This window comes from Sturnira hondurensis, unplaced genomic scaffold (genome assembly GCF_014824575.4).
Source record: "Sturnira hondurensis isolate 20B ecotype Veracruz unplaced genomic scaffold, ASM1482457v3 Scaffold0005279, whole genome shotgun sequence".
Classification (NCBI taxonomy): Eukaryota; Metazoa; Chordata; class Mammalia; order Chiroptera; family Phyllostomidae; genus Sturnira; species Sturnira hondurensis.
The window spans coordinates 14,005,188-14,278,290 of record NW_028077910.1 but is presented as its reverse complement, the minus strand read 5'-3'; the positions used below and the strand labels follow the sequence as shown (position 1 = coordinate 14,278,290).

The window sequence follows — 273,103 nt, the reverse complement described above, 5'->3', positions numbered from 1 at the left end:
TTGCTGAGGACCACAAACACCCGCTCCATAGGGGTTCCCAGATTCTCTTCTTAGAATCTGCAAACCCCTTGAAATTCTATGCCAGATTTTGTATCTAAAAGCAAATGCGTAGAATGAGGGACAACAGCCCTCACGGGGTTCAAGAGTTGTGTGATCCCCCCTCCCCAAAATGTAAAGATGGATGAATCAAACCAGTGGTTCCCAAAATTTGCTGCAAATTAAGTAACCCAGAGAGTTCTTTTTCTTTTTTAATTGGGATGCCTGGAATGTTATCCCGGACCAGTGTTGTCCCAGACCAATGTAATCAGTGGAGTGGGACGCAGGCATGGGTAATTTTATAAATCCCAGGTGCCCTGGCTGATGTAGCTCAGTGGATTGAGAGTCTGGCTTTAAATCGGAAGGCCTCGGGTTAGATTCCCAGTTCCAGCACGTGCCTGGGCTGCGAGCCAGGTCCCCAGTTGGGGGCGTGGGAGAGACAACTACACATTGATGTTTCTCCCCTGTCTCCCTACCTTCCCTCCTCTCTAAAAAATAAAATAAAATAAAAATCCCAGGTGACATCAATGTGCAGAAAAGTGCCAGAACCTCTACTTAGACTGTTGGTGACCCTCATGGTACAGTTTTTCAACCGATTTTTCAGCACGATTGTTTACTTGTCTGTGTAGGGCCACCCTGCTCTCAGTGGAGAGCCATGTCCACATGGGTTTGTGGGGAGCCAGGCTAGCCTGCCCCTTACTCAAGGCAACTTTACCTGTCCAGATGAGCCCCAATTCCGACCCCAGCTCTGCCCTATCCTGGCTCTAGGAATTTGAGCAAGTAATTTAACTTTCCTCAACTTCAGTCTCCTTGAAAAAAAATGTGGGGTGTCCTAGCAACTGATATTTTAAAATTTGAGATATAGTTGACATATAACAGTTTGGGGGGGTACAGTGTAATGACAATATATCTATAGATTGTGAAATGGTCACCACAATGAGTCTGGTTAATATTCAACACCACAGTTGCAATATTTTCTTTTCTTGTAATGAGAACTTTTAAGATCTACCCTGTCAGCAACTTTCAAATATACAATACAGTGTTATTAACTCTAAGGAACTGAATATTTTTTATAAGCTCCCCAGGTGGGTCACCCCAGCACCTGTTGCAGACCCTGGTTTGGGATCTACTGGCCCTGTCTTCCTTCTCCTCCCTCCCATTCGCTTCTCAATCAATTTTGCGACATGCTTCCCCACCCACTCCCCACTCTCCAGTGAGCTTGCAGCTGCTAGACTGAGGTGCCCTTTTCCATATGCCACTGACTCACTTGACCATTCTCTCCTTCCTTAAATTCTCCTTTGACTTCCAGAAGGCCTGAGACCTACAAAGAACTGAGGCTGTTGATCCAACAGGCTATAAGAACTAAAACCTGAAAACAACTGTAAAGTGGACTTGAAATGGGTCTCTCACCCCAGTAGAGTCTGGATGACTTCAGCCTTGATGGACAGCTTGGCCGCCACCTCACAAAAGACCTTGGGCAGCAAACACCCAGCTAAGCCACGTCCAGATTCCTGGCACACATCAACTGTGAAATAACAACTGTTTGCTGTTTTAAGCTGCTAAATTTGAGGATAATTTGTTATGCAACAATAAATAAATATACAAACTGGAAACAAGGTACTACAGTTAGTGCAGTGGATCACATCATTTATACTTTTAACTTGTATAAATTCAACCCTACTGTGCAAAATAGGAAGAAAGAACAATTTACCCAGTGTTGCCAATTCTCCTTGCTGTTCCAAGGAAATGAGACGATGAGCTGACAGGGGTGGATGTGGTTCCATCCGTCATTCTCTGTCCCAGTCCTGGGCATTTCCCATAGAAGAGAAAACCTTGACACTCACTGCCCTGCTCACATTTTTAAATATTTAATACAAATACAAAGTGGGAAGAATGAGGCTAATTCACTGACTTGGGGACTACATATAGTGTAGTCAAAATGACCCTTGAAATGTCTTAACTCATCAGGACCTGAGCACAGAACTCACCCGAACCCAGAATAGCTTAGACCAGTGGAGGAGGCAGCCCAGCCCTGGGGCCCTGGCTTCAGAGAGCTCTACCATGGCCCTTCACCAGCCACACCTCCCATAGGGTAAGGAGTCACTGAGGCCCAAAGTATGTGCCTTTCCAGAGCCTCTGTCCACCAGCACCCCACTTTTAGACCAAACTCAGGAACGAGACCCCAAATTCTCTGTCCAAGTGGTTCCGAGCCCATTTCCAGGGCCAGCATTGGCCTTTCTCCAAGTTCAACTTTCCAAGGTCAGAACACACCACTGGAGCATACCAGACCAAGATGAGACCAAGGGGCAGCTGTTTCAAGGGATGTGGCTGGAGCTAGTAGGTGGGAGCTGAGTGGTCCACACGTGTGCACACGGCCCCTTCCGTGAGGACACAGCCAGCAGCAATAAATACCATTACATTAAAGAACAGCAGGAGGGTGCCCTGCAGACCCAGGGCCAGCTCTCCTGATGCAGCTTCACACTGTCGTTGGACTCTCAGAACTCAAGCTTAACCTGTCTCTTCCCATCACTTTATAGGAATATTTGTCAAAGCAGATGGACAACATATATCTCAATTAACACTATGTTAGCTTGATGTACAGTTTTTAAAAATTTAGACATACTACATATATATATATGGACATCTGTATGTACTCTAGCCCAGGGTCCCACAAATGATCAGGAAGACCTGGCCAAGAACTAACTTCTATATCTGTCCTTTGTTTTCCTTTTTAGATTTGGCCTCTCTGCCTGAGAGTGGAGGCCAAGAAATCACTGGAATGGGGAAGAAGGGCATTGGAATAAAGTGAATGTTTTTCCATCTCCACCTCTTTTTATTTAAATATATTTGTTTACTCTTTTGCCCAACACACTTGGTTCAGTCTATGAAGATGGCAGTCTCCCCTCTCTGAGGCCCACGTGGGGCTCGTTCTTGGGGACACCTGCTGGGGGGGGGGGCCCATGCTTGTATTTGTGTGCTGTGCTGGTTGTGTAATCCTTTCCCGGGGTAACTTGACTCAGTTGGGCAAGCCCCTTCCAGGCCACTTTCTGTGTGCTTTTCTATACATTGTAGAAGACTTTGTTTCTGTGTGTTTGCCTCAAAATGATAGGACATGGCCCTGGCCAGGTGTCTCCATTGGGTGGAACATCGTCTGCACACCAGAAAACTTCGTGGTGTTTGATCCCCCATCAGGGCACATACCTCGGTTTCGGGTTCACTCCCTGGTAGAGGCGCATGCAGGAGGCTACCGATCAGTGTTTCTCTCTCTCTCTCAAATCAATCAACATATCCTCCTCAGGTGAGGATTTTTTAAAACTCTATTTTTAGAGTTTTAAAACTTGAAATTCTAAATTTCAAGAAGTCAACACTTAAGCAGTTGTTTGGAAGCTGATATTAGCCCGTGGACATCTTTAATTATGCGCTCAAGCAACTCTTGGTTTCCTTCCTAAGGGCTATTTCATATACACTCTGGTTCTGAACTACCTTGGACCGTGCATTTGGCTCATTTTCTAGAACAGGGGCATTCAGTTTTTAGTGTCCTGTATTTTCAAGCCACGCTAGGGCTTGTTGTGTATCTGCTTCTGTAAATGACAAAACGAGTGGTCTTCCAGCTCCGACCCAGAAAGAGGAGGGTTGCCCCCATCTGCTGCCAGTAGAACTCATGGTGGCCTACGTACATAACAGTGAAACACACTGCCGCTGACAACAGTGACCCGTGCTCACGACTGACAGGCTCCCGGCAGTGAAGCGAAGTCACTTACCTAGAAAAATCTTTTTGTCATTGTGAGTATCTGAAGGTTTATGTCTCTCCAAAATTCTTATGTTAAAGCCCTGACCCCTGCTGTGACGGTATTAGGAGATGGGGCCTTTGGGAGGTGACTAGGTTTCACCGGAGGTCAGATGAGGCCCCCCAAATGTGGTTAATGTCCTTATAAGAAAAGAACCAGGCCCCAGAACTCCCTCCCGCCACGGGAGGAGTGAGACAGCGGTGGCCCTCTGCTACCGAGGAGGAGGGCCCTCACCCAGAACGGACTCTGCCAGCAGCAACTAGAGTTCCCACCCTCCAGAACTGTGAGGAATAAATGCTTGTTGAGTAAACTGTCACAAGTGGGCACAGGTAACCAGGTTCTTGGTGATCGCGGGCAAAGAACTGAACGGAACACACCAAGTTTATAGCAGAGAGAGCAGAATTATTAAGCGACAGTACACTCCACAGAACATGGGAGCAGGACAACTCTGAGCTGAGAGATTGACTGCAGGAGCTGGAGGGATTCTATTCTTATAGGGCAGATCCTTCCTGACTAGTTTTGGCAGGCTTTTATTGAGCATGTACAAGTAGTTGTATTACTTTAAAGCTACTGCGCACGTGGTCTCCCATGGTCTTCCCGGACTGGCCACTGGAGAAGGGGGTGGCACAATGTTATTATAATGCGACTATAACGAAGCAGGCGTCACCTAGCATCTTCTGCACAGGTGCATTCATGAGTCACCATGATTCAGTGTTTTGCCAGAATTGGGAACAACAGGTCTTAGGACAGGATCTCTGTCCTGTATCGATGTCCTTTATCTCAGCCCTGGGGCACCTCTGGAGCTTCCGCCTTCCTGACTATCAGGCTACGGTATTTTGTTATCGCAGCCCAAGGTGACTGAGATGCTAGTCTTTAGGCTTTTATGGGAGACAAATGTTACTATGTCTTTGGAGGACTGCTCTACTTCTGTCTTTCTCTAGCTTGACTTTACCTCTTCATTTACTTCAAGAGACAAGGAGTGTGATGAGGAAGGGATTCCCGAAAGTTAAATTTAGCCGGGAAGTTAGCATTCCTGTCCCCTATACCCTCACACCTCCATTGTAATCGTGGGTGGACAGCACTAGGGACGGCCTGGGAGCCTGTTAGAAATGCAGGCTCACAGGCCCACCTAGGCCTACTCGGTCCCAATCTACATTTTAACACAACCTCCTGGTCATTCATCTGCACCTTACAATTGAGAGGCACTGGTTTAAAAGAGAGCGGGGGGGGGGGGGGGGGGGGGNCGAGGGGGGGGGGGGTCACAGACTCTCCAGGAGGGCCAGGAAGCCAGATTTGGGACAGAAGGCCAGAGGGGCCGTTAGGACCTGCAACACCAGGCGGCTCACTTTGCCACTGGAGTGGGGGTGTGGGAGGGAGCGGTGCCCAGACCCTCCATTTCTCTTTTTTTAAAATATATATATTTTATTGATTATACCATTACAGTTGTTCTATTCCCCCCCTTCAATCCCCTCCACCCGCACACTCCCTCCCCCACCATTCTCCCCCCCCTTAGTTTATAACCACGTGTCTCAAGTTCTTAAGATTCTATATTTCCCCTACTATTCTTGCCCTCCCCCTATCTATTTTCTACCTACCATCTATGCTATTTTCTGTGCCTTCTCCCCCCTTCTCCTCCTCCCACTCCCCTGTTGCTATCATTTCTCTTGCTTCAAAGGCAAGAGGTGGATACAGGAGGTTGTAGATACAGGTCACAGCCCATGCCCCCCAGCTTAGGGGAAGCCAGGAAAGGGAGTAGAATTTCCAGTTTAAATAATGGGTGTAAGCAATGAGAGGAGGGATGCGTCTCCGAAGGGGAAAGGAGGAAGGGGAAGCCTTGAAAACAGGCAAGAGCAGGGCTCAGCTGTCGGTGGTCAGAGAGAATGACGGACCTCTCCCACCTCTGTCTTCCCCCCTCCCCTGCAGATTTCCTTACTGCACCCCCACTCCGACCCGGTTGTTCTCCCCCCTGACGGCCCAGAGCCTGCTGTGTACGGGGTGAGCCTGCTGTGCTCCTCACTCCACACTGCCGGGACTGATCTGCTTGATCAGTCTCCCCGTCCGGTGAGCTCCTCCAGGACAGGCGTGCCAACACAGAGCAGGCACTCAGCAAACCTGCATCCCTCCCCACCCCTCGTCTCTGTCTCCAGCTTAAAAAAAAATGTGTATTAAAGAAAATGACAGACCTCCACTCCCTACCAACTCCTTTCTGGGAGAATGCTGGAGCCCAACTCTGCCACTTGCTGCCCATTCTTACCTCTAACAAGTCCATGAGCGTCTCACGGTCTCTGTTTCCTCGTCTTCAATGTTATTTTAAATGCTGGTTTCTATTTACACAAAGCTTTACAGTTTGCAGAGCATTCCCTTGCATATCTATGTTTTCACTTGAGCCACAGGACAACTCTGTGTGATAGAGAAAATTTCTTACAGTTGGGGAAAGACAGGCACAGCGTGACTTGCGTGAGAGTGCTGAGACCACACATTTTCAAACTTCTCATTCAGTAACCCGGTCACCACGGCCAAGTGAGCTCCCTAATGTACAAGTAACTCGAAAGCTGCAATGTGTTCTTCCAATAAAAGGTATCACTCTAATAACGCTCCTGAAATCTGCTCCTAACTGAATTGAATGACCCACCGTGAACCTGTGGGTCCCAGACCTGCAACCCCCTTTCCCTCTCTGGGGTGTGGTGAAAAGCTGCCAGGCCAAGTTAATGGTTGACCTCGTCCGTGGTGAGACACACTCCAATGAGCATGGGAGCAATGCCCAGAAATCCATATAGGAGGAACTGATCAAACTAAAATTATTTCCTGGTTCAGAGTCGTGTGCAGAAAGTAACTGAGAAAATCTTAAATGTTTCTTTTGAACCAGTTTGAAGAACTCCAAGGACAACCATTTCAGTTATTTGTCATTTATCTTAATACTTTATAAGTTCTTTTACAATGTCCTACCCCAGTTCCAGGAGGTACAAAGGCAGGTAAGGACCAGGACAGTGATAAGACCCAGAATTCAGGTTTACTGTTCTCCAAAGTCAATGTTTATTTTGGGTTTCTCAGATAATGAGTCCCTTTCATTTCTCTAGAAAGACACAATAGTTTCCTCTATCTCTTGTAACAGTAGATCGTGCCCTGTGGTTCTTTTATCATCTGTTATTAACTGGTTCTCTTTTTGTATTGGATGTTACATCAAGACTGATCAACAGGGTTTTTAATTGGGTGAGGTCTCAAGGTCAAATGTCTTTGGCAAAGCCAGCCCAAGGAAACTAATACTCAGCTAAAGCCATGGAGAAAGGATTACTACATCTTTTTACTTTATAAAGTTTCTACTCTGCAAATATGATGATAAATATTATCACCATCCCATCTAAATTGAAAGATCTTTATTCGTCTTCATTTATTTGCCTTTTCGTGGGTAAAGGATCCTTTTTCCTTTTTCATATTATCGGTCATAATAGCCATTGTGCTTACTATGGAGAGAAGGACTAGTCTAAGCATTTTAAAGATATTATCTCAAATCCCTTCGGCACTATCAACACATCAACAACGCTATCAACATTATACAGTTGACTATAACTATAATTAGAAACATCTCTAATTTTTTCTGCTTCTGGCAATGCAATTGACAATAGTGCTAAGCTCCTCCACTATTGCTTGGTCCTTACATTGGCCTTATAATTACTATTATCCTTCTCAATGTACAGATAAGGAAACAGTGGTGATGGGGAGGGGTGTCAATGGAAAATAACTTCGTAGGGTGATCTGATCAGCAATTCCTAACGGGGCAGGTCAGGGTGGGACATCATGCCCCAGGCATAGACTTCTTTTCTAAAAGTCTTGTCTTTGCCTCAGGCAAGCAAAATGCACATTGCTTTTGTGCATCTAGGTTAACACACCCTTGAAATGCCTCTTTCAGACCCCTCCTTCTGCAAGGGACTGCCCTCAAGAGGCACAAAATCCTAACTATTTTGGGCTCTAACACCTGCTTTATGTTCTTCTACCTTCACGCAATCTTCCTAGGTTTCCTCCTCAATTTCAAATGCCTGAAAGAAACTGGACAGTTGTTACTGTCGGGAGCATTTGAAATCTTGCTCCCCCGTATATGTTGTCTGTTTGTCTCAAATAAATTCTTCTAAAAATTCTCTGCAGATTTGGACGTTTCTTACATTGACATGAGGGACAGAGATATTAAGAAATTTGTGCGTAATCATTTAATTAATAAATATGGAGTCAACATCTATGTCCATGTAGGTTCGTGGCCAAAGCCTTTTTGCTTCCCAAGAGCAGATTATCTCTGAGTTCCACTAAATTCTTCTAAATGAAATTGCCTTGGAGAGCCTAGCGTAGCCTCTAGAATCACTGGGCTTGAAACCCAGTGAATTCGTTTGGCAATAATGATTCAGGAAGTTCTTCCATTTCTACCACCAAATCCCCTTTCAGTGGGGAGGGCAGAAAGAACAAAAGTGCATGTCTCTTTCTTATAAAATTACTGAGCTTTCTCTTATCTGTATTTTAGGACTTGTGGGAGCCAACACAAGTACTAAAATGAGATCTTTTCAGATTCTTGGACAACTGAGGTTTCATTTCCCAGGTAGAAAAGGCAACCCCTCTAGACTATAAATGTGAACCCACAGTATCTAGATGTATCTAGATATTAACCTAGAACAGGAACAGTCAGCCTTTGTTTTGCAAAATTTCAGGTTATCTCCAATTATTTCTAAGGAATTCAACAAATTCTTCAAAATAAATTTAACTAAAATAAATTGCATGCACAATATTCTGACATTATTTTATGCAACATTTGTGAACCTCTGACCATGTACCAGGCGCACTGGTGGGCACTGAGGGTACAATGCGAAGGTAGACACAGGCCCTGACTCCATGGAGTGGACAGTCTTGTAGAGGAGATGGACTCTAATCCCGTAATTGCACAAGTCAATGTTAAAACCGTAACCTCTGTGTCATGAATACCTCCAGGTATACATAGTCCTCTATAAATGTACGATGTGGGAAAAGGGCCTCACAGGGAGACTGGGAAGATCTTCCCCAGGAAAGTTAGGTCCTTTTGTCGTCTGAAGCACGAGGAGGAACTGATGAAGAGCACTGGGGACATGTTCCGATGCAATCTGGACTCGATCCAGCTTTTCTTGGGCCTGAAGAGTATATAATTTGGGAAGCCCTCTTTCAAAAAAATATACAAACATATATGAACATGCAAACATGTTAAGGGGTCCCATGAGTGAGGGGGTCTGAGGCTTAAGCTTCAATGGCTCTAGGTAGTCCCCTCAGATGGGATGGACTCATTTCGTGGTCTGGGATGGGCAGAGCAAAGCATTTCAGTTTGGGATTAAGAGGAAGTCTTAGACTGGACCCTTGTCCTGCTACTTCCTACTCTGTGAACTTGGGCAAGTAACCTCTCCTGTCTGGTTTTCCTCGTTTGCTATATTGGGATTTTTTAAACCTTTAAATAAAATAGCTGTGTAAGCACCTGGAACTGTTGACGGCAGCGGGAAGGGCACCAGGAGTGGGACTGGATCTTAGTTCAGCAACCTTGGTACTTGAGTTCTGTCTAGAAAAGAATTCAGAGCCAAGACAAAAACTCTAGGAAAAGTTTATTTAGAAGGTCACAGAGGTAGAAGTGAGTGGTAGAAGAAATGGGCTCGGGGAAAAAGTCACAAAAAGCAAAAGAAGCCCCTGGAGTTTAGGAGAGAGGAAGGTAAAGGTAACGTTGGGGAGGGGAAAGAAAGGGAAAGGGGAGGGAAATCGCACCGGGTCCTCCATCCTAAGGGTTTTTAAGGGCAGTGATTTTAGGGGAGGTCCCAGGGAAGTTTTTCAATAGAACATTCATCAGTTTTCCATGAGTATCTTCTCAGGGTCATGGTCTCCACTGATTGGTCAGCACCAGAGCAGGAGGTCATTAGTATGCACCTGGTTTTGAGGTCAGCCATGGCATCACTTGCTTGGTTTTGCTGCTTTCCTGGGCCTGGAGCTGAAATACAATGGAGGCCTAGATGTTATATCTAGGGAGGAAAGGTCAGGGGTCAAACTGAATGACGTGTGATACCCTAGGGGAGGAAAGGTTACCCAGGGGAAGAGATCCTTGTCTTCCCAGTTTTGCCCATTGCTAGGCACCCAGGATTTCTGCCCTGGTGACCTTGGTACCTGGCCCATTGTCTTTGCTCTGTCTAACTGCCCGCCACAGAACATGGTGTGATAACTGTTTGGACTGTTACTAAGAATTTGGAAAGACATCTTTGTCCTTTTTGTGCAGATTTAGTCCAAAGTAGGTGACTATCCCTTTGGGAGGTGGTTTGAGAATTCTGTCCAATCACAGTGTAGCCTCTCGCATCGTGAGGCAGCTTCCCCGGAGTGAGACAGGCTCTCACCAACCATAAAGCCTCACGCAAGTGGTGGTGGCTAAGGCTGCAACGACTTTTGTTTTGGCGGGGAGAAGGGAAGGGAGGGAAAAAGAGATGGAGAGAAATATTGATCGTTTGCTTCTTTCCTGCCCCCAACTTAGTATCTGGCCCAAACCCCAGACATGTGTCCTAATCAAGAATCGAACCTGTGACCTTTCACTTGGCAGGACAATGCCCAACCCACTGAGTCATGCTGGTCAACTTGTGCTTTTTAAACACTTCATCTTTATCACCCAGGCTCCCAGCCACCCCATCTGGCAACCCTCAATTCGTTCCATGTATCCATGAGTTTGTTTCTCTTTTATTTGTTCATTTATTTTGTTCTTTAGATTGCACATATAGATGAAATCATATGGCATTTGTCCATTCCTGTCTGACCTATTTTACTTAGCATAATCTGCTCTAGGTCCATCTATGCTGTTGCAAAGGGTAAGATTTCAGTCTTTTTTATGGCCAATAACTTTCTGCTGTATATATGTACCACCACTTTTGTATTCACTCATCTATCAATGAGTAACTTGGGTGCTTTCATAGCTTGGCTGCACTGTAACTAACACTGCAGTGAACATAGGGGTGCATCTGTCTTTCCAAATCTGGATTTCTTAGGATGTATTTCCAGAAGTGGAATTGCTGGGTCATAAGGTAATCCTATTTTTAATTTTTGAGGATTATCCATACTACTTTCCACAGTGGCTGCACCAGTCTGCACTCCCACCGACAGTGCACTAGGGTTTCCTTTTCTCCACATCCTTGCCAGCACTTCTTTGTTGATTTATTGACAAAAGCCATTTTGACAGGTCTAAGGTGATTTCTCCTTGTGGATTAATTTGCATTTCTCTGTTGATTAGTGACACTGAGCATCTTCTCATATGTCTATTAGCTATCTGTATGTTTTCTTTGGAGAAATGTGATTCAAGTCTTCTGCCTATTTTTAATTGGGTTGTTTGTTTTATGTGTATGAGTTTTTTTATAAAAAATGGATATTACTCCTTATCAAAATAGCTTCTTCCATTCAGTAGTTTGTTTTGTTTGCTTGCTTGTTTTGTTGACAGTCTCCTTCTCCATGTAAAAACTTCAGTTTCAACACTGGAGATCCAAGGTGGCAGTGGGGTAGGTGGCAGCTACACTCACCTCCTCCTGGGGCCAAACTGGAATTACAACTACATTATAGAACAACCATTCTGAATAACCAGCCGAAGACTAGCTGAAAAGAAGTCTTGTAATCAAGGATTTACAGAAGACACGTCGAGACTGGTGGGAAGGGAGGGAACACAAAAAGGGCTGGCCCTGCCCCCACAGGTGGCATTAACTGAAACTGCCTTGGTGACCAAAAGACATAAAATAATCTGAAAACTGACATATGCACAATATCTGGGGTGATGCTGGAAAAACTCTCCAATAAGGAAGTCAGTGCCCAGGAGAACTCTGTGATGAAATGGAAATGGTTTTTTCAAGAACATGCTGCTGGAGGAATGCAAGGAGGTTTTGATCACATTCATCAGCAGGCAGCCTCGTTTCCTCTCACCTCCACCTCAGGACCTGCCAGATCCTACTGACACACGGGTGGTGTCTTATGAACTGCTCTCGACCGACCCACAAAGAGCTGCTTGGTTCACAGATAGCTGTTCTAATGTGAACGGGCAGCATCCTGCCTTTGCAAGGCTGCTCACTATGACCGACTGATTGGAAAGATCTAATGGAAGGTGACACCAAATGGGCTCAGTGGGCTGGATTGCGTCTGTTTTCCTCCCAGTGATGGAGGAATTGAGCAACAATCAGAGCCCCGAAGTCAGGTGTACTCTGATTCTTGGACAGTGTTCAGGAGCTTTGCCATATGGTCAGGTAGAAGGTCAATGGAAAATGGATTATTAAGGGGCATTTTAATATTATTAATGGCCCTATGGAAATCACTAAGGGACTACTTTAAGAGGTACATTAAATAGGGTATGTCAATGCCCATCAGAAGAACATCTGGTCTAGACTAAGGTGTTGGAACCAGTAAGGCCCATCTGGGAGCACTCACGTAAGGTGTTCAACTGGGTGCACGAAATGAGTGGATCTGGGGCAGCCGTGGCCATGCATAAGTGGGCTGATCGTGGACATATTCCTCATGTACTCTCAGAGGCTCAAAATGCGGCAAAAAAAGTCAGAGACAGCAGATGGCTGTGGGGCAGATTGCCAGGGAGAAGACCCCCACGCAGAGCTGGCACGTAGACAATATGAGACTGCAGCCAGTAGCCCTGGGAGGCTGTAAATGGGTCCTGACAGAAATGGATGCTCACTTTGGACAAAGTTTCGCATACCCAATGGTAATGCAAATGCTTAGAACACTATGAAAGGACTTCAGAAAAAGATTCTGTAACCAATTTGGAGCACTGAGTTATATTTATTCAGAATAAGGAATACATTTTACAGCCCATAGTGTCTAAAAGTGGGTAAAGAGACATCACATCAAATGAACATACCATGTCATTTATCAACCTCAGAGTAGTGCTTTGATAGAGGATTGGCAGGGGCGAGTGAAACATTTACCATCTAAAATCAGGGGAGATAAAGGCATGAAGGGTTGCACGCATTCATGAGTATGTGTTCACACTTAACATACAGAGGCCCAAGGAGGGCTTCCCACTCAATAGACTCCTATGCTTTTCCACAGAGGGTGGGGAGATGTATGAGAAGGAGGGGGGGAGTGCTAGTTTACTATACAATTATTCCCTAATTATCTCAGCTTTCTTTTTCCAAACTGCCCAGCAGCTGAGGCAGCCCACCAATTCTGTAGCTGTGTGGCCCTGCTGTGTAGGAACAGGAGGGGACTGAGAGGGAGGCACTTGTAGACTGGTGTTGCTACCAGCAATCTGGCCCATCACAGTGGCTGAACCTAACATTCCTTCAAAAGGTGGAAAAGTTTGGGTAAAAATCAGTAACAAATGAAGAGAAGGAGAAATTGTCCCTGAGGGTAGAGGTACGAATAAATTAATTATGTAAAAGAAGAAATCCAATTATGCATTGGCACTTCTAGAGAGGCCCAGAGCAACAGAAAAATATTGTCTCTTAGCATGACTATAACAAAAGCCTGAAGGGGTAAACTTACGTTTGCCAAGACCTCTTCTGCTTCAGGAATCTGACAAGGTCAAGTGGAAACCTACGAGCTTTAGTGGCATTGCTCTGGGAGACGTTTTAGTCATATGATATGATAATGAACTAAACCGATTTTAGTGACTGAGTGGAATGTTCCAGTATCTTTTGTCTCTTATTCTTGGGGTTACATCTACTATAGTAGATCATCTACTTAATGATCTACTATAAAGTTAGATCATTAAGTTAGGAATTTCTGGAAAATACTTTCCACTGGGCTATCAGACCATGTAGTGTGTAGCTTCTGGCCAGCTGATCACTGTGTAGCACTAAACCTTGGTTATCAAATGCTTATAAAAGTCTCCAGTTATAATGGTCAAAATACAGCAGAGGCATGCCTGGTACGTCACAGTGTACTGCACACAAGTACATATTCCTCTTGTTTTTCTGGATGAGGAGCTATCACACAGAATAGGGAAGACAATGAGTTTGTGACGGGACTAAAGTGGTGGGCGTTATGCGGTGGATCGAAGTTTCCCTGGAGAATGGCCCCGCCCTGAGATGAAGAAGGCTGTGGAAGGCCTGACGGCACCCTCAGGCAAACTCGGACTGAGCTGCGTTTAGGTGTGACTACCACTCATCTGGCCCCAGCTGGGGGACACAACACAGCACAAATCCTGATTGCCCCTAGGCCACTTGTGCACAATCACAACAACATGCATGGTGGATTCAACGACACTGACCCACAGCCAGAAAAGGGCCTTAGGGGAGATGGGTACCAGTCCAGGCATCATAGGATAAGCAGCATTTGTTTTTAATGAGGAGCAGTGTTCAGAGGATGACAACAGTTTCCTTATTACTAGCATGAAAGGTGACTCAAGTCATCCAAGTCAGTGACAAGTCACCCAAGTCACTGATGAAGATATGTTAATGAATGTCCAAGGCAACTTCAGGATAAAAATCCCACTTTTTATTGGGCAAGTAGCCAAACAAATGTACCCTATAAAGTTATAAAACCAGTATTCAATTAAACTCATCTATGGTTTTTAGCTCTTGTGTCAAGAACATTCTTATAAATTCTAAAACCTATTTGATTTTCTAAGGGTCAGAAACATGGAAGCTCCACAAGAATCACACAAGATTCCCTTCATAAAATCTCAATCCAGCTCCCCAGATGCTCTTTCCTGGACCTAGGGGTCCAAAAGATTCATCCTAAACTATGTTTACATGCCTGTTCCTGTGCTTCTATTTCCAAAGACCCCAGTCAACCTTGCCCCCCTCCTCCCTGAGCTGCTCTGTAAACTACAGAGCTTTATCGGGTTGGGAGGAGGACAGGAAGCGTTCCAAACCATGAAGCGAATGGCAAACAATGAAATATAGATGGTGCCGAAAAGAACCCGAGGGCATCACGGAGTCTCCCATTACTCAGAAGCATTGTAGGTTTTAGAAAGTTGCTTAGCCGTGTGTCTAAGGATAATAAAACACAACTGCACTGTACAAACTCCAATTAGGAGGGATACCGAAGTCTTTCGAACAATAAAGAAAAAATTAACTTCTGGGTTCTACATTATGTATTGTCGCTTCCATCTTTTAGGGCCTATAGGCAGATACACTGAAGAAATATCTAGATTTGAAAGTAAGTGCCTAAACATCCAACCTCAGATGTGCACGAAGCCTCCAATATGTTGTCATTGTTTAGAGGCTCGTCAGCTTCTGATAAAAGAAAGAAAAAAAGATAGATTTGAAACTTTCGGAAAGCATACTTTGAAAGAACGTTAAAATACATTCCTTGGGAACTTTCAGTATCTGGGTTGAGAATAAAACACTGTCACATTGAGCTTCTGGTAGAGAAGGGTTGAAAAGTGTTTTTATTTCTCTAGGAAGTTCAAAGCCAAATAATTTGGGGCAATTGCTGAAACATCTGGAAAGCCCAGCTCCTTCCTTATTTGGGGGTAATCCCAGAGAAGCGCCAGCGTGCGTTGGAGGGCTGCCTCAGCTTCCCCAGTGTTTGTGTGCCCGTGCTCCCGCTGACAGAAAAAGTCACGGGCGAAAACGAAAGTGGTCTGATTTATTGGGGTGGGCGGAGGGTTTATGAATATTTTTTCTTTTCTCCTAATTTATGTGAACGTTGCTAGTATTACCGTAATTTCACAACCACATGTCAGAAATGTTTCCTGCACGATGCTTCCTCCACAGCCAAGAAGATCTGACTTTGGACAAACACAGTTGTGGAGAAAGTGGGCTCTTTGCCCGGATCGTGTGGATTTCCCCTAGAGACCAGAATGAGAGCCCAGCAGTTTGAGGGAGCTCGGGATGAAAACAAAGACTCTCAGCAAACCCCAAGCATCTGATAACTTCATAAACAAGTAACAAATAAAAGGAGACGAACAGTTGCATCTCAAATCCAGCTGCACACGGAATTCCCTATAGAGCCTGTAAAATGCAGCTGCTCAGATTCCTAGGCAGTGCGGTTCCGTAGCCCTGGGGAAGGAACCAAACCTCGGTATTTGTCAGGGCTCTGAGATTTGTTATCGGGAGTGAGAACCTCTGCCCTGCACAGAACAGACAAGTTCCTAAGGCAGGGGGCAGCAGTTAACTTTTCATTTCATATCCGAAGGCATATTTTGACCTTTTTTTTTTAGCATGTGGATATATAATTATAAAGCAGTTTAATTTACAACCATATACACATATGACCGGCAATCTTTTACACACTCAAATTTGTTCTTGCTACACGGCCCATAAACCTCTCCCTTCTCCACTCCTCCCAGAACAGCTGGGATATGCTTTCTCAGCTCTGTCCCTTTGACATCTGAATGCAATATCTCTTGGGACACTGGTCCTCAAACCAAGCCATGCATCAGAATCACCTGAGAATACCGGGACTCCCTGGCCCCACCCCAGAGAGATTTAATTTAGAACATGCAGGACAGCATCAGCAATCTTCACTTTTCCAAGTGTCCACAGGAGGGTTCTCCCAGGACAAATTAAGCAGGTCTCTATCAGTCGCTGACACCAGAGTCTGGGGAGGCAGGACGGATTAGGCCACAGCTGGGATGGGGGGAGGAGAGGGCGTGCTGGAGGCCACTCCACGTGTGTGGGGGGTGCAGAGAGGAAGGGACACTGCAGACCAATCCCCGCCTCGCACACACGGTTTACCCTTTCCCAGACTCCCAAGTCATAAAACACAGTACACTCAGTTGTCCTTCAATCATTTTGGTCTTTGGGACTATTTTCAAGTAAATAATATGTACAAGAGGACATTCAAATGTATAGGACATTAAAATGACAAGCAGGGCTGGCGCTCCGGTGTCCCAGTCCCAGTTGTGCCCAGGGAAGGCCGGAGGGGTGCCCTGCAGAGGCCGCCGGCTCACGAGAAGTCCGGCTGTGTTCCTGGTCTTCATTTCTCACTCCTCTGCGGAGTGCAGCCAGGACAGATCATTCATTCAGGGCCTCCAGCCTTTTCTGGCAAATCAACAAGAATGTGTTTGGGAAAACTGTGATGATAGGCCCCTGAACGAATGTTTCTAGAAAGTGGAAAACTTTGTTTAAAATAACGGAATCAGTTCTAGACAGGGTAGAGAGTAAGATATGATGAGTCTAGAATAAAAATAAATTAGGAAAAGTCCATGGTAGATTTTCAAAATCTCAGAGAAACTGTGCAAATTGGGTATGTGTGGTTCTTAACTATTGGAAGAGCCAGTGAAGTTGTCTACAATCCTAATACACTACGAACACGCCACACGACAGCATCGATAGCACTGATGCCACAAAGAAATTCTTAGGAGAACTTTTTTATGCTAATATTTTAGAGATTTTTTTACTCACTCAGACATATTTATATCTATATTGATATGCTCAAACAGGGTTCAGGAAATAGCAGGTGTGAAGGTAAATAACTTAAGTAACATTTACTTTTGATTTTGAAATGAAGATCTCTCTCTCTTCCTCAAGCTATATATCTCGGTTCCCAGTAACACCGTTGCCTTCAAATACACTCACTTGGCTNGGGAAGGCCGGAGGGGTGCCCTGCAGAGGCCGCCGGCTCACGAGAAGTCCGGCTGTGTTCCTGGTCTTCATTTCTCACTCCTCTGCGGAGTGCAGCCAGGACAGATCATTCATTCAGGGCCTCCAGCCTTTTCTGGCAAATCAACAAGAATGTGTTTGGGAAAACTGTGATGATAGGCCCCTGAACGAATGTTTCTAGAAAGTGGAAAACTTTGTTTAAAATAACGGAATCAGTTCTAGACAGGGTAGAGAGTAAGATATGATGAGTCTAGAATAAAAATAAATTAGGAAAAGTCCATGGTAGATTTTCAAAATCTCAGAGAAACTGTGCAAATTGGGTATGTGTGGTTCTTAACTATTGGAAGAGCCAGTGAAGTTGTCTACAATCCTAATACACTACGAACACGCCACACGACAGCATCGATAGCACTGATGCCACAAAGAAATTCTTAGGAGAACTTTTTTATGCTAATATTTTAGAGATTTTTTTACTCACTCAGACATATTTATATCTATATTGATATGCTCAAACAGGGTTCAGGAAATAGCAGGTGTGAAGGTAAATAACTTAAGTAACATTTACTTTTGATTTTGAAATGAAGATCTCTCTCTCTTCCTCAAGCTATATATCTCGGTTCCCAGTAACACCGTTGCCTTCAAATACACTCACTTGGCTTAGTTTTTTTAAGTGTCTTTCTCCACCAGCCTTCAAATAAATTATTTAACCCTCTGAAAATGTTTTAAACACCAACCCAGCCAAAACTGATGTCAGCGAACCCAGAGGAACTGACAACACATAAAATCAAAGTTTTTCCCTAAAACGGGGCCACAGGAAAATGAGGAGAAATGGATTGAGGAATGACCTTGATCTCCACTTCCAAGGAGGGACAATGAGTGCAAGATAAACCGAAGCAGAACGATATTTTCCTTTTCCACCCAGAGGCAACAAATGGCACATCCAGGGCCTAGTACAAATGGCAAGATGCTAACTTGCAAAAGTTACTTGTCACATGAAAGAGGGTTACAGTACTTTGTCCAAAAAAGAAATACTGCAATAGGCTAAAGTGAATATTTACTGTGATTGAGCTAATATATGGGGTTTAATTAAAGAAACTTTGAAAAATAAAAGGTACCAGTAGGGAAACATTTCAGTTTTATTTTGTGGCAAATGACCAAAGACACACACACACACACACACACACACACACACAGATAAACCGTGATTTTTCTCAGGTTCCCAAAGCAAGAGTGAAAATGTTCAGATTCTGACTTTGACCCTAAAATAGACGCAGAAAGGGGGACAGCTTTGGCCCTAAAGGGCCAAATGTGCTGGGTACATTCCCAACCTGGACTCAGAAAGATGCTCCTGGAAGATGAACAATGGACTGTTTAAGTCTGTCTCATCACGGCAGATGCCAAAGAAGCAAGACAGACGGAAAACACAGAAGAAGCAGGGCAGAGTCTTCCCGGGAGCAAGCGTGAGCGAAGTGACAAGCTGGGATCTGTTTCCACAAGAAATGTTTATATCTTTGTTAAATCAGAGGCTCCAGCCAAACAAATGCCTTCAGAGACCAGCAATCAGGAATCTTTTCAATGCTTTAGCTTGCAGTGAACCACTAAAAAAATTACGTTGATACAGGCGGAAAAAACCTGCCTTATTTTCCTACCCACNAAGAAGCAGGGCAGAGTCTTCCCGGGAGCAAGCGTGGGCGAAGTGACGAGCTGGGATCTGTTTCCACAAGAAATGTTTATATCTTTGTTAAATCAGAGGCTCCAGCCAAACAAATGCCTTCAGAGACCAGCAATCAGGAATCTTTTCAATGCTTTAGCTTGCAGTGAACCACTAAAAAAATTACGTTGATACAGGCGGAAAAAACCTGCCTTATTTTCCTACCCACAGACCCCAGATCCCTGGCTGTGGAGCGAGAAGGGACCTGGCAAGTCAAGGAATCCAATTCCCTCCTCTGATTATGTTATCCGCGAGAAAACAGAGGCTCAGGGAGGTTTTCTGAACTTCCGGTCTCCCCTCCAGGCCCCAGCCTGCTCACTCGCTAAGGACCCTCTGTTGCTGTCGGTCTGCAGCTCTCTCAGACGCGATGTTTCTGGTCAGCAGAATCCGTAGGTACAATGAACAAACCACCAAAAGCTGCTTGCTCCCTTTTATACACAGGTGTACATCTGCACACAAGCACACAAACTCACTCACAAAAGCCAAAAGCAAGAACAGATCCCTCACTAAATGGCAGAATGACAAGCAGGTATTACATAGCACTTCAAAACAAGGTAGTTATTGCAAAGACACTGGCTTAGAGAGCCCTGCTGCATAGAAATGTGAGAAGGAAATAAGAGGCAGGAGAAGGCGGCAGGGAGAAAAATTCTGTTTATTTGCAGTGGAGAAACCTGGCAAGTGTGAGCAGTGATAGGTCATGTTGATAGCATGTACTTTTGATATGATGTAATGAAGTGGTCGCTTGGCCTCTGTGAGAAGTTTTTCCCCCCTCAAAACACATAACTCAGTCTAATCGTGACAAAAAAATCAGACAAATCCCAAATGAGAGACACTCTACAAAATTACTGACCTGTTCTTAAAATGCTCAAGGCCATTGAGACAAGGAAAGTCTGAGAAACTGTCACAGCCAAGAGGAGCCAAAAGGAGACAAGAGAAGTCAATGTAACATGGCATCCTGGATGGGATCCTGGAATAGAGTGAAGACATTAGATAAAAACTAAGGAAATTGAATAAAATACAGATTTTAATAATGATGTATCTGTATTAATTCATTGTTTGGAACAAATGTGCCATGTTACTGTAAGACATTCATAATAATGAATGTTATTGAATGAATAATGAATGCCATATTAATGTAAGACATTCATTTGGGTGCAGAGTACCTAACACTCTCTATTCGTGGTTTTTCTGTAAACCTTAAACTGTTCTGAAATTGAAAGTTTATTTTAACAGATTCTGTTTATGTGGTACGTACACCACTGGTTTGGAAGTCACAGAGATCAGCTCCTAATCTAGTTTCTGCTTCATAACCTTGTAACCCTGGACATTTTCTTCCTCTGTAAGTGCCACAGAAACTGAAGGGCATCCCATGATGTCGCTCCCTATATGCCTCTTCCTCATAAGGGTTACTTTGATTATTTTAGGCTAAAGGCAATTGAGAAGGAGCAGACACAGAAAGAACTCTGTCTTCTCTCTTTTTGCCTAAAAGCAGGGCATAAATTTCTCTTCATAGAAGTGACCCAAATTTCCACATGTAAAGGTGTTCTCCTCTCCCACCCACACCAGGAAGAGAGCTGGTTCAACCACGGCAGAGGGCCCCTGGAGTTGGAGTCAGCCTAACAAATCACAGGAAACAACCCTCGTCCACCCCACATCTCCTAGTCGACTTCCTCCAGTGTCCCAGCCCCAGGAGCCCCGACCCCCCGTCCTCTGTCTATCACCCCCCTCAATGCATTACCCTTTATTAAAATGATATATAAGCCGCCAAATCTAACTGCTTCTTCAGGTTTTCGCTTCTTTTCCGTGAAGCCCTCATGCACATAAATATATCAAGAAAATCTGTCTGCCTTTTCCCCTGATAATCGCTTGTTAGTTTAAATCATAGGCTGTAGTTAAAGAACCTCAGAGGGTAGAAGAAGAATTATTGGCCTCTAACAAAGTCAAATGAGATCACATAAACTGTACTTGGGATTGTCGCTAAGAGCATAGGAAGCTTCAAATTATTTCTTATTTGTATGACTGTGGTCTAAGTAACTTTTTTATTTTTTTAAGTTTTTTTTTATTTTTAGAGAGAGGGGAGAGGAGGGAGAAAGAGAAGGAGAGAAACATGATGAGTGAGTGAAACAGCAACTGGTTTCCTCTCTCACGACCCCAGCTGGGGAACTGGCCTGCAACCCAGGCATGTGCGCTGACTGGGAATCGAACAAGCAACCTTCAGGTTCACAGGCTGGTGCTCAATCCACTGAGCCACGCCAGCCAGGGCCAAGTGCCTTCTTTAGAATTCAGTTTCCTCACCTGTGATCTAGACATAAAACCAGCACCTTTATCTCAAAGAGATATTATAAACAACACACTAGATGATGCTAATGTAAAGTGCCAAACGCTCTGCAGGACATGAGAGCTGCTACTGTACCCCTTCCCTGCAACGCCGCGGACCCTCAACCAGACGTCATTTCTTTCCCTTGGCTCCCCTGGTAGAGGCACCACAGGGGAATACCTGGACCCCAGCTTCGTGAGTATGAAACCCACACTTTATCCATCCAGGTAGGCATGAGCAGGACCAGGGAAACTGAATCATTTTAGCCAGACTTTCAAGAAACTAGCTCATAAACCATTCTTGGGAAATGAAATGGCCAGAGGAACTGTGTCTGGCTATACGGCTGGGGTCCTCCCAGTTGGAAAATCCTCTGGGGCAACCATCTCAGGCTCAGAAGCCGGATCGAGAAGGGCTGGGACAGCATGCAAAGACTAGTATGGTCTCCATGGAAGGTGGAGCCAGCTCTGGGTACTTCATGTTTTTAGTCCGCTGTTGTGAGCAGAACTGCATCCCCTGAAAATTCACGCGTTGGCGTCCTCGCCCTCGATGCCTCACAGTGTGACTGTATTGCAAGGGGAGGTCCCTGAAGAGGTCACTAAGGTGAAATGAAGTCATCAGAATGGGCTGTGTTCAGACATGACTGGTGACTTTACAAGCAACTAGAACACAAACAAATACAGAGGGAAAGGCCCTGTGAAACCCAGACAGGAGGCCATCTGCCATTCAGGGAGCGAGGCCTCAGAAGGAACCAACCCTGCCGATCCCTCGATCGTGCCCTAACTCACGGAACTATGAGAAAACGAGTGTCTGCTGTTTCAGCCACGGCGTCTCTGGGGCTGTGTTCCATAGGGCAGCCCTAGCACAGCAGCCCCAGTCGGGAAAAGTGCCTAGAGAGCCTGGGGCAAATCCTCCCTGCCACCCCGTTCTTTTTCAACTCTCCTGAACTGGGGTTACAGCACATACTGAGACACGTCTCAATTAGTTGGTGTAAATAAATTTTGTATAAATGAACTTGTGTAAATAAAAGTTTATTTGTATAAACGCATTTATTTATGGAAATATATACAAGCAGATACTCTAGTACAAGAGTATACTTTAATATGGAGTCCACCAAAGTTTACCAAGGTTTCTCTTAAAAAATGGTTTTGTGGTAAAAAAAAAAAAAAACCATTTGGGACATACTGCATGCTATCTCTTCTCTTAGAAATTCACAGTACACATTAACATATTAAAGTTCTGAGAAGTCAATTAATGAAGAATGTGTTTCAACATTATTTTAATCCAGTATTTGCAGAAATTATCTGGCCATGAAACTCTTCCTTTCTGGTAGGGTTCTATTTACAATGCACTTGGAGAAATGTTGTTCTGGTCTGAGGCTTCCCACTTACCCATCACCACTTACATGTGCAATTTCCCCAGAAGTCAGTTCCTGTCATCCTTTTTACTTCCATGTTTTTTGTTTTTCAGAGGTTGACATTTCTTGGCTATCTTCCCAGATTCTCAAACTTCCAATGTTTTACTCACACACTATGGGAAAATAAAATTCCCCTAGTAAAGCAAGGCAAAAGGGAAAATGGAAACCATTTGAGTTCGAATCATTATCTTGCCATATCAGATAACTATAAAAGTTTTAATGGGGACGTAGAGAAGACAAGAATACAAGAGAACACAATAAGCTCCTACTTGATTAAATAAATGCACTTTTTAGCCCTGGCTGGTGTGGCTCAGTAGACTGAGCACCAGCCTGCAAACCAGAAGATTGCTAGTCCGATTCCCAGTCAGGACACATGTCTGGGTTGCTGGTCAGGTCCCCAGTGAGGGGCACGTGAGAGGCAATCAATTGATGTATCTCTTGCACATCATTGTTTCTCTCCCTCTTTCCCTCCCTTCCCATCTCTCTAAAATAAATAAAATCTTTTTTCAAAACAAAAAAAGAAATATACTTTTTAGTAGGCCATCTTTTTTGAGGCTTTCTAAAGATCTCTAATTGTAGCTGATATTTTTAAGAGCCAAATAAACGAGATAAACCAGCTAGGAAGCTATTGTTACTTGTGTGATAGCTGAAGGGGTCTTTCTGGAAATTCAATTTATCCTATTGGTAGCCATCTTTAATAGACTTTTATCTTGATTACAAAGGTTAACTCAATGAGTTAAAAGCCGTAATTATTTATAATTGATTTTTGTCTTGCTTCTTGACCAAGGGGCCAGCAGAACAATTATTCGTTTTTGGTCTATTCTTCACCTTCATCTTCCTTAAGATCCTGATTGTCATTTCAGACTCTGCACCTTGGGACACAGCAGCTTCTGAAAAAAACAGGCCACCAGCTTGAGAGCGAATGTAAAAATTCATTTTCTAAAAATGAATGAACAAGTGAGCTAGGGTGTAATTTACAAACCTGCCAAATTCCTCTGTGGAATTAATTGTGAATAGGATTAGAGAAGCCCCCCAGAATCTTAGAGTTGAAAGAGAAGATGATGGCTGCTCTGTCTAACAGTCACCCGTCCTGTTTTTGTATTCACAGAAGAGACTTGGGACCGGACTACAAGGGACACTGGGTGGTGCCCAGCACGAGCAGTCACGGTCACGCAGGGCTGGCTTCCACCTCCCAGCCAGCAACTCCCCGGCATCCACACCTTCCCTCTGCAGTGCTGTTTCTCCCCCATAAAATGCAGTGGTTGCTGTGTGCCCTCCTGTGGTTTCAGAGTCAAGTAAGATCAAGTGAAACTGCAACTGGGAGACATCTACACAGGAGGCGACAAACTCCTGTCATTTTTTGATGTATTTTTCTAGAATTTATTTTTGTTTTGATTTCTAATGTAGATTTCACTTAAAAATCTGACTTTCCATCAGATTTTTGGAGACTTTGTATAAGTAAATTTATCTGTAGACATATACACAAGCAAACAATCAGGACCCCCTTTTTGAAAGGAAGAAAACAAGGCCCTTGGACACTGGGCCCACATTCCCACATAGGGAGCCAAGGAGACCCCCCCCCCCGCCTCCTTGCAATGGGCACCTGCTCTCCAGGTTACTCTGGCGCCCACTAATAGGACAAAAGCCCCTCTCTCAGAACTGGCTGGACCCCATAAATCATGACTGAACTTAATTGCTTTATGAGCCTTTATCCTCAGGAGTAGAAAATTACTGCAAGTGCCCTGAAGGCGCAGAGGTTCTGGGGAACGTAGGAAACAGGACAAACCAGACCACAATGACCACCAGACCCTGCACCAAAAGACCACAGCGAAACAAGCCGCCACCCAACAGAAACGCCCCATCACCTGATAAAAGCCCAAAGCCCTAACCCCTCAGGGCTGGTGCTTTCCTCTGCACCTAGCCCTTTCCTCCCTTGGGAAAGCAAAAATGAAACCTTTACTCTCCCCACTTTCCTCTCTTTGTGAATTCTTTCACAGTCCTTCTCACCGACCCCCCTAACACCCACCACTACCCATGCATTAATGAGACCCGCCTGGCACAGACAGGCTTTTGATTTCTTAACCTGTGTAAGGCAGTGAGTGAGTTACAACACTGGCTATCAGGATGTCTTCACTCCAACTTCTTACTGGACATGCTGTATCCTTCCTTCATACTGGGGTTGGAGCTCTATTTATCTATAAACTCATAATCACTGACAATATTGAACTTGACCGGACACCTGTACTTCTGGAAAACAGGGAGGATTAAACTCCCCAACCTTCTGTATTCTGAAATCCTCCACCCTGCAGTGTCACCAGAAAGGGCTTCTATAAAGAGCCACCCTTCCCCACAGGACTCAGATAAGACTTGCAGACACCCCTTGCTTACCTATGAAAAGGCCCGACACAGACCTTCCCAATTCTTGTTTTTTTAAACTTTGTTTTCAGTTACAGTTGACGTACAATGCTGTGCTAGTTTCAGCTGAACAGCCCAGTGATTGGATATTTCTGTAACTTATGAAGTGCTCACCCCAGTAAAACTAGTAACCATCTGACACCATACATAGTTATTACAATATTTTTTACTATATTCCCTATACTATAGTTTATATCCCCATGACTATTCTGTAACTATCAATTTGTACTTCTTAATCCTATTCTTTGTCTCAACAATGATTAGCTGAATTGACTCCTCCCCCACAGAAAACCCAAATAATTTGATACAGAGGTAAACATTTCTTGTTCAGCTGACTTACTGGGACTTCCCTTGATGACAGAAGCAGTCCCAGCTGTAACACTGCCCCACCTGGCATTTGCCTACTTCTCCCTATAAAAGTCTAGGGTGAAACCACCCTGCAGAGACACTGGTCTTGACACCTGGGAGCTTCTGCCTACTGCAGTAGCCTGAATAAAATCGATTTCCTCACTTATTCAGGTTTTGTTTGTTAGTTTGTTTGTTAGTCTGTTACCTTTCTTTTTTTTTTTTCTTTCCTTCTCTGTTTTTGCCTTTGACTCCCCAGTTCCTGCAAACTGTATATGGTCCTTGGACAGAGCACGAACCTGTGTAAGCACTTCAGACATGCCAGAGGCACTGACATTGGTGAACGACTGTTCTCCTAGTGAGGGGCTTTGGAGAAAGGGAAGCCCCCGAGAAGGCTGGAAGGGCGAGCAGGACAAATCTGGAGCTTTTCTGAAGAGAAGAATGAAAGCTGTATCTTTGTGCTGGGCAGAAAAGTCATCTCTCGAGATAATTTCCCAAGCCAAGACTTAGAGTCTCTCCATTTTACCTCACTGCACTCACCTCCTGAAACATCTTCAGTTTCTATATTGGGGTGTGTCTTTCATGCCACCTGCATTACCTAATCAAGATCCAGTCCCCATCACCTCACTGACCTATTCAAAAGATTACAGCTGTTCTCTCTTGCCTTGGAGCCAAGACTAAAATCCTTAACATGGTGCAGAAGACACTTTACAACTTGATCTTACCCTGTTTTTCCTGCAGCTTCCCCCGCCAATCCTCAAGCTTCATTCAACCCACCCCCACCCCTACAGCAATACAAATAAAACATCAGCCATTACAGCAAGGGGCCCAGAGGAGGCCTGACCTCTTTGACCCAGGTTGGAACTCAGGCAGGCCCTGGCCGACCTCCCAGAGCTCTGTTTACATGAGGACTAAATGGCCCTGAAAGAAACAAGGGGGAGAAATGTTAGAGCTCATGTTAATCCCAGACACTTCAACATACAGACTGCCCCAGTGCGAACGGTGCCCAGGGTGTGCTCAGCTTGAAAGGGGAGAGGCGCTATGGGGGGGACCCACAGGGGAACCCTGTTTCCACCGACAAGGAGGCATTGTCCAGAGGTCAGCCCTCAGGTTAGCGAATTCTAACCTTTCTTTGCCTTTGAGCTCTTCTCCAACCTTGCCAGTTGTAATTGATAGTAATGCAAAATGTTCTCATGGACATGCAAATTTCATTCGGTCTGGTAAAGGTCCAGTTGAATTCTCTAAACCCTGTGGAAAAAATCAGTTTGCTTCTATTTACATATTCATTTCAACATTTCTTGTCTATAAGTATGTCTTCTGGAAGAACCTAACACACCAGGTTTTGTACCAAAGCAAGTATCTTATAGTATAAAAATACCCTTTCGGGCTGCCCATTTATATCATCCCTCATTCGGACATCCCTCCCCAAATGCACCAGTGTCCGTATCAGCTATCAATCAGACTTGTGGTCAGCCTCTCATCGGCTGCCAGAAGCTGTAAATGTATCTGCCATTTTCACATGACATTCAGGACTATGAAGATTACAATGGAATCAATTACAAAATGAAATGGCAAGTCGGCTAAAAGATGGAGGTCCGAGAAGCAAGGACACAGGGAACTGTCTGAATCAGGCACAAAGCCACAGCTGGCAGGAGGAGACCGATAATAACAGGGAAAGAGAGAACTGCGCAGCTTTGGCAGACACTGCAGGTGACTCAGCCTTCATCCCCCAACCCCTTGCTTTCTTGCCTGCCTCCACTTTAGATGCTGGAAAAGCTGGAATAACCTCTTCCTGTCTTCCTTTAGCCAGCAAAAACCAGGCTGCCCAAGTTCGAATCTGCTTTGTTTCTTCCTAGCTATGTGAGCCCAGGCAAGTCATTTAACTCCCTTTCCCTCAGTTTACTCATCTGAGAAATGTCCTGACCCATGGAGCTGTTCTGAGGACTAAATGAGTGAATAATGTGAAGCCCTGGCAGATAGCGAGTGCTCGGCAAGAGTGACCAGAGATCTGACTGACCCAGAAGCAGGGTCACACGCATGCCAGCTGCTGGGGGTGGCGGTGAAGAGACGTGAGTAACAGTCCCACAGACCATCTGTTTTGAAGGAGATGTGTTTCACTGAAGGGAATTCTGGGTGCTGGGCTGGCCAACACAATAGAGGTCCTCTAGCTCACTGTCACCAGGGACGGTCCAGGGCAATGATCATAGTCATCACTCACCAGTGGCGAGAGGAAAAGACACGTCACTCCTGGACTGTTGAATTCCTGAGCCACCCCCACCACACCCTTGGAAGGCTAGTCCACTGTCGGACAGGTTTGGAAAGTTCTTTTCTCCCTCCCTAATATTTCTCTTACATTTTCTTATGCTTCCTTTTCTCAGCTCTGTATTTATGCACACAACATTGTAATATATACTTCTTTCCCCTCTGTAATGTTCATCTTTAGCTATTTAGAATGCATAATCTTGCCAACATTTGTCTGGCTATACATCATCAGTAGCAGAACAATGTCACCTCACTTCAGCCACACCTCCCCCTCGTCAAGTTCCCACTAGTTGCATAGTTCATACTTTTCTTTTCGATAAGTCTTTTCGGTAATCCCCTCAGTGTCTTTCATCTTGCTGGTTTTCCTAATAGTCCCTCAATTTTCCTGTCCTCTGCTCTAGACTCATCAGGAACCCGGCCTGGCTTTTGCTCACTGTTGGGCAGTCTGGCTGAAGCTGGGCGTCCCATTTCTCCGCTGCCCTCAACCCCTGGGCTGCTTAGTTTTCTCCAGGGTATAGTGATGAGTAATCGCACCGAAGCTTCTAACAAACGCAGTGCCAAGATCTAACAGGAGGTCCTCTGAGCATAAAATTATAATTTCAAGTGGAGGAAACGTTTCTCTAATCATTTCCTGCCTTTCTCAACATCAGATCGTCTACATAAGCTCCCTGAAGATAAAAATAAAATAAAATCTGGTTAGGGAATCTCATAACTGTAAGCATATTCATTGAAAGATGGTGGTAAAGCGCCCATTTATGCAAAGTTTCGGTCCGAAGAAGATAAGTATGCAACCCATCTGTGGAATTAGAATAGAATATTATTTCATTAAGAGGCAGGCCAATTCATTGTAGACATATAGACAGGACCATCAGGAGTAACCAGTGAAATATACAAAACTTGCAATGGTGAGGGGATGTGGGCAACACTGGAAAGTTGAGTCTATAAAAGCAGCATGGATAGGAAAGTCACGCTGGTGATTTGGAGAAGGGATCTCTTGGTTGTTGTTTTACGTGGTCATTGATATTTAGACAACACTGTTCAAAGCATAATTTTCAACTTTAAATGTTGTGGGCAAGCCAACACTTCAAAAGAGAAGATACGCCGCAGACCAAGAAGCACAGGAAACAAATGTTCAACATCATTAGTCATCCGGACCCAGAACGAAAAATTTTAATGAGATGCAATTAGCCACCTACGTAAATGGCTAAAATTAAAAAGACTGACAGTGGCAAGTGTTAACAAAAACGTAGAGCAACTGGAACTCTTACACATTGCTGGTGGGGATGAAAAATGCTGCAGCTACTTTGGAAAACAGCTCGGCGATTTCTTACGAAACATACTCTTCTCAGAGGACCCAGTCATTCAACTTCTAGGTATTTATCAAGAGAAATAAAAGCAAAAGCCATACAAAAACTTACACAAATGTTCTTAGCAGCTTTATTCCTAATAGTCACAAATTGTAACCAATCCAAAAGTCCATCAACAGGTGACTGGAGAAACAGATATGATATATCCATACAAGCGGTCAGTGAAAAAGGAGTGAGCTACCAATACCTATGACAAAGATGAATCTCGCCATCGCTGTGCCGAAAAAAGGAAGCCAGACAAAAAAGAGTACATAGTGTATAATTCTATTTATATAAAATTTTAACCCTGGCTGGTGTGGCTCAGTGGACTGAGCACAGGCTGCGAACCAAAGGGTCTCTGGTTTGATTCCCAGTCAGGGCACATGCCTGGGTGCTGAGCCAGGTCCCCAGTAGGGGGTGCATGAGAGGCAACCACACTGATGTTTCTTTCCCTCTTTTTCTCCCTCCCTTCCCCTCTCTCTAAAAATAAATAAACAATATCTTAAAAAAGAAAATAAAATAAAAGTTTAATCGATGCTTTTATTGCAGCTTGCAGCTGGACCTGGGTTTGGTTACGTTAGAGCTCAGCACTTCACATGCATTATCTCATTTAATTCACCATCACACCCACATATGGGAGATATGCCTATTACACAGATGAGACAACTGAGGCTCAGAGAATTTATGTAATAAACCCAAGACACTGCTGTCAAGTGGCAGTCACTACGAGACTGACATTTGTCATCACCCCACTCCCTATGTGGAAATCATGGAGTCGATGCTCATTCAGTTAAAGCAACCCTCACCTTTGCTTACCAGAGCGAAGGCATCACTTTAAGTTCTGTGCTCTCCCTGGAACCCAGACCTGGTGGTGTGAAGTCTGGAGCACCGGATGGCTGGCATTTTGGCCCCTTGAAGGGAGGGGAGCTGATGAAAGGAAGACAGACACATGCGTCCATCGATGCTTTCTGGCTGCCAGAGCCCCCACACGGGGACAGCTCACGCCTTCCTCCTAATGCCAGGTCCAAGAGGGGACTGCTGATCACAGCAACACCTGGGAGAAAGCATTTCAGGTTTAAAAATTTCACTCTTTGGGAGTGTGTCTCTCTCTCTGTAAAAGACACAGCCTTTTGCCATGGATGTCTGTTTAAGAGACATTGTCTTGTGTTGTCTCCACACTCGCACGGAGTCCAGCCCCATGTCCCATGTGTAACTTTCAGGCCCAGTCATAGGCAATTCTAAAGGCTTCACCTGCCAGGCCTCCTGAGGGCTGATGCCCTCCCTGGCCATCTGTGCTCTTATGCCCATCTGCACTCCTGGTTTAGGTCCCTCCACTTGGAGGTCTGTCTACCAGAGAAGCTTAAAGATACTTTTCTCCACTCTAATTCAATACTTGGCACTTTTCCACTCCTAGCTCTTCCCCACCTTGCCCCCAGCTCCATGAAACTGCCACAGCCTTTGGGGAGGCACCCTCAGCAGTGAGATGACCCCTCCAACCCTCCATGTTGGCACTGATCCCCCTCATCCCAGACTGATGGCCCTGGGGTTCTACAGGGTTCCATAGGGTTCCACAGGGTTCCAGTGCTGCTTGGGCAGGGGACGGAACACAGGAGTCAGTGATTCCTCTGGTTCATACTATTGCTTACACCACAGGTAAAGACTTGACTGAATCTGTGCCAGACACCTGGCAGCCCAGCTCCCCCCAGCTCAGCGAGTCTCTGAAGACCATGCCTGTCACACACACCTTTCCTCTGCTCAGTCTTCTTACTTGCACCTAGATCTTTCTTTCCTTTCCTCTTTGTTAAGTAATAAGGCTCTGCATTTACCTTTTTCTTGTTAATTTCTACCTCCCTCCAGGCAGTAAGTGTGGCTCCCTCGATGTCTAGACGCTGCTGCTTCTCAGCTTTCAGAGCCGGCATACTCCATATACTACCGTAGACTCCAGTGACTGGCATCCTTGCACTTCACCTTGGGGGAGTCAAGTCGGCTGTGTCTCCCCACTGATAGAGCATCACACACGTGCAGTGAGGGCCGCCACCCACAGCAGTTCACAGCATTAGGAGATTATGAGTAGGGCGTGTCCCTCGATGGGGCCTTCCTAAATTAGGGTGCTACAGACTAGAACCTCAGTGAGAGTGAGGCTCAGGGTCTTTCCTGTCTGATTTGTCATCATGAACGTTACACCTAACTTTAGTAAATATAGTTGTAAGTCACTCAAGTCCTCATATTGCACTGGAGAGATGATGTCCACTCTGCTGACAAGAGTGGGTTCCTCAGGGCCAGCAACCGCAGTTGGTTCACTTTTGTTTCCCTGCGTGAGGTGTAACTCACTGAACGTCTGCGGACTGTATGAAGCAACCCCTGACGTGCATTATGGCACATTGAAGAAATGGGACTTCCACAATGTTGTCAAACAGCCAGTTAATCTTGCTTACCTGTGTCTATATAAAGTTACCTGGAGACCTTAGTTATACTGTGCCTTTACATGGGTTGGCCAAAATAATTCATTTGGGTTTTTTGCCATAAGATGGTTCTAGTAGTACTTCGTTGACTTTAACTTCACTTGAAACAATTTTCTTACATTGTATTGTGATATCAGTGTGTATTTTTTAAAAACTTATCAAAATTGGTGAATTTTTGTGTAGCCATTTTAATATTGAAGGTGGAAGAAAACATGCGACGTTCTCTGAATATTATGCTTTTTTACTTCAAGAAAAGTAAAAATATAACTGGTCACACACAAAAAAGATCTGTGCAGTGTATGGAGAAGGCGCTGTGACTGATCAAACATGTCAAAAGTGGTTTGCGAAGTTTCGTGCTGGAGATTTCTCGCTGGACGAGGCTGCACATCTGGGTAGACCATTTGAAGTTGACAGAAATCAAATGGAGACATTCATTGAGAGCAATCAACATTATACTACACAGGAGATAGCTGACATACTCAAAATATCCAAATCACAGTTATTGGTGAAAATGGAAAATGCGTCTTTTATTTTTTTGAAAAAACCAAACATACTTTTTGGTCAACCCAATATAAAAGGTCAGGCAGGTCCTACGACTTCTCTGTCCATCTTAACGCAAACCCAGTCTCAGATTCAGTATTTAATACGCCTGGGCCAAGATGAAATGCAAAACCCAACTACGACTTAAAGTTGGACTGTCCCTCTCGAGTATGTGGCTGCCCAGGGCCAGCTGCAGACAGGAAGCCTCGGGCTGGGGAAGAGCCTGGGCTCTATCTTTCCTCCTGTTTCTGCCGTGCCGGTTTCTGCCTCCCGTTTTGCCTGCCATGGTGTCTGACCTCGCCAGGGTCCAAAGGTCACAGGCATGTTCTGAATTGACTGGTTCTGACATCTGCTGGTTCCAGGCTTTCTGAGTCTGGCAAGCGTTTGAAGTCGTTGCTTCCTCCCGTGGGTCTTTTGAGGAACTCAGTCCCCCTCCCCTCAGATGAAAACATGGATTATCCAGCTCGTAACCATACTGCGTGGGTGAGTTCAACTCAATTCCTCTGGCACCTACCTGCCTTAGGATACTAGCCCCTAGGAATCCAGCCAGCTCCCTTTGCCCCTGGGTGTAGGGGGAGGGCCAAAGAGGAGCCCCCGTTGCAATCTACATTTGGCACACAGGAAACACCTGCTCACAGCTTGACAAAACCTGTGAGTGACATCTGGTCCCAGCATAAACCTCCTTCCTTTGCTCTCCACCCAAGCTGTTTGTTGGCCAGCCCAGCCCTCCATGCTGAGGTTCACTTGTCAGGCCAGGGGACCCCAGGCCATTGTGACCCCACCGTGGGACTCCCCCTAGCTCTCCCAAGGCCCCTTGCACTGGGTTTGGGGTGGGAACAACCCTTGCCCCTTGGCTGGGATCAGACTCTCAGTGAGCCACCGGTGCCTTTCCCAAAATTCACTCCCCCCCCCTCCCTGTTGTCTCTGTTCACTTCAACCTTTCATACATCCTTGAGGTGGGCAAAGCGTTCAAGTCTGTAAGCACTCTTCTGACAAATCCTTTGGCAACTCGCAAGGTGAAATGTGGCATCTATTCTATCTCTGGTGCCGCAGTCCTTACACGCGCATCTACAGGAACCGAGGCCTACAGGCTATGCGGCTTATGTAAAGCTGATTTGCCTGCTTGGTGAAGTGAAAAGTGGTGAAGGAGCTGTCATGACTGAATGCCCCCAGATGACTTGCTGGTGTACCCTGAGAGTTTCAGTGTGCAGAAGTAGCCCCCCACACATGAGGGAAAGTGTTTTGTAGATGGAAGACCAGAAGGTTTTACTCCTAGGGGAGTCTGTGACCATGACTCAGTGGCCATAGCTCAGTGGCCATGGGAACAGCCAAATGAAGTGATGGGCTCCGCCCTATGGCCTTCCATGACCTCGTCCACAGAGAACCTGGGGTCTGCTGACAGTGTCTCCCAACAGCCCCCATGGGAATGGAAGTGAACACCCATGTTGAATGGAAGCGAAAAGTGCAACATAAACTCCCCTCAGGAGGTCAGGGGTTGCGTGAACTTGCAGATCGCTGGGTCTGGCATTAGGAACATCATCCTGGAGATCAACTTTCCCCTGGCCTCTGGCAAAAGAGATAGGAATGGCTCATTGGAGTTCTAGACTCACAGTCTAGGTGGCATGGGTCGAGGATAGATGACCAACAGACAATTGCCATGTGCAGGCAAGGCACAGGCCTCTGAATGGTGGCACTGGCTTGGGACAGTCAGTGGCCATGAAGGCCTGTGGAGCCCCACTTGGAGGATCACTGCATTGACAGGAAAAGCCAAGGGGACCTAGGGACAGAACCTGTCATTCTGCAGGCCATCGGGCAGTGGAAATCAGAACACTGATGGAATTCAGAACACGCCACCCCTTGACATATTGAATATTTAAAGCTGAAAGGGTTTGAGAAAATGGTGGAAGCAAGAAGAAATATCACTCTGATACTAACCCCTCACACGCATCACTCTTTTCCCCTAAAAGAGGCCATAAAACCCTCGCATGAGAGGTACCCCCCCACACACCCGGAGAAAAGGAGCATCCTAACCTCCAAAGACACGTGGACAAAGAGAAGAGTCTTAACAAATAGATCTTGATAAATGCCCGTCAGTTTACTCCACTTACCTCACACCCTTTAGCTCTCATATTTCTCCATGGCTGTGCCCTCTTCATCAAACCGAGTATAAAACACTCAAGTCTAACTGTTTCATTGGGCCTTCATTTCCTTATGAAGCTCCTATGTCTCATAAGACTTCTATCAAATAAGTATATATGCTTTTCTTCTGTTAATCTGTCCTTGTCAGATTTTCAAATCCAGCCACCACCCGAAGAGGGTCAAGGAAAACTTTCCTTCCCCTACACTGCTTAGGACTTCTTTCTCTCCAGTACCAAGTGTAACGGCTCAGCATCCTGAAAACTCAAACCCACAGGAAGATCGAGGGCCAGGTTTTTCCCAAGATCCTTGCCCCTCCTCTGGGTTCGGGGGGCGGTGAGACCACTAAAGAAGGAAATTAGAAGGATCTCTTCATGTCTGGAGCCCAGGACTTGCGAAGCTGATGCTGGCTCATTCCCATCTGAGCCACCAATGAGAGACTCCACCCCACACTCCCCATGGAATTACAATCTCCATGGTCCTTTGCCAAGAAGTCTCCATAGAGTCTACCAAAAAAGCCTCAGTAGCTTTCATAATCTCTTCACTTTTCCAAGTAAGATTCCTACCCACCTACCAAACCTTCCCTTTCTCCTCTTCTAGAGAGGAGGAAGATGGAAGGATACATCTGCCGGTACCTCTGACCCCAAAAGGGGCTATTCCCTCTTCTCTCCATCTTAACGTGTGACATGGTTCACAAGATCTTATTTGGGGAGGTTGAGATAAAAGAGGAGCAAAGACTTCTGAGAAACTAGACTAAGAAGGCCAGGAACGAATGGAAGTGAAGGTTCAGGCTAGGAAATACCTGAAGACCCAGGAGTTTACCGTACACCAGCGATGGGACAAATGGCATGGGTGTCAGCGGTTGCAGAGGAGAGCTTTGGGTTTGGGCCACAAGCTGCCATTCGACCTTCAGGTGGAAGGCCTGCTTCCCCACGGATCAGGGCTAGGACAATGGTGAAACAGTCGCCAAACAGACTGATGTGCCGTCCTACCTGATGGAATTCCGCGACTCTACCAAGTTGTCGTACATGATGCCCAGAGACTCTTTGCCCCGGAACACTGATTTGGATGACTAGCCCAGAGGCAAAATAAAGAACAGGACTGAAACTGTACGGGGTCCCAGCAAGCAATGTCAAGGAGAAACTCTTTCATTTGTTTGATGGGGCGGTGAGGGGGGCAGCAGGGGCATCCAGGGGGGCTTTACATGGGAAAGAGCCTTAGATAATTATGTGTCCAATTCAGATATTTTGTCACAGATGTTTTTTAAAGAAAAGACATAAGTTTAACTTCCAAGGAGAATGGGGAAGCCGTATCTATGTTTACTTTTGCTATGACATAAATCTTACATGAAAATAAAATATTAAATTAAATCACATAGGGTGACAAGTGACAGTATAATCTGTAAGGGTTTGATTTCAGATGAAAATTCAAATTTACCAATATTTTTTAAAGATTTTATTTATTTATCTTTAGAGGGGAAGGGAAGGAGAGAAGTATCAATGTATGGTTGCCTCTTGTGAGTCCCCTGCTGGGAACCGGCCTGCAACCCAGGCATGTGCCCTGACTGGGAATCATGTGGTTTGCAGGCCTGCACTCAATTCACTGAGCTACACCTGCCAGGGCCAAATTTACCAATATTTATACTAAGATTTTACCTGTCTAAATATACCCCTAATTAAAACCCTAACTTTTCAGCTTTTATGTTACAATATTTTTTAGATTTTCTTTCTTTTTTTGCCAAAAATCTGCAGATACTTGAAATCTAATAATCATTGCTTAGACTATTTATTTCCTTAGCACATCCTAAGCCACTTGCTAGGAGGGAAAAAGGTTCAGAGGGTTTGTAATGCACAAAAGATCATTGCAAGAGCCTAACAAGTACTTTATTTCATAATAAAAATATTTTAAGTTTTAACTCACTGTGTGTGTGTGTGTGTGTGTGTGCATGCGCTCATCTGTCACATGAGATTTGACATCCCTGGGTTTTCCATTGCAAATTTTGAGCACGTCGAATGGTGTGTTATGTATTCTCAGCAGGCCAGGTCTGGTAGGAAATTGAGCTCCTTTTGTTCAAGTGAAAAATGAATCCAATGCCCTTTAATGGGGTTTATATTCAATTACTCCACAAATGGAAGGAAGAGTCTACCAGTGAACACAGTCTAGCTAACAGAATTAAGCTAATTTACCTCAACCTGATACTATTTTTTCCTTTCTAGAACACAGCATACAGTGTAAAAAATTCTAAAGGTTCCTTTAATCTCCACTGTTCTTTCCAGTTTTGTCAGTGCCTGCACACCCAGACCCCGGTGTGATTGTGTTACCAAATGTGATTCTTCTTTCTCAACTGAGAAGAGACCTTAATGTAAGGAACTCAGTATTTACCACCAGGCCCCAGCCGCAGGCAGGCACCTCGCTGCGCCTGCACAGAGCCTTGCCAGCAAAGGGCTGATTTCTTGTTCAGGGCGAGCTATGGCAGAACCCATGGACGAAAATAGGCATTTCTTCTTCAAATAAATGAGGTTTTATTGGTTCAAAAGAACTTTTCTAAAACATGCAAGATCAAAAAAGTAACTAAATTTAGAAAAATCACCATTAAAAAACCATTTGGAAACAAAACAGCCTTACCTTACCCCTGGGCCGATGAGCCATGCGCCAGCAGAACAGGAACTCCTGGGGACAGTGCCCATCTGCAGATGGCCTCTCGTCGAAGTTCTAGAAGTCGGAGCTTTAAAATGAATTCAGGAAGGTCAGCTTTTGAAAATAACATCAAATACCGAGTAAAGGCATTTCCACCAACTATGATTGTATCTCAAAATATTTGAAAATGCATGTTTGTTCAAAGGAGCGTCCTTCCCCGGCGTCTGTGGTTAGCTGCAATAGCCTTGCTCAGAGGGCTTTGCCGAAACAATAGCAACATCAGTAATAAGCAGATTCACAGAGGTGCTGAGTCCTCTGGCCAGCAAGGGTGAAACCTGGTTTTTCTCTAAATCTTCCTTCCATGGCACCTCTTCCATCTCATGGCACACATAACTAATTACTAAAATGCTGCAGCGCACCAAAAAATAGATGTTTTGTCAATCTGACCAAAAAATAGGTTTGATTTTGATTCATTCACACCGGATAGCTATTGTGTTGGTGCTGGCGTTTTTTAAATTAGACAATCTACGGGAAAAGAGGTCAGTGCGGCGGGCCTCTTCATAGCCAGGCATTGCCTGCTTTAAAAATTCTTGTGGCACACCGGCTGACAATGGCTGTGCTGGGGAAATGCACCAACCAACCAGCATTCGTTGTTAGATTTAGGGGTGTGGAGGACGTGGGTTTGTCTCTTACTCAGCCATTCGGGTGCCATTTTTCTTGGCAATATACAGTGGCCCAGGGTCCTGCCCTGGCCTTCACGGGTCACACGCTTAGACTTCGCACAGCCCCAGATTTGACTGAAGGCTGATTCATAGTCACAAGAGGCTGGTGTACAAAGCCACAAGCTCATTTATTAATTTCCAGAGAGAAAGTGGGCCAGTTGCACGTGCCAGCCTGAGAAGCCCATTCTTCCCCAGAGACAGGGGCCGCCAATTCAGCTGGGGGGTACCTGGCAGCGCGGCACCGGAACAAGGGGCAGAGTAACAGGAGTCAGAGGCTGGATCCCAGTAGATTTGCATGGCCCACTGAGCCATCGATACAACACTTATTCCCTCCCGCGTGCTGGCTGGGCAGTTCTTTTCCTGAATGATGTTTTGAGTCAGCACCAGTCATGTTCACTGCAGGGACTCTCCTTCTTCTAATTCCCATGGCCGACCAACCCCCTCTAAATGATGCTTTTTTCTTTAGATAATTAACATATTTGGTCAAGTTATCAGCAGTTGGGCTACCCTGGAGTCACCCTATGTCTTTAATGTGACTTTGCATATCTCTACTCCGAGCCCTTTTGGGCTCAGAGGATAGTTTATTTTTCCTTTTTCTGAGTGTGGCTGGGGAATGGCAGAAACTCAGCTCACAGGTGAGTTTTGAAGGAAAGCAGAGTAAAATCCCTAGAGACTGTGCACTGTCAGGAACGCGTGTCATCCTAGGGAGGGAGCCTCCAAGGTTAGACAGTCACTAATCTGGTAGAGAGAGACAGAAGTTGCGCAAGTCATGCCAGGCATGACAGTAGTGGGGGGTGGTAGGCAGAACCCCGGGTGCCGGTGGAGACATCTCTGAGCAATGGTAAGGAGGCAGGCATGTCTACCTGCTCTGATGGGGCCCTGTCTTTTCCTCAAATGTATATCTAGTACCTAGCAGTGTCTGGCACATAGTAGTAGTTCAACAAATACATTGGAAGAACAGAGATCAAAGAGCAGAGACCAATTTTTTCAGAGTAAAGGATGCATCCTAAAGTTAGGGAGTCTTGAATCTATGAAAAGAATAGTGGAGCTGGAATCAGAAGGCCTGGGTTATGGGGTCCGAAGTGTGACTTGGAGCAAGTCAGCTAGCGTGTTTGAGCTTGGTGTCCTCATCTGTAAAGCAAGAATGACTACACTCACTGTACCCACTTCCCAGGATTGCTGTGAAAAGCAAATACAGTGATAAGTGGGAAAGTTGCTTTGGAAAGCACAATCAGCTGCTTTCTGCCCTTATAGATTTGCCTATTTTAGACATTTAAGATAAACAGAAACATATAATATGTGATCGTTTGTGAATGGCTTCTTTCACTTAACATGCTTTCAAAGTTCAACCAATACCGTAGCAGATATCAGTACTTCATTTCTTTTCATTGACAAATAATATTCTATTTTATGGAAATAATCACATTTTGGTTATCCACTCATCAGCTGATGGACAGAATTCTATACCCAGCTGAATTATCATGAAGACTGAGGACACAATAAAGACTATTTCCAGAATTTGCAACATGCTGGTATTTTTCACACTGTTAAAATATGCCTAAGGCTTAGGCTGAGGAAAAAGACCGAAATTCTAAATGATGGTTAGCCACGTTTCACTCATTTCACACCCAGGTGTGAAAAAAGCAGTCCACGCTGTTCATTTTGGAATGTCAGTGCCTCCACTTTCTCTGAGAAGCCACCTTCCATCAAGCAAAGGCCCCTGTGGGAGGTGCACCTCCATGTGTGATGCTGTTTTCACTGAGAGCTGTGAGAGAATGAAATGTCCCATTCACTCTACTCAAAGGCAACTGCGAGCTACTGAAAGTCCGTGCAATACAAGACTCTTCCTTTCACTCACACACCGTGGACAGAGCAAGGGATTTGAGCTGTTTTTCCAGTTGTGAGAGTTGCTTTGAGCCCCTATCTCGAAACCAAAGTACCTCATGGCCAGTCACGAAGCCAGGTCTTCCCCGGGATGGGAGGTCTGGAGCCTTCACTGTGTAAAAGTCACAGACTCGCCCAGGCATCAGACCTCCAATATTTCCTTATTAGCCACATAAGCTCACAGCCCCAGACTCCTGGCCATCACTGTGGTTATGCAAGAGGGTTCTAGAATTAAGCATTACAAGACTGGAAACCCTCTGAGAGTCCCAACCAATGAGATGTGTGGACCGAGTCAAAGTCTGCTCAGGAGAAGGACCACAGGCAGCAAAACTGGCTCTATCTTGCCCAGATGTGACGGAAAGCTGGAAGCAAACAGGTGGACACAGGAAGACCTTTCTCTTGGAGCCAAGTGTCGCCTTTGGTTGAGAACTGTAGACATACTTGGTCATTTCCGGCCTTCAGCCTGGTGTTCCCACTAGCTCCATATGATTTTCTCTTCCAAAAGAAGAAAAAAATAGGGCCTCTAAACAGAGTTTTGTATCTGAATTGTGTGCTTTTTGCAGGTTGCAGTTTTCTAAGTTTATAAGCAGCACATCCCACGGAAATTAGCAGGAAAACAAAGCAAAGCAAAGCAAAGAGTGTCGGGAGGAAAGAACAGGAACATTCCACTCCGACTGAGTCACTGCACCTGCTGTTTTCTCACTGCGGAATCTCCACTTCGTACGTTCAAATAACTGGGTCTGCGCACTGTGGCTTTCTCTGTCTCAAGGTGGCCTCATCTGTCTTCTTGCTGAAATTCAGTACCAGCCGTGTCCACGAGCCTCCACGGCATTTCCAAATGTGGCAACTGTGCCCTGTCTTTGTAAATCACCCCCCTGCCCACTCCCTTCCCTGTTCTCTCACCCGCCTGCTCCTGCGTCTCGGGGGCCATGTGCCTTTGACTCTGAGAATATAAACTTGAGACGGCTTGAGACTTCCTAATAGGCCTGAAGGAATACTTTGCAAGGGAACATTTTCACTCTTGCTTCTCTGGCTAAGTCCTTCTTTTCTCTTAAAAAAAAATCTTTCAGCACATCCAGTGACTTTATTTCATGCGGAAGGCTGTCCCTCTGGGTCCAGTATCCGGAGGTGAGGAGATGGATCTGTGCAGTAGCCATATGGATCCCTGGTCAGATCCCTCAGGCCAGGCAAGGAAAACGATTTTCGATTTTCTGTGTTCTGCTTTTCCAGATTAGAGGTCTGGTTTCAGGTGGGACGCAGGTGGGGCCTGACAGCTGGAGGCAGATTTTGAGCAGTCCAGTCCCACGCAGAAGTTCCTTTTCTGAGTTTGTTGTGCAGCCCTGGGCTTTTCTTCTCCCTCCTCGGCCACCACTGCCTCCATTGGGAACCGGCTTCATAGTTGGTTCCAACATCTGCTCCTGCCGGGAACGGGATGTGAGTGCCACCGAGGGGCTCTGGCTGGCGTGGAATTGCGATTTCACCCCTTTCAACCAGCTCGGAAGCTCATCCCTCCAGCTCTTCCTCCTCCACAATAAGGGGTTTTACAGGGACCTGCTTGAGCTCCCTTCCACTCACTCCCTGTGGCAAACATGACATTATTCGGGAAATAAAGGCAGGGGCCCAGTGTCTGTGTCCTGTCCTCCTTGAGTTTGTCCCCCAGAGACATTATGCACAACCCAAGGTGGCCCTTAATTCACCTAAGCTACTGGTTCTCCAGAAAGGTGTTAACCACACCAGAGGGTGCTTTGGAAACTTGGGGGGGAGGCAGGTGGGGCGGCAGGAAGTGTCACAATGATTGAGGGTATCAGAGCAACCAACGTGGGGGAGAATTCTGTGGCACAAAGACCAGCCCTGCACAGCCTCCCTATGCCCACGGGAAACTCGTATAGATGAAAAAGTGGTTTGCATCATCAGCACCTGACAGTCTGACTCCACTTTACATGCAAACACTACGTATTTGTTTCACAGTTTGATCAAACGCTAAACTTTTTCTGGAAGCGCTGCTATGGCATAAATTTAGGGAAGGTGGTGTGATGCTGTGCTGTGTTTGTGCCATGTTTTGAAACTTAACCAAGCGCTGATTGCTATTACAGGAGGTTACATCACTCCTGGACGCCACTCTTGTGTTTGCGTTGACAGGGCCCCACCCCAGCACCGTGGCAGTCACGCACCGTTACGTAACTGAGGGGATCCGGGTCTCTGTTAACAGACTGAGAATCGAGTGTGATTAAATAAGGGGAGATGCATGAAGCCCAGGAATGAGTTAAATTCATTATTAAAGGTTGTTTTCAAAGTAATTTTGTTTTTTCCATGTCATCCCAGATCTTAAAAACTTTATTTATCATAACGATAAGAAATCTATGTTGTGAGAATAGTGATATTTATTTATTTGGGGGTTGCCTATGTTTTCCAACCTGATTTTGATGGTGATTTTTTTCTCTTAGAATATCTATTCCATTGCTCATTAAAGTACAAAGAATCCAAGGGGTTTTTGTTTTGTTTTGTTTTGTTTTTTTTAGGTCCCTAAAGCTAAGTGTCTACCTTGACTTGTGTTAAGTGTTCAAGAGAGAAGATGGGCTGTGTGCGGTACCTCCCCGGTTCTCTGCCGTAACAGAAAGAATTCTTTTTGACCCTGCACTCAGCAGTGAGGCTCAGCTCACTGGAAAGACATCATCGTCATCATTGCCTCCACTTCAAAGGCTGCGATTTGGCTGGACAGGTAAGGCGTTCTCCCACTTTCTTTTATCAGATGCAAACATGTCTGGTTTGTCACTAGTCACACAGTGGCTTTGGTCTAGCGTGCACTTGAACCTCTGCTCTTTCAGATTTCTGTACTTGTTGTGTAAATTCTCTTCTGACCTTTCTTTTTTCTTCTCAACTATTCCTTGTAAATAGGTGCAACCTCTGACAATAGCATTATGCCTGTCAGTGAAGTCATAGTGAGCAATTAGGCATGGACATGCTTAACACTTTTTAACAAATTACTTTCCTCTGAGTTTTTAATTTTTATGTTACAGTTAAGGCATTCTTTTGACATGATGGAAATATTGTAGACTGGTTTTATGGCCTATTCATTGCCTTTCAGGATAAAGGAGTATTACAAAATATTTGTTTTCTAAAAGGAGGAGCAGAGGAGGGATTTGTTGGGATAGGATTGAGTCTAGGGCAAATAGGAGAGACCTGTTCCCCACTGTCCGGGCCTCCTTGGAGCTGAGGGAGGCGGAGGAGCAGGACTCAGTTCCAGTCACTGAGATCCGAGCAGACATCTGCTGGGTGGCGGGCTGTGGGGAAGCCTGTGTTCTGTTCATAAAGGGGGGCACAGTGACTTACCCGCCTCCTCTCTCTTTTTGTCACCTGAATGCTTGATGCTCGGCTGGATCTGTAGCCATGACTACGGGGTGATGCGTTCAAGGAGGAAACCAACACACAAGGGAGGCAGACTGGAAAGTATCTTGGTACCCAGATGACATCTCTGATCTGCTGGACCGATGCAAACAACCCCTTACTTTGGGATGTTTCATTTTGTGGGGCAAATTTTTAAGCCACTCTCAATCGGGTTTGCTGTTACCTGCTTAACTAATTAATAACTAAGTGTTCCTTTGCCTACACTAAATCCTGGGTTGGCTGGTCAGACCTGTAACTGTCAACTCAGCGTCCTAAATCTGTAGTAATATGGGAACTGCTGTTCTAGAAAAATCTGTGAATGAGATCCCTTCCAGCGTGCACCACTCTGCTTAGGGAAAGTACCCATATTCTCCAAAATGCTCTGTTTTGAGTGCTTATTCAATCGTGGGAACAAACCATTGAGGAAGTCTCGATCCGACGATTAATGGTCTGGGATGCATTCTTTGGACAGCAGTGGGGCCCAGCTAGCCCGGCCTGGAACCCTAAATTGCTGACCCCCCGGTTCTGTGAAAGTGCATGTCACCAGCACTCTGTTGTTAGCTAACCCCCATAGCGCAAATGAAATAAAAGCAAATCTATTAACTCCACTGCTGTACCCACTTCAAGCTAATTATTTAAGTAAAGTGGTTTTGCCTTAATTATGGGACATTAGCCAATTAAATTACATTTGACTACCCATAACTTTTGCTCAAGGAGCACTTCATATACAGACACCTCTAATCAGAGTACAAATCACTTAAACAAATAATCATGTTAGATGGAAGCAAAAACCATAATGCATGACATTCTTCCTGCTCAGGGAAACCTTCAGCCATTATGTTCCTGCAGGATCAGCCTTCAGAAATAATGAGCAACGACTAACATTCACTTAGAATATTTGGGGGACTATGGGGGAAACACCCAGACTAGATTTGTTCTCCCAAATCCGAAAAGGTTCTTTAAATCATCTTTCACCAAACCATAAAAGTGATAGAAATCATATTACAATCAATGTATTCCCTAATCAACCAGCAGAAAATAGAATTAGGGACTTTAAAAGACAATCTGTCACAGGACATGAAAGTTATTTTGTCCAGAAAAGAGGTCACTTGCCATAGCTTTACGGAAAAAGTTTAGTTGGTGCTTGGCAGCTGCTCTTCCATTCAGCGTCTGGTTCTCCCCAGGCCACGTGCTGGGCACTGTCCCGCAGCAGTAGCAGGAGAGACATCTCTGCTGCCCCTAAACTCTAGGCAGGCCAGGACCCAGGGCAGGCGATCTGAAAAGAAGGTGCAAGGTTGGCACTGACCAGGTCAAAGTGAGCCCTGCAGACACACACAGCAGGGGTTTGGATTTTGTTCCAAAGGCAGAGAAAAATCATTGAGAGTCAGGCCCAGCAGTCTCTGTAACACTTTTGCATTGTAAAGCCATCTCTCTGGCTGTGGAATGGAGACTGAGTGGACAACAAGCAAGACTGGAGGCTGGGAGTCCTGCGACAGGTACAGAGGTGGGGACGGGAGGAGGAGACAACGAGAGGGCTTGGAGAGAGAGGTAGGAAGCAGACTCGAAAGGACTGGGTGAACTACTGGGCATTGGGTGGGGATGCTGCAATTCAACAGTCTGAGCTGGTGCCCAGGAAGCTCCATGTCTTTAGGAAACACAAGCCAAGAGTTTCGTAAGAACCCAGCATTTCCCATATCTTCACTTCATGATTGAGAAACTAAAGACCTAAAGCTGATGCTCCCTAAGGCACTTAGCCTGAAAGTGGGACTTCTGCCTTGGTTAGTTGGCACTTCATACTTATTTCTGTTTTGGTCTTCTGCCTTCCCATGCCATCCAGCAACCCCTGGACAAAGCAGAGGTGGCAGATCTGTCACCCAGGTCACTGCGCTGAGCGGCCTTTGTGCTAGTAGAAGAGATTAACACAATTTGTTGAGTATCTGTCCTCATGTCAGATTTTGGCTACATGCTATACTCGCATTTCATCTCATTTAACACAGTAGTATTACCTCCATTCTGATGAGATACACTGAGATTCAGAGAGATTAAGGGATCTGTTCAAAGTCACATAGTTAAGAGTTTATGGATCTTTCTGGTTCCCATTCAGGTCTATCTGGTTCCAAAGGACCTGAACAGCCTTATGCAGATGTCTGGTGCCACAGTGGGGTGGGCCAACGGGGGCCACTCCCATTTTTACCATCATGAAACTACAAGATGGCATGTGGCTGAGCCACAGTTCTACCCAAGTCCCATCTTAAACCTAAAAGTTGTAATTACTCCCTGTTGATAGGATTAACACGTCTGCTGAAATTTAATACCTCAGTCAATCTCTAGCTAGCACTGCAGATCTGACCTTCCACCCACTTACAGAACCTGCGGAGGCCTTTTTCACTCTCAGACGCAAATGAGATCCAGCTGCCTATGACTTCAACCCTACGCCAGATGTTTTAAATGTTAAGTTTCCTGCCCAGTGTATCTTTTCATTAACCATTTTTTCAACTTCAAGCTGCAACCCTGTAGCTTGCAGGACCCTGTAGTGTAGTGGTCCTGAAATCATTTCAGTGGATCGCAACAGCTTTTTAAAATATTGGACTAAAATAGCCTAGAATAGAACAGAACAGAAAACATTAGAATGTATCCCACTGAGCAAAGGGTGTTATTTTATGAAACTTACATAATGGTTATATTTGTATGTGGTGATAAAAAGTATGCTTCTTACTCTAAGTTGTGGATTAAAAAAAAAAGAGAGAGAAGGAAAGGAAAGGAAACCACTGCTTTGGAGGGCTCTGCCGTCCCTCCTTTATGGTCCTTGAACGAGCAGTTCTCTCTGCCCACGAGAGAAAAAACAAACAAATGGAAAAACGGAAGGCGGAGTCTTCAGCCAGCAGGAAAGTAACCACTCACAATAAAGGGAGATGCTCTTGTCAACGAGTCATCCCAGGCCAGTGTCCTCAGAGACTCCACCACGCACAGTCGATTACTTTGTTGTATCCACGTTGCTGGTTTCCCACGTGTCAAGTGAGCTTTGGAAAACGAGTTTGCTGGTCAACAGTTTGGCTTTCTGGATGCCACAGCATTCAAAAAGAAATGTGTGTATTCCTTTTTTAGCTTTTTATGATGGAAAAAATCTAAACATATACAAAAATCGTCAGATAGTTTAATGAAACCCACGTACAGCTCCAACAATCATGCGGTTGTAGCCAATGTGGTTCCCTTCCCAGATATGCTATCATTTTGTCCGTAAGCAATTTCAGTGTGTATTCAAAGAGGTGATTTTTAAACGTGTATGAAGAGAACTGCATTTCCTGAGGCATGAGGCTGCGGCCAAAATACAAAAACAGGCAGTCAGGCCCCATAAAAAGTAGGTCAGAAGGCTTATGTTCCCTCCTAACCATAGACCCCAAAAAGGAAGCCTGATCACATGTCCCAAGACATCCTGCAAGAAAAAAAGGAACAGAACGGCTTCATGAAAAGTAGGACAGGGTAGACATAAATTAAGAGCTCATGGTCGCCATGGCTGACTACCAGAGACTGTCTGGTCCGACACTGCTATTTTGCAGATAAAGTAAATGAGGCCAGAGAGACGAGGTGACCCGGGATAAAGGGTCAGAGAACAGCTGTTTGCAGAGCCTAAACAGTTTCTCATTCAAAGTCAGGAGAGGGAACCAGGAGAGGGAACGTCACTGAAGGGATGGCCTGCTAGTCAGGAGGCAGAACTAACTGCAACCACAGGAGGTCTGCTGAATCAACCTTCTAGATACTCGTCTTTCCTGAGTCAAATCGCCTTTCAACGCCCTGCAGAACAACTCCATTTTGAAAGAAAACTCAATGCGTCCATTACTGGCCTTGAACAACCCACTATTCCTTGTCATTCCCATACCTCTGCCCTGCCTCCGTAGCAAACCCGGACTCCCCAGCCAGGCCTCCAGTGGCCTCCGCCCCGCTCTGCACACAGCTCTTGCTGAGTGGTTTCTCCCTGTGCCCTGAATGCCGCAGGCTGGCTCCCCCACCAGGCCCTGCAAGGATCTCTCCCTTGGGTAGAACGCGTTTCTCCCTCCTCTTGCCCCATCCCTTACCCATTTTTCTTGGCCTCCTTCAACTCTAAGCTTTGGGAAGCCTTGTGCTCTCAGCTGCTCTGTCTCGGTGTCTCCCCCTGCCTGGGTGCCAACAGTAGTTTAAATCTGTTGCATTAAAAACACACTGGTGGAATTGCCAGGTCAAAAGGCAGTTTCATTTTTAGTTTTTCGAGGAAATTCCATACTGTTTTCCACAGTGGTTGCACCAGTCTGCATTCCCACCACCAGTGCACTAGGGTCCCCTTTTCTCCACAACCTCTCCAACAGTTGTTGTTTGTTGCTTTGTTTATGATGGCTAGGATTATATCCTAAGAATCATGAAACATCAATCCAAAAGAACCTACGCACCCCAATGTTCATAGCAGCACAATTTACAATAGCCAAGAGTTGGACGCAACCTAGGTGCCCATCAGTAAATGAATGGAAACCCAAAACTATGGTACATTTACACAATGGAATTCTATGCAGCAGAAAGAAAGAAGGAGCTCCTACCCTTTGCAACAGCATGGATGGAACTGGAAAGCATTATGCTGAGTGAAATAATCCAGGCAGTGAAAGACAGATACCACATGATTTCTCCTTTAACAGGAACCTAATCAACAAAACAAACAAGCAAACAAAATATAACCAAAGACACTGAAATTGAGAACAGGCTGACAGTGACCAGAAGGGAGAGGGGAGGGAATTTCAGGGGAAAAAGGGTGAAGGGTTTGCAGGAACAAGCATAAAGGACACATGGACAATAACGGGGGTCGGGGGTGGAAATGGGAGGGAGGTGGGGAGGGCTGGGGTGTTGGGATGGGGTGGGGGGAAAAGTGTACTTGAACAACAATTAAAATAATACTGGTGCTTTGAAACTTTTTTAAACTATTTACCTTGGCTTACCTGGTGCTCTCAGCTGGCCCCTACTCTCCTCGAGGTTACTAACCAAGCATTCTCATTCTGTGGAGCATCACTCACAGTGAATGAAACAGGAGCAGCTTGTCATTCAGAGCTCAGGACACTTTGGCATGAGCTTTGGAATCAGAGTTCCCTGGGTTAGAATCCCAGCTCCACTGCTCAGTAACCATGAGGCAAGTTAACTGGCCTTCTTGTCTCATTCTCCTCTTGTAACATGGGGAGAAAAATATCCACATAGCACAGTAAATACAAAACTGTCTCCATACCCAGATGGTACTCAGAATCTATAGGTTATGTGTCAGGAAGATATCGAATACTTTGAGTCACATTGCTGAGGGGACAGAAGAGCAGACTTCATTATCATCATCACTTTCTCCAAAACAGTTTCAAGATAAAACTGTGCCACAGACAAGCTTGTGTAAGTTTAGTCCAACACTGTTCATGCTGAAAAGGTGCGACAGGTATTATTAACAGCAGCAATTATTATAGTCAACAAGAAGTGCTTTAGGGAGACCTTGTAACTATGAACTTGGGAAGCATGGCGCTGAGACCACAAGCAGAGTTAAGACCAAAAGTGGCACACCTCTTCTGCTAGCTGCAAGCTGCATGGAAGGCTGGGAAAGGGGGCCCGAGCACATTGGGGTGAAGTAGCTACTGCTTCCCGGGGCACAGCTCTGCAGGCTGGCCTCACTGCAGTGAGGTCACCCCCAATTTCCCTTTGACTGTGGCAATATCACTTCTGTCAGCCATCACCTGAAATGAAAATTCAAATTGTGCTGCTGGGCCAGTGAAATCCTCTGATGGAAAACTCAGCCTTCTGCCACCCCAAGGGCCAAGCTTTCTCAGGATGGAAGCCACTTGAGGGAATGACAAGGGAGATGGCCCCGTGCACAGCAGCAAGCTGTCCACGGACCCAAGCTCTCTTGTGTTTCCTCAGCTTCTGTAAATGTCCTCAGAGCTGCCTGTTTGCCCAGCTCTCTCCTGCCCTCCCTGCTCTGTCTCCTTTTCTTTGTTTCTGTTCATCGGGACTTTGGACCTAACCGTCTGTTGGAGCAAAAACGGTGGAGGGAGAGGAGGCTGGCTGGCTACACCAGAGACAACCTGGACCCCAAGTCCTCAGCCCCTCCCCCTACAAAATCTACAGTTCTCTGGCGGTGGAGATCATTTTATTTCTGCGCAAAAAAGAGGTGCTCAGTATGTATTCACTACTAGGGCAATGGGTACTCCTGTAGTGGGATTAGAAGAATTGCACAGTTAGCCACGCCTTCATTCAAATCTTGCCTCTCCCATTTCCTGGTTCTCAGACCTTGGCAACGTTGTATAATATCTCTGAGTGCCACTTCCTAGTGTCAGGTCAGTGTCTACAATACCTGCTGCTAAAAATGTCCACATTAACATTGCCCCTCGCTGCCAAAGATGAAATAACGCAGTATGCATTAGGTACTCAGCACGCAATAAGCCTTCTAACACTGGTAGCAATTGTTATTAGAAAGTTTCTCAAGGGCAAAATTCATATCTGACTCATTTTTGGTGCCCAGTATTATCTTACACATATTACAGACTTTACAGACCTTTATTGGTTGAATTCACCCTCCCAGCCTTTATTTGTGGGGTGCTTCCTCTATGCCCCTGGAGCTGAGGATTCAAAGTGAGAGGCAAAGTCCCTGCATTATGGAGTCACTATCTGATGGGGAGAGAATGGCAGTAAATAAATGACCCAGTAAAAGTGCATGTAGTGGTAAGTGTGCTGAGGGAAAATGTACATCAGAGCCAGAGAGAAGGGAGAGCATTATTTTAGATGGTGTGATCCTGAAGGGCCTCACTGAGGAGGCAACACAGAGCAGAAGCCTGAGAGGACAAAGCAGCTATTGAGACACTGTGTCACTGGTAAAATCGATACGGTCACACCCACTGCTTGAGATCAACACTAGTAGGTTTTGATGCAGCCTCAGTCACTGAGATCCGAGCAGACATCTGCTGGGGGGAGGGCTGTGGGAAAGCCTGTGTTCTCTTCATAAAGGGGGGCAGAATGACACAAATGTTTTTAGTTTTGAAGTAGCCCTTAATTCGAAGGGCACCTATCCCTTATCTCGTCGTTTCTTGCCTTGTAGATCTAACTACGGAACACAGCCATCGCCCTTCTCCTGATTCTCCTTTCCAGGCACTTCATTCAAATTTTATAGTACCTCCTTCTCCTTTCTGTTCCAAAACCACTTTGATCTTTTTGTCCTTTTCCTCTCTAAGTGTTCTGTGGCCCTTTTCTGCAGAATGTGCACATTTTCAGCAAAGCTCTCATCTCCATGCCCTTTGAGACTATCACAGAACAGCTAAAAGTGCTGAGCGCATTAGGCTGCAAGTGCTGCAGACAGGGGAAGGTCAGAGAGAGCTGAGCCAACAGAATTCCCCGGGGTGGGAGTCCTGAGGCAGGTGCGGGGGCTCGTGGGCCAGTGTGGCTCTGAAAAAGTCTCAGAGGCCATCGCCTGAATGCCAGGAACTGTGCTAGAGTGTTAAGCATGAAGTTGTCCCCCTCTCCCGCTGTCCCGGCCTGGCCCTGTGGCATGCATGGGCCAGGGCAGTGGCAGGGGAAGAGTACCACTCATTGGGTTATCAGCTTCTCTGGATGGTGACGACTCAAAGGAGGGCCCACAGACAAAGCCTGAGGGACCTTCAATGAAGCAGCATTGGCATCAGCTGTCTGCACGCCTCCATTGCAATTGTTGCCACATCTTACACTGGTACAAAGTGAAGTTCAAAAATAGGAAACTAGCAATGGGCAAGAAAAAAAACAATAAAAACTAAACAATGATATCAAGCAGCATTAGGCTAGGTACTGTTGCCTGCCAAACACTCTAAACCTAAGGTTATGTGTTTCGTTAAACTCTCTCTGCTGAAGTAATAAAAAAAAAAAAAGAGGAGGGAAAGGTAGGTATATTAATAAAGATGACGTGTTATTAGGTGTTAAAACTATAGTGGTACTTACACTTCACTTTTATCAGAAGGAATGAGAGAGAACTGAAAAGGGGAAAATGTTCTTAATACTAATTTAACGTCAGGAAATACTGTGTTCACGTAACAAGTTAACATGCAAGAGACACTGACAGTAAGCTGGGCACCTGTTCTGCTCCACTGCCACCTGCACTGTGACTTCACCTGGGCTCTGGCGGTGACAGGGCACTGGCCCCCAAAGTGGTCTTCTCAACCCAGGCAGCCTGCTGTGAGCCCCGCAGTGGAAGGGCCCTGACACACCACTGACGATGCATTGAGCTTATCGTGTGCCTAGGTACAAACACAGAGTGTCTGACTTTACGCCTCCCACTAACCCTCTACGGCGTGCACTTCAGAAAGGAGGAGGCCAAGAATCGACATCACGCTGTGAGCTGAGCCCAGGACTGTCTCACTCCGAAGTCATTGTCCTGTCCGCTCCAGGCCACTGACTCCCTAGTCGTCAGGTGTAAGTTCTCCGAGTCGTCTATAGAACCACTGATTTTGTTCAGAGGAGTGCTTTTCAACTCTTCGTTTAAACATTTGCTTCAGTTTTCTATTGCTGTGTGCCAAACTGCTAGAAAATGAGATGCAATGAGACATTTCATGTTGAACACAATTCTGAGGTCCGTGGCAAGGCCAGCAGGACCCGTTTGTCTCTGCTCCGTGTGATGTGTGCTGGAGATAGAACATCCAAGACAGCATTTTTTTCTTCTTTTTTTAAAGATTTCATTTATTTTTTCTTTTTTAAAATTTTTTATTGTTGTTCGATTACAGTTGTCCCCATTTCCCCCCCATTTCTCTTCCCTGCCCCACCCACTCCCCATCCCTCCCCTTCAACCCTCCCCTGCTGTCTTTGTTCATGGTTCCTCTATACATGTTCCTTTACTTGACCCTTTCCTTATTTCCCTGCAGAAGGCGTTTTCACATCCACTGGGATGGCTCGGAGGCCTGCGAGCTGGCTGGAGCAGCCCAACTGGGGACATCTGCTGGTGCCTCGGGTCTCCTTGTTGCTGGCTCCTTGGCTCTCCACAAATGCTCCCTCCAGTAGAGTACGAGGGCTTCTTAGACCACAGCTGAGGCTCCAAGAGGCCTACTGTCAAGGGGGAAGCGGAAGCTGCCAGTCCACTTACAGGCTTCCGTATAGCATCACTTCTGCTAATTCTCTGGCTAAAGCAATCACAGGACCAGCCCAGATGCAAGAGCATGGTAAATAAATCACTCCTCCTCTAAATGGAGAAGTGAAAAAATGTCTGGCCATCTTTCATCCATCACAAGTTTGAAGCCTCTGAGAAGCTAAATCTTACACAGAATGTGAATATGCAAAACTGATAAAGAGAGGGAGGCATATTGGTTTGAAGTGAGAATGCGAGCTAAGGATGCACAGCCTTGCTCACCCTGCTGTTTTCTTGGATTTTGCATGAAACTGAGGCCTCTAGGGAAGACAATTCTTAAAGACTGGCCGGATGGCATCAGAAGAATAAAACTCGAACTCCTTGCCATGACCTGCAAAGCCCTCCAAGACCCAGCCCCCACCTGCCTCTCTCATCTCATCTAGATTCATTGTCCCAGCCCACCCCACGCCTGCTCTCTGAGTTCTGCCATACCAGCCTGCTCTCTGTTCTTCAAACACGGTTCCACCACAGGGGCTCTGCATGACAGGGTCCATTGCCCGGAGTCCTCTCGCCACAGGTCTTCACATGATGGGCTTATCCCGCCATTCGGATTGGGGGGACCTTCCCCTGCTAAGGCAGCCCTCCCCAAACCCCAAGCCCTTTCTAATGCACTAACTTGTCTCATTTCCCTTATAAGTTAATACCTAGAATGTACCTTATTCCAAAGTTCCCCGAGGGGGACCTCCATCTTGACTGGAAGTCCATAATTTTATTTTCTTGTATAAATTGGGCCAGTGCAATGTTATTGTCACCCAGGCAGAGCAGCTGTTCCCAGTGGTGGCCGGCTGGGCAAAATACCCACTCTGCTGGGGCTAGAACCCAGTCTGTGATCTTCCTCCTCAGCTGGTGTAGTCCAGGGAAGCAACAGTTAATCATGAGTAAATTAAAAGCAAGGGCTATTTTTTTATGTTTTGGGGAAATCTTTCTATTAAAGTGGCAGTCCCAAGAGAAATGTTCAGAACCCCTGAAGAATGAACTGGCTGAATGCTCCTTGCACAGAAGCTGTTTGTCATGAGAAGCATATTCTGAACAAAGGCCAACTTCAGAGCCATAGGACTTGGGTAACTCATGCATTCTTCTGGCCAGCAGCTGAAGATGCCCTTTCTCAGCGTAGCTCCGTCCACAGAGATAGCACTGTCTAGGAATGAAAGCTTTTTTATTTCTCCTCTAATAAGGTCCCTGGGGCAAAGGTCTCATTTCACAACTCCGAGCTTCAAGTTTACAGGGTCCCTTGAAAGCTTGACTTCACCCAGCTGGGTTCTCTAAAAGAGCAACAATACGGGACAGTTGAACATAACATATCACCACTGGGCACAGCGAACTTGAAATAACCAGGGCACAGATGGGATACTCAACTGGACACATATGTCATAGTGGAAAAGGACAAAGAAAGTCCTGTTCTTGTCCATCACTGAGCACTGTAGACCCAGGGGCATACAGCCACACAGAGGCCAGGCTCTGGAACATTCGTTGGGGGTGGTTCTCACAGGGCTGCAGGGAAATGTTTTACTTAGGACTTGTGTGAACTCTATCAGTCAATCCGTCTACAGACCTGGCCTCACGTCAGGACTGCTTGATTTGGGAAAGCACTTGTGGAGGCCTCAGAGACCTGGGCTGGAGGGAGGGTAGTGGCTGAGCTTCTGTCCCGGCTGCCTTTATTAGTCAAATTAGTATTATCGTTTCCTGTGTAAGAACCATTAGTTACACAATCCCAAAAGATCCATCATCTTCTGGGATGTCTTGGGAACATATCAAGAAGAGAAGATAAGGCAAAATGCCCTTCACTGAATCTTAGTCACTCCTACATTTAATTAATCATGCTGTTTCATGAATAGTTATCAAGTACTGTGGTGGGTGCCAGGAATGATAGCAGTGAATAAGACAGTTGAGGTCCCAATTTATACAAGAAATTTATACAAGAAATTTATACAAGAAAATAAAATTATGGACTTCCAGTCAAGATGGAGGTGTAGGTAAATAGGCCTAGCCTCTACCCACAACTGTAGCCAAAAAATACAACTAGACAAGTATCACCCAGAATTGCCCCAAAAGCAAGCTATGTAGAAGTCAAACAAGCAAGGATTTAAAGAAGCCACTTCATGCAGACAATTAGGAGGGGTGCAGATGTGGAGAGGTGCAGAGAGGGGGGCAGGCAGTCCCACATCCACGCATCCATGTGTAGTGGATAAAAACAGGGGGGATACCTAGCGAGTAAGGAATTTCAGCCCCAGTCCAGACCGCCCAGCCCAGGGTTCTAGCATGAAGCAGAAAAGTCCCCATAACTTCTGGCTATGAAAATAAGTGGGGGTTGGAACAGCAGAAGGAACTGCAGAGTTCTCAGGAGACTCCTATTATAAGGCCCACAACAGACTTAGGACTCCTGCAGAACCACCCATTCTTGGATTCAGCACCAGGGCAATAGCTAGAAGGACACCAGCGGCACACTAGAAGAAAGTGAAGTGTGAGTGTCTGGAGACAGCTTCCTCCCAGGCAGAACTCCAGAGACCACACAGCAGCACTGTCCCCTCTGTGAGCCCTCCCCCACTCAGAGCAACAGAACGGTTACACAATCGGTTACACAGACTGTCCCACCCTGGCAATTACCTAAGTCTCCATTCCATACAATTTAAGAGGTGCGCTTTTCTACAACGCACCACATTACTAAGACAGGAAGTCAAAGCAGCTCTACCTAATGCACAGAAATAAACATGAGAAGCTGCCAAAATAAGGAGACAACAAAATATGGCCCAAATGAAAGAACAGAACAAAACTCCAGAAAAAGAGCTAAATGAAATGGAGATAAGCAACCTATCAGATGCATAGTTCAAAACAATGGTTATCAGGATTCTTCAGGAATTCAGTACGTACTTCAATGACATAAAAAAAAAAAAGACCCAGGCAGAAATGAAGGTTGCATTAAGTGAAACAAAGAAAAATCTACAGGGAACCAACAGTGGAGGGGATGAATCTGAGAATCAATCAACTATTTGGAACGGAAGGAAGGAAAAAGCATTCGACCAGAACAGCGGGAAGAAAAAAGAATTTTTAAAAATGAGGGTAGGCTTAGAAATCTCTGGCACATCTTTAAACGTACCAACACCCAAATGATAGGGGTACCAGAAGGAGAAGAGGAACAGCAAAAAATTGAAAACTTATTTGAAAAAATAATGAAAGAAAACTTTCCTAATTTGGTGAAGGAAATAGACATCCAAGTCCAGGAAGCACAGAGAATCCCAAACAAGATGGACCCAAAGAGGACCACACCAAGACATATCATAATTAAAACATTAAAGGTTAAAGATAAAGAGATCATCTTAAAACCAGCAAGAGAAAAGGAGACAGTTACCTAAAAAGGAGTTCCCATCAGACTGTCAGCTGATTTTTCAAAAAAAAAAATTTTGCAGGCTAGAAGGGGCTGGTAAGAAGTGTTCAAAGTCATGAAAATTCTACAGCCTAGATTACTGTATCCAGCAAAGCTATCATTTAGAATGGAAGGGCAGATAAAGTGCTCCCCAGATAGGGATTTCATCATCACCAAGCCATTATGACATGAAATGCTAAAGGAAATTACATAAGAAAAAGAAGATCAAAATGATGAGCATTAAAATGGCAATAAATTCACAACTATCAATAACTGAATCCAAATAACAAACTAAGCAAACAATTAGAATAGGCACAGAATCACAGAAGTGGAGATCACATGGAGAGTCATCAGTGGGGAGGGAGACATGGGAGAGCAGGGGGAAAGGGACAGGGAATAAGAAGCATAAACGGCAGGTACAAAATAGACAGGGGCGGGTTAAGAACACTATAGGAAATGAAGTAGCCAGAGGACTTACATGAACGACCCATGGCTATGAACTAGGGGCGGATCCCTGGAGGGGATGGGAATACTGGGGGTAGGGCAGCAAAGAGGAAAAATTGGGACAACTGTAATAGCATAATCAATAAAATATATTTAAAAGAAAAAAAATCCCAGCAGAGACTGATTTCCAGCCCCTGCCCCGTTGCCCATGGGTTCTCAGGGACATACCATCAGCAGCAGCGGCCAGTAACACCCCCACAGGGGAAAAAGCCAGGGGCACGACCGGTCCCCCAAGTGTTACACGTCTCGTTTATCCTCCTTTGCAAGGCCCCAGTCGGGGGGACAGGGTGGTTCAGCTGGGAGACTGCTTCTCTAACACTGAAACAAGGTCTAGGAACAGCACAGCTCTGACGGTCTCTTGTTTCAACAGCATTCTCACTTTCCTTAGCCTGATGACCCAGGGGCCCGAGGCAGCCATCATTTCTTTTTTTTTTTAATTTATTGATTTTAGTGAAGGAGAGAGAAAACCATTATTTCTTGTTCTTCATCTCAATCCTGACTGTAAATCCCAAAGCCTGTTTATCCCCAGAAGCCCTCATGCAGCTAAGAACCCTGGTGGCCTGCTTTGCAAGTCCACTAAAAGCACGCAGATTGGTACAGCCATAGACTAACCAATGCAAATCTGGTCCCACTGAAAACTACTCGCTGCAAATGTGGCAAAAGAGAGATTTCCTTTTCTTAGACACACTCTCTATAGATTAGAAGATTTTTCTAAATAATAAACACTCTATATTTCATGGGCTAGTGGAACCTAATAAGCACTTTGGGAAGGACCCACAGTTTTAGCATTTTTTTCGTTCACTCAACCTCCAACCCCTCGCCAACTTGAACGCTTTAGAAAAGATGCACTAGGTCATCGATTTCATGACACAGCACAGGATGGGTTAGAAAGTGTTTCCCCCAAAGAGAGTAGGTCTTGGTGTATTACACGCTACCTTGATCTTAAGACAATGGTTCTAAAAATGTGAGCCAAGGACTTTTTGGCTTGGAGCATTAATCTCCACAGTATGTACTTTAGGGGCATGAATTAATAATTAAGTTATGATCAATTTACTTGTGATAGCCCTTCTTGGTGTCTCCTCAGGAACACCACTACCCATCAGGACAGCCTATTTGTATCCAGAAGTAGGAGATTTGGGAGGCAGGGGGAGAAAAAGGAAAAGAGCCGTCCATAGACTGAAGCAGTTTAGAGAGAGCTGGGACCCAGAGTGCTGCGTGGGGTGCTCAGGCCTCATTGGGGACGCATTAGAGTCATTCCCAGAAGGGCAAACCATTTCCCCAGCCCCACTGAAACCCTTAGAAATAGGAAAACCACCATTTGGGAAACACCGCCATAATAACCGCAGCAGTCCAGAACCATCCAAGGGTACCAAAATCAGCAGGCAGAAGGATGATAAGAACCAATATATTTGCATATACAAGATACTTATTAATGACAAAGGAAAAACAACAACGTGTGGGTGGAGAAACCTGCCAGAGATCGGCGTTGCCACCATGGGTGACGGCTCACGTGGACACCATGTGCCCGCTGACAGGATGTACTGAGAAGGGCACTCTTGGCCAAAAAAAAAAAAAAGTGAAACCTAAACATACGCACGAGGGAATGTTATACAACCCTAATTTGGAGAACATTCTACAAAATAGAGAATAGCTGGCCTGTGCCCTTTAAAATGTTAAGGTCAGGAAAGCAAACAAGCAAAAAAGGTTGAGAAGCTGTCCCGAATAAAGGAGGCTAAGGAGATATGGCAACACAACACCATGTGTGACCCTGGATTTGGATCCTGGTTCGGAAAAGGGGCATTGAGGGCACGATTGACAGAATCTGACTACGGTCTGTCTGCACACTAATTACATCAATGTTCCTCTCCCGGTTTTGATCATTGTATTGTGGTTGTGTAAGGTGTTAACATTTGCAGACTCTGAATAATGTATGGAAATTTTTGATACTACTTTTACAGTTTTTTTGAAAGTCTGAAAGTACTTCCAAGTGAAAAGTTAAAAAAATTTTTAGATACAGGTGAAACCAGGGGAAAATAAACATCAGAGAAAATCTGATCAACAAATGAAGATTTGAAATCACAAATATTCACTCACTCAACAGCCTGAGTGCCCCCTATATGCCAGGGGCCGTGCCTGGACCTGAGGATGTAGTGAGGGGGGGCAGTCCCTGCCATCTGCACCAGCAGGACCCAGACACAGAATGGGCAGGATGTGTGGTGACAGCTCTGTTAAAAGTGTTATGGGACATAGAACATAGAACAAATGTTAGAGCATAGAAGCAAAGGAAGTAATAAAAAATTAAGGTGTGTCCAATGGGGGGAAAGCAGCCTAAAGACATTAAAAAAGCATGAGAAAGAGAGAGCCTGTGGGGGGAAAGCATGAGCGAATACGAAAACAGTCGGGGCCGGGTGGGTGGAGGGAGGAGGGAGGCAATGCAGCAGGTGGGCCAGGGAACAGCAGAGGGACTTGGGAGCAGGCGGAGGCAGAGGGTGAGAGGGTTTGTGGGAAGCATGCGGGCCCTGTAATTAGAGGCGGAGAGTGAAAGTCAACGAGTAAGGGCTTATCCCTCGGAATGCGGATGTGAGCGAGTATCCCAGAAAGGCGTCCCTTGGGAGAAGGCATACAGTGAAGCCACAGGGATGTGAGGGTGCGGGGTAGCATTTTCTTGGAAGGCAGAGGACAGTAATGCCCTTCCAGCCAACTCAGAACTGGCCCGCTGTTGACCTGGTAACATGAAGGCCGTGATGGGCAGGGAAGCTGACAGGGATTATGTGGAAGTGCCGAAGGCAGGATCACTGGTCTTTGCTCCTGCCCTTTGCTCCTCCTGCTGTGCTGACCCAAGTCACCTCACTGACCCAGCCCCCTGCAACCCACAGCAACGGGAGCTCCCCAAAGAGCAGAGTCTGGATGGCTACTTTCCTGAACCCCAAAGAAAGCTCTGATTGAATACACTGATCTCAGGAGGTTCAAGACTCAAAGGCCAAGACCTAACTTAGTTCCAGGCAGGAGTTAACTAGAACACTCCCCAGCCACTCAATTATCAGCTACTCTTACATCTTGGACTAATTAAAAAACAGAATGGCCAGTGAAGAGATATTTTCTTTCCTATTTAACATCAATGGACTACAATAAAGGTGAGTTCTGTACCATGCCTACTGGCAATGTGGGTGAGTTCAGTGAGTCTTAAAAAGGAAAAAAGAAAAACATTAGAAGCAGTCCCTTTCTTGGGACAAAGACACAAGACTGGGAAGGCCAAGTCTATGAAATAGCCAAGCCTGAAAGAGGAAAACTTGTGTAGCCTGCATCAAAGACAAATCTAAATTCCAAACTGAAAGGGAATGTTTGCCTAAGTAAGTGTGTGAACAGTTAGCCAGCACGGTCTGATGAGATGCCAGTCTGTCTGAGAGTGTCTGAGAGTGTGCGTGAGTGTGGAAGAGAGGGAAAAGCAGGGTACTCCCAGCTACAAATCCCAGGAGCTACAAAATGAACTGTTTCTTCAACCACCGCATTTGGACAGCCTTTTATTTTTAATTCCCGAGAGCCGCCAGCAGATGGGGATAGCTCTTTATTGGTAGGTAATAACAGCTCTCACGAACCACCTATTTTGTACCTTTCTAGGATGAACCAAAGAGAGAAATCAATATAGTATTATTAGGCCTGTATATTCCTTAGCTAACATCAAAAGGATACAAGATAAGTATTGTCACTCCCCACTGAAGTAATAACCACAGCTCTTGTCCTCTGAGTAGGTAACATGCCAGCTTAGTTGCTTAAGGTCACAGAACTGACATGAGGTAGATAGAGCTGGGATTTCATCCCAGTCTCCGTGGCTCCAGTCTGCTCTCCCCCAGTCTATTGAATCCTGCTTCAGTGTAACTGGGATTTGATGTCAGACAAATAGGTATGACTTGAGCCTGGTGGGGGTTAGTGGAAGAAATATAATAACAAAATACACATTGAGGGTTCACATAAGAAGAAGAATCACTTCAGAAACAAACACAATGTCAGACAAACACTTACCCATGCTCTTATATAAATCAGAAAAGATAAGAACTCTGGGAAATAGTTCTGACCGGTATAGCTCAATGGGTTGAGAGTTTGTCCTGCAAACCCAAAGGTCACCAGTTCAATCCCTGCTCAAGGCACAAGCCTGCATGGCGGGCCTGGTCCCAGGTCGGGGGCTTATGCAAGAGGCAACTGATCAATGTTTCTTTCATGCATCGATGTTTCTCTCCCTTTCTTTCTCCCTCCCTTTCCCTCTCTCTAAAACTAAATAAATAAAATCTGTTTTTAAAAACTCTAGAAAATAGCCCTGGCTGGTGTAGCTCAGTGGATTGAGCACGGGCCTGTGAACCAGACAATTGCGGTTCAATTCCCAGTCAGGGCACATGCCTGGGTTGCAGGCCAGTTTCCAGCAGGAGCCAGTTCCCTGCAGGGGATGCATGAGAAGCAACCATACATTGATGTTTCCTTTCTCTCTCCTTCCTTTCCCCTCCAAAGATAAATAAATAAAATATTTTTAAAAATAATAATAAATAAATAAAAATAAAATAAAAACTCTAGAAAATATAAAACTCAAATAAGATCTCATACAACAAAATTCATTGGAAAGTGGGATGGTAGAGCTTAGGAATATAAAAGAAAAGATATGAACATTACAAAGATGAAAGATATATTAAAGGAACAAGAAGTAGAATAAACACTGCTGAAAACAGAAAAAAATATTTAAAGAGAACCTTAATAATTTGAAGGAAGAGGCGAGAGATGTATCCAAGAAATTATCTGAATTAAAGAAAAACATAAGAATTCTACAGATATGTAGGCAGAAACACCAAGTCACGCAAAACCAGGATGAATCAAGCTGGCCTCTGACTTCCCCACACTGCCCTGAAATGCGCAGTCTCGAAAGACAAGAAAGGAGGTTTACAGAATGGTGAGTGAAAACGTGATCTAAGAACTTTAAACAGAATGCATATGTTATTCCTACAGAAGAGGTAAAAAGCAGACATTCTCAAACATGAAAGACCCGAGACAAATTCACTCGGGAGGTCTTCTAGAAAGAACTGTTGGATGATGAAATCCAGCAAATCAAGGGAAGATTTAAGTTAAATATTCAGAAATAAATAAGCCAAGTTGTGGAGAGTCTGGTCGGTCAGATTGAGAGCGTATAAACATATTGTAATGCTAAGGTACTTTGTACACCAGCCCAGGAATGGACAGAACAGAGCATATAAAAAAGATCCCAAAATATGAGAAATTAATATGATTTAGTTAGCATTGCAAAATCAGTGAGAAAAGGTGAATTACCTAAGTCACATGGGTACAATTAGTTACATGCTGGAAAAACATGCTAATTTACCTCCTAAATCCTTACACTAAGATAAATTATAAATAGATCAAATCGTTGAGTGTTAAAATATATAAACATAGCTATAAAAATAGTATATGTATATTTCTTTGATAGAGAAGAAATTTCTAAGCATGACCCTCAAAACCCAAAGCCATGAAAGACAGATAAACTTGACTGCACACAAGATTTAAACTTTCCCATGGGCTAAAAAATAAACAAAGAAAATAATCCAGAAAAAAATATATATGACAAGTATAACAGAAAGAAGTAATATTCTCTCTTTCTTAAGATTTTATTTATTTATCTTCAGAGAGGAAGGGAAGGAGAGAAGGAGAGAGATATCAACGTATGGTTGCCTCTTGTGAGTCCCGCACAGGGAACTGGCCTGCAACCCAGGCATGTGCCCTGACTGGGAATCGAACCACGATTGTGTGGTTTGCAGGCCTGCGCTCAATCCACTAAGCTACACCTGCCAGGACGAAAGAAGCAATATTCTTAATAAGAGCTCTTATAAATCAAGAGAAAAAAGGGAGGAAAACAATGGGAGAATGTCTAAAGGACATGAACTGACAGTTCATTAAAAGAATTATACAAATATAAATAAATAAAATGTTCCACCATATTTTAATCCAAAAATGCAAAATTGAAGAAAAATGAGTATTTCTACTTCCAGTATGACCAAGGAAGCAACACAGCTTTTTCTGGACAATTATAAACTTGGGAGAAAATAACACACACACACACACACACACACATACACATGCACTGAACAGTGAACACAGTTGATATATTCTGAAGGAAAGTTAAAACTTGGAAGAAGAAAGTAACAAAAAGTCTCTGTGTTTGTGGCTTATAGCCTGGGGTCATGCTGACGTGAGTGCTTCATGACGTCTAAAACTCTGATAGAATAAAGACACAGTCTTTGTGGGTTGATGAACCAAGGGACAAAATTTAGAGCAAGTACAGACACTGGACAAGGAATGGGAGACCTAGAAAGGAGAGAGTCTTAGAGGGGAGCCCAAATTCTGAGTACACATTCTACCCACTTATCTGCGCACATGGGGAGGACTCTCACAGCCCACACAGAGCAGAGGACTGAACTGACATCTCTGAGCTGCCGACCAAAAGACAGAGTTTGCAGCTGGAGTCCAACCAAAGTAATTACCTCCAAAAACAAAAGCATCAAGCTTCGTTGGAAGGATATACCAAAATTTGGAATCTGAACAACACAGTACAACGTACAAGACATGATCCAAGATTACTTGACATCTGAAGAGTGAGAAAAACGTGATGCTGGGTCAAGAGAAAAGACAATCAACACAGACCAACCCCAGTGTCACCCACAGGCTGACTCACAGACAGGAACTTTAAAGCAGCTCTGTTCATGTTGCTCGGCAAAATAAAGGGATGCATGTTCCCAATACAGGGGAAGATAACAGACCCCAACAGAGCAATAGAAACTTAAAAAAGAACCAGTGGAAATTCTAGAACCCTAAACAACAGTATCTAATATTAAAAATTGACTTGCATCGCCCTGGGTGGTGTAGCTCAGTGGATTGAGCATGGGCTGCAAACCAAAGTGTTGCTGGTTTGATTCCCAGTCAGGGCACAAGCCTGGGTTGCAGGCCAGGTCCCCAGTAGGGGGCATGCAAGAGGCAACCACACATTGATGTTTCTCTCCTTCCCTTCCTCTCTCTCTAAATATAAACAAAATAAAATCTTTAAAAAATTGACTTCCAGAAATAAAATTTTATATTAAAATAAAAAATTCAGCCCTGGCTGGTGTAGCTCAGTGGATTGAGCACGGGCCTGTGAACCACACGATCGCAGTTCGATTCCCAGTCACGGCACATGCCTGGGTTGCAGGCCAGTTCCCTGCAGGTCAACTCCCAGCAGGGAACGCACGAAAGGCAACCATACATTGATGTTTCTCTCCCTCTCTCCCCTCTAAATATAAATAAATAAATTCTTTAAAAAAAAATTCATAGCAGGAGAATGATATCAATGAAAAGTCAGACACTTGAATATAAATCAGCAGAAATTATCCAAAGTGAAGAACAAGGAAAAAATTGCAAAATGTTAACAGAATCATAGGGACCTGTGGGACATATTAAAAAGTCAAACAAACATACCTTGGGAGTCCAAGAAAAAAGGGAGAGAGTGAGGCAGAAAAAGTATTTGAAAATATGAATAAAAAATTTTCACATTTGGTTGAAAACATAAATTAACAAGTTAAATAATTTTAGTGAATCTCACACAAGATAAATATAAAGAAACTCTACCTAAGCTCCTGATAGTGACACTGTAGGAAACCGAAGATGAAATAAGCAGAAGAAAAGTAGATTACAGAAAAACAACCATTCTAATTTCTAATGATATTTTATTCTATTTTTTAAATATATTTTATTGATTATACCATTACAGTTGTTGTTCAGTTCCCCCCCCCTTCATTCCCCTCCACCCTGCACACCCCCTCCCCCACCATTCCCCCCTTTAGTTTATTTCCACGTGTTTCAAGTTCTTTAGATTTTATATTTCCCATACTATTCTTGCCCTCCCCCGTCTATTTTCTACCTACTGTCTATGCTACTTATTCTCTGTACCTTCTCCCCCCTTCTCTTCTTCCCTCTCCCCTGTTGCTAACCCTCCAAGTGTTCTTCATTTCTATGGTTCCGCTCCTGATCTAGCTGTCCTCTTGGCTTGCTTTTGTTTTAGGTGTGGTTGTTAATAACTGTGAGTTTGCTGTTCTTTCACTGTTCATATTTTTCATCTTCTTTTTCTTATATAAGTCCCTTTAACATTTCATATAATTAGGGCTTGGTGATGATGAACTCCTTGAATTTGACCTTATCTGAGAAGCACTTTACCTGCCCTTCCATTCCAAATGAGAGCTTTGCTGGATAGAGCAATCTTGGATGTAGGTCTTTGGATTTCATGACTTGGAATACTTCTTTCCAGCCCCTTCTTGCCTGTAAGGTCTCTTTTGAGAAATCCACTGACAGTCTGATGGGCACTCCTTTGTAGGTGACTGTCCCCTTATCTCTTGCTGCTTCTAGAATTCTCTCCTTCATTTTAGTCTTGGCTAAAGTAATTATGATGTGCCTTGGTGTGTTCCTTCTTGGGTCCAACTTCTTTGGGACTTTCTGAGCTTCCTGGGTTTCCTGGAAGTCTATTTTCTTTGCCAGATTGGGGAAGTTCTCCTTTATTATTTGTTCAAATACATTGTCCACTCGTGGCTGTTCCTCTTCCCCTTCTGGTACCCCTATAATTCAGATGTTGGAATGTTTAAAGATGTCCTGGAGGTTCCTAAGCCTTTCCTCATTTTTTGAATTCTTGTTTCTTCCTTCTTTTCTGTTTGGTTGTTTGTTTCTTCCTTCTGGTCCACTCCCTTGATTTGAGTCCCAGTTTCCTTTCCATCACTATTGGTTTCCTGTGCATCTCCATTCATTTCAATCAATTTAGCCTCCATATATTCCTCTAATTTGTGGCTAAAATCAACCAATTCTGTGAGCATCCTGACCACCAGTGTTTGAACTGTGTATCTGAAAGGTTGGCTATTTCTTGGTCACTTAGAATTATAGGCTCCGGGGCTTTGAGCTGTTCTTGAGTCATGATGTTTGGTATGTTCGCACCTGTTATGAATGAGGGGCGGAGCCTTAGGTGTTCACCAGGGCCAGGCGACCCAGTGGCTGGGTTGTGAGGCTGTATGTGGGGGCGGGGTCAGAGAGGGGGAAAAAAGTGGTGCTTTGCTCCACTCTCTCTCAGATTTGTCCCCTCTGCGACTTCCCACAAGCAAATTGGGCCCCTCTGGTGCTGGTTCCCGGGTGTGTGGGCCCGTGTACTCTCTGGGACCCTGTGGGTCTCTCCAACAAACTCTCTGTGAGCCTGGGAGCCTCTCCCAGCCCCTCAACCCTGAGAAAGACTTTCCAGTTGGTGCTTTCAGGCGCTAATTCCCGTATCTGGGGCCCTAGCCTGAGTGGTCTGTCTCACTGTTCACTCCTTCACTTGGCTTATCTGCACACGAATGTGTGACCGCAGTCAGCCGGCCACCCTGCGCCCTCACTGGGTCACCACCCCAGGTCTGGGATCCACCAACCGCCTCCGCCTCCGCTCCTGGGTCGGTTGGACCGAACAATCTTTCCAACCCAACCCTGCTCCACTGCTGACTCAGCCTCTCTTACCAGTCTGGCTGAGTGGTTTGTTGTTGTTGGACTTCCATACAGTTCAATTTTCCATGTTTTCACTGTGTTTTTGTTTCTAAAACTTCGCTGTCTTTAAATTTAGTTGTGGGAGGGGGCACAGTGTTTCCACCTACACCTCCATCTTGGCCGGGAGTCTCTTCACTCTTATTCAACAGAGTACTGGAAGTTCTTCAGGTTTGCCTCTGAGAAGAGCTTCTCCTTGGCCCTGGCAAGGTAGCTCAGTTGGTTAGAGTGTTGTCCCAATACACCAAGGTTGTAGTTTGATCCCTCATCCTGTCGGGCTTCCAAGTTTCATTCTTAAGTTCCTCTTTAGCGTTCACGTTCCACATTCTTTTCTCCTGGCTCCTCACGACCCCTTTCTTTCTTTTTATTATTTATATTTTATTTTATTTTATTTTATTTATTTTTATTTTTTTCTATCACCACTTATCCTCTCATACCCTCTTCCACCTTCATCCAACCTCTAACCACTCAAAATAAGGAACAAAGTCCTCTACCTGTAGCCTAGGCAACAGGCCTTTACAACAGACTAATGCAAACTGCAGAATCATAAATGATGAGGCCCAGAGGCAGTGGAATATTACAGTCCTGAAAGCAAACAACATAAAACCTACAATTCTATATGCAAGGAAAATATTCTTCAAGATGAAGTCAAAATGTAGTTTCAGGTTTAAAATAAAATGGGAAAAAAAGGTAATTTGTCACCAGCTGCACCACTCCAAGAAGTGCTAAAGGAATTTCTTTGGATTAAAGAAAAATGGTACTATATGGAAACTAAGATTTCCAGGAGAAAATAAAGAGCACTGGAAATAGTGAACATGTGGGTAAATATAAAAGTATTTTTTCTTTTAGCTCCTTAGTTCCTTTAAAATACACAATAATGCCAGTCAAGATGAAGGTGTAATTAGATATGCTTTGCTTCCTTGCACAGACAAAAGAAGGACAACAACCAATTTAAAAAAAAAACAACCAGAACTGCCAGAAAATCAAACTGTATGGAAGCCCAGGCACCAAGGAGTTAGAGAAGAAACATTCATCCAGACTGATAGGATGGGCAGAGATGGGCAGCCAGAGTGGAGAGGATGCATGGCAAGGTGCCAGCTGGTGCACCAGGCAGGTGAGGCAGTGGCTGGCAGACCAAGCAGTCCCATATTCGCATGTGGCTAAGCCAGGAGGAACAACTGGGGAGCCAGACAGACGAGCAACCCAGGTTTCCAGCACAGAAAATAAAGCCTCAAAATCTCTGGCTGTAAAAATCTGTGGGGCTTGCAGTGGCAGAAGAAACTCCCAGTATCACAGGGCATCCACTGGAGGAAACCACGGGATCCTAGCAAGTACACAAAACACCCACCCAGGAATCAGCACCTGAAAGGGCGCAGCCCACTTGTGGGAAGCAAGGACAATGACTGAAAGCGGGAGGGAGCCAAGCAAGTGGCATTATCCCTCTCAGACCTCTCCCCAACATACAGTGCCACAACTCAGTGAATTGGGTTGCCCTGCCCTGAGGAGTACCTAAGACTCCATCCCTTACAATGTAACAGATGTTCCAAGACAAGGAAATATGGTCCAAATGAAAGAACAGGTCAAAATTCCTAAAAAAGAACTACATGATGAGGAGATAGACACCTATCAGATGCAGAGTTCAAAATAGTCATAATCAGGATGCTCACAGAACTGATTCAGTATGGACACAAAATAAAAGAACTAAAGGCTGTATGAAGTGAAATAAAGGAAAATATACAGGGAACCAACAGTGAAGGGAAGGAAACTGGGACTAGATCAATGACTCGGACCAAATGGAAGAAATAAATGTACAACTAGAACAAACAAAGAAACAAGAATTCAAAAAAATGAGGAGAGGCTTAGGAACCTCTGGGACAACATATAAAGTTCCAACATCTGAATCACAGGGGTGCCAGAAGGAGAAGAGGAACATCAAGAAATTGAAAACTTATTTGAAAAAATAATGAAGGAGAACTTCCCCAGTCTGGTGAAGGAAATACACATACAAGTCCAGGAAGCCCAGAGAGACCCAAAGAAGTTGGACCCAAGGAAACACATACCAAGGCACGTCATAATTACATTACCCAAGATTAAAGATAAGGAGAGAATCTTAAAAGAAGCAAGAGAAAAGGAGACAGTTAGCTACAAAGGAGTTCCCATTAGACTATCAGCTGATTTCTCAAAGAAACCTTGCAGACAAGAAGGGGCTGGAAAGCCCTGGCTGGTGTGGCTCAGTGGATTGTTCTTTCTCCTTTCCCTCCCCCTGTCTAAAGATAAATAAATAAAATCTTAAAAAAAAAAAAAAGAATGGGCTGGAAAGAAGTATTCAAAGTCATGAAAAGCAAGGACCTACCGTCAAGATTACTCTGTCCGGCAAAACTATCATTTAGAATGGAAGGACAGATAAAGTGCTTCCCAAATAAGGTCAAGTTAAAGGAGAGCAACATCGCCAAGCCATTATTATATGAAATGTTAAAGGGACTTAGCTAAGAAGAAGAAGATCAAAACCACAAACAGTAAAATGACAACAAACACAACTATCACAGCTGAACCTAAAAAAAAAAACTAAGCAAACACCTAGAACAGGACCAGCATCATCACAGAAATGGAGACACACAGAGGGTTATCAGTGGGGAGGCTGAGGAGGGAGAAAGGGGAGAATCAGGGACAAGATAGGGAATAAGAAGTATAAATGGTAGGTACAAAATAGACAAGGGACAGTTAAGAATAGTATAGGAAATGGAGGAGCCAAACAACTTATTTGTACAACCCACGGACTAAGGGAGCAAGAATGCTGGAGGGAGGGGGTGCAGGGCAGAAGGGGATAAAGGGGAGAAAAATGGGACAAATGTAATATCATAATCAAAAAAATATACTTAAAAATAAAATATACAATAATACTTAGAGCAAAGAGTATAAGGTTTATTACAATAATAAGGGCTTATAAGTGTGGATATACATATACCAACTAGAACAAAAGCATGAAGGGGAGTAAATGGAGCTCTATGACTGCAAATTTTTACATCCTACACAAAGTGATACAGCATGAACTCTGGGGAGGCTGAGTCAAGTGAAGGCTCTACAATCTCTAGAGCATTACTATGAAAAGAATTCCAAAAGCTATAGCTCATGAGCCCAACAAAGGTTTTTTGCAGACTTCGGCAAATCAATCCTACATCCCTTTGGAAGAGAAGAAAGAAAAAAAAAACAGGACAAATTTGAAGAGCAGGTTCTTTTTTTTTTAAGATTTTATTTCTTTATTTTTAGAGAGAAGAGAAGGGAAGGAGATGGGGAGGGAGACAGAGAGGGAGGTTGTCTCTCCAATGCCCCACTAGGGACCCGGCCCACAACCCAGGCATGTGCCCTGACTGGGAATTGAACTGGTGACCCTGTGGTTCACAGGCCAGCGCTCAATCCTTTGAGCCACACCAGCCAGGGCTGAAGAGCAGGTTCTTTAATGATTTAAAAAAAAAAAAAAAGGAAACCCAAAAGGCCAAGAAACATCTGAAGTTTTAAAACTCATCAAAATGAAAATAAAGCAGTGCAATACCATTTCCTAACCAATAGACAGATGAAACGAAAGTGACAACACCATGTGCTGTCAAAGATTAGGGGGCGGGAACAGCAGTGATGGGGGCGCTTGCAGCTGCAGGTGGGAGCACAAATTAGCACAACTGCTTTGAAGAGCAAGCTGGTGGTTCCTGGCAAACTGGAAGAGTCAAAGCAGTTATGGTAAACTGTTAACATGTATTCAGCCCAACACTGTGCATGTATTTAAATATTATACCTGTTCTGTACTTTCAAATCAAGCTGGACATAAAACGATGCGTGCTCAGGGAAGTTCATGGAAGCAATGTTCATAGACAGACGAACCTGGAAATCTCCTAGTGGCCAACAGGAGAGGGGTGGTCCGACAGATGGTGTGTAGTAATACAATAGGCAGCGGAATGGGGTGATTCATGTACATATAAGGAAGGATATCACGTGTATTGCTAAGGGATAAAACCAATCTCTAAAGCAATAGGCTCCCATTCTTAAAATCTACCTACTGTAGATGCTTGTGCGTGAGGAGAACACAGCTGAGAGAATGCCCAGGAAACTGTGAACAGCAGTTCCCACCGGCGGTAGGGCTGGAAAGGAGCGGTGGATTCTTACCTTTTTATTTTTGCTCTTCTAAATTTTTAAAATTATTTTTTTTACCATGACCATGTATTACAAGTTATATTTGTTATAACAGCAGGCTACTCGTTGATTTGCTGAGTCATTTCAGCTGAAGAATTATTTTAAAATCCTTTCCTCAAGTTTCAACTAATGGAAGGAATTTAGGTTTCCCCACCATTACTCATGTCGTTGCACCTTTTACCCCTGTGTATGTCATGTCCCCGCATGAACCCGGGACCCCAGGTCCCCTCCCTTCCCTGCACTCCGAGTCTCCCTGGGCTGCATGGCCCTGACCCGCCACTCCCAAACTCCCGAAGCCGTTCCTGGGTCCTCCGCAAACTCCCAGTCATCAGCCAGAACTCCCTCTATCCCTCGGCTCTTCTCGAGAAGGACGCTGCTCCCTGTAGCCCTGTCCAGTGGCAGCCGCTCTCCACTCACTGGCCTCATGGCCCTGGACCTGGGGAGGGTGGTTCTTCTTGCCTCTCTCCTTCCTCACTATCGGCATCTTCAAATCTCAGGGCACCAGGGGGGACCGCCCACACTTCTCCTTGTTACAATCGTCTCTCCGCTTTGGGACACTGAAGATGGCAGCCCCTGGCTCGCTGTCATTCTCTCTAACCCTCCTCCAGCCTTAATTCTTGGCAATTGCGGATTGCAGCATCCTCTCAGGTGACCATCCCAGAGCCCTGGCACCTCAGTTCCTTTCATCCCATCCAGAGATCCTGCCCTCCGCCTGGGTTGGCCACTGACATCCAGAGTCATATTCTGGTCATGTCATTACCAACAGCCACAAACCCTCCCTAATCTACTCTGTCCCCCACCCCCGCTGACATTTTTCCATCTCTCTCTTACTGGGACCTCACCTGGATGGATGATCCATCTTTCCTATTCCCATTTAACTTCTCCTCACTTCTCTCTCTCTACCCAGTTTAAATTCCAGTCAGTCTCAACTCAACGTTGCCCACTGTGCCTGTGTCCCACGGCTGAATGAAGCTTGAGGAAACACAAAAGGCTCCAAGAGTTCATTGGGTGAGTTGTATATCTGGAGAAAGAATATCCCAGAACCTAGGAACACTACATGGAAAGGCACGAGGCATGAGAGTGTGCAGTGACGTCAAATAACAGAAGGCCAGGCAGCTAAGCAGAACGAGTGAAAGGAAACATGATCACAGATGGGCCCACGGAAGTGAGTGACTACCTAGGTCATTTGGGGTTTTCTAAGCTGTGGTATAGACCACTTTAGTCTGAGCAAGTCGGGCAGCCATTGAAAGGTTTTGAGGAAGGAGTAATATCAACTGACCAATGGCTGCAGAGGGTCCTTTGGCTGTGGTGCTGGGAATAGACTTCGGGGGGCAGTGACCGGAAACTGCCTAGGAGGCTGTTGCAATCATCCAGGCAGGAGATGCTGGTGGCATGGGTCAGTCTGCAGCTGTGCAGATACACCCTGATTCTGGGTATATTTCAAAGGTAAACAGGACGTGGTGACTGACTGGATGCGGGCTGCGAGTGAATGAGAGAGATCATTTCATATTGCTGTTCCTTTTTGTTTGGTTGAGTTTCTTGCCTGTACGATGGAAAGGCTAGAGATGCCATCACCTGAGATAGGGAAGACTGTGGGTGGGTGGAGCAGGGTTTTGGGGGAGAAAATCTCAGGTAAATCTTAAATCCTAGTGAGGCCATTCTTGACCACCCTACTTTAAATCATACTCCAACCCAGAGCTCTCTACTCCCTTCCCTGCTGTATTTTTAAAGATTTTATTTATTTATTTTTACAGAGAGGGGAAGGGAGGGAGAAAGAGAGAAAGAGAAACATCAATGTGTGGATGCTTCTCATGCATCTCCCACAGGGGACCTGGCCTGCAACCCAGGCATGTGCCCTGACTGGGAATCAAACTGGCGACTCTTCGGTTTGCAGGCCGGCACGCAATCCACTGAGCCACACCAGCCAGGGCGCCCTACTGTACTTTTCACAAGGATGAAGGAGAGTCTTCCTGACCTGCTTTCCCTCACCCCCATCCTTGACCTGGGAGAACAGGGCATCTTACTTAGCTGTCTCTCTGAGGAGGCATTCAGCGGAGAGTGAGTGTCCCCAGAGGAAATGAAGGGATGCTACCAGAAGAGGGGGTGGGAGCTGAGTGGGTGAATGAAAACAGATGTCCCTTACACAAGCTGTAAAGAGAAAAACCATTCCCTTTCCATTTATTTCTTTTTAAAATCAGTCACAGCTGCAGGAACAATAAATATTTTTCCTTTCCTATCGGGGATTTAAACCTGCACCTCGTAAGATGAGGTTCTTGGATGCCACTACCACATCCTGTTCCCGCTTTTGACTGAAGCACGTGACCTTAGCTAATCTGGCATCTTCTGGAACAGCAGGATGCCTACCTGAGGTGTGATTTGGAAAGAGGCCAATCAGTGTGGTCTGGCCACGATTTCATTTGGACTTTAAGAACTCCCCTGGACTAAATGAATACCTTGCTCCATTAAGAACAATCTCAGGTAATGTATCTGCTCCTTCTTTTAGACACTTGTCTCTCCAGAGACTTCAGACAATGCCTTTTCACAATTAATATCTATGTAAGTATCTGCTTTTTGCAAGCTGAGGCAATACGTCATTCCATCCTCGTGGGGCCGAATCCCAGCTCACCCTTTTTCAACTCTGTGTGCCTACATTTCATCGTGCCCACAGCCAAAGGGGAAAGGACCCCCAAGGTGAAAATAATATTCTGGAACCTTGGGCCAATATATTCCCACTCTTGGTCATCTTGTCCAGCAAGATGGTTGACTCAGAGCATACTGATTTTCTATCATCCCTGACAGTGGCTGGGATTGGAACAAAAGCCACAGTGTTTGGGTACTTCACAACCGGAAGTGAACGACTGAGCCAGAGACCTCAAGCACGTGTTAACACAATGCCCCGGAAGACCCAGTGGGGTCGGCGGCTCCTCTGCACACACCATCTTAGGCCCTGTCCACGCACCTACCTGCTTAGGGGCCTGTCCAGAGCAGACAATCAGCAACAAACACGACCCCATTAGCCTCTGAGCATTTTCTCACTTTCTGACGCAACAGAATTTTCTAGGCTTACTTTGTATCTCCTTTGCCCCTGACACGAAGTGAACCGTGCTCCCCAGCCAGCCTGTTTCTTTTTAGTGGGGAATGTTCAGAAACCAAGATCTTGGCTATAGATGCGCTGATTTCTATAGGTATGTGTCCTTGTTTCTTGGCCTTTTTGGTGTACATACTAGGAAACACACACACACACACATACACACACAGAGGTTTACTCAATACCTCCAGTTCAATTCCAACAGCACAGGGTTCACCCTAGCCTTCCCCAATTCCACACTTGTACTTGTATCTCTCTCTAGCCATAGTGAAGACTCTGGCTCACAAAAACATTGGTATGCTAATTAATTTGATCTATCCTATAATACACACAAAATTGTTTCAGAATCACATTATCAATACCACTACTGACCACACACAAACCTACTCGAAACTTTCTTTGCCATTCTTTTTTGTTCTTAGAATATAATCCACTAAGAATATGGAGTCACAGCGCTGTGCTCAACAGTTACTTGAATTTGTTTTTTCTTTCCCAAGTTATCAATTTGATATATGGTTAGATTCATTTGTGGTTGTTTTTACTTAATCTTAGAGTTTGTTTATTATACCTTTAAGTTTATTTTTGAATATGTAAAACACTTAGGAAGTTCAAAAACTGAAACTAGAGAAAGAAGTGTACTCAGACAAATCTTATTTCCATCTTTTTTCCTCCACTCCATTTGCTCCTTTACCCTAGATGAAACAATTTTGCAAAATTACTGGCTAATCCATCTGTGTTTTTCAAAATGACCGCCATATATCTGTAACGCACATATGAAATAACTCCATGTAAATCTGTGAGACCTTCCTCACTCCAGGCATGGTGATCCGGGACCAAGATGAATGTCACATAAACTGTGGGAGGGTAAGGAACTATGATGAAAAGATTGGACGCGTATAGCTTTTATAAAAATAAACTTTCTGTAAAAAAAAAAAACTGAGGAGCTTATAAAAATTCAGAGAAGTCTTTCAAGGAGGGGACAGTGGTCAACTATATCCAGGGTGGCTGAGGGGTTGAGGAAGGTGAGGGCGAAGAACGGACCAAGATGGAGTCATTGGTGATCTTGACCAGAGTGATTTCAGAGGGTGATGAGGACTGACAACTAAATTGGATTGGAGTGGATAACAGAAGGAGTGGGAGGTGAGGAAGGGTGGCATCAGTGCAGACATCGCCTCTGAGGGGCATTTCGACCAGGCAGAGCAGAGAAACAGAGCTATGGCTGGGTGCAAACTTGATGCAAAGGAAACTTGTGAACATGAGAGACACTACAGCAGACCTGGGTACTGATGGCAGTGCTTCTGCACAGAGCAGGGAAGAAAAGAGACAATTGCAAGAGCAAAGTCTTTGAACATACGAGAGGAGGTAGGATCTAGTGTACAAATAACTCAGCATTTAGTAGAGGCTTACTAGAAATGTATTGAATGAAAAAAAATGGTGAGTCATGGGCTCTTTCCTCAAGATGAGCAGGTCCAATGATGGGAGGCAGATGAGCGAAGCAACCAGAGCACTGGCAACGCCGTATGAACAGTTGCTCCATAAAAGTGCAAGAACCCTGAGGAGGAATAAGCGCGTTCTCAACGGGGAGGCTTCCCAGAGCAGGTGGCCTCTGCTGGCCCGACAAAGACCGGAAAGCCAGTGAAGGACTCTGACAGGGAGAGAGGACACCACTCCAGCCTGAGGAAACGGTGTGACCCAAAACAGGGAGCGACACATTTGTACCACTGCTTAATAAAGCATTTATTTTCACTATAGCCAACATCATACACAAAAAAGGGTTTTCCTAAAAATGTGTGAAAAAGTTCATCGGTAGCACTCTTAATCGACAAATACTGGAGAAAGACCATGTTTCTGTTCCTATCTCTCTGTGAACAGGCCGTTGGTTGGCCCTGGAAAATTTAGTGGGGAACTCTCTTCTAGGTGTGTCCCCACGGAAACCCTGGATTTCCTGACCACACCACCTACAGGTTATGCGCTTATCTACCATACAGCGACGACCCCTCCGCTGACTGGTACAGAAAACCTAGCAGATTACTTAAATTTTTCAAAGTTTCAATTTATTCATCTATAAAGTACGGCTGGTAATACCTAGCTTGTAGAGTTTTGTGAGGATTAAAGTAGGCCATATCTGTGAAATGCTGACTCCTGTATGGAACAGAACATGTGCTCAAAAAATGGCTAGCAATTTTTTGTACTAATAATATTGATAGTTACCATGTAATGAATATTTGTGATGCACCCAATAGGTAGAATTTCCTGAATCCCCATCTCATCCTAAGAAGCGGGCATTATTGTTGTCTTTGCTTTCACCAATGAGAACGCTAAGGTAGATGAGCAGTGGGGCTGGGATGGGAGATGGGGCCGCCTGGGCCCGAAATACACCTCGCAACCCCTGTGCCACACTGACTGCCTAATAGTAAACGGAACCACACAGGTCCAGGCCCAGATGCATCCGTTACCTCAGATCTAGCTCTCAGTAACAAGGAACCCAGGAACTAAACCAATGGAGTTAGGAATTACGTTCTCCACAATCATGGGAGCCAGCAACAGGAGTGAACAATGACCCACACATTTTACTGACATGCTCCAGTTTGATCAAATTTCCTTCACCCGCCAGTTATTACTCTAATAATAAAATGCAAGTCACTTTGTTTTATTTTACAGCTTAAAAGTCACCGTTATTCAAGAGTAGGCAGCAATCTCTAGGAACTTATCCAACCAAAGCCCTTACACAGGCCTGCAAAGAAATATGAACAAAAAATATTTTTGTAGTACTTTTTATCACATTGAAATATTAGCGGCCTGACTGGGTGACTCAGCTGGTTGGAGCATCTTCCCGTAACCAAAAGTCGCAGTTCCCAGTCAGGGCACATGCCTAGGTTGCCGACGTGATCCCTCTTTGGGGTGCATACTACTGGAGGTAACCAATCCATGTTTTTCTCTCATACTGATGTCTCTCTCTATCTCTCTCCCCCCCTCAAACCAATAACCAATAAACATATCCTTGGGTGAGGAGTTTAAAAAAATGTTAAAGAAATATTAGAAAAATCCCAAATAGCCTTTAGTAGGAGTCTAATTAAAGCATAGTACATCTATTTAATACCGTGCAGTTTTTAACAAGAATGAGGTAGATTTAAAATAAGAAAAATTCTCATAGGGAACTTAGTGAAAAAGTAAGATATAGAACTGTGTGTCTATTTTCATTCTATTTTGAAAATAAAAATGTTTGTGTATGCATAGGAAAAATCTAGAGAAATAATCAATAGACCTCGTACAGGAGTTTTGAGGAAGACGTAAAATACCAGATGACTTTTGATTTCCTAAATTATACATTTCTGGATTGTTTGAATTATTTACAGGCACCTCTTTGCTTTCGGTATCAGATGCAAACAATACATTGTTTAAGTAGCCAGAAGAGGCAAAGCCTGTCAGAGGAGAGCAGGAAGGATGCCGCCGGAGCAGGGCTCCGGGCCCCCAGCCTGTTAACTGCTGCCTCATTTCCTGGCAGCAGACTTTTATGACTGGCTGGCTCTCAAAACATCCTCCTGCCAACAGGACATTGGCAAGCAGGGACATTAGAAATCTTCCTTGAGAGAACTCCAACAAAAGCGTAAGAGGCATTACAACTTGGAAATATGGCCAAAGGGAAAAATCCATAAAAAACATCCATCCCCTGAGTCTCTATCCACGGTAGGAAATTTGGCCATTAAGCCAACAAAAGGAATTAGGATCATTATGAAATCCCCCTGGTTTGTTAGTGGAAAAAACGAGTGATGTTAAGTGCAGTTCATCTTCAGAGAACGCCATTCCTTTCTATCAGGTCTCAGAGCCCACGGAGCCACAAAAGCAACAGAGATAAGGTCGCCACCAGAATAGCTGACATTTTTACAGAGAACCACAAGTTTCAGGGTCCTTCACGTCCATTTTATACTACATTGCATGTCTGCCCCTTCCAAAAACTCCGGGAAGCCAGTTTTGGAAAAAAGGTCGCTACTCATATGGCAGGACTAGAACCTGAGATGTCTCGTGCCCAGGGTCACCCTGGAATTAACCAGAATAATAATGAATGCAATCCATTTTTAGGCAAATATATCTTTTCCTGAAATGCTAGACAGACAATATATCTGTCAAAGAAAAAAATACTGAGAGCAGGTGAACAATGCAAAAATTGCGAAGAAGACTGTCTACAAATGAAGCCATAGATGAGGGGAAGCACTGGTCAGCCTGGCTTTCCCTGAATCTCAGAGAGTGGTTCAGAGTGAATTTGTGTGTGTTGACAATGTTCTGGAGGGTCTAGGCCCCTTGGGCACATGGTCTGGCCCTCTTTCCATTCTGTTTCTGTGTCAGCCTTGCCTCCACCAAAGTGGGCCCGATATTCAGTGGAGAATGGGGACAAGGGAAAACAGCCCCTACCCCACCGGTCTCATTGGGGTGGCTCCCTGGAAGCCAAGAAGTTGCCACCATGGCCTCTGGCCTAGCTAGTGTTAGTTTCACAAAGGCAAAAATTAAGAAGCAAAATCATTATGCAAATTCCTCAAGCTGATTAAATGAAAAACCAACAATAAAACTCACCTTTTCTCAACTCCAGCTTCAGTGCCAGCACTAAAAATGGAGATGACTATGAACTTGGGACCGGCCCACACCTTATTTTACTTTGCATTTTATGTGCAAGCACTACCTGTGTTGCTGTCCTCTTTCTAGTTGACCGCCCTTCTTCCTTCAGCGCTCACACTGAGTGCCGCTCATTCCTCCACTCAGCCAAAGATGAGAGCGGGAATAAACTGATTGATGAAGCAGAGAAAGACAATTTAAATAGTTTCTAAAATAGCTGGGTATCCTATTTTAAGACAATATTGTTCCAATAATTTTGATGCCTTATTATAGATGAAAAAAACGTTAGTTTTAAAAAAAATTAGAAAAAAATTTTTTTGTCTCAGTCCTTGTTGGACCCTTTATAGAGGAAGGTTTCTCCCTTTCCAACATTCCTAATTAAGACTTCAGTGAATGGACAGGGAGTTTGAAGACAAGAATAAAATTATCTTGAATCCACTTCTCCAAAGGGAACCCAGGTTTTCTTAATGCTTTCTTTCCACTGGCCAATGGGACGGCCTGACAACAGAGATGCCGAGACATACAATCTTTATGAATGAGGACTGAATTCTCCAAACACAAAATCTGTCATTATTCCCTTAATAGTGCAAAAACCGTGGATCAACCAAATGTGTACATACCCTTTACGCAATGGAATATTACTCAGCAATAAAGAAGTGTTAAATAGAATAAAGGAAACTTCACTTAAAATGGAGTCAGGAAGCTCCGAAGAGGGAGGTCTCACGGATTACCACCCAGACCCCCAAACAGGGAGACTTACCACAGCAGGAGGAAGGGAGAATTTTTCCTTGTCCAGCAAAACACCTCACCTGAAACTCTTTAGCTGGTTGCCTTCAGGTTTGGATTCCTGAGGACAGCCCAGCCAATGAGAGCGCACCACACTCAGCCAATGAGAAACCACTCTTTGAAACAGTCCCGCCCAACTTCCTCTTTCCCCACCCCCCCAACCCCAACAAAATCAAGCCCCTCCATTCTTCGGACTTGCTTATGATTTGCCAGAGTTTGCTAGTTCTGAATTGCAATTTGCGAATCTCGCAGCAAAATGGTGAAATAGCTGGCTCTTTTATTTTTTAAGGTCAACAAAAGAAACTAAAATAACTGATACTGCTACCACGTGAATGAGCTTCAAACACATTAAGTGAAAGACCACACTGGGCATGATTTCGTTTATACTAAATGTCTAGAATAGCTACATCTCTAGAGACAGTAGGCGGATGAATAGCCTGGGGCTGGGGCCAGGGCAGAATGGGAATGAATTCTAAGCAGGCGCAAGAGACCCCACGGAGGGGACAGAAATGGTCTAAAGTTGTATTATGGTGATGGCTGCTCAACTTGCTGAGTTTACTTAAAGTTATTAAAATTAAAAGTACACTTAAAATATGTGGATCTTATAGTATGTAAATTACATTTCAATAACGTTGCTTTTAAAAATGCTGGAGTCCTTTTCAAGTTTCAAGTTGTCGGGCTTAACTTCACATTCCTGTTAATGTTGAAGGCACTTCAGAGAAAATGACATGCGTGGCTTCATTTTTATAAAATTACACTACATCCTGAGACAGAAGATCCCCCAAAGTAAGTCCATGTAGCAAAACCCCCCAATTTTTTCAGTTAGCAAAAATGACTGTCATCTTCTTACATACTTCCCCCCTGCTTGCTGAAGGGGACTTCGTTTTGTTTACTTTTTATGGGAAGCTTGCTATTGTCTAAACAAAGAAGTTTCACTTGAAGGTGGTTGCAGAATAATTTACTTTTTTTCTTTTAATTGTTGTTCAAGTACAGTTTTCTGTCTTTTCCCCCATCCCAGCCCACCCTCCCAGCCCTTCCCACCTCCCTTCCGTTTCTGCTGCCCCCCCCCCCCTTATTATTGTCCGTGTGTCCTTTATACTTGTTCCTGCAAACCCTTCATCCTTTTCCCCTTAAATTCCCTCCTCTCGCCCCTCAGGTCACTGTCAGCCTATTCTCTATTTCAGTGTCTTTGGTTCTATTTTGCTTGTTTGTTTGTTTTGATATTTAGGTTCCTGTTAAAGGTGAGATCACATGGTATTTGTCTTTCAACACCTGGCTTATTTCACTCAGCATAATGCTTTCCAGTTCCATCCATGCTGTTGCAAAGGGTAGGAGCTCCTTCTTTCTTTCTGCTGCATAGAATTCCATTGTGTAAATGTACCATAGTTTTTTGATCCATTCATTTACTGACGGGCACTTATGTTGTTTCCAGCACTTGGCTATTGTAAACATTGGGGTGCATAGATTCTTTTGGATTGACATTTCAGGGTTCTTAGGATATAATCCCAGCAGTGAAATTGCTGAGTCAAAAGGCAGTTCCATTTTTAGTTTTCTTAGAAAATTCCATATTGTTTTCCATAGTGGTTGCACCAGTCTGCAATCCCACCAACAGTGAACTAGGGTTCCCTTTTCTCCACAACCTCTCTAACACTTGTTGTTTGTTGCTTTGTATATGATGGCCATTCTGACCAGTGTGAGATGGTATCTCATTGTGGTTTTAATTTGCATCTCTTTGATAGCTAGCGATATTGAGCATTTTTCATGTGTCTCTGGATTCTCCATACATCCTTCTTGGAGAAGTATCTGTTCAAGTCCTTCGCCCATTTTTTAATTGGGTTGCTTGTCTTCTTAGAGTGGAGTTGTGTGAATTCTTTATATAGAATAATTTACTTTTGATGGTCAAATGTGATATCCAAATGTTAATAAACATAAACAAATTTACTTAAATTATGACATTCAGTCCTATTTTTCTCATTTGGCTAAAGGAAATTCAGAGGTTTCCTCCAGGCTCAAAAAAATTATTGATAATCCTTTTATTTCTATTGTACTTATAGTCTTTGTATTTCATGAAATTTGAGAGTATCAATTCATCCTTTACTTTTAAAATACTACACAGGTAAGGATTTTAGCCTTGTTAGTAACAGCAAAATATCATTCATAAATAGAGAACTGATTAAATAAATTATTATACATCCAAACATGGAATAAATTATTATGCATTTATTATAAATATGGAACCAAATTTATAGGAATTGATGTGGAACTATCTCCAAGATATATCGTTAAGTAAACATCATGTAGAAAACTATGCTTATTATGCTACCTTTGTATTTTGTTTTAAGAAGACCATGTACACAAATGCTGTATGTGCTCAAGTATCTAAGCACAGACCTGCAAGACTGGTTAGGGTATGTGCTTACAAGGAAGGGGATTATGGGGTACATAGAGGTTTGCTGTGGTAAGAACACTAACTTTTCAGTGTGTATATTTTTAAATTATTGAAAGGTTTACCATGTATGTTATCACCCACTGAAAAAATTTCTTATGATCTACCCCTTTACCCCTACATTTGGTAAACATACCTTAGTTAGTAAGTTTTTAAAAATGCAATACAAATACTCTAACAGTTTTTGTCCAAATATAATACTAATGACATGTAATAAGAATGCTGAGCAATTTTTTTTGGTGTTTTTATTTCATATATATATATATATATATATATATATATATATACATTAAACTTAATTTGTTGTTCCATTTACATATGCATTTATTGGTTGTTTCTTGTATGTGCCCTGACCAGGGATTGAACCTGCAACCTTGGCATATAGGGATGAGGCTCTAACCAATTGCGCTACTCGGCCAGGGCTGCACTCCTCAAATTTAAATACACAGTTTAATAATAAAATTATCTAAGAACTTCAATTTCTCCATCCCTAGAACAGAGATACTATTATGAAGATTTGATGGAGTGACATTTGTAAGACTGCATAAGGTGCAGAATCGTCGAGACAGTTTTGCAGGAACAGCTCACCCTTGGACACACGTAAACTGAATTCAGCTGCAAAAGCAATACATCTGTCTGTAGGGCACATTTTTTACTTACTCACCATTACATCATTCAGGTTGGATTGAACTTGACTCACTGTGATCAATTATGTCTTTCTGTATTGCAGGACCAAATTCATTATCAGATCCTTAGGGACTAAGTTATCATTAAATATGTTTGTAGTAGCAGACAAATTTATACTCTGCCTGTCAATTCATTTCACTGCCTAGTCATTCTTTAGCTTATATCATTAATTTAGTTAAAGAAATATTAATAAGCATATTTTTAAATTATGGTGACACATTACAGTTCACAAAATGCTCCCACATATTTTATCGCATTCAACCCTCTTAACAAGCCTGTGATGGAGGCAAGACAGACAGTATGTCTGTTTCACAGATGGTCAGAGTTAAGTCACCTAATCAGGAGGCAGGAAGCTGAGATTAGAAGCTCAGTTCTCACTATGAGTTATACATATTTTACAGTGTGTATGTGACAGATCAGAAAAGGGTGTGTTTGCAAATAAAATCAGTTTTTTATATTAGTACATAAAGGCAATATTTCAACTTCATAGTCTGTTTTTTACTGAGTGGAATTCACATAAACATTGTTTCATTTGCAGTTTGAATTTATCTTGACAATTATAATACCTAAATTCACCTGCGTAGCCAAGGAGCGTTCTTACGTGGTGGGGACCATTCATCTTCATGGTCTCATTTATGACTCATGGATCTGTGTGGGTGCTGGAGACAAAAATCCAAAGAAAGAGAAATGGGAAGAGATTTCTTTCTATATTTAAATATAAATAATAGAAAGAGGCTGAGCTAAGCTATAAATAACCGCAAAGTGAAATGTTCTGTGGAAAATCCATGGCAATAGCATTCCTGCTGACTGAGACATGTGACTGCTTAAAACTCCAGTTTGGAAAACCTGTTCCTTGCAAAAATAAGGGCTTTTTAAATTGTTATTATTACATCAGGTCATTGTCCTGGATTTTTCCAGGCTTACAAATGTAATCATTGATTTTATACATTTCAGTGATTCAAGACATGTAGATTTTAATACATACCACATATCAGAAAAACAACTCAGGCTATCATTAGATCTGTGGCTCTGGATTCAAGTGGATCTTTCATGATTTTTTGCACCATGGTGCAAGGGTGTGTTCACTATTTTAAACACTAACCAGTTTTCCTGTGACAAAAATATGATTAGCTTCAAATTATCATCATTATAATTATTATTAACACATTCATAAAGACATTAAATATACTGGGACAAGAACAGACATATAGAGCAATGGAACAGAATAGAGAGCCCAGAAGTAAACCCACGTCTCTGTGGTCAATTAATATTCGATAAAGGGGGCAAGAGCATAAAATGAAGTAAAAGTAGCCTCTTCAACAAATAGTGTCGGGAGAAGTGGACTGGCACATGCAAAAAATAAAATAAAACTAGACCACCAACTTACCCCATATACCAGAAAAAAATCAAAATGTACAAGAGATTTAAACATGTGCCACAACACCATAAAAGCCCTAGAGGAAAGCATAGGCAGTAAAATTTCAGACATCCCACATGGCAATATTTTTGCCATTATATCCTCTAGTGCAAGGGAAATAAACAAGAGACTAAACAGACTAAACAAATGGGACTACATCAAATCAAAAAGCTTCTGCACAGCTGAAAAAACATCATCAAAATGAAAAGAGAATCAACCATATGAGAAAACATATGATATCTCAGACAAGGGTTTAATCTCCAAAATATATAAAGAACTCATATGACTCAAGACCAGTAAGACAATCCAGTTAAAAAATGGGCAAACGACCTGAATAGACACTTCTCTAAGGAGGACATACAGAAGGCCCAGAGACTAGCCAACAGAGAGATTCAAATTAAAACTGCAATGAGATACCACTTTACACCGTTGAGAATGGCCATCATTAACAAATCAACAAACAACAAGTGGTGATGAGGATGTGGAGAAAAGGGAACCCTAGTGCACTTTTAGTGGGAATGCAGACTGGTGCAGCCACTGTGGAAAACAGTATGGAATTTCCTCAAAAAAACTAAAAATGGAATTGCCTTTTGACCCACAATGCCACAGCTAGGATTATTTTATACCCTAAGAATCCTGAAGTCTCAATCTAAAAGAACCTCTGCACCCCAATGTTCACAGCAGCACTATTTACAATAGCCAAGTGCTGGAAACAGCCTAAATGCCTACCAGTGAATGACTGGGTCAAAAAACTGTGGTACTTTTACACAGTGGAATACTACTCAGCAGAAAGAAAGAAGAAGCTCCTACCTTTTGAGGCAGCCTGGATGGAATTGGAAAGTATTATGCTAAGAGAAATAAGACAGGCAGTGAAGGCAAATACCATACAATCTCACCTATAAGAGGAACATAATGAAGAAAACAAACAAATGAGCAAAATAGAACCAGAGGTATGGAAACGAGGAACAGATTGACAGTGACCAGAGGGTAGCGGGGAGGAGGATAAACGGGAAAAGAAGGGGAAGGGTCTAATCAACTAATCAACAAATAGGTATAAATCACCCATGAACAAAGACAACAGGGTAAAGACTGACTGTGGGAGAGGAAGGGGGTGCGCAGATGAGAGCAATGGGGGAAAACTGGGACAACAATAATAGAACAATAAAAAAAGACATTAAATAGTATACCCAAGACCATATGCTGACAATATCCATGGCATTCTCCGATTTTGTGCCAGTATTTTTCAAGATTTAATGAAGTTAAGTAATTTAGTTTGCTTTTGCACATTATCTAACTTGTGAGCAGAAGAAATCACCTACTGTGGGAAGGGGAAGTCTGACGATTCTGTTAAGTGCTGAAGCTGCCTTTCTTCACAACTTAAAAGGAACTACTGGCTCACAGCAGAATGTTTCACATCCCTTTTCATTTGGTTCCAACCTGCAGAGTCATCCTGCTTCTAAAATGGTTTCAGAGCCAGAGATGGTAAGTTTCCAAGCCAGAGAGACTCCCCTGGTCCTTGATATGTGCCTGTGTAGAGTTGAACCTCAAGGGCCAACTGGGCAACTGCCTTCTAAAATGTTTTAAGTTTTCTTGGAATATATTTAGCATGATTTTGCATCCATTTGGGGGCCCCACAAGAGTTGTTCTAATAAGCAGGCACACCGTTAATGAGGCACTTCCACCTCTTCCATACAGATGTCCTGGGAATGCTGCGAAGAGGGATTCAAGGGACGGCTGAGGTGGCCCATTAAAATGCGAGTGGACTTCTGGTTTTGTTTTCTGCTCTTCAAGATTGATTTAGCTAATCTAAGGAAAAGGAAAGTTCATCATGACTGCAGGAATAGGAGAATTTACATTGCATTCTGAGATGTTAACCAACCTCTGAAATAAACATTTACAAGCCTGTTATTGAATATTTACATATATGTGCATATGTTTATAATCATATATACTTGAATATGGCTTTCATCCTGGGTGATGGGCTGTAGTGAGCAAGGCTACTTCAGGGAAATGTGCTGAAAATGTGCTGAAAATGTGCTGAAAAAGATAAGCAATAACATGAAAGTACAAATTACCAGAGCTACACCATGCAGGAGAACAGAGACCGAAGTCTGCAAGCCCAAACGAGCATGCTGTTATAAAAGGCCAGGTAACCCAGGGAGTCAGAAACCCAGGCAGTTCATCTGTTGTTTAAAGGGAAGTGGGGCAATGAAGGTCTAAAAGCCAGGGAAGGTAAGTAGGAGCCAAGGTCCAGGGGACTCGACCGGAAACTACAATCGCAGTTCTGAGACAAGGTCTCCTATACGCTCCCCAGGAAGATGGGAAATCTCTTGCTCAAAGTCTGTGGCCCTTCGTCCGCCATGTAGGATTATGATAAACTGAGTTACGCATTATGACTATTCTCCTATGATTGCCTACACTCAGACCTCCTCCTTATCTAGTAGCAAATGGCAAATTGAAACATGGCAGGGACAGCCGATGGGTGTTTAAAAGTGAGGAGATAAGCCATCTGCCACACGCCTCTGAAATGGAACCATGGTGCGTGAGAACTTGGCCTGCATGAGTCTGAGGAGGTCAGTATAGACATGTTATTGTATTGCTGGGATCATTTATGTACCTAATAAGATCTGAATTTCAAGGTCTACACGAAACATGATTAGAAAGGACTTTCTTTCGGCTGCTGCCTGTTTTGAGGCAGCTACTTACTAGATTAGATTGCGTGTGGCTGGCCACCTCTGTGATCTTCCTTCCTGGGGAAGGAAGAAGATGATGTTACTAGCACCCTGGTATTTGCTCATTACCCAGTGGGGACTGGAGCTCCTAACACTGAATATAAGGGGACGAGGAGGGAGCGCTTATACTCTCTGCGTGGGCAATAGCACCGTTTACCACTGTGGCTGGGGCCTGCCCTGAGAGCAGGGCTCAGCAGACTTCGGGTTGAGCTCTACGGAAAGGGGAGGGTTACCAGATGTGAAAAGAAATGGAGGAGTTGAGGGGATGGGAGCAGGACAAATCCAGTATGCAGAAGTCCAAACCCTGAGAAGGATCCCAAATCCAGATTGTAGGGTAGCTGAAATGTCAAACAGCAGGCAGGCCCAGGGCAGACCGGCACTAACAGGTGTGTTGGAATAGCAGCTCTGGAAGCTTCAGATCCCCTCAGCCTTGCAGTCTTCCCAGCTAAGGCCCCGGACACGAGGAGCAAAGGAAATCTTTCTTCATGGCACCTGTTACACATTCTTGGCCTACAGAATCTGTGAGCGTAATAAAATAATTGTTGTTTTAGGCCACTAAGTTTGGGGTAATAGTACCTGCAGTTGCTCCCTAAATCCCAAGAAATGAATGACAGAACAGCACTCCTGACCTGTAGTTTCCAGAGAACGCTCATTAGTTGCCCCTACCCGAGGGATTCAACTAATTCATGTGGGTGAGCCATTTTTTCTCCCCATCCTAGAGGAGAAAGAGAGTGGGCGCTCGTTTGTTGCAGTTCTTTAGGGTCTCCTGTCAAAACGTGAAGTTAAGAAAGGAGGTCCCTGAAAGACGTGCTCGTAAAGTTTGGGCTTTATTCCAGAAAGCAAGCCCGATATCTTGTTCCCTATTTGGCTCTTCGCTTGGTGACTGGGCTCTTGACCTGCCAAGTGCTTGCAGACCAGGCTAGTACACCGTGGGAGCGGGGGGGGGGGGGGGGGGCATGGCACCTGGGGGAGGGAAGCCTGATCCAAGGCTCAGGACCCAGTTTTGGAGGCTAGGGAAGGAAGAGGGGACTGGGACTACAGGGTTATCAGTTGGCTCAACCTGGAGTGAAGAGGCCTGTGCCACTGAGGAGCATGGAGACAGGTGTGTCTCACAGGTGCTACAAGGGGCTGCTGATGAGACAACTGGACCCAACCTCAATGCAGGCCTTTGTTTAAAGCAGCAGCTTTCCCTTCTCTACAAAAGCACAGGAAAGGAAGGTGGGTGTCTAAGAGACAGACCACTCCTCCTCCCACACCCCAGTCCCCGACAGCCATAAGTTTAGCCTGGACATAGGAAATGAGAAAAAGTTTGAAGCAAATGCGAAGTGGGAGTTTTAAAATAAACAGGACTAAGTTTTAATAACTGTGTCACACATTACATGGAGGGAACCCTCAACCCGGCATCAGGGCACAGATGGGGACAGATACTGGAAAAAGAAAGGCATTTCACGAACGCACCCCCACTTGTTGAATAATCACTAATCAAAGTGGTTACTCGCTCCATTGCCGTGGGGGTGCCAGTCCTGGTCTCACAGCCCTGGGGTGAATCCTGCACTTACCAGCTGGGTGACCTTCCACACATCACATGGAATCTCTTAGGTCTCCATCTCCTGTTTGTAAAGCGGGGCTGATATATGCTCTGTCACACAGTTCTGAGGCTTCAGTGAAACAGTGTCCATATACATTCAAAAAATTTAAAAAGCTGCTTATTGCTCTGTTTGCTCCCCGGAGCGCTGCCTCCTTGCCCGGCCCCAATGTCACTGAGCACGGCTGACCTGAGGTTCTGTCCTGCCTCGAGGTCCTCCCAGGTCCCCTCCATTCCACACTCGACTGTTTTGTTTTTGTTTTTTTGCAGGGACCACCAGGTGCATCTTTTTTTGCCTCAACCACCTTCTCCCTTTCCCGGAGTCCTCTGCATTAGTGCCGCTGCCAGAGGACTGTCCATTCCCCTTGGGGACCCTCCAAAAGGGGCAGCTCCAGATGCCCATCCCAGCCCCTGGTCCTTCTCAGCAGTGTTAGGCTGGAATAGCTGGGCCCAGCTCGGCGGCACGGTGCCCCGCCAGCAGACACTTTTCAAAAACCAAGGTGTGATTTACCTAGCGTAGAGCGTACAGATCTTAACTGTACAGCTTGATGCATTTTTACATACGCATGCACCCACGTAACCACTACGGAGGTTGAGTTTTTAAAGCTCTGCCCCGTCAACAACTTTTTCCCTCAGAGCTTCCTGGCCCGGCTAACTTTGAAACCCACAGATTCGTTTCCCCTGTTTCTACATATAAGAAGTTTAGACACGGAATCTACAGTTGTGGAATCTAACTGAATGTTGTCTTTAGTATCTGACTTACTTGGCTCAATATAATGTCACTGCGATTCATCCATGTTGTTGCATGTATTAGTAGTTTCTTCCTTTTAATTCCTGAGTGGTAGGGCATTGCATGAATATACTACATGCAATTGTGTGTCCATTCAACTTGACGTCCACTTGAGTTTCCTTCCGATTTTTGGCAATTATGAGTAAAGCTGCTATACATAGTCACACAATGTGTTTTTTGAAACATATACACTCAACTCCCTTGAGTAAATACCCAAAGGTAAAATTGAGGGGTTTGGGTAGGAGTGTGCTTCGCTCTCGTAGGTATGGTGGGCAGTTAAAGAGTGCTGGTTGTTAGAGTAAACGAGCGGATGAAGGAATGGCACCGTAGCGCTGCCGTTAGCTGTCGGACACCAACACAGGAATGTATACACTTGGGCTTAAAAAGGGTTTATTGTACGTAAAGCCTCTTCCGCAGGTCTGACACTGGTTTGAGGGGAGAGCCTGAGACGTTGAAGGGCAGGAAGAGAGAGGAACTCCAGTGAAAGACCCACAGGGAGAGGCAGGTCAGGGTTGGGGTGAGAAGGGGGCTGGGCGGGGGGTCACGCCAGTGCTGAGAGCCGGGGTGAGGACGGACATGTGACCCACGCACAGCTGTGCCCACAAAGAGAGCAATAAAGTAGGCTTCCACAGGATTTCCTGTCAGGGTTCCTAATTGGCTGCCTTCACCTTGGGAGTCTTTAGTCATAAAACACTTAGCTGCCAAAACATTATCAATTCAGTCATATGGATAATGTATCAGCAATGTAATTCACAATTAGGGCGGCTGTCCATCTAGGGCCGCTGGGGGAATACAATAGGGCCAAAGCCCTACCCCTCCCTCTCTGTTCCAGCCCCCCCTCCAGGCTACACACACTCACCCAGTGCCATCCTGCCTCCCCCAGCACCATGGGGCCTGTTCTCACGTCTGCAGTCTTAGCTCCCAGCCTTCCACTCCCGGCAGCCCTCCCCCGCTCCCAGGAGTACTGGAGTATTTTCTGTACATCAGCTGGGAATTGTGAGAGCGATTGAGATTAATGGTGGAATTTCATAAGTCAGACAGAGAAAAACAAACACCATGTGATTTCATTTATACGTGGAATCTAAAGAACAAAATAAATGAACAAAAAATGGAAACAGACTCAGACACAGGACAGACTGACGGCTGCCAGAGGGGAGGGGGTTGGAGGACCGAGTGGGAAAGGTGCAGGGATTAAGAAGTCCATATCGGTAATCACAGAACAGTCGCCGGGATGTACAGTGCAGCACGGGGAATATAGTCAATAATGTTGTAATGACTACGAACGGGGCCAGGCGAGTACTGGAAATATCAGGGGACCGCTTTGCAAAGTATATGATTGTCTAACCACTATGCCGTACAGCTGAAACTAATACAAAACAATATTGTATGTCAACTGTAATTGAGAGATAAAATTTAAATGTAAACAATGGTGGAATTTCAGGCACTGTGGGGAGGAAGAGTTGAGAAAAAATCAGTGGAGACTTCCAAGTATCCCCAAACCTGCTGTGCCTTTTTCATCTTTGCGTGTGATTGCCCCTGCTGATCACACATTGCTGTACTCCAGCTTCACCTAATTTGGCTTAAATTAATGATCCTTAACCCGCCCCACACAGCCCTTACTTACCTCCAGCCCTTTGCCCCCCTGTTCCCTTCATTCTGCTCCCACACCGGCCTTTACTCTGCCCTCTGTACCCCAGTCCAAGTTCTCCCTCCACACCCCAAGCTGCTATCTCAGAGAATCTGCAAACGGGGCCTCAGCCTGCTTGCACCCTCCCTTAACCTCCCACCTCTTGCTCATTCCCTTTATTGCTCCATTTCTCCCGCTCTCTTCCAGGGCACACAGGACCTGAGATGGACTTCAAAGCCCATCTGGGAATAAAGGTCAGGTAGGGGTGGCCTTGAGTCTGCCTGGAAAACCAACCCCATGTAAGCTGGGACAAGTGCCCTGTGACCATGACACACTTCCTAGTGGCCATTCCCCAGAGAAGTTCAAAGGAGTGACATTCTTGCTGCTGTTCATCGCTGCTGAGTGACTTCGTCCCAGTATCTGGAGCAGCAGCATCCCATCTGGCCCTCCTGCAGCGCCCTGAGGGAGACAAGGATAGTTATGAAGCACCCTGAGTTTTCAGGTGATGCCATGGAGGCCAGGGGTCATGCTTTGCTCAAGGATAGCCAGTTGATAAGCAGAGAACCTGAGCTTCTAGCCATTTTTCCAAATATCAAGCTGTTTCCCTTTCCTCTGGGCACCCTCACATAGCATGGCCCCTGCTGAGTGTGACAAACACAGCTCACTTCCTGCTGCTGCCACCCCTGGCCGGCCACCTTCCTATGACCCAGACAAACCAGTCCCTTCCTGCCACGGGGCCTTCGCACTCCCTCTGATCCCTCAGCTATGAAAGGACTTCTGCATCTTTGGATCTCAGTAAGCGTGACTGCCTTTGGGAGGCCTTTCCTAGCTACTCTACGAAGCATTCTGCAGTCATTCTGTACCTCAGCATCTGGCCCAATGCCATCACGTCCCTTATCCCAGCCACCTTTATCTTTTATCTTTGTCTCCCTTGTTAAAGCAGGGGCCTCAGGAACCACGTCCGCTGCTGGCTCCCTGCACTTGGCACACAGCAGCGTCCTCAGACCCGGGCAGCTGACACCCTTGCACTGGGCACTGAACTAACACCCTCAGGGCCTGCACTGGGCCCTGAGGCTATGCCCTCTCTAGAGGGTGAGGAGCCCACAGGACCAAGGGGATACACCCACCCAGAGCCCAGTCTCTCTGGACAACACCATGGGTACTCAGGAGCTGAGAATTCCCTAGCCACAAGGCCCTAAGCCCACTTCCAAGGCCTTTGTGGGTCTCATCTTCCTCAGGGCAGATCACAGCATGGCCTCGGAGACCCTGAGCTCTCAGGGGTGACCAAGGGGCAGAACATGCAGCTAGGACTCCTCAGAACCTTGGTAGATGGAGCAAGATGGTGGGACAAAAGGGGGGTTTCTAGCTGAGGGCTAGGGGTCTGGGGGTGGCAGGGGGGCTCTCCATGCCCCCAAGTTTTAATGCAGACCCCAAGGACCACCACCTGGACCTGTACATTTGAACCTGGTCTCCAGGTCACTATGAAAGTATATTATTGAACAATTTGTTGATTTGATTTATAACTTAAAGTTTAGATATATGGTACATGGCCCCCAGTTGCTCTCTAACCCGGAGTCTGACAAATGTCAGGGACAGACCCGTTAGCATGTAGCAGGCACTAAACAGTGGCTGCATACATGTATAAATGCATGAACAAATACATGAATAAAGTTTGGGCCGTACACCAGAACCTCTACGGTGGCAGCTCGGGGAAGTTTCCACAGACAATAAAGCTGACCCTCTGGTCCATCTGGATATACCCACCCAAGTGAGGGGCTTGTGCCATGGTGGGTGGCATCAGCCTCTCCACTGAGATCAAATTCAAGCTGTAGCCAAAATAACCAGCCATGTCTACGGTGGCCTAGAAGGCGGCTTTGAGCTTTTCTATGGATTTAATTTTTCCTGCTCAATGTGCCTTCGACCACGGACTACATGTGCGCTTAAAGTAAGGCATTAAGAACAATGGTGGCCTATAGCCATCTCCATTCCTTCTCTCTAGACACAAAGAAGCCTGTGGCTAAGCCCCAGTGAGATAATATATTAACAAAAGAAGAAAAAAGAGTTAATTCCATAAAATGCAGTTCCTGCTAAGTCAACTCCTTTTAAAACATTTTAGAGATTTTAAGGTCAAGAATTAATGGTCTGCTTACTTCAAAGGAATCAATTTATTTCTTTAGCATTTATTTTCAGAATCAATCATTTTGCGTCACCTAGAGAACTTAAGAAATTGAACTTGAGAGCACATTACCGTAAAACACTCATCAGTCTATGTATGACTTGTAGCTCCTAAGAGTCTTCTCACATAAATCCCAGAGATAGTTGATTTCTTGTTGCTGTGCTCTAAATGTCATGGCTGGTAATAATGTGGTCCTGCAGAAGTGTCCTAACTAATGGGTAGCACAGGGGAAGGTCTGCAGGGATCGGTTCAAATCAGCAGACGTCAGGGGTGAATGCACACAGGCCCGGCCTGTACTTAGTGCTGAAAGGGGCTTCCGGTGCCACTGAGCAGCGTGAGCAGCCGATTCAGGAAGTGCGCATAGAAATATGCATTTGCTTTCCCCTTGGCTAGCTGAGTTACTCCTGCAAGATGCGTTTGTTTTGGGCCCTGAATTATTTTTAAAGATTTGTGCAGAGTAGTTGGAGGGTAATAATTAGGCACCAGTGTATCTTTGGTCACATTTGTTATGTTTCTGCTATATAAAAACATCTGACCAATTAGACTGATGTTAACGTTTCAGAGCTGCAACTAATAGATTGGGTGATTTGGGGGCAAGTCACACCAGCTTGGATGGATGATCTGTAAGGTTGTCTCCAGTGCGAATAGTCTGGAAAACTCCGTGTCCATCAACCCCACCAGAGGCTCAGAAAGAGCAGTTCTGGCTTCAGAAACTGGAACGTCCAGAGGAATGAGGGTCATTTACCATTGGGCTATTTGGCAGTTGCACACCCAGTGAATAGTCCGGGGAGCAGATTAGCAAGGGAACCTTGAGAGAGAGAGCCTTAGTAATTCAAGCCTGTAAGCCTCCTCTTAACAGAGAAGTAGCTCTGGATTAATAAACGTTGAAATCACATGCTCATCCCAAATAGGAGTTCATGCTGAGCGCCATTACTGGAGTAGAGGCGAGACAGCAGCAGACCAAGGTTACCTGCTCTCCTCAGCCTTCAGTACTCACTGGATCAAGGTTAAGTTCTCCCCACCAGCCACCTGGTTAACACTGCGTTTGACTGGATGTACTAATGAGAAACCTGGGTGGGGGCCACTTCTAGTTGCATGAGTTGGGGATGGAGGATCTAGGGATTCCACCCCAAACTCTTCACTGACTACAGATATGGCCTTGAGCAGACCTTGATTGCTCAGGTCCTGTCCCCCTTGAACATGTTACAACCTATTATTTGTTTCCCCTGAGAATCAGGTCCAAATTCACACTTGGGGCAGCCCTCCGACTAATGAAGGTAAGTGTAGCAGCACTTCAGGACCTTGGCTGTACACTGGAATCACCAGAGGAACTTCAACACCGTGGGGGCCCACCTAGAGATCCTAATTTCACTGACCTGAGGGTATTCTGGCTTTCGTCTTAAAGACGGCCCAGGGATACTAATGCATGACTAGGATGAGAACTCCTGCTTTAGGGAGAGAGTCACCCAGGGAGTGTGGCAGACACCGTTAGCTACCCAAAAGTCATTCACAGCCCAGTTTTCTCTCGTCTTCTCACAAAAAGGCTAGAAAACGAAAACACTTTCCTCCACAGACTGCCTTGCAGCCCAGAGGCCACGGGGCCCAGTTCTGACCAATGAGATGCAGGTGGGCGAGCCCAGGAAATGTTTTCGAAGGAGAGTGATGTGGTTAGCATGCCCTCCAGCCTCTTGCCCTTTGCTCTCCTTCTTTTTTCTTCTCTTCCTGCTGCCTACCCCAGAACTCTTTGACATGTGAAATAAATCACCCCCTTACTAATTTTAGCCACTGCCCGTCACAGTCCCTCTTGTATGCAGCCCAACACCATCCTTCCATGACACAGAACATGAAAGGTGGTAAAAACATTCTTCACCATCTCAAGGTCCCTTCAGTCTCGTAGCGGAGACCCAGAGTGAGAGAAAATGTCCTTAGCTTAAAAATGGCCATCACACCTAAACCACGTTTAATTCGTAAACCAGGAGAGGCCATGATTTATTGCTGTAGGAGGCCCCTCAAAGGGCCTACGCTTTGACAGAACCATCTGGAGCTTAGCCTGCTGGCAGGCTTTTGATGACTGGTATAATGATTGGCCTTGGACTCCTTGGCCTAGGTTATAAGATACAATAAATCCATCAAACTCTATTAACTGCTAATACCAACTCACACAGAGAAGGGGCACAGAGTAATTTTTTCATATGAGATCAAAGTAAGTTCCTGCATTTTTCCCCCCTATACGTCAACATCACCCGCTCATGCCTGTTTCCTGCTGACAGCAGGAAAGAAGAGGCAAAGGGTTTAATCTGGGCTACAGCAGGTGAAATTCAGGACGTTCAGTGAAGTCAAAAGAAGCCATGCAGATCCTGAAGTATGACGACTGAGGGAAGCAAAAGCTTAGTAAATAGTTCTGAGGTCTCTGGAGAGCTATCTGATGGGGAAGCGCCCAGGGCCTCTATAAGACTTGTAGCAGAAACAATCATCTTCACATCCCCAAATCATTCTAACTTCATCTTAGTCACCTTCAGTCCATTCAAAACAAAGGTATTAAGAGAAATGTCCTAAAGTATGGGGGTAGGAGTGTAGAAGGTTGGGAAGAAACTACAGGGGGATGGGGAGTGAAACTTTTTCGTTGTCTTTTTTTTAAAGATTTTATTTATTTGCTTTTAGACAGAGAGGAAGGGAGGGAGAAAGAGAGGGAGAGAAGCATCAATGTGTGGTTGCCTCTTGCACACCCCCTACTGGGGACCTGGCCCACAACCCAGGCATGTGCCCTGACTGGGAATCAAACCAGGAGCCCTTTGTTTCACAGGCCAGCACCCAATCCACTGAGCCACACCAGCCAGGGCTCTATTCCCTTGTTTAGACCCCATAAAATTCTCCAGGAATACCCCCTGGCACTGTGCTGGGAATCTCACACCAGGCAGGAAAGCAGAGCCATCTCCAAAGAGGGGATGAGTAGGAACTGGGCACCATCTTCTGGGAACCAAGAATGGGGGTGGGGTTTTCTGAACACCATCTGATCCTAGGGAACCATGATCCTTGCCTTCAATTATAACCCAGAGAGAAGACTAAAAGGCTCACAACTTGTGGGAAGAACTGAGAAAAAAATACTGGCTGATATTCTTTGAGACCTCTCCATGCCCATTCCATGCTCATTCATTGCCCACCATAATTTTATCAGCTTTTCACCTTCACTTATGCTGCGCACAGTCGGAGCTTCTACATCTTACCCTTTCCTCAAAATGATCCAAGGAGAAAAATCTAGATAACTCCTAACTCCCAACACAAGTTTCAAATATCTGACCATGCCTCTTCCCTGTCCAAGACTCACAGCACTGGAACTTTGGAGTTTCGCAGAAGCACAGTCTTGAGGTGCATACCTTTGCAAAGTACTGATTTTAACATTCCAGAATTTTACCCACCTGAGAAGACTGCTATTTAGTGAGAAATGAAGATTAATGAGTCTTCATGTTTTTATGATTGTAATGGGGACAGAGAATTTTGCAATCCATACTCAGCTGTCTTCTACTAAAACTACAAAATCACAGGTCAGAGCATCGGGAGGGCCTCAAAGCAGTGGTTGGCCAGAGTATGAGGCCCAGTGGCTTTTCAAAGTGCACATTTATTTTTAAAGAAAAAAATAAATAAAAAGAAAGATGTTATGTTGAGCAATTTTGCCTAGAGTAACCCCAAATCATGGTAAATATGCTAGCTCCTTTGGTAGAGGAAACCCAGCTCTTTCGCCCAGGGCGGTGGGAGAGAATTCTAAGGAATTTGAATGTACAAAAAGAAAAAGAAAGTAAGAGAAGGCAAACACAGAAAGAAAACAACAACAGATGCTGAGGCCGCAAACATTTGTGTGCTTGGGTGTTCTCTACCGCTGGGCATCTAACCACCCTCTGTAGGGTGCATTCACCTTCTTTCACCTTTCCAGTGATTTGCAGCAGGTTGTAGTTAGAATCCTACGCAACCTTGCCCAGTGGTCTTCAATCAGGACGGCAATGAAAGACGCTTGCCAAGAACCCCATTTGCTCTTCCTAGGTCTGGAGTACTTTTACATTAGCCTAACTTTCCATGAATGCTACTGACTTTAGACTTCTGGATGACAAAATATAAGAAAGAAATTCTGTTTTCAAGCATCCTAAATGGCACTTTGTTATCACCACCAAGATCTGAAATTATGTGCTGTCCCATTTGTGGACTCATTTATCTTTGTTTTCCAGGGGGAGCTGTACAGTTATGAAAAACTATTCTGCGGAGAGCTGGCTGCAGTCACCAAGCCACGGGCACACATGCACCCATGGAATGGAATGCCTGTCGGGGGCAGGGAGGGCAGGCAACAGGGGTTTCGACCTAATCAAAGTACAAGGCTTGTTTAGGATTTATTGATGTGCTGTTAAACGTGTTGCAGCTTTTCCTACTATAAAGGGTATTTATTGATTGATTTTTCGAAAAAGCTTTCAATATTGTGGTTTGTTTACCATCGAGGTTTAAGCTGTTGAAAGTTGACCTCAAAACAGATGTAATCACTGCTTTTAGTTCTCTCTCTTTAACTGATGATGAATTGCAGACAAAAAGGTATATAGTGGGGGGCATAATTTTCTAGTTAGTTGGATGTTGTTTTGGTGTTTAGAGACTGCTAGTTACTAAACAATACCTTTCCAAAGGTTATTGTCGCTCTGCTCTGATTATTAACTTTGTGATTACTTTGCCATTATGCCTAATCAACAGCTGTGCAGAAACTCATTTTAATCATATTTTTCCTGCTTAGAAATTAGCACATGAAGGATAACAACTACCCAATAGCTCCAGAGTTCTGATGGCTGCTTCTTGTCAAAAATAAAAAATTAAAGAAGGGATAAAACTTTTATTTTTCTTTATAAATAAACTATGGACTCTCCTTCTTTCTTCCTATCTACACACTGAGAATGAGTGACTCATTTCTCCGCCCTGAGATCACCCATGTACCAAATCAGGGTTATTTAATTAGCTAGATTAATTAAACTAAATTAAAGGTGCTCTTTGCAGCATGCACCTTAAGCAGCCACAGAGTTCTGAAGGATGGCAAAATTTCTTCATTCTCTCTCCAGAACTGAAGTACTGCATTTTCCTTTCCACGTATTTCACAGAAGCAGCAGAACGTTCAAAGACAACAGGGATAGGATGACTTGGAGGGGCAGACCATCTATTCAGGGCTGCCTGCGGGGCCCGGCGGTGCACATGTCCGTGTGCATATTTCTGGGGAGAGGAGTCCTAACATTCAGAGATCACCAAGGACAGCATGGCTTCAAAGAAGGAAAGAACCGCAGACCAAACCCAGCTCTCTTATTTCACAGAAATGGAAACCAAGAGGGTCTCAGAGATTGTGGTCGCAGAGGTGGGATTGGGAAGCAAGGTTCTCAGACTTCCCGGCATTTCACAGCCTCTCAGAAAAGCCGCCATTTCCCCTAACTTGGCATCCCTGTTGGCACGCCCTGCAACGGTTCTGCTCTCCTGCACGGCAGGGCCCACGACGGGAGTCACCTCTTTGCTGAGCATGTCCAGGCTGGACGCATCGCCCTCCTGTTGGTCACGTGGCAGCCACCTCAGTTACCAGATCAGCAGTGCTGTGTTCAAGTCACCCTTACGTTACCTAATGAAGACCGCAGAGAGCAGGGGTAGTGACGCTGGCAATTCTCATATGCCAAAGAGAAGCTGTAAAGTGCCTCCTTTCAGTGAAAAGGTGGAAGTTCTCAACTTAGTAAGGAAAGAAAAAAATCATACACTGAAGTTGCTGAGATCAAATTTTCTATCTGTGAAATTGTGAAGAAGAAAAAAGAAATCTATGCTAGTTTGCTAAGAGAGAGACCACATTCATATACCTTTTATTACAGTATATTACTATAATTGTTTCTATCTTTATTGTTAGTTATTATTGTTAATCTCTTACTGTACCTAGTTTACAAGTTAAGCTTTATCAGAGGTAAGTATGTGCAGGTAGAATCACAGTATATATTGAATCCAGCTCTATCTGTGGTCTCAGGCATCTACTAGGTGTCTTGGAAAGCACCCCTGCAGAGAGGAGGGGGGCTACTGCACTCCTTTCTCCTATGTTCTTTTGGGCATCTAATACTTAAGTGTAACCTCCAAATACTATCTAAAATTATATATTGACTTACTGTAACTACAAACCCCAGATGCAGTAAGCGTGCTCAGAAGAGCTTGCCAGAATGTTACTTCTAAGGGCCTATTAAGGAGCTTTAATATTTTATTTGGATTATGCAGATAAAATTTATAAACAAGGCTGTTAAAAAATAATGGAGATGAGAAAGACTTGCCATCTCTTTCTTTACATCTGGGGAGAGAAAATAAAAAGATGAGTCTAAGGCTCTACCCCACTGGGTGGAAACCGGGGCCGGTGCAAACCCTGCTCCAGCCTGACTGGTAACAGAGGCCCGCTCCTCCCGCGTGGCTTCTCAACAGTGACCAACATCCCCTGTGAGTTTTCCACGGACGGGCCAGTTTACATACAGTGTCTCGCTGAATTCTCACTATGATTCTGAAGAGAGGTATCATTATCCCAATTCTGCAGAGCTAGTAACTGGTAGCACCTGGATTTGACCTTGTACCTCCCTAATTCTTAAACTTGTGCACTTTTGATGACATAGTAGGTCACGTGCTGGAGCTTTGTTCAACTGGGTCAGCGGGGCACTACTGGGCAGGCAGCTGCCCCCCAAACACAGGGCTCTTACGGCTTCACTACCAGATATAAAAGATCAAAGTTCTGTGACTTTCTAAATAGACTTCTGCTTGTAAAAAGGAGGAGGAGGAGGAAGGGGAGGAGGGGGGAGGAGGGGGGAGGAGGGGGAGGGAGGAGGGGGGAGAAGGGGGAGGGGAGGAGGAGAAGGAGGAGAAACTTTCAAATGCTAGCTCTTTTTCTGCAACCTTGAACAAGTCACTCTTTTTGAGTCTCATTTTCTAAAATAATGTATTTATTGAGTATTTACTATTCATCACGCACTTGGGTTATTTTAGTTAATCCTCACATAACCGTATAAATGATATTCAATGACTACTCCCATATTATAGAGGAGGAAACAGGCCTGGAGCCCTTCAGTGACCTGCCCAAGGTTACAGAACTCATGGCAGAGCCAGATTCAAACCTCAGTCTATCCAACTCCATGGCTTGAATTCCTAACTGCCCAGCATAACTGTCCTTTCTAATACTTGTCCTGATCCATCTTGTTGTTATAACAAATGAGATAATATATGTGCAAGTATTTTTGCAAATGTTAAGCATAAAACAAATGCTAGCTGTTCTGATTCTGATTATTATTAGAAACCTGTGCTGGAAGAGGAGTGTCACCTCTCTGGGAATAAATGTCCATGTAAACAGTGAAATGCAGAATTCTGTGGCTGGCACACTGCGCTCCCTGGAACCAAGCAAAACCAGGCAGCCAAAATGCTGTATTATTAGATGGTCCCACTTAGCAGCATCCATTTTGTTCAGCTTTAAGAAAAAGTAAATCACCGTTAAATGGCTTTCCGAACTGCTTTAATTATAGATTAGGCTTGTCGATCTTAATAAAGTTATGCCTCATGTTTGAGGTTTATGTATGGAGAAGCACTAAAAAGTAATTACTTTTGTTTCCTAAGCAAAATCATTTAAAAGAATTTTTTATATTCACAGCTTGATCCCTTTACCTCTATTCTTAGGTCTGTTTTTAATCTGACTATGTCTAAAACTAAATTGTGCCTCCGTGATGTAGAACAAACAGCTCAAATGCCACCTTAGTGACATGGTCATTGATTTTATATTTCTGTTCAGACTAGTAGACTTGAAGCAAACACTGTGAGGACCCAGCACTGAAAATATGCATTTACTTCCAAAGAATCCACTTTTATTATTACAAAAAGTGAATTGTTTTAAATTAGGAAAGCTTCAAGACTCCTGATTCCTTTAAGAAATACGTTTCATTGATAGTGAACAGGACTTTCACATTTTCTTGTGGACTTTTCTTGAAAAAAAAATGGCACTTGCCTATATTATGTAGGCAAAGCTCAGCCCATGGGAAATTCACCTGTATTGAAGAACTCTAGTTTTCCAAAATATTAACTGGAGTCTCAGTTAAGGAAAAAAAATGGGAGTGGAAATTGTCTGTAACTGGGCATCTCTCAACCACTTGACCAGAAAGCCTTTTCCCAAATAACAATAACATCCCATAGAACCCAGGTTCTGTAAGACTTTGGTAAAGGTTATTATAGTTGATTCTGAAATAAAAATGACTGAGGCATATGACCAAACCACTTCAAATCCTGAAGACGGTTCATGCTGAGGAATACAGCTACCTGAGACTGTAGTATTTTTGTACCTCGAGATGAATTTCTAAACATATTTGGTGACTCAGAATACCAAAATGAGGGAAAACCTCACAACATGCTCTAAAAGTCCTACAAATTTAGTACTATGTGTGTATGTCACATCTTATTCCACAAGGAATGCTATAACTTATGAGTGTAAATGGTAAAATATGAATAGAAGATTAAACAAAAAGAAATTGAACTAGAAAACCAAGGCCATATTAAAGAAGAAACAAAAATGTGGGGAATTGGAGGAACAGATGCAAACATTATAATTAACTTTAAATTTAGTTCTGAGTTCCCCAGCTACCAAAGCAAAAAGGGATTTGTGGCCATTTACATAGTTACCATGATAAAAAAGAAGAAAGAAGAAAGAAGAGGAAGAAGAAAGCTTTAATAGTCCATAAAACAAACAAGTTTTTTTTAAAAAAAGAAACTGGATTCTAAAAGAAATCATTCAAAAGAGTGAATTTCATAGGAGACATAATGCTTATGACCATTTTCCAAAGGCAGTAACCAATATTTGTGGCTAATTTTTATAGCATTGCCAATGATAAAGCTTAGGGCCAAATATTAAATTCTGCAAAGTTAATGGGTTCCATTTGTCTTCGGCTGATTCAGGAAGACAAGTTACAAATCTAATAATGTCATGATCACCCTAAGACAAATTAGTTTTGAACTTCACCATTTTCAAACTCAAACTAACAAGCAAGAAAAGACACCGCACTGTTTTTGGCTAAATAATAATAGCTAACACTTATCTAGAGCTCACTCTGTGCCAAGCAGTGTTCTCAGCACTTTATACATATTAATTCATTTACTGCTCACAACAATTCTATGCGGCAGGTATTGTTATGCCTTTTATTTTACAGGTGAAGACATACAGACCCAGAGATTGTATCCACCATGGTCACGTGGCAGTTCTAACACTGTTCACTGTCCCTAGAGACTGAAGCCCAATTTTCCGTGTGGATGGGTGGGAGAAATGCGACTGGTCTCAGGCAACAGAGAGGGGAACGCTATTCCCTTCAAACTACAGAATTTGAGGAATCAGATAATTTGTTATCTTTGTATCCTGAGCTGGAGAAGGAGGTTCAGTGGCAGTGTGTATCAGTCAAGATCCAACCAGAAAACAAACCATTCTGAGTATTTAAAACAAAGAGGATTAAGTTAAATACAAGAAACTGAGTACACAGGAAGAGCTAAGAACCCCAGGGGAGGTGGTGAAGCAGCCTGGAAGGGGAAAGTGTCCTCACGGGAGCCGGGCCGTTGGGGTTACCCGCAGCAGACCTCCAATCTCCCACTGCCGAACACCGCCAGAGTCCTGAGAACAGGGAAATGCACCCTCAGGGATCGGCCCTCCTGTGATTCAAGGCAGAGCAGTAAAGGTTGAAGAATGGATCTAAAAGCAAAAAAACACACTCTGGCCCGGTGGTCCAGTTGGCTGGAGCATCGTCCTGTTCACCCAAATTTGCAGGTTCGAGCCTCAGTCAGGGCACATACCTAGGTTGCTGTTATGATCCTCGGTCAGAGTGTGTACAAGAGGCAACTGATTGATGTTTCTCTCTCTCTTTCTCCCTCCCTGTCTGTCTCCATGTCTCTCTAAAATCAATAAACATACCTTGAGGTGTGGATTTAAAAGACTAAAACATAAAAATAAAAGCAAAAATGCCCACGACTGGCCTAGGTGTGAAATGGTATAAATGTGAAAATTCAGCCTTACGGTAGCTGAACCATCAGGAGGCAAGTCACTGGTTAAATAAAGGCTTGTTCTCTACATCCTTGGTCACTATACCAAGAGGGAAGTCCTCTTTTGTCTTGAAAACAAAAAGAATACATAGATAAAATGCCTCATTCTGAGGTAGGAAAACCATGGAATTTTTACTCAAGAGAACAGTACATGTTGGAAATATAAACAGATTTCTAAACTTAGGTAAGTTGACTCCATAAAAACGCACACAGCACTTATGTACAACTTGCCAGGGCAAAGGCTCCCGCATGGTGTGGCCGGGGCATGCCAGGGTCCTGTGAGCTCTCTCTCCATGGCGCCCTCCCAACTCTGATCAGTGTCCCCGGGGAGCTCCTCGCCTGTGCGGAGAGGCCTGTCCCTGGAACGGTGAACCCAGTGGGTCCTGTGACTCACGTGCGGCAGGACCAGCCTTGCTGCAGGAGGCACGCAGCATGACCAACAGCGAGTAGGGACTACAGCAAGATGGCACGCTGACTGGAACACTGGAGAACTCTGCCTCATGAATTTCTAATAGAGCACAGGCAAGCCAGGAGGAGCTACAGTCACACAACACAGCGGGGGGTGGGGATGTAACACGGGTCCCGGGTAACCCTTCAGGTGACCCTCCCAAAGTAGTCACAAGGGTGCCGGGACAGAGAATGACAGGGAACCACTGTCCTACAGAAGCACAGACAAAGAGCCTACCTCCCTGAGCTGATTTCTAGAAACCCCAAAATTGAGACATATGTGTAACCACCTGAAATATAAGGTAGAACATGAGAATTGCCACAAATGGGAGGTGGCGTTACAGGCATTCCGAGAAGGGAGAAAGAGATGACTTCTATCTGGGGAAGGTGGACTTGGGGATGAAGAATATAAGACTTTGGAAAAAGGTGACATTGGAGTTGTGTCTTATTTGATTTTGACCTGCAAAGATGCAGGGGAAGGGACAATGTCTCCGAAGCAGGGTGGTTGGTAGCAGTGTCAGGTTGTCCTCTACTGGAGCAAAGGATGCAGAAAGGAAAGGAGTGGGAAATAAAGATGAAGGGGAGATGAAGGTTATACCCAAAAGGCCCTTTTAAAATTCATAGTTGAATAAACCTACAATGAAAATTGTTAAGGGAAATTTTGGACATTTGGGCTATATTCACGATCTTTTAAGGCAAGTGTCTTGGGGGGCAGTTTTTCCATGTCATTTAATATTAAAAGTAGGATGCTGAGGGGGCCTGGGGATTAGTGGCTTAAGGTCACTGCTGACCTGTAACTATAAAGTCATGGCAAGATTCTGGGCAAGAACAGGCAGCTCACACTGCAGGTGGGTTCACAGAGAATATTCAGAGGGTATTAACACCGAGTTTTCCCTTGTAATGAAAGGGAGGGAAAGAGCACCTTACCAGTTTCAAGATAAAATAATGGAGCATAAAAATGTTCCACCTTATACAATTATTTCATTTTATGAAATAATTTCATGCTATATGATTTTTCTGCCAATGTGAGCATTTGGCTGGTATATCAGCCTAGCGACAAACACATTCTAACTTCAACAATCTGACCGTTTAAAAAGCATAAGTGAGAAAAAAATCACTCAACTGATATAGCTGGAATTCTAATTTCAGATCTTCTTGGCCTCACTAAATATGTTTCATAATATATATGGCTTTATTTTCATACCTGCAGAAGTAAAGCGAAAGTATGCCATGAGCAATTAACTGATAAATTGTTACAAACAACACAAATATAGGGGCTGAGTCACTGATAAATAATATTGTACATTCATTCTGTGTTTCAGAACCTACCGTATCCTTATTTTCCCAAGCAGGTACCATTAGTATATTGGTCAGCATTAGATTAGATGGCTTAGTTCATGTATAAAGAATGTAATGTAACAAAGGAGGAAAATTTATTTTTTGTTTGCAGAAATGCATATAAAAATTGTTGGTCTGTCACATTATTACATAAACCATTACTAATGGGTTACTGAAAGTGGCCACAAAGTGACAGTAATATAAGCTTTATTTCCTCAGAAAAATCTCATATTCATGGTCTAGAACAGAGTCCAGCCTGACTCTCAGACATTTGACTTGTAATTGGCCTCTTAATGCATCAGAAGCTGTCAGAGGGGAGACAAGCGCTGCCCTCCACAGGGTCCCTCGGGCCCCGCCCGTCGGCGGCGAGCCAGCGAGGTGCTCGCTTGCCCTTCCTAACTAGACTCGGGTGCACAATCCTTGGTGGGATTCCAGTTTCAGCAATGCCACCAAGTTGCTCCATGATTTGGGTGTTTTAACCACTTTTCCACTGGAGAAAGGAAGAATAATAACTTCAGTTCATCTCACAGGAATGTAGTAAGGAGAAAACAAAACAAGGCATGCGTAAGTAAGCGTTGTGAAAAGCTACAAGTCCAAATGCAAATGTAAATATTATTTTCGTGAGCGGCTGAAAGTACTCAACCTTTTGTTTCTAACTCCAGCCATGGGAGAAGGAGTTTGATTTCCTTTTGTGGCTGATTTGAACAAAAGACACAAACCATCGGCTCACTTTGACTTTTCTCTAGTTCATGTGTTTAGCTTAGAGAAGCCTTTGGTCAGCAAGCTGCCAGATCACAGTGCTGAAAGGAAATCCGAACTCCAGTCCCAGGCAGGGGTGTGGAGGGGAACAACAGGAAACCTCCTGAAACACCCCTAGTCTCCAAGGGGAAATCCAGCGGGAATGCAGAGGTAACTACAATGCACCATCTGTGACAGATGGTAGTGAACCAGGTTTGGTTTAAAACTGAGCAACAGCAGACATAGCTTGACTTGACCTAAAGCTGACCTAGGACAGAGTCTCCACTGCTGAGGTAGAAATTACACAGGTTTTGCCCCAAACATAAGAGATGACGTGCAAAGGGTCTTCCTACCTCAGGGACTTACCTGCATGAAGTTTCCTCTGACTGGAACATCCTTCTTCACCTTGTCCTTTTTACACAGCACTTTCTTAGGGGGTGTCTTTCCAGCTGACACCCCCATCTCACCCCTGTCCAAATTATACCCAGTGTTAAAACTCAGAGGACCCCTTGCTTCTGCTTTATAATCATTGTTTGGAATTAGCAATTCATTAATATGACTGATTACTGTCCATTTTTCTCTCTCCCCACCCCCAAAAAGACCTCTGAGGACAGGGAACGGTTTGATTTCATAGCATCCCCAGAAGACAGCAGAATGTGCATCACGGGCCCATATTAAATATTTATTAAATGAGTGAGGAAAGAAACACAATCTGAAAAGAACTTGTAAAACAGATGATTTCAGATCACAAATCATTTCTAGGAGAGCACATTTATGGAAATATATGCTATTTGCAATAAAACCTTTAATTTACCTTTGCTCAGGGAGGACATATTGCAAATGAAAGGAAACCGTAAAATAAGCAGGTTAACAAATCGATTTTAACACCAAGTTAGCAGTAAGGAATATGCTGCACACCCCATATGAGGAGTTTTAGGGACTGGGTGCTTTTAGGGACTGCCCACGTTGGGACATTTTGAAGAAGGGACATGAGAAGGGCAGAGCTGTGCTCCCCAGTCTTGAAGACACGAGCTCACGGTCGGGGGACTTCAGAGAGAAATTCTCTCCGGCCCAGGTACCATGTGGAAGAACAGGAAGCTGCAGGAAGGAGCCACGGGGTCTTTCCCAAGCATTAGACAGCTCCCAGAAGCACAGTTTTGTTACATTCAGTTTACTTTCTTCTGTTCAGGAAAGTTGAGAAGTGTGACTCAATATGTGAGGAATATGTGAGGAAGATAAAATTTCCAAAAAATATTATTCAAGCTCTGCAGCCAGATAAAGCAGTTAATGTTTCTAGTTTATATTGAGCTATACTCCAAGACACCAAGTGTTCTGGATAAAAGTCAGCCCCCATCTCCTTTCCATTTGTTTTTTCTCTCGCACACATGTATTTAAGCACTATTTGTTGCCAATTTTAAAAAATAAGGTTACCTTGTGATCTTCCTTACCTTTCAATTATTCTATGCAACACATAATTAAGTTCCATCTTCCTCACTAAATAGCTTGACTTTGTGACTTTCTGGGAGCTAAGTGCACCCCATTTGTGTGTTAAGCAAATATAAAGAATAAGAATGCTGAGTAATGAAGATCATGTCTTTTCTGGGGCTTTTAAACCTATAAGGTTTCTTTTCCTTCCTTCAAAAGATTGTACACAATAAGTTACACTGCAAATAAAAATGAATTAAGTGAGACTGGGAGATCAGAGAAGAAATAAAGAGGTGCCACTTTCTGTAGGGGGCCTTTAATGGATGATGCTTTGGGGCTATCAATTTGGAAAGAAAAAAATCAAATAAAAATCGATTCCACACTTATTTTGAAGACCGCATCCTTTTCTCTGTTTTCATCTATAACTCTGCCAAGGTTTTATTTTATATAAAATCTATGACATCCTATGTCCTAACATTTTACAAATTCTAATCCTTAAAGGCAGAAATTAAACAATTTAAATGCTGTTTAACCCTGGCTGGTGTAGCTCAGTGGATTGAGCGCGGGCCTGCGAACCACAGGATCGCGGTTCTATTCCCAGTCAGGGCACATGCCTGGGTTGCAGGCCAGTTCCCGGCAGGGGACTCACGAGAGGCAACCATACATGGATATTTCTCTCCTTCTCTCCTTCCCTTCCCCTCTAAAGATAAATAAATTTTTAAAAAATAAAAATGCTGTTTAGTAATTTCAAAGTAACAATAGGTAGGACACTTTCTCCTACCTATCATCCACCCAACAACCCCCCCCCCCTTTATTTCACCATTGCTCCTACTACTATTAGCAGAAATCCGAATGGGTCAGATAATAAAGGTCCAAAGAGGTCTTTATATGCTTTCAACTTTACACTTAAAGCCAGTCTCGGGCTGTGAATTGCATTCATCCTTGGGATTGCTTGAAACTCATTAATTTTATTTTTCCTTCGGGAAAGTAAGAACAAGTCAGGATCAGAGAGCAAAGCACCCTCTGTTTCTCCCTGTGGACTCTCTCCTTGACACCATTTAGTAGCAGCTGGAAGAGCATCTAGCAGAGCTCCTTCAATAGAAAATGTTCAGTGTAAATTTAGCAAAAGAATGAGTGAACGAAAAAATAACACAATTTTCAATGAAGTGAATCACTTCCATCCTGTTCACTTTCTACAACTTGTAACCTCGTGTTAATCAGGCAGCACAGAGAAAGTCTCAGGCCTCCCTACAGAGAAAGGGGCCACGGCACGGAAATGTGGCTTCCAGAGCTCAGACGGACCTGTGCTCATTGGTTGGGCGAGTTGGTACAGTATCTTGTCTGAGACACATAGGAGCTTCTCCATGAAGAGAACGGATTGTTTGGGGTGTGAGGCAAAGTAAGGTTCCCAGCAGCAGAAATGTTGTAAATGTTTTCATTTACAGGCAACGACCTGTCTAAATCAATCACCACCCCTAACCTTGATCCTTAAGACAAGTAGAAAGATACAGTGTGACTTACTCTAAGAGAAACCTTTGCTTTTACCGACCTACAATTGATTGATTCTCATGCCTATATTTTTCCTTTGCTTTTTCACTTTTTTCTCTCTGTGACTGGAATTTCCCTTTTGGTTTCTTTATTGGGGACCTAGTGCTTAACGGGAATGGGGGAATGAATAAATTCTAACACTGAAAAGATCGTCTCAGACTGCCTGAATAAGTGTAAGCTTCTGGCTTCTCTGTGCCGTGGCTCTAAGGGGTTGCGTAAGGCCACCACCACCCAGCAGATGTGCCTGTGGGTCAGGGACCGGGTAACTGTCATTCCTTCCTTGGGCACTAAGGGGCTTCCCCAGGGAGTGGAGACTTCAAGGAAAGGTACTATGCCCCACGTACTCAGTGGCAGGACAAACTCCCTTTAAAGGCAAATTTTGCAAATGAGAATAACCTTGAAAAAGACCCCTCGGACGCAGATCAAAGGTCAGGAGCGTTGCCAACTACTGAACTCCCCTTTGACATTTCACAAATGTGTAATTTACGCGGGAAAAGAGACCGCCTTCGACTCCCAGCCAGTTCCCTGCTGGGTGCCTCCGGGGTGGGGGTGGGGGGATTGGGGTGAGGTGGGGCGGGGTTGTCTGTTGAGCTGCTGGGGAAATATGCGCCCACTCTCCTCTCCTTGGTCAACTCGGGTCACCTTGACAGAGGGCTCCCCTACACCTCTGGGAATACTTCTGTGGTACCTGTGACCTGAGCTTCTCCGGGGAATTCTCCTATCAGTCCCCGGGGTCTCCTGGAGGTGCTGGCTCCCCAGCCCCTGGATCCACCTGAAAGCCGAACCATCCAGAGATACCCCGCACCGCACTCCCCTCAATCTCTGGGAAGGCTGCGGGGCTGCGCTAGTCATTAATGGCCACCATCCATTTTTAATAAGAAAGATAACAAAAAGGATGGGTAAGCGAATCCCAGTCGCAGGTCAATTTAAGTAACATTCCTAGGGAAATCCAATCACTTAAAACTGAGACACCTACGCGAGCAAGAGCCCCGCCCGTCTGGAGGGAAAGAGAGCGACCGCTGAATTAATCAAGATCTGGGTGCTTCGGAGCTGAGCGCAGAGCATTAACCGTTCCAGGCCCGGAGGTGACAAGGAAGGCTTGGAAGAGCGCAGCCGGCCCGGGCCACGATGCCCGCGGCAGCCCCCCCGCCAGGGGCAAGCTGCCCCTGCCATCTTGGGCGGCTCCGGACGGCCCGCGCCTGGCCCTGGCGGCCGGGAGAGCGGGGTTAAGATCAGAAGCTCAGGAAGCTTCGCCGGCTGCAAGGAGCTGCCGCCTCCCGCAGCCTCCGCGCGCCTCCGGCTCCTCCTTCCGCCCAAGCGTGGCCAAGTGAGGACAGCTCTCGCCGCAAGTAGCGGAGGCGCGGGAGGCGGCGCGCGGGACCCGAGCGGAGCGCCCGGGGAGGGGCCGACGGGTACGCGGACAGACGGATTCCCCAATCCCTATCCCCGGACCTTAGCGACCATCCGCGCCGGCCATGTGGGGAACTGGGGTCACGGCCGAGGGCTTGTCGGTGGCGCCGGCACCACCACCTCTGCTGCCGCTGTTACTGCTGCTGGCGCTGGCGTTGGTGGCGCCCTCGCGGGGCGGCGGGGGCTGCGCGGAGCTGGCGTGCGGCGAGCGAGAGCGCTGCTGCGACGCGGCCAACGCCACGGCGGTGCGCTGCTGCAAGCTGCCGCTGCATGCCTTTCTGGACAACGTGGGCTGGTTCGTGCGCAAGCTCTCGGGGCTGCTCATCCTGCTCGTACTCTTCGCCATCGGCTACTTCCTGCAGCGCATCATCTGCCCCAGCCCCCGCAGGTACCCGCGCGGGCAAGCGCGGCCTGGGCAGGCGCGGCCGGGGACGCCTGGGGACGCCGGGACGCCGGGAGCCGCGGGGCCGCCCGACGACGACTACGATTCGCCGGCGCTACTGCGGGATGAAGCGGCCGCCGGCTCTCAGGACTCGCTCCTGGACAGTGGCAGTGGCGGTCGGGGCCGGGGAGGCGGCGGGTTCTCGGTCGCCTCCTGCGCCTCCGAGCACGAGCTGCGGTTAGTCTCGCCGGCCTTCTTGCAACTGCCCAGCTACGAGGAGGTCAAGTACCTGCCAACGTACGAGGAGTCCATGCGGTTGCAGCAGCTCAGCCCCGGGGAGGTCGTGCTACCGGTGTCAGTGCTGGGCCGCCCTCGAGGGGTCGGCTCCGGGCCGCCCGACGGCGGCGAGGGCCGCTTCCCGCTCATCTGAGCGCCCGGGACAGCTCCAGGACCACTCGGACATACCTGGGCTGGGGACTGCGGGTGGGCCACCACGTCTGGGATGGCCGTGGCCGCCAACAGACTCCTGAGACCTCGCCTGCCACCTCAACCTAATCGCCCAATTGCCGGTGACTGGGTTGAGGTCACGCTCCCCCCGCCCCCCCCCTCCCCCGCGACCCTAAGATTCCCTACGTTTCACTGGGTTCCAGGAAACGTTAGGCACGCGCGGCCGGGCCACAGCAGCGGAGGAGCCCAGAGCGCACCTTCGAAGGACGGTCCCCGCCCTCAGACCGTGTTCACTCATAAGTGCCGGCTTCCCGAAGCCGAGAGAACGCGGAGCCCGTCAGAGCGCCGGGAGAAGGGCAGTGTCCTTTGGGGACGAGGGGGAAGGGGCGCACTGGGCAGGAGCGGCGACGGCAGACTGCTGCGCTCGGGGCTGGGAAAGCAGCACGCGCGTTTGGCCTGAGGCCTCCCTTGAGAACAAGTCCCGAAGAAACAAATCCTTCCATGTCTTCCTGGCCAAGCATATTTACTACAGCTGATCTGGTGGGGATGCTCGTCATGTTCTGTTAGCTGCTGTACCTATTTAAGATGCAGGAATTACGTTTATCCACGACATATTCGTAATAAGGTACAGCTGGACTTTTGATTTTTCAATAACCGAGGAGATATTTATATTTGTCTTTTATTTTTGTATTTTGACCATGTATTGAACGTATCAGAAGGGTATTTCTGCGATGAATGACAAGATTGTTGTCTCACCACCCTTTCTATGCCTTAACGGCCCGGAAATCGCCCACACTGTCATGTTTGTTTAATAAAATATTGGACCTTATTTCACTTACAATGCGGGGGGAAAGAGGCGTGACTGAACGAGAAAACATGTGACTGAACCATGAAGGATATCTTATTTTCACTATTTGAGAAGAATAAATTTTATTTTTAGTACTGTGACATAATATATAACTTTTTATAACTATACATTATGTCGTCTAAGTCTTAATTGTATCATTTACCACGGTTATACGTAACCATGATCAGTGCATATATGCCATAACATGAAGCATGATGCCATGCACTCTGCCTCCATTTTTCATTTGGAATACATTCAATGATACAAAACCTAAGAACCTGAGACTTGTATCTTTTGTTTAAAGCCATAATTGTGCAGTAATGTACTACAAAAGGAGTCCGTCAACCTGTCCTAAGAAATAAGTGTCATTGTATCAGTTCTGCCATTCTATGAAATGTCCTTTGAGCAAATGGTAAGATATTAAAGTGCATTATGTTGATGTACATATGCATATTGTCTCTATACAGTATACAGTTGGTATACTATATAATTATTACAGTTTGTGATTATCATGAAAGGAAAAGAAGGAAAACAAAAGAGGTTTCTCTGCTTGAAGAAGAGTAAGTATGAACATTAAGAAAGATTACATATTGTTCACAGACTTTGCTGTGTATCCAAAATGTTCTAAGGATTGAAAAAGCCTGACAATCCTGAGAATCTTAAAATACCTGACTTGCTTTAGAAGAAATGATTTGATTGCTTTACATTTTAAACAGCTGGTTGAAAAAGTCTGATAGTTCTAACACATCCTAAAATGCCTCAATTGTAATAGAAAAATATGTTTACTCTAAACTTCTGAAAGCTAATGATCCCGTCCTTAATACCATTTGAAGTGTATTAAAACAGAAAAACAAAATCTTTCTCTGTGCAAATTTTATCAGCTGTGTGACTATATGGTAGAGAATTAAAATATGAAATGTGTATCTCTGTCATGTAAAAGCAATTTAGCTGTGAATTGGCAAAAGCATCGGGAGTTGAGACTATATCAGTTGAGAATGAGACATGATTTAAGAAAATATATTGAATAATCGCATATATTTATATTTCTCAAACACTGATCATTTTAGTTGCATGTGACTCAATACTACCCACCATTCAAACTGGAAAGTTGTCATATTCTTTTAAATGATTTATCCTATTAGAGAACATTATTTTAGACACTTTAAAATCCACCCATATCTGAGATGTCAACATAAATATTCAGAGTACCAGTATATAAAGTATATCCTATGTGTTGTTGCTAACATCTGAACTTTACAACAAGATCTTGTAAAAATTCACTTATAATATGGACCAAGTATGTTTTCCTATATGAACTATGGAATGTTTATTTCCCTAAAAAATTCAGAATATCTATAATGTAACACCTGAGTTTTAAGATTACGAGTTTTACATCCCCCCATACCTCACACAAGCTTTTATTCAGATTTCTCAGTTGAATAGAAATGAATATGACTCTGCTTTGGTTTTTCCACACAGTTCATTGATTTACCAGACACAACCTGTTGAGGCATAATTTTGTGGGAAGAAAATCTCAAGAACTAGTTTTATTGGTATGTTACCAACATGTGTCATGTAATATATACATTGTATATATTATATAATGTATACATACATATGTAATATATACACACGTAATATCTACATGTATATATCACATGTATATATACATGTGATATATACTATATGTGCTATATATATATATAGCACATATAACATGGTAATGTGCCCAGAATATATCTGTTCATGGTGCTCAAATACCTGGATAGAAACATTTTTAAAGCCCTAAGGCCCATATCTTGGTGTTCATTTTTACATATTTCACCTGGAAGTTATTTATTACATAGAACTAGTAGAAAATAGAAATGGAGAAAATATGAATGTACGAAATAGTTATTCTCTACATACACAAACATTATGCTGGGGAGGGTAGATAGGTAGATGGTCTGTGTCTGGTCATTTTTGCAAAGCTGCTTGCTACATATGTACATATCTTAACAAACCCACCTGAGAATAACAGGTTCTTCATACTAACCAAGACTTTGCTCCTGGTTTTCAGTTATCAAAGTCATTCACAGACTAAAACATTTCAAGCACATTTTATTTCATTGACTTCTTGTGAGAAAGGAAATAGTGGTCCTGGATATGGTAAGAATCCATCTGGAATGTGGGAAAACATGATTGATATTCTAAATCATTATATATATATATATATATATATATATATACACACACACACACACACACACACACACAAATATATGTATCTCTAATAGATATGTGTGTGTGTATATTAGTTGCTTAAAAGCAATTTGTTATTGGCATTCAATATCATAACCAAGGGGAAAATGTCTTCCTGAGATAGGATAGTTTTAAGAAGCCATTAATTGCCTCTGCTTCGACCATGGAAAATGGCATTCATTGGCAATTATGCCAAAGGGTATGAGGTATACTATACTATGTAAGGAAAACAAGATTCAATTGTAAAGGCCAAGGGGAATATTAAGGAAATGGCCTCAACAGTTTAAAAGGCAATATGCTAAGTACTTTAATGTCCTAAATGTACATAGTTTCTCTCAAGTGGAATTAATAAAAGAAACAATTCAGAGCTGAAACTGATATAAATGTGAGTATGGTGTTCAGATTTACACAATAATCTTCATTGACTTCTGTAAAAATCTCATGAATCATAATTAATTTGGATTTCCAGATTGAGAGAAACAGGAATGAGTACTTTTATTCTGTACAACCCAGCACTAACCACCTCTCCAAAAGTGTAAGTTGTAGACAACCAATCAGTAATAGTGTATTTGGCAAGTTTACGTCTGACCTCACTGGTTTACAACTTACTTTTTCATTCTCCTTTCATCCATTGGCAAAAGGCTAGTAACTGATAGGCTAAGGGGAGATATTTTGTCAACCAAAAAATGAATTGGCAATCGGCTAATTCCAAAAAAATTTTAAACATTCTTTCTTCCATAGGGCTGGAAAGGATGTCTTAATTCTTATTTTTTATTTTGCCCATAAAATAATCAAATGTCAAATAAAACCAATACTTTGAGTATACTTTAGCCATAGAACCAATTTTTAAATTTATTTTACTTACAGAATTCACTTTTAATTTTATGGCAAAAATTATACTGCAAGCAGAGGGGTCCAACTCCTGGCCTGTAGGCTGCATGTGGCCCAGGATGACTATGAATACAGCCCAACACAAAATCATAAATTTACCTAAAACCTTTGTTTGCTCATCAGTTTTCATTGGTGTTTGTGTGTATAATGTGGGGCCCTTCTTCTTCCAGTGTGGCCCAGAGGCACCAAAGGTTGGACACCCCTGTGAGGATATTTATGCTTGCCATCAAACTAAATACCATCACTTTTTTCCTCTTCAATTCCTCCAAAACACCTCTCTTAGAACTCCAAGTTACTTTTTGCTATGATTTAATATCACTGTGGTTTTGGCTTGGCCTTGTACACAAAATTTCTTCTTTTAGTAAAAGTGTTTTCCAAGGTGTTTCCTTCGTCTTCTGCTTGCATCTGACTTCTGTAGGCTTCCAATTTTACATTCTTACAGCTTTTCTGCCTGGGCTCTGCTCCCACTTCCTCTGTGCGTGGTATCTCCGTGTACTGGGTAGACTAGAAGATACTTCCAACTTTACATTTCTGTAATTCCTGCTTCTAGATGATCGTGAAGACTCCCCACTGTGTTAAGATTTTATCTGAGGAACTGAAAACAGTTTTATCTTCTGCTGCTTTGTTGGTTCTATTTGTCCTATCAGACAAAGAATTAGAAACTTCTGGGTTTACTACTATTTATATTGGTATGTGTGACGTTCCTCTTCTGTATTGACCAAAGGTGTTAGCAGACCAAAATTAATTTTGTTTTCCTGGGTCTTAAAAGTATGTTCTCTTCGATTGTAGATTTAACTTTTTTGTTGCAAACTCTTCATTAGTATGTTACCTTTCTCCATGTGCGGAACACCTGTTGAACCAGCCAAGCTGTAAGACTCCTGTAGATTTATACCAGTTTTGCTTCTTTCCCTGATGTAAGAGTTTTTGTCTTTTGTTTCATCATTCTAGCTTCTGAGGGTTTTTTTAAAGTTCTTCACTGTATTCCTGTATTCTTTTCATATTTCTTTACATGAATCTTTTCTGTTGATGTAAGCAACTGAGAGACTCCAGTTCTTTCTCAGTCCTGTATCTGTGTCTGGGATGTAGGGCATTCCCCGAGTCAGCTTTTCTCCAAAAGTAAGCTTGTATTTCTTTACCTTCATCTTTGTTTGCACATTATCTGTTTGACAAGGCAGATGTTTAAATTCTTAAGTGTTCTTTGGCCACATATCTTCAGTTTCAGAGGCATTTGCTTTGAATTCATATTCACAAGGATTGTAAGAGAAATGTCCTTGACTGGATTTCCTGGCCCATCCTTAATTTTGCTCATTGAATCAAACATTTCTTCAAGTCCACTAGTCAACTTCCAAACATTGTGGGTCTCTCTCTCTCTTTTTTGGTATTCTGCCATAAGGGGTTCCAAGAAGTCTTCGATTGCATTTTTTTTCTTGATGGTTTCAGTGAAGTATTGACAACTGTTGGCTTCAGGTTTTCTTTTGGTATTCTTTGTTTTTGTATGGCCTTCTACATTTTTTTAATTGAAAAATGGGTATACCATATTCTAGTATTTTTCTACAACTTTTTCTCAAATAGTATTTTTCATATCTTTTTAAACAGATATTTTAGATTTTTCTTGTAATTTCCCTGATACATCTGAATCCTTACTAAGGGTTTCCTATAAATAAGAATTTGGAATTGCCATAATTGTAATGTCTTTCAGATCTTCTCCTGCATTTACCTTAGGAATTTTCTTAAGTTTCATCCTACCTGTAAGGCTTTCTGTTGAGTCGCATCTCTGCTTTGGGACTGTCATGAGGTTCCTGATACTGTAGAGTCTTCTATTTGACTTCCATTTTAACTGTTTTGTCTGTGGGTGCCTGTTGGGCCTTCTGTGTGTTCAGTCTTTTCCACACAAGCTCTCAGAAGTTTCGCGACCAACAGTCAGTTTGGCTGACTCACATTTCTCCCCGGAGCTGTCCCAGGTTTCTTGTTGAGTGTGTATCTTCTGGGTCCACAGTTTGCTGCTGGGTCTGACGCGGGCCCTGCCTTTTCCGGTGTCCTACACAATCTCTTGATACCTGTGAGGGTTGCATCTTTTCTACATTTCCACTCGGGAGATAAGGAGTCCTGGTTGCTTTTGCTCTCTGCTTGTCCTGCTTGCGTTGGTGTTTCTGTAAACCCCCTGAAGCTTGTCTGATCTCCCTCCACAGAGCCTGCATTTTCTTCAGTTATCCCCAGCAGTCCCCCAAGTATTCTTAGATTTTCTACTTGTTCTGGATTCCACTTTCAAGTGTTCCTAAGCTTTCCGTGGACACCGCCATCATATACTCGTTCCTCCGGTTCTTTCGGTGTTTGCAGGAGCTCTGATGGCTGCCAGGCCTTCCATGGCTTCTGGGTCTGTTTCAGGAATCCTCAGCAGGCCTGTGAAGGTTCCTAAGCACTTTTGTTGGCTCTGCGTTGTGCTTTGCATGCTTCTGAGCTTCCTGTGGAAATAATCACCATTTATTTGTTTCTGTTTCTTTCAGTATTTGTGGGAACTCTCTGATACCTGCCAAGTCTTCCACAGCCTCTGCCTTTCCTTCAGGTGTTCTCAGAAGTCTCTCAAGGAGTGTAAGAGTTTCTGCCGTGGAGTGCCCCTAAGCTTTTGGGGGACACCTAATCTTATTTCAATAAACATCTGCGATCTTATTTGGTACTCAAAATTTCCTAAGTTTTAATACTGCATTTGAGTTCTCGCAGTTCCTTATTACTATTTCATCATTTCTAGTATGTTATGTTAAATATCACTGTATCTGGCATGCTCTGAATTAAAATTTGGTAGCAATTTACATTTTAGCCTTTCTTCCAAATAAAAAAAAATCTAACAATGTGCAGAGCCTTAGGTACATTCCTGGTAGAAGCTATGGGGGTGACACTTTTCATTTGTTATCAGGTTGATTATAAATAATGACTGCATGTCATTGAATGCTTACATAGATCAGGTATTGTGCTAGGCACTGTACATACATTATCTCATTTAAAGTTCACAACAGGAGGACTTCTGGCCAAATGAAGGCGTAGGTAGACACACTGTGTCTCCTTGCACAGCCAAAATAGGGACAACAACAATTTAGAAACAAAGTAACAACCAGAACTGACAGAAAATTGAACTGTATGGAAGTCAGACAACCAAGAAGATAAAATAGACACATTCATTCAGACCAATAAACCAGGCGAAACGGGAATGAGACAGACTGTGAAACCCATGGTCCCTGTGCTGGGAAATAAAGCCTCAAAACACAACTGAAAATACCTTTGGGGGTTGACATGCAGGGAGAGACTCCCAGTCTCACAGGAGAGTTCATTGGAGAGACCCACAGGATCCTAGAACATACACAAGCCCACCCACCTGGGAATCAGCACCAGAAAGGCCCAGTTTCCTTGGGGGAAGCGAGGGAAGGGACTGAGGTCCACAGAGAGCAGAGCAAGTGCCATCGTTCTCTCTCTGACCCTGCCCCCACATACAGTGTCACAACCCAGTGACTGGGTTGCCCTGCCCTGGTGAACACCTAAGGCTCTGCCCCTCATACATAACAGGTGCAACAAGACAAAAAAAATGGCCCAAATGAAAGAACAGATCAAAGCTCTAGAGCAAATACAACTAAGCCACCAAGAGATAGCCAACCTATCCGATGCACAGTTCAAAGCACTGGTGATCAGGATGCTCACAGAATTGGTTGAATTTGGTCAGAAATTAGATGAAAAAAATGAAGGCTGTGCTAAGTGAAAAGAAGGAAAATGCACAGGGAACTAATAGTGACGAGAAGAAAACTGGGACTCAAATCAATGGAGTGGACCAGAAGGAAGAAACAACCAAACAGAAAAGAATAAAGATACAAGAATTCAAAAAAAAATGAGAGGCTTAGGAACCTCCAGCACATCTTTAAATGTTCCAACATCCGAATTATAGGGGTACCGGAAGGGGAAGAGGAAGAGCAACAAGTGGAAAACTTATTCAAACAAATAATAAAGGAGAACTTCCCCAGTCTGGCAAAGGAAATAGACTTCCAGGAAATCCAGAAAGCTCAGAGAGTCCCAAAGAAGTTAGACCCAAGGAGGAACACACCAAGGCACATCATAATTACATTACCCAAGATTAAAATGAAGGAGAGAATCCTAGAAGCAGCAAGAGGAAACCAGACAGTCACCTACAAAGGAGTTCCCATCAGACTGTCAGCTGATTTCTCAAAAGAGACCTTACAGGCAAGAAGGGGCTGGAAAATATTCCAAGTCATGAAAGGCAAGGAACTATATCCAAGATTGGTGTATCCAGCAAAGCTATCATTTGGAATGGAAGGGCAGATAAAGTCCTTCTCAGATAAAGTCAAATTCAAGGAGTACATCATCACCAAGCCCTTATTCTATGAAATGTTAAAGGGATTTATCTAAGAAAAAGAAGATAGAAAACATGTATAGTAAAATCACAGCAAACTCACAGTTACTAACAACCACACCTAAAACAAAAACAAAACAAAAACAAAGAAAACCACTAGAACAGGAAGAGAACCACAGAAATGGAGATCACATGGAGGGTTACCAACAGGGGAGTGGGAGGAGGAGAGAGGGGGAAAAGGTACAGAGAATAAGTAGCATAGATGGTGGGGAGAATATAGACAGGGGGAGGGTAAGAACAGTATGGGAAATACAAAATCTTAAGAACTTATGACACATGGACATGAACTAAAGGTGGGAATGTGGGCTGCAGAGGGTTGCAGGGTGGGGGGAATGAAGGGTGGAGTGGAACAACTGTAATAGCATAATCAATAAAATATATTTTAAAAATAAGTAAATAAATAACATTCACAACAGGAAGAGCTAAGGATTATCAATCTCATTGTACAGATGAGAGAAATGGGGCCCGGAAAGGCTGAGGGGTGGGCCCAGCTCCGTGGCCGGTAAGCGGCAGGCCCCGGGGGGCAGATCCAGCCTGCCCGACTGCAGGGCAGGTGCCGGTACCCGCTGGGCCTCTCGGCCTGCCAGTTGGCCTTGCAGGGCAGCGTACCATCCGGGCTGCGGCTGTAGCTGCATAGCATCACTTTGCCATCACTTCCAGCGTTTTCACAGGTGCAATAAGGTAGCTATTTTTATTTGCTGTTCTAAGGAAATATCATTAAAATACTATAGAATCTGGGCCGGGAATCTTTAATAATTCAAAAAAATTATTTGTGGGAATGCAGAAATGTTTCACTGATAAAATCTGAAATGGTCAACAAAGACAACACAGATACTTGTTTGTTTTGTTTTGTTTCTATTCAGCCAATTCCTTAAGCAACAAATGTGCTTCCTTCCTGGTCTGACTTTATTAATTAAAAAAAAATTTAAAAAACACAGTCCTTCAAAATAGTTGGCAAATCTTGTCCATTTTTTTAAAAAAAAAAACAATGGTTTTTGTAAGCTCAGCATAAAAATGAGAACCATACAGTCTAACTATACTAAACACCCGGTGCCAGCCAATACTGAAGCAAGGAGAAAGACAGCTTCCTACCTTAACATTCTGTTTGTGTTCTTATGGTGGAGCGTGACTGTTTGGTACGACTTCACACAGTACGAGATCCTGGCTTAGAGCTGAGCAGCCTGGGCAAATCCCTGGACTCTAGATTTACTGCTTATGTGACCATAAGCACGTTGCTTAACTTCTCGAAGCCTACTTTTCTCATCTCTAAAATGGGGAGAGTACCTACCTCCAATGAAGTAGGAGCATTGCTTTACAGTAGAAGAGTATTGGGACACAGTTTTCCATCATCTAGAGCACCAGTTCCCATCCTTTTTGGCACCAGGGACTGGTTTGCTCTCTTGCCCGCTGCTCACCTCCTGCTGTGGTGTGGCCTGGTTCTGAACAGGCCAGGACCCCTTGGGGTTGGAGGACCCCTGATCTGGAACATCTGGAAACATCTGAAAAGTTGCTCTAAGTTGGTTTGAAATAGTCTCCTTTAGAAATCACTCCAACTGAAGCCGAGCACAGTGCATGGTGAGCATATGAGCTTGGGTTGCAAGTGGCTGGGCAGTGAGGTCCAGTTGTAGGCAAAGAGCAGCTTTAGAGGAAGGCTGGCAGAGTGAACGACTTTGTCACAGGCCTCATACGGATGTGAAAAACTCACACATTTCCTGGTCCAGAAGCCATGCACCACCGGGTAGGAGGAACTGAAGCTATGTGGGCTGTGGGCAGGGAAGATAAAGACGGGTCATCCCGAAGGACTGCTCATCACCCCTGGTTTGCTTTGGTTTCTATAGATGGTGTCTAAAGGAATCCTGACAGGTGACACAGTCCTGTCTGCAGATCACAAAATCTACAGATAAAGTCTTCAAAACAAATAAAAATCTGTATTTTATTACGGCCTATTACCTTTTTATGCTGTGTACACTGTAAATTCTGACTTCAGAACAAGAATTTGCAAGGAAAATGAGTTTGAGGTATTTCTAAACAGTATTTATGTAGCATATGTCATTTTCAGAGTTATATATTTTCTATACATACAAAATAACAGATATTTAAAGGTGTTTTTCAGTTGATATTCTTGGTATCTGTTTACTGTAGTAAACCATTTTTTAAAGTGTCTGCTTTAAAAGTTGTTTATTTTTATTGTAACTTGTTTCCTCCTGCATCCCATGCCCTCTGTGCTGAAACACTGGGGGAATCATCATGTCCTAGAAATGTTCATCTATAACAGGACCAGGTCCCAGGCATAAACTATCTCCCCTATTTGATACATTTATGAGATACGCAGGATTTACATATACATGCAAATGTACTAAATTACAGCAAGTTCCCCCCAAATATAAAAAATTATCGTTAACCAAGAATCTTCTATAATAGATTTTTGGGTCTTTAAAATTTTATTTATTTATTTATTTTTAGGGGGTGGGGAGGGAGAGAGAAACATTGATGTGCAAAAGAAACATCAATCTCTCTTGCCTCTCACAGGCCCCCAACTGGGAACCTGGCCCAGCAACCCAGGTATGTGCCCTGACAGGGAATCAAAGAGGTGACCCCTTAGGTTTGCGGGACCATGCTCAACCCACTGAGCCACACCAGTCAGATCAATGGATATTTTTTAAAGTGTAAGACAGAAAAAAACCACATTGGGTATGATTGGGGAAGTGATATTGTGGTTCAATGAAGAATACGTCTGGTCTTGTGCCTCGTTTCTGACACAGAGCTTCCAAAATCACGGGAATTTTCAGAGCAAAGGGAGTGTCTTTGTTGTGCTGATGAAGTGACCCCAGGAGCCCTAAGTAGCTTCAGGGTGGGGGCCGATCAACTCTAGTTCACCAGCTGCCTGACCTCGGAGAAGACCTGGGGCTGAAGACTGAATTTAATCACATGGCTAATGACTTCATCAAGCATGCCTATGTAATGAAACCCTGATATTTTTTTAAAAATAAAATACTCGGACATTGTGGCTTGGGAGAATGACATCCCCAGATTCCACAAGGGGAGGCCACAGAAGCTCTGAATGCCCCACCCCAAGACCTTGCCTGATGCATTTCTTCCATTTTACTCTTCTTGAGTTGTGTCCTTTATAATAAAACTGTAGTTTTAAGGGTAGCATTTCAATGAGATCAAAAGTTGTTCCACCAAATCATCAAAACTGAAGGGAGAGGGGTCCCAGGAACTCCCAAATTTATAGCCAAGTTGGACAAAAGTATGGGTACCCTGGGGTCTCCACTTGCAGCTGGGGACTAAATAAAGGAAGTCTAGTTGGGGATATCTAGTCTAGTTGGCCCCTTGACCTTGTGGGGCCTGACTCGGCATCCAGGTCGTCAATGTCAGAAGTGGATTGAATTGTAGAACACTAGTTGGTATTAGAGAACTGTTGTTAGAATAGACATATTTCATAATATGTTTTTGTCCTTTAAATTGTAATGATATAAATATGAAATTCACCCTTCAGGATATAATGTACATTTTGAGAAAAGAGTCAATAGGGTCGTGGTGACTGTGTGGTGACACATTTATAGACTTACATGGTGATCGCTTTGTAAGGCATATAAATGCTGAATCCTTATGCTGTATACCTGGCATTGATATAATATTGTATGTCAAGTATAATTAAAAGGAAATTTAAAACATTTACCCTTTTACCCATTTTTATTTTTAAATTTTTAATTGAAATATAACATAATATAGAAAACATATATAAACTTGTAAGTACAACTTGTAAGTAAACTGTTCAATCATATTTCACAAACTGAATATTCCCCTGTACTCAGCACCTGGATGAGGAACAGGATACTCCAACATTCCAGAAAAGAAAAGGAATATGTTGAAAAGACAGAAACATTTTCATAAAAGAAAGCCATACATATTAATTAAAATGGAGGTGAGAGAAGTAATCACTTTTCCATACATTTGCATATTCCCACTCTGTAATACACCATTCCTAAAAATGACCCCATGGAAGACTTTCTGTTAATGTTAAAAAGCTTTTGCAGTAATAACTTCGGGACATATTGAATAAAGGCTAGTCAGATGGGTTTGTCATTTAAGAAGATTTTCACAAACTCAGACTCCAGGGCCTAGTACCTGAACATTCTCAAATCAGGAGAAGAATGAGGAAAATATTTCTTGCCCATTCTAGGTATATTTCTAAAATGATGGTAAAATATATAATAGAATCTGCCATTTTAGCTATTTTCAAGTGTACAATTCAGTGGCACTAAGAACGTTCACAATGTGGTATCACCATTATCCATTCAGAACTTGTTCGTCCCGAATGGGAATTCTGCATTCATCAAACAAACAGCAATGCCCCCCCTTCCCCGTCTCCCAGCCCCTGGCAGCCACTATTTCCATCTCTGTCTCAATGAACTCGTCTGTTTTAGGTGTCCCCAGTAAGTGGGATCATACACTTTGACGTTCCATGTCAGTTTATTTCACTTAGCGTGGTATTTTTAAGGTTCATCCATGTCGTAGCAGTGCAAGAATTTCATTCCTTGTGAAGGCTGATGAATATTCCACTATATGTATACACATTTTGTTTACACACTCATCTTTTTGTCACCCTTTTGCTACTGTGAGTTACACTGCTGTGAACACTGGTACACACCTATACATATTGTAGATTTTCATAAATCCATCCTTATGTATTTTTGTTGTATAAATAAGCTTTTAGGGTACTTTATGATTCAGGGGTCAAATAGAAATTAATGTAACATGCATTTTAAGGAGTCCAATATTTTATTATCAGCATTAATATCTGTCTATGCTGAAGATTCAGGGATAAAGTAATAGAATTATTATTCCATTATTCCATTCCAGGAATGCAAGCAACACTACATAGGTATATCATAAATATATAGGAATGTTCTGTGAATTATTGGACTAAAAAATAAAAAAGATAAAATTACAGCAATTATTTTGTGCTTAGTCTTTTTGAATATACTTTTAGTATTAAATACACAGAAAGTGCTCATACTTAAAGATTCTGCCTTTCTTTAGCTAAGAACACATGCTTACCCTTGGCTAATCAGAATTAATTTCAAAAGGTAAAACTTCTTAAAGATAAGCATGGCATTTAGTACTTTAGACCTATATTCTTGCTGGACTGACTGCTTGATGATCGCTCTCGTTCTTTAGTAATTTCCATCTCAATTTTGGCTTTGATTTTCTCCCAATCTATTTGGAGCTGCAGTAGAAGAAAAGAAGAAAAATGCTTATATACTAATGACATTTTTGTTTAATCCAAACAAAGAATAAACAAAAAAGAATGTATGACTCCCAAAGCATTAGAATAAAAGGGCATGAAAGAAAAGTTAAGAAAAAAGAATGCTAAGAAAAATAGCTTTAAGACCAAATAATGACCACAATAAAAAGCAAAAACTCTCATTGTGATTTGAAAGATCCAACTCTTGCTGTAGCTGTTTATAAAAGGCACATGTAGACAGTGCCAAGGGGCCGCAGGTCCTGCACAGGTGCCCCAGGGACGCAGGGGTGAATGTGTACTGCCGTCCCCCCAGCCTGCGGCAAATGGGCCAGCTCTTCACTGTGTATAAACTGAGGTTTCCGCTAGAGGCCTAGCTCTGAGGGAAGACAGGGCAGCCATCTGCTTGCCCTGAGTACACTGCAAAAACGGCTCCTCCACAACAACTTTGAAAGTCCAGTCGTAGTGGTGGGTGAGACAGTGATGTAAAGATACCGGATGAAGCAGCGGGAAAGCAAGGGACGCATCAGAGTCATTGAAAAGTGATCGTCTGTAATCTGTTTCTTCCCCTCTGACCCACGATGCAGCACCTCCGCTCTGCCCTCACCACCGTTGGTGTCAGGAATAGACTGTCCTGAGTTTTAGGAACAATCTTTCAGAAAAAAACTTTGTTCTGTTTTACAAAGTTTGGAGATCACTAATTAAGAAATGTGTGTCCTCAGGCCAGATACTGGAAAAATTGTGTCCTGGGTTAAGTGACTCTGATCTATGATGAAATGAACCGCAACTCCTGACACTGGGCCAAAAGTGAACTGGTTCTCACCTGCACGTAGGGAGCTGGGTGGAGTAAGTAATACTACATACATCACACTGAAGCACTGTTTGCTGCTTCAACAGATTTATCTTAAGTAACCGAGAGATTAACTTAAGGAATTCAGGCCTCCTTTATTTTGTGCCAGAAGTTGATGAAATTAAATGCTTGGTTCTTTTTTTTAAAGATTTTATTTATTTATTTTTAGAGGGGAAGGGAAGGAGAGAAGGAGAGAAATATCAATGCATGGTTGCCTCTTGTGCGTTCCCTGCTGGGAACTGGCCTGCAACCCAGGCATGTGCCCTGACCGGGAATCAAACCGTGGTTGTTTGATCTGCAGGTCCGAACTCAATCCACTGAGCTACACCAGCCAGGGCGCTTGGTTCTTTTTTTATTCCAATATCCTTTATCCAAATTTCTGTGAATTAATTTGTGGGTAATTTTGGCCATCTTTTCTTAAAGATAATAATTCCATATACTTTTTTCTACAATATATCAAGAAGATGAATGAAAAGAATCCTTCCTACTAACAGAAGGGGAATGTCTGTGCTGAGATACAAGGCACAGCTCGGTGAAAGGCAGAGCAACATTAGATGATCTGAGAGACTCAGTTTTCAATCAGGCTGGAACTCAGTATTTTTTTAATGGCAAACACTTGTTTGTATGTCTCATGAAACATTTGCAAAGAGAAGGGCAAACTTGATGAATGCTTTGGCCTTCTTCCAGCCTTAAATTGACTTACATATGTTTCTCACATCAATCACAATAAAACCATACATTGATGGTCCTCTGAACAACTGTTGCTCTGTTACAACAGAGGTCCATCAAGCAAATTAATGACATCTACATCAGAAACTCGTTACAGTACAAATGATGGTGCCAGCTGACAGTGCCCTACCGAAAATAAATGTTTCACTTTCACTTTGGCATTTATCCAGTTTTAGAACAGTGTTCTGATAATTCAGTCCTTGGAATACAGTATTTTTCAGTGAGCTTTATATGAGCACATACTCATGACAGCTGTCAAGTGACTTCTATACTAAAACACATCCTTTCCTCTTACAGGGAGTATCAGTACTATTTGACACTTCTGATTCTGGTTCCTAGTCGATTCTTATTCACATAGAAGAAATTTCAAAATCATACCAGATGGCTCTCCTCCCTGTACCCCATCTCTCTCAGACTTGGCTAAATATCAGAAGCTCATGAAGTCTTTGTTTGTTGGTTTTTTTGCTCTTTCTTTCCTTTCTCCTGCCATAATGTTTTAAACATTTCCAGGTTCCTCTATGTTTCCTCTTCCACAGAGTATGTGTTCAGGGAATTGAATATATTCCTCAAGTGGATTTATTTGCCAGACTTGTATTATTTTACAGAAACCACTGAACACCATTGTAAACCAGGTACAATGACTCTAATGGGGTTCTTTGAAGACAGTATAACTTACGTGAATCCCAAATTCCAACATTTTAAACTAGGAATGCCCAAATAACACTCAGGGCTCATAAATATGAATGTGTATCAGCCTATGGCCATACCACCCTGAAAGCGCCCAATCTTGTCTGAATGTGTATCAAACTTTTCACTTCTAAGTATATCTAAACTTCCACATTATGCATTATGAGCCCACTAGATTTCAATATATCTAGAATAAATTTTTGAATTTTTGCTATTAAACTCTTAGTCCTGAAATAAGGAATTTATACAATCACAATTTTGTCTACAATAAATAGGGGGGATTTTTTAAAGCCAAAGATGATATTCATCTTAAAATACTGCTTTCTAATTTCTAGTTAACTTTCAAATTACACTTATAAGAAAGAAAAGCAGGAGACTGGGACGCTGTGCCACAGGAGTCAAAGTCACCCATGCTGCTCTGGGACGAAGGGAAAGCACACTACCTGGAACAGCCACGTTGTTCTGGTTACCTGCTACTTTTGTGACTGAAGTATCACACGTCGGTAATAGTCGAACAAATATATAATGAGAAAGATAAATTAGTTAAGTGTTTGCTAACTATAATAGAATTTCCTTGAAGGTAAGGACTAAATTTCTTATGTTCTCAAAAGCACCAAATGTGAAAATAATGAAAAATATGGATGGCAATGCTGATAAGAAAGAGTAGTTTTAATCTGCTTTAAAATTATACAGTGAAGTAAATTTAAGGTGGTTGCTAAGTTTTAACACACTCATATTTTCAAAACTGTGACCAACATATCAGCCGATCTGGTGATCGGTCTGCTTAGCACAGTGGTGGTAGTTGCTGTCACACTCTCTGAGTCAGAGTGCAGCCCGCAGAGGTCCCAGGGAGCCTGAGTTTGTCTTAGGGGTAGAGTCCTTCTATTTTGGGTCCTAAGCCCAAACTCCCAGAGGATTCATTTCGGTAATAGACACATTCTGAATATTACAAAGGTTTGTGGACTTCCTCTAAAATACACCCCCTTCCACCAAGAAACCCACAACTGTGTCTATCTGGACCCAAATATTGAAGTTGCATTACAGATCTCTAAGAATGGCCCCAAAGGTTTCACTACCTTGAAAACTGTTCTGAAGTCCAAAAATGTAGATCATGACACTCACTATTCTACATATGGTAAATGGGCAGTGTGGCTTTAGTGGGAACTGTGGTGGCCTTCTCCCTACCTCTGTTCCTCCTCCTAAGGTTCCTCTAATATACTCTGCCTCCTAGGATGGATCAGAGCATCACTTCATTCTACTCCCACAGAGGAACACTCCCGCATAGTCTATAAGCTCCACCAAACAAACCATATCTGATTCAACACCTAGTGCAGTACCTGTCCCAGAGTGAGTACTCATATACAGGAGTGAAATAAGTAAATGAATTAAAGGTTAAGGAAATCCACCGGTTCACAGAGTTAGCAACAAGGCTGGCCCTTTCTTGGGATTACAAGTCTCTTGTCTGTATGGCTAGAGGTAAACTCTATTTCCACAGCCTGAGCCTGGTGGCCACAATCAGCTCTGCTCTAGGCATTGGGGCAAATGCTTTTGTTCTGGCTCCTCTTATGGGTTAGTATGCACTAGAATGAGTTTCTTCTATTGGAGTTATAAAATATGAGGTTCTGGAATTTCGGAGGCACAGGTTTTCCCTTGTTTGGTCCTAGGCGGTGAAGTCCACTTAGGCTAGGCACTTCTGCAGGGGCAACCTAGCTCCCCAGAATTCTACAGGGTGACAAAGTATCTGTTTCCTGGCCAGTGCCCCCTGTGTTTATATAATTCCCCTGGAGCAGAAGGGGCAGCTGGTGAAACACAAAATTCAGAAGTTAGAAGCCTTTATCCCAGGCATTTATATTGTTTATCTAAAATATTAATTAGCACTAAACTTTAACACAAACTGGACATTATGAAAATAGATTTGTTAACCAAAACATGGCTGAGTTTTTAAAAATTAGTAATATAATTATGTAGTCAAAAGAAGACTACGACATCATATGGCAAAAAGTAATTTTTTTAGATCAAGGTATGGATTATTCAAATTCTGCCTCATTAAGATGAATATTATATATAAATTATAAAACACATACATTTTTATAAAGTACTACATAATACTTACACCTTCTGCATATTGCAAGTATCGTTTATTAGTTTCCTGTTTACCAAATGTCTCCAAGAACTTTTGACGGTAGGCAAGAACGGTATCAACATGTGTTTTGTGTTTTACAGCCAATTCAAGTGCCCTATAATGAGAATAAAATAGATTATCAGCATTGCTTGTATTGGTCTCCGAGGGCAGTGAAGTACTGGGGTGAGAGAGCAGGACAAGGGTCTATGTTGTTCTCTCCACTCATCCCTGCACACAGACCGTCATTCCCGACCTCATCCATCCTGCACATTTCCTTTATACCACAGGTCAGATCAAGCATGATCTCTTCTCCCTGATGGCTCCCCTTGTAATGGATATAATGGAGCACATATCTTATCTGTGCTCCATAACATTTTATGCATATTGTTATAACAGCACTACTTATAGTGCGTTGTAATTACTTTAAGTCTGTTGCCTTCACTAACCTATATATTTATTGAGGGAAGATCTGGCTTTCATTTCTTTTCGGTGAGTTCTACAGAGTATATGTATGGTAAATGTTCATTGAAAAATTCACTGAAATCATAATAAAATGCAAGTAAATGAACTTACCCTTAATGAAAGTGGTTTGACGATATTGACCATTTTTGTAATTCTGTAATAAATTTATTGTTTATTTTTAAAAAGATTTTATTTAATTTTAGACAGAGAGGAAGGGAGAAAGAAAGAGAGGAAGAGAAACATCAATGTGTGGTTGCCCCTCACACACACCCCGCAGGGGTCCTAACCCACATCCCAGGTTGTTCAACCAAAGGGAATCGAACCAGCAACCCTTTGGTTTACAGGCCAGCACTCAGTTCACTGAGGCACACCAGCCAGGGCTGAATTTATTTTGTTTAATACTCAACTAAAAGCTGATATCCTTACTTTATTAACATAGCAAATTCAAAATATTATGAAAATAAAATTTCAGGATAATGAGTTTGACAAAAATGCCTTTGCCACTGATTCTTTAGAAGACGTTAATAGCCATTTAAGTTTTATAACCTATACAATTATGGATTAATATAGAATATCTATAGTAGATATAGAATTAATATCTTTATAACTAAATTATTTGAAAGTAATATTTAAATAAGAGATAAGAACTAAATGAATTGCTGAAATCAGTAGTACAACACCAAAGACATAAAATCTGTGTTGATAATATGGTGGGGAATGAAGAGATTCTCAGTTCCAGGCTGATCTCTGTATGCAGGTTTTGGACAGCAGCTCGGCCCAGGATCCTGCGCATAACTCACACTAGTTGAGTCAGTAGGGAACAATCCGGTAGAGCTGTCCTTACCCCACTCTCTGTCATCTTGCTTTGAAGTACAGGAAACAGCCATCGTAACATTCACAGTGCATTGTTCCTCAAGTTTTCTTGCTTTCTCATGTGACTGAATAACTTCTGAACAGGCCAGTCATAATTTATCAGAGCCAACTATTATAAATCTGTTGTTTTAGACAAGACTGACTAATGACTTGATTTCTTTGCAACGTGTGACTCTTTAGTAGGAAACTGTTTCATTCTTAGCATGCTTTGGTTTGACCTAAACTAAATAATTACTTTAAGATTTTCGATATGCTGTGTTTATTAACCAATTGATAGACAATTGAGAAATTAAAGACTTAATATGAAAAATTATGAATGTAAGTCACATGAATACAAATGATAATACAAATACAAATGATAAAATTCAGCACAATGATTCATTATAAAAATATATTGGCATAAACCGTATTGCCAAATTCAAGGGTAATGATATTTGCTACCCACTACAAACTCCTCACAAAGTTCCTTTATTCCTCTGTGACTTGAAGTCTTTCAAAGAAAAACAGGATACACGAAAAAGAATGCAGAGGTATTAAAATATAGAGGAACAACAGTGGAAGATAAGGAAAGGTAAAAAAATAATTCATAGAAAATCAGATGAGAAGTAGAAGTAAGGACTATCTGCCTTACTCTTTGTAACCCTCTCCCATATCAGCCCCTGCACATCCCTAAGGCTCTGATTCCAGAGGTGTATGTGCAAGTGGAAACTGGCGAAGGGCCCCCTTTGCACTTTAGAAATTCAATTTCTCATTCTCTATGATTGTATGTGATGGGAGAAGAAATTCTTGGTTGCACACCACTGGAAGTATTTCTAAGTAGAGGGTACATAAGCATCCGTTCTGGGTGGGGTTTTTCAAAAATTTCAAAGAGATATTTTACTAGGGAACATTAATACATTTAATTATGTAGAAAGGATAGAAGATGATGTCTAATCTTGCATTTAGACACTAGATATTAAGTATTATCTATCATTACCATCATTATTATTATAAAATATACATTATCTGATTAAAGAGCAACAGCTAAAGATAAACATCCAAATGATATGTGCTATTTTAAATGTTCTCTAAAAATATACATTGGGTAAAAAATGTTTTCATACCACATTTAGGAGGGAATTCACTCCAAATTATATAAGGGTTATAGGAACAGCATGTCTCTAGCAAATGGTTATTTGGCAACCAAACAAATGTAACATTAGATTATGGAGCTGGAATAAATCCATGTATCTTCTCTGATTTTAAATAGAAGGAAGTTATATAAAAAGATAACTCCAAAATATGACTTTTTGCATATCTTGAAAGTAGCAAAATCACTTTATGTAACTAGTAGAAGTGGAGAAATCATTTTTACTAATACTTACATAAATAATCAATAGGTATACCTGGAGTTTTTAGTTTCTATCTTTCTTAACTTGTTTTTCAGAAGAGACCACCCCCAATGTCCAAAGTGAATGTCAAGTATATAACTTGCTTACCTACAACTCCTCATGGACTGCATTTTATTAGGTTGCAGGTAATTTTCAATTTCAAGTAGGAATAACAGAAGCACAAACCAGTAAGATTATGCTTCCCAAATGTAATAATACTATTAAAATAAAATCTGTTCCCTTCTAAAAGCTTTAAAGAAATATAGAAGTTCAAGGATCTTAAAAGCAATCTAGCCCTGGCTGGTGTAGCTCAGTGGACTGAGCACCAACCTGCGAATCAAAGGGTCACTGGTTGGATTCCCAGTCGAGGGCACATGCCTGGGTTGCGGGCCAGGTCCCCACTCGAGGGGTGCACGAGAAGCAACAGCAAACTGATGTTTCTTCTCTCTTTCCCTCCCTTCCCCTCTCTAAAAACCAAATAAAACCTTAAAAAAAGAGCCAAATATTTTTTAAAAAGCAATCTAAATATATTTATCATCCAGTCCATTCTTTGCATTATGCTGTTATAAACTGATTCTTTTTTAAAGGTTCTATACATTCAAATTAAATTTCTTTTTTTTAAAGATTCTATTTATTTATCTTTAGAGGGGAAGGGAAGGAGAGAGGGAGAGAAATATGAATGTATGGTCGCCTCTCATGTGCCCCCTGCTGGGAACTGGCCTGCAACCCAGGCATGTGCCCTGACTGGGAATTGAACCACGATCCCTTATATCGCAGGCCTGCACTCAATCCACTGAGCTATACCAGCCAGGGATAAACTGATTCTTATATTAGATCCAAATATGTATCCCTCTTACTCCTACCTTTTTAACTTAGCCATACCACTTAGAATCAAAAGCTGTCATCACAGAACTTGGTTGATTTTGTTCATTTCTATATTCCCAAAGCTTAAAAACTGGCACATGAGGGACACTCAATAAATACTTTAAAAATGAATAACAGCTACCATTTATTGAAGGCTTTACTATGTCTGTGTCAGGCAGTATGCTAAGAAATTTTCACAGTTTTAATCTGGACAATAAACACGAAGTTTTAATACCTCCATTTTCAACATAAGGAAGCTGAGATTTATAGAGCCTCAGTCACCTGTCCAAGATCACAGAGCCAGAAATGCAGAACCAGAAGTCAAACCCAGGTTGGATTCCAAAGCTCCCATTCTCAACCACTACATCTGTCCTTTTCCTATTCAGCCTTTTTGAGCAAGTACTTTTAAATGACCAGATACTTCAACAAGAGTGTCAAAAAAAAGCTCTCCATGTAATGTCTAAATAAGCCCAATATGGCAAGCACTCGATTAACATATGCTGAATAAATGAATATGCAACAGGAACAAATATTCCAAGTGGTTTCAATTTGGAAATGGTACTACATAAAAGTTTAGCAGCTATAACAACTTCTGCTGATTATTTGAAATCACTTTTTACTCAATCCTTCATAATTATGCTAAAAGTGATGGGAAACTATGGGTTTCATTTAAATGAGTTGGAAGTCAAGAGTGACATGATCAGATTTACACTGGGACAAGGTCATTGGGACGACAGTGTGAAGAATGGGTAGAAGAGTACATACAGAGAGATCGGTGATGAGACAGAATGAGAGAAACTTGGATCAGCCTACACAAGGATGCTGGTGGTTAAGTGGATGAGAGTCAGAGGTATATGAGAGGAAAAGCAGTTAGTAACTGGGGGGTGGGGGAAATGTCCAACGTGACACCTAGATTTCTAGCTTTGCAGAGCCTTAAAAGATAGCTGGTCCTGGAAGCAAACATGGGCAAGTTAGACGGGTAGATGAGACTGAATATCTGGGAGTCTTGAGTGCAGAATTAGTAATCAGAATCTTGGAACCATGCTTCTGGGTCTTTACCCTGTAGACACAAAGGTCTACCAGCACGTGCCCAACCCACTGGTTTATAGGCAAGACAAAAAAGCAAGAAGCCTGGGGAAGGGAGATGTCAGGTGGACATGGGAGTGGAGGAGCACAAATGTGTTCATTCTTTCCCGTTAAATCCTCTTTGCCCTTGTTGCTTTCCCTCTCCCTAAGATCTCACACCTTAAGCTAGGGTCATTTGCTGGTAACTGGAGGCAGGGGAGAAGGGAGGTACAGGGAGAAAGATACAGAAATAACAGGGAAAATTTGAAGTCATAGGAGAAAATAAGATAGGGAAATAAAGACGAGGGAGGCAGAAAGGACACCAACTCTGTTCATATCCAGATCCTAAGAAACGTGGAGTCAGAAATAGCTGATTCCATTTGAGAGGACAGATAGAGGACCGGTGTCCCCTGGGAAGAGGTGAGTTTCACTTAGGTCAAGGAGGTACAAGAAATGTACAGAGGGCATCATATATAATATATAGATAATATAAATTATAGATAATGTATATTATCTATATATATTAAGGGCTATCAATAGAAGCCATCAGAGGCAAACAGCCTTATCTCCCTGCTATGGTGCTGACACACTGCTATGCATCTACACTTCGTGTTCACGGAGGAGCACTGCAAATGGATTAAGGGTACTGCATACAGATCAAGAGCATGAATATTAAGACCTACTATGTAAATGTAAGATAAAATGTTTCTGTTCTATAGTAAGTACATAATTATAATTCGAAAGGGGAAGCATGCTACAAAACTTTGCAAAGATAAAAATGAAAGAGTTAAGGCCCTGGCTGGCGTAGCTCAGTGGATTGAGCACGAGCCTGCGAACCAGAGGATCGAGGTTCAATTCCCAGTCAGGGCACATGCCTGGGTTGCAGGCTGGTTCCCTGCAGGCCAACTCCCAGCAGGGGACGCACGAAAGGCAACCATACATTGATGTTTCTCTCCCTCTCTCCTTCCCCTCTAAAGATAAATAAATTAAAAATCTAAAAAAAAAAAATGAAAGAGTTAAACAGCAATCCAATAAAAAAATAAGTAGTGATAGCAACAACACATATCTAATTGCTTGATGACACTGAGACAATTCAAGTCCCCTTCCACAGTAGAAGACTAAGTCCAAGTCCTAGACCTGCCACCGAGTTACGAGTAACCCCCACTTCTTCACTTGTAAAGTGCTGTGATAACAGACTAGGAAGAAATATGGAAACTGTTTAATACCATTCCTGACATGTCATAAGTGCTCGATAAATAGAGGCTTCATTTTTTTTACTCCCTTGTAATTTTACTTTAATTTTAATTAAATCCATAAATTTAATTAAATGAGATAATATATCACTGTTGTTTTGATTTGCATTTCTCTAATGATTAGTGATGTTGAGCATCTTTTCATCTGCATATTGGCCATCAACATGTCTTCCTTGGAAAAGTGTTTATTCAGGTCCTCTGCCCATATTTTAAATCACATTGTTTGTTTTCCTGTTGAGTTGTATGAGTTCTTTATAAATTTTGAATATTAGCTTCTTATTGGAAGTATCATTTACAAATATCTTCTCCCATTTAGTTGATTACCTAGTTTAATGCTTTTTTTTTCTTTTGCTGTGCAGCTTTTTTTAGCTTGATGTAGTCTCATTCATTTTTACTTTTGTTTCTCTTGCCTTGGGTGGGGATCAAGTTCAAAAAAACACCTCTGAGACCAATATTCTTAAGCTTAGTGCCTATGTTTTCTTCTATGTATTTTACTGTTTCAGGTCTTACATTCCAGTCTTCAATGCATTTTCAGTTAATTTTTTGTGTATCGTGTAAGTAATTCAAATTACTATTATTAATGACAATAAAATAGAATTCCTAACTAAGGCATAAGCTTTTAAAACTAAAGATCTTTAAACAGTTTTTTTAAATATTATGAAGTGTTCAGAGTGCTATACAAATATTAATTTCTAAAACTTATCAACATAAATTTTTTCTCAAAATACTAAATGCTTTAAACACTAATCTTTCCTATATCTCATGGAATTCTACCTTGGTAATGATATACACAATTTTCATTACTTACTTAACATGGAGTTTTAAAAATATTATTCATATTGTCTTTCCAAAGTACTTACTTTAAAATTTATGAATTAGGAATAAATTGAGGACAAGGACAATGACTTATTCATGTTTGTAGAACATATGTAGAAGGATCATTTTTCATGATCCTTTCACAGTTAAACAATGATGACAAATTTGTCTAAATAAAGGACATAAATAGAGTATCCCAATTATAAGAACAGTATATAGATCATGAGTGTATAAATTAAATAAAGAGACTATAGTATGTCAATGACAAAATTAACTATCTGCCATTCCTGTTATTTCTATTCAAAGGGAAGGTAGAGATAGGGTATGCATAAAAATTCTAATCTATAAGGGAATTATAAGTGGCCTGTAATTGAAAAATGTATGTGTTATATTGAGCCCAGAGAGAAACAAACATGATGAAAGACCTTTCTAACCTGGAAAAGTAGGCATGTCAATTATATAACGCAGTAACTTGAGGTGAATGTATATAAGCACCACAGCCTGTTCACTGAGAGAGTGAGTGGCAGAACCTGCCCGTGTCCGAGGCAAGGAGCAGCATGCCACTCTGCCTCAGCAATCAACCTGCCCCAGAGCTCAGTGGTGGGGAAGGTCACTACTGACCGCTCCTACCACAAATCCCTTCGTCTTTCCTCCTTACCATCACAAATCTCTCTGGGCTCTTCTTCTCTCTGCCTGTCTAACTGACTTTTCCCATCTTTCGTGGATTTCTCTTTTTTCACTTGTCCCATAAACATTGTTGATGTCAACTCACCCCACACGTTTCCCCAGTCCATTTCCTGATGACTCCAAAATCTACATCTCCAGTTCAAATCTTTCCCATGAGCTCCTGTTCTATTTCACCAACTATTAGCACATATTTCTTCACAAATGTTTCAAATTCAATATACCTAAAATGGAACAATTTTCCCTTCTATATCTGCTAATATTAGTATTTTCATCTATTCAGTTACTGAAATCAGAAATTTGGGAAACATCCTAGACTCTCTTTTCTTCTTCATACCTCAAGTGCTAGTCAATCACAAGTTCAGAGAAGGCATAAACCTTGAATGACAAACAAGTCAAAAATATAAACATAAATCAATTCTTTTGTGGCATTAGGAAACTATTAAGTACAGTGGAAAATGTAATGTACTAAAGTGGTAGGGAAAAGAATAAGATCAATCTGGTTTTGGAACTGATAAAAACTATTTTTATTACCTTTCCCAGTTGTAGAGATTAATATTGATCTGGATCGCTTGATAAACAAGGCCAGCCTGAAGAAGGACTATTTCAGCCTCCTGTATGTTCCCACTAAACATTAATATGTGGGCCATTTTTGATTCTTTAGATGGAAGATCTTTTATAGAATTGATGTATTGAACCTTATCAATCTAATAAGAGAAAAAATATTTGAACTGGATAGTAACAGAAATATAACAAATTATGGCAAAACACACACGTATGCACATCAGTAAATGTCATTTACTTCACCAATTGCTGCATAGGCTATTTCTGCAGTAGTCATATCTCGATTAGCAACTGCCATAGAAGCTAGGCAAGCCCACATGGTTTGTTCCTGAAATGAAATATGAGAATAATTATTTCAATATATGACTGAAGTTTTAAAATGAACACTGATTTTATTTATTTATTTATTTTTATTTAATTCTGATTTTAAATATAATAACATTATGTTTTAATGAAAAATAAAAAATTTAGCCCTGGCTAGTGTAGCTCGGTGGATTGAGCACGGGCCTGTGAAGCAACGGGTTACCGGTTCGATCCCCAGTCAGGGCACATGCCTGGGTTGTGGACCAGGTCCCTAGTGGGGGACACATGGGAGGCAACCACACATTGATGTTTCTCTCCCACTCTTTCTCCTTCCCTTCCCCCCTCTCTAAAAATAAATAAATAAATATTTTTAAAAAATTTACTGAGCATGGCACTGAAAGAACTATTAATTCAATAAATTAATGGTGTAAAAATTTCATTGTGGCTACTCTGTTACATATGTATTAATAACACATAGAGAACTTCTTTGAAATAAAATTTTTTAAATTTTCATTTCTAATTATCAAAGATTTATTTTGAACTTAATATATTTTCCATATTTATTTTTAGAGAGAGGGGAAGGGAGGGAGAGGAACTTTGAGGCACAAGAGAAACGTCCACTGGTTGCCTGCAACACAGCCATGTGGCCTGATTGGGAATCGAACTGCTGACCTTTCAGTTCGCAGGCTGGCACTCAATCCACTGAGCCACACCCGCCAGAGCTAAATTTAACAATATACTTTTAAGATAACCCTCCAGGCTTTTTGATGAGATGTCAAAGGAAGCAACATACAGGGAGCCTGAGGAATAGTTTCTTGGATAAGAGCAGATTGCCACCAACAACCCATTGTGAAAAAAAACATCAAAAAGTCACTCCACAAAAGTATATTCTAAAAAATGTGAAACAATGTTCAACAAAAGAGTTCTGTGGTCAAACATACTCAGAAAATCCTGATTTCAACCTTAGCTGCACAAATCATCTGAGGAACTTAAAAACTATGCCCAGATCACTCCCCAGATTTAAGAAATTCGAATCTCTGTGGGGGAAGAAGTTGGGAGCCTGACTTTTAAAAAAGTTTAGAAGACTTTTTATATGTATCAACATCAAGAAACTACCCATTTAAATTATAGCTTGTTCAGAGAACAAATTACAGAGCATCTATCCCCCTGTATCATTTGTAGCTTGACTTATAAAAAGAGACATGATCCCCACTGCATATTTTCCAGCCCTTAAGTGTTATCATTTCTCATCTTGCAAAAAGATACTGTGTAAACTAATACACAACGATGGATCTGAAATGAAAGTACCTTAACAAAGCGACAAAGTCTGACAGCATCTTCCCATTTTGAACTGCTTACGTATTCATGGAGAATAGCAGGATATGGGGAAATGGTGATGTGAACCAGCGAGCCATCAGCTCTTCTTATAGTTACCTGATTTCCAACAAAACTCACAATGTGGGGATTTTTACTAAATTCACTGTACGGGGAAAAAAGCAAAGTGCAATTTATATGCTGAGCAAACTTTTCATATATATTAAATGTGGGGAGTTGAACCCTGACATACATATGAAGTATCCAACCTCCAAAATGCATCTCCAAAAAAGTTAACTCCACAAAGAATGCATGTATTGAAATAAACATTTGAATCTAATTTGTTATATATACTTGGAGCAAAATACACTGTTTAATGTGGCAAAACTATTACATATGCAAGAGCTATTTCTAAAAGCATTTCAAATGATTTTTTCCCCTCAGTTCTAAGGTAAATCACACAAATGATGAAGTCACTAAGTTTGAATTTTTAAAGTATTAAAGTGTAAACCATTAAAAATTAAGCTGATTTCAAGATTATTTTCCCAGCATAAAAAGAGGTCAACTTTAAGTAAAGAGACTAACTTCTCTTTATTAGTTTAAAAACTTTAAAATGATGCCTGTCTGGTTTTGCTAAGGTTGTGAATTTGAATATTAAAAATGAACTCAAAATAGATTTGCAAGTTAAGCTTAGATTTAAAAGTTGAGAAGTCTTTGTAATCCTATTTTGTCAAGACTGAGAAATGTATGGTCAAGTCCTTGACCTGTGCTGTTTCTTAGAGAATTCTATATTTTTTATCTTTAATATCAATTTCAAAATTCAATGCTAGATTGAATTCAATTTTAGAACATATATTCCTGAACATCTTAAAATGATAATCCAGGACAGAGTCAAGTGATACACAACTTGTCACAAGGAAAAACCTACCCTAGGAACTACTTGAGTTACCATTAAACATTAAGCTTGACAGTTACCTTCACATAAGGAAAATTATATTCATGTAAGAAACAAATAAATATAATAGTTTTATACAACACTTTTAACTTCGTTCCATTGCTTGAGTCTCACTAAATTAGCTTTAGCTGAACAAATTATTCAGTTGACTAAGTGAAAGATACCTTGGCAGAATTAAAATTAGAGGCAAAGACATGACACTTTATTCATTTTAATTACCAAAATAAAAAATTCTATGCGGTAAAATGTTACCTTGCATCCTTTTCATATAATGTTTTAGGTAAAATGTCTCTGTCCACATAAACTGTGTTAGGGTAGTACCACACAGTAAATCGCGTATCTTGAAGTCCACAAAGGATATTGCATGTATCACTCCATGCCAAAGTATGCACCATTGTTCCTTATTTTAAAAAGAATGTTAATGTATTATTAGTTCTACTGTATAAACATTAAAAATATATCTTCAAAATCAGCTGACATACAAGTTCTGGTAGGTATGACCCTAATTTCTAATCGTATAATGGTGAAACATGTACAAAAATTCACATAAGAATTGATGGAAATATTTGAATATTCTAACCAGAACCATAATGTTTTAAATTTCCAAGTCTTTCTTCAATGCCAATTTAGCTGTGGCAGCTAAAGATTTGCTATTAAATGGAGTTAAATAGCTAAAAAATGTTATGAAATCAAAGCATTCATATATTTAATCAAGCAAGTAAGCTGTTTACATGGCAATAGATTTAAGAAAATTGAAAGGAATTAAAATTCTAAATGTGTTACATTTTTTTACCGAGTTTCACAATTTGTTCTTCCTTTCCAAATCGTTTCACTGAGGTGATGTAAAGATCTCTATTTTTATCAATGAAAGCAATTTTTCTATCATTGGTAAGTCCTTTTTGATCTAGAGCAATTTCCAAAATTTCACTCTAAAAAAAAATTAAATACCAGATTAGTTTTAGTGCTTGACCATCAGACCATTTTAATTATTTAAAGGACATTTGTTTACTTAAAGATCATTATATATCACTCCCCTACTTACAGTGATAAACTGCCCCTGTTAAATAATTTTAAACTGCTAGCACAGTAATAAATCAAAAGCTATACTAACACGTACTTTAAAAAAAATTTACCAGGGAACGCTGTCCCTTAAAACATTAAAATAACGTACACTTTGAAACTGAGAAAGCTGACAAACAAGTCCATCTTAGTGGGCAGGGTGAGGGGTGCGAGGGGGGAGGGTGCCACATGGGAGCTCTACTTTGAAAAAAAGAGGGGCATCTACTTGGATTAAGTGCCTCCTACTGAAGTTTACTATAAGCATATTGGCTATATAAAAAGACTTGTAAGAACTGATTTATGGAAATATCTATTTAGAGCCTTACATTTTATAGATTCTTTCACATTAATTTCATGTGAAACAAGAAACAATCTTCTGATGTAGGTGTTATGATACTTATTTTGCAGATGAGAAGACTAAGATCCATAGCCATTAAGTAATTTTGCTCAGAAAATGCTGTTAACAAGCATAACTAGATTTTACAACCCAGACTTTGACCACATAGTGAGTGGTCTGTCTACAGTAGCAAAGTATTTCTGGCATGTTGCATTCATCTTTTATATCATCATACTAGCCAGTGAAATGAATTTCCTTGTAATTTGAAAATGGTTCAGTATGGATGTATTGCAATTCAATTCAAGGGGTATTTGTTTACTGGTTATTATGTCTGAAGACCTGCCAGGATCTGTGAATTCAGTAAGAATCATGATCCCATCAAGCAGTCATACCTATCATATACTATCATGACATCCTGAAAAAACAAAACATGCATATACCCTTATGCCAGTTGAGGGGTCAGAATAAACCATGTATCAGTTCCTAATACATTTTTAAAAACTCTTCTCTTTGAAAATACCATCACTTGTATTTTAAGGAAGAAAAGAATGTTGTTCCATGTATATCAAGCTACATATGAAATATTATTCTAGGTATTTTCAAAAGGGAAACCTTTCACAGAAACTGATCTTTACCATAAAGAATTACTCATACCCATCAAAAGTACCTAATACACAAGGTGGAGACAAAACTAGGTTTGCAGTTGTGGGTACATGAAACACAGTTTATTCTTGTATTATTATTTATTAATTATTGTATTATTTTCCAAATAAATAAAAAAACAATAAATCTCCTTTTGCCACCTGTATTTTTTAAAAAAAATTGTTAAACAGATACGACTCTCCCCACTAAGGAATTCAACATGAAAGACTGACAATAATAATGCCTTGGTACACAGTGTGGGGGGGAGGGTTCCCCCTCCTCACTCTCTCTTCACTCAGCAGGGCTTCCCCACGCTCCTCTCCTCTCATCCAGTCCTGCTAAGTCCCCTTCTGTTTGGTTCCTCCTGAGCCACTCTCTGCAGCAGGACAGGGAAGCAGCTTCATGCTCACTTGAACCTTCTTCCTTGACCTACACTAACATTCATTTAATATAAGACAGACTCCAGTTCTAGGTTTGGCTCTGTTATGTATTTGGGTAGGTCCTGGGTTTTAGTGTCTTTGTATAATATGAAATAAAACAGACGGACTAACTTTCTCTAGAGAATGCCAAATTTTTAAATCCTTTGTATTATATACAAGACAAAGAGGTAAAAATGTCTTGTGCAACTTCACTCTTACAATAATGAAATTACAACTTTCCTACTCCTAGAAGTGTTCTAGAAAAAGAATTACCAACACTAAAAGAAATGTTTGTTAAACCTTACTAAATGACTCTCATTTCAACCCAACTAACAAAAACAATGATGATATCTTCAATAGCTGAGAAATTGACTCTCTTTTTATATGCTTAATCCTACTGAAAAGGAAGAATTCTGCTTACATAGTCTTGATTTAAAATGATAGTAACAAAGAGATTGTGGGGACAGAGGCATCTCATGGACAAGGGGAGGCCCCTCAAAAAATGGGACTTACTTACAAAAAATTCTGTATTTATTCCTACATGTTTAAACTTCAGCCACCTTCAAAGTACTCTCCATTTGATGCAATAGACCTTTATCAAGACTTTTTTCCACTGCTCAAAACAGTTTTCAAATTTGTCAACTTTAATGTCTTTTAGTACTTCTGCTGTTTTTTGGTTCCCCTCTTCCACAGCAGCAAAACATTTCCCTTTGATGACTTTTTTCTCCCAGGAAACAAAAAAAGTTGCTTGAGGTGGGATCAACTGAATAGGGAGGGCTGGGCACAGGGGTCATGCAGTTTTTGGTCAAAAAGTGCTGAACACTCAGTGCTAAATGGGCACGTATACTTATAAATCACCCATTATAATATGGTCAAACCCACTGAAGGAGTCTTCAAAAAAAATTCACTGAAGTTGAATGCAGCCTCTCACAACAATGCCAGCTGGTACACTAATAATACAGGTGGGTTCCTAGAACACTTATGTAGACGGAGAAGCCCTCCAGAAGATAATTCTATTTTTTGGGAAGTCCCTCCTCCCAAATATTACTCATGAGAATATAAATTGATACAATCTTTTTGCAAGATAACTTGACAATACTTAGTTGGAAAGTAATTCATTTCGGCAATATTATAATAAAAAAAGACTGGAAACAAATTGTCCATCACTTGGGTACAGGTTAAATAAATTCTGATACATCCATAAAATATTATATATGGTGAGATGGTGGTGGGGGAGGATTGAGGAAGCACGTTATGTGATGATATACAAAGATCTCCAGAAATAGTGTTGTGTGAGAAAATCAAGGTGCAGTTTTATTTTATGGTTTTGTAAAATACAGAGAAAAGAACATATACCAGTTTTATTTGTATATGCACTAAAAATCTCTGAAAGGGCCCTGACTGGTGTGGCTCAGTTGTTTGGAGCATCGTCCCATAAACTGAAAATCTGCAAGTTCGATGCCTCTCAGGGTACATACCCAGGTTGCAGGTTTGTTCCCTGGTTGGGGCATGATGGATGTCTCTTTCTCACATTCCTGTTTCTCTCCCTCTCCCTCCCTCCCTTCCCTTCTCTCTGAAATCAATAAGCATGTCCTCAGGTGAGGATAAAAAATATAAATAAATAGGCAAACAAACAAACAAACAAATAAATATAGTGCCCAAGTTGCAGCCTGGACCGTTATATCAGAAAGGGAGGAGCAGTTGTTTTAAGAAATCTCTGAAATGACATGTAGGAGATTAATAAACTGGTCACTTATTTTGTGGAAAGAAACTGTATTGATGAGGGACAGGTACAGTAGACAAACACCTTCACTGTATAGTTTTTTATGCTTTTTGATTTCTGAATTATATGAGTGTATGTGTTATTCAAACTTACATCTAATAAATACAAAAAGAAAAGTGTAACACTTTATAAGAAGCATTGAACAATATCATTAAAAGCATTTTTATACCCTAGCATATCACTTATTAAAAAGATAACACAATAAAATGTGCTCCTTTGTTTATTTTAAGGCTAAAAACCAGGAACCAATAAATGATTCACAATTCAGTGTCTTTTTGTACTTCTACAGAATTTTTTTCAGTTTAACTCGTCTTAAAAACCTAAAGAAAATGCTGGCAATGGAAAAGCTGCAAGGTATTTTGAAATATAAGTATATTTTTATTTACTGATTGGTACAAGTTTAATCACAAAAGAACATTTTATTGAAAAGCAGAAAAGAGCCTGGATGGCAGACATGTCAGATCCTTTTATGCACTTAATTTCCATATGTAGCTATGTTTCCCTCCTTAAAATGAAAATATTAACTTTATTTTTCTTTCTTTTTTTCTTCTTATTATAGTTGTTCCAATTTTTCCACCTTTGCCCTCCCCACCGAGCACCCCCCACTCCCTCAGGCAATCCCCCCACCGTTGCTCATGTCCGTGGTCATGCGTTTAAGTTCTTTGGCTGCTCCATTTCCCACACTGCACTGCACATCCCCAGGGCTATGCTGTAACTACCTGTTTGTACTTCTTAATCTCTTAAAATGAAAACAATGGTAAAAAGGAAGTAATTACAGGCTATCTACATTAGAAATAGCTAATGTCCATTACCTTATGAGAAAGAAGCTTTCCATCACCTAATGGTTTTCCAGTTGATGCCTCAAAGAGGAAGATTACTTTTAAAAAAAGTAGAACATTAGTTAACATATTATATTAGCATTTTTATTGGTAAACTTCGATGGAATTATCATATCCTCACGAGAAATTGCTTAACTCAGCAGCCCACAGAGTATCTATCAGCAGAGCAGAGGCACCAAATTACTATGTATTAATGGGCCCATAATTCTTACGAAAACAGTGGAACTGGATACGTCTTCCTAAAACATACATTCCCTAATTAGAACTGTTGTTAACGGTAAGGCTCCAAGGGTACATGGGATCAATAATGGCAAGTCCGAATCTGGATGCAATCTCTAATTTTGACCACTCTGATCTGGACCAATCTAACCCCACAATCGTTGTTTGACAAGGGAAAATTGTATCATGTGCTCACTATAATACCAGGCCATGTGTTGTGTGCTGTTTATTTCCCTGTGGTCAGTATACTACTATGGCATAATTTGTCTGATGTGTGTCCTGGATTCCTGGCAGAGAACTTGAACCCTTGGCATCTCCCAAGGGATAGGAATGTCTCCGTTTGCTAAAAGAGACACTTGGGGGAGCAGACACTGCTTCTGACACCTTTCCCACTGCACCAAAGGTTTCCAACACGACAGTGGTATTAGTAGCAGTTCTTTTCTATTTCAAAAGGACTTCTGGAGGGGAAAGATTGTTAGAGTGTTTTTTGTGATTCTCTAAGTAATTCCGGAATTACTTCAGCTCAAGATTCATCCCTAATGGAGTGATTTTATATAACTGAACATACACATCGGATTACAGAAATTAAATGACAGAAATGGCATGAAAAGACAAAAGTGGTACAAGCAGTCGGCCAAAAAATTTGAACAATTTATAATGATCATAAAAGTGCCAAAATATGTATAATGTGATACTTAAATTCCAGAGGATCACACTTTTAGTATGTATACTGATTATTAGCTTTTAGTAAACCTTAGGATATTAAGTCTGAGGTCACTGGTTACATTCACAAGAAAATCCTGTCATAATAGTAAGTTATGTTCTAAGACTGCCTATTATGCTGAGAAAGATAAAAAAGGAAAATATGTAAAAGAATTTTTAATTAAGTATAGAAATAAAATTAGAAAAATTTGGTTTTCATTTAAAAAAACACTTTGGGCCTGGCTAAACCCAGTTATTTTCGTAGCTATGCAAACTAATAACTTAGAAAGAAAAAGCCTCCCGCCCTTATGCTAACTGCACATATTTTAAAGAGCTGGAGGTACAAGGACGAACGCGTCTACTCTCCCACAACTGGGACTGGCCCTGACCTGTTGGAGGCTGGACCTGCATTTTAGTGATAACATGTAACACAGACTGGCAGAAGGAACAACTAAGGAGCTGGGAGCTGAAAGGACTGCTTTTAAACTTAACTGCTCTCTAACTTCCACACCCCTATACCCAGACATTTCTTTCAAATAATCACCCTCGCTAATACCATACTGTATCTGTGAAGGTGGATGGAGAGAAGTCAAAAGCAGTACCTTTTGCACTGGCTGGTGTGGCTCAGCAGTTGAGTGCTGGTCTGTGAATCGAAGGGCTGCTGGTTTGACTCCCAGTCAGGGCACATGCCTGGGTTGCAGGCCAGGTCCCCAGTAGGGGGTGTGCAAGAGGCAACCACACACTGATGTTTCTCTCCCTCTCTTTCTCCCTCCCTTCCCCTCTCTAAAAAATAAATAAAATCTTTTTCAAAAAAGCGGTACCTCTATACTACTTAACCAATTATCCCAAGGGGGATCTTCAAGTCCAGGTGCCATGGATTTATCAAGCACCTACCATAACATAGAGTTCTGTGCTTGATTCAAGGATCCTGCTCATAAGGAAGGTCCCAAATTAGGAAGAAACCACTGGTTCTACTTGTGGATGGCCCCCTTGAAAGGAAATTTTAACAATTCCATGGCCAAGATTTAGGCACCTCAACTGTGTTTTCTGTTGTTAGCATAAACCTCTATTTAGCCACCCATGAGTACTAGTTTCTCTAAAAGGGAACATAAGGAAAATATTTTCCTTCTCAATTTTTCTCAGTTCTACAATAATTTTACTTTAGTCTTTTCAATTTTCTTTTTATAGCAAAAGAAAACTACACAATTATCTTGTTCAACAATCAAAATTTATGTAAATAAAGCAAAATAAATTGGGGTACACATAAATCAGTATTTCTGAAAATGTTCATAATTCTTTCTAAATGTAAAATTCTATGACCTAGCAAAGGATTAAAGAATAAGTAAATGTTTCAGATACGAACTAACTATAGAAAATGTCAGAAGTCTCTGGTCCTCTTACCGCTCTCTACTTACTTCCTACGTGATCCCATTCGGTGCCATGGCACCGCCCACACATCAATGACTCCCCCAGTCATGTCTCTAGTCCCCGCCATCTCCCCTGAGCCTGGGACTTGTTCATCCAATTGTTTACTCTCCATCTACCCTATTAGATGTCTAAAAAGCATTTAAAGTTACCATGACCAAAACGTTGGGTTGGCCAAAAAGTTCGTGTAGTTTTTTCCATATGATGGCTTTCGTACTGCTTAGTTGTCTTTAACTTCATTCAAAACAATTTTGTTAGACTGTACTGTGACAGCTGCCATATCAGCATGCATTAAAAAATACTTACCAGAATTGGTGAATTTTTGTGTAGCGATTTTAATATTGAAGATAGAAAAAGATATGCAACATTTTAGGCATTATTATGCTTCATTATCTCAAGAACAGTAAAAACGCAACTGAAAAACCAAAAAAGACTTGTTGCAGTGTATGGAGAAAGTGCTGTGACTGATTGATAAAACGTGTCAAAGTGGTTTGCAAAGTTTCTTGGTACTATTGACATTTTGGCTAAATAATTCTTTGCTAGGGGTCTGTCTTATGCGTTGGAAGATGTTTAGCAGCACTCCTGACCTCTGCCCACTAGAAGCCAATAGCGGGAGATAGCCAACATACTCAAAATATCCAAATCAATGAAGTTATTGGTAAAAATGAAAAATGTATCTTTTATTTTAAGGAAAAAAACTGAACAAACTTTTTGGCCCACCCAATAGAACCCTTGGTTTGTGTACCTCCTCTAAACTTCCCCTGTCTTCTATCTCAATCACCCAAGAGAAAAACCTGCGATAATACACTTACCTCCTCTCATTCCCTCATGCCCACATCTTTACCAAAGGCAAGTCTTCACATGACCTGGCTCCTGCTTATCTATTCTCTGTCCTCCCTTCCTGGAACTCTGCTTAACTCAGGCGGACCTAGTCACAAGGCCTTCGGGCAGTTCTTTTACATGCTAATCATTGCCACCTCAGAACCCTTGCACTTGCCTGTCCCGTTCCCCTCCTCCACTTCCAGATTTCTGTTACCTCACCCTGCATTCGTTTTCCTCACAGCAAGTATTTGTTCACTAGCTACTTTTATATTTGTCTGTCTTGTTTACCACTGTATCCTCAACTTCTAGAAAAGCACCTGGCACACAGTCACTGTGTGTAACTGTGTGTACAAACCCTTACGTTTGTTGGATAAATGAAATTGTGATACAGCAATGCCTTAACAAAATAGTTTTACTGTACTGTGCAATTGTAGAGCACCCGACATATTTATTTACAAATATTAATGTGGTCTAGATGTTTACAGGAAAATTTAAAATTAATCATAACTTCTTTCTACTTAACTTAAAATACTGATTTTAAAAATAAATAAGCAAAATAAACAGTACAATGAAGCACACTATTTACCATGAGCCAAATGTTACCAGATGAAAAAAAAGGAAATATTTTTAAAAATCAATAAACTTAAAAAGTAATCTGAACCTTTTTTAGATTTACAATCTTGAATTCAAACTCTCTACCAACAGCTACTAAAAATGTAAAGATTTATTCCCTACCCACTAAGCTCTGTTATTGTTGTAATATTATATATTTGTTAAATGGAGTGTGACAAATTTATATATAATATTACAACCTCAGTTCTTTCATTGATTCATGAATTACAACTTCAGTTTTTTCATTAATTTACGATTAGGAAAAAATAAAAAGGTCCTAATTCTTTCATATAAAGTTAACATGTTAATAGATGAGACAGTGAAAGTTACTTTATAAAAAATTTACAATATTAACAAATCTCACAGAAATTTGACATAGAAGATTATAAAAACGTACTTACTTTTTTCATCAGCTTTGTCTTTTATTGCTATGGTATCATTGCTCAGAGACACAGTTTGTGCATTCAGAATATCTGTTCTCATTCCAGGAAATTTTGGAGAAGAAATGAAGCGTCCTTCATAAGAATATAAATAGATACCACCACCATCTACAAGAAGAAAATGTCTAAAAAATAAAGAATAAAAAATATTCTCAAGTAGGAGTTTATTTCCCTTTGGAAAAATCTAAATCTTACAATTAAGTCCGTGATTTACACAAAATGAAACAGACAAACCACCTGAAAAGCCACCACTGGCTGTTCTGGTTCGTTTCTAGGTTTCTGTTTTTCTGAGGGAGAAGTAAAATGGAAATGCCCATCATCACCACCCTATATACTAAAATTTTGACCCTGTTTACATTATACTTGCAGTCCTTTCTTTTCCTAAAGAAGCATTTCTATACAAAGGCAACAGGAAAATCTCACAATTTACAATTCAGTCATTTTAATTCCTGATGCTATATATATTGAGAAACAGCATTACAACATATTTTACAATTAACAATTATGCTAAAGACAAAAATTAAGCCCTGCATGGTGTAGCTCAGTGGATTGGGCACTGGCTTGTGAACCAAAGGGTCACCAGTTCGATTCCAAGTTAGGGCACATGCCTGGATTATGGGCCAGGCCCCTGGTGGGGGGCACACGAGAGGCAGTCACACATTCATGTTTCTCTCTTCCTCTTTCTTCCTCCCTTCCCCTCTCTCTAAAAATAAATAATTTTTAAAATAGACAAAGATTAAATATTGGTTAAAGTCCAAAACAGTGAAAATGACTCAAAAATTAGTATCAGGGCCAGTATTTATTAAAATTAGATGCCTTGACTCTGACCATCAGTAATGTGTTCATATCTAAAATAACTTTTTTTTTTCAGCCAGGACTAGGGTTCATTTGCTGTGTTGACAGCTATATTCAAGGTGTAAGGGTTCTAGTATACATTATTTTTTTATTAAGTCAAAATGTAAATATTTAATGGCTGTTATTTTTTCTTTGAAAATTGTGGACAGACTCATAGATGAAGGGTAAGAGGACAGGCAGTTGTGGAGGGGAGATTAAGGGGTGGAGGGACTGAGCAAAAAGGAAAAAGGAATCATGGACAACAGTATGATGATTGCTGGGAGGAGGGATATATAAGAGGACTAATGGAAAAAATACAATAAAGATTAAATACAAAAAAAGAGAGCCCTAGCTGGTGTAGCTCAGTGGATTGAGTGCAGGCCTGTGAACCACAGGATTGCGGTTCGATTCCCAGTCAGGGCCAATTCCCAGCAGGGGACTCACGAGAGGCAATCCTACATTGATATTTCTCTCCTTCCCTGCCCATCTAAAGATAAATAAATAAAATCTTTAAAAAAATAAAATTTAATAAATAAATACAAAAAAGAAAATTTATAAACATTGCAAAAGTACAACTTAAAGAACACAGAGAAATCAAAAGACCTCTTGCAATCCTTCTTCCATAAAGATAACTTATAGCAAATAAAGTATGAATATACTATAACTTTACTTAGTTCATTCATTCCTAACAGACTTTTATTTCAAATTATTTACTGTTCTAAAGAATGCCTAGAGTCTATACACATTTCTGTATGTCTACTTATTCCCTTGGTACAATTTCTAGAAATGCAGTTATTGGATCGAAGGCCCTATACTGTTAAAATTTTAATATATATATTGTTAAACTGCCCTTGGAAAGGTTGTATTGATTTACACTCCTATGACTGCCATACTGAAGTGCTTATTTCTTCAATACTGAACACATTATTACATTTTTAAAATCTTATGTTCAAGATTTTAATATCCTTGATTCAGAACTAATTCTTGACTCAGTCGTTGCTAATTGCTCTCTCCTGTTTTGGAAACAAATAGGAAATAAACACCAAACCCAATGAAGAGTTAGTATAAAATAAAGCCCCAATACATGTCGGGGGTACCCCCCCAAAAAAACTGGAATTATCTTCTGGAGGTCAGGCCCCTTGTAGTAAAGGCTTTCCCCCTGCTAGGTGAGTATTCTAGGAACACATCTGTATCAGCATACCAACTGGCAATATTGTGAGAGGCTGCATTCGGCTCAGTGAAATTTTTTGAAGACACTTTCAACACATTTGCCCAGTTCATAATGGGTGATTTATGAGTGCACCTGTCCACATTGCGCTGAGTGTTCAGCAGTTTTTGACCAAAAAAATTGCATGACCCTTATGCCCTACCCTTCCTGTTCACCTAATCTTGCCTTAAGTGACTTTTTTTTGTTTTCTTGGATGAAAAAAGCCCTAAAAATCCTCAAAGGAAAATGTTTTGCTGATATAGAAGAGGTGAAACAAAAAACGGAAGATGTCACTAAAAGACATCAAAATAGACAAGATCAAAAACTATTTTGAACAGTGGTAAAAACGTCTTGATAGGTGTATTGCATCAAATGGAGGGTACTTTGAAGGTGACTGAAGTTTAAACATGTAGTAATAAATAAGTATTTTTTAATAAATAAAGTCTGGTTTTTGGGGGTCACCCCTCACATACACTTTAATTAAATTAATACTTGAGCATTAAAGCATAGTTTATTTAATTAAAGGGTTTGGAACTCATACACTAGCATATATTAGCTAATGTTGACAAAGTAACACATCATATTGGGATATATTCTTTCTTAGCATCAGTACTAAAAGCGTTTTCTCTTCTAAACAAGATATCACAGCTCCTAATCTCCTTGAAAATAAACACTGTTTCAAGTGGCAAACATAACAAAATGTACAAATAAGGCCAGCAACAGGCACTGAGTAAAATGTTCTTTAATTACCTAATAATTTATTCCACTGACACATGCCTTTACTGAGGACATATTCAATAAACACATATATAAATATATCAATTTATCTGGAACTGTTTGAGTAAAAAGAATTTCAGAAATAGGGTTTTTTAGACAGCTCACATCTTAAGTGGCAAAGATGTCTTTTTAAAAAAATGTATGAAATAACTAAATAAATAAATAAACCGTACACTCACTTTCATTAAACAGATGATACAAAATTTGACACAATTATTTTCCTGGTCCATCCAAGTCATCCATATGATGACCGTACTCTTCAATAACTAGTTAACTGATAGCTCTGACTCACGAGAACCTGTTGGTGCATCAACCGAACTGTGCCACTCTGCTACACGGTTCTGTGCTGTAAGCACTCTCCTGCTCCCTGGCCAGGCAGTCACTTTTCTGCCTGTCATCGAGCCAGCCTCTAACAGCCCACCGGCACCCTTCCTCAGCTGGTTTGCTACTTATAAAAGGCCACGGGCTAGAAAACCTGGTAATAAACACTATTAAGAGCTGCCTAGGTGGTGAGTAATAGAAAAAAGGGATGAGGAATAAAATACATGGTTTAGTGCAAATATTTTAATAGGTAGCTATTTTACAATTGTCTGCTATATTTTTATACTTTATTCGAGAATTTACTGGGTTGTAGCTTTCTAACTTTGAACTGTGATTCAGTCGTGTATCACTGTAAAGACTGATCATTTTCAAGGAAAAGTACTGATTCCTGAGTGATAGCTATTTCATCTTTACTCTAGTTAATTGGGTTGGAGTTTCTTAGCCCTGTATACACTGAAGGTTTTGGAAGAGAACATTATTTCTCAAACTTCGTGTCAAAAACAAGTAGTGGCTCATAAAATCCATGAGTTTCAACCAATATTTAAAAACAAAAACAGAAGAGAACAGAAAATAAAGGGACCACAAAGCCAAAACTATTTCATATCAATTTGCCTGTTTCACTCTCATTTTCTCATGTCATTATTCTGATGTTTACTTCTAATAAGTTTATTCTCATCGTTTTAAATAAGTAACTTTTAAATCTCAACTTTAATTTTAATACAGTAAATGGATATATCCTCTGACTTTTTTCTCTTAAAATAAATAGAAAAAACAGATTGATAACTAATGACTATTGCACAATGTCATTCTGTGAACAGCATGCTCTAAAGAGTGCTTTGTTGTGATCTGAAGTATCATAACCCCAAATTCAATAATCAAACATGATAAACAAATTACCTTTCTGCCTGCAGAATTAAACTAACAGTTCCTTCTTTGAGATCAAATATAAGTGGTGTGTTCCAGTTCTTTGTACTAGAAGATAAATAAAATGGATATTTATTAACATTTAAAATACCAAATACTTTTTATAAGAAGACCGGTGCTTACTTTAAGTGGTTTCAGTTTCACAATAACTTAGTATATGTTTCTATTACAGCAGTTGGCACATTGTTCTGAAACTATTCCCTTGACTTCTGTTTCCTCCACTAGAATGCAGACTCGGTCCCTAGCACCTAGGACACAGGGACCATTCGATAAAAGTTCTCAGAGGAATCACAATAAATGAATTGAACAATTTTTATATTCTGTGTACAAATTCTGTCATTTATCAGCTTTGTGATTTGGGCAACTTATCTAATGTTTCTTACCTGAAAAATAGTAGCAGTATGGCACAGTGAAAAGAGGATGGGTTTTTGGCTTACTAGCTCAGGGTTAGAAATCTGGTTTTACGACTGTAGGCCAAATCTTAATAAACTTAATCCCCTAAGCATCAATTTCTTTATTTGTAAAATGAAGATAATAACAGTTTACCTAAGTGTTTAGCTAATGACCTGTTATATAGAAGATACTGAACAAACAAACTATAATAACAATAACATGGTAAACGCGATTATTTTTTCCTACAGGTCTCCCAAACAGATGTTTGTGAAGCACTCTATAAACTGTAAAGTAATTGAGCACAGGCCCTCGAACCAGAGGATCGCCGTTCGATTCCCAGTCAGGGCACATGCCTGCGTTGCAGGCCAGTTCCCAGGAGGGAATGCATGAGAGGCAACCATACATTGATATTTCTCTCCCTCTCTCCTTCCCTTCCCCTCTAAAGAAAAATAAATAAAATCTTTAAAAAAATAAACAAAACTGTAAAGTATTATATAAGTACTTATTAATTAAGTAGATGAATAAATGAACAAATAACTCCTTTAGTTTTTATAGTGTAATATGATTCAAAGATAAGGATGGGTAGAGAGAACATTTACAACCTGAAAAACCTATCTCCATAAAATTGGTTGTTTCACAATTTAAAATACTTTTTATTACTCCTATGTATTCTCAATCTCTCTCAATTATTTTCATAGAAGCAAGCCTTTATTTTTTTAAAGGTCTTGGCTCTTAAGCTCACATTTATTTATTTATTATTTCTTAAAGATTTTATTTACTGTTTAGAGAGTGAGGAAGGGAAGGAGAAGCAGGGACAAAACATCAGTGTGTAAAACATTGATCCCCCCCAACAGGGGCCCTGGCCAGCAACCAGGGCTTGTGGCCCGATCGGGAATTGAACGAGTGACTTCTGGTTCCCAGGCTGGCACTCAGCTCACTGAACCACACCAGCCAGGGGGAGAAGCAATGCTTTCAATTTCATATTCAAATCTAGAAGATGCAAGAAATGGAAAGTGATCTTTAACCTCTGATTCACAAACTTTACTAGATCTATTTTCAGTGCTCACAGCTCACTTTTTCTCACTCTTGTTTGGGATGAAGTTCAGGATAGGTGAGATTTTGAGAAAGGTAAGTTCAAACCATGTTGTTGTAAAAGATTAAAAATACATTCCTAAGCCCTGGCTGGCGTAGCTCAGTGGATTGAGCGCGGGCCTGCAAACCAGATGATTGCAGTTCGATTCCCAGTCAGGGCACATGCCTGGGTTGCAGGCTGGTTCCTTGCAGGCTAACTACCAGCAGGGGACGCACAAAAGGCAACCATACATTGATGTTTCTCTCCCTCTCTCCTTCCCCTCTAAAGATAAATAAATAAATAAAAAGCTGTACTTCCCATTTCTTTAAAAAAATAAATAAACTCATTCCAGCATTAGTTACCATCCCTATCTACCTTATTTCCCAAAGACATCCTGAAGTTTCTCACTTGGATGTTTGGTCCTGTTGGTGCCTCTCCCTGGGCTGTGTTACTCTTCTAAACTCCTTCCCCTATCTCCGACTCCCTAATTCCCCTATCAAATCTGGTATTTTTTAAGAATCAAGAAAAAATGTAATCTCTGTGTTGGAACTACTATGGCAATTGGGTTTCTGGCATAGAACAGACTGACAGCGTCCAAAGGGGTGGCGAGAGGTGGATAGTGGTGAAAACAATGGGAAGGGAGTAGTCAAAGAACATGCATGTATGACCCATGGACATGGACAACAGTCTGGGAATTAACTGGGAGTGGGAGTGGTCTGGGTAGAAGAGGGCAAAGGGGAAAAATGGGACAACTGTAATAGAATAAATTAAAAAAAACCAAAAAACAAAAGAAACATTTCTCATCACAGACAAAACTCTGTGTTTTTAAGAAAAGCAAGATACTTACGAGAACACATAACATTGAAGAGACGTTGAAACAACTAAGTGTGCATAGTTCAAAGATGCTTTAATGACTCTATCACGGAATTCCAGTAAATCCACCGCATCATTAAGAACATTACGAACCTAAACAAGGAAAAATGAAATTCCAACAAACAACATTAAAATACATCAACCTTTTATTAGATGTTCACAAGATTTTGAAAAACAAAAAAATTCAATGCTCTCATGATTGATTGCCCAATCATATAAAAAAGAATTCAATAGGAACTAGACATTAGATGGCATGTTTAGGTATAAAAACCAACCAACAAAATTACAGACACAGAAAGTCTTTGGGAAATAAACAGAAAAAGATGTATAGAGATTTCTAACCTGCAAGCCAATCTGAATGATGTAGCAATGGAGCAATAGGTGAAAAATGCTATAACCCTGAGATACAGTCCAAGGAGTGTGGCAGACAGGAGTTAGAAAGAGACTACTATACAGGGTGGAGCAGAAGCAGGTTTACAGTTGTTCATATGAAAAATAATATAATAATTAATACATAATAATACAAGAATATCCTGTTTTGTATACTGACAACCGCAAACCTACTTTTGCCCCATCCTATATAATTTCTGTCCAGAAAGGTAAGTATATGGGTCTGTCTGGAGAAAGTCCAGTCACTGTTAACAAAACGAGAATAGTTTGTGCAGCATTGATGTATCCTGGAAGCCAAGGAGAGTGGACTGGAACGTGCATAGGTGAACAATGACAACTTCACTGTACTAGTCAGTGGGGGTTATAGACACCATTGAGTGAGCATACATACTGTGTGGCCATTACATTCAAAATGACTGAGAGAGTAGAGCAATGAATCTGCATCAAATATTGTGTTAAGCTTGAACATTCCTCTCCCGAAACTATTAGGATGATTCAGAGGGCCACAGCTGTGGGAAACTGGTGATTGGCAGCTTCATCACAACAATGCGCCTGCTTTTGCATCACGTCTCATGTAGAGTTTTTGGCGAAACATCAAATTAGCCAGGGGAATCAGCCCCACACTAGCCAAGATTTGGCAACCTCTGACTTCTGGCTTCTTAAAACTAAAATCACCTTTGAAAGGGAAGAGATTTCAGACCATCAAAGAGATTCAGGAAAATACAACAGGGCAGCTGAAGGCAACTGGGAGAACTGTGTGAGGTCCCTAAGTACCTACTGTGAAGGGGACTGAGGCGTCATTGTCCTAGGTACAATGTTTCTTGTATCTTGTATATTCTACAATAAAAGTTTCTATTTCTCACATTACATGGCTGAATACCTTCTGGACAGACCTCATATATCTTTTTTAGTGTTAGATATTACTTTAAATTTAAGTTCTAAAAAAAAGAGAGATAATAACTTCAAAAATCAAAAGTAGAGTAAGATGTATTAGTCAAGAAACCAACTGCATAGTGAAAAAAGCCAGGCTGCACTAAGGAGAGAAAGTATCTCCACATGTAAAAACACAGAGACGACATATAAGAAAGTTCATCACCAACTAACAAAAGGACATTTGGCTTTGACAGTCAAAATGGTTATAAATGTTTTGAACAGAATCAAATTTCTGAGACTTTTAACAGTTGGTAGTATAGGCCAAAAATCCCAAACTTGATTGACAATCTGCAAAAAATTTGGGAAAATGTTGGGCAAATTAAATTTACCTAATCTCTGGTCAGTAGAAAAATGGGTAAGATATTATAGAAAGAGTTAAAAAGAAAAAAAATTAATTTGTAATCAGTACTTCTCCTCAACATATCACCTTTCTAAATACAGCGTTCTGTGGCAATTACAGCATTAATGAATAATGGCAAGGCATGGGAAAGAAGATAAGAGGACAAAGCCAAACTTCTTATAAATATTTCTTGGAAGTACTTCTATCTATAAGGCACATATATTTTTTTTATCTGCTCCTCAACTCCCAACACCACCAAACTATTATCACAACAATAAAGAGCAAAATTATATACACATATATTCCTTCACCCAGTAATCTTACTTCTAGAATTCTAGCCCAAAGATAAACCAGCAAAACTATGAGATAACATACACACAAGTCTATTACTACACACAGCACTAACGGTAACAGCAACCGACTAGAACAGCCCGACTATCAGTACAGGATAGGTACATTCACAAAGTGGAACAGCGTACTGCTGTAAGAGGAATAGAGACATCTATGGAGTGCTCTCCAATATATATGATTAAGTTAAAAATGCAAGACACAAAACAGTGTGTATAGTATAATACCTTTTATTTAATAAAGGGGAGGATATGGAGATATATGGGTTTGTTTATATTAAAAAATAAAACAAAAAATCCAAAATAGTATTTAGTAACATATTATTAGAATAATATTGATTATTTGAAACATATTTTAGGAGACATATACAGGGTCCAGCACAAATAACACCCCCTTTTTATTATAAATATCTTTTCATTACAAAGTTACAAGCATGTAATTCTATAATATAATAGTATCACATTCAAGAATAGTATATGATATAGTATATGACATTTTAGGTGAAATGTTGAAATGAAAACTATATAATTATTATACCCATGTTGTCACCCTACCTGCCACACTCGCACAGGCCTTACTTCCTGTTCCAGATGGAAGAAGTGAGGTCTGCTTGACAGGGTCCAGCAGAAGTGAGGTCTGCTGGAGTGTGGTTGGCAGGGTACGTGAATGCCTCGCATGAGATAGACAGCAATTTTAACATTTCACCTAAAATGTCATATGGTGTGCTTAAGTGTGATATTGTCATGTTACAGAATTACAGGCTTATGATTTTGTAATAATAAAAAGGGGTGTTATTTGTGCCATATATATATAGATGGATAGAAATATATAGAGATATATGTATACATCTATATATATAGTGCACCATTAATTTCTCCAGGCACCAAATTTTCTTATAAAAGAGCTTCAAATAAAAAAATGAGTAAAACTCTATAATCTAAAATTTGAACTTGAGGCCTCAGCATACGCTCATGACATATTTTTATGTCAAAAATAAATACATTTTATCTAGAAGTAATGATCAAACTAGTAAAAATGAGCACACCTAGCACCTGGGTCACAGCCTCTAAATAACATTCCCCTCCAAAAGGAACAAGCCCTTCTTGGAAAAATGGCTGATTTCCAATCTGGAACTGACAATGTGTAAGAGGAGTTAGAACATCTTGTCAGTAATGCAAGCAAACTACTAAGATCAGGTGATTGCTGTGGGGAGGAGGGGCAAAAGGGACTAAATGGTAATTGAAAAAAATACAATAAAAATTAAATTTAAAAAAGAAAAAGAAAAAAGAACACAGAACCAAATTAGCCAAAGCCACTTGAACATTAAAGAGAATAATAACTGCAATGGATTGAAACACAGCAAAAATGCTCAAATCTGCGAATTTATAATGATAACATCATCAACAACAACAGAAAAGAAACTAACTGGATACACTAGAAAATCAACTCATTATACAAAAACTGATAAATGAAGGAAAATAATGAAAATTTTGTCTCACCTCAGGGTAACCAAATGGTTGACGAGGTAAAGTCTTTGACAAAATTTTTAGCTAATAAATATAGAAGGAATGATAGAATTACAAATTAACATTTAATAACCCCCAATGAAACATGACTCTTGACAAGTATCATCTCATCTGTAGCTAATAGAAACATTAAGTTAAGCCCTGGCTGGTGTAGCTCAGTAGATTGAGCACGGGCCTGCAAACCAAAGGGTTGCCACTTGGATTTTCAGTCAGGGCACCTGCCTGGGTTGCAGGCCAGGTCCCCAGTAGGGGGCACACGGGAGGCAATCACACATTGATGTTTCTATCATTCTCTTTAAAATAAAAAAAGAAAGAAAAAGAAATAGTAAGTTCAAAGTCTAATGGGGAGTCATATAATAGATGAATCAGACTGACAACCAGACCCACTAATCGATTTGCAAATCACTGAAAGAGAAATAAGCAGACATGTGTCTCCTGATGTGATGCAATGGGAGGCGCACAGCACCTCCTACAAAGCAGTCATTATCAAGGCTCAAAGAGGCATTGTTCCAGATTTTAAAAGACTGAAAGGACAAATGAATTAAATGCAATGTGGACTTAGTTTCCTGATACAAACAAGCAAACAGTAAAAATATATAAACAGACAAACAAATAGAGAAATGGGACGTTCAGGAGACATTCAGTAGACAACTAGAAAAATGTGAACTAGTATTATGGTTATGTTAAACTAAAAATAGCTCCTATCTGTTACACATTTTAAAAATTCTTAATAAAAAAGAGGGATACCAGGACCCGTGGTATCATTAGATCGATTAGTGTGTTCTGGTTGTCAGTCTGATTCATCTATTATATAACTCCCCATTAGACTTTGAACTTACTATTTCTTTTTCTTTCTTTTTTTATTTGAAAGAGAATGATAGAAACATCAAAGAAAAGGACTATGTTCACTTCACTCTTCAATGGGTGGGGAAATGACTGCAAGAAAGGGGAACAGTCCGACAGCAGGAAGTCAAGGGGGCCGGAGTCCTTCAGGGAGGAAGAAGGTGTTGTGGCCTGGAATCAGCACTGGGGGGTAAGGGAGACACTTGCTCCAACCTCCGGACCCAGTAATGCTTGGCACAAAGAAGAAAAACACCTCAACTTGAGAAGGCTGTAAGAGAAACACTGGCCTTAGGGAGCTGGTTTTTACTTAGAACAAAAATGTGAAGAGTGCCTTGAACGAAAAGGCTGAGCTCTATCTGTCTGCGAGGCCACAGAGGTGTGCTCAGCTCTAGGTCTCGGGGACCAGGCCCCTGGCACTGAGCAAGTCATGGCTACAGGTGGTGACCCTGTGAATCTCTCTTTAATCCTAGGCTTTTAAAAGTCTTCTTGCATGATGGGGAGAAGAGGGCTACCCCACAGATCCCCACGCTCCGATTTCAAACGGAGACCTGGATCAGGCCATCTGTCTCACTTCAGGTGCTTTTAGTTCCATTAGCGGCAGCCCCTCCCTCACTGCCTTTGCCCGCCTGCTTCTGGGCCTGGGGTCAAGCAGGTCAGAGCCCGCATCCCACACTCTGCATTTCTGTTCCATTCTGGTCCACAGAAATGTTTATCTTGTTTTTTGAGTCCACATAAGACATTTAAAAAATATTTTTTCATATATTATTGATGTCTTTGGAGCCAAAGGTATATCTATTCCTTCCAAGTATGAACTTATGACACCATCTTCACTAGAAGTCTGACTCCCAGAAACTTTTTAAAAGGTCCAAAATGCCATCCTTTCCTAAAAACATTTTAAAGATAATGGAATGAAATAAAAGTTTTTAAAGGAAGTTATATGGTAGTTTCTTTATAGCAATGATACCCAGTGAAACAAACTTGCTCTTAATATAGGCCTAGAAAAATTCAATATTTAAAAACCCAATCGTATAGACTTCTGCCTATATAAATTATTAACATTATAAATTATAAACAGATTTCTTAAATTCGTATTTGCCTAAAGCTTCACATGGAAGAATTCTTGTGTGTGTGTGTGAATCGGGAACACTAGAACCAAACAGGGTAAAAAATGCTAGCCGTAAAAAAAAAATTAGTCCTGGCTGGTTTAGCTCGGTGGATTGAGCACTAGCTGTGAACCAAAGGGTCGCCAGTTTGATTCCCAGTCAGGGCACATGCCTGGGCTGCAGGCCAGGTCCCCAGTGGGAACCATGTGAGGCAACCACACATTGATGTTTCTCTCCCTGTCTTTCTCCCTCCCTTCTCCTTTCTCTAAAAATAAATAAATAAAATCTTTTAAAAATATACTTTATTAATTATGCTATTACAGTTGTCCTATTTCCTCCCTTCATTCCCCTCCAGTCTGCACACCCTCTCCTACCCACATTCCCCTCCTTTAGTTCATGTCCATGTGTCTTAAGTTCTCAGGTTTTACATTTCCCACACTATTCTTGCCCTGCCCCTACTTATTTTCTACCTACCATCTATGCTACTTGTTCTCTGTACCCTTTTCCCCTCTCTCCTCCTCCTACTCCCCTGTTGCTATCCCTCCATGTGATCTCCATTTCTGTGGTTCTGTTCCTGTTCTAGTGGTTTGCTTAGTTTGTTTTTGTTTTAGGTGTGGTTGTTAATAATTGTGAGTTTGCTCTCATTTTACTATACATGTTTTTTAACTATTTTTTCTTAGATAAGGCCCTTTAACATTTCATATAATAAGGGCCTGGTGATGATGAACTCCTTTAACTTGACCTTATCTGAGAAGCACTTTATTTGCCCTTCCATTCTAAATGAAAGCTTTGCTGGATAGAGCAATCTTGGACGTAGGTCCTTTTCTTTCATGACTTGGAATACTTCTTTCCAGCCCCTTCTTGCCTGTAAGGTCTCTTTTGAGAAATCCACTGACAGTCTGATGGGAACTCCTTTGTAGGTGACTGTCTCCTTATCTCTTGCTGCTTCTAGGATTCTGTCCTTCATTTTTATCTTGGGTGACTTAATGATGATGTGCCTTGGTGTGTTCCTCTTTGGGTCCACCTTCTTTGGGACTCTCTGAGCTTCCTGGACTTCCCGGAAGTCTATTTCCTTTGCCAGATTGGGGAAGTTCTCCTTTATTATTTGTTCAAATAAGTTTTCCACTTGTTGCTCTTCCTCTTCCCCTTCTGATACCCCTATAATTCGGATGTTGGAATGTTTAAAGATGTCCTGGAGGTTCTTCCAGGTCTTGAAGATGTCCTTCATTCTTTTCTGTTTGGTTGTTTGTTTCTTCCTTCTGGTCTACTCCATAGATTTGAGTCCCACTTTTCTTCCCATCACTATTAGTTCCCTGTACATTTTCCTTCATTTCACTTAGTGCAGCCTTCATTTTTTCATCTAATTTGCGACCAAAATCAACCAGTTCTGTGAGCATCCTGATCACCAGTGTTTTGAACTGTGCATCTGATAGGTTGGCTGTCTCCTGGTCTCTTAGTTGTATTATTTCTGGAGCTTTGATCTGTTCTTCCATTTGGGCCATTTTTCTGGTCTTGTCCCACCTGTTACGTATGAGGGGCACACCCTTAGGTGTTCACCAGGGCAGGGAAACCCAGTCACTGGGTTGTGATGCTGTACATGGCGGCGGGGTCCAAGAGGGAACAATGGCGCTTGCTCTGCTCTCTGTGGACCTTAGTCCCTTTCCTCACTTCCCCCAAGCAAACTGGGCCTTTCTGGTGCTGATTCCCATGTGGGTGGGCTTATGTGCGTTCTAGGACCCTGTGGGTCTTTCCAACAAACTCTACTGTGAGGCTGGGAGTCTCTCCTGGGTATCAACCCCCACAGTTGTTTTCAATCAGAGTTTTGAAGCTTTATTTCCCAGCACAGGGACCCTGGGTTGCTTGGTCTGTCTCGCTCCCCAGTTATCTGTGCATAAATGTGGGACCGCTGCCCGTCAGCCAGTCACCTTGTGCGCACTGCTTTGCTTCACAATTGCTGCCTCGCTGGGCATTTTTGCCCATTGCCACCCTGCGCTTAGGGTCTTCCAGCCGCTGCCTGCACGCCCAGGGTGCCTTTCGTGGCTGGTGTCACTGCTTCTTGTGCCACAACCCTTCTCCACTCAGCTGCCCGACTCTGTCCCACCTACCAGTCTGGATGAATGTGTCTAATTCAGCTCCTTGGCTGTCCAACTTCCATACAGTTCAATTTTATGTCAGTTCTGGTTGTTACTTGGTTTCTAAATTTTTGTTGTCTTTATTTTGGTTGTGCAAGGAGGCACGGTGTGTCTACCTACACCTCCATCTTGGACAGAAGTCCCAGTAAGCTAAAATAAATAAAATCTCTAAAAAACCCCTAAAGCTACACTGATGATTGCTGTTAAAACGTCCCAACTACAGCAAATTCGACATCAAAAGTGTTCTGAGAGGATTATAACTTGCATCTATTACTCTGTTCAATTCAGGGCAGGTTCAGAATTAACCTCTTGATACTTATATCACCTGAACAGGATATTTAGAATCCCCAGATTTACATAAATCCAAAGATTCTGTTTCCACATTTCCAACATACCTGTTTAATCCTATAGATAGCTAAATCATAGTAACAGCTACCATTTATTTTTGTTTTACACACATTATCTCACTTAATTCTCAAAACCTATTATTAACTCTTATCTTTACAGGAGATAGAATGACTAAGATTCAAATAATCCTGAACTTGTACAACTATTAAAAATCAAAGTTGTGGCTTATGCTAAATTAAGAGTGGTGGGAAAGAGGTAAGCTTGAGACTTGAGAAATGCCTCAACTCCTATACTTGTACTCTCTCCCTTCCAGGCACTTCCTCCTAACAAAGACATCAACTATCCCTTTTGGGGGAAAAATACCCACTGAGCTACAGTCTAGAGGTAAGGAGCTGATTAAGAAACCTTCTCCCTTCAAGGTTGTTGAGTCACACAAAAGCTGATAACAGGGAGTGAGGCGATGTAGCCTACTGCCAGGTAAGGTCTAGATTCCAGAACCACGATTCAACGTGACCTCTGGTTTCTAAGTTAATGAAATATAAGTCAACCAACAGTCTACTCAGCTTCTAAGGATACTGTAAAAGTCTATAAATCCAAGCAAACAAACAGTTGTGATTATTCCATCTCTATGGCAATCCATGACCCTGACCTCAACAAAAGTAAGTGGGCAACTTCCACTCCCGGCTATTTACACAAAGAAAACAAAAACACTAATTTGAAAAGATATATGTACCCTCATGTTCACTGCAGCATTATTTACCATAGACAATATATGGAAGCAACCTAGGTGCCCATTGGTAGATGCAGGGATAAAGAAGGTGCGATTTGTTATGAAATGTTACTCAGCAAGAAAAAAGAATGAATATTGCCATTTGCAACATGGAGAGACCTAGAATATATTATGCTCAATGAAATAGGTCAGACAAAGAAAAATACTGCATGACTTAGTTATATACATGGAAATAATAAAAAACCCCACCAAATGAATAAACAAAATGAAATAGAAACGGACCCACAGATACAGAGAACAAGCTGATGCTTACCACAGGGGAGGCAGAGGAGTGGAGGAAGAAAAGAAGTTGCACCAACATGGGGCTAGTTATTAGGATTTTCTAAATATTATTGTGCAGGTTGTCTGAATTAAAAACAAACAAAGAAATGTCCACCTGCTTCCATTAGGGACTGAAAATAAAACTAAATGGGCTACTAAAATGTCTAGTCCCCCAAAAGGAAATCCTCTAAAGTAGGAGACTATCCCAGAAAGGCAAACTAGAGTTATGAAATTAACCAAGAAACTAACTCTACTGCTACGAAAAAGGGTCTCAGGGTCTCAGGATATTCCCGGCCAGCTGTATTTCAGCTATGGACCTGGTTAATCATTGTGTTATTTTCCCTTCTTCCCTCTTCCACTGTTTTCAGCCTCATCATTGTAAATTGGGAACATGGGGAGAGTGAGGAGAATAATTAAAATTCACGTTTATTTATAATGTTCCGGACCAGAAGTTTGAAGTGGATGGGATAACTGGATGAATCTGAATTATCTTCTTTTAGGGAGGAGATGGGTTTATTTTCCATTGCATGTGGAAAGCTGCATTAGTTAAGTAGTGCAATTCTGAATTATAAATATATAAATAAGGGTATGTATGTCTGGTAACTTGTAAAGTGGCTCTTAATGATCTTAACCTGTTGGTATTAACATCCTTGTGCAAGTCTCTCCATTTGCGTGCGGACTGGACCATGTAGGAGATTGCTTCTAATGAATTAAATATGGTGAAAGTGATGAGATGTCACTTCTAACGGGAGAATATACACATGGACATAAATGGGACAGGTCTGATCATGGGTTGAGGCTCAGCAATGAGTGATAGAGATTCATTAGACTATTCTACTTTTATATATGTTTTAAATATTCCATAATAATAAGTTTAAAAATTTAAAAATAAGTAAACAAAATGGAGAAAAATTCTAGTGTACCAAATCATTATGAATATGGTGACCACATTATCCAAATTTAAAAATTTGGATACTTAGACTAAAGAATAATGGAATAGATCTGTCCAAAAGATCACAAGATATATGCTTCCAAATTTTTATAGAATTTATGACCATCTGAATTCTGAATACTGAAGATAGGGGCAACTGATACTGACAGGAGAAAGAGGAGGAAGAAGGTCAAGTTCCCCTTTCTTTGGCAGAGGCTTTGCCATTGGCACACTGTCTTTGGCCTCTTCCCCCTACCTTTCATCAGTTAACTTTCAAAATATCTGTTGAGTGCTTACTATACACAAGGCATTGGACCAGGTCTTCTAGTCCAGGGGAAATAAAGACAAGCGAAATACAGTGCAGTGTAGGTAGGAGGCTGACAACTAAATAGAGAATCCCTCCCTCTGATGTTCTCTCCCTGTGAAACATTTCCCCTTGCCTCCCCTTTCTGCACCCCAACCTTTCTGTCTTAATCTGCGAAGTATTTCACTCCAAAATTACCTGTTTTTCTTCCTAATTCCCAATAAGAACTTCCTATTATTTTCCCATTTTGGCTTGCCTTAGGTAATTCTTAAAAGGAAAAAAAAAAATAAGGTTAAATAAACTCATACAACTATAAATAAATAATGTAACCCTGATGTGATGAGAAGATTAGTCCTACCTTGGCATTAGGTGCAGGAACTAAATCTAATTTATCAGAGCTTCCTCCCTCCCTCTTCGGCCAAATCTGCACATTTTCTAAATGCCTCATGTTTCACTATCCCTGATCGACCCCATAACCGCAGCAGCTGTGGGCACTCAGGGTCTATATTAGTGAAAGGTTCTTACCTTATATCATAAAAAAGTCACTAGTAGTATAGTTAAAATACATCTGATGTGACTGAATTTCTATAAACTTAATTTAAATATAATTAAGGAAAATAATTCCATAATCTGTGTAGCAAACTAATGGGAAAAGAAGCAGGTTTAACCCACCATGAACCCTAATCGTACCTGCATAGTCCTTCTTTTGGTTAAAGTTACTTGGAAGTTTTTCCACTCCCAACGCTGCTCCACCACGTGTGCAAAAACGACATGCCCATTTCCGCAGGCTCCGGCGACCTGAGTGCCATCGACCGACCACGCAATATTAAATATGCTGCCCGTGCTGGGCTTCTCTAAGGCGTACGACCACTGGGAAAGAGAGAACAAGAGAGAAGCCAATTTAGTTTTAAAAGATTTTAAGTTTTAAATTACGCATATGTTAACAGTAAGATAATTTTTTGAAAAGTCTTCATTCTATAAGTATTAAGAAATATTTTTGTTATTGAATCATAGTGTACTAAACAAAACATGTAAGTTTAAAGTACATAGTAGAATATGTATGAAACATGTAACATGTTTAAAATCTCTCAAGAACTGCAAAGTGCCCACACCATTTTGAATCATATTATTACTTTTAAGTAACAATACTGGATGGGTACATACAAAAATTCTAGAAAAAAAACCAAGACATCTACTATTAATTCTCAAGGATCTTTATAATCCCTACATCTAAGAATTTCCAATCATATTTCAAGAATGTCATTACAAATTGAAACTGAACATAATATAACTAAAACATCTTTGATATACACTTTAAATTGTGAAAGTACAGGTAAATTGATCTTTTTTTTTCAGAAGGCAGTACGTACAAACTCTTCCAAGACCTATCTATGTGAGAATATTACCTAGAGGTATCCAATAAGCATTAGCTGGAAGGAAAAAAAAGAAGGGTGTGTGTGTATAAGACAGTAGGAAAAAAACTTTGAAAGATGGTCTTATATGCATTTTCTTTCATTTTTCAGATGCAAATACGTATTTGCTATTTCAGGACCCAGGGCAAGCCACCCCCAAATATCTCACAATGGCGTGCTGATTACCAAGAATTAAAGTTACTTGAAAAGCAGCTGCTGTGAGAAGGGCACTCTGAATGCAGAAAGCTCCGCATGAGAGGTGCCTTTCGGGCTCTGAGGGGGTGACACACCCTAACTGCTGGAGTCAAGGAACCCTCCTGAGCTGAGAGCCTCTTTAAAAACACCTTATTATGTTTTACTAATATGCCCCCCAAGGCCTCTTTTTGTTTAGATTCCTTACTAATGTGTACCCCAAACCTCAGGCTTATTCTGTCAATTCTCCACAAATTCATTGTTTGTCTAAAAGTATAAAAAGCTGGCTGCTTCAATCATTTGCCTGAGTATCACTGATGATCTCACGTATGGACATATGTTTTTTTCTCTTAACCTGGTGTTTTGTCAATTTTATTAGTAGTAAGAACTGAAGAGGAAGTAAAGGAGGGGAATTTCCCTCTCTCAACAGCTAGAAGGATGGTTTATTTACTTGACTAAACTTACACACTTCCCTTTCCATTCTTCCAACCCTATAGCCTGTAGTCAAATTGTCTTGATATTTTGTTGCTATTGTTTCTCTTGGGTGAATATTTATTTTTGTTCTATACATTTTTTCAATATTATTAGCTATGGGCTTATTGACAAAAATGTGGAGGAAATGGCAAAAATACAAAAAAAGATTTACTCATTCATACAACTATAAAACAAGGTTTTATATCCCCAATAAAAGTTCCTAAATACAATCAAAGTTCCTAAATACAATCCTAAACACCCCCTTCAGACTTCTGTTCCTTAAGTAAAAGGGCCAATGATTGAGTTGTCAAGGAGGTGGTAATAAACAAACCAGACTTTACTACATCAGCAGCATGAAAATATTAGAAACTTCCCTTTCTGAAATTAAGAGTAAGTTCAAAAAAGGAATATATGTAATACTTGAGGTCCTCTTTTTAAAAATAAACTAAGGGGGGAATGGTGGGGGAGGGGGTGTGTGGGTAGAGGGGAATGAAGGAGGGAAATAGAACAACTGTAATGGTATAATCAAGAAAATATATTAAAAATAAATAAATAAAATAAAATAAATCAGTGTAGACAGCAAGCAGACTAATCATCTGCTTTGGGCAATAAAATGAAACTAACCCATTTGTTCTGACAAATGAGAATTATAAACTACAACATGACTACTACTTTACATACAAAGTGGCTGATATAGACAAATGAAACTCAGTTTGATAACATGTCATACTTAATGGCTTGGATCAGGCTTATGGCACATCTCATTCATTCTATTAATAAATCTAGTCTATTCTTTATGGTGTAGATGGAACAGAGAGAGAACTTATTTTAAAACCTTAGATTCATATTTTAAAACTATTTAAAGTATGATTTTAAAACACTCAAAGAATTAGAAAGAACCATCTGACTCAAATTGAACACACAAATATCTAAAAACTCATCCCTGATCTTAAGAAAATAAAATGTTCAGATTACTATTACCCTGTATTCCTCTGACTTCTTTCACAGCCCACATAAACCAACAAGAATAAAATCTGCAACACGCAACTTATCCCCCCCCAAATTTTCAAAGAACATAAATCATGATATACCTGTTATATTAATTATTTTTAAATTTAAGAAGTTACTTCTTTTTCAGATTACTGTAGTAAGAATAAAAAAACATACAGCACAAGCAAATCACCAGAAAACAGGTCTTTAATAGTTAATAAATTTGGGAGGACAGGGTTATAGTTTGTCCAGTCAGTAAATTTGATGATTTTTATTTGTAAATCAAATGACCTATTTATCATTTGTGCTTTTAAAGAGACTTTAACAGTCTAATCTCTTCTCCAAATATGCCAAGGAATATTGCATTCAGGACTGCATTTCTACCCTTCAGAATAGAATGAGGTAGCTTCCCCAGATATAATGTAGTGTAGTTCTAGCAGTAAGAGCCCTGAAGATGAATTTTCAAATACCCTCCACTTACCGTTACCTCTTTCTACTACCTAACTATCCCCTACTTTCAGATAATGTAACTCATAGTGTGCTCAGACCGGCAGCATCTCTATCTTGAGTGATCTTGTTAGAAATGCAAATTAACCAGTCCCACCAGATCCTAGAGTATCTGATCCTCTAGGGGATGGGGGCCAGGAAACTTTCTTCTTTTTTAGTCTTAGCAAAGGTTTTTTGTGTTTTTTTTTTAAACTTTAATTGGTGTCCAAGTACAGTTCTCTGTCTTTTGCTCCCATCCCAGCCCACCCCCTCAGTGTTCCCCACCTCCCTCCCATTTCCACCCCCCCTAGTTTTTGTCCAGGTGTCCTTCATACTCAGGCCAGGAAACTTTTAACAAGTTCTTCAGGAGATACTTAAATGTGTAAAGGTTAGGATACTGGTTTGCAACTCTGGCTACACTTTAGAATTCACCTGGGAAAGTTTAAAAAAAATACCAAAGCCCATGAATTCAACCAGTTAAATCCAGAATCTCTTGGGGGTATGTCTGACTATGTCTTTAAAATTCTCTGATTTTAATGTAGAGCCACTGTTCAAGAGAAAGTGAACTCCATACTTTGGTTTCAGACTATCATGAAGTTGGCTCACTGTGAACACCTGGCCAATCCACCTGCTAACGCTTCAGAAAACCATGTGACCTCCTTCTTAGCCTCTAAACCAGCTTTTCACAGTTATGTGTAAATTTGGTTTCTTACATTCATCAATCTGTTTTTTTCCTTTTTTATTATTAGAATTTTAAACATCCAAAATCCAGACTGCAGGGACCTACAGGACGTGACTCAGTTTCTTCAACTATAGAAAAATGCAAGGGGAAAAAAGATGCAGAAGGGGAACTCACAAATCAAGAGATCTAAAAGATTTGTCAGCCAATCACAATAACTACCTTATTTGCATCTCAGTTCCAACCAACTGAAAAACAAGACAATTGGGAAAATTTGAACAGTGACTGGATACTGGAAAATTTCAAGGAATTACTCAACGAACAATGAACACTGTTCATTATTTTTAGGTTTAATAATGTTATACAAGTTACATTTTAATTTTACTTTTTAAAGATTTTATTTACTTTTTAGAGAGAGGGGAAGAGAGGGAGAAAAATTTGATACAGCTCTTGGCTGCCTCTCGCACACCCACAACTAGGACCTGGTCCACAACGCAGGCACGTGCCCTGCCTGGGAATCAAACTGACCACCTTTCAGTTTGTGGGCCAGCACTCACTAAGCCACACCAGCCATGGCTAAAAGCCTCTGTTTTTAAAAGTAATGCGTGGAAATGTTTAGTGATGAAATCACATGATGTCAGGGATTTGCTCAAAATAATCCGAGCCATGGAGAAGTATGTGGTGGCACAGATGAGGTAAGAATTAGCCATTAGTTGGCAGTTATTGGAAGCTGGGTAATGGGTAAACGGAATTAAGTTGATTCCCTCGTAACCTCCAAATGTCACCAATAAATGTTACTGCTCAGTATCATGAATTCACTAATTTTAACATATTTGATGTATTATAATAAATATGTATAATGCTCCAATTAGCCCAATTTTAACCAGTGGGATCCCTTTAAGTTGGTTCTTTAGTCTTTTTCACAGAATCTTGTAGTCTTTGCTCTCTTTTCCTTGTTTTCTAGTTTGACAAAACGTGCCAGGTTCGTATTTCATACTTCCTGACCCACATTCCTGGGTCACTTTCCTGACCCACATTCCTGACCCACACCTGGAATCAGCCTTTTCACCAATGGGCTCTAGCTCATTTTACAGAAATGTGGAAGGTGGTACCGAGAGAAAACCCTCAAGTGCTAGGAGTTCTTACTGCTACTGAAGGTGCTCATTGCTTTTCTAGGACTTTTTAATGAGCAGAACTAAGGAATCCTTTTCAGGAACTCAAACTGACACTTTCTATTCAAACCCAGGAACTACAGAATTTCCACTTATCCTAACCAATCCTACCTCAGTATGTCCCTTCACCTAGCAAAAATCCCAGTTCTTCAGAGAACTAATACAAACGCTCAAAATAATAATACTAAAATCACGATTGCAAGGGGTTTTTTTTCCATTTTTTTGCCCTTAAGCCTATTTCCTTTTTTAAAAAATAACAACATTGCGATACAGTTCACACACTATAAAATTCATCATTTTAAAGTACAGAACTCAGTGGGTTTTTAGTACGGGGTTATACAACCATCACCACTACGTAATTTCAGAACATTTTTATCACCACAAAAAGAAACCGACCCATGAGCAGCACTCCCATTACCCCTGTACCCCACCCTGTGGCAACCGCTAATCTATTCTCATTTTCTACTCCTGCCATTTCATATAAATGGAATAATACACTAGGTGGCTTTTGTGACTGGCTTCTTTTACTTAGCACAATGTTTTCAAGGGTCCCCCATGTTGTAGCATGTGTCAGTGCTTCATCCCTTTTGACTGCCAAATATTGTATAAACATAACATTTTGTTTCTCCATTCATCATTTGATGGGCATGTGGGATTTTCAACTTTTTGGCTATTATGAACAATGCTACTATGAACATTTGTGTACAGGCTTTTGTGTGGACATATGCTTTTGTCTCTCTGGGTACACACACACCTAGGAGTGGAATTGCTGGGTCTATGGTGACTCTACGTTTGAGGAACTGCCAAACTGTTTTCCAAGTGGCGGGGTGATTTTCTATTGAGTCTCTACTGTGAGCACAAGGAGCAGACAACCAAATCATTCAGTTATTTAGAACGGCTCCTCTCTGTGTAGTTACACATACAACTAAATACAATTAGGCTCATTTATTTCATTTACTTTTCAGTTTTAGTAATTGTTTTCTAAAACTTTAATTTTGTTTTATAGTTATGTAAAATATTCACACAGTTCCAAACTTAAATTTATATATATACCTTCCCCATTTTCTTTCCCCTATAAATTGTCTTTTATTCTACATTTTATCCTTATATCTTTCTACAATGTGTGTGCGTGTGTGCAGACATCAGCATTTACCTAAAACAGGCAGGAGCAGTGCTACAAATATGTCTAAAAATATACCAGATATTATCTACTATAGTATATGAACACATACATTCTTTTATTGCCATTGACAGTTTTTATGTAATGCCTATGTATATACATGTGTCTTTCATATGTGGTCTATTTAATTTGCTCTTCCTCTTTTTTAGAATGTATTTTAGTATTCAGAAAGGTTTCTATTTTTAATCTAATGATTACCTTTATACTAACTATTTTTATAAAAATACCCTTACCACCATGCCACATTTTGGGGTATTTTCCTATTGGTTGTCTACTATAAGCAATACAAAAATTAGGAGATATCCTACCCCTCTCCTCTTACCCATATCTGATTTTAGGTAATATCCTTTTATTCCCAAATTAATACCTGGAAACATAATTAGTAAGTTTATTCTACTTTTTAAAAATCCTCACCTGAGGATATGTTTATATAGATTTGGGGGGAAGAGAGAAACATCTCTATGAGAGAGAGAAACATCCATCTGAGAAACATCAATTAGTTGCTTCCCATATGTACCCGACCGGGGACCAAAACCACAACCTAGATCTGTGCCGTGACCAGGTATTGAACCTGCAACCTCTTGGTACATGGCACAGTGCTCCACCCAACTGAATAGCCTGACCAGGGCTACTTTTCATATACTTTCTCATCCTCCCATTTTGCCATGTTAATGACTTACAGCCAATACATACTATACTATATTCTTCACCGACATCATTTTGTCTTAGTTCTACTGATGAGTATATACTTGGTGCTCATGACCACTCCTTAATTTACTATGTCCCTAGTCATGTTGTTAATCTGAAGCTAATTTCCTGCTAGACTCCTCTAAACACTCATGAGAACAACATTCCTTAAATTCCTACATACCAGTTTATTTCAGTTTGTTTATGACCTTTATACTTAAATGTTAGAATGGCTGGATATAAAACCTTTGGCTTACCTATTCTTTTGTTTTTTAGTATCTTATGCTAATCTATTGTCTTCTCATATAACCTATTGCTATCAAAGTCTGATGACAGAATCAAGATGGAGATGTAGGTAAACAGGCTTTGCTTCCTCGAACTATAGCAAAAAGCACGACTAGACTACAAAACAAATATCACCCAGATTCATCAGAAAATTGAGCTGCATGGAAGTCTGAAAACCAAGAATTTAAAGAAGCCACATTCACCCAGACGGGTCGGAGGGACAGAGACACGGATGGGCACAGAGAGGCACGAAGAGGCAGAGAGGTGTGGCGACATGGAACAGGCAGTCCCACATCCACGTGTGGTAGATAAAAATTGAGAGGGATATCTTGGGAGCCAGGTATCCCAGTCCCAGACTGCAGCACCCAGCCCAGGACTCCAGTGCCAGAAGATAAGTCCACATAACTTCTGGCTCTAAAAACCTGTGGGAGTTGGGGCAGCAGAGGAGACTGTGGGATTCTCAAGAGACTCCTCTTATAAGGCCCACAACAGACTTAGGACTTATGCAGACCCACCCCTCTGGGATTTACCACCAGGGAACAGCTGGAAGGTCACCAGTGACATACAGAGTGTGAGGTGATTGGCAAAAGGGCAAGTGCTGGGTGGAACCACACACTGATGTTTCTCTCCCATGCTTTCTCCGTCCCTTCCCCTCTCTCAAAAAATAAATAAAGTATTTAAAAAAAATAACCTTGTGTCTTTTGCCATTTCCTTGCTTCCTGTTCCACATTCTATTTACTTTAAGGCATTATCCATGATGGTTTTTTGCTCTCATATTCCTTCTAGTTTGGTCTTCACTTTTGTAATAATTTTTCCTTTTCTATAATTCTCTCCTGAGTCCTGATATCTCTCCTTAAAAATTTCCCATTCTCACCCTGGTTGGTGTGGCTCAGTGGATTGCTCGTTGGCCTGCAAACTGAAAGGCCACTGGTTGGATTCCTGATCACGGCACATGCTTAGGTTTCAGGCCAGGTCCCCAGTTGGGGCCTGCAGGAGGCAACAGCTGATGTTTCTCTCACACATTGATGATTCTTTCCCTCTCTCCCTCCCCTCTCTACATAAAATAAAAATTACATAAAATAAAATAAATACATAAAATTTAAAAATACAAAATTTCTTCTTCTCTAGTTAAATTTTCTTAGTTCTGATTTATATGGTTATTTCACAGCTTTTATAATATTCTTAATATCCTTCAACATTGCAGTGCTTGTCTTATTATGGCATGCTTTCACTGTCTCTGGCATTACTATGTAATGTGACTGCGATCCTGTTCTGCTGCTCATTTTTAAGTGAAATGGTTTTTGTTATTCTTTTGAAAGGAAAGAATTTTCCACCAGGATAGCTCCAGAGTTCTCTCTTCTTTTGCTTTCTCATGGTGATTTAAAAAAAAAACACTCCATTTTTTTTGAGACCATCTTTTACTTCTTTCCTCCATTTTTATTGGGACTTCCTATCTTTTTTGCTCAATTTTCTCCATTCTGATCAATCTGGATTTTACTCCTGGACATTTCTGCTCAGGGCAGGGTTTGGTCCTGGCAGGAAGCTTGATTTGTTGGTTTCGAGAGTACATTAGGTCTGCACAGCTACAGAGCTGTGAGACCCCAACATGGCCCTTCCCACACACCCACTTAGAATTGGATCCAGCAGGTGCTTACGGCGATTTGGCGAGTTTTTCTTTTCTCCTGGTCTGAGAAGCCTGGTTGCCTTTCCTTTGCTTCTTCACACACAGATTCTGATACCACTTGTGCCTGCCATTAGCACTTGGGAAAACAACGTGTATTTGGAAGTTTGCAGGTATACAGTGTCACCTAGTTTCATTGTAGTTGTTTGTGGGTTTTAAAGTTTATGATCTCTGATTTTCTTTGTTTTATGGGGAGATTAGAGAAGATTCAAAAACTGTACCACTATACTCAACGACATGGAGAGATCTCACAGACATGATTGACCAGAAAAAGTCAGTCACAAAAGTGCAAATACTGTATGATTCAACTTATTACAAAGTTGAAAACAGGTGAAACTCATCTTTGAAAGTGACAGAAGCCAGTTACTATGGAGGGTAACTGACTGAAGGGAGCCACAAAGGAAATTTCTGGGTTGTTAATAACGCTCTATTATCAACATGGGTGGTGGTTTCCTGGGTATTTACATTATATAAAAATTTACCGAGCTGTACATGTAAGATACTATATACGTTATATCTCAATTGTTTAAAAAATGCTGCCTCTCCCATTATCTTTCCCCCTCAATCTCTTTTTATTAAAATTATACTCATGCTTTGTTTTCATAGTTTAATAGTGTTTCTAGGCCATAATATTGAGCTAAAATAAGTATTTAACATCAATACTAAAAGTAAAAGGATATATAAAATATAGTAATCATAACTGTGTAAAAACCTGCTCAAAGACTTGTAAGGTGCATAAAAAATGAAAATATTTGATTTTATGACTACGGGTATTATTTTTTCATTTTTTGTTTTCATTATCTTTTGTATACTTCTTTTTGCCATAAATTTCTTCAAAATATGTCTTATATCTAATTAAATTATTTTATATTAATCACTATTTGTGCCTACACAATACTGACGAGGTTTTCTATTTCCTCCCCTAATTCCAAACAATACATTGTAGGTAACAGTTTTCTTAAGATACAAAATACAAAAAAGGAAACGAAAAATTACTTTTGATTTGGTGAAGTACAACTAATTTTGAAAAACACAAGATGAATAAGCAAAAAGCAAAAGGAAAAAAACAGGAAAATTAGCAAGTATAAAAGACGTTTATAGAACACCAATGTGATCTGTATTCCAATACGACATCCGAGTTATTTTGAGCCACCTCTGCACAAGGATACAAGAAAGCGCTGCTGGGCTTTTGAGAGACTCAGCGATGTATTTTGGTCTAAAGGCAGTCCTGGAAAGTTGTAGAGCTCACCACAGTGCCTTTGGCTCTGGGCAAGTGTCTCCCCAAATATAAAGAAGTTGATGGCCCCCCAAAAGGGCCATCTCCCTGGGTAATAGTATTCTATGCCTCTCTCTTCACTTTCTCATGCAATACCTGCTCTTGGTTAACCAAATTACTGAGAAAGGACCTGATAAGAACAAGTTCAATTTGTTACTCTCCTGATACTATTACATTCTAAGAAATAACAATTTCTTAATTTAAAGCAATAAGGCTAATAAGAGAAATTTTGTTATCAATAAGAATGTGGTGAAAACCTTCCCGTGGACATTCCACCTAACTCACTGCTAAGACTGGCCCTGACCTACAGTTACAAAATTATAATTTTCTACAACAAATTACCACAAACTCAAATGTTTCAAACAATACAAATGTATTATCTGAAAGTTCTATAGACCATACATCCAACTCAGCATTCCCCAATCTAAAATCAGGGTGCCAGAGGGTGACGTTCCTTTCTGGAGGCTCTGGGGCAGGGCCTGTGTCCTCAATCATGCTGGGTGTTAGCAGAGTTCAGCTTCTTGGAGATGTAGGACTGAAGTCCCCATACCCTTTCTGGTCATTCGTGGCTTCCCGAGGCCACCTGCATTCCTCGTCTTGGTCTCCTTCCTCTCTCTCTCTCTGTATGTATGTATGTACGTGCATGTGTGTGTGTGTGTGTGTGTGTATATATATATATATATATATATATAATTTTTTTTTTACTTTTAGAGTACGTTGATTAAAGCTGGGGACAGTGAAACAAGGGAGGGTCTAGGACAGAAGAAGCAACACAAGAGAGCCTAGGCGGGGCTGTTTTGGCTCTCTAGAAATGTTACAGAAAAGGAGTGAGCCAAGGTGGGGCTGCTTCGGCTCACTGGAGAGTCAGAAAAAAGGGGACCCTGGACACAGGTTCAGGGGGTTAGCCTGGGGCAAGCTGCCCCTGCCCATTGCTCCCCTGGTTACAAGTCTCATGGGGATCCTTAGAGCTTAGGAGATGCACACCTGTGAGGGAAAACAAGGGGAAGGGGAAAGGCACTGGTGTGCTCCCAGGAGGGAGAGTGCACCCCCTTCCTCCATCTTTAAGGGCAGTGACAGCAGGTTGAGTTGCTCTTTGAGTCTCTCCTGCTTCATTGTCTAACCCAGCTAGGAAAGATTCTCTTCTTTCAAGGACTCATATGATGGGATTGGGCCAACCTGGATAATCCAGCACAGTCTTACCATCTAAAGGGTCATACCTGTTATCACATCTGCAAAGTCCCTTTTGCCTTTTCAGGTTGCTTATATTCAGGTTCTGGGGATTAGGGCATGGGCATTCCTGGGAGCCCATTATTTGGCCTACCATTAAATGATAGCAGTCAATTTGGGGATTTTTTTGAAAGGTAATTCATTTTTTTAAAAGATTTAGATTCATTTATAAGCATAAATACTAGAAAAATATTTTTAACTAGTTTGGGCTCTCAGAAAGTTTATTTTCACAATTAAAAAGTAATCAAACAATGATTTGACCATGTTGTCACCAAATGGTAGTAGAATCTTGGATTTTTCATGTGGTACTGAATTATCAAGGATATCCAAAAGAAAACATTTAAAAATGATTAAACAAGTTGCTTTAAGAAAAAAGCAAAATAGGTTTATGACATCAAACAAAACATGTATTTAATATCCTATCATGTGAATTGCACAAAAGCACTGATACTATATTGAGAAAAAGAAAGCTTTCATTTTTCATGACTGTTTCCCAATAGTATGAGAAATTAGACTGGGATGAAACCTTCCTCAGAGAAAATGGTGACATGTTAAAATACTGAGGAAAAAGTCCTTATGGAGCAATTTTAAATCATCGAATCTATAACCCCTAACAGATGATACTTCAAATAATAAGATATGGCTTAATGGTCTAGAAAAATCTATAAAATTCTTTAAAAAGTAGATGGAGAGGAAGGGAAAAGTAATTTAACTACAGACAATGAAATAAAAGAACATCTTTTCTTAAATCAGAATAAAGGATTTAAAATTTTTTACACGACTGGTATCTCTGGCAATGACTAATTAAAATGTATGAAGGTTGCAAGCTTGATTTATGAAGCATTTATAAGTTGAAGGAAATACTAGAGAAGAGATTGTACCACTTTTCTCCCAAAAGGGGGGTAAGGGTACAACAACCTAGCTGGATTGCCCATGAGAAACAGAAGCTTTTGCATAATTTTAGCATATGTGTATCTAAAGAACATTTCTCAAACAGAAGTAAAATTCTTTGCTTCTACACATAGAAAATTAAATTGAGATCTTTCAGTATAAAAACTTTTTAAAAATCAAAATCAAATTTATGCAGGATATTACATTTACAAATTTTAAACTAACTTTCTCAAAAACACCAACCAAACTGACTAATGGGATTAATTCTAGTAATGAACTAATGAACTAGTCAAAATACTACCATGTTACTTGAGTTACTTTAATTCGGTTAAATTAATGTCATAAAAACCAAACAAAATCTTTTGTCTGCATAATGACCCATTAAAATGCAACATTCATGGAACACCTACTATGTGTTAGCTGTTGATTTTTCAAAGTTTAAAAGTAAATTATGTAATAAAACTCTGATTTTGTATATGCTTGCCTAGTTTCTCACAGCAAGTCTAGACAGCAGGGTCCTACTGTTAAGAAGTACAGTTGCCTTAATTTACAGTTTATACTTTATGACTTCTGAAAATATAATTCTAATTTTCATTACACAGGCAGAAATTCCTCTGAAAAGAAATCTCTCAGAGAATTAAACCGAAAACTTTTGGCAAATTAGGCTAAACTGGCTTCGAACACAAAAAGGTAACTTCCTGGGTTGGCTCCTCCCTCCATTTTCAGCACCTGGCCCTCACCAGCTGTCTCTCTGGCGACTGTGTTAGCGTCCTGGCTGCCTGGTTTGTACAGCACACTTCAACCTGCCCGGGCATATCTGATTAGATCTGCCACGAGCACCTTACCTAGGCCAGGCCAGAGACAGGCAAACAGAGGCAAAAGACACAAAGGGAACATTTTCTGTTTTTGTAGCACTCCAGTTTCAGATTCCTGAAGCCTAGCTACATCCTTCCCTGGCTTCTAGAAGATATTCCTATAACCTTATAACCAATTCCTCTTTTTGCTTAATGGCTTCTGCTACTTGTATGCAACTATAATGAAATGCAGAGTAACTCTGAAGTCAGAGGATCAGCCACACTGCTCCAGCCCTGCTTCAGTCTTTCCCACTTGTAGCATGCCATGTTCAGGGCTGCCTCTTACATACAACAGCATTACGCTTAAACACAAAGAAACAAACAACATGCTAACACTACCCACGAGAGGAAGCCAGCATTATGTTCAATGCCCATGGAAAAGATCTCAGAGAATCGTGAAGTTAAAAGAGGTTAAATAAATAGGCTTAGCCCAGCCCATTCATTTTATATATGTGGACACTGAGGCCCAGAAGAACCTTTAACTCTGTAAATTCACCACTGGAGTTTTGACTCCAGAGCGCTACCAACACGCCAATGCTACTCCTACACCAAAATAAAACAAGCAATCATACTAGAGAGAACAACGATTGAAAATGTGCCTATAAAGTGTTGACCTACTATGATATTACACCCCTTAGAGGCCATTGTTTTTCTGTCCAATTGCTTAAGCAAGCAGATTATTTTCCAATAGGGAAATAAGAGATATTTAAACTAAAAAAATATGACTTTACAATAATAACTTGTAAAAGTACTTCTTAAATGCCTACCTCACCCTTCTCTTTACTCCTATGTAAATACACTTGGTTAAAAGGATCCTCAAATGCATATATCTTTAACCAAATTGAATGAATTCGAGTCATAAAATTGTGTTTTCATACACAAAGTTTAGGTGGAAGAGAAAATAGATGGAAAGTTGCTTAATTTCTTCAAGGTACATTAAATGATTTTTAAAATCAATATTCTCTCTAATACACCAGGAATTGGCAAATTTCAAAGTGTCTTAAATTAGGTGTTGATATAAATCAGTGGTTTTCAACTAGTGTTGTTGCCACAAGAATTTTTAAAACATGAAATATCTGACTATTTGGTGAGGGGCACTGACCTCTTTTCCCTTGGATTGTCAAATTCAAAAAATGTCACCCTGGCTGGTGTAGCTCACTGGTTTGAGCATGGGCTGCAAATGAAAGGGTCACTGGTTCGATTCCCAGTCAGAGCACGTGCCTGGGTTGTGGGCCAGGTCCTCAGTGGGGGCCACATGAGAGGCAACCACATATTGATATTTCTCCCCTTCTTTCCCCTCCCTTCCCCTCTCTCTAAAAATAAATACAATCTTTAAAAATAAATAAATAAATAAAAATAAAAAGGTAAAAATTGTCAACAGCCAGCACAATCATAGCTGTCTGGTATGAATGAAATCAAAATTATACTTTTTTTGTCAGATTGGCAAAAATAATATTTTTTGGTGTATACATAATTTTAATTATTAGTTTACATATGCCATTAGATGAAAAAAGTTGAAATCACCTATATAATTGACAACAAAAAGTTATATACAACAGTAGAACCAGTTACTGCAGATGATATCATCATTGCAATGAACTGAATAGAAGAATAAAGGAACAGAGGGTAATGTTTTTATTATAATGACAAACTGGATATTCAAACACAGAGAATATAAGAATGGCAAAGTTCTCTCTTACACAAGCAATAGCACCACCTGCTGATAAGTAAAAGCTAAAAGGTCAATAGATCTTTTTAACTGTGCTGAAAGGTACCTTAAACATTCAAAATTCTCCCTTGACTTCCACTACATCTAATTTAATATAATGCAATTAATATATTCTGCATATTTATTTATGACTATGTTACTTTGAAAGATTTTACCTTATATATTTGAATCATGCCTTTCTAAAAATCAATCAGATGGCATTATTTTAGGTGTGGTCAGGGAATATCAGATACAAACTAAATGTACATTATTGAGTGGTACATTACTGAGTGGGTAGTAAAAATAAAACTTATTATGGAATCCAGAGAAAAACTATGGTACTGTGGCTTTTAATTTTTCTGTCATAAGTAATTCACATACACCATAATTTCCTTTACTAACCACTCAATAATGTACATTTAGTTTGTTTGTTTCTGATATTCCCTGACCACACCTAAAATAATGCCATCTCCCATACCCAGCTTTATTTTTGTAGCATTTATTCCCATTTAACATACTACATATTTGTTTTGCTTGTTTACTTATAGTGTTTCATCTGCTAGAATAAAAATTCAGAGCCAAGAATTTACTTTCCTTACAGCTATTTAACACTTAGGGCAAGTGCTTAGCATATAGTAGACTCAAATACTGGTGAAGGAATTAGTAAATATGAAAATAAATGAGCAAATTAACATGCAATACATTTTTTAAATTCCTTGAAAGTATAAGTTTTGTCAAAAGTTTCAAGGATCTTGATAAATGTTGCCAAGTTATACTTGAGAAAAGTTGTACCAATAAATGAGGCCTTCAATGCATTATAAGAAGGCCCATTTTCCCATTCTCTGGTAAGTGGGGAAAAGCAGTGCTCTGTAATTCTTTTTTGTTTTTTTGCATGAAGCTCATTTATTGAAGTGACTGGACATATTTGGGGGTTCTAGAGGTATTTACAATGTACTTTCATCCTTTGTTCATTTTTTTTCAGTTTCAGATTTTCTATTGGGTTCCTTTTTGTAATTTCTGTCTCTTGATTGATCTTTTCTATTTGTCCAGATCTTGTCCTCTTGGTGCCCTTTAGTTCTTTGAGCATATTTAAGACCATTGATGTAAAGTCTCTGTCTTTAAAGACTTTAAGTCTAATGCTGGGCCTCCTCATGGATGGTTTTATTTATTTTTTTTCTATGAATGGACCATACATTCCTGCCTCTTTGTATGCCTTGTAATTTTTTTGTTGAAAAGTAGATGTTTTGGATATTAGAATGTGGTAACGCTGGAAATCAGATTCTCCCCGCTCCCCAGGTTTTCTGTTGTTACTTTCTGAAGGCTGCATTCATTATTTATTTAGTGACTTTCCAAACTATTTTTGCCAAGACTATTGTTTTCATGTGTAGTCACTGAAGTCTCCATTCGTTATCTCAGGGGTCAGCTTGTGACCTGACAGAGCCAAAAAGAAAGAAAAAAAAAATACTCTCTCACTCTTTGCCAATTGGCTCTGAGCTCACTCAAGCACTCCAGCCACACTTAGCCAGGCCACCTATAATTTTTGCTTAGCCTTCACCTCCTGCTTCTGATGCAAAGCTCTGCACAAAGATCGGCCAGTGATAGCATCCCCTCAGGTCTTTTCTGAGCCTGTGTCTGGCTCTGAGCAAGTGCGTTGTTCTCTGGATTCCTCAGTATATGTGAGAACCCTCCAAAGCCTTTATTCTCCCAAGTATGTTCCTCTTCAGCCCCCTCTCTCCTAGGCTTTTTAGTCTGTCTGCTGCTTGCCCAGGTGGCTTCGGTATGCTATTTTTGCTTTCAGCAGAGGCCACATGGGAAGCTACTCCAGCTCTGAGAGATTCCCAAAGGAGGCAAAACAAAGACAAGCCTCTGTGCCAATCCCTCTGAGAACCACCAGACAGGTCAAAAAGTATAATCACAATTTTCTGAGAACATGGTTCATATTCTCCCATCTGGCACCAGCAAGCCTCACCAGAACACAGGCTACTTCCCCCCTGACCACAGCCAAGCTGGAAATGAAGAATGGTAAGCAGGTAAGCAAATATGCCACAGTGCTTTCTTACCAAAATTTAGCAGTCTCTTTCTTCATTAAGCATTCTCCCTGATTGCTATAAATTTTAGATTCCAGAACTCTAAAAAAGTTGAATCTGACATTTTTTTGCAAGTTTAATGGTTGCTTGAGTAGACAGGCCAATTCCTGGAGCCCCCTAGTTCACCATTTTCTGTGACATCACTCCTTTTTTCTTCATTTTCACCCAAGAACATTTAAAACATCTTTACTGCACCTGTATAATTGATACCATTCATTAAGAAAAGTTCACACTATTCAAAATCATAAAAGAAGGAAAAGATATAGTATATAGCAACCACTGGTATATCTCTAGTAGTGCAGTAAGAGATACGGCTATACTATTTTATCTCAGTGGGATCCTAGAATAAAATGCTCTCCTAAAACCTGGTCTTTATATTAAATAACTTATCATGAATATCTCTCCAGGTTTTTAAACATAACCCTTCTTCTCCATTTTTAAGAATTGAGGGTAGTCAATTTTAGGTATATAGAATAACCACCTAACTAGTCTCCTACATGGGGACATTTAATTTATCTCTAATTTTCACTATTATAACAACACTATGACGAAACTGTTATGCATACATCGTTGTGTACTTATACAGTGATCTCTTTGGAGAAAATTCTTATAACTGAGATCCTTAGGTCAAGGAATGTATACATCTAACACTTGGGTATGTGTTATTAAACTAGTCTTCAAAAAGATTGAATCAATTCACATTCCCATCAACAGTAAAAGAGCTCATTTCCTTCTATGAGTAAACCCAAGTTTTTTTAAGTCATTGTTAATCTTTCCAACCTATTAGGTAAAATATATCATTATTTCTTTATTTTATATTTATATATTAGTTAACGTGAACACCCCTTCGTGTTTGTATTGGCCGCTTGCACGTGTTTTGTGAACTACTATCCGAGCCGTCAGCTGTTTTCCAGAACGATTCCTGAAGCACTAATCTCAAACAGAAGCTCTCCCTGTCCACTTCACCTGGAGAACCACTGGAGTAGTCAGCATAGCTCTCAAATGCGCAAAACTCATTTTTAAAAACTCATGATCAGTTATTTTAAATAAAATTTTGATATGCAGAGAATAGCTGCTACCAGACCAGCCTACTCACACTTATATACTAAAGACAAACTACAGAAACAACTACTTAAAGACTGGAGAAAAATCAAAAGCAGGCAGACAGCCACACTGAAAAACAGTTTGGCCATTCCTCAAAAAGTGAAACATACAGTTAATATTTAACCGAGTAATTCTACTCTTAAATATATACCCAAGAAAAGTGAAAACATATATCCACACAAAGCTTAAGACACATTCATAGCAGAATCACTAATGATAAAAAATTGAAAAAGTCCAAATGTCTGTCAACTGATAAATGGCTAAACAAAACATGTCATATTCATATAATGGAATATTATTTGTCCACAAAAAGAAATGATGTATTGATATGTACTACAACATGGATGAACCTTAAAAATATTATGCTAAAGGTAAGAAGCCAGCCACAAGAGGCCACAAGATGGTTTATTCCATTTATATGGCGAGAATAGACAAATCCATACAAAAAGAAAGTACCAGTGGATTAGTAGTTGCCAATTAGTAGGGGCTGGGAGTGACTTAGGGAGAAACAGATTGGCAATGAGTGTGTGATTCCTTTTAGAGGAGAGGGAAATGTTCCAAAACAGAGTGTAGTGGCGGCTGCACAATCCTATGAATATAATAAAAATGGTAAACTGTACACTTTACATGGATAAATGTAGAGTATGTGAATTATATCTCAATAATGTTGTTTTTTAAAAAGCAGTCAGAAACTTGAGGGGAGTCAATGGTTGAAGGAAGGGAACAGAAGTGAGTGAATTTCCATTTTTTTACACTTTTTACCTGAGAGCAGGCCCTACTTGTTGCCTGTACCACTGTTCCTTTGAAACCAAATCAGAATTTCCAATATGTGAATATTATCGTGTTACTACCCACCACCCAAGGTTCTCTACCGACTGACATACTGGTGTTCCAACTGCATTGTTTTAGCTGCTTAAAGCAAATCTTATATTGCATGCTAATAGCAAAGTTGATCGATGTTTAGCTTCTCTGTTGTGGGTGAAGAGGAGGACCACCAAGAACTCAACCCTCCCATTTTCCACCCCACAGCTACACTTTAGGAGGCTCCACAGAAAATAATTAAATTTAAAATCATAAAAATGGAAACTCTTCCATGGCAAACATGATCTTATCTGAGAATGTCTTTTTGGTATTACCTCCTGGTACTATCCCACGTAAAATCTTATTGCACGAAAAGCACCACACTCTTCTATATTTTGACGCATGAGAGGTTCCCTCCGCCTGCAGCTACTTGGAGAACTACCAATTCTTTAAGCCTCAGCTCTCCAATTAATGTCCCACAGCGGAGTCAGGCCCTGCCACATCGTCATAGTGCTTACTTACACTGAACAGGCCTCCTATACAGCACTAATCATACTGCACTTTAAATCCTATAGTCTGATCTCCACAAGACTGTCAACAATTTGAAGGAAAATCTTAACACTTTTCCATCCCTAGTTTCTAAATACTCTGATGAATAGTATATATTTAATGTCTATTGAATAAAAACCAAATCCTTTTAGAAAGTTGTTTTCTAGATTATTAACATTCTAAAAATGGATTTGATGTTTAATAAAGTAAATCTTTAATTCATTTATTTAGATCAACTCAATGGCCCAAGCTTTTAAAATTTTTAACTATTTTCATCAAAATGGCAAATTAAAAGTATTATGCTTAGCCCTAGCTGGTGTAGGTCAGTGGATTGAGTGCAGGCCTACAAACCAAAGGATTGCTAGTTTGATTCCTAGTCAGGGCAGATGCCTGAGTTGCAGGCCAGGTTCCCACTAGGGGACACATGCAAGGCAACCATACACTGATGTTTCTCTCCTTCTCTTTCTCCCTCCCTTCCCTTCTCTCTAAAAATAAATAAATAAAATCTTTAAAAAATAATAAAACAAAATAAAAATAAAAGTATTATGCTTAAATTGACTTATTGGTGAATTATTGAGTATCTACTACGTTATATAGATAAAACAGAATCCTTGAGCTTTGGGATCTTTTTAAAGATTTATTTATTTATTTATTTTTAGAGAGAGAGGGGAAGGGAAGGAGAAAAAAGAGGAGAGAAACATCAATGTGTGGTTGCCTCTCATGTACCTGCTACTGGGGACCTGGCCTGCAACCCAGGCACATGCCATCACTGGGAATCGAACCAGCAACGCTTTGGTTCGCAGGCCAGGATTCAATCCACTGAGCCACACCAACCAGGGCTAACTATGGGATCTTATAAAGTATCTAGGGGATCAAATATAATATACACAAAACTAAAATGGACAATACAAGAGCACAAGACATTGTGAAAATGTGAGTAGATATTCTATAGACAGACTCATCAGTAGAAAAATCAGATGAAAATGAGATCACCCGCTTTATCCTGATGTTATAACTAAGAAAAAAGAAACCTAGGTGAGAAGTTAGAAAAACAGATAACCTTTAGATCATCTGCGGAAGCTACCATGAAGGGACGTCAAACAGGAGATGGGCCTTATAGGATGGGTTGTACTCAGTGAGTGTAAGACAGAGAGAGCGTTCCATGAAAAAATGACTGAGGAAGTTAGTGAGCGCAGAGGATTCATGAGTCAGTGCTGGACCTGATCTGGGCAGAGAGAGATTAGGGAGTCGTGAGAAGGAAAAACGATCATTGTATGGCACCAGGTTTCAAAGAATTTGTAAGGCCAGGCAGAGAACTTTATATTTTATGTAATAGAAAACAAGTAACCAGAAAACTTAAAAGATCATTTATAAAGTGCCAAAAATTCTAAGTTAACAGTCTTATTTTGCGATGGAGGACAATAAGCCACAGAACAAATGATGTGATTTCCTCAGTTAGAAACAGTATGGGATAGCCACACTCACACAGCGCTGCTGCTTCTGGCCCTTTGATGAAACAACTTACTCTTCAAGTACAACTGGTAAACGCTGCTGCGCTTGGCTGTGTGCTGCAGTTCTACACAGAACCCGTGTGACAGAAGGCATATTGTCTTGTGAGGAGAAAGTCTTCCACATATTCAAACACGGATTCTTAACAAAAAAAAAGTCCTTTGGTTTTAAAATGACCAGTTTTTAAATTTACCGTCAGTATTTTACCAAAAATATGAAGCCAAAATTTTTGTATGAAACATATTTGACAATTAAAAAATGTTTACAATAGAACTCTCCATATTGATTGAGCATGAATTTTAATACTTTAGATACTTTACCATCTTTTATAATCATGCTTAAAATAAGTATTTCCAGAAAGACAAATTGTAGAGGATATACCTATTCTTCAAACTTAAAGAATTTGGTCCCATAAATCTGGAATTAATTGAATCAGTATATTAGGATGACAAATCAGAATTGCAGATTCAGCCAAATGTAATCATTGAAAATGTTTTTTAAAGACTGAGAACCATATAAGGGGAATAAATGGTAATGGAAAAAAATACAATTTTTTTTAAAAAACAATTTACTGGAAAAAAATGACTGAGCACCAGGTGTGCTGGGCATCACCGCATTCACGACAGCACATCTGTGACTACTCACCACAGTAACTCACCCCAGTTTTATCACACAGGCGTAAGGTCTGAAACGAGCCAATAGCAAATAATTCTCCATCTGGAGCCCAGGCAACAGAGGTAATAGGATGCTCGTGAGGTTGTGAATTGTACAAAAGACGGCCGTAACTATCCCACACCTACAAAAGCAAACTTTAAAAAATCTTTGAAAACAGTCACCACCACATTATTAGAAACAAGTTTGTCTTACAGTGAGGTATCAAGTTAAGACTTGGAAAGCATCGCTTTACCATATTAACGATGAAATGTCTTTATTATCACAAAAGGGGGGAAAGGTGTATCTCTTGAAACCTAAATATCTCAAAAATATATATTATGATAACAATGTGATAATTTTCAGATATTACTAAATCTCTGATTAATCATAAAACCTACCATTTTAAGTCCATTTAAATGTAATAAAGTTTTGAGATATTGTGTTTTTGCTTAAATTCTTTTTGTCCAACAAATGCTCTATCAACTTTCTCTAAAAGCATTTATTTAAATTAAATTTCCTCCTACTATGGTTACATTAAATTTTATTCTTCCCCCACCAAATTATTTTGGTCTGAAGCTAATAATGTTTAACTAATAATCTCGATTTTTAAAAACTTAAATTTAGTTGATTTAAATTGAGTCACTAAAACAAGAAGTTGTATTTACGTCAGTACTTACCAAATCACATTCTATAGGTCATGAGGTAGGCCAATGAGAAAATCAGCACTTTAAAATACCAGGTAAAATTATAAAATAACAACTTGCTGAATTATCAGAGTTAAATGAGATAGCTAAAATGAAGGACTAAAAGAATATTCTTAGATGCTAAATACTTTTCACCTCAACTTGACTCTTACAACCAGGGGATTAATTCAAACATACGTACCTTATATTTACAGTCTTCACCAGCAGATAAAATTAAATCATTGACTGAATTCCAATCTACTTTTAAGATAATGCCATCATGAGCTTTCCACTATGGAAGAAAAAAGATATTAATTATAACTTCAAGAGCACTGAAGAGTTTTTTTTTAATAGGAAAAGACATTTTGCCTCTTTCTAATGATTCTCTTGTGGTCTCCTTGGAGAGTCCCGTCTTCCTTTCATAGCCATTATGTATAACCTCGCTTGTTTCATTTCTAAGCTAAACTAATGAAAGTACCTAGCACTATGACATCCCTACATAGCTGACATCCACAGTATAGCTTACACCCTTATAATTTCCTCAGATGCCTGAACTCCAGATGGAAAATCACTTGCTGCTGAACAATTCCAAGTTTGATATTTGTGTGATAAGACTGGAATGAATGTTATGTACTCCAAAACTTCAGTTAAATCCAAAGCTTGCTCTCCTTTGTACAGCTGGTCCCATTACTAATACTGCCTTCATTGTTGTTAACTTATTCTTTCCTTTGTTTTATTGTTGTCAAAGTACAGTTGTCTCCATTTTCCTGCCACCACTTACCCCAGCCCCGCCCACCCTGACCTCTCACCCCCAATCCTACGCCCCTCCTTCTTTCATACTCTCATTCCCTTCTGCACACGCCCCTAAGTGCCTTTCTCTTCACCCTCATGTCTCTACAGTAGTCACTGAACCGTGAGAATCTTCTGCTGCATTTACCATAAAAGGATATATTCCATAGACATTTATATATTCCACACACATATATGGATGTATATATAAGTGACCCAGAAATTGGCAATCCAGAAAGTAAGCACAGATATTTTCTTGTCCTTAAATGTAATTCACATACCCATTTAACTATCACCACATATGTGGTTAAAAACTATCTTACACCATGTTTAGACAGAATAATATAACTCAAAAGAATTAATTTTACTTGAAGCCTCTAAGGTACATATTAATGTCTGAGCCAATTAACTTCATATCAAATAGTGATCAATTTTAAGGTCTCTCTCTATATACACCATTCCCAACTTATTATTCTTAATGTGTTCAGAATAAAATATTAAATTAGGCCCAAATAAGAATAATTTATAGCTTGTTTTATTCAAGACATATAAAAATATACTCTCTCAAAAATATATTTTGATAACACATATTAAAAAGCAATAATTCCCATAAATTCCAAATTAACCCAATGTCCTAAAATAAACTGTAAGGACAAAAATAACAGTATATAGACATATATATATAGATAGATGGGTATACACAGAGAGTCTTGAGAGTTTCACTTTAAAGCTACAAAAATTAATTTTGCATATTCAAAAGTTAGAAACAAAATACGATTTAAAGTTCCCTTACACAGTTGACCCATGAATTTGAACTGGACGGGTCCACTTACATGAAGATTTTTTTCAATAAATACTATAAATGTGTTTTCTCTTCCTATCATTTTAATATTTTCTCTAGCTTATTTTAAGAATATAGTATGTAGGCCCTGGCTGGTGTAGCTCAGTGGACTGAGCGCAGGCCTGCGAATTATCGCAGTTCGATTCCCAGCCAGGGCACATGCCTGGGTTGCAGGCCAGTTCCCAGCAGGGAATGCAGGAGAGGCAGCCATACATTAATGTTTCTCTCTCTCTCTCCTTCCCTTCCCCTCTAAAGATAAATAAATTAAAAAAAAAAAACAAAAAACTTTTCCGCTCTACTCCAGCTGGACTCCAGCACTAGGTACTTTTCCTTCCCTCCGTTACTTCCTGGCTCAAAAGCTCTACCAAACCACTCAATTATAATTTAATTCATCAGTAGTGACATAAGCATCTTCCAATCACATAATTATAAACTCAAAGATTCATCTTGCCTGTTTTTTGCTATATAATTTCACAGCATATTTTCTGCTGTGAAATGGTAGGAAAGTATAAGTGGTAGGGAAGAACTTGGCTAAAGGTAGTCAGAACTAGTTCTCTTTTGCAGCTTCTTCCTTTTGCCCAAACTCTTTTCCTTATTTATATAAGAGGAAGGACTTATATCTTTCATTTCTTGTTTGCCTCACAGTTTTTAGCAGACTGTTGTACATGTAGGAAAAATGTATATGCATGCTGACCACATGATATATATATAGCATAATCTATAAAAAAAGTATTAATATGAAATCTCAAAGTCATTTCAATCTCCTTACTCCCCCCAAATCTGTATCTACTCAACTGTTAAATCTGATGCTTTTTCTTAAAAACACCTCTATAACCTGCTGCAGCAGACCGATCTCCAGCACCAAGTGTCTTCACCAGGACCTAGTCATTCTACATCTTTTTCTGGCCTCCTTGCTCTAATTTATTAGGGGCTGACTAAAATGTAGAGATAAGTTAATAATAACTTCAATAACAACCCCTCTATATTGTATGCTTACTGTACGTACTCAATACGCTTACTGTATGTACTGTCCTATGCACTCTGTAATTTAACTCATTTAATCCTCACAATAACCCTATCAAATATCACAACTAAGACACAAGAGAGCTGAGGCTCAAAGACATAATTTACACTTGAACCCAGGTGACTAACTCCAAAGTCTATATTCTTATTCACCACATTATACTATATCATTATCAACAAATAAAGAAAATGATTCTTCCTCCTAACACTGGAATCAAATCTCAAAATTCTGGACATAGGCTTAAAGGTTTTCCATTAATTTGTTCTATGCTAACCTGTTTTAACTGCCACCATTGTTTTGCTTCTTTGTAATTGGCAAAATTACTTAATTTGTTCTAAATTGTTCTTCACTGACTTGCTCTCCATTCCAAAAACATGGAAAGAATACCAGAGTCTTAGAGAAATCCCAAGTGTATTGAATAGATGAAAAGAAGGAAGAAGATGACAGTGATGATAATAAAAAATAGTCTAAACAACCTTTTAAAGTTTTGATTTTTGTCTTGTTTTGTCTCAAATCTATACATTTGACACTGGTTCTCTAAACTGCCAGTCATGCCAAATCATGTGACCATGTGGTAACTCAAAGCACATTTATGATTTACTGGTAAATTGTTAGTTGGAATAAGGAGGAAGTGAACCTTGTTGGAAACATAACCAAATATTCCCTATGCTATAAAAAAGGCTGGTAAAACCACACACTGAAAATCCTCAGACTGTAAAAAGACCACCCAGAAGAAAGGGACTCCTAAGAAACCGACCTCTCACTTAACAGTCTGGCAAATCCTGGTAACAATTTCCAAATGCCTGAGAAGTACCTGTAAAACTTTAGCATTGGGTTGAAGAGGTTTAATGATCAGCTGCTTGCCTGCTGTATAAAGAACCTTTTCTGAATCAGGGCCCCACGCCACTGAATACACTGGTGTTCCTGGGGAAAGAAAAGAAAAACCTGATAAACTTCATCATGCCTTTTAAAAAGAGAAATTGTTAAGAGGATCAAAAATGTAATTTGGGGTGTCATTTCATTTTCTCCTAATTCAAAAGCCCTTTTAAATTTGAGTGGAGCCTCATACTGAAATACTGACTGGGTTAACACTGACCATTCAAAACCTGCTTTGATAACTGCCAATCTATACTTTTAACTAATTTTGGTCTTGCTTAGAAAAGATGGCGTTTTAGGAATTTAAAATATTTTGCTACTGAAATACATAAAATAAATACATTATTTTAAGATATAAAGAGGTATCATTTCCCATCATCAATAGCCATCAGTTTAAACTGACTCAATGCATAAATTGACTTACACAAAAATACATATGGTATACTCACCTTACAGATAAGTCCCATTCCTGATGCTACTATAGGAAACGGAACTGCCCCTTATCCACTGCTTCAGAAGTTGCCTAATGCATAGAAACCCCCAAACCCCCATATGACCTCTCTCTCCCACCTATGAAATCACAAATGGAATATTAAATATCAGATCAGGGAAAGTCTTGCTATCAATCAATCAAGTGTGGCTTTAGCCTGAAAGCTGGGCTAAGAACGGCTCAAACATCCTATAACCAGGACAAAGTTGACTCCACTTCCAGGGGAAAGATAGAAGTTTGAGTTACCTATCATACCATAAACTATTAATACATTAAATTTCATACTGCTTTCAATGTCCTAGAGTAGGAATTTAGGGGTAATATTTTCTAACTCAATTACTTTAAATTATCTAATATCTTCTGGAAGGCTATACTTTTTGTGAGCCTAGGTTTTTTTTTTTTAAAACAAATACCTTATCTATTGAAAGCATTAAAAATCTATATCCCAGACTTCTGGCCAAGATGGAGGGACAGGTTCCCTCCTCACACAACCAAAATAAGGACAACGACAACAACAATTTAGAAACAAAATAACAACCAGAACTGACAGAAAACCGAGCTGTATGGAAGGTGGCCAGCCGAGGAGCTGAAATAGACTCACTCATCCAGACTGGCAGGGAGGACTGAGTGGGGCTGCTGAGCAGAGAGGGGTCACGACATGAGAAGCGGTGACACCTGGCATGCAAGGCACCCTGGGCGCATCTAGACAGCAGCAGGCAAACCCTGGGTGGACAGGCAGTGGCTGCCAGACCCCAGGCTTGGGGTGGCAATGGGCAGACCCAGCGAGGCGGGGACTGTGAAGTGAGGCACTGTGCACAAGGTGGCCGGCTAAACCGGCGGAGGTCCCATATTCTCATGCAGATAAACTGGGAGAAACTGGGAAGCGAGACAGACCATGCAACCCAGGGTCGCAGTGCTGGGAAATAAAGCCTCAAAACACTGATTGAAAACACCTGTGGGGATTGACATGCAGGGAGAGACTCCCAGCCTCACACGGAGTTCATTGTAGAGACCCACAGGGTCCTAGAATGTACACAAACCCATCCACCCGGGAATCAACACCAGAAAGGTCCAGTTTGCTTGGGGGAAGAGAGGGAAGGGACTAAGGTCCACAGAGAGCAGAGCAAGTGCCATTGTTCCCTCTCAGACCCTGCCCCCACATACAGTGTCACAACCCAGTGACTGGGTTGCCCCACCCTGGTAAACACCTAAGGCTCTGCCCCTTATACATACCAGGCATGACAAGACCAGAAAAATGGCCCAAATGGAAGAACAGATCAAAGCTCCAGAAATAATACAACTAAGCAATGACGAGATAGCCAACCTATCAGATGCACAGTTCAAAACACTGGTGATTAGAATGCTCACAGAATTGGTTGAATTTGGTCTCAAATTAGACAAAAAAAATGAAGGCTATGCTAAGTGAAAAGAAGGAAAATGCACAGGGAACCAATAGTGATGGGAAGAAAGTGGGACCCGAATCAATGGAGTGGACCAGAAGGAAGAAAGAAACAACCAAACAGAAAAGAATGAGGAAACAAGAATTCAGAAAAACGAAGAGAGGCTTAGAAACCTCCAGGACATCTTTAAACATTCCAACATCCAAATTATAGGGGTACCAGAAGGGGAAGAGGAAGAGCAACAAGTGGAAAACTTATTTGAACAAATAATAAAGGAGAACTTCCCTACTCTGGCAAAGGAAATAGACTTCCAGGAAGTCCAGGAAGCTCAGAGAGTCCCAAAGAAGGTGGACCCAAGGAGGAACACACCAAGGCACATCATCATTAAGTTACCCAAGATTAAAATGAAGGAGAGGATCCTAGAAAAAGCAAGAGATAAGGAGATAGTTACCTACAAAGGAGTTCCCATCAGACTGTCAGCTGATTTTTCAAAAGAGACCTTATAAGCAGGCAAGAAGGGGCTGGAAAGAAGTATTCCAACTCATGAAAGGCAAGGATCTACATCCAAGATTGCTCTATCCAGCAAAGCTTTCATTTAGAATGGAAGGATAGATAAAGTGCTTCTCAGATAAGGTCAAGTTAAAGGAGTTCATTATCACCAAATCCTTATTACATGAAATGTCAAAGGAACTTATCTAAGAAAAAAGATAAAAACATGTACAGTAAAATGAGAGCAAACTCACAATTATTAACAACTACACCTAAAACAAAAACAAACTAAGCAAACCACTAGAACAGGAACAGAATCAAAGAAATGGAGATCACATGGAGGGATAGCAACAGGGGAATGGGAGAAGGAGCGGGGGGGGGGGGGGGNTGGGGGGTTTTGGGGGGGGGGGGGGGGGGGAAGATACAGAGAATAAGTAGCATAGATGGTGGGCAGAAGATAGGCAGAGGGCAAGAGTAGTACAGGAAATGTAGAGCTAAAAAACTTAAGACACATAGACATGAACTAAAGGGGGTAATGTGGGTGGGAGAGGGTGTGTGGGGTGGAGGGGAATGGGGGGGAATGGGACAACTGTAATAGCATAATCAATAAAATGTATTTTATAAAAATCTATATTCCACTGTCTGACTCAGTAACCTATTCATTAGGAAAGCGAATCACGTTATAAAATTAATCTATGAAATATAAAATATATATCAGGTAAAAGCTTGTGTTCATTCTATTCTTTTGTGCCATTTTTCCCCAACCAAAACACACATGTGAGCAAGTCTCAATGGTATACAAGACTTAGAAAGTCTAATTTAGATCTAGTCCAGAAAAATCCTGAAGCATGCCTTCTACAGTTTAGGAGAGACATACTGGGTCTAAATATCCTACTCAGTCAATGATATCTAGTGTTCTGTCATCAGAGGAACCTACAGATGGCCAATGACATGGCCAACCTCAGAACACACTTCTTTTTCTGTACTTAATAAGTATATTTTCTTGGAGTAGCCAGGAGCTGAACAGGGCTTAGAAAGTAAATCTCTAAATGAACAGAATTAAGTGCTAATAAACTCCCCAGGAAATGTAAATAAAAATTTCACATATCTCAAATGTGGTTCTTGGATGAGGACTGGAAGGGAACAGGGGAGGAAAACTTATTTGATAAAGAGGTAGTATTGTAGGTGCCTTCTTTACTTTCATTGTTATAGCTATAATTATTGTGCAAAATAGTAAATTAACAGATTTTAATTATAGATTGTCAAATCTTCATGAATACACTCAGTAAAATTGCACTTTCCTGAGTACATACTAAACAATAATAAACATCTATACCCAAGGAAATAATTCAGTGACTACAGCTCCCATTGAGTTATACAGGATGTGACTCAAGCCCTTTAGTTGTGGTAAAAGGCACAGTTGGGGTATGGGATGAGGAGCTACGGACGCTCTAGTCCTCTTTAGCGTTGAATCTGTGGCCCCATTAAGTCAGCTGTGTCACCATTTCCTTGCTGATAAAGCTTATAGATCTTCAGAATACCTATTTTCCCTTTTAGGACATTAAGATTATTCATTTCCTGTTTATAAAACAATATTTTAGACAAAATAATGTTAAAGAAACAGATATAATATGTATGGCTTAAAACAAAATAAGCTTATGGAGAAAAAGTAACTTCTTTGTTATAATGTGATTTTGAATCATTCCTTCAATCAAAAAACAAATACTGAGTTATTTATGATAAATAACCTTAAATAAAATCAATAGCTATGTTGCATTAATTTAGTCTTCCTAACCATCAATATTCAAAATGGGTAAAACATCAAGAACTAAAAGAAGTCTTCATCATAGTCACCCCTTATATTTATAATAAAATATTAAGTGTGAAATTATTGGGTATATAAATGTTTTCTTTTCCAAAAGGAGATGTACTACATGTTGCTGTATAACTTCCAATTTAGGTGGTTCTAACACGGATCATTATTGAAAGTGGATTAATTAGCTTCAGAAAAAAAGTAATTATTTCTATTGTAATGAAATCTCCTATTAACATTTGAAATAAATCTATAATATTTTAAATGCTTTAAAAAATTATTAAAGCACTGAATTATTATTAGTGCTACGCTTCACTTTGTAAAGTCAGCATGGAAATAAATTTAGCTTTTAAGATTGAAGAACTTTAAACCAAAATGTTTATGAAATTATGTAATAAAATATTTTTAATTTCATAATTAATAAAAATAGACAAAAATTTTAAAAATTGTAAAAAATTTTTGCTTTTTATATTGGGAATTTTTATTTATGTTCCATTTCAGTTAAGACACTCAAAGAGATCTTGTTTTTCTGACTTTGTACAATATAACCATGTGACCTTTTTGACATTTTTTAAGAAACCACATGCACCTGGGGTTGTGTTAAATGTCAGACCCTTATCTCTCTGTAAAACAAATTATCTAAATTCTTTCAACCTGTTGAAGGCATTTTAAACCACAGAAGAGGAGACAAAAATGTATTTCAATTGTTTTAAGGAAGTACCTGGTCAAACATACCATGTTTTTCACATTCTTACTAAAAGGTATCCCCTAAAAATGTTGTTTTTGAGTGTTTTTAAGAATGCTTTTGAAACAGACACTTCACTATTTTAATGAAGCATTAGTTATCTTTGCCTTGAATACAATATAGGTTTACACTGAATGAATATAAGGAAAGTGCTTGGAGCAGAGCCTGGCACTATATGAACACTCTCTGTTAGTGACTGCTACTAAAATTACTTTGCAATGCCATAAGCAACCATCTGTTTATTATGTTTATGGTAGCTAGTAGATTCTCAATTTTTTAGTTGCTGTTACCATATCATTAAAAATTTAAAAACCAAGAATTATTTCCCTTTATTCTATTTGTATGGGCAAATACTAACAATTGGTAATCAAGTGTGATTTATAAAATTAAAAAAGGGACTTTTTGGACTTTCAGACAAAATGTTGGAGGCATAGGTAAATACACTTTGCCTCCTCACACAAACAAATGAAGGGAAACAACAAATTCAAAAACAAAAAATAACCAGAACTACAGGAAAATCAAACTGTACGGAAGTCCAACAACCAAGATGTTAAAGAAGAAAACATTCATCCAGACCAGTAGGAGGGGAAGAGATGGGCGCTGGGACAGAGAGGAGGCAGAGCAAGGTAGCAACTGGAGGACCAGGCAGGCAAGGCTGTGGCTGGTGGTCCCACATTTGTGTATGGATAAACTGGGGAGTGAGACAGACTGTGCAACCCAGGGTTCCAGACCAGGAAAAGAAAGCCTTAAAACCCCTGTCTGTAAAAACCTGTGGGTGTTGCAGTAGCAAGAGAAACTCTCAGCCCCACCAGAGTTCACTGGAGAGGCCCACAGGGTCCTAGAATGTAAACAAACCCACCCACCCAGGAATCAGCACCAGAAGGGGCCAATTTCTTGTGGGTAGCAGGGAAAGTGACTGAAAGCCAGCTGAGAGCTGAGGAAGTAGCACTGGACCAAGTGCACCTCTCTGACCCCTACCCACATACAATGCCATAAAGCAGCCTCTTGGGTTGCCTCCACTTGGCAAATACCTAAGGCTCCGCCCCTTACTACATAACAGGAACAGCAAGACAAAGAAATAAGGCCCAAATTTAAAAAAGGATAAAAGCTCCAAAAACAGAACTAACCTATGAAGAGATAGCCAACCTATCAGATGCAGAGTTCAAAACACTGGTAATCAGGATGCTCACAGAAATGGCTGAGTATGGTCACAAAATACAGGGAAAAATGAAGGCTATGCAAAGTCAAATAGAGAAAAATATACAAGGTACCAACAGTGAAGGAAAGAAAACTGGGACTCAAATCAGTGATTTTGAGCAAAAGGAAGAAATAAACATTCAACTGCAACAGAGTAAGAAACGAAAATTCAAAAAAATGAGGACAGGTTTAGGAACCTCTAGGACAACTTTAAACGTTCCAACATCTGAATCATAGGGGTGCCAGAAGAAGAAAAGGAAGAGCAAGAAATGGAAAACTTATTTCAAAAAATAATGAAGGAGAACTTAGCTAATCTGGCAAAGGAAAGAGACTTCCAGGAAGTCCAGGAAGCTCAGAGAGTCCCAAAGAAGTTGGACCCAAGGAAGCACACACCAAGGCACATCATAATTACATTACCCAAGAGTAAAGATAAGGAGAGAATCTTAAAAGCAGCAAGAGAAAAGGAGACAATTACCTACAAAGGAGTTCCCGTAAGACTATCAGCTGATTTCTCAAAAGAAACCTTGCAGGCAAGAAGGGGTTGGAAAGAAGTATTCCAACTCATGAAAGGCAAGGACTTATATCCAAGAATACTCTATCCAGCAAAGCTATCACTTAAAATGGAAGGGCAGATGAAGTGCTTCTCAGATAAGGTCAAGTTAAAGGAGCTCATCATTACCAAGTCCTTATTATATGCAATGTTAGAGGGATTTATCTAAGAAAAAAAAGATCAAAACTATGAACAGTAAAATGACAACCAATTCACAACTATCAACAACTGAACCTAAAAACAAACAAACAACTAGAACAATAGAACAGGAACAGAATCACAGAAATGGAGATCACAAGGAGGGTTGTCAGCGGGGAGGAAGGGAAAAGGTACAGGGAATAAGAAGCATAATAGGTTGGTACAAAATAGACAGGAGGAAGTTAAGAAAAATATGGAAAATGGAGAAGCCAAAGAATTTATATGTAGGACCCCTGGACATGAACTGAGTGGGAGGAATGCTGGGGGTGGGGTGCAGGGTAGAGGGAAATAAAGGGGGGAAAATGAGACAACTGGAAAACACAAATAGCATTACTGGTAAAACACACTTTTAAAAAAAGGAACTTTTTGGTTATATAAGTCACTGGGGTCAACACAGAGAAAAAGTTTAAATGGAGGCTTTTGTTTCTTTAGTTTCCATCAGCCACCTCTCCCTTAGGGACCTTAGTTTCCCCACTAGCTTCTTCACCTTTTATTTTTCTGTAATTAACTCTCACATTAATACTTCAGCCTTTACCTCTGAGCTCTAACAATATTTCTACTTGCCCCAAAGACATGTCAGAATTCAAACTCTACATATTCAAAGCTATCATTCCTCCACATATATTTCTGCATTTATTCTTCCCTCTGAATTCTTCCCTCTTATATGTAGGGTATCCATTCCTCTCAGCCATGAAAAACTACTCATTTTTTTTCCCCAACTACTATCACCACTGCCTTGGTGTTCAAACCTAAATCCACACTAGCATGGAACATTTCAGAAACCTCCTTAGTTGCCACCCTTATTTAACCCCTAATGCGTCTAATTTATCCTGCATATTATCACTAAAGTAATATTCCTAAAAGACATCCTTATCTCTTACTCTCCTGCTCAATCTTTTTCAAGGTTTTAGAATAAAAGTCTTATGAAATCAACCCCAAACCCCTCCATGAAGCATCTGAGACCATCAGTGTCTTCGTCCCTCTGGCAGTGCCTCTCACGGCCTACACCTTGGCCTGAAGGATATGCTCTCACTCACACTCACCTGACTTCCACGTCTTATGCTGGGCACCTCTATGCCTCTAATCATCTAACTTCCTCCACAGAAGCAATACATTTCTTTACCTGATTTCTTCATCCTTCAAAGCCCAGTCAAAAGACGCTGCAACTTTTTTCAGGAAGCTTTTCTGATACTCTCTCCCCCACAAGCATTCATCTCTGCCTTCCTTCTCTTCCCACAGCACCTTATAGCAATGAGCACATTCTGCCTTGTACTATAGTTCTTCATATCTCCAGTTAACTTCTTTTACTAAATTCATTATGGACAGGTTCCATGTTTTGTCATTGTACTCTTCTTCCATTTGAATATAGTGTGAAAAAGGTTTGCAATACTCTATTCCAATTTTAATCTATAATTAAAATACTTTTAATGTAACACATGATAGGGCTTAATTATAATTACCCCCCGGCCTACACATTATTTTTCTCTAATAAGGAAAAACCACTCCTCAAAGGTATCAGTAAGAACCATTTTTAAAACTAAATCAAATTTCCCCCCAAAACTTGGGGTTAATCCTCCTTCTATATCAGAGGAGAAAGGAATGACTGTGACTTTTTCTATTTGTATATCTGGTTCCAATCACCAAGAAATTAATTTAGGAATTAATTTCTGTTCATCAAGAAACAAGAATAATTAACACAAACATGTAGTAAAAAATCACAAGAATGCTTTCAACATTGTTTACTAAATTCCAAGTTTTATAGTAATTCAGGCTTATTTTATTCCATTTTTATGCCAAAATTTAGTTTTCCTCAAAGGAGGCGGATGTCCCCCACTTCCACCTACCATGACTTTGGTTGAGCCTTTAGCACCCAGCTTGCAGTAATTTGGATTTATAAAAACCCTCAAACCTTGTAGTTTCTTTTTTTTTTTTTAAGATTTTATTTACTTATTTTTAGAGGGGAAAGGAAGGAGAGAAGGAGAGAAACATCAATGTATGGTTGTTTCTTGTGCATCCTCAGCTGGGAACCGGCCTGCAACCCAGGCATGTGCCCTGACTGGGAATCGAACCGCGATCGTGTGGTTCGCAGGTCTGCGCTCTTTGCCACTGAGCTACACCAGCCAGGGCAAACCTTGTAGTTTCTAATAAATCAAACAAACCTTATGAATAACAAGGAATTCTCCCTTTGAGGTTAATGGCCCTATACCTTAACTTCTCTAACAATTTTTCTCAAAGATAAAACAGGGAAAATCCATGCCTCATTAGAGAAGTGTGGGTCGCACCAAAAGTTAGATGCACAGTTCTATAGTAAATTTGTAATCCTTAACCTAGAAAAAGATAATCAGATTATCCCATTGAAATACCAGGTTAACTAAAATAAGAAAATCTAATTTAATTTTGCACATTAATGTTATAATTAACATCAATCTTGAGGTTGAAAAGAATAAACAGGATTCAAATGGGATAAAAATGATTGGCCCTTTCACAGCCATTTGATGTTAAGGAATTTATAGCTATTGGAATGTTGATGGAAAGTATCATTATATGACGTGAATATATAATAAAATTACCTATATTATAGGATATAATCTGTATTTTGGCTTTTAAGAGAATCCTATTTACCCATTGGAGGAAGTTTGGAGAAAGGAAGAAAAAAAAAGAGCACCACTCATTCCTTTCCAAAATAAACACCATAGACAACATTAACTCAAAATGAATCACAGACCTAAATGCAAGCACTAAAACTACAGAACTCTTGGAAGAAAACATAGGTGTAAGTCTTTATGACTCTATACTAGGCAACAGTTTCTTAGATATGATACCAAAAGCAGAAGTAATTAAAGAAAAAAATGGATAAACTGGACTTCATCAAAACTTTTCTATTTTAAGATATCAAGACAGTATTTAAAAAAACCACAGAATGAATAAAATATACACCAAATAAGTCTACTAACCAGAATATATAAAGAATTCTTACAACTCAGCAATAAAAAGTGTGCAAAAGTTTTCAACAGACATTTCTCCAGAGAAAATAAACAAATGGCCAATAAGCACAGAAAAATATCCTCAATATCATTAGCCATCAGGGAAATGAAAACCAAAACTACAGTGAGATACCACTTTACACTCACTAGGATGATTATAATAAAAAACACAACCAATAACACATGTGGATAATGTAGAGAAATTGAAACCTTCATATATTTCTAGTGGGAATATAAAATGGTACATTTACTTTGGAAAACAACGTAAAGATTTGTATTTGCTGATACAGAACTCTATAGAACTATCTCCAAGATAGTTCATGACTCAAGTAAAAATAAGCAAAGAGCATATTGTAGCACACACAGTATGCAACCACTTTATAAAAGAAAAAAGGAATAAATAAAAGCAGATTTGCTACACAAGAAAAAGTTACACCAGTTGCTTCTGGGCATGTTTGTTGGGTGGCTGGACAGCAGGGGAAATATGAGAGATCAAAATAATATTTAAAAGGCAACTTTATCCCCTCTTATATGTTTTAAATTCTGAAGCATGTGACTGTATTATCTATTAAAAATTAATACTAAAAAATAAAATAAAAAGATTTAAGTGCTCCCTACTACCAATCAAAATTAATGATCACTAATTAAAAGCAGGGGTTTCAAACTCAAATACTTTCAGATTTACGTTGTATTCTCCCATGTAACATGAGTGAAGTGAGCGTAAGAAAAATGAGAATTTTAAAATCCAGTTAAAATTGGAGCAGCCACTACTGAACTCCAGCTTACTGTACTCATTCCAAAAAGCATTCCAATGTTGTCAGACCTTTCAATTTTTCAAGACACTAGAAATCCAAATTTGTATGTGAAATGTCTTGATCTGTACCATGCTAGTGGACCAGAGTCAACCCAAAAGCCACCTGTTTGTGACCTCTAATTTATAACGTCTCTAATTTATGAACGTATTATGCTTATAACAGCCTCGCCAACTTGGGGCCTCCAAATGCATTTTCTCAGTAAGGGTGAAATAAGTAGCAGCTTGGTTACTTATTAATAAGCAGACACATTATGCAGGTAAACTATACAACTGTCACCCACTGTCTATGATTAACAATGTTTATATTAAACAACTGAGTCTAAATTTCAACTCCAGACTTTGGAAAGTCCAAAAGCAGTGGATCCAAAGGTAGTAAAAGGAAGGAGATGTCTGGGAAGAATTTACGGAAGGAGCCTTAGGGGTGCACTGATGAAGGCTCTTAGGCAAGAATCCAGATATACTGGGCAGTGATATAAGCTTTCAGAATTTCTCTGAAAATCTGTGTCTTCTATAAACAACAAATTTAGCAAAAGAGAAAAGAAAGGAAAAAAGGATATGTTTCAGCAGCCCCAGCTCCAAGAGGGTGGTGACCTCTGAAAGAATTCTGTCAGCTGCTCATATGTCAGACTTCATGAAGTGAGAATGCCAAATAATTAGCCCTAACAAAAAGTATAAAGCCAAAAGTAAACCACCAGACCCACTAGAAGACTAAAATAAAGTTTATTTTCCAAAGGTATATTTTATTACTAAAGTAACAATAAACTGACTTTTTTAAACTAAAATTCACCCATGAATGTGTCTATAAACTCTAAATTTTCTACTCATGGATAAATATTCTACTTGGAGATTATCTGTAGGGAAGATTTGACCTCAGGAGTAAGTCCTAACTAGTACTCTGGTTCCTCTGCTAACATTTGGTTAATGGGTAACTAAAAGAAACAACTATTTTAATGTTATCCTGAGAGTAAACAACTTAAAAAATGTAATACTTATAAGTATTTATTAGTCAGTTGTTGGAAATGCTTCACAGTATGATTTTATCATATAACCTAAAGAAAATTCTGCAAGCGGCTTTTTGTCAACCTGTTTCTGAAGATCAGCTGATAAATTCTCAGGTCAACATTAAATCTGCTTTATTGTTCCTAGGTAAATGTTACTAGGAAAAGAAATCTGCTATACAGAACCAAAATCTTACACAACCTAAATCCCAACAGGAATGACCATTTTATAGACTGACTCTACGGACACTTCTTCCCAATTAACATGGAAAACTGAGACGCTGCTCTAAGTAGCTGCAGCTTACCACGTGTGGGGTCATCAGGATGTCTGCCCCCCTCCATTGTATAGCAATCCAATATACAACGTGATTTAGAAAGGGTGGTAATATTATGAAGTTATTAGGACTTTTTAAGTCAGGAGAAACTCAATATTTTCTATTACCATTATTCACTTAAGCAGACACGAAATCCTATTATAGATGGGATATGTTTATAATACTTCAGAATTATTTGTAAAAGAGCCATTAGCCTTTAACCGTGTTTGTATGGATTCACTAACAAAGAAAAAGCCCTTGAGTATTTCATATACTTCTTGGCTTGAATAACATAGGTACCATAGTCCATCAGGCAACATGGAATATAAGAGGAAGAAGTGTAAGTACAAATGAGATTTCAGTTTTTGAAACTGACCAAAATCAGTCTTAGAAGCGGTATTAGACTGTTTTAAAAGGAAAATGCTAAGACATTTTTATTTATTGTAATACATACCTTGCTGAGCTAAAGTTGATCTTAGCATTCCAGTCTTTGACCAGATTTTTATTTGTCCATCTTCTCCTACTGTAAAAAGAAAATGGTATTTTTAGCTACAAGAAGTAAATTTAAACATTAAATTTACATGGAAAAAATCAGCAGTATCTATGTTAATGCATATTTAAAATTTGGACAAAATTCATTCTAATTAAATAATAGTGCTTTATTACTGTAAGACTTAATTGAAATTTTATCAAAGTATCCTTCCATGACAAAAATTATTTTTTAATATTAGAAGACTTATGAGTACATAAATGAAATAATGCTTTCATTTTCACTAAAATCCCCATCCTGGAAGTCTAAGAAAAGTACTTTCAGTGTAATAAGGTGAGTTACGGCCGAATTCCAGTGCCCTGGGGACTGAAGGGATGAAGCAGTAGACTACTTTTTTGAACCGTTTGCCTGAAGGGGTAAAAAGAAGGAGGAAGTTGTAGCTAGAGAAAGTTATTGGTTAACAGAGGATTTTTACTTTTTTCTTCTCAATTTTCAAAATGGACGACATCTGAACACTCTTATGCACTGAAAAAGAAACCACTGAAAAAGGAGAAGTTGAAGAAACAAGCAAGAGAAGGTGACAACTCACTGAGAAAAGTCTGACAGAAGGCCCGGGGAATGGTGTGGTGATTTTAAAACATATCCTCAAATTGTTTGTTGTTCCTCCTTTGCAGAGGTGGAGTTTAATTTCTCTTTCCTTTCGTGTGGGCTATACTTAGCGACTCACTCCTAATAGAATGGTAGAAATGATGGAGTACAACTTCTGAGGGTGGGTCATAAAATACATTGCAGCTTCTATCTTGTTCTCTCGTGGATCACTCATGTGGGGAGAAGCCAGTTACCTTGTTGTTAGAACACGCAAGCAGCTCTATGGAGAGGCCCGTGTGGTGAGGAGCTAAGGCCTTGGCCAACAGAGGAACCAGGAACTCTGGCCAACAGCCATGTGAGTAAGCTGTCTTGGAAACAGACCCTGCAGTCCCAGTCAAGCTTCCACATGACTGCAGCCCCGTCTAACTTCTTAAGAGTCTGGGACAGAAGCACCTAGTTAAACTGTTCCCTATCTCACAGAAACTGTAAGATAGTATGTGCATATTATCTAAGTCACTGACTTTGGAGGTAACTTGTTATAAAACAATAGATAACTAACACAATGGGTGAGGAAGAGAACCCTTGCAGTAGGGCAGGAGATGGGAAGAGACAGAAGAGAGTAAAGGTCAGTTAAATGAGAATATTTTTAATTTAATATCTTAAAGAATTATACTTTTATTTATATTCTACTTGAGCATTTCAAAAGTATTTTTGACAGAATATTCTCCTCCAGTCATATAGGAAAATTAGTAATAAGACTTTCAGCCAACATGGAGTTGCAGGTAGACACACTGTGCCTCCTCACACAACCAGACAAAGAACAACAAATTTAAAAACAAAAAATACCAGACTTGCCAGAAAATCAACCTGTATCGAGTCTGACAATCAAGGAGTTAAAGAAGAAACATTCATTCAGACTGGTGAAAGGGAAAAAGAGGATGCAGGGCCAGGCGGTGGCTAGAGGACCAGCCGGGCAAGGTGAAAGCTAGTAGACAAGGCAGTCCCGCATTTGTGCCAATAAACTGGGAGGAACATCTGGGGAACAAGACAGACTGGGCAACCCAGGGTTCCAGCGCAGGAAATACCTCTGATTGGAAAACCCTGTGGACACTGAGTTGGCAAGAGAAACTCCCAACCTCACAGGAGAGTCTGTTGGAGAGAACCACAGGGTCCTAGAACGTACACAAACCCACCCACCCTGGAATCAGCATCAGAACCGGCCACTTTGCTTGTGGGTAGCAGGGAAAGTGACTGAAAGCTAGCCAGAGCCCAGCGAGCAGCTCTATTCCCTCTGGGACCCCTCCTCCACATATAGTACAGCAATGCAGGGCTTTGCAGAGACAAAAAAAGTGTGGCCCAAATGAAAGAACAGATCAAAGCTCCAAAAATAGAACTAAGTGATGAAGACATTGCCAACTTATCAGATGCAGAATTCAAAACACTGGTAATCAGGATACTCACAAAAATGGTGGAGTAATGTCACAAAATAGAGGAAGAAGTGAAGGCTATGAAAAGTGAAATAAAGAAAAATATACAGGGAACCAGCAATAAAAGGAAGGAAACCAGGACTCAAATCAACAATTTAGAACAGAAAGAATAAATAAAAATTCACCCACAACAGAATGAAGAAACAGGAATTCAGAAAAAAATGAGGGGAGGCTTAGGAACCTCAAGGAATTTAAACATTCCGACATCCAAATCTTAGGGGTGCCAGAAAGAGAAGAGGAAAAGCAAGAAATTGAAAACTTATTCGAAAAAATAATGAAGGAAAAATTCCCCCATCTGGGGTAGGAAATAGACATGCAAGTCCTGAAAACTCAGAGAATCTCAAGGAAGTTGGACCCAAGGAAGCACAGACTAAGGCACATCATAATTACAACACAAAGTTAAACATAAGGAGAGATGCCCTGGCTGGTGTGGCTCAGTGGATTGGGTGCCAACCTGTGAACCGAAGGATTGCTGGTTCAATTCCCTGTTGGGGCACGAGCCTGGGTTGCAAGCCAGGTACCCAGTGGAGGGCATGCAGGAGGCAGCCACACACATGAGTTTTTCTCCCTCTCTTTCTCCTCCCCTTTTCCTCTCTCTAAAAATAAATAAATAAAATCGGGGGGGGGGGGAGGAAGATAAAGAGAGAATCTTAAAAGCAGCAAGAGAAAAGGAGACAGTTACCTACAAAGGAGTGCCCATAAGACTATCAGCTGATTTCTCCATCTTGTAGGCAGAGACTTCCAGCCAAAATGAAGGTGTAGATAGACGCACTGTGCCTCCTTGCACAACCAAAATTAAGGACAACAAAAATTTAGAAACAAAGAAGCACCCAGAACTAACAGAAAATTGAATTGTATGGTAGCCCAACCACCATCCATCCAGACCATTAAGAGGGGTGAAGCCAGCAGAGAGGGGTCGTGGCAGGAAAAAGCGCTGCCTGGTGGACCCTGGCGAGCAGACCCAGTGAGGCGCGCAAGGCCACTGGCTGACCACAGTCACACATTTGTGTGCAGATAAACCAGGCAAAACAGGGGAGCAAGACAGACTGTGCAACCCAGGACCCCAAGGCCGGGCAATAAAGCCTAAAAGCACTGATTGAAAACACTTGTGGAGGTTGAGGTGCCAGGACACCCAGCCTCACAGGAGAGTTTGTTGGAAAGACCCACAGGGTCCTAGAACATACGCAAACCCACCTACCTGGGAACCAGCAACGGAAGAGCCCAATTTGCTTGTGGGAAGCAGCAGAAGAGAATGAAATCCAAGAGAGAGTGGAGCAAGCACCATTGTTCCCTCTAGGAACCCCACCACTACATACAGCATCACAACCCAGCCACTGAGTTGCCCCGCCCTGGTGAACACCTAAGGCTTTGCCCCTCATACATAACAGGCATGACCAGACCCCCCCCCCCAAAAATGGCTCAAACAGAAGAACAGATCAAAGCCCCAGAGCCAATACATCTAAGCAACAAAGAGACAGCCAACCTATCAGATGCACAGTTCAAAACACTGGTGATCAGGATGCTCACAGAATTGGTTGAATTTGGTTGCAAATTAGAGGAACAAATGAAGGCTAACTAATTGAAACAAAGGGAAATGCACAGGGAACCAATAGTGATAGGAGGAAAAGTGGGACTCAAATCAATGGAGTGGACCAGAAGGAAGAAAGAAACAACCAAACAGAAAAGAATGAGGAAACAAGAATTCAGAAAAATGAGGAGAGGCTTAGGAACCTCTAGGACATCTTTAAATGTTCCAATATCTGAATTATAGGGGTAGCAGAAGGGGAAGAGGAAGAGCAACAAGTGGAAAAGTTATTTGAAAGATAGTAAAGGAGAACTTCCCCACTCTGGCAAAGGAAATAGACTTCCAGGAAGTCAAGGAAGCTCAGAGAGTCCCAAAGAAGGTAGACCCAAAGAGGAACACACCAAGGCACATCATAATTACATTACCCAAGATTAAAATGAAGGAGAGAATCCTAGAAGCAGCAAGAGATAAGGGGACAGTCACCTACAAAGGAGTTCCCATCAGACTGTCAGCTGATTTCTCAAAAGACCTTACAGGCAAGAAGGAGCTGGAGGGAAGTATTCCAAGTCATGAAATCCAAAGACCTACATCCAAGATTGCTCTATCCAGCAAAGCTTTCATTTAGAATGGAAGGGTAGATAAAGTGCTTCCCAGATAAAGTCAAAGTAAAAGAGTTCTTCATCACCAAGCCCTTATTATATGAAATGTTAAAGGGACTTATCTAAGAAAAAGAAGATAAAAAACATGTATAGTAAAATGACAGCAAACTCAGTTACTAATAACCACACCTAAAACAAAAACAAAAGCAAACTAAGCAAACAACTAGAACAGGAACAGAACCACAGAAATGAAGATGACATGGAAGGTTAGCAACAGGGGTGTGGGAGGAGGAGGAGAGAGGGGGAAAAGGTACAGAGAGTAAGTAGCATAGATGGTAGGTGGGAAATAGACAGGGGGAGGGCAAGAATAGCATGGGAAATGTAGAAGGTAAAGAACTTATGACACATGGACATGAACTAAAGGGGGAGAATGTGGGTGAGAGCAGGTGTGCAGGGTGGAGGGAAATAATGGGGGGGGGATGGGACAACTGTAATAGTATAATCAATAAAATATATTTTTTTAAAAAGAAACCTTGCAGGCAAGAAGGGGTTAAAAAAACGGTATTCAAAGTCATGAAATTCAAAGACCTACATCCAAGACTACTCTATCCAGCAAAGCTTTCATTTACAATGGAAGGGCAGAAAAAGTGCTTCCCAGATAAGGTCAAGTTAAAGGAATTCGTCTTCACTAAGCCCTTATTATATGCAATGTTAAAGGCATTTATCTAAGAAAAAGAAAATCATCAAAAATATGAACAGTAAAATGACAACAATCTCACAACTATCAACAACTGAAGCTAAAAAAAAAAGAAAAATAAAGTAAGTAACTAGAACAAGAACAGAATTCTCCAAATCACAGAAATGGAGATCACATGGAGGGTTATATAGGTGGGGAAGAGGAGAAGAGAGAATGAGGGAAAAGGTGCAGGGAATAAGAAGGTGCAGGGAATACAAATAGTTGGTACAAAACATACAGGAGGAGATTAAGAACAGTACAGGAAATGAAGGAGCCAAAGAACTTAAATGTACAAACCGTGGACATGAACTGAGGTGGGAGGAACGCTGGTGGCAGGGGGGTGGCAGAGAGAAGAGAAACAGAGGAGAGGAAAATTTGGGACAACTGTAATGGCATAATCAATAAAATATATTTAATAAAAGAAAGCTAGTAATAAATGACATTCTGAATTACATTATATAGCAGTCTAGATCATTACTGTTTCTAAGAAAATATTTTGTTCCTTTAAAAATTTTCTCTAAGGAAAATTCATTTAGCCTGTCATTTATGCAGACAACTCACCTGTAACCAATGCTGTTCCTTCATAATTCCATCTTCCTGCAAGTACTGCTCCACAGTGAGCTTCTACACTTTTTTCTACTCTTCCTAACTTGGAAATCAGATGAAATTTACCTGAAAGAAATTATACTTGAGGAGTCTATTTTATTAAATGAATTTTTTTCAATCAACAAACATCTGTTGACTCCAACTACTGGACTAATTAGCATAGTGCCAGACACTAAAGACAAAAGGGCAAAAAATATAATTACTTTTACTCTCAAGGAACACACAATCTATTGAAAAACAGGCACAAAAACAAAATTATAAAACCTTGAAACAAGTGGTATAAGAGAAAATATATAAATGATGCTATCATAATTCAGAGGGACAATTAAACTTTGCTGGGTATGGCCAAAAGAAACCCAAAGAAATGTTAAGAAAGCCTTCTATTTAAGCATTTTTGCAGGCTCGCATTTTTTTTTACAGGTGATTGAAAAGCAGGAAAAGGTGTAGAGGAAAGGAAGCAAGACAGTGAAATGGTTTTAAAAGATAAACTGAGGCATGTTTTAAAATTTGAAGTTTCTATGGGCAAAAATTGATTCCAATCACAGCACCAAACCAGAAGTGATTAGGAGCGCTCCCCTGACAGGAGCTCAGAGAGAGGCATTTATAGAGGAAAGGCAGAAGCAAAGTAAGTAAATTACTGACTATAGCTGAAAGCCCAGTTGGCTGTTTATGTTTGGTTGTCCTTAGGTTTCAATCACGAAAATTTGAGGCATTTACGGGCTTAGACTTTGGTTTGCATATGTGGGCCAATAGCATTAGAGTCACATCAGTCTAATAGCCTCCTTGTTTAGTTAATTTAACAATTAATAGTCCCAAATTTAAAAATACTTATCTTATATAATGTTACATCATGGCAGGCACCAGGTAGACTAGAAAAGCAGGCTATCTGGTTCCCAGCCCAAAAAGTTCACAGAGAGTGAGCCAAAAGTGAGTTTATAGTTGTTTGTATGAAAAAATAATACAATAATTAATAACTAACTATACAAGAATAAACTCTGTGTTTTGTGTACCCATAACTGTATACCTACTTTTGCCTAACCCCATATTCAGGGAAAAAGTTAACAAACTGCATCTTTAAAGTACATAAACAGAGTGTATAAGAGATGTCAAGGAGATAAATCAACTATGCAAAGACTAAGTATTACAGGAATCTGAGAAAAGATCAGTGTGGTTTTGAATGATCATGAAGTCTAATAACACATAGATTGTGTTATTAGGTAAATTAATTAAGTACAATGAAATTATAAATGTTTCCCAAATCAATACATATGAGGTCTGTCCAGAACAAGTCCGGCCATTGTTAATGTAACAAGAATGGTTTGCACAACATCGATGTAACCTGGCAGCCAAGGAGAGTGGCCTGGAATGTGCATGGGTGAACAATAATGACTTCACTGTACTAGTCAGTGGGGGCAGTAGATGCCATTGAGTGAGCATGTGTACTATGTGGCCATCACATTCAAAATGACTGAGTAGAGCAACGAATCTGCATCAAGTTTTACATTAAGCTTGAACATTCCTCTGCAGAAACTATTTGGATGATTCAAGAAGGCCGCAGCTATGGGCAACTGGTGATTGATAGCTTCATCACAATAATGCACTCACTCATGCATCACGTTTTGTGCAGTTTTTTAGCAAAATATCAAATCACCCAGGTGACTCAGACCCCCTACAGGCCATATTTGGCACCCTGCGACTTCTGGCTTTTCCCAAAGCTAAAATCATCTTTAAAAGAGAAGAGATTTCAGATCAACCAGATTCAGGAAAATAGGATGGGCAGCTGATGGCAACTGAGAACTGTGAGGTCCCAAGGTGCCTACTTTGAAGGGGACTGAGGCATCATTGTCCTGTGTACAATGTTTCTTGTATCTTCTTCAATAAATGTCTCTATTTTTTATATTACATGACTGGATACATTTTGAACAAACTTCATATATAAACTTGTGTATACATGTATAATTTGGGGGGAGCAGTAAAAGAATAACGTGGCTGCCTAACCAAATTTTGTTGGGCAAATAAATCCTCTAAACTCAGGATTTGTTTTGTTTATTTTTTTAGAATATATTTTATTGATTATGCCATTAAAGTTGTCCCATTTCCCCCCCTTCATTCCCCTCCACCCTACACACCCCCTCCCCCACCATTCCCCTTTAGTTTATGTCCATGTGTCACAGTTCTTTGGATTCTATTATTTCCCATACTATTCTTGCCTTCCTCCTATTTTCTACCTACCATCTATGTTATTTTCTGTGCCTTCTCCCCCCTTCTCCCCCTCCCATTCCCCTGTTGCTAACCCTCCATGTGATCTCCCTTTCTATGGTTCCACTCCCAATCTAGCTGTCCTCTTAGTTTGCTTTTGTTTTTAGGTGTGGTTGTTAATAACTGTGAGTCTGCTGTCCTTTCATTGTTCATATTTTTATGTTCTTTTTCTTAGATAAGTCCCTTTAACATTTCATATAATAAGGGCTTGGTGATAATGACTCCTTGAATTTGACCTTATTTGAGAAGCAGTTTACCTGCCCTTCCATTCTAAATGAAAGCTTTGCTGGATAGGGCAATCTTGGATGTAGGTCTTCGGATTTCATGACTTGGAATACTTCCTTCCAGCTCCTTCTTGCCTGTAAGGTCTCTTGAGAAATCAGCTGACAGTCTGATGGGCACTCCTTTGTAGGTAACTGTCCCCTTATCTCTTGCTGCTTCTAGGATTCTCTCCTTCATTTTAATCTTGGCTAATGTAATTATGATGTGTTTTGGTGTGTTCCTTCTTGGGTCCAACTTCTTTGGGATTCTGAGCTTCCTGGATTTCCTGGAAGTCTATTGCCTTTGTTCAAATAGGTTTTCCACCTTGTTCAACAAGGTTTTCCACCTTGTTGCTCTTCATCTTCCCCTTCTACTACCCCCATAATTTGAATGTTGGAACATTTAAAGATGTACAGGTTCCTAAGCCTCTCCTCAATTTTTTGAATTCTTGTTTCTTCATTCTTTTCTGGCCGGATGTTTCATTCTTCCTTCTGGTCCATTCCATTGATTTGAGTCCCAGTTTCTTCCCATCACTATTGGTTCCCTGTGCATTTCCCTTCATTTCAATTAGTTTAGCCTCCAGTTGTTCCTCTAATTTGCAACCAAAATGAACCAATTCTGTGAGAATCCTGATCACCAGTGTTTTGAACTGTGCATCTGATAGGTTGGCTATTTCTTTGTCGCTTAGTAGTATTGGTTCTGGGACTTTGAGCTGTTCTTCTTGAGCCATAATGTTTTGGTCAGGTCGCACCTGTTAGGTATGATGGAGCCTTATGTGTTCACCAGGGCAGGAAAACCCATCGGCTGGGTTGTGATGCTGTATGTGGGGGCTGGGTCAGAGAAGGGCAATGGCATTTGTTCTGCTCTCTCTCAGATATTGGTCTTCTCTGCTGCTTCCCGCAAGCAAACTGGGCCCCCCTCTTGCCGGTTCCCGGGTGTGTGAGCCGGTGCACCCTACAGGACCCTGTGGGTCTCTCCAACAAACTCTGTGAGCCTGGGAGCTTTTCCCAGCACCTCAACCCCTAAAGTTTTTCCAATTGGTGCTTTTAGGCTTTAATTCCCATCGCTGGGGACCTGCATTGCACAGTCTGTCTCACTGTCCATTTTTTCACCTGGTTTATCTGAGTGTGAATGTGTGACCGTGGTCAGCCAGCCTCCTTGAGCCCTCACTGGGTCCACCCGTTGACATCCCAGCTGGCACCTGGGATCTGCCAGCTGCCCACGCACCTGGGTTGGTCTGGCCACTTTTTCCTGCGCAACCCCACTCTGCCAGCCACTGACTCCACTCCTCTTACCGGTCTGGCCGAATGGTTCGTTGTTGTCGGACTTCCGTACAGTTCAATTTTCTGGGTTTTGGTTGCATTTTTATTACTAAAACTTTGTTGTCTTTAAACTTGGTTGTGCAAGGAGGCACAGTGTTTCCACCTACGCCTCCATGCTGACCAGAAGTCCTTATTTTGTTTCAATTCACTTTTAAGGTTTTCAAGATCTGGCTTAATATTAACTATTAATTAAAAATACATTTAAGTCAGATGCTTAAGATGGCTTTAAAACATTTCTCTGGAGAACTCTAAGACTGATGGTTTTAAAACATTTAACACCTAGCACCCTGTGGTTCTTTCACTGACCACCTGTATCCATTCCCACCAACAAAGTCTTTCCCTCCTTTTAAACACACAGTGCACATTATTTGTAGCTCTGTTGCATCATTTTTTATTGGGCTGTGATTCAGTTCAGGGCATGGGGCCATGTCTTAGTCATACTTTTAATTTGCAATATGTTTTTACATAATAAGCATTTATTAAATTTAACCAACTCAGCAACCATATCCAGTAACTAAAAATAAATAAATTTTTTAAGGACTGCTTTGACATTTTTTTCTCATTCACCTTGTAGCGCTTCAACGATGAACTACCCTTTTCCTTCATCCGGCCACCCACTGGCACCAACAACACCATCTACTTCTCTCTACACTTTCCTTTTAATTTTATAATTACCTCTGGCTGATTTTTCAATGTAATAATTACTGTGAATTAAACTGTGGCACTATTCTCTTTATGATACTAACTTAAAATTACAGACAACATACAAGGGAGCGAATCTCAAGAGAGAAAACTAAAGAGGACGTATAGAAAGTGGAAAGCTAATCCTGTGGCCATTATTTACTGAATCAGGTCAGTTTCACTAAATGTTAGCATATTGCCTCGCACAGGAAATCCACATACTTAATCCACAACTACTGAATATAATGAATAAATCTATCACCAAAGAAATTATCCAAACTCTTAAACTAGAAATGAAGGGTCCAGAAATTGCCTTTTAATCTATTCCATATTTCAAAAATGTATGTGTTTTGGTCAATGATATTCCTTATTATGAAATACCAAATACTGACTTTCTAACAAGTGCTAAAATTATTCTTACTTCCTATGACCTCACAGAAGATATACCATATTTTGCCATGTTTAATGTGCTCCCATGTATAATGTGCACCCATGTTTTTGTGCACATTACACATGGATTATTATACCCATTATTATACCCATGGCATGTAATCCTTATACACATGTATAATAATGTGCGTCCTTATTTTTCCCTCAAAAACTTGGGCAAAAAAGTGAGCATTATACATGGCAAAATACAGTATATCAGGATAATGAGGGTCAGCTCTTTGCATAGATTTGGCACTTAATAAATCTTTGGCTTTTGTATATTGGCTGATTATTATAAATTGCTTGAATAGCATACCCCAGAGTAAAGCATAAATATAAGTTACATGTATCAAATATTTAAAACCAATAATTACTCATTTTTAACCCTGGGTTCTTCTTCTCCCGATTTTCTATAACTTTTTAAAAGTACAAGCCCAAAACTATAGATCAACTAATTTATTTCCAATTATTTGCTAGGGGTGGGGTTGGGAAGATAATATAACCAATATGATTCATTTATCGATTTATTAAACATTGAATAATTTGGATAAAAACATGGGTATTTAAATTCAGGGGTATAAAATGAATCTCCTGTTATTACAGATAAACTAGAAAGAGGAAAAAGTTATAAAAAGAAAGAACAGAGGGAGTAGATTAAAGTTATATGAAACAGATTTTTTAAAATTAGAAATACCTTAAGAAATGTCCATGGAAACCTAAGAAGGCTTGGAATAGGGTGTTAGGAAAAAGGGCACATGCACACTTTTGCAGAATGCTTAATCGCAGAAATGTGTTGGCAGGTGATTGCAAAAAGCCACAGTGATCAGTAACTGCTCACTTCTGATAAAAGTAAACAAATTCACAAATTCTTTTTAAAGTGGGGTTTTAAAATGGACATACTAAGTAGTGAGAGAATATAGGAGTTACTGTAAGATATCTAATACAACCTAGGAAAGTATCAACTTTCACTAAATATAATTTAAGGAGTGTTTACTGGCTTTACAAGATTTTATACCAGAATTCCTTAACATACCAGCTCCCCTAATGCATTTTAAATAATTCAATTCTTTTTAAAATGTAAATTTTTAACACATTTTTAAAGAATGTCTCCTCTATAAAGTGGAATACAATTGCATGAAATGTTCAGAAAGCGGAATAATACTGAAGAGAGAATTACTGGTCAGACAAAATACTTGGCAAAGGGCTGCTTTATGTTCAGGACCTGCCCCAAACCCAAGGATGTTTTCTGAACACCACCACTAAGACCACAGAAAAGGGAGGGGGACGGACAAAGGAAACACTGGGAGAGTGACAGACAAACTCAAAAATTGTAATCTTTTCTGACAGGGTAAATGTGGAAAAGTTAAGAAGAGTAAGTTGGTGGCAACTAGAAAACATCTTAAACAAAGAATTAAATCTTGAAGAGAATTTTTTTTAAAGTATGAGGTTAACATCACACAAATTGAAAAAGCCCTAGAAATCTATGGTACATTATTTTAATGGTTAACTATGCTGCATGGTCCCATAAAAACTTGTTAAGAGGGTAGATCTCATGTTATATGGGCTTTTTCTAAAACCGGAATAATAGTTTTGTTTGTTTGTTTGTTTGTTTGTTTTTACTTAAAGTACTGGGTTAACATAGACTATGGCACTGATATATCAAACACCTCAGATCTTTATCTGGCAGGCAACTCCTTGACCACCTCCTACTGTCATCCACTTTCTTCTCCACTTGAACATTTCTTTTTCATTTCTGGATGCTGTTTTGTCTTATCCTTCCACTTCTTTTCTCTGATCTATCCTCCTTTTCCTTCTGTTTGATAAGACCCCAGATACTCTCATCCCAGCCCAGGAAAAAACACTCAACTCCTCTGCTCTGGTTCTCTCTTCCTCCCACACCTAGCTGCGGCATGCTACCTTATTCGGTTTTTTATACAGTAAACCCAAAAATAAAATTAAACATTCTAGTTTCTCAAGAGTCATAATGTATTCTCCCTTATTTAATCTTGCAGATTTATCTTTTAAATTATACTTTTTAGGCTTTTTTTCTATCAGAAAGTGTTTTATCTAAAGCCAATGTGAAATAAAGACCCAAGCAATTATTATTTAGTCAAGTGTAATTAAGTAATCTTAACATTTCAGGGCACACTCAGACAACAGAAATTATCAAGACTAATTAGATTTACTATTCATATTTAGCAGATAAAATTCAATCCTCATACTGCTGAGTTTAATAAGGAAAATGCAAAGAAAATACATGATATGCCATCTTCTGTATAACTTCTTTTTAAAAGGTGAAATGAGAAAATATACATGTATTTATTTGTTTCTGTCAAAAGAAATCCAGGAAGAATAAACCAGAACCAAAAAGATTAGCTACCTAGAGGGAGTAAATAGAAACAAGATGTATGGGATTGGGCCTTGGCTGGTGTAGCTCAGTGGATTGAGCGCGGGCCTGCGAACCAGACGATCGTGGTTCGATTCCCAGTCAGGGCACATGCCTGGCTTGCAGGCCAGTTCCCGGCAGGGGCCAGTTCCCAGCAGGGGATGCACGAGAAGCAACCATACATTGATGTTTCTCTTCCTCTCTCCTTCCCTTCCCCTCTAAAGATAAATAAATAGAATATTTTTTAAAAAGATATATGGGATTGGGTGAGTAAGAGTAGTAATATTGCTCTGAGTAAGTATATTTTTTAATAGTTTTGACTTTGTGGAACCACCCATGTTAATGATTAACATATACAAAAAATAATCAAATGAACAAGAATGGGAGGAAGAAAAATCTTAAATTAAAAACAAATAGAAATAAATATACTTAACTGTATTTTAAATGAATGATATAGCACTTAAGCAGGGGAATTGCAAGTAACTTTTGAACACAGGACCTTGACTCTATAGCCTCAGTGTAAAGGAAACAACAGGAAACAAATATTGAATTCGAAATAATTTTTTCAGTAGTATAGACTGGCAACTCTGAAACAACCTACTGCGTACTGTAATATCAAGCAAATGACTAAATACAGGGTCCACCACCAATAACTCCTCTTTTTTATTACAAAACCTTTTATTACAAAATCATAGGCATGTAATTCTGTAACATACCAATATCACACTCAAGCACACCATATAACATTTTAGATGAAATGTTCAAATTAAAACTATAAGTTATTACACCATATTATTACCCTACCAACCACACTCAAGTGGGTATTACTTCTGCCAGACCCTTATATGGAGAATAATGAAAGCCAGGCTTTCTCACTGTTTTCAAATATGGAGAAAAAGACACCAGAATTAACCCTGTGGTATTGAATTAGAACTGGTGGCATCAGAATTAACTCATGGTTGTTAGCATGAAAAGAAAAAAATGAAAGGAAGAAAGGAAAGGAGGAAGGAAAAGAAAGAAACAGCTGTAGATATGCTTTTAAACATACATTTATATTCAAAATTCTTAGCTCAGTCCTCTGAAGGTGTCTTAAAGTATACACACTCCTTTGCAATGAGCACATCTAGCACTCTCATCTCAGTTTTTAAATACAATTAAACACTCTCCCCCAAAAAAGAACATGAGAAATGGCTGATTTGGGTGCTGGGACAGGAAAAGTACAAGATGAGCCTAGAACACCTTGTGCCAGCAAAGAGGGGCTCAAAAAATGATGAAGGCACGTATCCTACCCCGCCAAAAAAAAAAAAAAAAAGCCCCGTTGAGCTGGCTTAACGGGGCTCCCGCTGGCCAAATCTGGGACAATGTTAAGATCAAAATTGAAAAATAATGGTAACAGTATACTCAAGAAATAAAATAAGAATCTATGAATCTAAATGATGTGAGCAAACAAATAAATAAGGGGGGGTGGGGGGGCTCTACCTCACAGCAGAATACCAACTAAACAATGCAGAAAGAATTACAGAGTTTTTAAAAATTACCAATTGGCAACCATCTTAGTAATAACGCAGCCAAAAATCATCAATAGATGCTAAGATAGTGGGAGGAAGTTAGGGGAGAGGAGGAAAAGAATATTTTTAAATGGTCTGAAAGTGTTCTTTCACAAATTATTACAAAAGTAGTAATGTTATAGTAGATTGATTTAGTGAACATGCCTTTTGAAGTAATCAAAGTTAAGATCACTAAAAACGGGTCAAGCCAGCATCACGAATCCCCCAATAGGATACCCTAAGTATCGATGCTAAAAAAGTGTAAACTACATCTAATCATGAGGAAACAGCCACCAAACACAAATTGAGGGACTCTTCTACAAAAATAACAGGACTGTATTCTTCAAAGCTGCCAAGATTAAAAAAGAAAGACTAAGGAGTTGCTCCAGATTAAAGGAGGCTAGAGAAACATAATAAAAGCAATGTGTTATTCAGTACCAGAAAAAACAAATTTGTATAAGAGACATTATTAGGACAATTGTAAAAATTTTTTTTAAAATATTTTACTTATTTATTTTTTAGAGAGAGGAGAAGGGAAGGAGAAAGAGGGGAGAGAAACATCAATGTGTGGTTGCCTTTCATGTGTTCCCTGCTGGGGACTTGGCCTGAACCCAGGCATGTGCCCTGACTGGGAATCGAACCAGCGACCCTTTGCTTCACAGGCATGTGAAGCGAATCCACTGCTCAATCCACTGAGCTACACCAGCCAGGGCCAATTGTAAAAATTTTAATATGAACTATAGAGTAGATACTACTATTGCATCAATGTTAAATTTCTTGATTTTGATCAATGTACTGTGGTTATATAACAGAAAATGCTTATTCTTAGAAATACATTAAAGTGTTCACAGTTAAAGGGCATGTCTAGAAATTACTTTCAAATGTGGGGGAGCAGGCAGAGAGAGAGAGAACCAATGATAAAGAATATGGAACAAAATGTTAACAATTAGTAAATTTAGATTAAGGATATGGAAAAGTTACTTGCACAACTCTTGCAACTTTTCTATAAATGTAAAATTAAATAAAAAGTTTTTTTATTAAGTCAATGCTTTATTTTATCATCTGAGGTAAACTGAATTATAGCCGTGGTTCAGTCTTCTAAGCACCAGGCACTACAGTAAGTTCTGTCTGTGAAAGTCGTGGAATCTGATGTGCTTGTCTGCCATAACACCCCTTCCCAGGTCTGGTTACAAAAGCCCTCTTCTTTTTGCTTCCCTTTCCACAGTGGCCCTAAGCCTGCTGTGCTGGATCAGTGCCCCATCCCTTGACTAAAGTAATTCACTAAGTGATGGGCAAGTAACCCCACGATCTCCCACCACCATCTCTACTACTTGACTGCAAGAAATATTTAGGAAGAAGCACTCTCTCTGCTGATATTTCTATTCTAGTAGGATAAGACTGGGGCTGTGGGCTGCGATGATGCTCACCTTGTAGGGGTAGCCAATCTAAGACACAGTAAGAACAGGGGCCTGATGCACCTGTGCTTAAAGATCTATCCCTGGAGCGAAGTGAACAAAAAAACTACCTCTTTGCATAAGTGTTAGCTGAGGAACTTTTTATTACTTCTGATGAATGTACTCTTAAATGACATCCTGGGTAAAGTGTCATACAGACAATAAGAAATCAAATTATTCATTTTATTTTTATTTCTTTCCTTTCAGAGAGGGAAAGAGAGGAGAAAGAGAGGGAGAGAAACATCAATGTGTGGTTGTCTCTCACTCGCCCCCAACTGGAGACCTGGCCCACAACCCAGGAATGTGCCCTGACTGGGAATCGAACTGGCGAGTCATTGGTGCATAAGCCAGCGTTCAGTACACTGAGCCACACCAGCAAGGGCCAATGATTCAAATCATTTCTAAGAAAATTAAAACAGTCCCTTAAAAAGCAGAAAAATCATGCTTTTTATGCACCAGTAATAAAGCTATGATCAAGTTAAATAAATCTCCAACTCTTTAAGTAGAAATTAACATGTACTAGATAATAAAGATAGCTTACTAAATGAGTATGTGTTGTGTCCTTATTTTTAGTGTATTTACGTCACAAAGTTAAATTTGAAGAAATTAGAAACCAAAACTGGTAACAGCTTAATAACTAGTATAAGAGCACATAAAAAATAAAGCCAAAGGTTCAGATTCAACCCCATGGTACACCACTTTAATTCACATTTTGTCATGACAATAGTTTTATAGCTTGTATTGTACATAAATCAACTGACCAAACAGAAAATGGACAAAATGTGTGGATGAAGGCAAACAGATCCACAAATACCAGTTTGTAAAGCAACTCAAAGCATAAAAGTCATATTAACATGATGTCTTTTAAATACAAAGAGGAGGACATAACATCAAAAACTTACCATCAGAACTTGTGAGGACAAAACTTTCTGCCTGAGTTTGTTTCTTTGTGCCTAAACTTTTCGGAAACCAGTGAAGATCTATCGGGTAAATATCATCCGGAAGCTTTACTATCTGACTTGTTTCACTGGTTAACAAGTTCCACTTCACTATCTGGTGATCATCACTGCAAGAATACAGTTCTTCAGCAGTGGTCCAGCCCACACAGCTCACTAATTCTTGATGTGTCACCATGTTAAGGAGAAACACACAAAAGTCTTAAATTTTAAATAATAAAAGATTTTTCAGATGCAGACTATAAAATGAGAATAAAATACAATGAAACATTTCAAGCTTCTAAATGTAGTTATCATTTTATGACTTCATATACTTTCCATTTAAAGGAAAATGTGTATCTAATCAAGACAGGTGTAAGAATGGAAAGCAAGTTAAGAAAACCAGATGCCAAAAGAAAAAAAAAAAAAGATTTGACTACATCGGAATTTGACCATTGTGGTACAAGATATTCCATAAACAAGGCCAAAAGATACACAAAACCACTGAACAGACCAAAAGGTATGAAAGGATATACACTAAACTACTGGGGAAAAAATAGGGAGAAGAGGGTTATACTTTTTTTATCTACATATATTTGTATCATTTAAGTTATTAAATTAAGCATGTATTATTCTGATGTTTTAAAAATCAAGTATGAACAGAGTATTGAAATCTAATAGTAAAATACCTGCTTGAATTACACATTATAATAACAATTTACCTAGGAAAAAACCTATAGCTTAACAGCTGAAACTACAATCTTACCAAACTTACATTAAATTCAGGAAATAGTTCAATTACAATTTACTTCATCTATAAAGTGTATAATGCTGGATAAGATATGAACCCTAAATTTCTTACTTTATTTAATCCATTTTGGGTCTCTGATTTATCTGAAAGATTTCTGATAAATCAAGAAGCCCTCACTTCCTCCATCAGGACACACTGCTTATCCTAGCAGAACTGTGTATTTAGAGAAGGCATTTCAGTTTGTTGTTTATGAGGGACACTTTCTGTTGCTTGTACCTGGAATCCTATATTAGGATCATTCCTAGGTGGGTGGGCTGTTCTCTTGACCGATCCTTTTACTTACTCCTCTTCTGGTCAATCTTTCTATTAGCTAATCTGAGCACTCAAAAAACTTCAAGGAGAAAGAGACAATGTGCCCTAATTATTCTGGGATGTTCTAAGATTTTTTAATACTTCAAAACACAGCAGATTAAGCAAATGATCAAAAATGGCTAAAAGAAATTGTAGAAAGATTATAACAGTCTAAAGATAAATAGGTAATAAAGTGGAACTGGAATACTGGTAATTCAAAATATAATCTAAACAAAAGAGACCAGGTTGGTTAAAACATCATCACAATATGCCAAGGTTGTGGGTTATGGTTTGATCCCCAGTCAGGGCACATACAAGAATCACCCAATAATACATAAATAAGTAGAACAACAAATCTATGTGACCCCCCACTCCTTCCTCTCTCTCTAAAGTCAATAAATTAAGTAAATAAATAAAGGATATCTCTAGACCATTACTAAAAAATTTTCTATAGCCTAAATGATGCGTTTTCAAAAAAAATTATTTATTTAATTTTAGAGAGAGGGGATGGGAGGGAGAAAGACAGGGAGAGAAACATCGATGTGTAAGAGAAACATCAATTGATTACCTCTTGCACATCCCTAACTGGGGACCTGGCCCACAACCCAGGCATGGGCCCTGATTGGGAATTGAACCAGTGACCTTTCTCTTCACCAGACAACGTCCAACCCACTGAGCCACACCAGTCAAGGCTACAGCCTAAACAATGTTACGTAAGAGCTTTAGAAAAGGAGAATGTTAGGTAAAACTTAGAAAAGGAGAAAACAACACACACACCAAAGCATAACATATTAAGCTTCTCCTTATATAAACTGCTACAGATACACATCAGATATGCATGATGTATCTTCAAACAGGGTAACTGCAACTATGAGGGAAATGAGAAGACTACTGAATTAAGAAAGTCTAAAAAGACTGCCACGAGACTATTATTCCTCAAGCTTGAAAAAAAGGTAGACACAGATAATGGACATAGTCAGAATCTTGTAAATGGCATGAATCTTGTACATGATATGATTGTATATGGCATGAACACCTGAGGGCACACTTTGAAAAAGCAGTAAAAATGACTTCGGTAGAAATAAGAGGGATTATATCTTCACCTAAAAGGTAAAACAAGCAGACAATATAAATTCAAGAGATCTGATCAAATGTCTAAATCAGTGCTTTTCTATCTCTGAAGAAAAAACACATTTTTCTTGATTTTGAATCTGTCTCAAACATTTTGTAAGATAAAATAAAAATGAATTACTTAAAAAAAGGTCTTATATTTGGATGATGTCACGATGTCAAATTGTTACAACATTTTTTTACTTCTTACTTTCAATTCTGTACTTATCCCTTTATAGGCCTGTAACCAAGTCTGCAGATCATACTTTTGGAAGCACCGGTATAAATAAGAATGAAGGTAGGGAGGAGGGTAAAAAAAAAGAATGAAGGTAGAGGGGCCTGCCACATGTTCCTGAAACATAACTGGGAATCCTGATGACAAACTACAGGGTCACATGTTTGAGACAATATTTATTTATTTACTTATTTTAAGTTTATTTTCCCCCTGCAAATCACTGTATCAAATCAGCTCAGTACTGTCCCGCTGGATTAGCAGTTTTTCTTTTTCTTTTTAAAAGATTTTATTTATTTATATAATAAATAGAGAGGGGAAGAGAGGGAGAAAAACATCAATGTGTGGTTGCCTCTCACACTCCCCCAACTAGGGACCTAAACCTCAACCCAGGCATATGCCCTGACTGGGAATCAAACTGACAACCCTTTGGTTCACAGCCCGCACTCAATCCACTGAGGTACACCAGCCAGGGCAAGGAAATATTTATAATGCCATTTTCCTGCATGAAATAATAAAGGTCAGATTTTTCCCAGCTCGTTCTCCACTTTGTCATGAATATGAATAAATAGAGCAGAATTCATTTAAAAACATACTAGATTGCACTAGCAAGGAAATTATTTAGTTAAAAAGAGAAGTTTCTCTTTAAGATCTTACTAGACTAAATAAAGCTGTTTTTTATGTACTTAAGCACAGTACTTAAGTAAAGTAAGAAAATGTCAATAAGAATTTGAAAGTAAGATTTAAAGCAAATAGTTTACTTTGGAGAATTACCTGCAACACATGATCTCAATATTTCAAAACAATTTAGCTAAGCTACCATTAAAGGAATGAAAAAAAAAATATACCAGTAGAACACAAAATAGAACGAAACTTTTAACAATAGTCAAGTAAGATGATCACAATACAGTCTGTGTTAAAAGGATATGCTTTGGTTCTTTTAAAAGAGATATCTTCAGTCTCATGTTTCCACTTTCCAGCAAAATTTTAAAATGCAACTTGACTGTATTCACTGTAAAACATAAAAGTTAGGGGGAAATAGAAAATGTGCATTAAAAACAAACACATGTACACACAAAAATACAAGCAAGCAAAACACCTTAGCACCCCAAGGGCACTGAAACATGCTTTCGATCCTGCTGGCATTGAAGACGTAAAAGGGGAAGAAAACTAGTCAGTGTGCTAATCCTGTCAGGGGGTGATTGGAGGCCTTGGGTTGGACCCCAGAGGTCCTCTACGCAATGCCTGAAACAGTCCTACAAGTGCAGTATACCAGTAAATCTGGTCAGGTAAATAATTTCCAAAAGCTATCCTGAGGTCAAATCAAAAGATTCTGTAAACTGGGATCCCCTCAATGGCAAACCAATGTTGGCCCTGTCAAATACATTACTTTACATCCCAAGGTCTGATCAAGGACTAAGATATTAAGAGCCTTACCTCTAGAACCCACTTGGAAATATCGTGACATCCTCAACCCAGTGGTCCAATCTGAGATTCACATTCCATTGGACGTAGATAAACCATCCCAACAGTTAGGGCTGCCATAGTGGCAATGTGAAAAACAAGTGAGTTTTTAAGGCAGAGGTAATAAATCCGTTTAAAAGTTATATGAAAATCACATATAATTGACAAATAAAAATTTGGAAAAAGAAGACTAACAACCGCCCCCCCTTCCAACAACCAAGGGATCAAAAGGTATAAATTAAGAAAATGCTAAATTGTCTAAATTCAGTTTACAGTTATGAGATTCTTTCTGGGTAATATCACTAACCTAGTAAGAATATAAATTAAATAAAAGTGTCATTAAAGAACAAAATCCTCTTCACCAACCAGAAAATTACTGCTAACTAGATCAAAGAATGTGCTGATAAGAATTCAGCAGGCCTCCCTCAGATAACCTCATTCCCCCAGTCCAGGAAGACTTTCAGATCAGCGAGGTGCTAAATATAGCTGCATTTCAAAGCGCCTTTGTCACTTATTCTACTTGTAAATTTGTTAGATTGGGAGGAAAACCTTGTTAAAACCACAGAAAAAAATCTGAAGTTTCATGGTCAGCCAATATGTAACTAGAGTAAGAAGACCTCTCTCTTCCAGTTCACTCAGAAAGATTTCTGTTCAACATGAGAAGTATGAAAATGTGTATAGCAGCCAGAGAAAGAACACAATCTCTCCCCAGCACCTTGCACAGGCTCGCTTTTTGGTCCCTAGGACCTTCAACGTTTTTCTCAAAACTTCTTCCTCCCTTCCATCACATCTCTTCTAATTAGAGAGGAAAAAAGAGTAAACACATTAATAAAAGTCTCCCTTTTCACTGTAATTCAAATTCGCCCAGTTTATAAGGATTTTAAAAGAATAACAGCAGACAATTGTTGCTTCTGGAAATGACAACACAAGAAAATACAGATAAAATCTGAATATACATTTCAACCAGAAACTTAAGAAATCTTTGACAAAAAGGCATGATGCAATCTAGATCATAATACCGCAAACATGAAGTCCATAATAATTAGGAAGAATTTATCTTTTTTTAAATGAAAAAGGAATCTGCAACCATTCAGAAGCAAGGGGCCAAGGACTTACAGAAAGAGGAGGGTGGCACTCTAACACTGGGAAGGTTCTCCCTTGCTCGGAAAGATCTTCCCCACACATCCTATTTGGTTGAGATGATTTACATGACGCATCTGTGCATTCTGATGTGAAGCAAAATAGAGGAATAATGAAAATACAGCATTAGAACATAGCCAATTTGGAGAAGCACAGAGCTGCCTGAGGGCTGTGTTGAGGCATTTTTATCTGCCCAAAGGCATTAGTTACCAAGGATCTGACTAGTCAGTAGTATTAGGGGTGGGGTGAAGGAGGGGGGAATAAAAAAAAAGTTTCTTGAATACAGATAACTTGATCTACTTCACAACTTTGTATAGGGAGTACATGGGTGCAACTATGTCTTTGCTACCAAAAACCATTTGTAAGTTGTCTTTGGTCTAGTGTGGATCAACATTCACCAGGCTTAAGAGAAAAAAATGTGCTCAGCAAACCCCAATAGTCCAGCTACCAAAATATACTCAGCACGTCTGTCATAGTTCGAAGCCACCACCATCCTCTGCCTTGAGTACTGCAGTTACTCCAGAGCTGATCTTCCTCCTCCTAAATTTACTCTTTTCAAATTCTTCTATATGCTTTTAAAGTTGAGTAAGATCATGAAGGCCAGTATGGCTAAGACAGAGGGAGTGAGGGAGTGGCAGGAAATTGACATTTTTAAAGTATCAGTATGGATAAGTATATTTAAAACGAACAAACAAACAACTAAATAAGTTAAGTAAAAACAAAGCAAGGATGAACAAGACCAGAAACAAAAAGGCCAGCTAAGATTCCAAGAATCTGAAAAGTGGCTTGGATGTGGAAGGCAGTGCTGTTACAACTGATAAGAAGTGGTCATATTCTGAATAAGACTCAATTCTGCCTGTTGAAATAAGATTCCATAGGATTTGTTGATGAATTGGGTTTAAGAGAAAGAAGAATAAAAAAGGACACTAAAGCTTCAACAGGCAGAATTGAGTTGCCAGTTACTGAATGAGGAAGACTGAGGGAGGAAAATATTGGAAGGGGTGATATCAAAAATTCTGGTTTGGATATGGTTTTTTAAATTTTTTTAAAGATTTTATTTATCTATCTTCAGAGGGAAAGGGAAGGAGAGAAACATCAGTGCATGGTTGCCTCTCTTGAGTCCCCTGCCGGGAACCAGCCTGCAACCCAGGCATGTGCCCTGACTGGGAATCGAACTGTGATCGTGTGGTTTGCAGGCCCATGCTCAATTCACTGAGCTACACCAGCCAGGGCTTGGTTTGGATATGTTAAGTTTAAGGTGCCCATTAGACACACAAACAGAGAATTCAAGGATAAATAGAATATACAAGTCTGGAGTCCAGGAAGACGACAGAGCTGGAGATAACAATGAAATATCACTTTGAAGGTTGTCAGCACAAAGAACACGTTCAAAGCCATGGATAAGATGAGAATTCCCAGCTATGTGAAAAGGTGGTTGCTTCAATGGCCTAGAAGTCCTACTGAAGTCTGCAGTACTGTTTGCATTAAGACTCTACAGGAAGTAAACCAGAGAAAAACAAGTGGAGACACATAATCAGATGCTTCAGACAGATTTGAGGAGTGTTGGTATTGGTAATGATGAGGTAGGTTAAGACTGTGAAAAGTAGGTAGCCAAAGTCAAGGAACTGACAGGCCAGGGAATGAGATGGATTGATTTGCAGATATTAAATTCCTGAGAATAATGAGAGGAATAGTGGTGGAGATAGAGACAGAATATTCATTGAATAAGGAAAAACAGCTGAGATCTGCAAATGACTGTATAAAAGCAGGGCAGAGAATGATCTAATCTGGTAGGACTCATTTCAAAGAGTAGGGGATTTTAGAGAGGAAGAAGAAAAAGAATCAATTGTCCGGATACACAATAATGAACCAGGGAGGCTTGGAGGCAAAACAGCCTCCACTTGAGAGGACCATGGGGAAAGCAGTTTCCTTAGGAAACACTGAGACTTAAGTTAGACTACAAAGGTAAAGAAATAAATTAGAGTAAAGGCTGAGGTCACAAATTTGGCAAATGATACACTATGAGTTCCAAAAGGTAGAGTGAGTGGTAGGATTTAGACCAGAAAGAGTTCAGAGTTTGGAACAGTTAGTGGGAAATAGCCAAAATAGGTAACTGTCCTCCAATATTCATTTATCTCTGCTTATGTGATAGAAAAATCTGAATTTTTGCTACATACCTGGCCACCATACCTGTTTCTCCAGCTGCCCTAGAAACTAGGTGTTGCCACACAGGACATTAACAATCTTGAAACCCACACGGGAATATTACAACATCATCAGCCTAGCAGTCCAATCTGGGATTTACATTCTGCAGGGTAGATCACACTGCTCAAAAGTAATAGGCCCACAGAAGCAACTCAGTTACTTTTTAAGGAAGCTATTTATAAAAGTTATTAAAATCACAGCATAAGTGGAAAATAAAAACTTAGAAAATAAGAGTAACTCTCCCCTTGCTGTGCCATCAAGGCCATGTATAACACAGGAGTAAGATAGGAAGAACCAAGACTCTTGGCCTCTTGGACAGTCACATCATTCCTGTACCACCTATTCAGAATTTTGTATGATAGGGAATACAGTTTTATCATGTTTAAGTTACTGTCATCAATAGCTAAACCTACTAACCAGCTAATGCGGGGAATTAAAAGTCTTGAATTAAGAGTTTACACCTCTGTTTTCTGGGAAAAGAAAGGCATGTGTAAGATATGACAGAATAGTCCCAGTGGTCTCTTAAGGGAAGGTGAAAAATCAATGTACACTGCAGCTTCCTTCCTGGAACTGGTCTCTTAGGTACTATGTGGTGTTGATGCAGAACAAAGACCAAGGTTTCCCAAAGAAGGAATTCTGCTTCCAGACTGAAAAAATAAATTTGGCCTGAATTTTCAGCCTTAAAACTCAAGACTACAATATTAAATCTTTCTCTGGAGAGCCCTATTAGGGCTCATGTTACGGATATATATGTTTATAATGTGGAACATAGTTAGAACTAAGAAAAGAGAATTAAGTATTATTGTTAAGAATTAAACTTAACATTATGCTAATTGAAATAAGCCAGTCACAAAAGCACAGATACTATATTATTCCCCTTGTATGAAGTGTCTAGAGTAGTCAGATTCATACAGACAGAAAATAAAATGGTGGTTGCGGGGGATGTGGGGAAGGAGAACTGGGGAGTTATTGTTTAATGGGTACAGAGTTTCACTTCTGCAAGATGAAAGGGGTTCTATGGATGGATGGACGTGGTAGTAGCACAATATGAATGAACTTATTTAATGCCACCGAACTGTACATTTAAAAATCATTAACAATAGTTTACAAAAAAAAAACCCAGAAAATTATATTTAAGAAATAAAGTAGAGATAGAAACACTAACAAAAGCAAAAAGTTTCAGCAGGAAAACATGATTTGTCAACAAGACTGTACCTACAGATAACAAGCAGAAAAGCCTCAACAGTGAATAGGAACGTGAGGAATAAATAAGAAACAAAAGAGTTAGATCATAAGCTCATTAATTCCAAGCTCTTTCTAGGTCATCTGCATATTGGCTAACCCTGTGTATTGATATTAATAGTTGAAATTAATTGTTTATGACTACCCAAGGTCTTATTTTTAAAAGTGCAATTTTTATCAATTTATCAATTTTCTTAACTGATAGCTCTAATCAGACTTCTTGGTCTCATTCCCAGAAAAGAAGAAAAGGGGGAGAGGTAGATCTTTTATTCAGATTGGTCCCATCATAGAACTGTACAAGAATTCTCTTGTATGACTGGGAAGAGAGAGGCAGGCTCACCATTCCCAGGGATAGATTCAAAGACACAACAAGCAAAGGAAACAGGTTTTCAAAGATTTCCAACCTCTACCTCATTCCAATTACCATATTCATTTGCTAAAGTGTAGTATATAATGTGACATTTACATTTCCTTGCAGTTTTATTTATCATTATAGCTAGATCTTGCCAATCATACTTTAATATTATTTTCATTGGTTATGTTTATAATCTTTTTGCAAGGTGTCCTAATCAATGCAGGACATTTATTTTGATTCTAGCCAATAAACCATTTGATTCAAAAATTGAAAAATTAGTCATCTTTAATTCACCTTTTTGAAAAATATTTTATTTATTTATTTTTAAAGAGAGAGGATGGGAAGGAGAAAGAGAGAGAGAAACATCAATGTGTGGTTGCCTCTCATGTGTCCCCTATTGGGGACCTGGCCTGCAACCCGGACATGTGCCCTGACTGGGAATCAAATTGGCGACCCTTTGCTTCACAGGCCCATGCTCAATCCACTGAGCTACACCAGCCAGGGCTAATTCACCTTTTTAATTCATCAACTAGCATAAAAGAATCACACTCAACTGATATATAGGGTACTATGCAACTATTTAAAAAATGAGATGAAATGTGTATACATTGATACAGAATGATGTCTATAATAAATGGCAAGAGGTATAAAGCAATATTATATAACTCAATCCCTTTCATGTAAATAAAAAGGAATATATATTTAAACTATTGGACACTAAAATATTTTTCTGGGAAGAAATACAAGACACTTAATGGAGATGTCTGTGAAAACAGGGGCACTGGGATGAGAAGGGCAGCTTTTAATCCCCATTTTAGATGTTTCTGTACTGTTTGAAGTTTATTTATTTATTTATTTACTTTTAAAAGATTTTATTTATTTATTTCCATACAGAGGAGAAGGGAAGGAAAAAGGGAGAGAAACATCAGTGTGTGGTTGCCTCTGGCACACCCACACTGGGGACCTGGCCTGGGGACCTGCAACCCAGGCATGTGCCCTGACTGGTAACTGAACCAATAACCATTTGGTTTGTGGGCCGGTGCTCAGTCCACTGAGCCACACCATCCAGAGCTGTAATATTTAAGGTTTTAACATGTTCATAGCATTTCATCTATCTATGCAGTCATATATTTACTATAGAATTAAGTGAGTGACAAGATTATGGCCCAGATATATTTTTTCTTTAAACATTTCTGCATTTTTTAAAAACACAATGTTATTTTTTCATAAGATCACCATTCCCATTCTCTTTGCAGTCTCTACTGCACTTGACCCCTTTCTTTTACTGACCCTGTCCTAGTGACCTTGCACATATTATACACTGTTTTCTTCTTTATCTAAAATGGGGTTAATACCTACTTCAGACTGATTATGATGATTAATTAAGTACATAAAATGTCTAGTAGAGTGCTGAAATATAGTAAAAACTTAATCACTGTTACCTATTTATAGTGCAATTAGGGTTTTTTGTCACCCTGCATATATTCACTCTTGTCCTAGCTACAAGGAATTTCTCATGAAACACAGACTTCCTTACTCTTAACTCTTGTGGCTTGAACAGAGTCAGCATGAGACCCAGACTTCAGCCAATTAGAGAATTCCATTCCCTTTGCACAGAGACTTCTTCAAAAAATGGACCAGGACTTTTACTCAAATAAATGATGGGAAAGGAAAACTCTTCTTACCCCAAGTCTTTAATTTTAGAAGAACTGAGGCTGGAGTTACTGCAGCTATCTTACCACAGCAGGGACTCACCCCGGAGGTGTCAAAAGCCACTATGTGGAGCCTGAGAATAATATGAAGACAACGGCATGCAAAGCAGAACAAAGACAGAAACCAAATCCTGCTGTCTTTATTTGAACACTGAATCCAGTCGTGCTCACCTGATCTTTGGTTATGGGAGCCAATTTTTTTTTCTTAAGACAAACAGGGGGCCCTGGCTGGTGTAGCTCAGTGGATTGAGCTCAGGCCTTTGAACCAGACGATGGCAGTTCGATTCCCAGTCAGGGCACATGCCTGGGTTGCAGGCCAGTTCCCAGAGGGGGACACATGAGAGGCAACCATACATTGATATTTCTCTCCCTCTCTCCTTCCCTTCCCCTCTAAAGATAAATGAATAAAACCTTTAAAAAAAAAAAGACAAACAAGATTGGGTTTTTTATCACATGTAATCTAGAGTCCCACCAGAGATATTACTATGATTCTTTCTTTTTCCCAGATTCTAAGAATGACAATTTTCTGATGTTATTATCCCCTCTTTACTCACAACTTTAAAAACCTAGTCCATTTTTAGTGTTCCAACTATTCTTATAACACTACCTCATCCTATTTTCTCTCTGAGCTTTATTCTCTACTGCTACTGCCCATGGGATATATGTATATATCTCCATAATCCTAGCAAACATTAATTTTTTTAAAAAGTCATCTTTTGAAATGGTCTTTCCCAGAAAATCTATTCTGCTTCCTCACTTTCTATTTTTTTTCTACATTAAGTTAGGTGAGAGTTTCAACAAGGTTAAAGTGCTTGGGGACCTATATTATCAAAGAGGGATAGTCATTACTCTCTGTCCTGTCTACATCCAATTTATTAACCTTAAACAATAGTCTCTCAGTATGTATACATCACTTACATAAGTTCATGTTTATTCATTCTGATTTATTAGTTAATATCTAATTAACTCAAATATTTAAAAACACAAACTTGACTAATATTTTTAAACATTTACCCACAAAACTAATTTCGCTTTATGAAATATTGTGACCACACTAGAAGGCAGAGAAAACAGATATTGTAATAATGACAAAATCATGCACTTAAAGGATTGCAAATGTGGGTTTTAACTCTAATTCCAACTTTTCTCTGCATTTATTTCTTCTCGTGGAGTACAATTTTACTTTTAAAATGTAAAAAGTGTGGTTTCTTTTCTCTATCTGCCTGAAATTACAGATAATGGTTGTTAGATAATTTGGGGCCAGAAAGATGAGACTTATGCTGTCTGAAATGATTACAAACTAGTCCATTTCAATTGGACCAGCCTCTTCTTATAATTAGATAGTGTTAATTTCATGAGAAGTATCCAAAGTATTGGCAGGGATTAATCGAGTCTTTATTTCTAGTGACTCCAATCTTTTCTCAAATCACTTCTTAATCTGAATCCTATTTTCACTCTAGATTTAAGTCTAATCTGTAGCTGTTTATTTTGGATGTCTTCTCTTCATTACACAACCTGGTTTAAGCCTGTTTTGAAATATTTGTTGTGAGTGGGGCATGGTTAGGTTCAACTAAATCTAAGGTCATTAGTCACTTTATTGATTTCCTGAAATTACATTTCTTTCTCATCAGTCATTAAGACCTACCATTATTTAGAACAATCATCAAAGGCAGTAAAATTAGAATTTATTTGTGATTTAGCTTTCTTTCCATCCTTTCATCATTAATTCAAAGATACAAAGAACAATATCTGACTTTAAGAGTTTACACTCTTAACTTTGCACATTAAAATCTATAAAAGCTATAGATTTTAGTTTTTCCAAATGTATCAGGATATTTTTCCATTCTACTACATAGGGACTTCTGACCTCACACATGGAGGACTGTACAGCAATAATCTAAGCCATGCCTGATATGTCTTTTTTGCTTTTAACACATCCCACATAATTACTGTTATTTTTTTTACCAAGTCATTCCTTAGCACAAACTTTTTCTAATAGATATTTCCTCCATATCCTATCTCAAATCCTGACCTAGCTTTCAAGACCCTTCATAAGCTAACTTTTTTGTAACTTGACATCCCATTACACATCTTTAGCATATCAAATGCTCATAGCATGTGTGCTACACGAACAATCATAAACAATTCTGATAGATATTATATGCTGGTTTTATAAATAAATACTCTCAGAGAAACTGATAAATTGAATAAATTGTCCAAGTATGTAGCTAAAAAGTGATGGGTTCTGGGATTCAGTTACCTGTTACATCTTTCTACTAGATTGTGCTGTCCCCCATTTACACCATTCAACTCAGTCTAGTCTTCTTTTTCAGAGTCAATATCTCTCCAACTCATGGTTTTGTATTGTTTTACAAATTTCAAAAATCCAGAAGACTTCAGAAGCTTTCAAAGAGAATCCTTACATCTTCTTGTATGCCTACAGCAAATTTTTTCCTTCAGCTTTATTTTATGTAGTCTGTTTTACAAAAACAATAGGTATAAAAGTATACTATCAAGCCAATACTTATTCAAACCACATCAGCCTCCCCAGCTCACCAGATTCATACACTTGTGGTGAGTGTCCACATGCCTCTTTGAGAATTACTAAACCTCACTCTATGCTCCTCAGGACAAGCATCATAATACTTACTTAGAATGACAATATAAATTCATTCATAGAGCTGATTGGTGCTTTTAGTATGCCAGACACTAAGCCTGCAAACTTTAAAGGAAAAAAAAGAGGCTCCTAGTTCTCAATGTCAAGTACATAAAAGTTGCTAAATATTTACTGGGTGATTAAGACCTCTCTGGAGAACCTGATCCAAGTTCTGGAAAAACTAACTCCTCAGACAAGCACACTAGCACACAAAATTTTGTATACTATTTCTGGGGGCGGGTGTGGGGGTGCTAGTAATTCCTCTAAAGTCCAATCCACAAACCCCAGATTAGAAACTCACATAACTGAATTCTCTGGGAATAGGAATACTTGCTTAACAGTCCTCTTTAGGTCCTGCACAATCCTGCAACTTTAGAAATATTTGCTGATCGATAATTTTCTCATAAAGATAACCAGATGACATTGACACATCTTTTCTTTCCTGACGGAGTTTTTCAGTCAAATGATTTCAAAAGCCCCCCCCGCCGACCCCTTCATTAGTAACACTAACAACCTAACACCAATAACTCGAAATCATTATTTTGTTACTCGCATATGTATTACATGATCATTCATTCACCAATCCAAATCTCCTTGTGGTCCCTCGATGCCTCCAAATTCAGGGTTTCCTCTGTTGCATCCCAAAAGCTGCCTCCAGGGAGCCCCGCTGACCCCAGGGAGATAGAAAATAACTGATGCTCCACGCCAAACACACCCTCGATGCAGGAAAGGTGAGTCCCAAGGATGGCCACAACTTCCAAACCCTTTCTTCGCTACTACCTAAGATGAAGAGATTTACCTTAAGTAGCACGAAAGAGGTGCGCATCGCTCTCGCGGAGCGGGGTCCAGGTACCAAGAAGCTTCCTGACCTCCCCGTCACCATAGCGACTTCTAATAAGCTCGGCTCCCTCCCTCTTCCCGCGATACTTCCCCACAGCGCGTCACGCTAGCGGGCCTGAGGCTCCGCCTTTTAGACAGCCCGCCCTCTCTTTAAGGAACCTTATTGGACGGCTGAGTCCCGCCTCCAGCTGTGGGCATAGCCCTACTTTTATTTTGTTTTCTTCCCTCTTTCAAAACTTGCCAGGATGGTGGAGGGTGGGGGGTTGTAATATCCTTATAAAAGTGCTGTTCCCGTGGTCACAGGGAAAACATTACTTCTCTTTTCTTTTTCACTTCGTAGAAATGTCCCCAGTCCCCTGGGTTCCCCGTCCGGTATTTCGCGCATGCGTGTAAGCGACCTGAAGATGGCGGTGATAATCGCCGCACTTTTTTTCAAATTAGTGATTCCCAGAAAGCATTGCGCACATTTGTAACGAATTTCCGTTCGAGTTTGTATTTTAGGCGCCATTTTCGAGTGAAGGACCCGGAGCCGAAACACCGGTGGAAGAGGGGGGCTATATACAGCCGTTCCAGTCTTGGTGGGAGTGGACTGTCTCGCAGGTAAAGTACATCTTTTTCTGATCAGGTTGTCATATTCTCACTTCCAACCCCGTCCGCGCGAGCCCTGAAAGTAGAGGCCTTGAGCTAGAGCAGCCGAAGTCTGCGCTGAGGCTGTCGCCGGGAGATTTGTCTCGCTGTCACCCCTCCCCCCCTCGGCCGCTCCTCCGCAGTCCGGGCTCCCGCGCGCTTTTTCCGGGCGCCACTTCTCTGAGCTACTTAAGCGTCGCTTGGGGTGTGGGGTAGGGGTTCTGAGCCTCGCAGATCGCAGAAATCCTGTCTGTCGGAGAAAGGGCGTTACCCCGTGCCCCCTGCCCTACTCTCTTCTCCCAAGAGACTAATCACCGGGTCTTTAGCCCCTAGACGTGATCTTTCGTAGTTTATTATCCAACGGCATTCTGCCGCGGGCCCTGGGGGGACAAACCCCAAGTCACCCCAAAATGATTGAACCCGGAGCAGGCGCCCACGGCGTCCGATTTGGAAGTCGCGAGTTGTCTACCCCAGCTTCCGTCCGCTCTCCCTAGTCGGACTGTAGAGAGGAGACCTCGAAGTCCCCGAGCCGTCAGCCGCACCCAAGACCTAAAAGGCGGGGAAAGGACAGTGGGCGGCGAGTCGTCCGTTAGACTTCTGCTCTAGGAAGTTAATAGCCCCTCCAAGCTAAAGCTCATACGAACTCCTCGAAAAAGTCTGCGCATCCCTGGCCCCGAGAGCGTGGGAATGTTAGTAAATGCCAGCGTATGGAAATGGCTTCGTTTAGAAATTACGAAGCATTCAGATACGCTTATACACATATACTATGGGCGAAGGGGTTGGGGCACTTAAAAATAAAAATTACTTAAGCAGTTCCTCCATCGTTGCTTGATTCCCAGGCACGTCTAGGTTTCCTCATTTGTTTAGAACTTAAGAACACGAATCCCGCCTCCTTTAGTACTTGGTTTTTTTGTGCCCTCTTACCCCAGGACCCGCTGGCGTTGAGCGGGTTTTTTTTTAAATAGCTCTCGGAAGCGGGTGGACGGAGTTTTTCCTCGATCTGGGTGGGGTAGAAGCAGAGCCGTCCCGCAGCGGGTTCCGGCGGGGAACGTCCGTACCTGCGGGGCCCTGCGGCCGGTGGGCTGTCTGACTCTGGCCTCTCACCCGGCGGCAGCGACCATGCCCGGTAAAGGCAATCAGCCCTCGACCGCCCGGCGTAGAGAAGAAGGGCCACCGCGGTCCTCGAACGGCACCAGCAGCGACGCGGAGCCTGAGCCGCCGCCCGGCCGTGCCCGGAGCCCAGCCCCTGCTGTCGCAGGTGAGTAGCCCGCCGAGACTCGGCGGGAAAGCTGGCTTGGGGACCCCAGGGGCTCCGCGCCCAGCCCGGGACTGGCAGGTTTTATTTGGCTTGGGCCAGAGGGGCTGCAGGGTTGACATTTGAAGATCGCGCGTCGGCCCGTTAGGTCAGCTCAGGAAAGCGATTTGTGGATTTTCAGAGATTAGACTCCTGGTGCAATTTCGGTGTAACGGTGCTGGAGAGTTGGGAGAGAGTTTCAGTTGTGAATTTCTGTTTGTGGCCTTGTTATTTCTGCGGAAATCGGCATGGTCAGCCAAGAGCCAGTGGATTTTTTTTAAGACAGATTCGCTACGACTATGTTAATATAATGAAAAGTTCCTTGACCCTGATCTCATTTACGTGGTCTTAAAGTGCGATTAAAGAGATGATAATTTACTGGAAACCATCGTAGCTTTTGTGAGTCCAGTAATTGGATGACGTTATGAAACCCCTGTAACAGTTTCGGTGGAGCTTGGAAGTATCCGAAGTTTCCAGGTGCTCAAAGATACGGAGAGAATTGGATCTAGAGCTTTAGGATTTAACCACCTCTTTCGGCAGGGAGCAGGGAATCTAGGTAGTCGTGGTTTTCCCAGATTTGCTTTATAATGTGTTTTGACTCCTTAGAGTAATATTTCTGTGGTTTTTGTGACTGGTAGGATTTCTGTAAAGAATTGGAAAAAAATAAAAACAAGGTGAAAGATCCATGTAAGCTTAGGATAATACTATATAAGTGGAAAATGCAGATTCCTAGGTTTTTTAAATAACATCTCTTCAGAGATTAGCAGGCTCTGCTAGTCCTCAGAACGAATTGCACTAATGTAGGCTTTTCCCCCTTGCCTTCCCTTCCCTTTCCTTTAATTTGACTGACTTAGAAACTCCAAGTGAAGACGTTGATAATAGGAGTTTAGAAGAGATTTTGAATAGCATCCGTCCTCCCCCACCTCCAGCAATGACCAATGAAGCTGGAGCTCCTCGACTTATGATAACTCATATTGTAAACCAGAACTTCAAATCCTATGCTGGGGAAAAAATTCTGGGACCTTTTCATAAGGTATTTGACCATTTTAAATAACTACTGGAAGATAATGAGTCTTTACTACAAGATGTTTCAATTTTGTAGCATATTTATCCTGATTGATACACACAGTATGTTTGCTTTTAACAGCAAATTAGCTTTTGTTTCTTCTGATTATCTTTGGTACCTCGTTACCTATTATTAAGTTTTTTTCATTGAATAGAATTGGTGAGTTTTTGGTTTGAAGGGAGTGTTTTCTCTTTACTGTTAGAATGAATTTTGTAAAAAGTTAGAATGTAGTCTTTTTTTAAGGCGTTGAAGCTTGTGACAAATGAGAAAACTTAAGTTGTTATCTTGTAGCAATGAAAGCTTTTGAATATTTGTAAGTTTGTTGCAAGTTACAAAAAAATCAAGCAGTCTGTAATCATAGTATGACCTTTTAAACTTCACTTTAATTTTTTTTCCTGTTCTTTTTATGCAGCGCTTTTCCTGTATTATTGGGCCAAATGGCAGTGGCAAATCCAATGTTATTGATTCTATGCTTTTTGTGTTTGGTTATCGAGCCCAAAAAATAAGATCTAAAAAACTCTCGGTACTAATACACAATTCTGATGAACACAAGGATATTCAGAGTTGTTCTGTAGAAGTTCATTTTCAAAAGATAATTGATAAGGTAAGGGACTTTGATTATTTAGTCATTTGCAACTTCAAGTAAGGGATACAAAGAATTCTAATACATTGCACATACTATTTTTGGCTTCAGTTGGGTTTAAAAAATAATATATGTTTAAAGCAGAACAGATTATTGATTTAATTACCTCCATGACCATAGTTTCTTTTTGAGGAGTGGGGGTGGTGGCTGTTAAACTTAAAATATTACAGTTTTTAACCAGGGAAGTTAATTTTAAGTAGCCCATAGTAGTTAGTTCTTACCTTTCTAGAATTAAAACATTAAGCAGTTTTAGTATTCTGAGTGCCCAATTGGCATTCTTTTACTATAAATTTTGGCTTCGTTTTTAAGGTTATATTTTTATTGCCTTTGGATAAATTACCTAAATTGAAAATGCAACAGTTGACTAATTTTACCATCTGTTATTTCAGTTCATATTAAAATTAATGTTATTGGTAGTCCTGTGTATCTGATGTGTAAGTGCTTTGCTTCAGTTTGAACTACGCTTTTAAACAGGAAGGGTCGAGCTTACATGTTTGTTTTCTAGAAAAGGAGGCAAATTATATGGTTTTTTTTTCTTTTCTGATTAATAATTAACTTTGGAAATTCATGGTTCAAAAATGAGCAGCTGGAACCTAAAAAACTAATTATGTAATGAAAAGGGGATGTGACTTGCCGTGTAGGGTTTATTTATTTATTTTTTTAATATAAAGGGTTATAAATCTACACAGTTGCATCTATTTTAATTTTGTTTCTTAAGTCCTTATACAGTTTGAATTGGAAAATAGATTGCTAGTAAATCAGATTTAATTCATGTAAACTTTAAGTCATGACTTCAAAATGACACACTTTTAAGGGGAAGTAAAAAGTTATTTTGATAAAGGAGATTTTGAACTTCAAGTAAAGTGATTATTTCTAAATGTGGGGAATGTGGTTGTCAATTAATTTTTTACAATTTTTTTTTTACCTTCGAGGAATGGTATTTTTTTTTCTCTCTCAATTCCTCAAAAAAAAACCTAAGCCGTATCACCTCGTTACTGCCTTCCTTCTTTTTTCCTTGAATCATCCTTTACAGCATTTTTTTAATGGGCTAGTAATTTGGTCTTTCAACATGGTTTAATATTATCTTTGTGAGTTTGTTTTGGATATGGTGAGATTCTTGTCCCTCCTTATCAACTTTTTTTAATCATATGGTTTTAGGCTTGTTTGAACATGGGGGTGTTTTTTTGTTTTGTTTATTTGGTTTAGCATCTCGGTTTTTGTGATCTATGAGAAGGGAATCAAACAGCTTCAAACTGTATCAGTTCTTTGCTAACAAAATTATTTCTGAGAACTATTTCTAGTTTATGTGCATGTTCTTTGAAATTTTTAATCCATAGAATTATTTTCAGTATGAAGTGAGTAAAATTTGGAGCAGACCTGTAACTTAGTACCAACAGTTGTTTTCTGGTTTTGTTTTTCCTTAAAACAGGAAGGGGATGATTATGAAGTCATTCCTAACAGTAACTTCTATGTATCCAGAACGGCCTACAGAGATAATACTTCTGCCTATCACATAAATGGGAACAAGTCCACGTTTAAGGATGTTGGAAATCTTCTTCGAAGCCATGGCATTGACTTGGACCATAATAGATTTTTAATTTTGCAGGTAAGTTTATTAAAGACTTAAGAGGTTCTCATATTCCTGTTACTATTCCTGTTACTTTTTTTCCCAATAAAATTTGGGGAGGTGGTTCCCCTGTTGAAGAAATCCTGTATTTTTGAGGCCTTAAAGTACTGTAGCAGCACATCATGGTTTACATTCTAGTCAAGATGCGAATCATTATTTGCTGCTCTAGAAATTTAAGGAAATTCATTCAAAACTATATTTTCATCATTAGATGCTCCTGTTTAGATGGACTGACATACTTGTTCCGCTCTAGCAGCACGTAAATATTGGCGTAGTGAAATGAATATTAAACACCAATATTATTGTGCTGCTTTAGTGTGACAGGGATAGAGCAACTATCATTTTTGGTTTTATTTCTTTTTAAGATAACATTTTAAATAAGATTTATCTCCTAGAAGTTCTTTTTCTTTACTTTTGTTCTTATTCTTAACTCTACTAATAATATACAGAAAAAAATAAGATTGTGTACACTTGGTGTTTGCCAAATTTACCTGGACACTTACCGAATTTAATTTAATTTCAGTTTTAACACTTAGAATTATTAATTAAAAGCTTACTCAAGTTGGTTTTTGTTTTGGTTAGAATGGCCTACTTAACCACTACTGGAAAATCAGAAAGTAATTGATTATTTCATTCTTAAATATGAGAACTCTTCAGGTTTTTTTTAAAGGGGCAAAAATTTAAGTACTGGGTGTTAAGTTGATTTTTATTAGAAACCCTGTATTCTTTGAGTAAGGATATATTCTACTAGCAGTGCCTGGTAAGAAAAATTCTTTATCTTTTCTTTATGTGTTACCTTTTTTAAAAGTTTTTAATGTAAAGCAGGACTTAGACATATTAAAATTCCTTTTTCATTTAAGGCTATCTTTTCCTGTGTCCTGCCCATAATCACCAAGGATATCATAACAAAAGCAAAACTATATTTTGATGTAGAAATTGCTGCTAATATTCTTTAGTATCTTGTCCTACTGGTTTTATACTAAGTTGGGAATTTCGGTTTAGTTAGGATGACTGAGTGTTCCCAATAACAAACTTAAAAAATCTTTTCCATTTTTGTCTTTGTTCCTCAACTGTTTTTTTTTTTTAAAGAAAATATAACTTTTAGGCATGCATGCATAGTGTATGTAGGAGGTAAATTATTATTATTCTGAAATAACTTATATTAATACCTTCTGCTACCAGGCACAGTACATTTGTAATGCTTCTATAACCCAGACTTATTTTAAAAAGAATGTTGGTGAATCTGCTGTAAATATATTTTTAAACAAGATTCGAGTTAACACAGATGTGGAATTAAAGCTTTGTGGGTTTTTAAAAAAATCAAATTTAACTTCTGTGGATATTTACTATGTTATGAGATTTGGTTTGGTTAGTTTTAGATAAAAAGATATAGCCCTTTATAATACTAAATTTGGTAGTGATACTATTTTGCAAGAACCTATACTTGTGTTTATCTTTTATTTATAATTTGCTGTTTAATATTCTGGGATAATCAAAGTTTTACGCATGTGCAAAGACATCAAAATTAAGTGGACTGCGTTTTAACCCTTGTAAGGGTAAATTTTTTCCTTGGTACAGCCTCTTTCTCCATAGTTAAATAGTAATGAAAGCAAAACAAAACAATAGCTTTCAAAAAAACTAAATAAGAATAATTTTTAAAATTGTCAACTTAATATGTGCTTCTGAAGTACCCAAGATGCTTAATATTAAGGTAAACTGTCCAAGTTAACAGATTAAATTCCATTTGATTAAATTTACAGGTAAGCACTTTAGAAACTCATCTGTTAGGAAGAAGAAAGAGGGATTGGACTAGGTAGAACTAATGCTGCCCCATTTAAAAGTTAGAGGGAAAGTTGCAGTGTTTTCTATGGATTTTTATTTACTTCCTTATCAAAATCTTAGATTTCTGCACTAGAGATTTAAGGCATTTGGAGGTAAGTAAGAATGTGGTTTTTATTACTTTCTTTCCCACTGGATAACATTTATCTTAAAAACTACCTGTGGTTTGGGAGGCTGGAAACATCATAATATCACCATCCGAGACATAAGTGCTTACTTTGAATAAAATGTATAAACTGGCTAGTGGTTGTGATAAACAGAAGTCTAGGAGGGTACATTTTATCAGTTGACCAATCAAATGAGTACCTCAGTAGGTACTGTGCTAAAATGCTATAAAGGATACAAAGATGGTTAAACCCTGTTCTTGTCCTTGAGGTACCAAAACCTGCTTTCAAAAAGTGTTTGATTATAATTGACCATTGTACTTTTCATGTTTGTACATTTATTCATTTCTGTATACCTCATTGGGATCCTTTGTCCCATTACAGTAACTATTGGTGCCAACAAGTAGTGTTTTATTAGCTCCATAAAGCACTTCGGATTGACGGTGTCTTATAAATTAGGTTTAGTTGGTTTGGATGCTTTCGCTCCCTTCAAGGTTAGAAGAATGCTAACTCTTAATGCTTTCATTATATTATACTTCAAAGTTGCATTAATGATTGCTATTTCAGGAGTGTTTTTATAAACACCTAAAAAGCTACCACTATTAATACAATTTCAGTTTTGTCAAAGTGTTCTACTTCACATGCTTTGTGTTTCTAATATAAAATCTGAATTAAAATTTTAAATAAAAACCAGGATATTTTTCTTAGTGTTTAATAATGTGGAGATTAAATTAAGTTAGGTCTGAGTTTTTACCTGTCCATGTCTTTCTATCCAGTATAGTTCTAAGCTTGTCGTGGCATACAAACTATTTGAGTTCTAGTCTTTTAGCCTGTAGAAGTAAGTCTGTCCTAATTAAAGAAATTTTTACTTTATCAACGATACCTGAATTACTCAGTAGTATCTTGTTCAATGGCCTCAACTATGAAAGAAAATAGGAGGCTACCCATAAATGACCAGAAGAGAGACCAAGTCATCTTACCCACTAAAGCAGCAATGTTCAACATTTTTCATCTCATTTATGGCACACAAGCTAATTACTAAAATTCTCCAGCACACCAAAAAAATTTTTTTTTTGACCGAGCTGACCAAAAAAAAATATTTATAATTTTGAGTCATTCACACTAGACAGCTATTGTGTTGGCTACTGTCATTTTTTTATTTGACAGTCTAAGGGAAAACAGGTCAGTGCTCCTGACTAAATAGTTAGGTATTGCATGTTTTAAATATTCTTGTAGCACACCAGTTGAAAAATCACTGCACTAAAGCATTATCCTATTTATTTATTTATTTATTTAAGATAGATACTAACTAGTAACCTTAGTGATTTCAGTTTTTGGCCTCTGGAGCTTACAAAGAGCAAATTAGAATAAAATTTATTAGAATAAGATAAAGGATAATAATTTACAATGAAAATAGAGAAAATAAAAAGACTGAGACAAAGTAAAAATTTAAAGTTTGGTAATTGTGGGGCATTTAATTTTGATGCACATACTCATGTTTTAAGAATCACTTAGGCCTTATTAGGGGAAAATTTGTATTATAACTATATACTTGAATTTTGTGGCTCCTTTGCTAAAATTTGGATTTCATTGAATAAGAATAAACAGCATTATATCCATTTCATTCCTCTTAAGTTTTTACATTGAATTTCTGTAAGTTGTATTATCTGAAAATGGTATAGCTGAATCACAATATTCTGGTTTTAGCACCCACTTCAGCTAGTTAAGATTTAAACCTTTGTATTATAGTTTCTTGAAGTATGATTGTTATTTCTGTTACTCTTAAAAACCATAGTTGATATTTTCCACAGTTGTTGTTTAATGTCTCTAATATAGTTTAAACATAATTTAAAACATGGTCTGTAGTAGATAACAGCAAAAAATCTGTTTAAAACTTTGTTTAGTATATGTAAGATGTAGAAACTAGAAATAACAATAGATAGACACCTATAAAACTGTCAGCTTCAGATGCTAGACTTACAGCAACTTGAAACTGTTGTTGTTATGTCACCACTATTTGTGAACCTCGATATGGAAGGGTGACTTTAAATTCAGGTCGATGCTTTAAAATTATCTCTGAAATTATTGAGCTAATAGTGCCCTAAATTAAAACTATAGTTTATAATTTCCTACAGGGTACATAAAATTTCTGAAAAATAAAGATGTGGTTGTCTGGGTACAGACTATCAACTCACAGATTTTTAACGAAATAGCACAAAATGTAAAAAGAAGCAAGAAAGCAAATAGGAACAGGTGGTAAAGGGAGGCAAAGGACATCAAGGAACAGTTGGAGGAAAGGTACGAGATTGTCTTTGGAGTACCAGAGCAGTTGTAACAGTCATGCGACAAGTAGAGGCCTAAGTGTGCTTATTGGTTCAATAGTGCTAATCTGACAATAACTGGTTTAAAATTCTTTTTTGAATACCATATAATAAATGAGCTAAATGTGAATGTTATGTGGGACTTGAGATGGAAGTATTTTGATTCATAAATGCCCTTGTTTTTTTAGTTTAATATTTATTTAACTGGTCAAGCTCGTTAAGTGAAAAGAAATTACAGCTCTATATCCTTCATTTTAATTGCGGGTACAGGGAACAAATAACCAAAACCAAGCAACCACTATACCCAAAGCTAGGCACTCTCCTAATAGTGAGTGGTATGTTATCTCTTCAATAAGTCATTAGGCCAGGAATATTTCCATCAGTGTAAACTGGTATACTGGATCTTAACTTTTGGTTATCTGAAAAATGTATACTGCATTTAAATGATATGACCATTTGATTCATGTGTAAGTTCTGTTGGCATAGTTTTCATATCAGGTGTCAGCTATTATTACTATATTTGTTGCTTGGTAACCTAAAAGACTTAAACAGAGATCTGTGGTTCTCAGTGAGGGTAGTTTTGCATTGAGACAGTTTAGGTTATTATAGCTGGGAGAAGGGAGATGCATACCAAGATGCCTAGCATAGCTCCCCATAACAAAGAGTATCGCATAAAATGTCACTATTGGTAAAACCTATCTAGATAACAATTTGAATAGAACTTGGCTTCTTCAATGGCTAGAATTCACCCTGTTGTAATCCAAAGCTTGTGGGTATTTTTCCAGGCTTAAATCTTGACTAAAACTTAAACCATCACTGCAAATTTTTAGAAAGAACTGATCATTGAAAGCAGAATAAGATATCTACATATTTTAGTTTAAACATGAATTATTTAAGAAAACGCTAATTAATGCATACTGAAGATTATAGAAAATCTAAATGGGTTTGGATAACATTTCACTTTGTATTTGATGATCATGTACTACTGTGTTGTCAGAGGAGAGACTGTGATAATGATATATAAATACTAAAATTATACCTTTCAATGAGTAGATTAAAAATGAGGTTTTAATTTTATTTTTCATAATTATGTGGAAGCTTTTGGTAATCATGATGTTTTGTCATGAGCAAGTTTTCCCCAAATATTTGGGGTTTGTTCATAAATAAATACTTTAAATATGTAAGTAGAGAAAGAGAAGTATGCTCTTTTTAATGTCTGAATTTTTTCCACTTTTTTCATCCTTGCTGTTTTTCTGAAAGAAAGGTTTGTCTATTTTTTTCCTTCTTTCCTGCCCCTTTTATTCTGTTGTAATAGTATAGAATTCAAGCAGTCTACTTCTGTGAAGTAGCAGCATTTTGCCCGAGCATATTTACACAAAATTTTCTCCACCATCAAACAAATGGCTGCCTGGAAGTCAGTCTTAAAGGTTACTGATTATGTGGTGGGTTTTTTTCTCTTTTCTCATTCTAAATAAATGGTAAAAAATACTAAAACATAATCTTAATCTAAGATTTTAATTACAGTTCAGTTTTATATTAATGATTGCAAACGAAAGTTTTCAGTGTCATGTATCAGGATCTTTAGTTTTCAGTCACTTGGATTTCTTCTCTTGCCATGAGAAATAGGTAGTTTCTTTTTCCAGTTAATGGTCTTATTTTTAGAAAGTTAGAACATTAGGTTTGAGACATCCTTATGAAGCCCAGCACTTGTTGAACAACTCATAATACCAGGTATATAGAGAGAGTTTAATAATACTAGCCACGTAGAGATACAATTCCTACCATGTCATACCAGGAAGGGTCTTTTAGAAAATTCTTGGTTTTAAAACAGGAGCTCTACTTATGTTATTAACAGCTGATAATGTTGCCATAATAACTGAATTGTCGATTATATGAATAATCTTGCTGAATCTTGCAATAGAAAAGTTGTTCTATTTATATTGAATTAATATTGTAGATGGGGAATCTTCCTTTATTTTACTTCTGTGTGTATATGTGGGTTTATATAATAATATATGAGTGTATGTAAGAGAATGTAAATGTACATTTCTTATGTAAAATTGAAACTCTTAAGAAAAATATCAGTGAAGAGAACATTTTTACTTGTATCTTATTAAATGTCTAAGCTATTCATTTACAACATTTATTTGTTTATTACTGTTGAATTTGTTCATTGTTCCTAATTCTAAATTTAAGGTTTATATAGCTAAACATGTAAAATGAATATAAAATGTGACTTTTTCTTAAAAGGGTGAAGTTGAACAAATTGCTATGATGAAACCAAAAGGCCAGACTGAACAAGATGAGGGTATGCTTGAATATTTAGAAGATATAATTGGTTGTGGACGGCTAAATGAACCTATTAAAGTGTTATGTCGGAGAGTTGAAATATTAAATGAACACAGAGGAGAGAAGGTAAATCTTTTGTAGACTTGTAAATCAGAATGTTTCATTTATTAACGGATTTTACTGAAGTAAATGTTCAAGTTATAATAGATAATAATTATTTGAAAATGCTTAGTATTTTAGATTGCATTTTATATATTTTTTAATTTTATATTTTTATTAACCATAATTTATATGTTTGTAATGTTAGCATATTTTAAATTCAGATTGTGCATTTGAAGTGTATTTTAACAATCTATACACTATTACTTTATGTAGTTAAACAGAGTTAAGATGGTGGAAAAGGAAAAAGATGCCTTAGAAGGAGAGAAAAACTTAGCTATTGAATTTCTTACCTTGGAAAATGAAATATTTAGAAAAAAGAATCATGTTTGTCAATATTACATGTAAGTACCTTAATTAATTTTTATATTTCTGACATTAAACCAAATCCCCTTCTCTTTTCCTGTATTAGATAAAAAGACTGAAGTAAAAAAAATTATAAATTTTTTTATGTGATGAATTCATTAAATTAGGGTTGTTTACCGTAGTATTGAAGTTTACCTTTAAATAGTCTACTTTCAATTGAGAGATGGGTTCACACGTATTTATTACTATGCTTAAAAACTTTATACTTTTTAATTCATGTCACAGATCTAACTTTGTTTATATGGAACCTATTTTGTCCCTCATTCTACTCTGAACCCTGGCCTTGTTGTCTTCCCCTTCCTCCACACACATCCCTCAATAGCCCCCGGCAGTTGTAAAATGACTTTAAAGAAAATGAATCTTAGAAACAGCTGGTTTTGCTAAAATAGTTACATAATTTTAGAAATGGCATTTTAGGATCTCCAATTTCTTTTTTTCCTCCCTCTAGTCATGATCTGCAGAAACGAGTTGCTGAAATGGAAACTCAAAAGGAAAAAATTAATGAAGATACCAAAGAAATTAATGAGAAGAGCAGTATACTATCAAATGAAATGAAAGCTAAGAATAAAGCTGTAAAAGATGTAGAGAAGTAATAATTTTTTGGAAAGTACTAGAAGTATTTTAATTTAGTTAATTTTTTTACCTGTATGTGTGTGTGTGTCCATACATAAACTTATGGCAGCACATATGTATAATACATTTACCAGCATATAAAATGGTCTCCTTTTGCAGACAAAAACAAAAAATGTAATTGCCCTGCATCCTGTACGTCATTTTTACAGATTCAAGTGCTCAGTGATCTTAAAATAATGGAGGATACTACCCCCTTGTGGCAGAACTCCGTAACACAAAACGTCACAGCAGAAATAAGCATGTAACTGGTTGTCTTTAAGAATAGAGTTCACAGACCTACAGAGGTAGAACTAGGTTTATATTAGACTTTTTTTTTAGTTTTGATTATGACTTTTTTCTGTACCAGTATTTAATGCAACCAGTATCTTATGTGGTTTTTCTCTAAGTTTTACTCTTATGATAAAAAAATTTTTTAGCCCTGGCTGTGTATCTCAGTGGATTGAGTACTTGCCTGAGAATGAAAGGGTCACCGGTTCAGTTCCCAGTCAGGGTACATTTCTGGGTTTTGCAGGCCACGTCCTCAGTAGGGATGCACAAGTGGTGACCACACATTGATGTGGCTGATAAAATTTTTTTATGCCTAAAATTTTTTAAAGCATCATACTGGAAAATGTTTATCATCCAGCTTAGAAGGATAAAATAATGTTGAAAATCACTTAATGGCTTCATCAAATATGAGGGTAAGGTAGGGTCAACTTGAAAATAGGTTATTTTAGGATCCTACCTTACAAGAAGTTGGACACATTTATAGAGGAAATCTCCAAGACAAGATAATATAACATGGCTTCAAATACCTGAATGTCAAAAATAATGACTGATGATTTTCTTGCTTTGTTAGGAAACTGAATAAAATTACAAAATATATTGAGGAGAACAAAGAGAAATTTACACAGCTAGATTTGGAAGATGTTCAAGTTAGGGAAAAATTAAAACATGCTTCAAGTAAGGCAAAAAAGCTGGAGAAGCAACTTCAAAAAGATAAAGAAAAGGTAGGTTTAAAGAAAAGTCCTTAAAAATTTAACATCTGCATATCAGATCTAGTTTTTATGATTTTTCATAGATAAGGTTGCTCCGTATTACCTAACAGAATGCATTTGGAATCTAAGTGTTAAGTGTTTTAAGATTTCCATTGTAACCTGATTTCCCCAAGGAGAAATCTTAACATTCATTGATTTTGAGTTTTAGAGCTTATGTTTTTCTATGGTATACATTGTTGGGAAACATTTACCAAATCAGCAATTCTGTTTTGGTGATAAAATAATTTCTCCCCTCTAGGATAAGTCAGGAAGTCAGTTGTTGGGTGGAGGGATTGAGCAAAAAAGTAAAAGAACTCATGGACACAGACAAAAGTGTGGCGATTGTGGGGTGCATGGGAGAGAGGTATAAGGGGGATAGATAAATGATAATGAAAAAATTTAAAAATAAACTTTTTTAAAAGAAAAATTAAAATGTTTAGTTATGTTATATATAAAAAATTATTACCCACCTATAAAAATTAAATTGCGCTCCCCTTTAAAAAGGAGGAAGGGAATCTGGTCATTTGTAAGGTTCTACCAAAAGATGAACTTTGGACCAGAATGCCTAACTGCTAGGAGCCAGACTGTAATAAATTTGGGGCCTTTCAAACTATGTTCAAAGCTCTATCAGATTCTAATAGATACGACACCTAAATAAACCCCCTTCCCCCAAACAGCTTTTTACCCTGTAGCTTCACAGTAATTATAATATAAGCTTTGTTTTACCTTAAAAGCATTTTCTAAATGCATTTGTTCACAAAATACCATCTGCTTATACAATAATAAGTCTTACATGAATCGTCGTTTGAGGAGTTCTGTGTAGGAAAATACTGATCTTCTCTAGTACTAAATAATTGGAGAAAACAAAATATACCATGTAAATTTGAGAGTAACCCCTAAATTGGACAGGTAGCCAAATTTAACTATTATAGAGGGACTGGCCTTTAGGCATCAAATGTGAGTAAGTAGTCCTGGCTGGTGTGGCTCAGTGGATTGAGCACCAGGACTGCAAACCGAAGGGTCGCCTGTTCAATTCCCAGGGGATATTCCTGGATTGTAGGCCAGGTCCCTGGTGAGGGGCGTATGAAAAGCAACCACATGTTAATATTTCTCTTTCTCCCTCCCCCTAAAAATAAATGCTTTTTTAAAAAAATGCAAGTAAGTAGTTATTACCAGAAAGTAGTAATGGAATAAAATATTAGTCCTACATGGTGACTCTGGAAGGGTAAGTTGTGAAAGACCTTAGGATTTGAGGGAAGGTGGGGGTTACGAAGATAGTTTATGCTAAGCTATAGTATACATGACAGGTAGTTTAAGAAATCTCATAGAGTATTTTAATAGGTGGAAGGATACTTATCACCTGAAATTGGAACAGAAGGAAGAAAGACCTAATGTCTAGGCAAGGAAAATTTTCTTCATAAGGAATCAAGAATTCATAGAATTAGCTTTACCACTAGACAGACAGAATATAGAAATTTCAGTAAATGCTTAAGAAGGTATTGTACTTGCTGATATCCCTTTTGAAATAAATCCTATTGAAGAGACAGAAAAAACAAAATGCTTGCTGAAACCAACTAATTCAAATCTAATTACAAACAAAACCACAAAGACCAGGAAGACCCTATGAAACACTTTTTGAATAAGTCAGATGTTGGTAGTGCTAGACAACCTAAAGGCATGTGTTTCTACAACTTTGTTTTATGATCTTAGGTAGAAGAATTTGAAAATATACCTGCCAAGAGTGAGAATATCATAACCGAGACAACAACTAGAAAGAATGCCCTTGAGAAGGAAAAAGATAAAGAAGAAGAAAAGTTGAAGGAAGTTATGGATGGCCTTAAACAGGAAACACAAGGACTTCAGAAAGAAAAAGAAGTAAGGTTTTTTTCATCGCATGGTGTTTATTTTGGTGGCTTTTAAAACTTAAATGTTTTTGTAGTAGTAGTAAAAACTGACCTCACCCTCTGGCTGGTGTAGCTCAGTGGATTGAGCGTGGGCCTGCGATCCACACGATTGTGGTTCGATTCTCAGGGCACATGCCTGGGTTGCAGGCCAGTTCCCAGCAGGGGACTCACGAGAGAAGCAACCATACATTGATATTTCTCTCCTTCTCTCCTCTCCTTTCCTTCCCCTCTAAAGATAAATAAATAAAATCTTTAAAAAAAAAAAACCCTGACCTTTTAGAAGAAAAAAAGTTTGGGCTTTAATATCTAATCTAACATTCACAAAAATGGCCCACACTCTTCTTCATTCCTGCTTTCCAATTTTTAAAAAAAAGCTGAGTGAGAATTTATAATGCTTGCAGAAAATGTACCATGTCAAATACTTTGTTATATTTGCCATTCTTTGTTGAGCCAGTTAATTTCATCATCAAATTTTTTCTCTTTTTTTTTTTAAAGATTTTATTTATTTATCTTTAGAGGGGAAGGGAAGGAGAGAGGGAGAGAAACAACAATGTGTGGTTGCCTTTGGTGCGTCCCCTGCTGGGAACTGGCCTGCAGGGAACTGGCCTGCAACCCAGGCATACGCCCTGACTGAGAATCGAACCACCATCGTCTGAGTCACAGGCCCGCGCTCAATCCACTGAGCTACACCAGCCAGGGCTCTTTTCTGTCTTAAGTTATTTGCTTGGTAACTTAATTGGCTACCACCTGTAAAAGCCTAGGGCCACACTAACCACAAGTTGGCATGTTAGTTATGTTATATATAAAATAACATAACATATCTCCTTTCTTTGCTTCTATAAGCTTTTATGTAATTGTTTATAACTATAGCTGTTGTGTTGGTTCTTGGTTCAAATTCTAGATCAGTAACTTATTATTTCTGATCTTGTGCAGATTATATCTCCTCAAGTCATATTCCTCAAAACAGTGAAAAAATAATGCCCATCTTACAAATCCTTGTGAAAATAAAATGTGCATATGTGTGTGTATATCTATACATACACACTCATAAATGCCTTGAAATTAAGAAATGTTAACTATTATATTACTTTAGCACTTGATTAATGTAATGAATTTGCGGTTGTCCCATTGGTATGACTTATGTACCTAACAAGAGTATTATAAGCACAAGTTTTATGTTGTCTTCCCTTATATTCACCACAGCCTTTTTGAGAACACTGAACATGTTAATCGATATTTTAATAGATCGTGGTTATTTAGTTAAATTTAATTTGACTTATGTACAACCTCTGTATGTTAATTGCCCATTTTTTTCGGACCATAAGGCACACCTAGGTTTTAGAGGAAGAAAATAGGGGGCAAATTTTTGAGGGAAAAAATGTGGTAAAATATTTAATAACATAATATTTCACCAATATGAATGTAAACAGAGCTCAACAGCAGCATGAACAACCATTATTCCTCCCAAATGGGGGGTGGGGGTGCATCTTATTTTCCAAAAAATAAGGTATGCTTCTAAAAAGTTTACTTTTTAAAAAAAATTTTATAGATAATAGAATCTATTGTGGAATATAGACATGTTCTAATGTCACACTACAAAATTTTATGAGTAGGACACCCATATGGTAAAGTGGCACTGGATAAAACAGCTTTCGTAATGGAATACTCTGTGGATACAGATTGTCACATTTGCTCATCTAATGTACATGAGCATTTCTATATGCCTTTGTACCCTTTGTTAGTAAAACAAAAAACAAAAACGGGACTGACATTCAGGTGTTTTCATTCCTCAGCATGAAGTAATAGCTAAAAACAGATGCTTTGCCACTTCTGAGTGAGTGAGTGCATTTGAGCAAGTTATTCAAACTCTGATCTCACTTTCCTTAAATGAACAAAAGGATGGTATTTACCTCATAGTATTATTATATTAAAGAATTAACACATACAAACCATTCATAATAGTGTCTAGAATATAGTGAATTTGTGTGTGTGTTAGTGTTCATGATTTTCACCATCAAACATTTAAACTGATTCTATAATGACCTTGGACAGAACCTGATATTTCTGGATCTATTCCTTAATGTGTGAAATGAAGAGATCAGACTTTTGTAAGGGACTTTCTTATGCCATTGCTCTAACAGATTTTTTCTTCATAATCCATTATAGTGGACCAAAATTTCTGCTCATCGAGTATGTGACTAGTGTTGGAACTTTCTGCTGAGTAGACCTTAAACTACTTAGCATTTCAGGTAATGTAGTATGCAAAGACCATAGGGAGTTTAGACCTAAATTTTTGTTCTCTTAACTATTGTTTTAATTTCTGAAATGAGCATATTAATCTATACCTCATTGAGCTCTCATGAAATCAGTTGGGAAAAGACTATAGTGAACACTGGCAACTAGGCAAAATCTGTTAGTCCATTCCATCTGTAAAATCTCTTACATGGAATTCGAAATACGTGGCTTCTATTTCAGTTTAGGTTTCAAAACACAGTATTGCAGAACTAATGGAGTCTATTATGTTTTAACAGAGTCAAGAGAAAGAACTCATGGGTTTCAGCAAATTGGTAAATGAAGCACGTTCAAAGATGGAGGTAGCCCAATCAGAACTTGATATCTATCTCAGTGGGCATAACACTGCAGTGTCTCAGTTAAGTAAGGCCAAGGAAGCTCTGATTGCAGCTTCTGAGACTCTCAAAGAAAGGAAAGCTGCAATCGCAGATATAGAGGCAAAACTCCCTCAGACTGAACACGAATTAAAGGAGGTAAATCTCTGCTTCTGTATTTCATCTGAACATTGTCAACCCAAGTTTTGTATGTATTTTTTTAATCTTGATGTTTGAAGTGACTGGTATACAGATGGTCCCCAACTTAAGATTTTTTAACTTTACAGTTGTGTGAAAGCAATATGTGTGATAAGTTACATGAGATACTCAACACTTTATAATAAAATGGGCTTTGTGTTAGATGATTTTACTGAACTGTAGGCTAATGTAAATGTAGGCCATGTTCAGTGGGTTAAGTGTATTAAATGCATTTTTGATTTAATGGTATTTTCACCTTACAGTGAGGTTTTTGGTATGTAATACCATCCTAGGTCAAGGAGCATCTGTATAGATGTTTTTCATTAGCACCATTATTTCCCATGGAAATAATTTAAACAAAAGAAAGTTTATGTTTTTCCTAAATCTAAGTGTAGACATATTATGCACAAATCAATGAAAGCCATAAATATATTTGTGGATGAACATGCCAGCCAGCTATCTTAATGTATTCTATTTTTGAATTTATGGATGTGGCTTCTTTGTTGGAACTACAAACTGCTTTGAACTAATGAAGATACCTAGTTTAGTCAGTTGGTGACCCTCTTGTGTCAAGAGTGACTTATATATCTAAGTAATCTTGTAACTTGAATCCCCCAAGCATCTTTAGATAAGATGGCAATAGAAAAATGCAGTCTGAAGAGAAATAATAGTTTTGGGTTTTGTTTTTCCATGTTAATAAATGTATACTCTTTGGTCATTGGGGAATTTCTTGACCATGTAAAATTGAAATGTAAACTTGTCGAATCCAGTAACCACTTCTATCTCCCCCCTAGTAATTCACATCATTTTTGGATAAATTATAGCTATAACTTGAGCTTTTTCTTTATACAAGTGTGACTGCTATTAGAGCTGATAATTTAAAGCCCGGAGATAAGGGAGAAAAGTTCAGATTAAGCAACTGAGAATTTGAATGTTTGTGTGTGTGTGCATGTGTGTGGTTCCTCTCCTTTTGGCATCCTGGCATTTTTATACAGCAGTAGTACTATTCGCTCATCACGTGCCCCTTCGTTTCAGAGCTGTGCTTTTTTTGATGTTTTTTCTTTATTTAATTAAAAATAATATATAATACATTTTCTTTATTATTAGAAAGCAAAGCATAGTATAACCATAGTCCTGCCTGGTCACCCATATCTAGGGTTCCGTACCAGAGTCTATTTCTTTATTAGTGCAGAATTTAAGAATGAGGACACACTTATACATACTGTAATTCCAAACTGGGATTTCCACACTCTGGCTCTACTTGCTCTGTCAATATCAGTGTTTCGCTCCTGGAACCATAGTGCATTTATGCTCTTTGTTATTGACCCAAATAATTTATTCCCTTATTAAAACAGAAAATCCATCCACATTTTTTCTAAACCAAATGGTCACTTAGTTCTGATTCAAGTGTTTATTGTTGGTCTGTCGTTGCCGCCTTTATGCTATGATTGGGCATAGAATTATAAGATTTTTACTTTTCACTTTCAGAAAGAAAAGGAACTTCAAAAACTTACCCAAGAAGAAACAAGTTGCAAAAGTTTGGTTCGTGATCTTTTCCAAAAAGTTGAAGAAGCAAAGAGTTCCTTAGCAATGAATCAAAGTAGGGGGAAAGTTCTTGATGCAATAATTAGAGAAAAAAAAGCTGGCAGGATTCCAGGAATATATGGAAGATTGGTAAAGTAGATTTATTTGGACATGACTATACACATTTTTGTGAAGTAAAACATTATAAATAATTTTCTTACCTTGACTTAAACTGTATACTGATTGTCACTGAAATAAAATAACATTTTTTTGTTTTGTTTGAAAGGACATTCATTTTTAAACATTTTGCTCTTATACTGAAGAATGGTAAAATTCTTTGTAATACGGATTCTCTCATTAAAAATGGGGGGTTTTGTTCATTTTTTAATTTGGATGATTGTAATTTTAATTCCAAGGAAAAAAACAAACTTTAGTAGTGATAAACTTAACAAAGCTACTCTATTCTTTTTGTAAAAAAGAATTTGACAGATTGCATTCTGGGTTTTATACCAGTGTACTGAAGGAGGTGGCTCAAGTTAGGGACATCAGCAAGGGGCATTCAGAAACCCAAAGCTAGCAATAGTGGACACTATTCCCACTGAGACTGAAGAGGGAAGGAAGCTGCAGCCATGTCTAGAGGATGGCCCAGAGGCAGTGAGGAGATGTGTATTTCAACCTCATTCAATTGATGAACGCCCTGAGTCGGCATTCCAGAGAAGGAGCAGAAGAAAGTGTTTTACAAGGGCAAATGAAAATTACCAGCGTAGGTGACTCATGTCTAAATGTTAAGTGAGTTCCACCTAATTTTCTCAAAGATACACAATTTAATCCAGTGAGGGAGCCCCCCCCCCAAAAAAAAAAAACAGAATTATCTTGTAGGCAGGCCCCTTATAGTACAGGCTTTCCCCACTAGGTGAATGTTCTGGGAACCCATCTGTTGTCAGTGTACCAGCTGACCTTGCTAAGAGGTTGAGTTCAGCTTCAGTGAATTTTTATTTTTAAAGATTTTCTTTATGTGTTTTTAGAGAAGGGGGAAAGGAAGGAGAAAGAGAGGGGGAGAAACATCAATGTGTGCCTCTCGCAGCCCCAACTGAGGACCTGGCCTGCAACCCAGGCATGTGCCCTGACTAGGAATTGAACCAGCGACCCTTTGATTTGCAGCTCATACTCAATCCACAGTTTCATTGAATTTTTAAGTGCATCTGTCCACACAAAAAACAGCATGACATCCATGACCCACCTTCCATATTCACCCAATATTAGCAAGTTTTTTTTTTGTTTGTTTCCCTGGATGAAAAAAGGTCCTCAAAGTGAAATGTTTCACCAATGTGTAAAAGGTGAAACAAAAACCAGATGCACGAAAAGGCATCAAAACAGCCCTGGCTGGTGTGGCTCAGTGGGTTGAGCACCAGCCTATAAACCAAAAGATAGAAGGTTCGAATCCCAACCAGTGAATCTCACACACATTGATGTTTCTGTCCCTCTTTCTCCCTCCCCTCCCCTCTCTCCAAAAAGTAAATAAATAAAATCTTTTTTTTTAAGTTCTAAAAGGCATCAAAACATAAATTCAAACATCTGGATAGGTATATTTCATCAAATGGAGAGTACTTTGAAGGTGACCGAAGTTTAAATATGATATAATAGATTGATAAGCAAATGTGTTTCATTAGGACTCTTCATAATCTTAGATTAGCTTTGAATAATTCAGTTTTATAATTTTATAAGTTCGTATTTTTAGGTTTCAAATTTAAACATTTTTTTTTAAAGATTTTATTTATTTTTCTCTAGAGGGGAAGGGAAGGAGAGAGGGAGAGAAATATCAATGTATGGTTGCCTCTGGTATGTCCCCTGTCGGGAACTGGACTACAACCTAGGCATGTACCCTGACTGGGAATCGAACCGCAATCGTCTGGTTTGCAGGCCCGCGCTCAATCCATTGAGCTACACCAGCCAGGGCTTCAAATTTAAACATTTTAATTTTTGTGCAATGACAGCAGTTACTTCATTTTGTGCTTTCATTAACAATTTAAAACTGCATATTCATAACCTTTTAAAAGGTAGATTAAAAACTCTAGTCGAGTGACAGGAACACCTACATTTTCATTGTGTACCCCTTTTGTACTTTTTTTAAAAATATTTTTTATTTATTTATCTTTAGAGGGGAAGGGAAGCAGAGGAGGAGAGAAATATCAATGTATGGTTGCCTCTTGTGCATCCCCTGCTGGGAACTGGCCTGCAACCCAGGCATGTTCCCTGACTGGGAATCAAACCGCAATTATGGTTTGTAGGCCCGCGCTCAGTCCACTGAGCTGCACTAGCCAGGGCTCCTTTTTGTACTTTTTAAAACCATGTATGAGTAGAGTTTTTCAGTTAAGAGTAATTTGCAAAATCTGTATGAATACTTATGAGATGATCCTATGCCTAATTTCTTGCTGATTGCACCTTGATTTTGTGCCCCTTCTTTTATACTAGGGGGACTTAGGAGCAATTGATGAAAAATACGATGTTGCTATTTCTTCCTGTTGTCGTGCGTTAGACTACATTGTTGTTGATTCTATTGATACAGCCCAGGAATGTGTAAACTTCCTTAAAAGACAAAATATTGGAGTTGCGACCTTTATAGGTTTGGATAAGGTAGGTACTCATAAAAAGCTACATATAGTTTCATTAAGTGCTGAGCGTTTGGGGGTTTTTTTCCCCTAGCTTTTTCATCGTTATTTAGGGAACACCTGATAGGTTTTAAGGATTATGTTAGGCTCTGAGGTTAAATGGTTGTGGAAAAAACATTTTGTAATTCCTCCTCTAAAGGATTATACATTCCATTGTCAGAGTGACTGATAGTGTGCATTTCTAATTTCCATCATCAATAACTGCTTTAAAAAATTATTTCAATAAAAATATAATTCATGTCCCATAAAATTCACCATTTTAACATACACAGTTCAGGGAGTTTTACTATATTCACAAGGTGGTTTAATTGTACCTGTGCAATTCCAGATTTTTTTCATCATCCCCAAAAGAAACCTCATTCACATTAGCAGTCACTAATTCCCCCAAGTAACCTCAAAGCTTTTTTGTCTCTTACCGTAGATTTATCTATTCTGGACAATTCATATTAATTGAATCATACAATAAGGAACCTTTTGTGAATGGCTTCTTTTAACTGAGCAAATTTATCCATATTGTATTATGCATCAGTACTAAATTTCTTTTTATTCCATTGTATGGATATACCACATATTGTTTATTTATCAGTTAGGCATTTGTGTTGTTTCTATGTTTGGCTGTTATGGGTAAATATAGCTATGAAAATTCAAGTGCAGGTTTTTGTGCCAATATGTTTTTAATTATCTTGGGTTGATACCTAAGAATGGGTTTACTGGGTCAAATGTGAACTGTTCAACATTCTGAGGAGCTACCAAACTTTTTCAGTGGCTATACCATTTCCTACCAACAATGTATGAGGATTCTAATTTTTCTGCGTCCTCACCAACACTAGTTACAGTCACATTAGTGAGCTTAAAGTAGTATCTCATTGTGCATCTCCTGATGACTAATGATGAGTATCTTTCTGTGTGTTTATTGGCTGTTTGTTGCCTTCTTTGGAGAAATATCCAGATCCTTTGCCTATTCATTAATTGGTTTATTTGTCTTCATTATTGATTTGTAAGAGTTCTTTATGTATTCTGGATACAAGAATCTAGTCAAATATATCATTTGCAAATATTTTAACTTTCTTGATGATGTCCTCTAAAGCACATTTTTAAAAAACTTTTCATAAGTCCAATTTTTTAAAATATAACTTACAAACCTTGATAAGTGACTGGAATTTGATACAGGTTGCAATGACTGTAGATCAGTTTGGATAGTATTGCCACCTTAATAATGTTAAATCTTATAATCCATGCACCTGGAATGTCTTGTTTATCAAGGTCTAATTTCATACAGTAATGTTTCATAGCCTGCCTTCAGTAAACAGGTCTTATGTTTCTTTTTAAACTTACAAGTTTTGTGGGGTTTTTAAATACTGGTGTATAGGAATACAAATAATTTTTATATATCATTCTTGTATCCTATAAGTTTGCTTAAATTCATGATCAGTTTTACTGGATTTGTGGGAGGTTCTCTAGAATTGTATATATGTAAGATCATGTTGTTTTTTAATAGGGATAGTTTTATAATAACTTTTTTTAAATGAGTGAAGTAACTGTGAAAATATTAAATGGAAAACTCCAAAAATAAACAGTTCGTAAGTTTTATTACATTTTAAAATATATTTTATTGATTATACCATTAGTTGTTGTTCTATTCCCCCCCTTCATTCTCCTCCACCCTGCACACCCCCTCCCCCACCATTCCCCCCCTTTAGTTTATGATCACGTGTCTCAAGCTCTTTAGATTCTATATTTCCCCTACTATTCTTGCCCTCCCCCCTATCTATTTTCTACCTACTGTCTATGCTATTTTCTGTACCTTCTCCCCCCTTCTCCCCCCTTCTCCTCCCACTCCCCTGTTGCTAACCCTCCATGTGTTCTTCATTTCTATGGTTCCACTCCTGATCTACCTGTCCTCTTGGTTTGCTTTTGTTTTAGGTGTGGTTGTTGATAACTGTGAGTTTGCTGTCCTTTCACTGTTCATATTTTTTAACTTTTTCTTAGATAAGTCCCTTTAACATTTCATATAAGGGCTTGGTGATGATGAACTCTTTGAATTTGACTTTATCTGAGAAGCACTTTATCTGCCCTTCCATTCTTAATGAAAGCTTTGCTGGATAGAGCAATTTTGGCTGTAGGTCTTTGCCTTTCATGACTTGGAATACTTCTTTCCGACCCCTTCTTGCCTGTAAGGTCTCTTTTGACAAATCAGCTGACAGTCTGATGGGCACTCCTTTGTAGGTGACTGTCCCCTTATCTCTTGCTGCTTCAAGGATTCTTTCCTTCATTTTAATCTTGGGCAGTGTAATTATGATGTGCCTTGGTGTGTTCCTTCTTGGGTCCAACTTCTTTGGGACTCTCTGAGCTTCCTGGATTTCCTGGAAGTATATTTCCTTTGCCAGAGTGGGGAAGTTCTTTATTATTTGTTCAGATATGTTTTCCACTCATCGATGTTTCTTTTCCCCTTCTGGTACCCCTATAATTCGGATGTTGGAACGTTTAAAGATGTCCTGGAGGTTCCTAAGCCTCTCCTCATTTTTTTGAATTCTTGTTTTTTCTTTTCTGGTTGGATGTTTTGTTCTTCCTTCTGGTCCACTCCAATGATTTGAGTCCCAGTTTTCTTTCCATCACTATTGGTTTCCTGTGCGTTTCCCTGCATTTCAATTAGTTTAGCCTTCATATGTTCCTCTAACTTGTGACTATAATCAACCAGTTCTGTGAGCATCCTGATCACCAGTGTTTTGAACTGTGCATCTGAGAGGTTCACTATTTCTCAGTCACTTAGAGTTATCGCCTCTGGGGCTTTGAGTTCTTCTTGAGCCATATTTTGGACTGTTCATGCCGGTTACGTATGGTATGAGCAGCAGAGCCCTAGGTGTTCACCAGGGCGGGGCAACTCAGTTGCTGGGTAGTGACACTGTATGTGGGGGCGGGGTCAAAGTAAATCAGTGGCGGTCCCCTCTGCCTCCTCCTGCGCTGGGCCCGCACAGTCCATCTCACTGCTCACTCCTTTGCTGGGTTTCTCTGCGAGTGCGAATGTGCAACCACGCTCAGCCTGCCCCGCACCCTCACTGAGACTGCAGTGCTATCCCGGCTGCCTGCATGCCTGGACCACCTGGGTTGGGGGATTCTTCCTGCCTGACCCTGCTCCGCTGCTGGCTCTGCCCCCCTTACAGGTCCCAGTTGAATGGTTCGTTGTTGTCGGACTTCCGTATAGTTCAGGTTTCAGTTCTTTGGCTGCGTCTTTGTTTACTAAACCTTTGTTGTATTCAAACTTGGTTGTGGGAGAAGGCACAGTGTTTTCACCTACGCCTCCATCTTGGCGGAAGTCGTAGTTTTATTAAATTTTACACTATTTTGAGTAGCGTGATGAAATCTCTCACTGCCTTCCCAGACATGGATCATCCCTTTGCCTCAAGTTATATTGCTACTTTCCTGTAACTCACTTAGTAGCCAGATCTGTTACCAGAGAAATCACATTCATATAACTTGTATTACAGTGAATTATAATCATTCTTTCATTAGTTGTTAGTCTGCTGCTGTGCCTAATTTATAAATTAAACTTTATCACAGGTATGTATGTATAGGAAAAACAGTACATACAGAGTCCAGGACTATGCACAGTTTTAGGCATCCAATGGTGGTCTTAGACCACATCCCCTGTAGATAAGGGGGAACTGCTGTACTCAGTTATGCAGATACTTAGAACCTTGCATATATTACATGTATATTACTTATGACTTTAAAACAATATATTCTTTTTATATGTATATATTTATTTTATTTTTAGATGGCAGTATGGGCAAAGAAAATGTCTAAAATTCAAACTCCTGAACATACTCCTCGGTTATTTGATTTAGTAAAAGTAAAAGATGAGGAAATTCGCCAAGCTTTTTACTTTGCTTTACGTGATACCTTAGTAGCTGACAACTTAGATCAAGCCACAAGGGTTGCATATCAAAAAGATAGAAGATGGAGAGTGGTGACGTTACAGGGACAAATCATAGAACAGTCAGGTAATACGGTTTTATTCCTGACATTGAGACTGTCTTTATTTAATCTTGTTGCAGGAGGCATCTAAAGTCTGACTTCTCTTTTCTCCAGGTACAATGACTGGTGGTGGAAGCAAAGTAATGAAAGGAAGAATGGGTTCTTCAGTTGTTGAAATCTCTGAAGAAGAGGTTGGCATATTTAAAATTACAGTCATACTTTTAAAAAAACAACAGCTTTATTGACATATAACATACATAACTATAGAATTCAGCCATTTTAATATACTGTTCTCACATTTTAACAGATTTCTATAGATGACTAATATTTAAGGCCCTGGTTGCTGTAGCTCAGTGGATTGAGTGGCCTTTAAAGTTCTAAAAATAGGCCCTGGCTGGTGTAGCTCAGTGGATTGAGTGCAAGCCTGCGAACCAGAGGATCGCGGTTCTATTACCAGTCAGGGCACATGCCTGGGTTGCAGGTCGGTTCCTTGCAGGCCAACTACCAGCAGGGGACGCACGAAAGGCAACCATACATTGATGTTTCTCTCCCTCTCTCCTTCCCCTCTAAAGATAAATAAAAGAATAAAATCTTTTTTTAAAAAAGTTCTAAAAATAAAACGTTAATTAGAAAATATATGCTTAACATGTTTTTCTATTACATTTGGATCATGACTATTTCATAATTTATTTAACCATTTATTTACTGTTTGGCATTTAACTTGTTTTACTTGTTTTCCCCCCACATAATTATTGCTGCATTACGTAATTATTTTTTTCTATTTCAAAGTAATTTTTTAAGGTATAACTATAATAGAGACCTCTGATGATATTTTCAAATTTTATTTCAAAATATTTTATATATGCCTACAAGTATATGCAAATGTCAAAATGGGGAAGATTGTGTTCTCTTATCACCCTCAGAACATTATATCTACTTTTTTTTATCCTTAAATATATATATACATGGCCCTGGCTGGTGTAGTTAAGTGGATTGAGTGTGGGCCTGTGAACTAAGTAAGGGTTGCTGCTTCAATTCCCAGTCAGAGCACATGCCTGGGTTGCAGGCCAGGTCACTGAGTGGGGGTACATGAGAGGCAACAACACATTGATGTTTCTCTCCCTCCCTTACCCTCTCTCTAAAAATAAATAAAATCTGTAAAACACACACATATACACGGATGTCCTGGATACCTGACTTTTTTCCCATTATGCTTTCATTTCTTCATTTTTCCCAAATTTTGAAATAGTTTATATCATTCCACTTAAATAGCTACATAGGGTACCTACCTTCAACTGACTTTGCTGTTAATCTGAAACGCTCTTAAAAAAACTTACTTCACTGGTACTCTTCTTTGTAGGTAAATAAAATGGAATCACAGTTGCAGAGAGACTCTCAAAAAGCAGTAAAAATCCAGGAACAGAAAGTACAACTGGAGGAAGCAGTAGTTACGCTAAAGCATAGTCAACGAGAAATGAGGAATACCCTAGAAAAGTTTACTGCAAGCATCAAGGTACTCTTGTCAGTATTAGTGAATCTATTGGAGTTCAGTAGTAATTTGGCAGAAGCATTTTGCTGTTTGCTTACAATTTTAATATAAGGGAGGGAGGGGATGGATCTCTAGGTAGAAGGCTGCCTCTTGATGATTTTGTTTCTCTGAGTACTGATGGATAAATGCCGTCAGAGTGTTGCTCTAGACACGACTATTCCTGGTTTCCATTAGTACTCCATAGAAATGTCTCTTCCTTAACAACTATATGACCCTTTATTTTCATTTTTTTTCAAAGTGGAATGTTTTCATAATCATAAAATAGCAATGCATGCTTAAAGTAAAAACAAAAACAAGTTTTCAGAAAATACTCAAAAGATGATCACCCTCAATTTTTATGTATATCCTTGAGCTTTTTAAAACCTAGTTTGCATACATGTTTATGTATGTGGTAAATAAAGATATACATATTAAGTATACATGTGGAATTTAATGAGTTATACTATTCTTCAATTAAGAAATTGTGGTTTTCTTTGTAAGCCAATGAAAATTTACTTGGCAGTTGCATTAGAGCTTTTTGTTTATATAATTTGATAAATGTTTTTATGTACATTGCTATGTTTAAAATATCCTTATTAGGTATATACTGATCCAATTATTTCCTTAGGAAATTTTAACTTTCTTTCGTAATGAGTTTACCCATCATTTTATGTTTGTTGGCCATTTTCATTTTTTATATAAATTGTTCTTGTTTTCTGTTTTCATATTGGTCTTTAAAGATTTTAAGTGCCTTTTTTTTTTTAAGTTCAGAATGTTTAAAGGAAATGTTACTGAGTTAAAATACTGATCTTAAATGTTAAAACTGTTCTGTAGCCTTTATCAGAGCAAGAAGAATATTTGAATGTCCAAGTTAAGGAACTTGAAGCTAATGTACTTGCTACAGCCCCCGACAAAAAAAGGCAGAAATTACTAGAAGAAAATGTTAGTGCTTTCAAAACAGGTATGTTTACAGATACAGACCTTTTGAGATCATTAAAAATGGATTTTTAATGTTCGAAATATTTAAAATAGTAGTTTGTAGGCTAAAAATAGCAAGTCACTGCACTGTTTTAGGGTTTCTGTTGTTTCATTCTCAAGATTATAAAGTACTATTAAGGTTAAGTAAGTACCATTAAATTGAGAATTATATTTGACAGATAAGGAAGCCAAGGTATGAAAGGGTTTATATAATTTGCTCAAGGTCACATAGCATATGGTGTTACAAGAATTCAAGCCAAAGATTTTATTTATTTTTAGAGAGAGGGGAAGGAAGGGAGAAGAGAGGGAGAAAAACATCAATGTACAAGAGATACATCTATCAGTTGCCTGTCCCACACCCCCAGCTGGGGACCTGGCCTGCAACCCAGGCATATGCCCTGACTGGGAATCGAACCGGCAACCTTTTGGTTTGTAGGCTGGTACTCAATCCACTGAGCCACACCAGCCAGGGCAGATTAAATATTTTGTTTTACATTGGTTTAGTTCTTAAATATCTCTCTGGCTGATGTACAGAAAAATAGAGAAGGACTGGGGCAATGTGGTATAGAGTAGTAATTTAAAATTACAGATATTATATGCCAGTTTTTTTCTTCTACTTATAAATAGACATGCTACTATTGATATTTAAAAAGAAATGCATTGTATATACTTAAAAATGAGAAAGAAAATATTCTAAAGATCTGGCCCCTCATAGCTGGCCTATCCCAAGGGTAAGTCATAGTGCCAGCCCCCACTGCAGCTACAGGTGAGCCTGACACATAGGGGCAGCCTAATGGAACCTCAACCATCTTAGATCTGAAAAAAAATGACTGCTGTTGGCAGTGTAGAACTATTAAGTGTGTATATTTAATATCCTTAGACAATAAAGAAGGGCCAGAAGACTAAAAACAGGTTGTTTTGTTTTTCAAGAGCCAAGTGGTGATCTCAAAAATATTGAAAACCAGTTGACTGAATTAACTCAGTAGATGAGCTGAAAGATCAGGCTAAAGAGTTACTTGATAATGTAGAACAAAAAAAGAGAAGTGGGTAAGTTATGAGATTCAGAGAAGGTTGAGATTCTGACCTACCTAATAGAGAAGAGACAAAAAGGAAGCAATAGTTAATTTTGTATCCAATCCTTTTCTCTCAGTAAATCCTATCCACCTGTGCCAGATGCCCGCACATGTACTAGGAGCTTTATGGGAATCTCTTTCCATAAGTTAGCTCAGTTTTTTGTTTACCTGTCTAGACACAGATATTCTTAGTAGCTTGAGAATCTTGCCTTTTTGTCACCTTTCATCCTTCTGGTGTTGTATAGTGATTAAGATGTAAATAGAACAGAATCCAATCTGGCCTGTGTGTGTGTTTGAGAGAATAGTAGGTTGTTTACAGAATCATTAGGCTGGCTGAAGAAATTCTAAGTTAAACATTCAAGAATAATTTCCTGAGCTACTCTGCAAAACTATCAAAGGAGCTATATTGCCTCTCCTACCATTGGAAAGTCAAATCTCAAATTGGAAGCTTAACACTACAATTTACCAACAACAGAAGCACATTACACCCACTATAATCTGTACCATCAAAGTTAATGCCACTGCCTATAATCACAAAGCTTTTGACTGGACACCTGAACTTCTAACTCCACCAAGAACTTCCCTGTGACTGCTTGCTTACAGAAACATGTTTGATTCATCACTTTTGCCTCCCAAGTAATGCTTTTGATTGAATGGACCTAAATGGTGTCTAAATCCTAGGTACAAGGAAATCTAAGAAATGCAATTTAGCTTTCTTGTACTACAAAGAATTCCAATTTTACCGTCTCTTTATAAGAAACATGTGGAGGAGAACTCTATGACTAGCAGAATAAAATGACCACAATTTCTTCATCCCTGGGAAGTTAATGGGCATATAGTCTCATGGTAAAAATCATGAGATCAATAATCAAGGATGTACCTTAAGAAAAAGTTGTAAATTTCTTTGAAATGAGCTTCGGTGCATGAAGGCATTGAGAAATGAATGGGTTTTTTTCAGAGCTGAGCCAGAGAATTTACCATGGTGGTTATAACACCATTCATGTTGACAAGAGTTTTTTTGAAGTGCTTTTCCCCAATGTCTAAAATTTCTTTTAAATACATCAGGTTAGTCATATTAACTAAAGAAATTTACATCCAACAGGTGCTCATTAACCTAGAAACATGAATTAAGGGTTTGGGTTTTTTTGTTTTGTTTTTTTCAGAATATGACAAGGTGGCTGAGAGAGCTGGTAAAATAGAAGCTGAGATTCAAAGGTTACACAATATCATCGTAGAAATTAATAATCATAAACTCAAGGCTCAGCAAGACAAACTTGATAAAATAAATAAGCAATTAGATGAATGTGCTTCTGCTATTACTAAGGCCCAAGTAGCAATCAAGACTGCTGACAGGTAGAGTATGTGTACTACCCTGGCCTGTCTTCCTCTTCCCTACCTCCACATTGGAAAGGGGCCTAATACTTCATATCCATTGAATGTCTCTATTACTGTTACTTATTGAATCTGTCTGCCGTGTTATACCTAATAGGACTTTAGTAAGGGGAACACTATAAACGTTTATCATATGACTTGTTTTGTTTTAAATTAAAAAAGCAGGGATACCTTGGCAAAGTAGTTCTGTAACTCCCCAGATGTTGTGAGGACATAGAAATTAGTTTTGTTTCTCTGGCTTAGGAGTAGGTAATTAAATAGATCTAGATCTTAGAGATCTCTTAGAACAATTGTCTGAGTAATTTAAATTCTTAATTAACTACATTATTCTATTGTCTAAGATCACAAAAAATTTTTTATCCATTCATAGATCTTGTTTTAAAATGAATTTTTAGATCACTTATTGAAGTAGTTCTAAAACAATTAAAGCTAAGTATGTATATAAAAGTGTTGAAATGTGAATAGCTGTCTCTTGAAATTAGAAGAAAATGATTGCATATTTATTATCTGGTGACTAAGCTATTCTGATGCTTTTTGGTCAAAGGTGCTAATAAGCCATTTGTTAGGAGCAAATTTTTGCCTAAACACATTTGTCAACGTAGAAGTAATTTTATCAAGGGAGAAAACAGTTGTTCCTCCCAGTTTGGCCCCATCCTTACACCTCTTTGGAAGCACTTGTTGCCCTGAGTTGAACTGGGATGTAGTTTTTATTTCAATATATAGCTTAATGAGCACGGTGACTTTAAGAATATCCAATCTGCCCCAGCTCAGTGGATTGAGCTCGGGCCTGCGAACCAGACAATCACGATTCTATTCCCAGTCAGGGCACATGCCTGGGTTGCAGGCCAGTTCCCAGCAGGGGACACATGAGGTGCAACCATGATGTTTCTCTCCTTCTCTTCTTCCCTTCCCCTCTAAAGATAAATAAATAAAATCTTTTTAGAAAAAGAATATTCAATCTGACAAGTGACAAAAGAATATAATGATTGAACCTGCTTCGGAGTATAAGATTGAATTATACTAGAAGTTTATATATATAAGGAAGTTTCATTAATTTGTACTGAGTTTAATAAAATTTACAGTATCCACAAGTGTATGTGTAAACAAAAACAGAAAATATGTGTAAACAAATTCAGGGATAGTTTTGAAAATCAGATCTTTTAAGTCTGTAATAGAAAAAAATGTCACATTGGTATGTCATGAAAAATTCTTTGGGAGGTTTTAAGAAGCAGATCACCACTCACACATTACCACGTTTTTAATATATTATTTTGCTTGTTTAGAAATCTTAAAAAAGCACAAGACTCTGTCTTTCGCACAGAAAAAGAAATAAAAGATACAACGAAAGAAGTAGGTGACTTAACAGCAGAGCTAAAAAGTCTTGAGGAAAAAGCAACAGAGGTCATAAAGAATACAAATGCTGCAGAGGTAAGACTTGGAGAAGGGGGAGAATGGTATTCGAAACAGTTGAAGGGATTTGGTATATGACATCAGTGCCTCGCATAATAGTGCTTAGTAGGTTAAAACATTTAACTGTATTAACTTGTACAATAAAAATGAATACTATAACTTTTGGGTAAATAAGTTTTCGTGTAAAATGAAAGCGTAGGAAGAGATTGCCAGCTTCAGCTTGGTAATATGAAAATACCTGTTCTTTGTGTGGGAAGGTCATATCTTGACCTTAGCAATTATTCTTGATTTTTAGGAGTCCTTACCAGAGATCCAAAAAGAACATCGTAATCTACTTCAAGAACTAAAAGTAATTCAAGAAAATGAACATGCTCTCCAAAAAGATGCACTTAGTATTAAATTGAAACTTGAACAAATAGATGGTCACATTGCAGAACATAATTCTAAAATAAGATACTGGCAAAAAGAGGTGAGATTTTTACCATTTAATTAAATGTAACTATCTTTTATGAAAAATAGTTTAGCTTTTTGGTTTTTTGTTTGTGTGGTGAGGTATGTTATTCTTAATTGCATGATATAATGACTTCCCAAGTTTATAGGGAATATAAGGAACAATATGCAGTAATTTTACATACAGAAAAATCTGGGCAATTTTTAGGAGTAGTCAACATATTCATCGAAGAGCTGATTTGGAGATTTAACAGAAGGCTACACTTGGAAGTACTACACCTGTTTTTCTCTTCTTTTTTTTTTTTATTATTTATTATTTAATTTAATTTTTCCCATTTTCATTTATTCCCCTTATCCTGTCTTTCACCTCCACTCACAATCACCACACTGTTGTCAATGTCCATGAGCACTTTTTTTTTCTCCTTGATCCTGCCACCCCCACAGCTGTCAGCCTGCTCTCTGTATTACTCTGTCTCTATTTTGCATCTTAATTCAGTCTGTTAATTAGATTCCACATAGAGGGAAATCATAGTATTTGTCTGTGACTGGCTTATTTCACTTAGCATATGTTCTCTAGATCCCTCCATACTGTCACAAAGGGTAAAATTATCTCTCTTTTTTTTTTTCAGCCAAGTAGTATACCATTGTGCAAATGCACCATAGTTGGTTTTTTCATAGTTGGAAAAAAATCATATTTTTCTCAAATTCCTTTGAAAAGTAGCTGATGCACAAATTAGTTACAAATCCCTGATATATGTTGTTATAGTATATAGGTACATTATATTATTGATTTATCATAATGTTGATTTGATTCTTTTAAACAGTGGATGGTAGTAGTATGATGCCCTCCCTAACTGTTCATTTAATTGCACTTTTAGATTTCAAAAATATCACTGCATCCCATAGAAAATAATCCTGTTGAAGAGATTTCAGTTCTGAGCCCAGAGGATCTTGAAGCCATCAAGAATCCAGATTCTATAACAAATCAAATTGCACTTTTGGAAGCCCAGTGCCATGAAATGAAACCAAACCTTGGTGCCATTGCAGAGTATAAAAAGAAGGTATGAATAAACTGTTCATATATCATAGTCAGAAATTCTTATTAGTCCTCAGTCTCAACTGTGGCCTCTGATTTTATATAATGTGCAGTGTTGTCATCTCAGATTTATAACTGAATAGATGCTTATTCTCATGACATTCTTTCCATAGGAAGAATTATATTTACAACGGGTAGCAGAATTGGACAAAATTACTCATGAAAGAGATAATTTTAGACAGGCATATGAAGATCTTCGGAAACAAAGGCTTAATGAATTCATGGCAGGTTTTTATATAATAACAAATAAATTAAAAGAAAATTACCAAATGCTTACTTTGGGAGGTGATGCTGAACTGGAGCTCGTAGACAGCTTGGATCCTTTCTCTGAAGGAATCATGTTCAGGTTTGTAATCAAATCCTAAGTTCTGGATCCTCCTATTACAGAGCTCTGTGTTTTCTCCAAACTCTTAGTATTGTTTAGAGATGGGACGCAAAGTGTAAAGATGTGTAACTTGTTTTGATGATAAATACTAAATTATTTACATATTGGCAGTTTAGAGCATAAAACCTGGGCAAACAGCATATTTTAAGTATATTTGCTTGATTGTGCTATTACAGTTGTCACAGTTTTTCCCACTTTTTGCCCCTCTGGCCCAGTACCCCCATACCTGGGGGTATGAGATTATCATCAGTGCCAGTGGAGCAGCTGTCTTAACCACTTGTGGCCCTGTGGAGGGGAGGGCTCAGAGAGGGGACAGTGCCACTGCCTGGATTCTGGAGATTGCCTGGTTCACACTTCACTTTCTCCTCATATGCCACTTGTGCCCTTCCAGCTGTGGCCCTGGTGCTAAATCCCAGAAGGGGCAGGTGCAAGTAAGCCTGTGCAGGCTCTTTAAGAGGGAAGAGGAGTCTCTTGAGAATCCCACAGTTTATTCCACTGCCCCAACTGGTTTTTACAGCCAGAAGTTATGGGGTCTTACCTTCTTGGTGCTGGAACCCTGGGCTAGGTGGTCTGGCCTGGAGCTGGGATCACTCCAGAAGTATCTGATTTTTATCCACCACACGCAAATGTGGGGCTGTCCATTGTGCCACCTCTCCACCTCCATGCATCTCTGCCCCTCCTACCTGTCTGGATGAATGTGGCTTCTTGAAATCCTTGGTTGTCAGACTCCGGTACAGCTCGATTTTCTGACAGATCTGGGGGTTATACTTGCTTTGTAGTCCAGATGTAATTCTTGCTGTGGTTGTGCACAGAGGCAAAGTGTGTTTAACCTAATGCCTCCATCTTAACATCCAGCTGTAAAAATTGCATTAGCAATGGGGGGAGAATAGCAAAAAGTACTTATTAGCCTACTTTTTAAATCTTAAAGTTTGGGTAGATGCTCCTCTATGTTCATCCTCCAATTATGTTTTTATAAAATCACCCCCCAAAAAAACTTTTATTTGTGAAAAGCAAGTTAGAAATTCCTTGGAAAGTGATTATGGAAAATAAATCACAGAGTCTTAAGGTAATGAGATTTTATTATTTCAGTGTTCGACCACCTAAGAAAAGTTGGAAAAAGATCTTCAACCTTTCAGGAGGAGAGAAAACACTTAGTTCATTGGCTTTAGTATTTGCTCTTCATCACTACAAACCCACTCCACTGTACTTCATGGACGAGATTGATGCAGCCCTTGATTTTAAAAATGTGTCCATTGTTGCATTTTACATATACGTAAGTAATCATTTAGAGCTTCTTATCCTAATGTTTTTATGGGTTCCTCAAACATTGAAGGTTGAATTCTTCAACTTCTTTCTTTGAAGATTTTATTTATTTTTAGGGAAAGGGGAAGGGAAGGAAAGACAGGCAGAGAGACATCAGTATGTGGTTGCCTTTTGTGCACCCCCTACTGGGGACCTGGCCCGCAACCCAGGTATGTGCTCTGACTGGGAATTGAACCTGTGACCCTTTGGCTCGCAGGTGGGTGCTCAACCTGTGGTCGCACATGAGCCATACAGCCAGGGTTCTTTGACTTATTTCTTACTTTTGAGCTTTTTTAAAACTATTTTCTTCTAACTCCATGTCCTGGGGTATCAAAAGAAACAAACTTCTTTACTTGAACCAAATACTTCCATTTGGAGAAAGATAAATTGATAGTATGCATTACTAGAGGACACATAGCTAGAATCTTCTTTATCCTGCCTAGAACATTTTTCATGAAAAGACTTCTAAGCAACCATGCTTTCAGAAATACTCAAATTTCTCTCAAATACTGTTTCATAAATTATTCATCTCATCATTCCTGTTTGTGTTAATTATCAATGTATTGTTAAATTCATTACCTAAATAAAATACAAGGTCTGGCAGAAGTAAGGCCTGCTTGAGTGTAGTTGGTAGGAGAATAATATGGGTGTAGTAATTTATAGTTTTAAAGTGAACATTTTACCTGAAATGTCACCTGATTTGCTTGAGTGTGAGTGACGTTATTATGTTACATAATTACATGCCTATGATTTTGTAATAAAAGAGGGGGGCGTTATTTGTGCCAGACCCTATAGATCACAGGGAGGTAAAGCTTAGATGTTTATTGTATGATGTACCTGTCAATATTTAATGTTTCTTACTCTTTCTCTTTAGGAACAAACGAAAAATGCCCAGTTCATAATAATCTCTCTTCGAAATAATATGTTTGAGATTTCAGATAGACTTATTGGAATTTACAAGACATATGACATAACAAAAAGTGTTGCAGTAAACCCAAAAGAAATTGCATCTAAAGACTTTGTTAAACTTGTTTATACAGAAGATTCATCGAATTGAATCAAATCAACACAGATCCAGTGTATTGTATTACTGAATTTTTTTCTTTGTAAAGGATTACAGCTGTATAAAATTCATATTCATAAACTTGATCATGGACTGGCTTCTAGTTTCTGCTGTTACAAGTCTTATAAAATATTCTACCTGCTTCTAGTAGATTATAAGAATCTGACAATTTTGTAAGGAGCAGCAGACAATGGAGAAAATAAGATATCTAGACTGTCAGATTACTGGCCTTTTCCCCAAATTGCTACCATCAGAGTTTAAAGTATGTTAATTCAGTTAACTTTAAAGTTCTAAACCAGCTCATGTTATCAAGATGCAGCATACTCTTGTGGACCTGCCAGCTACTAGTTTATGAATTCCTAAGGCGTTCCCATTAATTTAAGTTACTAATTTAGGTAATCACTGTTGGTTACTCTTATACTGGGAGCTTTTTTTTTAGTCAGTCATTCTGAATAATAAGGATGAAAATTTAAATACTTTCTGTGCTTGTCTAAAATTTGAGATATGTTTAAAACAGTTGCAAGAGGGCCAGCAAACTGAGACAGTGTAAACATGATTAGGATATTGCATACGGTAAAAAGAAATACCCACTAATAGTTACTTCATAAAGAGTGAAGTATACAGAGGTTAAATTCCATAGTGTAAATGGAAATTAAGATAGAAGACTGTTTCCTACCAAATTATCATGTGTGTGTGTTGACACTATTCACTCAAAAAATATGCTACTGGAAATAAGTTGTCAACCACCTGGTTGTCAGGAGGAGTTTGGGTACTGAGTCAAAAGGTTTTACCCTTTCTATTCAATTTCTACATATTGATCCTGAGGACTTAAAAATAAGAGTTAATTAGCTCATTATTCAGTAATGCATTATTTAGGGACTAAAAATCCAACAAATATTTGTGTTATAATGTAAATACATTAGCATGGACTTAAAAATAAAGATCTGAAACTCAAGTATGGTCTTTTGTTTTTTAATTTTAATCACATTGTGAAAAGAAGGCCAAACTGCCACGTGCAGAGCCTCATTTGGATGTGTCTGGAGTTTTGGAAGCTTGACTGCTCTGTTCTACAAAGGACCCTGAGTTCATTTGGAGGTTCTAGCAGGGGAGCACAGCCTTCAACAAGGTGCACACAGCTTCAGAAGGGACACACATGGAGCAGTGAGGGAGGAAGGGGACATCTGCCCAGTGGCCGGATCAGCAGAATCAACCTGGCAATAGATGTCGCAGCCAGTTTGGCCTCATACCCTGGTCATTTGTTTTCAATCAAGATTATTACTGTAAAACTAACTAGAAAAGGCTGTAATTATAATCAAGTGCCTTTTCATTGGTGAGAGTAGAGGTGGATGAAATTAAGTATTTTATTGCATTTTAATAACCAGTGGAGTAGTAGAGCTTAGTACTAAGTTTTAAAAAGTTCAAAGTAACCCTGGATGCCGTGGCTCTATGACTTATGTGCCGGCCTGCAAACCAAAGGGTCACCAGTTCAATTCCCAGTCTGGGCACATGCCTGGGTTGCAGGCCAGTTTCCAGCAGGGGACCCATGAGAGGCAACCACACATTGATATTTCTCTCCTTCTCTCCTTCCCTTTTCCTCTAAAGATAAATGAATAAAATCTTCAAAAAATAATAAAAGTAAAATGTACATACCTAACTTTAAAATGCTTTATTGCTTTAAAAAAATTATACATGGCTTTAGTGAGCTGTAATTTTTCTGTCACAGACTTGCTTGAAGGGTTGCCATGAAACTTCAAACTTGTGAAACAAAATCTGCAAAGTGCAATAAAATGAGGTATGCCTGTACTTGACTTTATTCATACACAATGCATAAAAAAATAAACTTTTAGTACATTATAAACTGGTAAATGACAAAATAGTGACATCAAATACTCCAGCCACTGAGGCTCCACTGTGCACTGTCTTTTGAACCAAAAGGTCGCAGGTTTGATCAGCGTCCATGCCTGGGTTGCAAGTTTGGTCCCGAGGCAGGTAGAAAAGACAACCAAGTGATGTTTCTCTCACGCCCATGTTTTTTGTCCTCTCCCTCCCCTCCCCACTCTAAAAAAAAATGTCAGACTAAAAATGTTGATTAAGATGGAGGCACAGGTAGACAGACTGCCTCCTCGCACAACCAAAAGGACAATAATTGAAAAGAAAAAAAACAACCAGAACTGACAGAAAATTGAACTGTACGGAAGTC

At 40.1% G+C, this 273,103-nt stretch overlaps 3 protein-coding genes across 3 annotated transcripts; 2 read left to right on the top strand and 1 right to left on the bottom strand.

Annotated features, from left to right (window-relative positions):
- Nucleotides 1-108,225: 108,225 nt before the first annotated feature.
- Nucleotides 108,226-110,249, top strand: CUNH3orf80 (chromosome unknown C3orf80 homolog). Its single transcript, XM_037046641.1, has one exon. The coding sequence runs from the start codon at nt 108,639-108,641 to the stop codon at nt 109,383-109,385; it is 747 nt and encodes a 248-aa protein (XP_036902536.1). The 5' UTR covers nt 108,226-108,638; the 3' UTR covers nt 109,386-110,249.
- An 11,265-nt stretch (nt 110,250-121,514) lies between these two features.
- IFT80 (intraflagellar transport 80) lies at nt 121,515-233,466 on the bottom strand. The gene is made up of 20 exons (XM_037046640.1): nt 233,326-233,466; nt 222,681-222,764; nt 219,276-219,497; nt 207,990-208,100; nt 202,458-202,526; nt 189,950-190,059; nt 186,684-186,773; nt 185,803-185,940; nt 164,591-164,770; nt 153,626-153,744; nt 151,287-151,361; nt 147,212-147,375; nt 143,004-143,068; nt 138,745-138,880; nt 138,204-138,351; nt 136,991-137,162; nt 135,618-135,707; nt 135,350-135,522; nt 127,420-127,543; nt 121,515-123,025 (listed from the first exon to the last, which is right to left on the bottom strand). The coding sequence occupies exons 2-20, from the start codon at nt 222,715-222,717 to the stop codon at nt 122,915-122,917; spliced, it is 2,334 nt and encodes a 777-aa protein (XP_036902535.1). The 5' UTR covers nt 222,718-222,764; nt 233,326-233,466; the 3' UTR covers nt 121,515-122,914.
- A 368-nt stretch (nt 233,467-233,834) lies between these two features.
- On the top strand, nt 233,835-271,859 carry SMC4 (structural maintenance of chromosomes 4). The gene is made up of 24 exons (XM_037046637.1): nt 233,835-233,966; nt 235,108-235,251; nt 236,142-236,320; nt 236,766-236,957; nt 238,426-238,602; nt 245,138-245,302; nt 245,552-245,679; nt 246,150-246,290; nt 247,173-247,323; nt 249,061-249,225; nt 251,786-252,019; nt 253,547-253,732; nt 256,055-256,216; nt 260,027-260,252; nt 260,341-260,417; nt 261,587-261,739; nt 262,589-262,715; nt 264,969-265,158; nt 266,481-266,625; nt 266,903-267,076; nt 267,936-268,118; nt 268,267-268,499; nt 269,628-269,811; nt 270,715-271,859. The coding sequence occupies exons 2-24, from the start codon at nt 235,113-235,115 to the stop codon at nt 270,895-270,897; spliced, it is 3,894 nt and encodes a 1,297-aa protein (XP_036902532.1). The 5' UTR covers nt 233,835-233,966; nt 235,108-235,112; the 3' UTR covers nt 270,898-271,859.
- The last annotated feature ends 1,244 nt before the right edge of the window (nt 271,860-273,103 follow it).

Coding starts and splice junctions, on each gene's coding strand:
- CUNH3orf80 (XM_037046641.1), top strand. CDS start 108,639: ATGTGGGGAACTGGGGTCACGGCCGAGGGCTTGTCGGTGGCGCCGGCA.
- IFT80 (XM_037046640.1), bottom strand. CDS start 222,717: ATGAGACTGAAGATATCTCTTTTAAAAGAACCAAAGC. Junction 185,941..186,683: donor GTGAAGACTGTAAATATAAG/GTACGTATGTTT, acceptor TTGCTTTTGTAG/GTGTGGGATAGTTACGGCCG. Junction 153,745..164,590: donor CCAAAAGAAGGACTATGCAG/GTACGATTAGGG, acceptor TTCCTTGTTTAG/GTTCGTAATGTTCTTAATGA.
- SMC4 (XM_037046637.1), top strand. CDS start 235,113: ATGCCCGGTAAAGGCAATCAGCCCTCGACCGCCCGGCGTAGAGAAGAA. Junction 235,252..236,141: donor CCCAGCCCCTGCTGTCGCAG/GTGAGTAGCCCG, acceptor TGACTGACTTAG/AAACTCCAAGTGAAGACGTT. Junction 236,321..236,765: donor TTCTGGGACCTTTTCATAAG/GTATTTGACCAT, acceptor CTTTTTATGCAG/CGCTTTTCCTGTATTATTGG.